General features: G+C 39.7%; 5 protein-coding genes across 11 annotated transcripts; 2 read left to right on the top strand and 3 right to left on the bottom strand.

The window, feature by feature from the left end:
* Positions 1 to 5,561: 5,561 nt before the first annotated feature.
* Positions 5,562 to 12,887, top strand: MANSC4 (MANSC domain containing 4). The gene is made up of 3 exons (XM_060024507.2): positions 5,562 to 5,793; positions 8,530 to 8,664; positions 11,088 to 12,887. The coding sequence occupies exons 1-3, from the start codon at positions 5,565 to 5,567 to the stop codon at positions 11,759 to 11,761; spliced, it is 1,038 nt and encodes a 345-aa protein (XP_059880490.1). The 5' UTR covers positions 5,562 to 5,564; the 3' UTR covers positions 11,762 to 12,887.
* Positions 12,888 to 14,428: 1,541 nt separating this feature from the next.
* Positions 14,429 to 57,165, bottom strand: MRPS35 (mitochondrial ribosomal protein S35). The gene is made up of 8 exons (XM_060024508.1): positions 56,860 to 57,165; positions 53,280 to 53,326; positions 51,985 to 52,152; positions 49,859 to 49,919; positions 41,609 to 41,748; positions 31,541 to 31,650; positions 29,839 to 29,908; positions 14,429 to 16,227 (listed from the first exon to the last, which is right to left on the bottom strand). The coding sequence occupies exons 1-8, from the start codon at positions 56,969 to 56,971 to the stop codon at positions 15,958 to 15,960; spliced, it is 978 nt and encodes a 325-aa protein (XP_059880491.1). The 5' UTR covers positions 56,972 to 57,165; the 3' UTR covers positions 14,429 to 15,957.
* A 5,568-nt stretch (positions 57,166 to 62,733) lies between these two features.
* On the bottom strand, positions 62,734 to 64,625 carry REP15 (RAB15 effector protein). The gene is made up of 2 exons (XM_060025946.1): positions 64,610 to 64,625; positions 62,734 to 63,461 (listed from the first exon to the last, which is right to left on the bottom strand). The coding sequence occupies exons 1-2, from the start codon at positions 64,623 to 64,625 to the stop codon at positions 62,734 to 62,736; spliced, it is 744 nt and encodes a 247-aa protein (XP_059881929.1).
* Positions 64,124 to 241,973, bottom strand: PPFIBP1 (PPFIA binding protein 1). Of its 7 annotated transcripts, XM_060024498.1 has the most exons (31): positions 241,843 to 241,964; positions 236,287 to 236,350; positions 186,468 to 186,562; positions 132,463 to 132,561; positions 127,416 to 127,621; positions 114,482 to 114,568; positions 113,273 to 113,386; positions 112,121 to 112,252; positions 107,709 to 107,801; positions 105,816 to 105,930; positions 104,028 to 104,060; positions 102,523 to 102,584; positions 99,331 to 99,415; positions 95,734 to 95,888; positions 85,686 to 85,801; positions 85,040 to 85,096; positions 83,696 to 83,756; positions 83,338 to 83,367; positions 80,426 to 80,597; positions 79,916 to 79,948; positions 77,622 to 77,772; positions 77,241 to 77,369; positions 75,236 to 75,386; positions 74,425 to 74,536; positions 73,506 to 73,594; positions 70,485 to 70,607; positions 69,813 to 69,938; positions 69,032 to 69,220; positions 67,128 to 67,307; positions 66,119 to 66,184; positions 64,124 to 65,977 (listed from the first exon to the last, which is right to left on the bottom strand). In XM_060024498.1, the coding sequence occupies exons 4-31, from the start codon at positions 132,524 to 132,526 to the stop codon at positions 65,891 to 65,893; spliced, it is 3,018 nt and encodes a 1,005-aa protein (XP_059880481.1). In that variant the 5' UTR covers positions 132,527 to 132,561; positions 186,468 to 186,562; positions 236,287 to 236,350; positions 241,843 to 241,964; the 3' UTR covers positions 64,124 to 65,890. The 7 variants fall into 7 exon arrangements, with proteins under 7 accessions (XP_059880481.1, XP_059880482.1, XP_069397292.1 ...); XM_060024499.1 differs by lacking the exon at positions 236,287 to 236,350 and having other exon boundaries at positions 241,843 to 241,973; XM_069541191.1 differs by lacking the exon at positions 236,287 to 236,350 and having other exon boundaries at positions 99,340 to 99,415; positions 241,843 to 241,973.
* On the top strand, positions 143,775 to 170,095 carry C11H12orf71 (chromosome 11 C12orf71 homolog). Its single transcript, XM_069541227.1, is given in 4 exon segments — positions 143,775 to 143,892; positions 165,395 to 165,547; positions 166,429 to 167,099; positions 167,456 to 170,095. Coding segments are annotated over 4 exon segments (1,248 nt in total). The 3' UTR covers positions 167,762 to 170,095.
* Positions 241,974 to 242,295: the final 322 nt, after the last annotated feature.

Raw genomic sequence — 242,295 nt, 5'->3', positions numbered from 1 at the left:
GATCCCAGCCCCCCAGCAGGCAGCCTCCTCCCACGCCTGGCTTCTCACTTCCGCCCGCAGGACCCCCGCCGCCCGGCTCCGGCTTTCGCGGAGGGTAGGAGGTGGCAGGCCTCGGCGGCGGGCCTCGGGAAGGCGCGTCCCCGCGGCCGCCCCCGCGCGCCGGGCGCCGAGACCCTGCCGCCCGCCGGATCTGCGGCTATGCTCCGGGCGCGCGGGAGGCGGGATGAAGCCGGTTGCCTTTTCTTCCAAGGCGCCTTACCAGCGGGAAGGGATAAGGAAAAGAAACGGGCGTGGGAGGAAAGGGATGAAATAAGTCGGGGTCCGGGAATCAAAAAGACATCACATCGGGGATCGCCAGTCCTGTCGAGTCCGGCATCGTGTCCCGGGGGGGCCGAGGCACACGGGCCGTCTCTGAGCGTGTAGGTGGCACCTCGAGCTGATTCTTCGGAATGGTCATCGCGTAGGAGCCATCTTGCAGGAAGAAGGGCCAGCCAGATGGTAGCAGGTTCTGCAGGTCTCGGCGCACGGGGTGCGCCCGATAGAAAGGGCTGGGAAGCAGAGGAGCTTGTATTTGCTGCTGGGGCCTGTTCTCTTTATGCTATTAAAAGAAAGAAGTACAACTCAACTAAATAAAGTTAGATCACGTGCCTTTTAAATATTTTCTAACAGCCATTGCATTCCCAATTTCAGTTTGGTTGGACTAGCCATCACGGAATGTTACCTCTGAGCAAAAGGTCTGGCCGCTTTTACGCATATTTGCCTTCAGAGGTGGCTCTTCTCGCCACCCTCTTACCCTTCCCTTACCCCTGCCCCTGCAGTCTGAGGACTTCATAAGGAAGGATACTTCTTCCCCATCTTCTTACACCGAACATTGCAAATAGAAACCTCACCCCAAATAATAAGGATCTTGTGCTGCTCATGAGCTATGAATTAATCCTCAAAAGGGGGAGTAGGCGGTAATTGTTAGGTTACCTTTGAGTAGAAGAAGGGATAGTATTGGGAGGGAGCAATGTGTGTGTGTGTGTGTGTGTGTGTTCACCCTTATCTTAACCAGAAACCGCTTGGAAACTTTCTCAGACCAGAGACTGAGAACCAAATAGTAGTCCTCTACTTGGGGAGAGAATATGTATTTGGACTTTTTTTTTTTTTTTTAACAAGTTTTAGCTTTCTTCATGAATGACAAGTTGTTAAATAGTAACTTCTTCGTAAGTACATTGCCGGGTATTTCAAACAAAAGATACCTCCTACAAAGCTAATTAACATTTTATGTTAGGAAGGGGAAGGGTTAAAAAACAGAGGAGAAAGTCATGTCGTAAAACATGAAATTCTTTCAACACATTGTTCGGTTACATTTGCACTTCTTTCTGTGTAACTAACAGCTTCACAGTGAGGTGTTGTCATCCCTTATTTTCTTTATAATACACCATGAACAAGAAACTAAAATTTTGAAGACAGAAAAAAATTCTAGTAGGTTCTGGCCTCCCTGGGAAAAGTGAAGGAAACAAAGATGGACCTATGACTTGCCTCTTTCAAGATATTTTCTTGGATCCTGGGAAAAACGTCTAGCTTTCACCTTGTTTCACCTGGCCTTTAAATCCTTACTGATACAATTCAGTTCTCACCTGGCCCTTTCACACTTCTTTTCTCAATGAGCATGTAGTGGAGACATCTAAGGTTCTTTGGGGGTAGGTGGTCATGAATTTAGCATCCTCTAATGTTCCACGTCCAGCATTAGGCATTTAGCTGGGGAAATTTTGCTGGAAGTTGCCCCGTGTGTCAGAGTCTTGGACCTGGGATTTATTTGTCCCTCCATCAGCGACAGTGCCAGATTCAGTGGGGCAGCGAAGAACAGGCTCTTAGTCTCTCCTTGGTCCCTTTAGAATCTTTCACCAGTGGATGCTTTTGTTTCCCAGCCATCATAGATATGCCTCAGACTGGTATTTTCTTGCTTTTTAAAAACAGACCAAAAAAAACCCATGTGCACTAGAAAGGCAATTCACGGACAGTAATATTATCGGAGCAGATCTTGGGCAGGTAATCTGGGGTGTCAGCTTGATAGTACTGGGCACTGATCCTGTAAGCTTTTTGGCCCCTGACATAAGTTCATTTAGAATTGAAAGCCTCTTAAAGATCAAGTTATTTTAATAACTCACAAAGTAAGTTTTCTGTTAAACTAGAAATGCAAAGTCAAAGCAAGATAAACTATTTTAAATAAAAAATTATTTTTAAGCTTCATGAAAATGTTGCTTGTCTATAGCTGGAGGTATACTTTTATAGTTATCCACTGATTAATGAATTATAAAGAGTGGTCTTTGTGGCACCATGATTCACTTCAAACACATGATGATCTGTTTAACAAAACCCTAAAGTAATGGTCAAACACAGAGTTAGGCTATTTCTTCAAGAATTTTTATGGAAGGTATATATACCTTTTGACCTAGAATGGAAAAAAATCAAAGTACAAGATGTTTGTCACAGTGTTGCTTTGAATAATAAAAAAATTGAAAAACAATGTATAATGTTAGGAGTAGCTAACATTTATTGAAAGTTTATTACATGTTGTAAATGCTCTCCGTAGATTATAATGTTTTAATACTCTTTTACAACTATGGCTCAGAGTAAATTTTGGTACATGGGTAGAACGAAATACCATAGAGCTATTACAATTTTAGATGTAGAGCTTTCTTGAGAGACACTGAACATGTAATTTTACACTGGATTTTTAAAAAACAGTTTCTGAAACAGTGTGAATCCATTTTTGTAAAACTGTATATAAGTATCTATTTTTTGAATGGAGATGTCTGGAAGGATGTTTACCAAAATGTTAACATTGTAAGATCTTGGATGGTTATTATTTCTTATTGTACTGTTCGGTATGGTTTGGGTTTTTTAAGTGAATGCATGTCAATTTAATAATTAATGATATATTCCAATTTCTCAGGCCCCATTTTACAAAATGATTTCCACCAATTTTATGAACTGATGAAATGAAAATGTTAAGTAAATACTACAATTAGCATCTTTAAAACAAGGATGACATATTGACTTTTTTTAATCTTTTGAATTTAGGAAACCTATGCTATTACTTCACTACCACTTAAAAATTGTTTATCTCTATTTTTTAGTACCTCCAATACTTCTAAATCAACTTTATTTCTTTTTTGTTTTTTTAATAAGCAAAACTGAAATATCTTGCTTTCATTAAAGCATAGGGGGCAATTTAAATGAGTTTAAAGTAGCACAGTTCTTAAAATGATTCTGTTTAATTCAGGCTGAGCATTTCATGTAGGCAAAACTTTCACTTATTTCAGTCACCTATTTCAGTGTTTTCCAAACATCTTAGGAAATCACCTGAGACACTTTTTATAAAAATAAGAATTCTGGTTCCCACACCAGAGCTACTGAATCAGGCTCATGCGGGGATGTTTCTGCTCCACATCTCAGTTGGTTGAAGTTTCCTCCCTCTGTCCCTGCTGTTCAGTTTTTAATCTCTCCTTCTCAAAATACCCAGCTCCAAGAAGTTACCTGTTTCCAGACTCAATGTTTATCAATCACCCCAAAATTTATTTTAAAAATTTTAGAGCCTGCTTTTACATTGGAACTTGTAGATTCTTTAAAATGCAACTTTGGTCTCCCCTTGAATATCCTCTGACAGCAAAAGGATTAAACAACTGTGGATTGTTCCACTATCCCTGCAGGGAACATGAGAACTTCAAGGAATTATATATCACAGGAAAGAAACCACATTTAATGCGACTGAAAGATGTGGAGGTTAGAAGGTTAGAAAGTTGACTTTCCGGTTTATGTCCCCAGGGCATGAACTAATCAAAATAGCTATGGAACCTCATGGTAAAACGGGGAGTACTCTTTTGTTCCTCATCTGTCTCCTGTTTTGCCTTTAGGAAACCTCTCTTCCCTCTTTCCTCCCAACAGATGAAACAGTCAGATTGCTTGCAGGTAAGCAACTGAAACTTGCTTTCTAAGAGAAGTTCATTAGAATAAAATATTTTTTATTTTTAGTGCATTTTATGTGGCTTATGGAAGGTTAGGTGTTAGTCCATGATATAATTTTTGCTCAGAAGAAAGTGAAATTTTTTTAAAGTTATTCTGTCTTTTGACTGTCATCCTCTTTATTATCAATCGTTAATACTATGCTTCTAAAAATCAAAAGACATGATTATTAAACTTATTAGTAGACAGGTGAAGAGATGAAAGTTCAAAGAATGTTAACATTTTTGTGTCAAGTGAGTGTGCAAAAAAGTATAAGAGAAACAGATCACAAGAGAGAAAAAGTTTCTTTTTTTTTCTTTTTTTAAAAGAGCAGTATGGTACTTTATGCCCCAAACTAATTACCACTAATGTTTTGTATAAAAATGGATACAAAAAAGCAACAGTTCCATGCTTTGAACTAATTTCATCTTGGAATGTATGGGATATGGAACACACAGTCTTCACAAAGGAAGCCATTTTCACTGTTTTTAATATTTTTTTCAAATGTTTTGGCATTGCAGTGGAAGTAACTTTATTAATATGTAGAAATTTAAAACTATTTCCCTAATGCACATTTCGTGTAACTACATCTGCTCAGAGATGCCTTTATGTGTGTGCTTCCCAAAGACTTCTTTGTAACTTGAAAACATAAATATCAGAAAACAGATTAGGCAACCCCCAGTTTGAACTTCATCACAATTTTCAATTATGCTTTTTAGTCTTGATTGAACAAAATACACTTTAATGGGTGTTGTGCTTCATCTATGTTATAAGGATATTCTTTTGGCTGGATCTTTAATCTTCTTTTTAAAAAGCTTGCAGCTAGCCTTTGCAAAAAAATGCCTGGCACTAAGAAGTGACCAGGATTCATATTCAGTGTTTTCAAAATCACTGCAAAATTTAAATTTTTTATTTCATTTTCAGTTTTCGTTTACTTTTGATTTTTTTTTTTTTTTTTTGGTGAAAACAAAGAATTTAAACCCATGCTCAAACTAGTTTTCTAGTGAACCTGAATTAGAACTTCCAATCAAAGAAAATAAGATAATTGAAAAAAAAAAAACCCTGCAGTCACAAGTTTCTTAAAAAACTTTATAGAAGTGTCCTGACAAAATGATGTCTTGTTCCTGGTGAAATGGATCCTTCCTTTATCTGACATCAAGTGACTAAACTATTGTTTTCCTCAGAAACACTCTTGGCTTTCAACTTGCCTTTATATTTACTTAGTAAAAGGTGTCTGTGACTTCACTTTCACAGAAAGAATAAAAGCAGAGGAAAGAATCTACGTCTTCCAAAGGCTAAAGGACAGAGTATTGAAATGGCCTGGAAAGTGTTCAGCATTAACAGCAGCAAGTCAAATGTTCACCTGGGGTGCAACTGGGAAGAAACAAAAGAAAAATCGACGTGCAGTCAAAGAGCCGCTTCATTTTTCTAGAAAGTGACCCTTCACAGAGTTCCAAGGGAGCCTTCTCCCTTAGCAACAGTCCTGAAGTTCCAGAAACCATTCTAAACCCTGATGGTCAGCTTCAGCGTCTGTCTGGTCATCAGACTTATTGCCGAGTCTTCATCCCAGGGAAATGCATGTGGTGGTCGTGGCAGCAGACGTGATTTTGCTCTTAAGCATGGGGTGGACCTCAGACTCTCTCTGCTCACCCACTGTGTTTTACAGAGACTGCTGGATCCGACGCTTCCCAGGTCTCCTAATTGACCTGGAGGAGTCTCAGAAGCTGGGGGCCCAGTTCTTGAAGTATTATTCCGAAAGCACTGGTCAGAAGTGCAGTCGGAGCTGCTGTCTTAGGAAGGATGGTAAGTGTCGATGATAGACCTGAGCAAAAATCAGGGGAAACTTGCAAAATGAGGACCTAAGAAAGGACCCTTAGGCAGAGGGTGCAGTGAACAGTTGATGGGGACTAAACAAGATGCCCTGGGATGAGGCAGTGGGCAGAGAGGGAGAGACACTGAGACTGATTTTGCAGCTGGGGCCAGTGCAGGCTCCATTTACAAATCTAGTAATGACCCGGGAGGCTATGAACCTACAGGTAACAGAGAACCTCTTCTCTTCACTAAAGTGCTAAATGAAAATATTGCCTTGAGGGCTGGCTAACAATATTTCTATAGCCCAGAATATAGCATATATGATTTCAAAAATATTTCCTTTTCAAGGTTCTTTTGGTGATATTGGTGTCGTATCACACTTTTGAAATGTGCTTGCTTGGGTTGACCAAGTGTGGGGATGTATTGAACAGGAATTTAGATTGTGATTCATGTTTTGAAAGAAATAGGGAAATATATGTCAACTAGAAAAAGAGGAAAGGAAAGGAAAGGAGGGAGAGAGAGAGAGAGTGTGTGAGAGAGAGAGAGAGAATGAGAGAGAGAGAAAGTTAGTTTTCAAAATATCCTAACAGAATTTTTTTTTTTGTCTGAAATCTGGATTCAGGGTTAAATATCATTCATATAATATAATCAAGGCCTATAACTAGGAAAACATTTCATTGTTGCAGAATTTCAAGTTACATTTGATTAAAGACTTCATTTATTTTTCATTTTTCCAAGATTTGAAAGCTACTTGGAAAGCAACAACAAAAGCAACACAGCACTTTAAAATAATTCTCTTGTTGTTCCACATTTTCTTCCCGTGATTTCTTACTGACTCTAATTGCCAATGCCTCCTATCCAATTATCCATGTAAGATTTCTGGGATGCAAATTGGAGCTCCTTGGAGAGTCTAAACCGACTGTCAAGAGACCACAGTGTGAGAAGTTGTCACAGGCTTAGCCCTCAAAAGTTAATCAGGCACAGAAGAGAGCAATTAATTTATAAAAGGGAAATTTTGGAAAAGGTAGCAAATCTAGATATTCTGCTTTCAGATGCTTATAACCCCAGAAGCCTTCACTGAGAAGAGATGAGGGAGGGGTGATACCTTTTCAGCATTTTCCCGTGGCATGAATTTACCTGACTCTCCACACCAGGGAAGCTGTGGCCTCTGGACTTTTGGGGATACTAAAAGCATCCAGTAGACTTCCAGGATTTTAGAGCCTCTGTGGCTTCCAAGTTGTGGCTTTCTTTCTCCAGAAGAAGAAAAGGCATGAACACACATCCCAGTTTTTACCTAGAAGCCAGAACTTTAAAATGCACAATCCTGCAATAGCTAACCTACTCAGAACTGGGACTCTGAAATATGCATGAAGAATGTAAAAGAGCTTGAAAAATTGCTCCCTATAGCATCCACTACTTTATCAGAAATTTAGATGTCTAAATTTGAATATTCTTTCTTCCTTTTCCTTAAACTTTACAGCACAGTCCTCAGGGAATGTATTTGTAATCTATAATGTATTAGCAATGTATTATTAATTGACTTTTGTCCTATTCTGTCTCCTTCTGGAAAAATAGAGTGTAGAAACACGGGGTGTCCCAGAAGTAATAGGGGAGACGTAACCCCCGCAGTTAACCTTACACAGAAGCAGAGCAGGTTCTGCCAGCAATTCCACAGCAGCTGTAAGCACACTCGGAGGTCTGGTAATCGTACACTCTCCCTCCGCAATCTCATTTTATTAAAGAAGCTGATACCTTTGGGCCAATGAATATTTCCCATCACATGGTTCCTACTACACTACAGCAGGAGGAAAATCTGTGCTGCACTTAAAGGAGGACAGACTGAAGATTTGCATTCAACAAATCTGACCTTCCAGAAATAACACGGTATCTTTTATGGAGCAAATCTACTTAGAAAAGGGGAGCCGGCAAGAGCAAGTGAGGAGCCCCTCCCCACTAGAATCCCAAATGCTAACCACCTTGTCTGTCTACTCCCTTCCTCTCTGAATGACACCGATCAGCTTTTCACTGGACGTGGCTTTGCAGCATGGGGCTAGCACACACCCGCAGTCGGGGTCGAGGTAATGTTCACCCAGCCTGCTGCCTTTATGCCACCTGGGCCTCTCCCAACAACACGGGTCATTACTGTTTTTGCCCTTCCTATCACTCCCCCTTCTGTTACAGGCTTTGTCTATTTTTTTCCCTCTTTCTTTCTCTGTTGAACTTCAGTGCCTTAGTATTCTGAGAGGGTATTGCATCTAGAAATCTGATCTATATAAATCCCCAGAGGTTTTTGTAGCCAATTGGATTTTCCTGAACATAAAATACTGGGACTGGGAAATGATTCCAGGTAATCTGTGTAGCATGGGGTGTGTGAAAGATTACTGAGAATATTGGTAGCTATTTTCTTTTTCTTTTTTTACATCTCTACTAGAGTATAATTGCTTTACAATGGTGTGTTAGTTTCTGCTTTATAACAAAGTGAATCAGTTATACATATACATATGTTCCCATATCTCTTCCCTCTTGCAGCTATTTTTTTGAAGAGGCATTTTCCCATATTCACAGAAGCATTTGCGATAGTTCATAATGTTCTGTAAGATGTCTGAACATAGCCCTGCCACGTACTGTTAATCTAGTGCTCTTGAAAGAAATGTAAGCTACTCAGAGCTCATCAAGCTGCAGAAATCAAGACCATCTGCAGATGTACTTTGCCTGCTTCCTTTTCAGTTTTCTGTAACTTGGCTGTCTTCTTCCATGACCCTATTCATGGCGATGTCAACTGCCTCCATATTCACTGCCCAACCCTGGAGAGCTGCATATTGGAGCCCGGAACCAGCGCCATTTTATACAACATAACAGACGGTAATGATTTATGTCCTTTGTATGTATTTTGAAGAATGTCAGTGATATTTTAGTAGAGGCATAAAACCTAGAAATTGGTGGGCAGTAGCCATGTATGAATCTAAATCATTATTTCCCAGTGAAGTCTGTCTGGAGAAGTTTGGGACTTCCAGGGCAGAAAACTAAAAGGAAATTCCCATTCATTTGGCATGTTCAGCAAGGATGAGTTCATCCCAGATACAAATCATATATGACTGAACAAGAGCATTGTATTTCATTTATTCCAAGAGCCTTCAGCAAGAACCAAAATAGGTATTTCTACTGTAGTGGTTAAGGATACCACTAGGAAATAAAGAAAATGCTAAATGTCAGTTTTGAGGTTCGCTGATGCTGTATACAAGGATTCTACAAAGATGGATGTCAGGGATGGGGAAATGCACTTACAGCCACACATTAGCATAGCATTGGTCCCAAGATAACGACTGCATTTTCCTTTAGAAAAATACATATTTAAGTGTCCTTTCCCATGTATATAATCTCAGGGTACAAATCAGTAAACATCAAAGAATAGATTTTTGCCAACACGATACAAAGGAGGTAAATTTTTTGATCAGTCTGTACTTATTGAACACATAATGCTCCATGCTGTGCTCCACACTGCAGGAGATTACAGCCATATCTCTGCCCTCGAGCTCCTTCTAATCTAGTTGATGCAACAAGTCTTACAATTAGTGTAAGATGTACAATTAAATACAAAAATGTGTGATACTGCCCCAAGTACAAAGGCTCACAAGAAGGGGAGACTAAAGAAAGCTCAATTATTCAGAGGAGGCTTCATGGAAGAGGCCAGGTAGAGGCAAGATAAGGAGCTCCGTATCACACCCCAGGAAAGCACAAACACTGGTGTGGCTCCAATAGGGGCACATTTGGGGCTGCAATGGAAATATGGGCAGGATAGGGTAGGCCAGGTAACAAAAGGACAGAGGAGAGTTTTGGTTTGACTTTGTCAGAAATATGGGACCAGCAAAGGTATTTCATGAGAAAGCACTATCATTAAAGTGATGTCTGGTTATCTTAGCCCAGGAAAATTATGTGTAGGATGCAGATTAGAAAATGCAGTCAGGGTAATGTTATATCTGGACAAGGTGACTGTAGTTGCAGCGAAGAGGAGGGATGGTTGCTAGCATATTGGGAAGGGCTTGGATAGCACTTAGATGCTTTTTGGATAAAGAAGAAGAGAACTGAGGATTCAAAAATCCCGTTGCAGTGCAGAGTCCAGCATGGGTGACAGAAGAATGATGATGCTGCTGAAAAAGACAAAGAGGTAGACCAGATGATGGTTTTGAGAATGCCAGCGGTGATGTGAGATGTTTAGGTGGGAACCTCCAGTAGAGCACAGGAGAACTGAGATCAGAGCTCAAGAAAGAGGAAAAAACTGGGGATGTGGATTTCAGGGCCATCAATGTAGTGGTGACAGTTGATGAGGATAATCTTTTGGTGACCAGGGGTGGGAGGGTGGTTGGTATGGGATGACGAGAAATACAGCAGAAAACCAAGGACTAAAGACTAAAGATTATCGGACAATCAGTGAGGACCAAGGAGAGAACCAGCACAAAGGAAGGGAAAAGCGAGAGGCAGGCAGTCTGAGATAAAGTGCCAAAGGAATTTGGGGTCCAGGGAGTCACGGGAGAAGAATGCAAGGAGAGGTGGCCATCAGTACCAAGAACAAGAGAGAAGCCAAAGCAATGAGATACAGTGATCAGGAAATAGGGAAAGTACTGATCACCCCAGAAGCAGAATTGGCAGAATAGTGAGGATGAAAACAAAATGACAGAAGGCACAAAACAAAGTCAGAAAGGAAAGGAACGGAGTAGGTGATGGTGTGTTGAGAGTGAGAGCACGCTCAAGAGAGACTGAAAGGGAAACAGTGTGACAACTGTAAAGCTGTTGAGAGTTTTTGAAGCCAGAGGGACAGGAGTTTTACAAGAAGAGAGAGAACCCTGAAGGCCCTCAGGCACTGGACCCTCAGGCACTGGGAAGGGATGAGATTTAGGGCTCTGCTAATAATTTTGAATAGTTACACTTCTCAGGCCCCATTTCGTTTGACTTTAATAGTCATACATATCAAATGGTTACTGTTTCTGCAGCTCTTGCCCAATACTGCTATTGTTGCGCAAAAGCCCTGGCAGTTTTCTCCACGATGTGATGTAGCCAAGTTCGTTTGCAACAGAAAATGTCTTAGAAAGTTAAGAAAAATTCAAACATGGCTAGTATGCTTCTAAGCCTTTCAGAAGTAGGCTGAAACTTGAAATTAGGTGGAACTTGAAATTAGCTTAGTTCAATAACTTATAGTGGCAAAATCCAAGACTTCTCCAAACTGTACTTTAAGGTCCTGTCTTCTAAATTAAAAATAAAATTTAAATGATGCCTTATTTATATTTCAGGTGTAGATCCAGATTTGCTGGTTTTTGAACAATCACTGCCCACATATCTAAACACCCGTTATTCATCTAACATACGGGAGAGACTAAGGATTCTAAAAGCTATGTATTTAGATAAACAACAAACGACCATGATAAACCAAATGCTACCATCAGTAGAGGCTCCATCTTCAACCACATATCAAGATTTGTTTGCAACCACAAATAATACTAGGTATTCCAAGGAATTAACCACAGACTCTTGGGCAAGATTCATTTCTCTGAATGACTCCATTACCACAAACGTAAATATGGTGTCAGCCAGTACCAAGTTCATCAGCAATCCAGATAACAAGACTATTTCTCCTTTCTTTGTGCCGACAGACACAAAACTTTCTCATGTGCCTTTTCCATCCCAACTCAACAGTAGCAAACAAGTACTGAACAAAACCAAAGGGTACAACAGCAGAAACCGTACATCTGAGAATGAAGACACAACACCTGATGGGGCACCTGTGACCTCCAAGACGTGGTTGGTTCCTGTGGTCCTCTGCACCTCTGTCACCTTCCTCTGCTGTTGTGTAGTCATCCTGGCATCTGGATGCTGTCGAAAGCACCAGGGCCAGTATAAACTAGGACAGAGAAAGTCAGGATCCAAGCAAATTAAAAAATGTACCATTCTGAAGGAGCGCTCTTAATGGTAAAAGATGTGAGCATTGTAAGCTTTTAGGAGTATCATTTGTAGTTTTCTGTAAGACGAGGGCAGTTTGGTTAAAAAAAACAAAAAGCACAGATACCCATTCTTACCAATCTCTAAAGAATGCCAATGTTTGATAAACATAATTGTCTTTTTGATTATTTCCATTTTTTGAATAGTGTACCTTTTGCTGAAGTTCGAAAATTCTAATCTCTGCAGTTATTCAGCACCATGTAAGAGATAGTTTTAAGTGCTGTACATGTATTAACTTGTTGATTCCTTGAACTCTGTGAGATAAGTATACTACTGTTAACTATTACACTGTTCTTATCACATTTTACAGATGAGGAAACTGAGGAAAGAGAGGCTAAGTATCTTGCCTGAAGTCACACAGCTAGTATGTAGCAAAGCCTGACTTAATAGGCAACATGGTTCAAAAGTCCATGCTCAAAATCACTGTTGGACTACAAGCCTCCATTTTCTCAATGAGTATGGAAAAAAGATACAGGGAGGAAAACACCATAACATCATATTTGGTTCCTGTCAAGGTCACATTATTGTCACATATTTTAATGAAATCTTTTAGTGGCTTGAGCAGAAAAGCACTATAAACGATTACAGTTACTAACCCATGAGCAAAAGTTTCCTGATTTTTATATAATTTTTTATGTTCAATTGATTAACCTTTCTCAATCTTAATCGATCAGCTTCTTTTTCAAAAACTGACATGCCTCTCAATAATTATGGCACTAAGATCTTTGAGTTTTCTGTTGACTTCTGTTGAATAAATCTTGGGAGTTTTTTAGTTTATGTCCCTCAGTTGTATAAGTTGTTTTCCCAGGTGCAAATATTAGCTCTAGGTATTTCAAGCTCTGTCCACTTACACCAGATTCACCCCTAAATCTTATACTCTGACTCTTAAGTGTAGAAAACTGTAATTCAAGTCTCTAATGATCTTAAACTTTAGGCCCTTAATCTCATCTCTGAAAATATTTTTTAATGTGAGGACATTGAAAGACAGCCATTCAAGCATAATGAATAAAGACGAAATCCTATTATAAGATTAATAAAATAGCACTCTTCCCTCAGAATATTAACCACAAATAAGTCTGAATTTTTAAAATATAATCGATTTACATTAATTTGCTATTCATATTACATATCATAAATGTTATCAATTTCTTTCTTAATACATTAGGGAAAAAAACTCAGGCAATTTGGGGGGGATATCAAGATTTAAATTACCTTAAAATATTTGAGTTATTCAGGAAGCTGTCTTTAAAAATTATTTGTATATACATTCTTTTAAAAGGTTATTTAATTTTCTTTCAAATATATACAAACTGAAGGTTTTCCAACTAGGGCTACCAAAAAAAGAAGTTTTTTCTTCCTTGAGATTTCTCAGAATTTTATTTGTTCCCTAAAATTGATAACTGTTTTATAGAAATGACCATAATTTGGGAAAAACATCTTTACATTTGTAAGAAAACAAACACACTCCTTCTCTTCTTCAGCCCTTACCTTTGACCATCAGATAAACTGAGTAAACTTAGACTGTAGAGGTGACCTGAACAGTCAGCCAAGACAAAAACGACTGGGCCTAGAAACCATGTCCTTATTGGAAGCCAAAGGGACCAAAGAGAACTTCTGAATAGAATTTAAAACATTAAGAAACAAAGATCACAGGGCCTAGTCAACAACTAAGGCTAAGGTTGTTACCACCATTTAGGAAATAACCATGATATCGAAATTTTTCCAGCACTGTAACAGCCAGACCTTTGGGGAAAAAAATCTGTAATAGTCCAGTATTATGACACATTTACCAATTTTGGAAAGAAAATATGCAAAGAAAAAAACTAAAGCTCCCTACAATTAAGAAAACAGGTTTGTTCTATTTCTTAGTTGCCTATGTGTTTAAGCACCTTCTGAGCTATGAAATTTAAGAGTTTGAAGTCAGAAGTGATCGCATATCATCAGTACAGCAAAAAGTGTCCCCTAGAATCCTCATTGTAAGGATGAATATGATGTTCATTGTATACATTAGATCAATTAGAGCTTAAGGACAAGAGTCTAAATAATGACAAAAAATGCTGTTTAATTATTGCTAACATTACAATGACAGCAACGGTTACCCTTTTGAGGCAGTTTTGTATTAATCTTACAGCTCTAAGATTTTGCCATTAGGTGTCAATGCCACAGCCTTAGAGTCTTCAAGTCTTTGCTCAGAGTTAGCCAAACTGCAAAGGTTAAAAGGGCACAGTCTTCTACAAGACCACCCTTACTTGTGACACCAACTATAAGTTCGGGGGATGGGGAGTCCCCAAACCACTCTCGGGTTCAATAATTCACTAGAGGAATTCACAGAACCCAATGAAAGCTATTATACTCACAGTTACGGTTTATTACAGGGAAAAGATATAGATTAAAATCAGCCAAGGGAAGAAGCACCAAGGATGAAGTTCAGGAGTGTTCCGAACTCACAGGTTTTGGTGTCCTCTCCCCGTGGAAGAAGGATGCATTACTCTCCCAGTACCAATGTGTGACAGTATGTCTAGAGTATCGCCAACCAGGGAAACCTACCGGAGCCTCAGTGTTCTAAATTTTTATTGAGGCTCCATTACATTGGTATGACTGATCAATTACCTGGGCAGTTGATCTCAGCTGCTGGGTGGACTTACCAAGAAACTCAAAGCTCCCCAACCCTAAACACATGGTTGGTTTTCCTGGCATGCCTAGGACTATCAGGTGTAGCGAGCCCCACCTAAAATCCATTGTGACTGACTCCTGCCCTAACCAAAGACACTTCTATGAGGTATGACAGATTACCTCCCAGAAGCTGACGGGAGAGGCCAGATTCTCTTTGAGCAAGGTCAAATTCTTTATTACATATCATTACTCCATCTGCTTCCATCTTCACTGTATTATTACTACAGGACTGAGGACCCTAATCTACCACCTCTTTACATGTTCCCAAATGACAACCTCTCCTCAGCTTCTACTGTTTTCAAATGTGTCCTTCTTCAATCCTGTTTCCACACCTGAGTTTTCCTCAACTCTGACTCTCTAAGAAATGTAACACTTCAATACACTTATGTATGCTTTAAACCTGATCTAGAAATTCAGTTGTATCTACTTTTTTATTCGCTATTTCCATCCAGTGGAATGGATGGAACTCAAGGCCCTATTGTTGTCCTTTATAACCTATGGACTCTTGGCCTTGCTAATACTAAATCATATCTTCAATTTATATAAATCTTTTGAGCAATTGTTCTGAAATTCATTTTGGCATTTTATGTTCTCAAATTCTGTCAAGCAAAATAAGTTTTAGGCAAGTAACAGCCTCCATAATTCCTTTATTTCAATTTTAAATTAATCACTTGTCGACAACTTTAAGTGGTAAGAAATGACTTACAGATATACTTAAAAGTACTGAATTGACAGCTAAATTGAATGAAATGTTTCTTAGGGCAGTTATTTTGTCATTTACTCCAATTAAATTCAAGATCTTTTTACCTCATCTCTTTCCTGAGCTGTGGAAGTTCTAGCTGGGGCATCCAGAGAGATGAATACCAGCTAATCTCCATTTCCACTTTTCTGCAAGCTTAGGCTTGGAGAAATGAGCCAAAGAAAATGGAAACCAGGATGCTAAACAGAATTGAATCAACATAAAGTGACCCCCAAATAGAGGAATGGAACAAACTTTTAGGTTAGAAAATACTGCTAAGGACCTGCTTCTAATCAGAATCAGCATGTGCAAAAACTCACTAGGCAGATAGCAGTTATGTAGACAAAACACTGAACTTCAGTCAGGGGACTGGGTTCTGGGCCTAGCTTCCCAAATAACCAAAATCATTATTCAAAAGCAACCAAAAAGTACTAATCTGTAGGGAAAGAAATGGAGCAGGTGACAAAACAACAACATTGTATATATATGAATACTAAAGTTGTTATGGTAGAAATAAAATCCAAACACTTTAGAACCAGAAGAAATCACAGAGATCGAATTAGTCTGATTGCCCCAGTGCATAAGTAAGAAAACTTCTGAATACTGCCTTTGCACATTAGGATGAAAGGAATAATTTTAACTCTGATGTAATAAAACAATGGTTTTTTAACATCTTCAACTGTATATCAAATTAGATAAGGATTACATATATATCATAAAATTAATAAATCAAGGCAATTTTTCTATATAATTCATGTCAAATTTAATAGTCTCTTCACTGATTCTTTGTACTGAGAAAGGGTATTTTCATTGTCCCCTTCATTCTTAAGACTAACAACAGACTTTCTGTACTCTTCAACTTCTTCAGTACCAAGGAGCTCTTCTTTACTTAATTCCAGATCTTTCTCAGCAGCTTTAATTTGGAGAAGGGTTTCCAGGATGTTTTTTTCTGAGGAGCTATCTTTCCATACATACTCTTCCATGTCTGCTTCAGTCTTCTTTTTCTCCCATTCTTCAGTTTTCTGAAAGGAAAAAACAAGTTCTGAGTTCTGAAAATTATGACTCGAAGTCTGGTCCACACTCTGTGTGTACACCTTGCCTGACCTCCCTTATCCAGCACTGCTGTCCACCTGCACCAGCAGCTTTGGGCTGCACACTCTTTCACATGAGCACCTCATTACCACTCACTAATTCTACCCACATAATTTACACTTTACCTGCCCTGCAAATTGCACTTACAAAGCAATACTGCTTCCCAAAAGATGTAGAAAACTCACTCCCTGCAACTTTCCAGTCCCTAAACTCTAACTCATCAAACATTTCAAATTTCTGAGGTTCCAAATATGAGAGTTGAAAGGAGACTGTATTTACCTCTGTAACATGCCTCTGGGATGACAGGGAAGACCAATTATTACAATAAATTTAAAATATAAAGTTTATGTGAGTTTTAGTCATAATGACTTGATAAATTCTGGAATTTTGTCTTATTATCTTTATTTTCTGTTCCTATAATGGAAACAATTTTCATTACTACTTACTTTTTCTTACAAAAATTATTACCATGTTATTTTAGGGAACACTGGTAGGTTTTAGATTAATATAATTCAGATTTATGATTTAAATGAAGATGTAACACTCTGAAAAAAATCAAGCAACACAGCTAATATGCAATATGCCCTGGTTCAGAGACATGCTGAATAGCAGCCACATTCTTTCCAAATTAACACATAACAATATTCTGAGCCACAGGCTATTATGGAATGATCCACTAGTCTTACAACTTTGGAAGGTGGTAAACCCTTCTAAATTATAAAGTTTTTAAAGTATTAAAAGTGAGGCAGATTTGTAAGGCTGTCAGAAATAATATTTTAACTCTGAAAACTCCTCTTGGAACAGACCACAGCTTGAGCAGACAGAGCTCCAAGGCTCCTCAGAGCCAAGTGAGCACCAAGAAGGCGGCAAACAGTCTCCAGCCATGCCACCCTCCCATCCCCACTCCCACTCCAAAAGCCCACGAAAATAGAAAAGCACTAGAAATTTGTCCCTCAAAGGATAAAGAGAATCCCCACCAAAGGCAAACAAGCCACTGCGGAGGCCACCGACTCAGCAAACCCCATTCGGATCACTGAAGCCCAGGAAAGGAGCTCCTCCACTACAGAGACCCACAAGAAGAAGAAACCCTCCTTTAATCCTTTAAACTGTGTACGCTTTCCTTTAAGAGAAACAAACTGATGTAGGGTGTTTCCTCAGATCCCAGATTCCTGAGCCAAAGTGGGGTCTCTGTACTCGCAGCTCCCCTACGTCTGCCCCACCTCCCTATACTGAATTTATGGCGGAGAACAATGTTCCAACTTACATTCTAGAAACATCGTATCTGGTTGAGAATCTGCTCTGCACCCTCTTTTTAGCCGGTAGGGAGGCTTTCGCTTGGCAGGGGGTCAGGGATAATATGAAATAACTTCCTGTTATGCCCCACCCCCAGAGACCTGTTGCAAATAACTCCTAACAGCCAAACTCTGAATTTGTACATTTAAAAAAAATAACTGACAAAATTACCCCACCATACCTAATTCTTACTGTAATATATGAGGAAGGAATAAATGTCAGCCCCTTAAAAAAAATGTCCGAAATTAAATATATCACCGGCCTATCTACTCCTGCCAATGCTTTAAATGTTCAAGACAATGTCATAGTTTCTTCATAATTCTAACTTACAAGTGAAATAAACTTAAGAGGTCAACACATTTTATAAAGCATTAAGTAAAACAGTCACTCCATCTCATTCTGAACTGTTAGAAGACAAGAATTAAGAGACCTAACTGTTTAAAAAATTATGTTTCACCTAGGTGTTTCTAGATTTTAACTGACTTGAAATAGACGCTTAATCAGAGGAGATAACCAAAGTAAATCCACTAACTATTTTCAACATTTTTTATCTTCCCCTTATATTTGACATATACAATTCTACATTGGTTTGCCAAGGTGTGTTCATAGGTATGCCATGATATTGATTCCCTGAGCACCCAGGTGCCACGTGAGCCTGGTGCAGCAGGGGCAGCCACAAGCATCCTCCCTCCTTTATTTATCTCAGCAGAGAATTTTTGTGTGTGCAGTGACATGAAAAAGGTTAGGAAATCCTAAACTATAGGATAATGCACATTTATACTTACTGCTGTTCTAAATAGTCTTTGGTAAGGGAAAGTCGCATATTCTGTGAAGGGCATGGCTTCCTACCAATCCTGTACAGATACAATGCAGTGCTGGGCTTCAGCAACAAGCCAAACAAAACTCTAGTCTTCTACATATTCTAGCTTTAGGATCCAAACTCTGCACAACTAAATATAAATTCCAAGATAATAATAGTAACAATCTCCCAAACTGAATACTTACTATATACCAGGTACTTTAATACTTACATGTATATATTAATTATTTAATATAATTCATATTAAGACATACTGGGTTAGATCTTGACGTCTCTACAGATAAGAAAACTAAGTATTACAGAAGTTAAATAAAGGGGCACAGTCACCTGGGAATGTTTCAGATTTCAGAATTTCTGTATTTTAACTTGTAAAGTTAATGCAGCACGCACACAGTAAATTTTGTAACATCTCCAGAGGAGGTCTACAGCAGCACCCCCTAATCAAATATATTACTACTTTTCTAGCAACATGTATGAATAGTCACACTAAATGGGATTAACAAAGGCTATAAATAGCTTCTCATCCATTCAGAGTTCATTTTGCCACCAAATAAGTTATGAAAAGACTAGCAATTTCCAAAGCTTTTTTCATTTCAGAATTACAGGTAGAGGGCTTTATATCTGTGATTCCCTCAAGGTCACACAGGGAGGGGTACGGCACAGTATTTACCATGGGCTTTGGGGTTTTACAGAACTGAGTTTAAATCCTACCTTCATCACTTACTACTGTGATAGGCTTGCATTTCTATAAGAACTGACTCCGCAGAACTGTTCTGAGGATTAAAAGAAGGAATAGCTACATACTTAAGAGTACCTGGCTCATAATAAACACTAAATAACCATCTACTACTAATATCACAACTTATTAAGAAGAAGAATAAATAAGAGTAGGATTCAAACCCTTGCTGGCACACCTCCAAAATCTATGTTCCCATGTCAAGGGCGCCACTACCACCATCAAGCAATAAAGCGAAACTTTAAAGGTAAATATAAACACAAGAAGTGTCCAAATGTTTTGCCATCATTATTCCCACTCACAAAATCATATGACTGATATTTATCAAATGTAGATTAAAAAAATACAGAAACAAAAGGTCTTTATTTATCACTGATAGGTAATATTTTTCATGCTTATTACTTCTTGATAAATGTTATTATCACTGATTAGATTTAATTTTCTCAGTTAATAGCGTGTTCTTAAAAAATAACTGAATTATCTCCAGTTTTCCAGCAGTCTCCTTTGGGTGAAGGCATTTTATGTCTAAGCAAATGTAGAAAACACAAAAACACACACACAGAGAATTTACCTCTTATAAAGACCTGTCTCAAGAAAAAGAAAGCTACTTTTTTGAAGTCCTATGTTACATGTATCAATAAAAAAGATCTTTAGAATTTCTGTTTTTCAAGCAGGAAAAATAAAGATTGTTAGCACTATATTTACCTTTTGAGGGAAATCTTTTATAGTCATTAATACATAAGTTTTCACAGACGGCTGCCATCCAAATGGGGCTTATCATTGAAGAAAGAACAGAGCTAAATGGAAGAGCTGTTGGTTTAAATGATATATTAAGATGCAATCCCAATGGACCTTTCATAGGGACCTCTTGAATTCTGGCTCCCGGTTCGGTATGGCTAATGGGAGGCACCAGCAAGACACCTAGAGAATGATGGAGAGTGAGGTCAGGGTTGTCCTTCCCAACTCTCTCCCTGATGGGGGGGATGCCCCACAGTTCTTGTCAGGTGGCCCATCCATACAGCTCTCTCTCCAGTTCTGCAGCTCCTCCCTCCCCTGCCCCTTCAGATATGCGGTGTGATGGCACCCCACTCTCACCACCCCTGAGAACTGCACCCTCACTTGTTTCTGTTACTGAAACTTTGTAAAATGTCTCCTTAATAAAATATCCTGAAAATGAAGAAAAACAAAAAAAGCAATTCCAAAATCATCTTCTAGTAATGATAAAAAGGTAATAACATTGTACATAATGCTTGTCACTTGAGAATATTTTTCATATAAGAGGTATAAATATAAAATCCTTGAGAGAAAAAAACTCCAAATTTCTTTCTTTTAATTTTACATTAAGATTTCCACTTTCAAATAGGATGTAACATGTCACAGGATGCCTCTGCTTTGGCTACAACTGGAAAAAAGCCAGGTAATCAATATACCAGAGAGTTTTATTTTTTTAATTTTTAAAAAATTTTATTTTATTTTATTTATTTATTTATTATTTATTTTTGGTTGTGTTGGGTCTTCGTTGCTGTGCGGGGGCTTTCTCTAGTTGTGGTGAGTAGGGGCAACTCTTCGTTGCAGTGCACAGGCTTCTCATTGTGGTGGCTTCTCTTGTTGTGGAGCATGGGCTCTAGGCACCCGGGTTTCAGTACTTGTGGCACGCAGGCTCAGTAGTTGTGACGCACGGGCTTAGCTGCTCCACGGCATGTGGGATCTTCCCGGACCAGGGCTCGAACCCGTGTCCCCTGCATTGGCAGGTGGATTCTTAACCACTGCACCACCAGGGAAGTCCCACCAGAGAGTTTTAGAATCAATTCGGACTAGATCAATGTGAATTCCAGGCTGCAAGCATATGGGGAGCATCCTTCCGAAAATCCCTAGCCATTTTCTTCCCTGAGTCCATTTTCCAATTCTGTATCAGACTGGCCCTTGGCCCACACAGAAGAACTCTACTCGGGAAAAGAGAAATGAGCAAGGTTTGAGCTGTTACCCAGGGCTTGTATGACAGATTGGAATTGAAGAGCCCCAAACATGACTGGTTTTAGCTCCAGGGCTACTTATGGGAAGCTGGGGAGGCTGAATCAAGCTTCTGAAGAGCAAATCTCCTATAATCTCATAGTGTTTAGGAGACAAGGTCCTACTAGAGGGAGGAAGTCCTGTTTCACACAACCAATCTCCCTCTCAAGACATCTTCCAGATTCTGCTGAAGGGCTAGAAGTTAACAAGTTAAGCTCAAAACTTCTGAAGAGCACAAGTGACTCTTAAGCAGACTTTGAGATGTGGAAGCGGACTCACCAAGTTCCCAATCAAAATGCCTGAGAAGAGACAAAGGTGAACTAAATCTTAAAAAACTGTAACCCAGCCCTGCTCCAGCTCAATTCTGATTGCATTAAAAAGATAAGCCCCTGACCCTCTCTGCCCAAGAGAAAAAAGAGGAAATTCTTTCTGATGGATGACATCAATTGGAGCTTCTATGGGTCTTTTACATACAATGTCTGGCATGCAATAAACAATTACCAGACACTTGAGACATTTGAAGAAAATAAAATTAATCAATAATTGTGATATTTGCTGCGTGTCCTTCTAAATTCATTTTTTTAAAAAGCACAGCTATGATTACATTTCATTTATAATTTCGTACCCTGACTTGTAATTCACTGCCAAATTTTTATAGCTTCTGAAATTACACCCAGGATTGAAGTGGGCAATTGTTTAAGAGTTTCTTTTTTTGTACTGTAGTTGACATGTATTAATTTTAAAGCATAAACAATAACATATTCAAATTACTGGGGGGGGGGCAATTAAAAATACCAATGTAAGCTCAAACTGATCACCATTCAGGCAGTTTGATTCGTTTGCAGACTTCAATTTTAATAACTTAACTATTAAACATTTACAATTTCACCGTTTAACTTATGTATGTACACAATAAATATACATATATACAGTCTCTTTTCTTCCCTGACTACCATGAGAGAACCTGCTCTGACTACAGCCCTAGAGGAAGGAGCCTTCCATTCCACATGATCCTGTTCTCTTTTCTCCGCAGCTGGCTCAATTATTTACTCACTCATTCGTTCACTCAGTACATATTTGTTACACAACTACTGTCCCAGGCACTGTCTTGCCCTAGAACTGCCAATCTAGTAGGAAACCTAGAGTTGAGGAGGAACCGGGCAGATGAAGACTGTGATCCCAGTAGAGGAAGAGCATCCATAAAGGCTGGAGGCAGGAACGAGCTTAGGACATTCAGGCCTGAATGAAGGCCAAGGTGAGGAAAGTGGCATGGGATGAGTAAGCACCTTACATATATTAATTCATTTAACTTTCATAACAACCCTATGAGGCAGTACTATTACTACCTGTTTTCAAATCAGGAAATCGAAGCCCAGAGCAATTAAATAATCTGCCCCAATCATACTGCTTCTTAGTGGTAGAATGTGTTCCAAGGAACACAGAAACACGGAAAAAAGAACAAAAGAATAACTTAATTTGACCCTATCATCTTTTTTCTCCTTGTAGGCATGAATTCAATACAAAGAAAAACACAATAGCTACTTCATGCAATGGTCAGTGAACTCCAATCTAATAGAAAGCAAAGAAGTATCTGTTCCACTAAATACACAAATGTGTCACCTTCTACCATCTTATTTATAACTCCCTTTGCCTAGAACATGAATCACAGTAATATTCCACTTCTCATGATTACAAGTAAGGCATTGTGCTAGATGAGGAAAAACAGTTTTACTAATTAAAAAAATTCAAGTTACTTGAAAATCATAAAAAATAGGAAAAAGTAAATATCCATAATGGATTAAAAAGCTACTGCCAATACTTTTAGTTATCAAAGCTAAATTTTTAACTGAGCATGTCAAGGAATTCAATTCAAATCAGATCAGTTTTTAAAAAATTTACTGAATGCTGATATGCCAGACATTGTACTAGATGCTGGGAATATAAAGATGAATGAAATACACAGTCCTGTCCTCAGTGACCTCACAGTCTAATGGAGCTGGGCAGACATGTATACAGGCAATTACCATAAAAGCTATAAAAGGAATGCTAACTGACAGAGGGAGAAGGGAAAAAGGATGGGAAGAAACATCGGAGACAGGTTACATCTGAGGTGTATTAAAGGATTCCTATGAATTTGCAAGTCTGATCAATTTGAAAAGGGATTATAAGCGAAGAAAACAGCATATGCAGAGTTATGAAAGAACACATTATGTTCATTATGGTACAGGATACATAACCTACAATTCCTGAGTAGCTGGTAATGAGGTGGTAAATTGCTGTGAATAGACATACTAAGTAGTTTAGATTTTATGCTAGGTAATGCGGAACCACTGAAGGATTTTATAAAGGGATATTTTATAAAGGGATATGATATCTTGCTAGGAGTAGCCAATATTATCCTACAGATTCCATTAACATATTAACATTGTCAAATATAAATTAGCATCATGAATTAAACTCATAGAAGCAAATGTTTGTAGAGAACTTCCAAAATAATATAGCATTAGAACACTTTTCCTTTAAATATTTGAAAAAACACATAATCAAATGAAAAACCTGACCTACATATAGCCCAAAATCATACATCCATGAAAATTAAGTATCTCAAACTGCTGCCAAGATATTTCTTAAAATCTGGGCATAATTATTGATTATTAATAATTTTATTAATAGATCATTAAAAAGCTATACCAGTAAGCTAATTATTGCTAACATCTAACAAGTATGCTACATTTTAAATTACTGAAAAGGGAGTTTCTTTGTTACTCTGTCACTTTACTTTTTAAGTTGAAAACCTACTTCAAAAGTCCATTTTTGGATCTCCAAAAGAATAGACAATGTTTCAATAGCTGTTATTAAACATTTAGTTTAATATTATTAAATGTTATTAAACATGTAGTTACCTAGCACTGACCCAGATATTCTGAAGAACAAAATACAGTAAGATCAGATGCATGTTAATGAGAGTCTTACAAGATTAGTTAAAAGGACAAAACATACAGGGAAAACAACCCATGGAACATGGACTAAGGCAACTTTTGTAGTCAAGAAAATAAGACAGTATAATTTGCCATCTATGCAAAGTAGGAGTCAAAGAATAAGAGGCTCAAATATATCTGATAAAGGATTAATATCCAAAATATATAAAGAACTCATACAACCCAATAGCAAAAAACAAAAAACAAAAAACAACCTGATTAAAAAATGGGCAGAGGATGTGAATAGACATTTTTCCAAGAAAGACATTCAGATGGCCAAAAGGCACCTGAAAAGGTGCTTAACATCACTAATCATCAGGCAAATGCAAATCAAAACCACAATGATACCGCCTCACACTCATTAGAATGGCTATTACCAAAAAGACAAGAAATAACAAGTGTTGATGAGGATGTGGAAAGAGAACCTTTGTGCACTGTTGGTGGGAATGTGAAGTGGTGCAGCCACTATGGAAAACAGTATGGAGGTTCCTCAAAAAACTAAAAATAGAGCTACCATATGATCTAGCAATTCCACTTCTGGGTATTTATCTGAAGGAAATGAAAACTCTAGCCCGAAAAGATATCTACACCCCCATGTTCACAGAAGCATTATTTATAATAGCCAAGACATGGAAACAACCTAAGTGTCCATGAATGGATGAATGGATAAAGAGTAAGTGGTGCATATATATGCAGTAGAATATCATCCAGCCATAAAAAAAGAAGGAAATTCTGCCATTTGTGACAACAGGGATGAACCCTGAGGGCATTATGCTAAGTTAAATAAGTCAGACAGAGAAAGATAAACAGTTATGGTCTCACTTATGTGTGGAATCTAAAAGAACAGAAAAGAAACAAAAAAACCCTGAACTCATAGAAGCAGAGAACAATTGGTGGTTGCCAGAGGCTGGGGGTGGGAGGTGGGTAAAATGGGTGAAGGTGATCAAAAGGTACAAACTTCCAGTTATAAAACAAGTCATGGGGATATAATGTACAGCCTGGTGACTACAGTCAAGAATGCTGTATTGTATACTTGAAAGTTGCTAAGAGAGTAAATCTTAAAAGTTGTCATCACAGGAAAAAATTTTTTTATTAACTTTGTGTGGTAATGGATGTTAAGCTGACATATTGTGGTGATCATTTTGTATTTTATATATATACACACACACACACACATACACACAAAATCATTATGCTGTATACCTGAAAATAAGATATTACATGTCAATAATATCTCAGTTAAAAAAAAGAGGTTCAAGTGGGTATCAAAGCCTTGAAGGATATACGAGAAATAAATCAGTAGAGAAAAATAAAAAATTAAATAGTCAATTATATAACCTTTATAACGTTTTTTATAATATTTATTACTAAACCAACTTGCTTCTACTAGTGTTCCTCAACAGAAGAGACAGTGTTTTCTCCTTAGGTATTAATCTTCATATCCAACAACACCAAACAAATAAGAGGCAACCAGTAAACATTTGCTCATCAATCAATAAACAGTTCATTTTAATGAAAGCACACTTAATATTTGCCATGAGGATGGTTTACTCTTTCATAAACACTAAAACACTGAAAGAGGTGCCTTTTCACACACCTAGTAAAATGCTGCTACATCAGTTCAATATGTTCACAGCCTGGCTCTGAATTATTTTTCAGTCTCATCTCCTACCTCTGCCCTGTTGGTCGTGTACCCTGGCCACACCAACTTCTGCCTGCTCTCTAAACCCACCAGGCCTAGAGTCCTTCACCTACTGCACACTCCTACTCATCTTCCAAAACCAGTCACCACTTCCATGATGCTTCAAGGGAGAATTAATCCTTGTATGCGCCTCTCACAGCACTATGTTCCAACCTCCCTTACCTAGTGAAACAGACTATATTATAACCACCAAATCCCTCTAGGAATAAAGGTACCTAAAACAGAGGCTCATTCATTTTGATAATCCGAACGATACCTATCACTGTACCTTGTAAACGAGAACAAAATCATTGATGAATGCTAAGAAGAGAAAACAATAAATGTCATTCAAGCATTCTCTGATAACCTGGAAATCTATGTGTATGTGAGCACACACAAAAGATCACTATGAACTCATAAACCACTGGACTAAATGGCAATTATGGCTCTGCAAAAGGATTCATCATTTTTATCAGAAATACTTGCAATAAGGTCCCCTGTAAAAATAAACTGAGTATAAAATTATCCATTTTGTTACATGACTTTTCAGAACCACTTTAATACAAACCTAGATATATTTCTGACTGGCAACAAGACTATCATGAAGTCCAAATTAGACAGCCAAAAATTCAAATTTTAAAAAGCAACCATTAGTAATTAAATATCACAATCACCCAAGAACCCTTTGAATCTGATTTCAGATCTCTACATTTTCTAAAGCAAGTGTTTATTTTCTTTCCTCCACCACTGTCTGTGTTTTAGTCTATCTTTTGTGCAAGTCACTTTGTAAAATGCTTCATTCAATCATCTCTTAACCAAATCACTTGTGGAAGGTTTAAAGAACAACATGCAACAAAGTTAACACTTATTATCAGTTGTGTCAGAATGTGAGTCAGATACATGTTGTAAAAATTCAAATACAACAGGGCACAGAGCTGACTTGATCTGCATAAAGTCTTTGTCAAGTTAACTGTGAGCTATACACAGAAATTGGAAATAAATGAATTTGAAATTCTAAGATAAATCTTTCTTCATTTTAGTAGTTAACAATGTTAATAGCCACCATTTAATGAGCACCCACTATTCACCAGACATTTCACATAAATTCTCCCTGATCTATCCAAAAGCCCTTAGAAGAAATCTGAGCCTGACGTTAAAAGGATGGCCAAGGTTACACAGGTAACAAGTAGTGGGATTCAAATCCAAATCTGAATGGTTCCAAAGATTAAAATCTAATTCACTTCTATGCCAACATTGTGTAATACTGAAATATTAAACCAAATTTCTACACGTCTTTTTGCTTCTTTGAACAGCTGAAGAATAAATGGTTTAATGTATATCTGTTTCTCAGTACCTTCTTAGCACTGCAATAATCATTCTGTGAAGCATTACTAAGACTCTATGCCTGAAGTCTATGCTTTGTGAAGTCTAAGCCTTTTGAATATGTAAATCAATAAAGAAAACCTCAGTTAAAGTTAGAGTTGGCAATGGCCTGTAGAGGGAGGTCTCATGCATTCTCACTCCATTATTTGCATGCACTGACCTTCACTTTCATGCCCCACTGGAAGAAGCACACCCTGCACTCTCAAACAGATAGTGCAACTACTCACAATCCCAAAGGAAGAATTTCTCCTTGCTCAGCAACAGCCCAGGCAATGAGAAACATCTCAGCTCCGCAAATGAAGACATCACCACCCTAAACTCCTACTTTCCTCCCTTGAACTTTCATTTAGAACAGCCCCTCCCAACTCCCTCCTTTTCCCTATAAAAACAAGCTCCCTTTTCTTTGTTCTCTGGACTTACCTACAGTTCACCATAAATTGCATGTCCCAAATAGCAATTCTTTGCTGTTCCCGAATAAACCCATTTTATTGTTTTAGAAGTCAACAACTTCTACTTTAATAATTCTATATAGTTAAACTGTTTTGAATAGCACACTACAGTAACTTTCTTATACTGGTCTAAATGCATACCTTTTCAGAGAAGTTTCAGCATTATGTTACATAAAACTTCCAACTACTTTCTCTCAATGCTACTTAGAGGTAACCTCCACAGAGCTTAGGTTTTAGGTATTAAATGCTCTGAAACTAGCCTTAAAAATAAAGGAATGAATTAAAAGGGGCTCTTTAAATATTTGATTAAATACCAGGTGGTAACATCAATTTCAAGTATGAATTCCATGCTGGTGAAGAAAAAAGAGTTTCAATTCAATAAAAATTCTGTTCCACCAGCTCTGCAAAATTTCATGGCTCATCTGCATTCTCTTAAAGCTTCTTCACTGATGGTACTTGTTTAGAAAGGATCAAGAGCCAAGTTTAATATAGGAATTATTTAATTATGTTTAAGACAGTTGTATGTGGCTACTTACTCTGGCATCTAAGTAATTAGCATTAAGATCAAAGGCTTCTTGCATGAATCCAGAATACAAACTTGTTTGGATTTTATGTCATGGAACCATAGAAAGAATCCAGTAGGTCAACTTCCACTGAATTTATTTATGCCTGTCATTTCCTTTGGGGCAAATTCATTTTACAGGCTGCTGACAAAATAAGAGACTCAAAACTGGTTGGCTTTTATTGTTTGGTATTAACTCTTTAAGCAGCAGCCATAGAGCTGAAGCTAATTCAGCCATGTTGCTGGTTCAAAAGGGAACTTAATGACCTCAAGCCAAAGGCATTTATAAAATCAGTTGACAGGAAAGAGATTAACTGCTATTATGATGTCACTCCTGAAGCTAGGAACTAGAAAACCGCGATGAATTATGATAATTAGAATACCTCAAAAGCAGAGAAGAGCTACCAGCTACTTTCTGTTCTTTACTACCTCGCAACAAAGTTTTATTTTTTTTTTAAAATTTTCCACTCATCCCCTTGTGCTACAACTGTTTTATTATTAACATCAATGAAATCTGTAAGAACAGCTGTACGTGTTCACAGAATTTCTTAGGGATGAAAGGAGATTCCAAAGATCATCTAATGCAACTAACATCCAAAGGTACGTTCCTTTTGTCATATCCCCACTAAGTAGCCAATGGATGGAACATCTTCTACCTATTAAAGCAGCCCACTCCATCTTTAGATGAATCTTGTAGAGAGATTTTATTCAGTAAATAAATCTGTCTCACTATTGCTTCTACTTTGTTGTACCCTTAAAAGTCATGAAAAACAAATCTAACTCTTCTTTCATATGAAGTCCTTGGAGCATCTAAACAGAGTGACTCTTTTCTCCAGCTACCCCCATTCCTTCAAATGTTCCCAACATGAAATGCTATTAAGTTCCATGTCTATGCTGGGCAAGCTTCAAAAATTTTAATATGTGTGCATATCTAAAATTATTTTAATTTTTTTAAATATTATATAGAACTGTGAGTTACCAAAACATATTAGTTATCAACTTTAAATGAGTTGATGCTCATTCACAGCAAAATCTTCCTCATAAATGTGTATATTTATACTAAAACTCAATAAATTTAGTCAGACACAAGACTGTTTTTATACTATTTAAATAATTAATTGCCCTTAATTGTCTCTAATGTATACCAGTGAAATGTTCACATGAAAGGCTATTTGATAACTAAGATTTTAATAAACATTTAAAGTAACTTTCTACAAAGTTTGGGAGCTTTGTTCTATAGTTTATTTGAATAACAGGATGAATTATATAGTTCAAGTAATATAGGTGATGATCTCCCTTCCATAACATTGACAACTTTCACCTAAAGTCATACAAACAAACAAACAAAAAGTAAAAAATTCTGAATTTTTTAGCCTAAGTCAGAAACTCTGAACTTTAAAGGCATTTTAGTCATCTGATTTCTGAAGGTCCTCAGATGGACTGAAATCTATTTCAAGATCCTCACTTTCAATGTCAGTAGGAGTTATCTATAACATTTCACATGTCCTTAGCTTAAATAGTGGTTCATTAAACACTCATCTGAGTGCTGGCTACACAGACTGTTTTGAAAGGTTAACATATCCAAATTACAATGACAAAGTTATTAAACATTCATACACAATCACTTACCCAAGACTCATGGTATAAAACTGTTAGTAGATACATTGCATAATCATAATTCTGTCTCTTTAAGGGGCACCTTTAAAAGACAGAGAGAGGGAGGAAGTCAAAATTCTAAAAATTCAGTACATGGAAAAATTTGCAAAGTATACAAATACAAAGGATAACTCATATTCAGGAATTCCCTATCTGACTTAGGAAAATTCCGTTATTGGAATAAAAACGATCTATGTAGTTTATGACTTGAGGATATTGAACACTGATGTTATTTTTACTTTTATTTAGAGGATATCTTTGCTTTCATCACTAACAAAGTTATTTATATCTGATAATAGCTTTACACTATTTTTAATATGAATGTGTCCAATCCAAGTGTCCTTCACGATCTCAGGGCTAAGTGTCTGCGATGGTGTAAACATACCTGCTGAGTTCATTTAAAGAATACAGAGAGACTGATGCTAATCTAAATGTTCACCCTGATTTCCCCAGAGCTGATTCTTTTAAAAATGAGCTACACTACACAATGCTGTAATTTTTTGCTATCATATTTAAAATGAAACTAATGACCTAATATTAAATAAAATTTCTACATAAATAAGAGCTGGCATTAACTTTTAGGCTAATAAAATAATATAGAAAAGGAAATAATTACTTCTAATTTCTTTAAATATAAAATTATCATATGAAAATTGACTTTAACTGGACTGTTTATTCTGTACTTAGGTTTAACAGTCCTCTATTCTATTAAGTTGTTACCATAAAACATACACACACACACACACACACACACACACTCTGACACTTATAAACTTAGCAAAAAAAAATTATCAGAAACTTACAGAATTTCTAACAATAACATTTTAAAAGTATTTTTAAAAATTGCACAAACTAAAAACACAGCATTATTTTACATTCTCTAAAGCTAAAGCTAGCAAAAAGATATTATTCATAAATTTCAAATTTATTTCTCCTATATGGTAATAATCTAAAATCACAGTTCCCAAGCTTTTCCCACCTCCACACTGTTGCCATCTCTGTATGTATGTCATGCTACTTCTTTATACCACTAAGAAGCAAAACATAAAACCTAATTGATATTGACACCTCCAAATGCTTTGACATTAAGATAAGGAGGGAGAGAGGGTATCTGCCCACTTATTTTTCTTTATGTTTTGACATAATTTTGAAACAACCAAAGAATAATTCTAGAAATAAAATAACCATTTAGCAAAAACATACCAATAGCCTTTCTTTACCTCAAATGACGTAATTTATAAATTCATATACAATAAATTTAATACTGCTTTTACAAACTTCTATGCTAGCACTGAAATTCTGCTTATTTACAAAAATGCCTTGATAAATTAATTTCCATATTTAATAATTTTGATTTTGAAATATAAGATTTCTATACTTTGACTTTGCAGAAACCTGTTTAAGTATTACTCACTGGCAAGTCATTCTTTCGTTTCCGTCTAACATCTTCCCTGAGTTTTACATACACAAATATATTAAAAATAACAATTTAACTCAGCTAGGCAAGCCTCTCCATGCACATAAAGATCACAGCAACAGGAGGCTAGTGTGAGGATATTAAAAATATGAATGAGACAACTTCTCTGACCTAACAGGTTAATACAAGGACTGCCAGGGGACTGGAGGACAATAAAGCAACACATGCGACAGATCTGCTGAACTTTTCTTCCTTTACCTATCTGTCTTGATGGTGAGCACATCTGTGCTCTTGCAGTATCGATCTCCTACAAGTTTAATAAGTTTCTTCTTTGCGTGATCGTCTAAATTCAAACTGGAAAGTTTAACCTTAAAAATACAAGGAAAAAAAATTTTTTTAATTACTTTATAAACTTTGTATAATGAGAAAACAGTGGGAAAATTACTTATACTAACATTAAAAAAGAAACCAAAAGAAACTTTATCAAACTCCTTCCTTTACAGAATTAGTAATTCACAAGTATCATGAAGCCTGATCTTACTCATGGAAAAAAAGAAGCGGGAGCAAAGTGTTTGGAGTTCTTTGAAAGTTCTGGGCATTAGTACCTTTCCTAAAAGAATCAATGACATGTCTCTTAAATAAATGAAATGACAGTGCTTATGAGTATTACCAACTAGTAGAATTCAACTCAATTAGTGTCAGTAAAGCTGTTTATAAAAATAAATGGATGGGGCTTCCCTGGTGGCACAGTGGTTGAGAGTCCGCCTGCTGATGCAGGGGACACAGGTTTGTGCCCTGGTCCAGGAAGATCCCACATGCCGCAGAGCGGCTGGGCCCGTGAGCCATGGCCGCTGAGCCTGCGCATCCGGAGCCTGTGCTCCGTAACGAGAGAGGCCACAACAGTGAGAGGCCCGCGTACTGCAAAAAAAATAAATTAAATAAATGGATGAAACATAGGGGCTTTAAGAATTTCTACCATGCAATTATGAGACCCATATCACTGCAACAGTTTAGGGGCTTTTATTTTATTTATTTATTCTTATTCTTGGCTGCACTGGGTCTTCGTTGCTGCGTGCGGGCTTTATCTAGTGGCAGCGAGCGGGAGCTACTCTTCGTTGCAGTGCGCAGGCTTCGCATTGTGGTGGCTTCTCTTGTTGTGGAGCACAGGCTCTCGGTGCGCGCGCTTCAGAAGTTGTGGCATGCGGGCTCAATAGTTGTGGCTCACGGGCTATAGAGCACAGGCTTAGTAGTTGTGGCGCATGGGCTTAGCTGCTCCGCGCATATGGGATCTTCCCTGTCCAGGGATCAAACCCATGTCCCCTGCATTGGCAGGCAGATTCTTAACCACTGTGCCACCAGGAAAGTCCCAGGGGCAATTATTTTAAAAGCTACAGATGTCTCGTGGAAGCTAGAATACAACATCCATGAAGGGTCAAAACATTTGAAATAATTCAGCTCAACATTTCTCAAAATGTTAATACTAGTCCCACAGGCTGCTAAAAAGAATGATTTCTTTAAAAAGGCTGTTTCTATTGAGTCCATTTAGGAAATGTTGAGTTAAACTGGGTTCTTCACAGCAGGATTTCTTAGAGGAGGCAACATGTTAAAGAGCATGCTGAATTTCAAGATGCAGCATTGTTATGTAATAATTCCAAAATTTATTTAACCTCAGATTCTACTTTTCAAGGAACAATTCATGAAATTAGTCTTCCTTAAAACATATTTTGGAAAATGCTGGAATAAATGAACATACTTTTTAATTTGCAGAGAATTATGGCTTGGGCTGAAAAGTATTATCTAGAGATGAATAGGACTGATCCAGGAAAACAGGTTAGAGACTACAATACAGGTAAATAAGGTAAACAACAGACTAGTTTTCCATGGAGAGCATTAAGAATAAGCAAAATCAGAACTGTATGAAAAGGTTAAATAAGATTTTGAAATCCCACCTATTTCTGCCCTCTAGCTTCAATAACTCTGCATTTCACTCAAGACAACCATAGCATAAGAGCTTATTTATTTTCCCACTAGACTGCAAACCCTTGAGAGTAAGAACAATAACTGTCTTGTTCCTGGCAATGACCTAGCACCTAAAAAGCATGCAACATATTGGCTGAATGAATACATAAATTTAAAAAAGGGAGGATATGTTGTTTCTTTTTTAAGCACAGTGAATTTTTTTATTTGGATAGAAAAAAATAGGAAATAAAAAAATAAATATAAATGCACTCAAAGAACATTAGTAAGAACACTGATATTAAATAGCAATCCCACAGGTAGGCATGTGAAATTACCACAGTTCCCTGAAAAGAATTTATGTCAACAACCAGGTTATTAGCTTGATGGATAAAATAAGCAGTTTTATGATGACTCTGATTGTTAGCAATATGGAGAATTACCTATAAGAAAATCATAAAACGTACCTACGTTATGATTATAATTATGAAAATGTATGTATATCTGCATGCATACAGATACAGTACAGAGAAAGAAATAGATTTTACATTCAGATACTGAACAGGTAGTGATTTTCCCTTTTAAAACTCTTTCAATAAAATCATGATGTTTAACAATACATTTAAAAATTTACCATTTAAAAAATTTGTGTTCTAGTTTTTTATGTAAGAAGCAGTCAAAAACATGTGGCAGCAATGCTGATCATTACTGTGGCAACTGTTTTAAAACTCATTGTTCACATTAATATTTTAATGGTCAAAAATTATATAGTTTTATGCCAGAAGCTCATAAATATTGCAGAAACAGCTGTGCAGTGCACTCACGCCACCTGCTAGCACTCGAAGGCACTGCAAAATTGTAGTCTTTAACCTGGACTAGTATTCTTACACTTAAGTTGAGTGACATTTATTTGTCATTCTTTTTCCAAAATTCAAAAGAATCCTTAGGGCTTCCCTGGTGGCGCAGTGGTTGAGAGTCTGCCTGCCGATGCAGGGGACACGGGTTTGTGCCCCAGGCCGGGAAGATCCCACATGCCGCGGAGCGGCTAAGCCCGTGAGCCATGGCCACTGAGCCTGCGCGTCCGGAGCCTGTGCTCCGCAACAGGAGAGGCCACAACAGTGAGAGGCCAGCGTACCACAAAAAAAAAAAAAAAAAAAAAAGAATCCTTAGACTTTACTTTTTTCAAGTTACTGTATTTTAAAGAGTCAACACTGTACTATTAACATTATCCCCAAAACAACGTTCACATTTCAAATCAGTTATAGGTGTATCTTCAAATGTCTCATTTAAAAGAACTACATAAATTGAAAAATGTCTAAATGTGTAAAATATTTTCTTCATTTACAAGAATATGCAGTTAATTAAAGAACTATGGTATTACACATAAGACAAGAATTGGGTTTGATGTCTAGGTTTGCTACCTATCAGATAAGTGACCTTAAACAAATCATGTGATCTTCCTGTCTGTTTCCTCATTTATAAAATAGAAAGGATTCACAGAATTTTGTCAGGAATAAATGAGATTACATAGAAGAAAGCACTTTTTCTTTTTGTATTTTCTCATCTTTTTTTTTATTTTATTTTATTTTTAACATCTTCATTGGAGTATAACTGCTTTACAATGGCGTGTTAGTTTCTGCTTTATAATGAAGTGAATCAGCTATATATATACATATATCCCCATATCCTCTCCCTCTTGCATCTCCCTCCCACGCTCCCTATTCCACCCCTCTTAAAATCCTATACAAATATGTTATTTTTAATTCTGAACTACTTTTATGACTATCAAAAAAATATGATACCAACTTTCCTTCTCTGAATTTAAAATTCTGAGCAGCTCTGAATATTATTTTATAATATTTGATTACCTTCACAGTACTGCACTAACTCATGCTGGACTACACATGGTTTAGTCTTACTGTTTTACCTACTTTTACCCTTGAACCACATGACACCAGTCTGGACACCACCCCTGAGCCTCAACCGTCAGCAGGTAGAGTGAAGAGTCCAGAAGGGCCGAAAAGAGTCAGGCAGAAGGGATACAAGGGGTCGAGGAAGGTATGGCATGGTGGCATGAGACAAAAGGAGACAAGCAGGGATGGCAGCATGATATAATAAGTGGTAACTGGTGGCATACTTTAAATAAAGTGTGAGATTATAGTACTGAAGACAAAGGCCCACAAAAATTAAGACCAGAAACATGAATTAGAATCTAGAATTCCTAGGAATTCCCTGGTGGTCCAGTGGTTAGGACTCGGCGCTTTCACTGCCTTGGGCCTGGGTTCAATCCCTGGTCAGGAACTAAGATCCCGCAAGCTGCGCAGCACAGTCAAAAAAAAAAAAAAAATCTAGGTTTTCTAACTCTGAGTTCAGAGATTTTTTTTTTGTCATAAAACAGAGCTCAACTGTTTGCTGTTGCTACCATTATTATTAAAAAGAGGTAACATTTATTAGGTTCTTAAAAATGTATCAGGTATTTTTATTTTATAATAGGGATACTCTATTAACCTGTGGAATGATATCAGAAAAGTAGAATTTTAAGTTCTTTTTCTGTTTTCCTTTTGTTGATCTATATTTTATGAAATGTATACAGTAAATCTGTATTATCTTTTGTGATTTTAAAATATTTTCAATGTCTCTAAATACATAAATATATTGCTATGATATTTAAACTGTCCTATGGAATTGAAAAAACACTGGAAAGCTTCATAAATTCATTTCATAAGGATGGTACAACCCTGATACCAAAACCCAAAGAAGGAAAATTACAAATCAATTATGGCTATATTACTGAAAATATTTCTAAAGCTTAAAGTCTGTCTATTTGTTAGCATATAATGCAAAGATGGTTGCAGAGATTTTCAACATATTTTTGCAGCACACTTGGAATGTTCCAATTTAAAATACAGATTACATGGAATGGAGTATGAAAATGAACTTTTTGTACTGGAAGGCCCCTCAGAAAGGTAGGCAGTCATCCTCCAGGATAGGTGAATCAGAAGTACATTAGTCAGGGCTCCCTGGAGAAATGGCTGATTCTGGGAATGGTACAAAGAATATATAAAATGAGCTAGGAGCATTCTGTGGTGCCAAAAAATAAGGAAGTGTTTAAAAAACAAATAATGGGGCATGACAAAGGAGCAGAGGGGCCAGCTGAAAGAGTGCCCAACTACCAAAGATGAAACAATCTGAGCAATAAAATAAAGTATTATTGGACCATAATCCAAAGGATAAAGTAAAAATCCATGAATCCACACTGATACAAGTGACTGAGTAAATAAATGAATGGAGGAGAATAGACAAATACTGCACATAAAAGAATTCCAAATAATCTATATTTCTCCCTCGAGGCGGTGGAGCATAACTTCCATAAGTGTGGGCTGTGTACAGTGACTTCCTTCTGAAGAGTACACTATGGAAAGGAAGAAAAAAGAGAGTAATTTTATAGTGGAGAAAACTGGCCAACACTATCTCAGATCTAAGCTGCATCATCAGTGTAAGTCATGTGAGGAGCCTATACCCTTGCTATGATGTGATGAGAACGGCACTTAACTTCTGAGGTTTTCCTCCCCAAAACACGTAACAATCTAACCATGAGAAAAACATCAAACAAATCGAAACTGAAGGACATTCCGCAAAATATGTAACTGGTACTTCTCAAAACTGTCAAAGTCATCGAAAACAAGGAAATTCTGAGAAACAATCACAGCCAAGAAGAGCCTAAAGAGACACGATGACTAAATGTAATGCGGTACCCTGAATGGGATTCTGAACAAAAAAAGGACATTAGGTAAAAACTAAGGAAATCTGAATAAGGTATGAACTTTAATTAATAATTTATCAATATTGATTCATTCATTAGTTATAACAAATGTACCACAGTACCATAAGATGTTAACAGGAGAAATTTGGTGTAAATATGGCAAACTCTGTACTATCCTTGAAGCTTCTCTGTAAATCTAAAACTATTTTAAAAGTAAAAGTTTAATTTAAAAAAAGGTTCATCGGGTAAAACTGCACGTAACTGCTGTGTGAAAAAAGACATGTGATGTGCATCACTACTCCGTTAACAAAGGTTTCCAATACTAACTTAGGAGTTAGTTACTAGGGCACATGTGTAATGGCATGTGGCATGTTCCTGGTAAGTGAGAGGAGGGATTTGATATTTCTCCAAAGCAACATGAGATTAGGACAAATAATCCTAAATAAAACATTATCACAGCAAATCAGTCAGTGGTAAAGTAAAAGAATAATGTACCATAAACTGATCAGGGCTAAGAAATGGTTCAGTAATTGAAAATTAATTAATATAATTCATTTCTTTAAAAATTCAAAGGAGATCATTTCAAAAATGCTAGTAAACTAGGAATAGTATACATCGTTAACACAGTAGGGATTATTATCTCTAAACTGGAATCCAATCTCAGAAGTTAAATACTAGAGGCATACCCATTAAAGTAGAGAACAGCACAAGGGACTACATAAACATTTTAGAAACTCTGTCTAAGGCAAAAGACAAAAGGAAAAAACAAGCTATATATATTTTAAAAGGAGAACTAAAACTACCATTAATTATCATTTATTTCTTGAGAAATCACCCAAAGAATCAACCAAAAAGTCCTAGCATCCCAATTTTGGTCTCCAAACATCAATGTTCACTAAAAGGTATCAGAGCTCCTGGAGAAATAGCTAATTCCAGGTCTGGGATAAGGAATATTCTATATCGTAAGCCTGGTCCACCTTGTGCCAGAAGGCAAGGAAATTTTCCAGTGCTAATGGGCTTGTAATAAAAGGACATAGGAATCAGTTTAGAAGAGATCCTACTGGCCAAAGTTAGGACACACTTTGAACATCAAAAAGAATATGACTTTACTTGATCAAAATTTGCTGAATATACCCATCTACACATTACCTGTTCAAGGGAAAAGCAAAAAATGACAACCTATAACCTCACAATGGAAAGATTGGGTTGTCAGCCTCTTAACCAAGTGATCAATCTCAGCATACTAAGAACGAGGCAACCAGACTTTACGTGCCCTCTCATGTAATGCAATATAAAATACATAGCAACATCTATCAAGTATTCTTGTCAAAATAGTTTACTGTAATCTAATCAGTCCCTTAAATCTAACTTCCACTTTATAGGAAACACAGGAGATAGAGACATAAGGTAAATGACACCAGGATGCATGGAGACAAATTCAGAAGGTAGGAAGCGCTGCAAGGATAAAATTTCTGTCTCTTTACCATGTCTGTGTCATGATGGGGGTTGCAGCTTGGGGGAGCAGGAAGAGGAGGGGTGAGGTAGTTTGCTGTTCTAGATTTTAAAAGATCTAAGTGACATTTTAAGCAAATGTAACAGTGCTTGACTGGATCCTGGTTTAAACAAAAAAGCTATTTAAACATTTTGGTGAGACAACTGGGGAAATCTGAGCGTGGAGTACACATTTTAGATGGTATTAAAAAATTACTGAAAATTTTATTAGCTGTATTAATTATACTGGAATTATATAGGAAATTTTCATTAATTTTTAGAGATAACACACTAACATTTTAGTATGAAAAGTCAGATATTAGTAATTTTAAAGTAAACACTTAAACCAAAAACACACAAATAAATACACAGGAGTGTGTATCTGTATAAGTGTATCAAGCACTCAATATTTTAAACTCATCAAAATATTAATTATTATTGATACAACCATGTGCCATGTGTATGGGTATTTATTATACTACTCTCTATATACATTTGGAATTTTTGATAAGAAAGGTTAAAAAACAGAATTTGGTAAAGTAGCCAAGTAAAAAATTAAAAAATAACTGTACCATTTTTGACAAGGGTGTCAAAACAATTCAATGGGGGAAAAATAGTCTTTTCAACAAGTAGTGCTGAGACAAATGAATATCCACATGCAAAATAAAGTTGGTTCCCTACCTTACACCATATATAAAAATTAACTGAAAATGAATCACAGACCTAAATGTAAGAGACAAAACTCTCAGAAGAAAACATAGGAATAAATCTTCATGACCTCGAATTAGACAATGTTTTCTTACATATGGCACCAAAAGCACAAGAAACAAAGAAAAAAAATGCATAAATCGGACTTCACCAAAATTAAAATTTTTGTGCTTAAAAGAACACCATCAAGAAAGTGAGATGACAATGCATGGAATGGGAGAAAATATTTGCAAGTCATATATCTGATAAGCAACTGGTATGAAGAATAAATAAAAAACACAACTGAAAAACAAAAAGTCAAATTACTCAAAAGATGGGCAAAGAACTTAAAGACATTTCCCCAAAGAAGATATACAAATGGTCAATAAGCACATGAAAAATTGCTCATCATTAGTCATCAGGGAAATGTAAACCAAAACCATAAAGAGATACTTCACACCCATTAGAATGGTGAAAACTATAAAGACCAACAACAATCATTAGGGAGGATGTGGAGAAATTGAAACCCTCAAACACTGCTTATGAAACAGTGCAGTCACTTTGTAAAACAGCTTGGTAGTTCCTCAAAATGTTGCACATGGAGTTACCATACGACCCAACAATTCTACTTCTAGGTATATAGCCAACAGAACTAAAAACCTATGTCCACACAAAAACCCGTACACAAAGGTTCACAGCAGCATTATTTCTAACAACCAAAAAGTGGAAACAACTCAGATGTCTACTGACAGATAAGTGGATAAATAAAACATGGTATATCCATAAAATCAAACATTATCTGGCAATAAAAGAAATAGAGAACTGATACATGCTATAACAGATGAAACTCTGAAAGCATTATACTAAGCCAAAGTATACATACTGTTTGATTCATTTATAGGAAATATCAATAGGCAAAGTAGATTAGCTGTTGACAGGAGCTTGGGGGTGGTGAAGAGCAGGGTTGAACGGGGATTGACTGATAATGGGTATGGGATCTCTTTTTATGGTGATGAAAATTTCTGGAGTCAGGCAGTGGTGATGGTTGCACAACTCTGATATACTAAAAACTACTGAGTTGTAAACTTTAAAAAGGATGAATTCTACAGTATGTGAATTATATCTCAATAAAGCTGTTATTAAAAAGGAAAAAGAAGTATATAAGAAATCAATATACCATCAAAATGGGCAAAGGAGAAAAAAAATAAGCACTTTACAAAGGAATACATTCTCACCTTCATTTGAATTCAAAGGCATACATATTTTAAACATAAGATATAGTTTACCTATCAAGCTGATAGGTAATAATAATATCTAGGCTGGTGAGAGTACAGGAAAACACGCTTTGTCACAATCTGCTGGTGTTGTATTTGTTACATTGCCTGCAGGAATTTTATAATATATAATCAAAAACCTTTCACAATATATATCAAAAATCTTCAAAAGATCTATATCCTTTGACCTAACTTCTCATTTTAGTAAGTTATCCTAGGAACATAATCAGGAATATATACAAATATTGATCTCAAGAATATTATATTTTTCTAATAAAGAAAACTGTTAGAAAGCCTAAATATCCCATGATATGGGTAATTTAAATAAATTATGGTAGATCTACGCTATAGAATTACTTGTCTCTCCCACTTCGGTCTCAGAAAAGGACTATGTCTGAATTGATCAGTGTTGCACCCCTAGCCTCAAACATTGTCCTGGCACATTAACAGACCCTCATTTACACACTATTCATTAAATAGTGTTTAATAACACTATTAACATTAAACAGTGTTTAATAACATTGAAAATTTTAAATTCACATTGTTAAACAAAATTTGAGCAACTAATCAAATATAGTATCATCCCATTAATATACACAAAGGCTGACTGTATATATACTAAAATGAGCTCCTGTAGTCAACAGTGGTTATTTGAGTGGTGGAATTACAGGCAATTTTATTTATTTATTTATTTATTTATTTATTTATTAGATGTTGGGGGTAGGAGTTTATTAATTAATTAATTTATTTTTGGCTGTGTTGGGTCTTCATTTCTGTGCGAGGGCTTTCTCTAATTGTGGCAAGCGGGGGCCACTCTTCATTGCGGTGCGCGGGCCTCTCACTATCACGGCCTCCCTTGTTGCGGAGCACAGGCTCCAGACGCGCAGGCTCAGTAGTTGTGGCTCACAGGCCTAGTTGCCCCGCGGCATGTGGGATCCTCCCAGACCAGGGCTCGAACCCGTGTCCCCAGAATTAGCAGGCAGATTCTCAATGACTGCGCCACCAGGTAAGCCCCAATTTTATTTTATACTTAAAAAAACTTTTATATTCTCCAAATTTCTATAAGTATGTGTCAGTTTTATAATCACGCATACAAAATACTATTATAAAATAGTATGTTCCAATAATTCTTATTTTTAAAAAATTAACTCTTACCCTTAATGTCACTACTCGTGCTTTGGGGTTTCGAATAGATGGTCCCGCTGATACATAACCAGCTGTGTCAATTTCAATTGGAAAATGCTTCCTGCATTTCTCATCACTGTCTAATGCAGCTGGCCACTCGGTGCAAAAATCTGAGAATTAAAAAAAATTATCTCATTTATAGTTTTGTAAGTAAATTCTCCTTATAATGTATGCTAACCGACAAAATCAAATTATTGAGGGAGATCACCTTTCAAGATACATGAAATGAAACATGAAATGAAACAACAGATTCTCTTCTGCACTTATATATACATCATCATCCTGCATGCATCCCTTTTCTTCCTAAGTGAATCCTATTTAGGGAATTAAGGGAATGATTTGGATAGTTCAGGTTTGGTGGGGAGCAGTTAAAAGGAGCTATAGACTTGATGGAAGTTTATTATAGCTTTGCACATATCTGTTATGAGACAGTTTATTTCCTCATCAACTAAAAGCAAGCAGTTCATAGTGCCCTGAGAATTACTGTTTTTGAAAAGGCAATAGATAATATTAGTTCACACCCAAATGAAGGTTACTAAAAATCAGCTGAAGGGAAGTGAAAGAACCTCTGAAAAAACTCTGAGAGGGAACTGCCTGGAGGTCCAGTGGTTAGGACTCGGCGTTTTCCCTGCTGTGGCCTGGGTTCAATCCCTGGTCAGAGAACTAAGATCCAGCAAGCCTTGCGGCACAGCCAAAAACAAAAAAAAGCTCTACTGAGATGTGGTCAACCTTCTTTCAGAAACTGAGTTCAATAGGGCCTCTAACTATAACAGGTACAAAAGCCTCGATCACCTTTAAATGATCCTTCCAGTAAATCATGTTTCTTCGATGTGACTTCTGAGCTACTGGGGCTCAGTGGAAAAAGGAACAGACTTGTCCTCACCTTCAGGTAAGACAGATAGCCTAGAGAGGAGTGGGTCTGGGTCTGAGACCTGGGCTACAACCGAAGTTCCAAGCACTGAGAACACTGCTCACAGCACAGAGGTGTAAACTCAGGCCTCAAATGAAAAAAAAAAAAATCTTTAAAGGAAAAGAGAGAACTCCCAGCCTCCCGCAGCTATCAGTACTACTAGTATTGAGGGACTTCATAGGTGGGCAGCTGATTTTATTTTGCCCTATTCCTATCAAGTTAGTGTGGTACAGGACTCTCAGCCTGGGATGAAAACTTCTGGCATTATCAGGTTCCCCTCAATAGAAACCTCATTTCCTAAATAGCCTCATTCTAAGAAAAAGTAATTGGTTTCTTAGGTCAAACACATTAGACCCCATGGATCCGTGCTTTCTCCAATAACATTTTCCCTCAGCTAACAACTTTCTTATAATAAGCACTATATTTAGCTCCCATTTAGGCTTTAATATCAGTCAGCAAAATGTCACTCTGGATTACAGAGACTTTCCAAGATCTGGGACTAAATATACGTTAGCAAATTAAGTATAGCTCACACTATTCCCTAAAAACTGTGTTTAAGAGATCAATACTCACACACTTTGAGGGGAAAGAAATATCTTTGCCATTAAGAACATTTTGACATTTAAATAAAATGAACAGAACAAAATTACTGGGGTTAAATTTCATTCCCATTATGAACGAATTCCAGTTTCCTGTACTATAAGATGCAACACTGTCAGGCACTTTATAAGACAGACTACTTTGGGGAATTTTATGAGTTACTGGATTTGTACCGACTTTTTTTTTTTTTTTAAACTTTAGGTAAGTCATTTCAATCACCAGATGATAATTACAGCTTTTAAATTAAATTACCTGATTATATGTTCAAGAAAACACAGCCAACTGAAAAGTACATAATAGACCTCTATTAGCCTTTTATTCATCTGATAAGTAGAGCAACAGACTAGACTTTAGAAGACCTTGGTTTTTACTTAACTTCTGCCACGATTATTAAAGTTTTGGTAAATTACCTAACTCTCCTGTGCTTCAAATTTTCCATTTGCAAGTTAGATACAAAATCTGAACTGACCTACTTGAAAGAAAACTCAGAAGAAATATTTGAAAAGCCTTTGAGTTATCTGGAAGATACAATCTAAATCTAGAAGCTGGCAAAAGTGTAAAGGCAAAATTAAGGAAAGATTAAAACATTCACTTAAATACTGTAAAATATAATGCTACTCTTCTAAATATGCTGTATGAAAGCCTTTCATTTGAAAATTATTAAGTATTTTAGAACTACCTCATTACAATGACCAGTTTCTAAATTATAAATGCACATTTAAAAATATTGTTTAAAAAGGAAAACTACTGAATTTATCACAGGGTAATGCATTTGTTAACTGGCTTTACAAAGGATCAAAAAATGATATATGATTTGTGTCATATGCGGCACAAATGTGCAACGGTGATCTGTGTCAGTCTAATATCAGGCTAATATCAACAAATATAGAAACATACAAAGGGACATAAATGCATCATAATGTCCCAAAACAAAAGACCACATAAATGAATGAAAATAGTAAGAGATTTTTCTTCATTTCAAGAGTAAGGTTATTATTTCAAGAGTAAGGTTATTATTTCATTTCAAGAGTAAGGTTATTATTCCTACTTTTTAGCCCTCTTTTTAAAACCTCTTTATTTTCTCTCCTTCCTTATAATTTTCAATGGAAGGCCCTCCCAGAAGCTCAAATTTCATCATAATCATGTTCACTAACTTATTTCTCCTTTTAGCATAATCAGGCTACCTGTGAAGTTTCTAGGTTTCATTTTCTTTCCTGAAAAGACTTAACAAGTATACTGAGCATGTATATACATCACCTTTAAATCAGCATAAATTTAAGACTTCAAAGGTACTAACTCTTGCATTAAACTACATGATCAATAAGTAATATCTACAAACCTAAAACAACTCAAGTTTGCTTACCTATATATAGTCCAATACAACTAGAACAGAAATTGAATTGGAATATTGTATATATTATGAACCATGAACAAAAAGTGCTCTTTGCCTTTACCTCCATTTATGTGGGAAGAAGAAAGATGGTAGTACAGGTGAGTAAAATCTCTATTTACAACTAGCAATCAACAGATATTGTTGAAATTTAACAAGTCTAGAAATGGAGGTATAATCGTATTCAGGTGATTAGTTCCATTTTATATATATCAAACTATACATATAATTTACATTTATATATACTATGTATAGAGTATATATAATATATTCTTTATGTGTTTAAAGAATATATAAAATTATACGCGCGCGCGCGCACACACACACACACACACATATAAATGATAAGACCTAAATAATGACTAAAAGAGAACACGTCTGGAATGAGGGGCCAGGGAGGGACAGAAGAAGCAAGAGACTATTACTTTTCATCATCAGCTCTTGTACTATTTAATTTCACCACAGGTATATATCACTTCTAATTCCTTTAAAATTTTGAACAATTTCTTCAAGATAACCCTTTTCTGCAAAGTATCCCATTACTGGCCCCACTGACTATTCAGCTACTCAGCATCCTTCTACACTATCTTCAGTTTGGACCACATTGATTTGCATCTGTTGTTAACACTCTACAATATTTTCTTCAGCCTTTTTATGTATATGCTTTCTATAATTCAACAATAAGTCCCTAACCTACCTGAGCAAGGATTATGGTTTCTGATCCCCAGAACTTATTCAGCAGATAACTGCAAGTTTGTACTCTTTGAAGAGCTCTCTTTTTCCTCCACTCCTCAGTCCCTGGTAACCACCACCCTACCCTGTTTCTATGATCTCAGATTTTTCAGATTTCAAATATGTGATAATTATATAGTATTTGTCATGCTGTCTGACATATTCCACTTAGCATAATGCCCTCAAGGTCCCTCCACATTGTCACAAATGGCAGGATGTCCTTCTTTCTCGTGACTGAATAATATTCCACTGTTCGTATGTGCATGTGTGTGTATACACCACATCTTCTTCATCCATCCATCCATCCACCGATGAACACTTAGGTTGTTTCCATATCTTACACAGGCCTCTCACTGTTGTGGCCTCTCCCGTTACGGAGCACAGGCTCCGGAAGTGCAGGCTCAGTGGCCATGGCTCACGGGCCCAGCTACTCCACAGCACGTGGGATCTTCCCGGACCGGGGCACGAACCCGTGTCCCCTGCATCGGCAGGCGGACTTTCAGCCACTGTGCCACCAGGGAAGCGCTGTTTCCATATCTTGACTGTTGTGAATAATGCTGCAGTGAACATGGGAGTTGAGATATCTCTTCAATATTGTCTTCATTTCCTTTGGATACATACCAAGAAGTGGGATTGTTGGATCATACAGCAGCTCTATTTTTAATTTTTTGAGGACCCTTCATACTGTTCTCCACAGCAGCTGCACCAATTTGCATTCCTACCAACAGTGCACAAGGGTTCCCTTTTCTCCACGTCCCCATCAACACTTGTTATCTCATCTTCCTGATGAGTCATTTTAACAGGTACTGTGGTTTTGATTTTTTTTTTTTTTGATTTTGATTTCCCTGATGATTAGTGAAGTTGAGAATCTTTTCATGTACTCACCGGCCATTTGTATGTCTTCTTTGGAAAAATGTCTATTTGATTCTTCTGCCCATTTTAAAATCAGATTTTTTTTTTACTATTGAGTTATATGAGTTCTTTATGTATTTTGGATATTAACCCTTATCAGATATATGATTTGCAAATATTTTCTGCCATTCCACAGATTGCCTTTTCATTTCACTGATGGTTTCCTTTGCTGTGCGGAAGGTTTTTAGTTTGAGGTAGTCCCACTTGCTACCTATTTTTGCTTTTGTTGCCTTTGCTTTAGGTGTCAAATTCCAAAAACTCATTGCCAAGACGAATGTCAAGGAGCTTACACCCAATGTTTTCCTCTAGGAGTTTTATAGTTTCAGGTCTTATGTTCAAGTTTTTAATTCATGTCAAGTTGATTTTTGTGTATAGTGTTAAAAATGTGGTCCAGTTTCATTCTTCTACATGTGTCTGTCCAGTTTTCCCAACATTTATTGAAGAAACTATCCTTTCCTGCTTAAATATTTTTGGCTCTTTTGTCATAAATTAATTAACCAAATATACATGAGTTTATTTTGGAGCTCTCTGTTCTGTTCCATTGATCTATGCCTCTGTTTTCATGACAATAACATACTGTTTTGATTACTACTATCGCTTTGTAATATAGTTTGAAATCAGGATGTGTGATTCCTCCAGCTTTGTTCTTCCTTCTCAATATTGTTTTGGCTATTTGAGGTCTTTTGTGGTTCTATACAAATTTAAGGAGTTTGTTCCATTTCTGTGAAAAACACCACTGGAATTTTGACAGGGATTACACTGAATCTGTAGATTGCTTTGGGTTTTATGGACATTTTAACAATATTAATTCTTCCAATCCATATCTTATACTTACTTGTGTCTTCTTCAATTCCTTTCATCAATATTTTACAGTTTTCAGTGTATAGATCTTTCACCCCTTGGTTAAAAGTATTCTCTTATTTTATTTTGCGTTCATGTATTTTGTTTTTCTTTTATTTCTTCCAGTTTTACTGAGATATAATCAGCATGCAGCACTGTGTAAGTTTAAGGTCTACAGCATAACGATCTGACTTGCATACATCATGAAATGATCATCACAAGAAAGTCAGTGAATATCCATCATCTCATTCAAATACAAAATTAAATAAATAGAAAAAAATTTTGTTTTCCTTGTTTTAAGTACTCTTAGTATTTATTCTCTTAACAACTTTCATACAGAACATATAGCAGTGTTAATTATATTTATTATGTTGTACCTTATATCCCTAGTATTTAGTTACCTTATAACTGGAAGTCTGTACCTTTTGACTGCCTTCATTCAATTCCCCCTCCCCTGACCCAGTATTTTATTCTTTTTTGATGCTATTGTAAATAAAAGTATTTTCTTAATTTCTCTTTTAAGAAAAAGAGAAATTTAATTTACAAATTTAAAAATTACATTAAAAGTTAAAATTAAATTACATTTAAATTTTAAAAATTAAATTTTAAATTAAATTAAATTACAAATTAAAAAAAATCTCTTTCTGAACTCCCATGTTCACCGCAGAAAATGCAACTGATTTTTGATACCGACTTTGTATCCTGCAACTTTACTGAATTCGTTTATTAATTTTAATAGTTTTTCTGGACGTTTCAGATTTTTTATGTATAAGATAATGTCCTCAGCAAGTAAAGACAATTTTACTTCTTCCTTTCCAACGTGAATGTCTTTTATTTCTTTTTCTTGCCTAACTGCTCTGGCTAGAACTTCCAGTACTATGCTGAATAAAAGTGGTGACAGTGGGCATCCCTGTCTTGTCCTGATCTTAGAGGAAAAGCCTTTAGCTTTTCATGGTTGTAATATGATACTAGTTGTGGACTTGTTATATGTGGCCTTTATTATGTTGAAGTTTGTTCCCTCTATATCCACTGTGTTGAGACTTTTCTCATGAAAGGATGCTAAATTCTATCAAATGCTTTTTCTGCATCTACTGAGATGATCATATGATTTTCATCCTTCATTTTGTTAATGTGATGTATCATGTTGATTTACTTGGAGGTGTAGAACTACCTTGCATCCCTGGAATAAATCCTTCTTGATCATGGTGTATGATCCTTTTAATGTACTATTGAATTTGGTTTGCTAGTATTTTGTTGAGGATTTTTGATCTATGCTCATCAGGGATATTGGCCTGTAATTTGTCCTTATCTGGCTTTGGTATCAGGGTAATGCTAGATTTATAAAATGAGTGTGGGTGTTCCCTCCTCTTCTACTGTTTAAAAGAGTTTGAGAACGACTGGTAATTCTTTATATGTTTAGTAGAATTCACCAGTGAATTAGGAGTTTGGGATTAATATATACGCACGAATATATATAAAATAGATAACCAATAAGGACCTACTGTATAGCACAGGGTCCTATACTCAATATTTTGTAATAACCTATAAGGGAAAAGAATCTGAAAAAGAATATGTATATATTCTTAATATACAATAAATGTATAACTGAATAACTTTGCTATATACCTGAAACTAACAAAGCACTATAAATCAACTATGATTCAATTAAAAAAAAAAAAAAAAGAATTCACCAGTGAAGCCATCTGGTCCTGGACTTTTCCTGGTGGGAGGTTTTTGACCAGTGATTCAATCTCCTTACTAGTAACTGGTCTGTTCAGATTTTCTATTTCTTCATGATTCAGTCTTGGTATATTATATGTTTCTAGGAATGTATCCATTTCTTCTAGGTTGCCCAATTTGTTGGCATAAAAATGTTCACAGTAGTCTCTTAGATCCTTTGTACCAATATTTCTGTGATACCAGTTGCAATGTCTCCTATTTCATTTATAATTTTGAGGCCTCTCTTTTTCTTGGTGAGTCTAGTTAAAGGTTTGTCTACGTTGTTTACCTTTTCAAAAAACAAGCTCTCAGTTTCACTGATCTTTTCTATTGTCCTTTTAGTCTCAATTTATTTCCACTCCAACCATTATTTCCTTCCTTCTACTAACTTTGGGCTAAGTTTGTTCTTCTTTTTCTAGTTCCTTGGGATCTAAAGTTAGGTGGTTTATTTAACATTTTTCTTTATTCTTAATGTAGGCATTTATTGCTATAAACTTCCCTCTTGGAACTGCTTTGGGGATATTCCATATCTCAAGATATTTTTTTGATTTCTCTTTGATTGCTCCTTTAAATCAATATGCGTTTAGGGGCATGCTATTTGATCTCCACGTATCTGTTAATCTTCTAGTTTTCTTCTTGTAATAGATTTCTAGTTTCATATCATTGTGGTTGGAAAAAATGCTTGATATGATTTCAATCTTCTTAAGTTTATTAAGACTTATTTTGTGGCCTAACATATAATCTATCCTGAAAAATGTTTCATGTGTACTTGAGAAGAATGTGTATACTACTGCTGTTGGATGGAATGTTCTGTAAATGTCTGTTAAATTCACTTGATCTAACATGTAAGTTTAAATCCAATGTTTCCTTACTGACTTTCTGTCTGGATGATCTACCCATTGTTGAAAGTGGAGTACTGAAGCTCCCTACTATTACTGTATTGCTCTCTATTTCTTCCTTCAATTCTGTAAATGTTTTCTGTATATTAAGTGCTCCTACTTTGGGCACACAAATATTCACAAATATTATATCCTCTTGATAAACTGACCCCTTTATCATTAGAAATGAGATTCCTATGAAACTAATATTAAGTTCATATTACAAAACAACCACATACCTTTAAGAGCTTCACAGTGCTTTTTAATTGCTACAGGAGTCAAATGCAGAAAATTGGGAATCTAAAATAGAGAATTTTAAAGGATAAATTAGCTAAGTTTCTTTGTGTGTGTGTGTGTGTGTGTGTTTGGGGGGCTATGCCACACGGCTTGCTTGCAGAATCTTAGTTCCCCAACCAGGGATTGAACCTGGGCTCCAGCAGTGAAAGTGCCGAGTCCTAACCACTGGACAGCCAGGGAATTCCTGCCTAAGTGTCTTAAAAACATGAAACAGACAATTTTCTCATAAAACTAAATCATAAGGCCCACAAACCTTGTAATAAATAAAATCTGGTTTTCTTTTAAACAATACTGATTCCATGTCACAGGTGTTGTAAATTCAAGAAATGAATTTCCTAAAATAAAGATTCAGTACCAAGTATCTTATGAGAATGATGGTGGAGAAGAAACATTATTTTTATAGTATTATTCTTGCCACAAATCTACAGGTGTATATACTTCCCTTATAAAACTGAAAGCACTTTAGGACACAGACCATTGTTTAATAATCCTAATTCCCCTGGAATACATATCACTGAGATACATTTTCTACTTTATACTTAATAGACATTTTATGAATTGAATGGATGAATAAATGAAGCGAACAGATCTTAAATGAACAGTTTAATGAAGTCGGGAATATCTTTATGATACACTAAGAGGTTCTCTAAACATTTATAGGGCCAATGGAAATTTAGGTAAGGTCAGAGATTTGATTCCTTCAAATAATTAACATTTCCTAGTATATTTCTTAAATAATGTTAAGCATCTAAAGAGAAAATTTAGTTTAAAGAAACTCACTTGGAAAGAAACTTTGAACAAACAGAAAGTTACTCTAAACATTATGTCTGGAATCTTAAGTGCTAATCAGAAAATGATTATTTTAATCAAGAGAAAACAGGCAACAAATATTGGGATTATGAGGTGGGTGACTTCATTTTCTATACTTTTATTTTACTTGTTTATTTATTCTATACTTTTATTTTTGAAACATGATTCAAAATCGTAAAAGGAAAATAATAATAGCTAATGCTTACACAGCATTTACACTGGCACTGTTCTATGAACACCGTACATGTTACCTCAGTTTACAAGCTTATTCAATGGCACTTACTAGGAACAGATCCTATCATCGGACTAAGCATTAAGGTGATTCTTAAAAGGGATGGCATGCATTAAATGTTTGGATTTTTATGTTTATTAAAATTCCATTCACAACCATCATTACAAATATATTGTTATTCTCTTTCACCAAGTGATATTTTCCACAGACCTTTTCTTTAAACTAAGTTCAATTCTTCTCTTCATTTGAAGAAAAGATTAGTTTTATAGGCGTTTGTTTTCTTGTCTCTCGAAATGTTCCCATTTCCAAATTTCATCTACCTATCTCCAGCAGCAAACAAACCCCTCTTCATATTACGATCTCATTTTTTACCAGCAACTTTTAGCAAATTTTTGTTTTTCACGAAGACTCTTATTTAGCAGAAAATACAATTCCTTGATGATAATTTCATTGTATGTAAAAGAAAACCATCTAAGATATGCATTCCCAGGCTACGCATATTTGTATTTTCTTTAAGAAGTCTGTTTTTCAGAAATCATTATAGATGCTATCAACTCATTACAGATGCTATCAACTGAAGCATTTAACATGACCTATTTTTCTTGAAGAAATAAAGAAGTTTAAGGACTATAACAATACTACTAAATAATTTTCTGTAGAAGTTTTACATCTCTTTTTCAAAAGTAAAAACTTCTCCCAGTTCTCAAACTCAAATTAGGTTATTTCACTTTTCTTAGCTCTGCTTAAAAGACACAATATAGAAAAGATACAATAGAAACGAAAAAGCCAAAAGGAAGCCATAGGACCAATCAATTACATTCTTAAATGCCTAGGGTTCTTTGAGGCTTCTTTGCCGAGGATAACCAAAACATAATATCCATTATTATCTGGAAAAAGATTGAATTAAAATACAGTAAGCTGCTATGCACTGAACCTTGAAGTATTGGGGGAGAGGGTAGGTGTCAGAGGGAGATCAGCATTTATTTAGATGTAAGTTTTAGTCAATGAACCAGAAACTTATCTTACCTTTAAAAGTTCCAGATTTCCCTCCTTAGCCATAGGCACCCCTCTTTTTACTGGATAACCCATTCGAACAGGAAGAGGTACTGCTGAGGGTTTAAATGGAGCTGCAACAGGGTAAACACTAGGCCAGTCCTGGTCAACAGCCATTTTCTCTGTCCTAGGAGGTAGTGCCTGAGGAATGTAAAATAGTTTAATATTTTAAATATAAACATATTCTTTAATTTTAAAGCAAAAAAGCTGCAATTAAGAGAAACATAAGAGGACTTACAACCTACATAAAATCTGACCTCCCACAGCTAATGTCGCTGAAATGAAAAAACACTAAACGTACCTAAATATCTCTGGCACAGTTTCCTTAAACCCAGTAGCAAGGATCCCCTTTAACAGCACATTGCCTTCGCAAAAGAATTTCTCTTATTTATTTACTTAGACTTTTAGCAAACTTTCTACATATTGTTTATGAAGGGGTAAGTAATGATATATTTTGAATAAGTTTTAAAACTTTGATGAAAGTCAGTACATGAGGTGACAGTGATACAAACTTGGAAATAAAGGAAATAAGAAAAAGGAACATAAAGAATAAGAATTCAGAAATAAATAAATTAGGATTAAACTAAATGAATAGATACATAATGAGAAATAATGTTTCCTAGGCCCAGAGAATAACTACATGATATTTTAGTCAATCACATTAACATATTTATTTTTTAAACTGTATTTGATAGACAGAGATGCCCAGCATTCCCTTTAAACCCAAAACGAAGGTTTGAAGAGGCAAAACTAGGCAACACCCATCTAAGTAATATACATGTAGTATATGTCCTGGAAGCAGTTAATATTCCTGTGAAAATGACTACTCTATACAATTATAATTGGTGCCATTTAACTTCCAACTAATGTGCCTTTGTTCTGACTCCATGCTTCCTAAGTGACCATATAATTTGGATTCCTCCATAGAGATACCTACAAGGTGAGACCAAACTGGTTAGATTAATGCATACATCCCAGGCTGCATGACTGTTCAAGGCATCATCAAAAATAATTCTTTATTCTGGTTTATATACCTATATCCTGGGAGTATGTGAGTGAGTCCACCTCTCAAAGATGATCCATTCTCAGGGAACTGACAAAAAGCAGTGGAAGACTAGAGCCAGGGCTGTGGCAGTCACCCAGTCAACAGCCCCTTGAGAAGAAGACTTCTCGTGCAGCGCCCTTCTACCTCATAATGAGTATCTGCCTCACTTCAGAATTTCAGAAACCAGTAAGACAGTCTATAACAGAGTACATTAGCTGCTTACCTTTCTTCTTAGTGGCCTTCCGTACCTGGATGTTCTTTCTGTTGTAGCTAAAAGACAACACAACAGTTACAGAGAATTTTATAACACCGAGCTGTTCAACATTGTTCATGATCCCACAATTCTCACATAATTTAAAGTATTCAGTAATATAAAAATGAAACAATAATCCATTTTCTGTAAGTTCAGGGACTAAATCATTTTAATGAAAATGAAAATTCAGAAGTAGGTAAGAAAATCCAAGAGTTACTTGAATATAAAATATATTGTGATTGACGATATGGTGAACTCATCAACTAGAGCAATATTTTCAGTAACTTTTAAGGTTCATCATCAAATAAGCTTACTTTCCCAGGATAAAATATCTAATTAGAAATAAGTATTTTACATCTTTAAAAGTAACTGGCTTGAAATATTCTAATATATACTTGCTCATATTTGGAATTATTCTGTTCTTTACACATACACAGACACAAAACAACCTTCAGTTTTCCTTCTCTACTGTTTATTAGCACTGCCAATGCTACAATAATGCCAATAATAACAAAACTCATAGTTATTCCTAATAAATCACATAACTGTACAAGAGGGTAAGTTACTTACATACAGTATCTACCTTTTAATATATTAATTTTTATTTATTTATTTATTTTTTCCCGGTATGCGGGCCTCTTACTGTTGTGGCCTCTCCCGTTGCGGAGCACAGGCTCCGGACGCGCAGGCTCAGTGGCCATGGCTCACGGGCCCAGCCGCTCCGCGGCATGTGGGATCCTCCCGGACCGGGGCACGAACCCGTGTCCCCTGCATCGGCAGGCGAACTCTCAACCACTGCGCCACCAGGGAAGCCCAGTATCTACCTTTTAAAATATTAACTTATGTCTCTCTAAATTAATGTTTTGCTCTACTAAAATAATATATAATAACTGTATTTATTCAGCACTTTCACATGTCCAGACACTGTGCTAAATACTTTTCATTATCTCATTTAATCTTATTCTTCACAATAACTGTAAGTACTGTTATTATCCTTATTTAGAGGTCTTTTAGCCAAGAAAACTAAAGACCAAGTAGTCAGGGTGATGACAGCATAGCACAAAAGACCTCACATTCTGAACCACTAACTCAAGCTTCACAAGCCCCATAACTACACCGAACTTCCAGCACCAGGTCCCTGAGTTTTTCTCTGAACTTTCTGTTCTGTCTGTCTACAATGTGCCTCCCTTTCATCTGCCTGCCTTCTATCCCCTACTCCCTCTCCACTTCATCTCTTCATCTGACAAATTCTTATTCATCCCTCAATAGTAATTCATTGATTTATTCAAAAACTGTTTGAGTGATATTGTGTACCAGCAACTCGGAAGGCAGCAATGAACAACAGAGACACAGTCCTTGCTCTCACTGAATGCAGAGTCTGTCAAATAAGATAACTATTTAGCAAGTAATTTCAATAAACAGTTATAAATATTAATGAAGCACACCGCAGGGGACCCAACCTAGTCAATTAGTTGGGGAAAATATCCCTGAAGAAGTGGACTTCAAGCGAAAACCTTAAACATGAACAGGAAGTAGCCATGGGAACAGGCAAGTAGAAAAAGTGTTCTAGAGTGAGAGAGAAGATGGAAAATCAAAGTAAACAAGTTCTATATGGCTGAAATTTAAGAGTAGGGCATAAGGAGCGCTAAGAAAAGTGATATTTAATAGGTCATACATATATATATATATATATATACATACATATTTTTTTTGGGGGGGGGTACGCGGGCCTCTCACTGTTGTGGCCTCTCCCACTGCGGAGCACAGGCTCCGGACGCGCAGGCCCAGTGGCCATGGCTCATGGGCCCAGCAGCTCTGTGGCATGTGGGATCTTCCCGGACCGGGGCACGAACCCGTGTCCCCTGCATCGGCAGGCGGACTCTCAACCACTGCGCCACCAGGGAAGCTCTAATAGGTCAGAGATATATTTAATAGGCATCTCAACTAAAACACATCATAGGCAGAGCTCTTGATTTCCTTCTTCCAGTCTTCCCAGTCCCTCTAAATGGTATCAACATTCATCCAAGTTCTCAGGATAAAAATCTAACATGCTTCCTTGAGACTTTTCCTCAAGCTCCATATCAAATCCGTCACTAAATCCTGTTAGCAGGACTTTCAGAATATATACCAAATCCAACCACACCAGCTCCACTATTGCTTCAATCCAAGCCACTATCATCTCATTTGGAGTACTATATCAGCTCCAAACTGGTCTCCTGGCTTCCACTCTTACCCCTGGCTCTCTACACAGCAGCCAGTGATCTTTTAAAAGTATACATCATATTATATCACTCCCTGTTCCAAACCTACCAATGTGATCCCAAACTTATAACAAAATCCAAGCCAAATGCCCATAAGTCTTTACCAGATGAGGTCATTATGTATTTTTCTGGTATCTTATACTTCCACTCTTCTCTTTACTCACTTAGCTCCAGCCACGCTGGCCTTTTTTCTGTTCCTTGGTCACACCCCTAAGCTTGTTCTCACTTTTGAGCTTTTGCACTTGCAATTCCCAATGCTCTTCCCGCAGATCTACTCAAATGTCACTCCCCCAGGAGTTCTTTCCTGACTACCCTATCTTATCTTGTCCTACAGCCACTATTCCCCCAATCCATCATTCTCAAGACCCTGCTTTATTTTTCTTCATAGCACCTAACATCGTACTGACACTGTTTCCCTGTTTATGATCTGATTTCCCCCCAAGAATGTAAGCTTCATGAGATGAAGGGCCCTGCTCTATCCCAGTATCTAGAACACCACCTAGCACACAGTAGAAGTTAAGTATTTGTAGAATGAATAGATGAATGAAAGATTAAAAAGAGTGTTCAGACTAGAAAGAGCTACTATGATGCATTAAGGAATTTGTCTCAAAGCAATGAAAAACCATTTGTAGATTTTGAACATGGGAGTGGCAAGTTAACATTTGCTTTTTGCACACCTCACTCTGGCTGTTGTGAGAATTCAAGGTAGGAGAACAAGAGCAGAAAGAGAGACCAGTGAAGAAACTATCGTAGAAGTGAGAGTTAGTGGCTTAAACTGGACAGTTAGTAGTATGAACATTAGACATATTACAGAAAATATCACCAGGATAGGACCTGGTGAATAACTGCACGCGACCACTAGCCCTGGAATTCAGAGTTGTAGTTTATTCTAGGACGCTTGTACGCTTCTCTTAAATTTCGGAAAAATCCATGGTTCAACACTGCTCAACAAACACTACGAGCACCAGCAACCAGAGAGAGAGACCTGTGCCGGTGGCCCCAGGAGGGAGCATCTGAAAGCGCAGGTCACGCAGAAGGGAGGGAGAAAGCTCGCGGCGCCCAAAGGACCTGCAAACAGAAATTGCCTGCCAAGAACCAGGCGACACTCCGCACAGAGGGCAGACCCACATCCGCGGCTTTCCTACTAGGCGGGCCAGCGACAGACCAGCAGAGGACGTACCGGCCTCGCTGAGGCGGCTCTGGCTCCGCCACCGCGGCGGCCATCATGGGCCTGTATTCCGCCCCCCTCACTTCCCCAAAAGCCCGGAAGCGAAGGGGCAGACACTCACACGGGCTTGGTCTCGGAGAGCGAGTGGCCGGAGACACAGAGGTGGAAAAGGCTCGAAGGCTTCTGACCCGCGGCTGCAGGACCAGGCACGCAGGGAACCGAGCGGCCGCCATAGCTGCGAAGACGGCAAGTGGGAGAGGACAAGCGCGCTACCGGGTCAAGGGGCGGGTCTGAGGCCCTATTGCGCAGGCTCGCCTCGTCTTGCCCCGCCCCTGGGAGGGAGAAACAGAAAACACTTGGGCCTGCGAATTCAGAGCCCGAGTGAAACGTGCAAGAAAATATCCCCCAGCATAGAGAAAGTAATGAAAAGAAAGTAAAAAGATTTAAAAAAAAAAATCGAAGCAGTCAGTCCAAAGACAATTGTAAATAAGGACCATAGGGATGGGGGAAATGTGGCTTACAGAGGGCAGGTGAGGGCAGAACCTCAGATGGCCCAAGAGTCAGGTAGTCTACCCTAAGCCCCTGCTTCTTCGCAATTGCTGCGTTTCTGCACTTTCTTGAAGTCTTCAGCTAGTGCAAGTGATATGCTTTGAGGAGAGAGGCAGGATCCAATAGTAATAAAAGGATGGCCTCTTGAACCAGACTAGTACTTGAGTTTAAAACTTGACTTCACCATCTTTAGGATGTGTGGTCCTAATCAATCAAACGTCTGGGTACAATACTAGCATACACTGAGCGCCCCGTGCGCACAGGCTGTAACTGCTATCAATGATTTGGTTAGCTTGTTTGTAGATCAGGTTAGAATTGCAAAACGGCAGAACGCATCAGGACCTAGAAAATAATGGTTATCCTTTAGTGAGCGCTCTTATTTTCTACCATAGAATGGATTAACATACAACTCTTAATAAAATTATCCTCTCTTCTTTTCAATCGGTATGTATAATACTCAAAGCACAGAAGTATGATAACAAGAACAACTGGGAACAAACACAACTGTCTCTTGGTAAGCATACCAAGTAGAGCAGAGCTGTGCAGGTGTCCCAGGGTATTCTACCTGTGAACAACAGGTGTGCCATGGGCATCAAGCAGTATGTGGCATGATAAGGACAAATACTTGTAATAATCACCATCCTCATCTTTTCTGACCTCTTATTATCCTATTATTGCTTCAAAGCAGAAGTATGGTGTATTAGGTGTGTATTTGTTTGCTAGGGCTGCTGTAACAAAGTACCAGAAACCGGGTAACTTAAAACAACAGAATTTTATTCTCTTACAGTTCTAGAAGCTAGAAGTCCAAAATCCAGGTGTTGGCAAGGGATGGTTCATTCCGGATGTTTTGAGGGAGCATCTGTTTATGCCTCTCTCCTGGTTTCTGATGGTTGCTGGCTGTTTTTGGCTTTCTTTGGCTTGTAGACACATCACTCCAATCTCTACCTCCATCTTCACATGGTATTATCCCCTGTCCTCCATTTTTAAGATTAAAAGCATGGCCTTTAAATCAGATGGGTGTGGGATTTGAATCCAGGCTCTGTTTCTTTGTGATCTTGGGCAAGTGCACCTAACCTCTCTGAACTTCAGTTTCAGAGAAAATGGGAACAATATTATCTTCTTGAGGACCACAGTGATTAGGTGAGTAATGTTTCAGAAGGCATAATATAAAGGTGGCCATTAGAATTAAGCTCAGGGTCAATGCAGCAGCCACTTTTTCTCTCAATTTTGTATATTTTAGTGGGATAAAGTACAAGGCCTATCCCGTAGAAATTTAAGGACAAATGAGTATGAATCCTTATAGAATTATTTCATATCCAGAGACTTCTCAATTTCTGAGCAAGATGTTAAGAGACTTAGTTCCTTGTTCAAACTGCTTATGCTTTCGTTTTACTCTCTCTCTAAGAGTAAAGTAGGTAGATATGACTGGAATTAGAAGAGCCAGAAAATACTTATTGTTTTCCCTGATATCAAGTACTATGAAGTTCGTTCTATATTGAAAGTTAAAAACTCACCTGTAATGCTATCAACGGGCAATAATGCTATGTGTTTCATGCAGTGTATAGAGTAAAGCATGTACTGTCATGTACATAGGAGTTAGTAAGAATAACATACTCTTTCAGTTAGAAAAGATCTTAGAGGTGCAATCACTCAATCATGATAGAAATCTTTTCATTAGCCTTAGTGACCAAATAACCCAGTATACTGTAGAAGCTAGGCTGGTTTCATGGGCTTGTGACACATACTTAGAGGAGCCCTGTGCTTGGCTTAATGCTCTGCTGTCCCTGTCTTGAAATTTTTAATAGTTTTTAAACAAAGAGCTCCATATTTTCAGTTTGCACTGGGCCCCACAAATTATGTAGTCAGTTCTGTGTAGATCAATTTTAAATATTAAGATTTTTAATAATTGGTATTTGAAAACTGCATTAATCCAATGACTTTGTCAGAGAGCTATTTTTAATCAAAACTAACTTTATAAAAAGTGAGTGAACCAAACTTCCGGTTATAAGATAAATAAGTACTTAGTGATGTGATGTACAGCATGATGACTGTAGTTAACACTGTTGGATGGTATATTTGGAAGTTGCTAAAAGATAGATCCTAAAGGTTCTCATCACATGGAACATTTTTTTTTTTTGCATCTATATGAAATGATGGATGTTAACTAAACTTATTGTGGTTTTCATTTCATAATATATGTAAGTCAAATCATTATGCTGTATAAACTAATACAGTGCTGCACGTCAGTTATATCTCAATAAAACTGGAGAACACTAACTCAAAAATAAATAAATATGCACTTACAGAAAAAAGTGAGTGAACAAAGTATGTCTATTCACAAGCATGGTAAATTGACAATATGCAAATATCCAGGTATGCAACTCAAATATCCATCAAAACAGTATAGATTAAATACATTATGGTGTATACATACAACATAGAATACTACTTAGACACATACATCTTAATCCCAGTTGAACATTAGAATTATCAATACTTTAGGAGGTTAAAAAAACCCGTCTAGGCCTCTCTCTGAGATGCTGTTCAATTGGTCTAGGTGTGTTTGCAAACTTGGTGGGGTTTTTTGCTTTTGTTTTAAGTTTCCCAAGTCAACCTAATATGCAGGCAGGACTGAGAACCACTGATGTCGGCCTTATAAAGGATGAAGTGGATATAAATGTATTAGCATGGAAATTTTCCCACAATATATAGTTTTTAAAATGCAGGTTACAAGACACTTATAGATATAATTCCATTTGTGTAAAATACTTTTCATATGCACTACACATTCTTGAAAGGTAAACAGTAAACTGGTATGGGGTGTTGGTGAGACTCCTGAAGACCTAACTTTCTATACTTCTGTACTTAAATTTTTACATCAAAATGCAGATTTAAAAAAATGAGAATACAGTATTTTTAAAATCAGCCAATGCTTCACATCTTTATTTTCATTTAAAAAAACATGGTGAGTCTGACATATCTTCCAGCTATTTATTTTTTTAAATTTATTTTAAAAAATGTATTTATTTTTGGCTGCGTTGGGTCTTCGTTGCTGCGCGCGGGCTTTCTCTAGTTGCGGCGAGCGGGGGCTACTCTTCGTTGCAGTGCGTGGGCTTCTCATTGCGGTGGCTTCTCCTGTTGTGAAGCACGGACTCTAGGCGCCTGGGCTTCAGTAGTTGCGGCACGTGGGCTCAGTAGTTGTGGCTCACAGGCTCTAGAGCACAGGCTCAGTAGTTGTGGCGCATGGGCTTAGTTGCTCCACAGCATGTGGGATCTTCCTGGACCAGGGCTCGAACCCGTGTCCCCTGCATTGGCAGGCGGATTCTTAACTACTGCACCACCAGGGAAGTCCCTCTTTCAGCTATTTATAACACGAATGTTTACAATTTGTATTAGACTTTTCAAACTTTTGGTAGACTTACACTTCAGTATAGAAAATGTTGTCACAGGCATTGTCTCCTTTGAATTAGTTGAAGTCATTCACATTTTACAGATAAGAGAACGAAGAGTTAAACCACTAGACTCTGCTCTTAAGAGAATTGGGACTCAAACCCACATCTGATTCCAGGTTGAAAACTCTTCTTACTCTGTTACACCACCTTCTGGATAGCTTACGCTACACAGCTTTGCTGCAGACAGGGGTCACTATACACATGGAAACGTAAGTTGACCGAGTATCATAACCTGCCAGGCGCATTCCAAGTAACAATAATTCTTGCTTGACAACTTGAAGAGATGTCTCTCGCACCTATTTTTCCCTGCTTATCGAAGACAGAGGGCTAAAATGGTTTCCTTGGACTTTTGGTTTCCTGGAATGAAGGAATGTCATATTTAAGAAGTTTGGAAATCAGCGTTCTAATTGTGATTATATTTCATCCAATCATCAGCCAATGACGTAAGCTTTACCGGCAACTCCTCCTAATCTGACCTCTTCACCCCTCCTCCTCTGCCACTTTGGTCCAGGCTACTCTTTTCTCTCCTCTAAATTATTATAACAGTTTCTTAGCTGCCCCCACCCCGGGAGCTGCCACTCTTTTCTCCCTGCAATCTAGTCTCCACCCAGCAATCCAGTGAGGTTTTTAGTGTGTAAGTCAGATCAAGGCATGTCTGTCCCCATATCACTCAGAGTAAAATCCAGAGTCCTTACAAATATGATCTGCTTCTCCTGTTTGCTGGCTCCTTCTCCGACCTCATCTCCTAACAATCTCCTTCCAGGTCACTTTGCTCCATCCACACATCCTCTGTTGCTATGCCTCAAACACATCAACTCCACTCCCGTGTCAGGCCCTTGGCACCGGCAGTTCCCTATGCCTAGAACACTCTTTCCCAGATACCTGCACTGATGCTCTCTCTCCATTCAGATCGCTGGTAAATTGCCCCCTTCTCTCTGAGGCTTCCCTTAACCACGTCATATAAAATAGCATCTCCTTCACGCTCTCTCCCCTTACCCATACTTAATTTTCCTTTATACCACCCCTGACATTTATTTAAATATGCATTTAAAATATATGTGCAAGTATTTGTTTATTGTCTATCTTCCACCATTAAGAGGAAAACTCCCTGAGAGTGGGGACTTTGTTCTTCTTAATGCTGGACTGGCAAGGCATGGAACAGGGCCTACCAAGTAACAGGTATTTAATAATCACGTGGAATGAACTGATCTTCCATGTACACTTTTAAGCATTTTTTGTTTTGTTTTTTTTGCTTCTGTCCTCTAGAAGCATAGAGGGAAAATTATGTTTCCTTCCCTACAGTGCTGTTATAATCCCACCCAGGCTTTTAAGTAAAGATGTTTTTTATACGTGAATACACTTTCCTTACTGCAAATGCTAAACAGATGTTAATCATTATTACGAGGGATAGTTAAATGGGTCACTGTGTTTAAATCATAGGTAAAGCTAACACTTGAGTCCTAGAGGGATCCCACCAAGGTCCTCTCTGTGCAGAGGAAGCAGCTTGGGATGAGGTGGGATCAGGGTAGAGAGGAAGAGAGCCAGGCTAGGTTTTGCTTAGGAGTCCTGAAACGAAACCGGTTTTGTCAATGTAATTAAACCTGTTCTACCCACTTCCCACGCACAGAAGTCAAAACACACTTTACACTTTCAAATGCTAGACTTACTCTGTCAACCACACAATTTGTTTTTCAAATCGAACTTTAAGGGTGACTTTATTATCCTCTCTTCCCACTTTAATTGTTGAATAATAAATAAAAGATTAAGCTAAATTGTTACATTTTCCCTGAAATACAGGCAGGATTTTTTCTGTCCATAATCATGATACTAAGATGTTTTGACCCAGGTGATGGTTTTCATTCAATGTGGGGTCGGGGAAGAGGAGAAAAAAGAAATCCCATGAGGGGATGATGCAAGAGGATGAACTTGCTTATTAAAATAAAATATTTTTTTCCTTTTTATCTTACAGGCCAGTCTCATCTCACATAGCCAGTTCAGAGGATGCTAATATAAACCTTGCCCACCTCTCTCAGCCTGTCTTTCTGACTCAGACAGTTTCCAAGCAGTTCCCTGATGGAGACACAATCTTCAGTTTCCAGGATGAATCGTGCCACGGCCGTCCCTCCCGGCAGATGGCCCCTCACTGTCTCACGTTTGATACTGTCCAGGACAACAGTATGTCTGAGGTCTTCAGGCTTTCCTGGCACACCAAAGATGATAAACAGGCCCAGACAATCCTCTCCTATCAAGTTACAGAATTCTTCCAGCTTATCAAACCTACTTCTATTGCTGAAAGACCCCTCTGCCCTGGGTTCTGGATTGGAGGGGTCACAAGGCTCCGATTCCACAGGAGGATGAGAAGACATCTGTAGAGTCTGTACTGCCAGCTGGAGCCTTATTTGCTTATCGGATGCCCAAAATGTCCAAATCCAGTCCGCCCCAAACAGTAAGGCTTGGTGTTTGGTCATCTTGGTGGTAGTAAGCCAGTTGTCAATGCCTTTTTCATGGCAGAAAGTGACGAAGTGGATTAAGAAGATCTCATTGAGAGTGTTTGGAGCTGGGCATAGATTAGTCAGCGTGTCTTCAAATCCAAGATACTCCTTCAGTTTCTGGGCTGCACGGACTATAGCTCCACTGACCACCTCACAGATGCCGAGAACCTCTTTGCCGTCCTTTAGAGCCAACTGCTGCGATGGTTTTTGCCCCGTTTTCCCTGCACCCACTCAGCACTACTGCCGCATATCAAACAGGCGAACTGTCCTTTCTCAGAGTAAGAGTTTTGCAGTGAAGTCACATCTGCTAACATGGTCCCAGTTTTCTAACTCTTCAGGGAAGCATATATACACAGCGCTAAACAAACATGTAGGTCTTCCTGTTGGGTGTGTTGTACTCATACAGATTCCTGCTGGTTTATTAAGTTAGAGATATTAACTTTCACAAAAAAACCATCTGTCTTTTACTTGTATGTACTCTACTTTTAATATTTGGTAACCTCTTCCAAGACACGTTTCCTTTTTCCAAATTTTAGTTTAATTAAAAATAGTACTTAGTTCTTTAAAGAACCATACATATAGAACTCACTTCTTTCTGCAACTAACTTCTCCAAACCTGTAGGCAAGTCATTTCCCTTTGCTTTTCTGATATCCCTCTGCCATGAGTCCTCATCCCCCAGCTCAGCTGCCTGTGTTTCCTTTCATACAGAAGTTTCTCAAGCAAAGGCCTCAAATTTCTATGTGTTGATACATGCTATAAATCCTACTCAAACAAATTTATGGGAGTTTGTGAACTATAAAGAGTTGGTGTTACTATTCTCTAGAGCAGAAATAAAGGCTACTGGTTATTCCAAGCAAAGGAAAAGAAAGTAACAGACGATAAAAATATGAGGCAATTATCAATTGACTTTATTTCTTTTCATATGGTAATACCAGCAGTGCATAATATTTTGTAAATAAAATATATATCATCAAAAAATTTTAACCATATCACATATCATCAGTGATGTTACATTGTCCTGAATAAAGAATACTTGGCATCTATAACTGTCTCCTGGTATTTTTCACCAGGTTTGAATAACAAATTGTTTTTCAAATGGTGACACATATTCACATTAAAATAAAACACAAATACGGTAAGAGTCCAATACGGTTACCAAATAATGAATGATAGGGGGCAAAAGATTATTATTAGCACTAAAGTATTTTAGTTATGAATAAATAGTAATTTAGTATCACAGGTTCCTTGATGAAAAGCTTGGTAACTTGTTAGCTTGAAAGATCATACCACTGACATTCAAATACAGTTTATTAAGCAAGTCCACTGACATATACTGAACTACCCACCCTATGCCAATTTGTGAAAACCTGTCTTTACCACCATTGGCTATCATGAGTAATGATGAAGTACTGAATAAAAAAGAGAATATTCTTTCTAATACCCCTAGAAAATAATAAACATAATAACAGTTTTTGTTGCAGCTTTCTTTATAAAGAATGTCTGGGACCTGTGCTACAGAAAAACATGAACTGCATTTTATCATCACAATATAGCCATTATGAAACTAATTGTGCAGGCTTTGAGTTACTGAACTCTGATTGAGACAAAATATTCAGACAAGTATTCAGCTTTTTAAAAAAAATCCCATTCACTAATAGCCTGAGAAATGTACAATTAATAACATTAGGAAGACTGTCAGTATTTTGATGTAATGATATATTTAGCAAAGAGGAAGATAAGAAGCTTAATACTGTATAGGGCTTTGTTTTGTTTTGTTTGTTTCTTCAGAAATTATCTCTACAAAATTTGGGGGAGTTTCTGAATGCATTCAAGTTAATAGTATTTAAATGTCCCTCAAATTCTCCCTTATGAGGTAAGAGGATCCAAGATTAAGGTTGAAATTCTTAAAAAGCTATTCAACAATTTTGTGATGTATCCTCAAAGAAGGGGTATGTCATATATGCTAATTTAGTCGGCATGATCAACATCATTAAATTCAGTTTTGGAGAAAGAAAGATCATTTATGACCTCTCCAAGAACCAGCTGGTATACGAAAATTTTGATCCCTGTATTTTTTTTAATGTGATCTTTTTACCATCTTCCTTATGTCACAAAATAAAAGTTCTATTTTCTATGTACTAAGTATATACATATATTTAGAAAAATATATAAAAATGGGACAATATGTGGAGGCACGTGGAGGTGTGGCTGGCATTTAGTGGGCGCACTGAACGCTTAAAGAAATTCCACATGTTGATTTTGAAAGCATATAACGTCCTGCTTCAAGGGCTGCAGTGCTGTCAAAAATCATTCCCTCACTGGTTACTGCTTCCCAAATCCTCCACGCTGTGAATGTAGATGGAAACACTATGGCAAAATACTCATATTAAATGCAACACTTTAAATATAATATATCACAGATTTTTTTTCTTTACATTAAATAGAGGAAAAACAATTATACTCTCATTCACCAGTGTCTTATCTGTCATGGCAACTTTAGAATCGGCACCTATTCCCTGCTTTCCATTTCCACTTCTAAACGAGAAGTGGGAATGATGAACAATATACAATCTGTTGCTTATTGTAGATACTGTGACTGTTTGAGAAATAAAGCGGAACAAAGATGAAGGGTTCCCCGTGCTCATCCAGGTGCTGCGGTCAGACATTTGAGTCTTCATCGGTGATGCTGGCGCTGGGGGAACGGGCAGCAAAATCTTTAAACATCTCGTCTTCCTTTAACATGTGCTGGAAGACAAGGAGGTGGGAGTCACACACACCGAGTGCCACGCACTCTGCACCACCCGCTCTCCACTACACATGCAGTCCTTTGTGGTCACTCTCAAACTTATTTTTAGAAGAACATTTGAAATTCGTTTTACAACTTACGGTTAGATTGTTGATGCCCTCGGAGAATGCGCCTATCTGTCTCACTGTCCCTTCTGAGTCTTCCATCTGCAATGAACATACCATGACATGACTACTCATTTGCAATAATTTCAAGGAAAGTACAGCAAAATGAACACAAATCTAAGAAGAAATAGTGCAAGTGGTACTGAACGGGATAGGAGCAACAGAACACTCCTGTTGCATCTCCTCCCACTAATGCAACTGGATGTTAAAGATGAGAAGAAACACTTTACTGGCACATGTAGCCTAATGCTCTGATGTTGATAATGGCACCAGCAGACTGTTACTTAGAAGGCAATATTCAGATGCATGCCCTCATACTGAAAAGGCTAAGGAGTATGAGCTGTCCGTTCCTCACTTGTTTTAATACATAAATTTCCTTAATACTGAGATGGTATAACATAGGTAAAAATAGCACAGGCTTTGAAACCAGCCGGGCAGGTTAGAATCCCAGTGATGCTACCAGCTCTTCTATCTTGTGTAAGTTACTTAACCATTCTGTGTCTCAGTTTCCTTATCTCTAAAATGAGGATAACAATACTCCCCACGTATTAGGATTACCCTGAACATTAACACGTTACATGCTTAGGGTAGTGCCTGGGATGTAGTAAGCAATCTGTTAAGTGCTCACTTTTATCATTATATTATTATCTTTATTTGTAGGCATTTAAGGAAAATGTCTTTGGTTAGTAGACACAGTGCACTAAGTTTTCATTTAGTGTTTCAGTACTGGAAGAACTTTTTTTTTTTTTGTGGTACACGGGCCTCTCACTGTTGTGGCCTCTCCCATTGCGGAGCACAGGCTCCGGACGCGCAGGCTCAGCAGCCATGGCTCACGGGCCCAGCCGCTCCGCGGCATGTGGGATCCTCCCGGACCGGGGCACGAACCCGTGTCCCCTGCATCGGCAGGCAGACTCTCAACCACTGCGCCACCAGGGAAGCCCAATACTGGAAGAACTTTAAAACAGGTATACAGGGTTACGTTTACCTGCTCTAACCGGTCCAAGTCGTCCTCATCATACAGGTGCATGTCCAAACCAGGCTTAAATCCTTTCTTAGATGTACCTCCTGAGGCCTGTCCCAATTCCATTGGACAAACATATTCCTCCCCATCTTCCTGTTTCTTCTTTCTCAGATTCCCAAAATTGCTGAAGGTAAGTTTCTTTGGCTTTAAAAGAAAAGCAAATAAAAACATCCAGGGACTTGATAAAATTCATATGAAAAGGACCAATAACACGTATAATTTAATTATTCACACTACAGAGAAAAGCAATTGGATGATTAAGTGGGTATAAGAGAAACAAAGGCATCCTAGGCATATGACTGACATCCAAATGTGATAAAGGATCCTTATTATGACTCTCAGAAGATTAAGCTTGTCCTCCTTATTCATACCAACTAGCTGGGTAGTCACTGTGAAAAGCAAAATATGCCAAGAGCCTTAGTTTTGATAGACAGACCTTAATGCAATGAGATTTCTCAGGGCTGAATTCAATTTTGCAAGGTTTTCTAATCTAAGATCAGCAAAAGAAAATGGCCATTACTGTATTTTCTTTTTGGGTGAGGCTATGATTATCCTGTATGCCTATTATGCTTCCATAACAGGACTGGTAACTGCTGAAAAGAAACCCGCTCTACTGGAGAGAGAATTTCCAGTGAGAGAAGAGAAACTCCATCTTTTCACTGGATAGTCCCTGAGACTATATGTTAAAAGGGGATGGTGATCAGGCCGACGCTGAGAATTTAAATAGAACAGAATCTCTCAGAGGTTTCAAATTTGGTACATCATCATTTTTTTTTTTTTTTTTTTTTTTTTTTTTTTTTGCGGTACGCGGGCCTCTCACTGCTGCGGCCTCTCCCGTTGCGGAGCACAGGCTCTGGACACGCAGGCTCAGCGGCCATGGTTCACGGGCCCAGCCGCTCTGCGGCACGTGGGATCCTCCCGGACCGGGGCACGAACCCGTGTCCCCTGCATCGGCAGGCGGACTCTCAACCACTGCGCCACCAGGGAAGCCCCTAAATCTGGTACATCTTTTAAGGGAGAAAGGGAGCTAAAGAGGAAGTGTCGGGTAGGTAAAAGTGGTTTAAAAAAAAAAAGTTTGTGGAGGAGCCACATCTGTGGAGGAATCAGTAAACCCTACCTCTACATTCCGTTAGTTGAGATAACGGACTCAGAAGAGCTCACGGAAGAGTGATTTAAAGAAGAAAAAGTGATCTGAATTTGGTATGATCCATGAATCCAGGTAAATCTGGAGATACCCATTCTCTGCTGGTCTACTGTGGATCATTTCTTTGTTTTTTTTTTGCGGTACGCGGGCCTCTCACTGTTGTGGCCCCTCCCGCTGCGGAACACAGGCTCCGGACGCGCAGGCTCAGCAGCCATGGCTCACGGGCCCAGCCGCTCCGCAGCATGTGGGATCCTCCTGGACTGGGGCACAAACCCGTGTCCCCTGCATCGGCAGGTGGACTCTCAACCACTGCGCCACCAGGGAAGCCCTGTGGATCATTTCTGAATTATCTTTTCCTAGCTTGCAAGGCTGGTTAATGATAAGTATGAGAAGAAATCCTCCTCTTATGCTTGATTTATCCATAGGATAACTGCAATCAATACTGGGCCCAAGTCATGGGCTTTCTGCATTGGCGAAACATCAATTATAGAAGCCAACATCAGGTTCCTTATATTGTTAACTCTAATAAAATAAATGATTTGAGCAAAGATTCCCCCCAGAAGGAAACCTTCAAAAATGCATTTTCCTAATTACTCTTAAAGATGCATTTACCTTCAACCCATCCACAAAACTTAGTAAACCTCAGAAAATGGGATAGCCAGGTAACAGTCAAAACTGAGCCTTTGCTAAAGGCAACTATTAAATGGTAGGAGCTTGAACCAACCTTCACTTTGGCAGTAGCTGTCAAAAGTACATAATCTGGTAACTCCATGGCATCCCGCTTCTGGTGTTGGGCCTCAGCACCGATCAGAAGGTTGAAATGAGTGGCCAAATGTCTTCGCAGCAGGGTCTTGCTTGGTGGGATGTTCAGTAACTGAGCCATTGTTTCCACATTAAAACGAGGTTCTAGAACCTACAGGAAAAAATAAGATTCTTTAAGACACCAGGTATCATACATGTCTGCACTGTGCTCTATAATCTGCAAAGCTCTTCCACTTAGTTATCTCCAATGGCCCTCTCAACAGCCCAGTGAGATAGACTATGGACTTTGATCTTCAATTTAAATATCTTTTCTTTGTTTTGCCTAAGCTAGTGAGAAGTAGAGCTGGTCCTGACATCCAGGCATTACAAAGCTGGGGCTTCTGCCTCTCTGAAGTGGTACCTTTGGGAGCCAACTCCTTATGCAACATCAACGTGCAGAAATATAGTCCGTATCTCTGCAGGGATTTTAAAACATGATCATATGAGAGCCAGTGGCCAGATGTTATCCAACATGAAAGAGGATAATAAAAGAGAAATGGGTTTAAATCCAATCTCGAGTTATATGATATAAGTAAAAACTATGGGACAGAATACTCTGAAAGTAAAGATTCACTAGAAATGTTGCAGGAGAGTTCAGTTAGATGACTTTAGGATCATGACCAGCCAACAGGTAAGAGCCTACTCATTAGACTGATGGAAACACAATGATAAGAAGTCGGTTTTAAATGAAAACAGAGTTTTACCATGAGCCCACCATGGACACCACTGCCTCTGAGATTGGGGGCATATTCCGCCAAGTCCACGGAGCGCAGCCACTCCATCACGCGATGATTGGTCCACTGCTGAACCTCTGATGGGGTGATGCTATTCTGTGGGAACAAACCACCACCCAGAGCTTCAGTCACTGACTATGGGGTTCCAAATATTAAACCTGCATGCTCGTTCTGAAGATCCTGCCTCATGCAGCGGAGTTGTTCTACATCCCACTAAATGTTGATAGAGAAAAAGGTAAAAAGGTGTTTGCTAGTTTGAATTCTCTTTTAAGGAACCTGTGTCCCAGAGTTTTAAGTTTCTTGCATTCTAATAAAGCAGGGCTTTAGGAAAGGTAGTCTTTACAGTGATTTAACTTTGGGGCTTAAGGAGGCAAGAAAATAAAATACACCCAAGAAAGGAGGAAGGAAAACTAGAACACAATCCTTGGCTTCAGTTATACAGGCAGAACCATCCCGGGGGGAAAGGAAGGAATATAGGAAGACAAAGCCTCAGAAGTAAATGAGGCTGGATTCGAGGCTCTGAGGGAACCAGATGCTTTCCTTCCCTGAAGGCTCCAAGAGGAAATGGGTCTTAGTGTCTCCACACGGGCAGTCACATGCACGGAATGTGTATGCTGTGTAAACCACAACCTCAGATGCTACCTCGTCAGAGGGTCGCCTCCGCAGACAGTTTGGTTCAAAGTTATTGATCCTTAGGACTTGGATGGCCCTCTTGATACTGAGATGATGGAGCACGCTCATGACCTTCAAAGACAGTAAGTCATCCTGCAAAACAAAACAAAAAGAGGCGCTCACTGAGCAGACCTAGAGCAGGAGAACCTTCTCAGGGAAACCTCAGAAAACTCAATTAAAAGTAGAAGTGCACCTCTAACAATAGGCCTCAAGGGCTTGTCAGGATTTTCAAAGCTTTTATGTAGTAACAGAACTCTTTTTCCTGTGCTGAACAAAATTTTCTCTAGGACCCCAGTATACAATAGAAGGGAACCAAAATTCATGTTGTCCCAACTGAAGCTGACTTCTACCTGTTCCTCTCTCTTCCACTGAGATAAGACTGTGGGACTGCACAGCTCTGAAAAACACAGTTTGAAAAGCACTCGCTAGGCCACGACAAAAGGTGACCAGCTATGATTTGATTTGATAAAACAGATGACTGAGAGCAAGCAATGTTCACCGATGACCAAGAGCTGGTTTTCTGAGCTAAGGCACATCACAGTTTGGGGGAAAACCAGAAGAGTGCTCCTATTACACTATCCCCCCAGCCTCGAGAAATCTCTGGTTCTAGAATATTGTGCTTTATCTAGCAGACGCTGTGAACAGTTTTGGAAAAATTATATGTTAATCGATGCAAAGCTTCTGGTGAGAAGCAAGAGAGAAGAGAAATGAAGAAGTTATATGTAGCAACCTATATCACCAAGTGATTCCTTTAAGGAATAACTTTCACCAGTCTGTGGCTACTGGGAACTTTTCAAACACACCAAAACAAATTATTTTAGAAGAAGGTGATTTGGGGGAGTGGGGGGCCCGTGTCAAGATAAGCACCAATCTACTTCCAAACACACCCAGAAAATAAACAAGGAAAACATCCACTTTAGGCACACCTTACCGAGAACACATTTCTTAATACAGGAAAAAAATTAACCTATTACAGAGATATTTTAAAAATAAAATTATAAAACAGTTTAAATCCTTAAGACTACTTACTGAGGAAAAATTATTTCCTGAATTTTTTCTAGATTAGTGTCTTAAAAACAGTGCCTGAGGATAGGTTAGAAAGGGCATTTAACGTATTTTAATCTAAGATTGAGACACCCATTCAAAACATTTCCACGTGGGTTATGCATAATGTTTACAATGTAAATAAAATGTTCATTATTTTAGTTAAGGGATTTTAAAAGTAGGGATTTCTTTTAAATCAAGACACGCTTTTTTGAGGGGGGGATTTAAAAAAATCTTTTAAGTAATTTTAGATTTACAGAGGAGTTGCCAAAGATAGTACAGAGTCCCACAGACCCTTCATCCAGCTTCTTCTAATGTTAACACCTTATATAACCACAATATTCAGCAAAACTAAAAACTTAACACAGACAATAATAAAATTCAATTAAACCCAGGTTTTATTCAGATTTCACCAGTGTTTCTACTAGGTCCTTTTTCTGACCCAGGATCCAATCCAGGATACCAATTTCGAAAAGACTTTTTGTGACTTAGGATTCTGGGGTCAAATTTTCTAAGGTAATTTATTCTTTTATAGCCGCAAAGGTTATACATTTGCCTTTTGTGATTTTCAGCCTCAATTTGCTCACATTCCCACAGGAACATACCCATACCTAGATAGGCAGGCAAACAGGCACAAATGCTCTGATTTCCTACTACTTTCTAACAGTGGAAACTTGGTTAAGTTACCCAATTTCTCAATTCTTTTGTTTTCTCATCTGAAAGCTGGGGATAACAGAGTGCTGAGAACTGAGTATTAATTATGAGCAAAGTGTCTGAAAGAGTGTCTGGCACACAGTACGCAACATGCCACACGCTCGTGTTATTTTACCTTCAGTTTACATGACGTGCCCACCACGGTTCAGACTTTGGTTCAGGGATGGAGGAGAAAATGAGCTGAACCCCAAATTTCTTTGATATTGAAAAATTCCTAAATAAGTTAAGTTAGCTGTTTGAAACTTTCAACTTATTTTAACAAGATACTTGTGGTAGTCGAATCCACAAAAGGCCATTTAAATAAAAGCATCTTAGGCAGAACACTCCTAGTACCATGGAGTCTAGAACAAGTTCTCCCGGAACCCATCTTTCCCCACTGCCATAAAGTAGGGAAAAGTCCTTCTACCCATTGGACAGAGGCTAAAAATATGAAACAGTAATGAAGGAATGAGAGTGAAGGCCTATCTCTGCTTTACTCCAGTAAATCCAGCAGAACTGGTTTGAAGTGAGACAGGCTGGGGGTTTCAGGAAACAGTGCTCAAAAGTGGAAGGGAGGGCTTCCCTGGTGATGCAGTGGTTGAGAGTCTGCCTGCCGATGCAGAGGACGCGGGTTCGTGCCCCGGTCCGGGAGGATCCCATATGCTGCGGGGTGGCTGGGCCTGTGCGCCATGGCCACTGAGCCTGCACATCTGGAGCCTGTGCTCCGCAGCAAGAGAGGCCACAACAGTGAGAGGCCCGCGTACCGCAAAAAAAAAAAAAAAAAAAAAGTGGAAGGGAAGGGAAAAGAAAGTCCCAGTGGATGACAAGTCCCAGCCTTTTGAGTGGTCACTGCTTATAGGAACATATCCCTTAGAAACTGCCAGGGCTGCAAAACTCTACATTCTCTCATTTTCAACATTTTGATGACATATAATTCACATAGCATAAACTTCACCCATTGAAAGTGTACACTTCAATGTCTATGTTATTGAATATATACAAAATCAACTGTTTGGATAACTTAGTTTCAGTTAGGTTTCACATAGCTTAAATCAGGATTTCAAAATTCCCAAGGCTATTGCAATCACAACTTCAACTTAGAAAAATATGCCTGCCCCTCTCCTCAAGTTAAAACAACCCCTTCAAACTCCAGTGGAATCACTGTGAAAACACTGTATTTTGCTTACCCTATTTCTGTGTTTTTCAGAGAAAAACAGTTTTATCCCCCCCAAACCCCAGGAGTGAGTTACTTACAACAGTCATGTAATGAAGCATTCGACCATCTACCCGTCCTTCATCAAACTGGGTCTTGTATTGGGGGAGACCAATATCATCCAACCATCCTAAGGATAGAAATGAGTGTCATTAATGACCCACAGAACACCCATTCTTGTGATGAAAAAGAGAAAACCATAATTCAAAAAGAGTCATGTACCACAATGTTCACTGCAGCACTATTTACAATAGCCAGGACATGGAACCAACCTGAATGTCCATCCACAGATGAATGGATAAAGAAGATGTGGCACATATATACAATGGAATATTACTCAGCCATAAAAGGAAACGAAATTGAGTTATTTGTAGTGAGGTGGATGGACCTAGAGTCTGTCATACAGAGTGAAGTAAGTCAGAAAGAGAAAAACAAATACCGTCTGCTAACGCATATATATGGAATCTAAAAAAAAAAAAAGAAATGGTACTGATGAACCTAGTTGCAGGGCAGGAATAAAGAGGTAGACATAGAGAGTGGACTTGAGGACATAGGGTGGGAGGGGGAAGCTGGGGCAAAGTGAGAGTAGCATTGACATACACACACTACCGAATGCAAAATAGTTGGCTGGTGGGAAGCAGCAGCATAGCACAGGGAGATCGGCTTGGTGTTTTGCGATGACCTAGAGGGGTGGGACGGGGAGGGCGGGAGGGAGGCTCAAGAGGGAGGGGATATGGGGACATGTGTATGCATATGGCTGATTCGCTTTGTTGTGCAACATAAACTAACACAGTATGTGAAGCAATTATACTCCAATAAAGATCTATTAAAAAAACCAAAAAACCAAAACAACAAAAAAGAAAAAGCAGCTGTGTGTGTGTGTGTGTGTGTGTGTGTGTGTGTGTGTGTGTGTGTATAAAATTCATTCATTCACTCATTCATGAATTTAAAACCTCTTACTAGTGACCCAGTTGAAATCCAGCTTTCCATGATTGGTTTCTTCTTCGGATCCCAGGGCTTGCAGTGCCAGCTGGAGTTTCTTTCGATGAAGTAAATGCTTGATTCCAAGTTCCTGAATTAATAAAAAGAAACACTGGCATTACAACTCTGTCAACATGGGCTGGATGCCACTGGCAAAGGATGCAAGTTCCTCGAAAATCAAGCCAGCATTGAAGACCCAATAATTACATTAAATCAGAATACTAACCCAGGCTGTAAAATGTTGCTGAACAAAAGGCCCCTAGAAAGACCACCGCAGTTGTTTTAGTGGTATGTTAGATATTCCCCACTAGGCTCCTTCCTTTGCAAGATAGGAACTGTAGCATGCATAACAGAAATTCTACCCCTATTTTGTACTAAATGTTTTGTACTAAATGGGAAGAAATGTTAAATAGCTGGACATTAAGTGTCGGGCTCTTTTTTTCCCTTTTGCAAAGTGAAATTGAATTGCATATATTACACTGAGAAGACGGACCAATGATAAAACCACAGAATGGTTTTGAGAAATATGAACTGAAACTTTATTATATGTCTATATAATTATTTTTTCATTAAAATGCCCAGTGGCTTAAGTGTTTCATAAGGAATCATTAAGACCAGGTCCTCCCTTTAAGTCCATGAGATAAAATAATCATGAAGCAGGAAACTCAGACTTTTTCTAGAATACTTACTGGCTCTACCCACTCCCCTTTCTGGAATATAAAACAAATCTACATTCATATTCCTCTCTCTCTCTCTCTCCATTGTGCAAACAAAATAGAGAAGCATTCACCTTCTCTAGATCTTGTTGAGAAGCCTGCAAAAGTGTTTGGCCAGATGCAATCCAGCGCTTGCCAGAGTTCAGGTAGGACCCCAAGCCCTGTTCCACAAGCCAATTGCAAACCTGTTCCTTGGTCCACTTGGCAAATGGCATATCCAAGTCACTACAGGAAAATGAACAATCGCATGAAAAACAATTAAAAGCCAATCCGCTAAGTTACCATCAGGGCTGAACAACTGCATATTCAATAGACATGGAGATTCCCTGGTGATACACATTTGACTATGGGAAGCCTAATTTTTAGTACATATTTGGTGGAGTAAGTGATACTGGAGATGAAAGCTCCCTTGTAAGACTACAGTCTTCATGTCAAACAAAACCACTAAAGATTCATCATGATTTAACATGTTTTATAGAAGAAGACTGAGTTAAACCAACAGCTCAAGTTATTATACTACTTTCAGCTAATGTTGTTTAGAGATTGAATTTACAATCAGAAAACACTAGGCCAGACTGAAAGAAACTCAAGTCTAACTTGAATTAACTTTAGTAGAATTACGGTTTCTCTCCAGATGGTATTCAATGAGAAGAGGGCAATATGCCATCACTGAGAATGAGAAAGTACAATCAAAGCAAATTTCTGCTTTCTTTTACTATTTTTTAATTAATTAATTTTTTTCTATCAAAGTATAGTTGACTTACAATGTTGTGTTAGTTTCTTTTACTGTTTTTACAAGTAGTGTTCCTGTTTGGAAAAAAAATGTGGCGATGAACAAATTTTTTTTTTTTTTAAACAGCACAAGCAAGTCCTCTACTGTGTACAAAGAGAACATATGGCAAATGAGACTGTTTGGTATTTGAAGAAGGCCAAAGAGAGTTTCCTCCTTGATGAAACTTGTGCCCAGCATTCTGCCTGGGTGGGAAGGACCATGTGTAAAAGGTTTCTAGCCCATTATCATCTTAAAAGATTTAGTATCAATGATTTGTGCTATATATTTGCCAACTCCATCCTCTTTTATGTTGAGCAAATCAACACAGCAGTTCCAAAACAGCCCTAAACTGTGATAAGGGTGTAGGAAAAGTTCTTAGAGTCTTAATAGATAAAAACATTACACAGTCCTGATAAATTAAAGAATTCGGATAGAATGTATGTCTTTTAAGTGTTTTCACAGACTGTATCAATTACTAATGTTTACTGAACAGTTATTATTTGCCAGATACTTAACACACGTTAACTCATTTAATCGTCACAATCATCTTTTGGGGTAAGTACTAATTCATACTATGGGAAACAGAGGCGCAGAGCATGGGAGTAATTGCTCAAGGCCACTCAGCTTGTAGGAAGCGGTGAAGCCAGAAATCAGGTCCAAGCAGTCTGTCTCTGGAACCTATTCTTTTTCTTTTTAAAGGAAAGTACAGCTGAGTCAGTGTTGTGTTAATTTCCAGTGTACAGCAAAGTAATTCAGGTATACACATATATCTATATATATATTACTTTTTCATATTCGTTTCCATTCTGCTTTATTACAGGCTGTTGAATATAGTTCCCTGTGCTACACAGTAGGACCTTGTTGTTTATCCATCCTACATATAATGGTTTGCATCTGCTAATCCCAAACTCCCAATCCATCCCTCCCCCGCCTCCCCTCCCCCTTGGCAACCACAAGTCTGTAGAACCTATTCTTAACCACTATGCTATCCCATCTTTCCAGAGCTATGCTTTAGAGTACTAATAACTGTTTTCTATGTAAAATTTAAGAGCCATTCTAGTACAGATGCTGCTGATACTTTAGCTCTGGGTCCTCACCTAGCTCACAGAGCCTTCATCTTCTGTACAGTTTTTCACCAACCACAGCCAAATTGCACTGCTCTAAAGATGATGGAGCCTTCCACAAGGCACAGCAGTAAGCAATAGATTTGACTGTCTAACCCAGGGTCAATACTAACACCACAGGTGCTCACGAGACCTTGATGCTTGGGTAGAGATGCAAAAGACCATTTGTTTGACTGTTCTTACCTGTTAGATTGTCCCAAATCTCGAGACCAACCCAATCGGGGTCCTGCAGTTGCCCTTGTCCCTCCTCTTTTGAATTCAGGCTCAGACATGTCATCTGGGTTAAATGTAGTTGATTGACTTCTCCTAAGTCTGAAAAGAAGACACAGCACATTAGACCTGAGGAAGCCTTCGACTTTAATCAGAACATTTTAAACTGACGCTTACGTATGGTTAGAATAGACATTTGGATTTAAACTTTAACTGAGATTCAATGAGTTAATGAATCCCAATTGCCATCCATAGAAGGATCACAAAAGCCTTACAATTTCGTAACTATTTTCAGCCGATTTTCCATTTACTCCTACATTTGAGCCACATATAAGACAAAGCTCTGTTACTTACTTTCCAAAGAGTCTCATGATACCCCTAGATTTCTTTTTGGAATCCGGCGATGGTGGTGATATCTGGAAGGGACTGCTCCCCTGTGGATCTTTTGGCTGAGACGACACACCAGCCAGATCTAAGTGCTCAGGTGTCTCCTTCTCTGTTTCAGCTGTTCCAAGAACAGGATACAAACTTGGTGAATTTTAAAATATGGAATGAACATGACTAGATGTTAACCTCCTTGGTTTAAGCAACTGTTAAGAATTCTTCTTCTGTTGGTCTATAAACCAGTGACTTACAAAGAACACCCTGCAAATATTAAAAATGGAACACAAATCTATGTTCTGCTCTACAGCCTACTCTACTGTGTACCAAGTTCATTAACTTACAAATTACAACTTCTTCGAGATTCAAAGGTGGGATAGGATTACCATATTCTTTCCTTGACTGATCTGAATTCGTAATGAGATTATACTCAATCTTGCTACAGCACTTGGTACTGTTGACTACCTCCTCCAAAACTGTCATCTCCTTTAGCTTCCTGACATGACATGCTTCTAGATCTGTCATCTGAAAGTTTCTTTGCTGTACCACTGTTTTCTCTTCTTCTTCCACTCCAAGATTCTGTCCTGGGCTCCCTCTGCAGGATCTTTTGACAAGCTCACGCACTCTATGCTCAGCACGAAATGATGGCTTTGCTCATTTATAAGCAGCTGGTATCAGAATCTCTGAGCCTAATAATCTCTCTCCCCAGCTTCAGTATCTGAATGTCTGTGGATATTCCCAATTTGATGTGCCAGGGATATCTTGGACTCAACAAATCCATCCAATTTTCCTGAGAGTCTTCTCTTACATTTTTGTATTTCATATTGCATTAATACTAGTTCATTTTCTCCCTGTTATTCCAGTCCAAACTCTTTGTCATTTTCTTTTCATTCCCTCCTTTCCTTTGGCATTTACATCAAATTGTTTACCAAGTCCTGGCAATTTTTCATATAAGAAATGTATTCCTATTTATAATGTAATGTTTCAGACACTGAGAGAAGAATGAACTGGGTCTTCATAAATTTTTCATTTGACATAAATCAATGCCAGTTGATTCTGCCATAAAACAATAACATCCAAGTCTGCTACTCTCAGACCTCCTTGCATCAACTATCCTAGTTCTTTTAGCTGTCTTTTAACAGACGATCCCACACTAGCAAACACAAGGAATGCTGTTTCCTCAATGTGAGAATGTGCACTTTTATATAGCAAAGTAAAAGTTGTACAAAAACCACAGGGACAGTGTTTCAGCAAGATCTAAAAGTTGCAGAGGCTGACTTTTCTATGAAGCAGAGCTGTGATTACAGGTTATGGTAAGCAGCATTTGCCTCTTAGCGTTGACAATGTGTTTCTTCTAAGAAAGATGCAAAAACATTTGAAAATAGTTGTCTGAAGAGATCATTTTTGTTCACCTTGTGTTCGTTCTGGACATTTAAGGGTACAGAGAGAGAGAGAAGTCACCTTTGCTGATCTACATGAATACCTCTGTGGATATCTATACAAGGTAATAGGACCTATTGGGAAAACCCAAAAGAACATTTCCATTCAAACCCTACAGCCACGACGGTTACAGGTGTCCCTGAAAATGCTGCCCAGCCCAGCTTTATTTTAAAAGCATCCTGTTTTTATTTTTATTTTGAGGATTTTTTCCCCTACTGTATTCTGCCCTTTAAAGAGGAAAACTGAGCTTCCCCTCTCCTAAAATCGCTTTGGGGGTGACTCCTCAGATATCACATCAAGTTACCTCTGCTGTCACTAAATGTCACCCGCATCTTCAAAGCAATAATGCGTCAGAAGAATGTTCCCCTAAGAGAAGTCAGTCTAAAATGAACGTCTTCAATGTCTTCCACAGACCTGTTTGGCTAAAAACATTTCTTTCTGGAGGCTGGGGAAACGTTACCATGGAGAAGGAGTCGCAAGGCCCTGCGAGTTAGTGTGATGTGATATGTGCTTTGGGGTGAAGGAGCTGGATTTATGACACCAGGGCACTCCTGCCCTGCACTCGGATGGCCGCTGGGCACATCTAGGTCCTCGCAGAGCTGCTCGCAAGGTGCCATTAGCATGGGTTACAGCAGCGCTTAGGCTCGGAAGCAAAGGCTCTATAGAGAGTCCTTTTCAGCGGAAGGTGGAAGGAACACTCTGGAGTAGAGGACTCCGTTTTCTGATGCTGCCAGCTCACATTCTAGAGATGACAGACGCCCAAGAGCAGGGGTTAGCGCGGTGGGGAGCGAGGCGCCGGCGAAGGAGGCATGCGGGGTGTACGGTACCTAAGGTGGGCGCACTGGCGCTTCGCTTACGGTCTTCAGAAATCCCAACAACGCACACAATCACACGCAGCCCAATGGAGAGAACACAGGGGAGTGACAAAATGAGACACAGATCAAACTCCTACTCATAAAATACACACACTGGGAGGGAGGGTGGGCACCGCACTGTGCTTCCGACGCTATACACAGACTCCATTAGCAGTGTCAATATGGGGTTAATTTTATCCTCTTTCGGAATAGATGGGAAACTGCTTGTAATGACGTCAGAGAGAATCACGGTTTTTGGTCTTTCCTCTAAGTTTACACCCAGAACAGAGAGCAGGGTGAGAAAGTCCACACTATCTTTACCTCTGAATTAAGCCCATGGAAGCATTTTTTGCTAACTTTTCCCCCAAGTCATTCACCGTCATTTCTGAGAAAGAGAAATGTACAAATAGATGAATAAGGGAAAAGACAGATCTTTTCCTCATTCTGGAAGAATTAAGGCAAAGGCATTTTGGCCACACATACCCAAGTTTGGCGCACTTGCTGTCCTCTTGTTACTTTTGATTTTAAAAAAGCCGCGACCAAAGGAAGATCTGGTTTTTCGAGTGCCAAAGGGATTGTCATCCACAGAGGCATCATGTCCCGGAGCTTTGTGAGGGAGGCTCCCAAATGGGCTACTTTCTACCAGAGCTTTAGCCTGAAAGAAAAGTGATAATAAATGTGACACAGCACGAATGTGCATCATTATTAGGACATGCCCGGCACAGTACTAAATATGTTACAAACATGATTTTATTAAAAGAATAACTGAACTAACAAATTGATTACGAATGTCACATGCCTTGTTAGAAGTTAAAAAAGGTCAGTTCTGAAAGCTACTTAAGGAACAACAACAAAGACATGTTCATCGCTGATCTTAATCTATGTATTTAGGGCTTTAAATATTTAGGACAGATTTAGACATTCTCAAATTTTATTTTCATTTTATTTGCCTCATAGACATGGAGATAAAATATTATGTAACTAGCAGTAGATTTCCTACTTTTCTATCATTTATGACAAAGATTTGGCTATGATATAGTTCTCAGTCTTTATAACTACATCGGTAGAAGCCCAATATAATGTAATTATTCTATAAAGTAGGCATTAGTCCCAAGCTTCTATACAAGCAGTATAAAGAGTTTCTACTCCAGTTATTTTAAATATTCCTCTCAAAGAATTAATAATAAAATGAAAGCAAAATCAGCAACTGTTTAAAATATGTATTTTTTGAAACAGGATTCTGGGTTATATTCACATCTTGCCTGTGAGTTACCAAACATGGATCACCAGTTTCAAAGACTGCGATACGTTCAGATACGCTTAACTAAACCCACTAAAATGAAATTTTTCTTGATGGATTCAGAAGCCACTTCAGATCTTTGCAATATCTCAGGATCGTTTTCAAGAACTTCAATTGTGATTTTTAAATACAGGCATACCTCATTTTATTGCATCTCGCTTTATTGTGCCTCGTAGATACTGTGTTTTTACAAACTGAAAGTTTGTGGCAACCCTGCATTGGTGCCATTTTTCCAAGAGCTTTTGCTCATTTTGTGTCCCTATGTCACATTTTGGTAATTCTCACAATATTTCAAACTTTTTCATTATTATTATATGGAGACCTGTGACATGACTTTTGATGTTACTATTGCAAAAAGATTACAACTTGCTGAAGGCTCAGATGAGAGTTAGCATTTTTCAGCAATAAAGCACTTTTTAATGAAGGTATGTACATTGCCTTTTTTTACACATACTGCGACCGCAGATGTCACAGACTACAGTATAGTGTAAACATAAATTTTATATGCATTGGGAAACCAAAAACTTTGTGTGACTCACTTTATTGCAACATTTATTTTATTGCAATATTTGCATTATTATGGTGGCCTGGACCTGCACCTGCAATATCTCCGAGGTATGCCTGTAGCTTATTTTTGAGATTTTGGTTATTTGAATTGGCAGTTATAGTAACATGGTCTCTTATATTGTTTTAGTACTATCCAAGGATTCTTTTGTTTGCATGTTCTCATTTCTTGAACATCTCTTGTCCTCTCTTTCTTTTTTGCAGAAGTGGAGAGAAGGGTGAGGGGATACGGGCTTTTAAGGTGGTTATTTTCCTCTATATATCTACCATTCATAGTAACTAAAAATGTACAAATGCCACAATGCAGTGGTACTGTTATCTATGTCTTAATGCTGATGCCAAAATCATTTCACACCACTTACTGAATTAGCAAGACAAAAAGAACAACGGCTTGAATTACAGCTGTGTCCACTGTCTGTGTTTCGTCAGTTATATCTATATCGCGACTCAAGGCACTAAGAGCCAACAGTCAAGGGACTGCATCTGGGGATAGTATGTCTACCGGACTGTGACCTGGGCAAGGTTAATGGCCGAAAATCAGACGAAAGAAGAACCAGAGCCCATGCCGATGATGCGTTTAAAAATACCAGAATGTTAGCTGTAGATGGACAGTGGCTATATAAAATAAACAGCTGGTGATCTTTCTAAGAAGGGCTTTCTGTGAAGTCTAAGGAAGGCCGGGTATGGTCATTATGATCATCAAATAGCGTGAATGAAAAGTTTGGGGCTTTGTTTTTTTCAATAACTTACTGAGGTGAAAGTCATATAACATAAAAGTAACTATTTTAATATTCTTTTTCCCTTTTTTTTTTTAAACCCCACATTTGTTTATTTATTTATTTTTGGCTGTGTTGGGTCTTCGTTTCTGTGCGAGGGCTTTCTCTAGTTGTGGCAAGCGGGGGCCACTCTTCATCACAGTGGGCGGGCCTCTCACTATCGCGGCCTCTCTTATTGCGGAGCACAGGCTCCAGACGTGCAGGCTCAGTAGTTGTGGCTCACAGGCCTAGTTGCTCCACAGCATGTGGGATCTTCCCAGACCAAGGCTCGAACCAGCGTCCCCCGCATTAGCAGGCAGTTTCTCAACCACTGCGCCACCAGGGAAGCCCCAAAAGTAACTATTTTAAAGTGAGTAATTCTGTGGCATTTATCACATTCACAGTGTTGTGTAACCAACACCTCTATCTAGTTCCAAAACATTTCCATCATTCTAAAGTAAAACTTACTCACTAAGTAGTTTCTCCCCACTCCTCTCTTGCCAACCTCTGGCAACCATCAGTCTGTGTTCTATCTCTACGGATTTACTTATTCTAGTATTTCACATAGATGGATTCATGTCATATGTGATCTTTTGTGTTGGGCTTCATTCATTTGGCATGTTTTGCAGATTCTGAGAGTTTTGGTTTATTGGAGACATTTAAGCAGTCTTATGTATCACGTATTAAGCAGTCTTATGTATTATGTATTAAGAAGTCTACTATGTATATTAGAACTCCCAAATATTTTTACATTGTAATCTGGACATAAAAATTACCTCTGAAGGCTTCAGAATAGACTCCTTTTCCTGTTCAAAACAAGAACAGTATTTAAGATTGTTATAGGAATCCTTTATCTAGTCAGAATTTCTCACATATATATAATTCAACAAATTAAAATCAATTTACATCTATTCCTAAGGTACAAAATCTCACCTTCATTTATTTCCTACAATGTTTTATTAAAGTCTCCACTTTGGGCTTTACTTTCAATCTTTTATACTCATATTTCTTAATATTTATCATTAACTATGGTATCTAATAATTTTCCATTATTGAAACCACAAACAGGAAAAGATGAAGATTCCTAAATGTTTTCTTCTCAGGGTAACAGACAGAAAAAAACACAGGACCAACCCCGTCTGATGACTCTTTCTTCAGATTGCCCAGGCTGCTAGACTTTTGCAGACTTGAAGTTCTAAAAATAACAATAATAACAATTATCATTAATAATAAGTGGCTCTGGTGTCCCTGTTTCTAAGTAGAATGCCTGGGAAAGAAACTAAGATTGTATGTGAGTGGAAACCTGGAAATAAAAGAAAATCTGGATTTAGGCAGTCACTTATGTGCTTAACTAAATTATAATGTTCAGTTCTTTTAAAAGCAGGGGTGGTTAACGGCCCTGCCAATAACTCTAAATGTTCCGCACATGTCAGAATAGCTGGAAAAACACTTAGGACTATCCTGTGATGTAAATATTTGAAAATAAACCAGTGTTTTCCATGGACTAGTGGCGTATCCATTGCAAATACACATTCACACCAAGTCTTTTAAAATATTCGTGTACTTTTTATATATAATCCTCCTAATGAAAATACAGGACAGACGTTTTACTTTCCAATTTACAAAGGAATCAATTTTCTGCGTCCGGCAAAGCACTTCATTTTACAGTTCTAATCAAGCATCATAGAGGAACCCCTATTGTTGCCTATAATAACTCACTTACAATCCTAGTAAAGGCCAAGTGACAGTGTGAACATCTGGACAGCCTTTCTCTTTCACATAAGTAGCATTCAATTATACGGAGCTGGTGTTACTCAAAAACTGAAGGCAGGAGTACGTGACCAGTTTAAAAACAGAGGGAAAAAAGTAACATCTTTGCTCTAAGACACAGAATAATATACTACACCAACAAAACCTTTACAAGGCATTTCTCATGTATTTATGTGTAAATAAGTTGCTAGAAATGTCGACTACCAAATACAGTAAAAGATAATGGAGAGCAAAGAAAAGATCTCAATTTGGAGTACTGCTCTGAAAACAGATTTTCCTAATGTAATACAGACATTAACTTGGATAAACTTAGCTATTAGGTCAGCTTATTAAGTTGAAAGTGCGAAAAACCATGGCAGCCTTGCCAGCCATCGCATCATTCTCTGCGATGCTTTTCTGATACACTTATATCCAGAATATAAGTCAGTACAAAAATGAAATTAAAAGCACTGAACTTCAAATGAAAACTGATGAAGAAAGGCTATGATGGCAGAAACCTGGCACGAGATAATGGTAAAAGAGCCAGTGTTGATGTGTTACTTTCCAAACCCCACTCCACGCCCCCCGACCCGATCATTACGGCTGCATTAGTTCATTCATGCCTCAGAGTCATTTGCTTTTAATACTAGTCATTGTTAGTGTAACAGAAGCTTCCTCTTTCCCAAGCATCAATCATATTTTTTTTACATTTGATAAAACAGAACTTACGAAAGACTATCGCATAGTTGAGTTTCAACAGCAGAACCAAGGATTAGTTTTCCATCACTAAAATATTAAAGAAAAAAGGTATTTATGAGCTTCATGAAAAAAAAAAAAGACCATACATATTCCAACTGAACAGAACTGTCAAAAACAAAAAACTATGCAAGGACAGTTACTTCTCTATTTTTTGATATTCTATTTAATTTTACTTGATCTAATTGTAAGATTAGGCAATTAATTTGGGAAGATGGTCCCCCCAATTCTATTTGCCTACAGAGAAACTACTGTATCCCTCTCCTGTCTCCTACACAGCGTCTTCCAAACAGCCTCAGGCACATACATGACTGCCTCTATTCTGCTTGCAATCCTTTGATGGCCACCTATGACCTAGGATATAAAATCCAAGTTCCCTAAAATCCCTCTCTAACCTAATCAGCATACCTCCCCAGCCTCATCTCCAGTTACTTCCTACTTCACACCTTCTATTTTAATAATACAGAACTGCACGGGGTTCCCTGGTACAAGTCTTGCTGTTTCTTGCTTCTCTGGGTAAAAGATTATGTCTGAAAATAAATGCAGTGCAGCCCTGCTTTTGGTGGATCTACTTTTCTGGGTATTTATATCGTAGTGTTAGATCATAAACGACATATACTTCTCCTCAAATGAAGTCTCTGGCTTAGGAGGTAATTTCGCTTTTTCAGAAGTTTCCAAGCCTTTAGATGCTGGCAATAATGAAGGGATTGAAACTTGCAAGATGCTGGTGTGGAACTGTAATATAATAAAAGGCCAAAAATCAATCCAACAAACAAACAAAACACAAGCCACAGAGTAACAAAAAATAAATAAGACAATTAAGTGGTCTATTTGTGGCTAAAATTGCATACACCTGTGTTTAGAACTCTATTCTTATATTTATAAAATGGTTTCAGGATGTAAACATCTGTAAATGTTAATCAGAGAAAACATTCTGGAAGAAAGTAATTTTTGAACTTGCTTCTGAAGAAGACACCGAATATTGAGAATAAGACATAATAAATACCATTAAGTAAGTTAATAGTAAAATCTAACAACTTTAAGCCCCAGTTGAAATCTTGGCCTTGACACACTTGCCTAAGTGACCTTGACCTTAGGCAATCACTTAACTGCCTTAAACTTAGGCAAGTCAGTTTTCTCCTCTGTAAAATGACAATGACAATGCCTACCTTACAGGGTTGCAATGATTTTAGATGAGATTTGGTTAAAGAGCTTCGTAAACAGAGCACTGTTTCCATTTTAATTTCTACTATTAGTCTAATATAGAACATTGGTCAAGCCAGTTAATTATTATTCTATATGTGAACAAGCTGACTAACTTTGATGAACAGAATTGACAAAAGGTGTAATTAAAACAAATGATAGTAGACTTTGTGGCTACACTACTTAAACCACGTTGATTAATAGTAACAATATTATAGCAAAAACAACAAAAAAAACATAATACATTTCCCCCCAGAAATGCTTTGTATATCCTAAGGATGGATTTGGTCAAAGGATGTCTAAACACTGGTTTTCAGTCATTTCTGACAACCACTCCACGAAGCAATAAATGAAACACTTCAAAAAATATTCCAGTAAAAAAATGAGTGAACGCACTTCTGCAAGTCAACCAATCTGAGATAGCTCTTGGCTTCTGCGAGTCAGCTAGTCAGGTAGGGACTCACACCAGGAACACACTTCTGAGTGCCAACCAGTCAACAACAGTCTCGCCTTCACAACCACACACAGCTGCCGTCAACTCACTCCTGCCTCTGAAAGCCCAACCCCTGAGCTCCCAGCATCCTAAAAACCCTCCATATGATCCACTCAAAGAGAATGTCCTTGACCAGCAAAGCTCACTTACTTAAATAAGCAATAAATTCAGCTTTGTGATTTCTGTTTCAGTTACTGAGTGGTATTCTCACCCTGTGATACTATAAAAGGTTATAAAATGTGCAGCCTGTTAAAGTAACCAGACTGGGCACAAGATGGAGTCACTCATGCTAAGCCCCATGTTAGCACGCCTGAAAATAACTAAATTTTCTCTGCTTGGCTCTCCCAGAAAAGGAAGGCCTAGGTCAACCAGTCAGCACTTCCTGCTCAGCACAAGTTACCTGGCTGGGCCCCAACACCTCTCTTTGCTCCATGTAAGGAAATGACCCTGCTTTAACCGATCAGCAAATGCCAAGTAAGACTTCGCTGTTCCTGCTCCCTTCCACCTACAAAAGTCAAGGGGATGCTGCTAGATTCATGAATCGCTGAGTAAAGCCAACAAGATCTTTAAAATTTACTCAGTTGAATTTTGTTCCTTAACAAGTTGTATTATTATAAAATAGATTACTTCACTATCAATTTTTTCAGTTTGAATCTTTACGATTCATCCTGGGCAATTTATTTAGGCACCATCCCCGTTTCCTGAAGTGCATGTACTTCCTTGGGTTCCTAATCACAGGGAAAAATAGCTACACTAGCAGACTGACCCATGCTCTTCATTTCCTTTCAAACTTTAGGGCTTTCACTCCATGCTCAAATCACCCTCCTGGCTTTTCTTTTAAAATGTGGCTGAACACCCTCAGTCCTCCTCAAATCATTCTTATTCCAAACTAAAAATCTGTGATTAAACTACAATTCACATAGCAGACTTCTTTTGGTAAGGATATGAGATTATCTAGGTGTCTCCTATGTAAAAGCAGCCTCTTTCTATAAATGTAGCACATGCCTTGGCTACCATACATTATTTTTTTCTTTCAGTATAAATATTTACCAATGAGGGGATTTCTGATGGTGAGCCACAGCCACCCCCTGCCTCTGCAGGAGACCCTCCAACGCTAGCAGATAAAGAAACAGAAGCCAAAGACCTGGTTAGCAGGAAAGTCAGCACTGGAACTGAGGACTTTTGACTGCAGGTACCACCCACACACTTCCAAGTCTTCTGTCTCTCTCAAGGTCCAGCCCTGTCTTCTGAAGAGAGACCGTGTGGCTGACAGGGTCTTGGTGCTCTGGCCGGGTGTCAGGCCTGAGCCTCTGAGATGGGAGAGCTGAGTTCAGGACACTGATCCACCAGAGACCTCCCGGCCCCATGGAATACCAAGCAGCAAAAGCTCTCCCAGAGATCTCCATCTCAACACGAAGACCCAGCTCCACTCAACAGCCAGCAAGCAACAGTGCTGGACACCCCATGCCAAACAACTAGCAAGACAGGAACACAACCCCACCCATTAGCAGAGAGGCTGCCTAAAATCATAATAAGTTCACAGTCACCCCAAAACACACCATCAGACGTGGGCCTGCCCACCAGAAAGAAAAGATCCAGCCTCATCCACCAGAACACAGGCACCAGTCCCCTCCACCAGGAAGCCTACACAACCCACTGAATCAACCTTACCCACTGGGAGCAGACATCAAAAACAATGGGAACTACGAACATGCAGCCTGTGAAACGGAGACCCCAAACACAGTAAGTTAAGCAAAATGAGAAGACAGAGAAATACACAGCAGATGAAGGAGCAAGGTAAAAACTCACCAGACCAAACAAATGAAGAGGAAATAGGCAGTCTACCTGAAAAAGAATTCAGAATAATGATAGTAAAGATGATCCAAAATCTTGGAAATAGAATGGAGAAAATACAAGAAACGTTTAACAAGGGCCTAGAAGATAAAGAGCAAAGAAAGTTAATAGTAAGAACTAGAAGTAACTAAAGAGCAAAGAAACAATGATGAACAACACAATAAATGAAATTAAAAATTCTTTAAAAGGAATCAATAGCAGAATAACTGAGGCAGAAGAATGGATAAGTGACCTGGAAGATAAAATAGTGGAAATAACTACCACAGAGCAGAATAAAGAAAAAAGAAAGAAAAGAATTGAGGACAATCTCAGAGACCTCTGGGATAACATTAAATGCACCAACATTTGAAATATAGGGGTCCCAGAAGAAGAAGAGAAAAAAAAGGGACTGAGAAAATATCTGAAGAGATTATAGTTGAAAACGTCCCTAATATGAGTAAAGAAATAGTCAATCAAGTACAGAAAGCGCAGAGTACCATACAGGATAAATCCAAGGAGAAAAACGCCAAGACACATATTAATCAAACTATCAAAAATTAAATATAAAGAAAAAATACTAAAAGCAGCAAGGGAAAAGCAACAATTAACACACAAGGGAATCCCCATAAGGTTAACAGCTGACCTTTCAGCAGAAACTCTGCAAGCCAGAAGGGAGTGGCAGGACATATTTAAAGTGATGAAAGGGAAAAACCTACAACTAAGATTACTGTACCCAGCAAGGACCTCATTCAGATTCGACGGAGAAATCAAAACCTTTACAGATAAGCAAAAGCTAACATGATTCAGCACCACCAAACCAGCTCTACAACAAATGCTAAAGGAACTTCTCTAGGCAGGACACACAAGAGAAGGAAAAGCCTTACAATAACAAACCCAAAACAATTAAGGAAATGCTAATAGGAACATATATATCGATAACTACCTTAAATGTAAATGGATTAAATGCTCCAACCAAAAGACATAAACTGGCTGAATGGATACAAAAACAAGACCTGTACATATGCTATCTACAAGAGACCCACTTCAGACCTAGGGACACATACAGACTGAAAGTGAGGGGATGGAAAACAGATATGCCATGCAAATGGAAATCAAAAGAAAGCTGGAGTACCAATTCTCATATCAGACAAAATAGACATTAAAATAAAGACTATTACAAGAGACAAAGAAGGACACTACATAATGATCAAGGGATCAATCCAAGAAGAAGAGATAACAATTGTAAATATTTATGCACCCAACATAGGAAGCACCTCAATACATAAGGCAAATGCTAACAGCCATAAAAGGGGAAATCGACAGTAACACATTCATAGTAGGGGACTTTAACACCCCACTTTCACCAATGGACAGATCATCCAGACAGAAAATAAATAAGGAAATACAAGCTTTAACTGATACATTAAACAAGATGGATTTAATTGATATTTATACGATAATCCATCCAAAACCAGCAGATTACACTTTCTTCTCAAGTGCTCATGGAACATTCTCAAGGCTAGATCATATCTTGGATCACAAATCAAGGCTTGGTAAATTTAAGAAAATTGAAATCATATCAAGTATCTTTTCCAACCACAATGCTATGAGACTAGATATCAATTACAGGAAAGAATCTGTAAAAAATACAAATACATGGAGGCTAAACAATACACTACTAAATAATCACTGAAAAAATCAAAGAGGAAATCAAAAAATATCTAGAAACAAATGACAATAAAAACATGACAACCCAAAACCTGTGGGATGCAGCAAAAGCAGTTCTAAGAGGGAAGTTTATAGCAAAACAATCCTATCTCAAGAAACAAGAAACAACTCAAATAAAACACCTAACCTTACACTTAAAGCAATTAGAGAAAGAACCAAAAAAATCCCAAAGTTAGCAGAAGGAAAGAAATCATAAAGATCAGATCAGAAATAAATGAAAAGAAACGAAGGAAATGATAGCAAAGATCAATAAAACTAAAAGCTGGTTCTTTGAGAAGATAAACAAAATTGATAAACCATTAGCCAGACTCATCAAGAAAAAAAGGGAGAAGACTCAAATCAATAGAATTCAGAACGAAAAAGGAGAAGTAACAACTGATATTGCAGAAATACAAAGGATCATGAGAGATTACTACAAGCAACTATATGCCAATAAAATGGATGGCCTGGAAGAAATGGACAAATTCTTAGAAAAGCACAACTTTCTGAGACTGAACCAGGAAGAAATAGAAAATTTAAACAGACCAATCACAAGCACTGAAATTGAAACTGTGATTAAAAATCTTCCAACAAACAAAACCCCAGCACCAGATGGTTTCACAGGCAAATTCTATCAAACATTTAGAGAAGAGCTAACAGCTATCCTTCTCAAACTCTTCCAAAATATAGCAGAGGGAGGAACACTCCCAAACTCATTCCACGAGGCCACCATCACCCTGATACCAAAACCAGACAAAGATGCCACAAAAAAAGAAAACTCCAGGCCAATATCACTGATGAACACAGATGCCAAAATCCTCAACAAAATACTAGCAAACAGAATCCAACAGCACATTAAAAGGATCATATACCATGATCAAGTGGGGTTTACCCCAGAATGCAAGGATTCTTCAATATATGCAAATCAATCAATATGATAAACCATATTAACACACTGAAGGAAAAAACCATATGATCATCTCAATAGATGCAGAAAAAGCTTTCGACAAAATTCAACACATACTCTTGATAAAAACCCTCCAGAAAGTAGGCATAGAGGGAACTTACCTCAACATAATAAAGGCCATATATGACAAACCCACGGCTAACATCATACTCAATGGTGAAAAACTGAAACCATTTCTATAAAGATCAGGAACAAGACAAGGTTGTCCACTCTCACCAATATTATTCAACATAGCTTTGGAAGTTTTAGTCACAGCAATCAGGGAAGAAAAAGAAACAAAAGGAATCCAAACTGGAAAAGGAGAAGTAAAACTGTCACTGTTTGCAAATGACACGATACTATACATAGAGAATCCTAAAGATACCGCCAGAAAACTACTAGAGCTAATCAATGAATTTGGTAAAGTAGCAGCATACAAAATTAATGCACAGAAATCTCTTGCATTCCTATACACTAATGATGCAAAATCTGAAACAAAAGTTAAGGAAACACTCCCATTTACCACTGCAACAAAAAGAATAAAATACCTAGGAATAAACCTACCAAAGGAGACAAAAGACCTGTATGCAGAAAACCATAAGACACTGATGAAAGAAATTAAAGATGATACAAACAGATGGAGAGATATATCATGTTCTTGGATTGGAAGAATCAATGCTGTGAAAATGACTATACTACCCAAAGCAATCTACAGATTCAATGCATTCCCTATCAAATTACCAATGGCATTTTTTACGGAACTAGAACAAATCATCTTATAATTTGTATGGAGACAGTAAAGACCCTGAATAGCCAAAGCAGTCTTGAGGGAAAAAAACGGAGCTGGAGGAATCAGGCTCCATGACTTCAGACTATACTACAACGCCACAGTAATCAAGACAGTATGGTACTGGCACAAAAACAGAAATATAGATCAATGCAACAGGATAGAAAGCCCAGTGATAAACCCATGCACATATGGTCACCTTATTTTTGATAAATGGGGCAAGAATATACAATGGAGAAAAGACAGCCTCTTCAATAAGTGGTGCTGGGAAAACTGGGCAGCTATATGTAAAAGAATGAAATTAGAACACTCCCTAACACCATACACAAAAATTAACTCAAAATGGATTAAAGACCTAAGTGTAAGGCCAGACACTATAGAACTCTTAGAGGAAAACATAGGCAGAACACTCTATGACACAAATCACAGCAAGATCCTTTCTGACCCACCTCCTAAAAAAATGGAAATAAAAACAAAAATAAACAAATGGGACCTAATGAAGCTTAAAAGCTTTTGCACCGCAAAAGAAACCATAAACAAGACAAAAAGGCAACCCTCAGAATGGGAGAAAATAGTTGCAAATGAAGCAACTGACAAAGGATTAATCTCCAAAATATATAAGCAGCTCATGCAGCTCAATATCAAAAAACAAACAACCCAATCCAAAAATGGGCAGAAGACCTAAAGAGACATTTCTCCAAAGAAGATATACAGACTGCCAACAAACACATGAAATGATGCTCAACATCACTAATCATTAGAGAAATGCAAATCAGAAGTACGATGAGGTATCACCTCACACCGGTCAGAATGGCTATCATCAAAAAATCTACAAACAATAAATGCTGGAGAGGGTGTGGAGAAAAGGGAACCCTCTTGCACTGTTGGTGGGAATGTAAATTGATACAGCCACTATGGAGAGCAGTATAGAGGTTCCTCAAAAAACTAAAAATAGAACTACCATATGACCCAGCAATCCCACTACTGGGCATATACCCTGAGAAAATCACAATTCAAAAAGAGTCATGTACCACAATGTTCACTAGCCCTATTTACAATAGCCAGCACATGGAAGCAACCTAAGCGTCCATCGACAGATGAATGGATAAAGAAGATGTGTCACATATATGCAGTGGAATATTACTCAGCCATAAAAAGAAATGAAATTGAGTTATTTGTAGTGAGGTGGATGGACCTAGAGTCTGTCATACAGAGTGAAGTAAGTCAGAGAAAAACAAATACCGTCTGCTAACACATATATATGGAACCTTAAAAAAAAAAGTTTCTGAAAAACTTAGCTGCAGGACAGGAATAAAGACACAGACGTAGAGAATGGACTTGAGGACACAGGGCGTGAAAAGGGTAAGCTGGGACAAAGTGAGAGAGTGGCATGGACATATATACACTACCAAATGTAAAACAGATAGCTAGTGGGAAGCAGCCGCATAGCACAGGGAGATCAGCTCGGTGCTTTGTGTCCACCTATAGGAGTGGGATAGGCAGGGTGGGAGGGAGAGGCAAGAGGGAGGAGATATGGGGATATATGTATGTGTATGGCTGATTCACTTTGTTATACAGCGGAAACTAACACACCATTGTAAAGCAATTATACTCCAATAAAGATGTTAAAAAAAAAATTAGGGGATTTTTCCCTCTAAAATAGCTCTTATTCCTTAACTGATTCCTTGGGTTTTTTTCCTTTCCATTTCTTTGAGATATAATTGACATATAGCCACTGTACAAGTTTTAGGTGTACAGGATAATGACTTGACATACCTACACTGTGATATGATTATCACAGTTGAGTTTAGTTAAACTAACATCTATCACCTCCTATAGATACCAGAAAAAAAAACATTTTTCCTTTTGATGAGAACTTTTAGGATCTACTCTCTTAGCAGCAGCTTTCAAATATACAATATAGCAATGTTAACTGTAGTCACCATGCTGTACTTTACATCCTCAGTACTTAGTTATAGCCAGAAGTTCATACTTTTTGACTATCTTCATCCAATTCCTCTTCCCACCAACTCCTTGTAACGGCATATTTTAGCTCTCTCTTACATTTAAAAAAGAAATGCTCTTTTCTCCTTGAATTCACTTTCATTCAATTCAAATTTCATATTCTCATTACGTAATTATGAGCAACAGATATAAAAAGTAAAGATGCCATTTGATTTCTTCTCGCTACTTACAATAAAATGTTAGAAGAGAGGTGACCAAAGAAGCAACTGTTAAATATAAAGGAGCCAAGACTATTTACTTGAAAAATTAAACTGTTTCTCATTCCTAGTCTCCCTAGATGGAACATTACATATTAAAATTAAGAAATGGTTTGAGGGCAAAGATGAAGCACAGGTGCTGTCAGGAAAACAGTCTTAAGATGAAACCACAGGTGTAGCTTTGTGAAGACAGGAAAATTCAAGGTGGTGCTGTCTCATTGAACCTTTCAAAAAGATCAAAAACTCTAAAAACAAAGGGATATCTTATAGTGGCCTTACAGGGAACCTAAGGCAGTAAAGGGCTTTTTGTGAAGATATTTGCAGATATGCTTTTATCTAATAGAGTGATTAGGCTCAGTAGTTGTGGCACACGGGCTTAGTTGCTCCGCAGCATGTGGGATCTTCCCGGACCAGGGCTCGAACCCAAAATTTTCTTCCATGATCTTTTTTAAAAAAAACTGAAAGCTGTCACTTTTTATTAACTGACCAGATTACAAAAATAATCATGGTAGACATCTTAGTTCATCCTTCTAATAGACGTGTTGATCTGGTCTACCCTATTGCCAACATCTCTACCTTCTAAAAAGTGGGTGGTCTTTTTCTTCACTCCACCTCACGAAGATAATTTGAAGGGCCATAGGAAGGCGTTTGCTTCTTTGAAGCATTTTTCAACACTACAGATCCCGTAAATCAGATCCTCCATGCAGATGACACCTTATTTACCAAGAAATCAATTAATCAATGTGTTATCTGTCAGGGCAATTTGCTTCTTTTTTTTTTTTTTCTGTACATGGGCCGCTCACTGTTGTGGCCTCTCCCGTTGCGGAGCACAGGCTCCAGACATGCAGGCTCAGCGGCCATGGCTCACAGGCCCAGCCGCTCTGCCGCATGTGGGATCTTCCCAGAGCGGGGCACGAACCCGTGTCCCCTGCATCGGCAGGCGGACTCTCAACCACTGTGCCACCAGGGAAGCCCGGCAATTTGCTTCTTATTGTTTTGCCATAACTACGCTTGTAGATCAGTTCACCTGCTGACCTCAGGTTTGGGTACCCCCATGCAATACATGGCTCCACAATCCCCAGCATGTTAACTGAAGTCCATCATCTTTCACAGTTACTGTCACACGTGACTAAAATAAATTTACATAATCTCACTTTACCCTCACTTTACTTATTCCCTACTTATTCTTTAGGAAGTAGATTATAACCTAGTACTGAAGATGACATCCATCTCCAAGGGATTCATATGTCTTTCCTGAATTACATAAGTGGTTTTGACATTGCCCAAGTGTTTACTTATTAATAAAGAGAGGGAAAAAACACACATTTCAAATAAAGAGCCGGAGGTCACAATAATTGCGGGGATAAAGCAAGTCAGTAATCCACCTGAGAAAAGAACCATGTCTTTGATGTTATCAATGGCACTTTCAATGACAGAGTCTCTTTAACATGAAGAAACTATTGAGTCTATAAATACCTCTTCTGGAGCACTTGTGTTAAATGGGTCGTGACTGGGAGATCCCATTACTGGCGTAGATGACAGGTTTTTCTCCAGATCGCTAAAGCCCTGTGCGTCCAGCAAAGTGGAGAAGGAACTGGACGGGAGCAGGTCTTCAAAGTCACCATCTTGGCCTAAGCAACGACAAAGCGGAAAGTGGACACCAGCAGCTTTTCATGTTTTACTTTTGGAGGAAGATAAGAATCCCAATTATCTTGAATATAAAAATTTTTCTGATCCCTAAAAATCAAAGAGTCAACTCCTGGCATCGCTTGAAGAACAACAACGTGGGACCTAGGAAACGGCATCTTAAACTGTGAGCACCTAAGGCCCAGGGACTCTTGGGCCACATGAGTATCCAGTAGTGGTATTAGTAGAGGTATTAATTACTAGTGGTTTAATAGATACAATCATAGACTCACAGCATTGATGTTAAAAGTTAACTTAGTCCAACAACCTTACTGTAATTCTGTGTCAACATTTGGGGCTTTATAAATTTCAGTTCAGAAATAACCCAGCTGAGGAATACCAGTGGTACAACAAAACTGATTCTGAACAGCAACGAAGTCACCATTTAGACAACTCCATTTTCATCGCTACTGTGGTCTTGAAAAAACATAGAAAGGAAAAAAGGAAAAGAAGAGAAAATAGATGACCCTTTGACTCTTAAGAGGATCCTTTTTTGCCATTCATTTCATTTTAAAGTAGAAAGAATGGCCTAATGGAGAGAAGGAACCACATAACCAGCAAACCAGCAACTTTGAGAATTTTTTTACATCTCTAGAAATGAAAAGGATTAAGTGCTGAACAACAGTGCCAGATATTCTTTCTTTACAAACAGAATGGTCCTTCCAACTATTCTCTGAATAATACAAAATGGCAAATCATATACTTGTTTAAAGATACTAACTAGACATAGCTTCTTAATTTAGGTTTTTATTAGATTTTTACTCTAATTTTATTAGAATTCAGGTATTCTTAAAATTCCCTGAGGATTGTCTAAATAAATATAAATCCTAGTGAGAAATCACTGTTTACATAACTCTTCAATAGAACAGGACATAATTTTCAATGGTTTATAAACATCTATCCTGCTGTACACGGTTAAAAACTATCTTTTTTAATTATATGCTTATATGCATAGAAAAAAAAGGCCAGAAAGAATTACGTGAAAATGCCAGCAATGATCATGCCAGTGCAATTTTGAGTGACTTTTTACCCTTTTTATCTGTTTTCCAAGTGTCTTACAATGTAGTCTAATTACAGAAATCAATCTGCTCTTCCTTGATTTTTAAATATTAGAATTATAGTGTTGAGATTCTATAAAATCAAACAATGTTTTAAATGCTATGACTATGTAAAAATTAATTACTTGAGAATTTGCAATATTCTTTAGAAGAGAGACTCCTGTGAAGGTTTAGAAAATGGTGAGTGGTAAGAATTGTCATAAGTCTACACTGATAATTAGAGGTTCATTTGCTCATTCAGATATTTATAAAGTCTTAATAATAGGCCTTCTGGACAAAAAGATGAAGATCCATTTTTTTCAAAGATCCTGGTCTAGGGCTTCCCTGGTGGTGCAGTGGTTAAGAGTCCGCCTGCCGATGCAGGGGACACGGGTTCGTGCCCCGGTCCGGGAAGATCCCACATGCCGCGGAGCGGCTGGGCCTGTGAGCCATGGCCGCTGGACCTGTGCGTCCGGAGCCTGTGCTCTGCAACGGGAGAGGCCACAACAGTGAGAGGCCCGCGTACCGCAAAAAAAAAAAAAAAAAAAAAAGATCCTGGTCTAAAGCAGCATTTTCTTTCTTTGTGAACCCATCAAGATTAAAATTTCAAAATCCGAGTGTCCCATGAGTACCTACCAAAAGACTTATTTCCAGCACTTACTTTTTTTTTTTAATAGCTACTGATATGTGTAATTCTAGGTAATTTCTTTTTTTTTAAACATCTTTATTGGAGTATAATTGCTTTACAATGGTGTGTTAGTTTCTGCTTTATAACAAAGTGAATCAGTTATACATATACATATATCCCCATATCTCTTCCCTCTAGGGGACTCTTCAATAGAACAGGACATAATTTTCAATGGTTTATAAACATCTATCCTGCTGTCACGGTTAAAAACTATCTTTTTTAATTATATACTTATATGCATAGAAAAAAAAGGCCAGAAAGAATTACGTGAAAATGCCAGCAATGATCATGCCAGTGCAATTTTGACTGACTTTTTACCTCCCTCCCTCCCACCCTCCCTATCCCACTCCTCTAGGTGGTCACAAAGCACCAAGCTGATCTCCCTGTGCTATGCAGCTGCTTCCCACTAGCTATCCATTTTACATTTGGTAGCCAGCACTTACTTTCAAAGCAAATAACCCCAACTAGGCAGTGCTAATGAACAAGAGAACTTTCAAAGTTCTTCACATTTTTGTGTGTTTTGAATGACCCCCAAATCTTTGCCACATTTGTGGATAGCCAACTGGCCCATCAGCAGATAAAATAATAATAAATACAACAAAATGCATACTATCTTTACCTAGATGTTTTACTTTTTTTTTTTTTTTTTTTTTTTTTTGCAGTACGCGGGCCTCTCACTGTTGCGGCCTCTACCGTTGTGGAGCACAGGCTCTGGACGCGCAGGCTCAGCGGCCATGGCTCACGGGCCCAGCCGCTCCGCGGCATGTGGGATCTTCCCAGACCGGGGCACGAACCCGTGTCCCCTGCATCGGCAGGCGGACGCTCAACACTGCGCCACCAGGGAAGCCCCAGATTTTTTAAAAACACATTCAAAGCTGAACACAATCCTCCTCAACCACTTCCATGTTCCTTCTCTAGGCTTCCCCCTCTTGGTAAATGGAACCATCATCTGCTAGTTGCTTTAGTCATAAATGTTGATCTTTCCTGATGCCTTCTTCTTCTTCACTCTCCTCATCTAATTCATCACACTACTGAGTTGATTCTAACACCAAAATACGTTTCCAATCAGCACCATCAGATCTTCCCACTGCAATACTGCAAGGGCCTCTTGATTGGCTTCCCTTCCTTCCAACACTGCTGGAATAGTCCCAGTGGTCCACAGTCCACGATGGTCCATTTGTCACAAAGATCATGCGGTTGACTTGTTCAGACCATTCAGTGGATCCCTCTGGGCTCGAATAAGAGCTGAACTCCTCACTTTGCATGACCCGGCCGTGCTCACCTCTATTATCTCATCTTGTCTCACTCTCCCCCCTGCTCACTACCTTCTAGGTACACTGGTCTCCTTTTGTTTCTTAATAAACACACCAAGGTCTTCTTTCCCCGAGGCTCTTGCAGGTACCGTCCTTCTTTCTCTCTGCAACGTTACCTAGTCAACTCCGTGGAGAGGCTCTCTCTGGGCAACCAATCAACAGTGTACTCATCAGCTGACACACTTTCTGGCAGAGAACAGATGCCTAATAACATCACTGAATGAATGAAAGGAGCAACCTAACTTGAAATAATGGATATACTTCATGAAAGAAATTGAGGCCAAATGTAAAAAAGTTCACAGCCACTTAAAAATCAAGTAAAGCAGAGAAGTCTTTAGAGCTACACTACCTTTTTTACCTTGGGCCAGTACCACTGTATCTTGCATTTTCTTATACCTGTTCAGGCACTGTCGAAGATCTTCTATTTTCCGATCCTATTAGTAAAATAAATTATCATCTTTAATATTATGATTTTAAAACAACAAAAGTAATTGTGACACAAAGAATAAGTAGACATGAATTATTTACATTATTCAAAGAATGCTTCTAAACTTTAGTAAAACTGGTAATGTTCAGAATATTTTGCCTACATACGTCAGAGACATAGAAAAAGTACCTCTAAAGTTAGAGATCCTATCCTTCAGCTGCCATCTTTAAAAAACAAAAACAAAACAAGGTAATAAGACACAAAACAAAACAAAAAAAAAAAACAAGAAAAAAATCAACTTCCTTTACTCTCCTAAGGCAGAGCTTGAAAGAAAGATCTACACCTGCTACCTTTACCAGCTGCCATTAATCACCATCTGGCTTTTCCCTTCTCCAAACACTCCACCAAAGCTGCTTCAATTACTGATCAGTGACCTTCTCTTTACTAAAAACAATGGACACTTTTCATCCTTTTTCTAATTTGACTTCTAGATGGCACCTGATTGACCCCCACTCTTTCCTTCTTTCACTTTTCTCTCCACTCTTTCTTTTCTTCTGTTTTGATTTGTTAATTCCTTGACCAGATAAACATTCTACTTCCATAACCCCCACTATCTTCCCAACCCAGAATATAAAATGTTAGAGCTTCAACGTGTTGTCCTTTACCCTCTTCTCTCTTCCCAGACCCTCAGTGTGGTAAATTATAAAAATGGGCTCCCTAGCTTCCCCGACATGGATTTGGGGCATGGCCATGTGACTTGCTTTAGCCAATGATATATAACAAATGTGGTTCAGAGCAAAGGCTTGAAAAGTATTTGCACATTGGGGCTTGCCCTCTCTTGCTGCCCTAGGGAACCCTGAGGCCACTACATGAAGAAGCATAGGCTAGTCTACTGGAGGATGAGAGACCATTTGGAGAAGAGACAACCCAGCTGGGGTCAACCTAGACCAGTCAATCACCAGACATGTGAGTTACACCATCTTAAACCACCCATCCCCATTCTAGCCACCAGCTAATGGTAGAGATCAGCAAAGCCAGCCCAGACTAGAAGAGCAATCTAGCCCACCTACAATAGTATGAGAAATAATAAATGTGATTTATCATGGAGCAAAAGCAAACTGACACATGAACTATAGTTTTGTCCCCACCAATCTATATATTTCAACTCTACATTTCTCCTAAAATTGATGGGGTTCACTCCCCACCAATCTATAATCCTACATTAATCCTAAAATTTAGGTTGATTTTCCAATTTTCTATGAGATACCTCCTTGTAATGTCCCATGAACACATCAAATTGAGTACATCTAAAATGAAGCTCATTATTTGCCTCCAGTATCTCGGTCTCTGCTTGGATTCCCTTAACTCTTTTATGGGCACCATCATTCACCCCACTGCTCAAACCAGAAACTTACTCCCAAATCCAAAGATTTAAAAATCTTGTCGACCTGTGAATTTCTCTAAAATCCCTTCCTTCCTTACCACTTCACTGCCATTGCCTTATTTCAGCCCGTCTTCATTTCTCACCTATTCTAACAGCCTCTTAATTCTTCTGTCTTCATTCTCCCTCCCTTATTCTTGCTTCCATTCTGCCACTGGAGTTAGCTTTCTAACATGGCAATTTAATTATCTCACTGTCCAAGGTCTAAAGCTGAGAACCCAAATCATTACATCATTAGCCTTGCCACAGCACTCTCTCATATACCCAACTCCTCGACCTGTATCTCCTGCTCCAGAACTTTCCCAGCACGCACTGGCTGTTGTTTCAAGCCTTGGTTTTGAGCCATGTTTTCACTCATGGATCCTTTGCCCAGAATCCTTCATTTTCCTGATGAATGACTCTTTGCTCTCCCTCAGAATTTGCCCAAATATGTCCTCTTTGAAGACTTCTTGGAACCACCAAGAAGTTATGTCACTCTCGCTGCTCCTAGAGAAGTTTGAGCATCTAGTAAGCCCTCATTCAACATTGGGAGTTTCATTTGTTATTGTTGCTTTTTGAGGGAGAGAAATTAAAACCAAATGAATTTTAGTGATTTTTTTTCAAATTAAATCTATGTGGGCAGCTTGCTAATGACTTTTCTTTTTATTTGATGTGGGGAAGACTAGCAAAAAGAAACCTATATATGGGTAGGTGGGTAGGAGAAAGAGTTTATTTCCATTGAACAAAGAACAAAAAGAATGAAAGGCAATAAATAAATATACAAACAGAGTAGGCAAGAAAGAATTAGAGAAAGAAGTTTATGATGAGAGAAAAAGATCAAGATAAAGTTCTTTGGCATTTGCTTGGTTTTTATTTCCTTGAAATTACTCTTTTCATGGGAAAATGTCTCCTTGTTCTATTCATTAAAGGACACGAGGGGAGAGCAGTTCTGATGACAGGAGCTGAACCTGCCTGCTGGGTATATGGCTGGTCAGGGAAGCCAAGAAGAAGCGTGTTTCCTTAGTAGGGTCCCTGCATCCCTGCTCTTAGCAGGATGAAGTAAGGAGAAGCAACAGCTGGAGGAAAGGCCCTCTTGGAGACCTTGGCATTAGGTGAGCATAGCTAAAACAAAGCCGAGTGCCATCCTTGATTACATGGTGCCTGTGCTTGTTTCCTGGTATCTCACCATCAGGAGAGCAGAGATAATCCCAGATGTGAAAGAGGCCAGGAGTGTGAAGGAAATAACATGTTCCTAGAGAAGAAAATCAACAGGATCATGAAGCTAAAGTTGCCATGGCTACCTCCTTCAGAGTTCATAGGGCAGTCCAGAATTTCCAGGGACCACAGAAAGGATGTACTATGGCCTGTATCCTTTGTCTCATTTGTCACCTGAATATAAAGAGCTGATCTGATAACCTGAACATTTTCTAAATTCAGGGCGGTGGTTGGGAGGGGTAGATTCTCAGTGGAGCCAGTGCTGCTGGTCTCCATTCCTGTCTGTGCAGCACAAGTACGTCTATGACCCGCCCCCCGAGAGCAGGCCCACTTGGGCAGGAAGGGAGAATGCTTGCCTCTTAACGTCAGCTGTGTTTAGGCGATGTTCTTTCAAACTGGGATATCTGATGAGAATGCATGGAATGATCAAAATGATGTTATTACACGTCCAAATAAACACTTAAATTTCATCTAGTTACCTTTTCTTCATTTGCTGCCATCAAAGACTCCACAGCCTTTTTCATTTTTTGTACTTCAATATCTGAAATATCACAACAGCAAATCAGAAGTCTGTTTAGTTAACTTGTGTGACAATAACAAGAAGCTACTGACTCTTCAGATCGAAATGTTGCAAGGTAAAGATGTTAATGATTTGTTCCACTTTCTTTTTTTTTTTTAAAAGGCACATTTACCATTCATATTCTCTTTTAGGGAAAACCTGAAAAATGAACACTTTCTAACTCACCTTAATAGTCATCATTCCAGAAAGAAAACAACTACCCTCTCTCAAAGGAAGAACAAAATCCTCATAAGAACACTGAAGATGAAATTTCAGTGCTATAACAATAAAAATACAGGGCTTTCAAAGAAGAAACTTATAAAGCAGGTGAAAGCAATGAATGGTGTATATATGACAAGAGCAGAGAAAATGATGTTCGGTTATAACCAAGATGGAGACACAAATGGTAAGAGCCTGAAGGAACGTGATATTTACATGAGTATCATGCTAAGCAGCTGGCTGTAGGTTCCATACAGAAGGATAACAAGTACTTTGCTTCATCTATAAACTTCATTTCCAGTACTATTTTAAAACGTTTTTAAACAATACTATTTTAAAAGGCCAAAGTAAGTGATTCTCCTTAAAATGTGACATTCAAATACAAAAGCATGTTACTTTAGTAATAAAAAAACAAACATTTTAAAAATGGAAAGTCAACCCAAACTGCAATCACAAATTAAAAAAATTGAAACAGAGGAAAATGTTCAGCTAAGGTTGTCTGCTTTTGAGGACAAAAAAATACTACTGAAGGTAAATTTTAAAACAGTGGAGCCTCATTCAGCTCTGATACAATACTTTCAATTAAGGTATACTGTTTAGGAACTGCTTTTCTTCTTTTTTTTTTAATGGCAAATTCCCTTAAGAACTTAATGTCTGGAGGAAAGTCCACTAAGGCTTTATCGATTACACTGCATTAACTCTAGTCTCTGTTAGTCAGCCTGGGTACAATTTCTTTTGTAACACAAGAGGATATGTTTATAGAAGCCCTTAATATAGATCTCAGTGAAAAAGTGGGCTCCAAAACATTGGAAAACAAAAGCAAAGTTCAAAATAATCTTCACCTGTGGTAAACCGTAAAAACAGTAGGTTTTCATAGGAGCATAAACATTATTTTCTCCTCTGACCCTGTATCTCCTGGGCCACGGAGAAAATGTTTCCTCACCTCCACCATTCTGGGTGCTCTGCTATACCCTGCAGAGCAAAAGGGCTGAACCAGGAGCAATAAGCAAAACGGTCTTTTACTCCTTGTTTTATTGTTTGTTTATTTGCCCTCTATTTTGTATACTCTGAAGAAATGGGGAGCTTATTGATGAAGCAATTTTACATCTTTGGGGAGAGAAATGTTTTAAAAACACATGCAAAGAACAGTCCAAGTAGTACTTTTGGTGAATGTAAAGGCTGATGGAAATACACCAAAAACCTTACTTTTGTCTTTGAGCTTCTTTTTAAAATTTTCATCTGTGCAGGAAAACCCATTGAATTGGAAGTTAGCATACATTACAACAATAAGTAATATTTTAAAAGCACTATTACTTGGTCTCCTTTTACCTAAAATAAAGAGACTCTAACCTCATAAAGACTGAATATTAAGCATTATTTTATGACTTTAGGACTGATACTACAATATAACATGCCCTCTGTGAGGTTAGAAAGAGAATCTAATGTAGTTAATCAGAAGATGTAAATCTGAGTTACTACCTCTGTTACTTCACCTTTCTGAACCTTGATTTTCTTGTATTAAAATTGGGCCTTCAGAGTACAAGTGCTTCTTACACTAACTGTGATGAAAAACCAGCTAATGTTGCATTGGTTGTTTTTTACATTTCCATTACAGTCTGATATGTGACCCTCCTGAATGTGATTAGGACATTGCTTATGTCATATTCATCTCACTGCTCAAGTTCAGCAGCACTGAAGTGGTCCATCGCCTCCTGTTCACCAAGATGAGTCCACTGATCACGCAGGTAGATGTTATGGCAACATCAGATTCCACGAAGTTTCTAAGCACTTGCTCTTAGTGCCTGGCTGTGTACTGCTGACAAGTGGTTCACAGACCACTGCTACTGCTAGTCCTCAGATCCGACTTTGGGTAGCATTACTCTAGCATAGCCAACATAGCCTCTAGCCCACATAGCCTCTATGATTCCATTTTTTTCCTTAGAATCTTGAAAGCATGACCTGTCTGTGAGTGTCCTTGAAGAACATACATTCTACACATGCCAAAATAGAGGGGAAAAATCCATTTCCCTCAATGTTGGATGAATTGAGTTTTCTGATGGAGAGGGGATTGTGATACCTACAGGTAAATAAAGCCAGGGTATTCTAGAGCCAAGAAGACTTTGGAGGTAATCTAATTCAAGCCCCTCATTGTACAGACAATAATAGATAAAATAGACAAAACAGATAAAGCAATAGATAAAAATGTACCAAATCTACACTAACTGGAATTTGTTCTGTTTTGAATGAGTCAGAACTTGCTTTTGCCATACCATTTGTTATAACAAAGAAAGGTTAAATTTGACCGAGTGTTGTCAGATGTTACAGGCATATACACTTCCAAATATAATTTTTTAAAAACCCACATTTCATTCAAGTTATTTTCTAGCGGGTATAACCTACATTATGAAAAATTACAGTCCATATGATGTCCAGGACAAACCTCCTCAATTTATGAAAACAATTTTTTGGATAAATTCATACAGTTTTCCCAAAACGGAATTAACCTATTTTGCTTTCTAGAAGGTTGAGGGCTCAATGCATGGTAAGAAATGTTCATTAACTTTCCAAAGATACACAGCCTTCCCTCTCTCCTCTCAAAAAGGCAGGCAAGGTTCCTAAATGCCTTACTTTATGTTGTCTCAAGTTCAGTTCAGAGGGGAATAATCTTGGGACATAGTTTTGGTTCCTTTTAATTCTTTTTGACACTTCCTTGTATTGCAATTTGGACATGATGGGAATTTACCGTGTAATCTAAAATAAAGTCCCACTAAAGAAAAGAGGTGCCCTTCTCCAGCTGCTCAAGAGGAAGTTAATAGATGCCCAAGCACAGTAAAGAGGCTTGGAGGAGTCCCTGCAGTCCTGGGCCCAGATGGCCTCTGCTACTCCTCTCTCTCTTAGATGCTAATGGTACACATCATCTAACATCAGTTTCTTTTATAGATCTTGGACGACTTTAACAAAACAAGAGAACAAATGTTAAATACATATTCTTACCTCGATCAAGAATTTCAATCCCTTCTCCTTTCATCTTGCAAACCAATTTTTCTTGTAGTCTTTTTACTTCAGATTCCTTCTCTTCCAGCTGTTCTTTTAGAGATGCCAGTTCCTCCTACAAATGATGAATTCATTTAAAAAGAGTAGATTATGACTAAAAGGGAATATTCAGAGAGTCTGTTAACTCTTAAGTCAATAATTAGTTTTTGTGAATGAAACAAAAAACTACAAGAATTTAGACGCAAACTTCAGAAATCAGACAGTGGCAATGATAAGCAGGAAGCAAGACAATTAATAAAAGTACAACTTATAATAATTATGGTATAATTATTTCAAGTTTCCTTGTGACCAAATTAAAAATAAATCTTTTAAAGTGTGATTAGGACTAGGGCAGCCCTAAGGTTTAAATCTTATGTTAGGTAAAAAATCTGACCAAGTTAATCCAGGAAGATAATCATTAGATGCTTAGTGTCATACAAGCAAAACAAAATGCAAATTGGAAAGTAATATACTAGACTTGCTTGACATTTATTCAGCATTTCAAGATGGCACTCATGTTCCCTGGACAAGACAGAGCTTAATTAGTGGGTAAGGTAGCACGCGATGAACAACTTTAGCCAAATCACGGGACTAAATAATTCATCCTCATCACTAAGGTAAAAGAATAGAATCTCCTACAACAATGGAAAAAAAGAGATTTAGAAAACAGATTTTAAGTCTTTTTTTTTTTTAAACTACACAACTATTTAAGACCCCAAATCCAATGTGCTATTTACTAATGTTTGTTTCTGTTTCATTTTGGTAAGGAATTAGCTTTGACAAATTTAAGTTTTGCTGGCTGTATTTAACCCAGGAAATAAAGCCATGCAATGCTAATAAGTACACCTTTATTTTTCTTAATATAGTTTCAGTCTCTAAAGATACGTACTATGTTTGGTATTATGAGAAGATGTAGCTCTCCAATGGAGCTAAGAAGTTGGCCCTATAGTTTTTGTTTATGGTAGGAATGGACACCAAATACAAGGAATTTTCAGTAGCACTGGCAAGAAGTGCTGCCTGTTCTCACTGTGCTTCTAAGCAGTAACTTCTACTCACTGCCATGACAGAGTTAACCGATGCACACATTTATCGCCAAGAAGGAAGAAAACAGTGTCTACTATTGATACCAGAATTCTTTCACAGCTGAATTGCTGCAATTATTTTACTATGCTTGAATCTCAGAGAGTCCAAGACAGTGAGATTTAATTTATAAACGAATACTTTTATTTTACCTGCTTATTGTTTTTCACTATTTCATATGTTTCTGAAAACAATATTAGGGATTGTATTGTCCCTCTCATCAGCTTTAAACATATTTTTAAAGAACAGGTGACACACACACAAAATGAATGCACACACCACTAAAAACACCATCACAGCAAAACAACACAAGCCAGAAAGCAACAGGCCATGGACCCCATTACCCAAGGTCTACTACACCTTCAGGGACTCCCACTTTTGCTCCATCCGCTGCTTTTCATACTGCATCTGACCCACCTTGATTTTCATGCTAGAAAGTTTGGCCATTAAAGACTGGTAGAGAGACAGGAGGGAAAGAAAACTACAGATAGAAAAAGACAAGCTAAGTAACCAAGAAAACAGTATCAGTTTATAAAGGAGGTTAGATAATTAAGAGAAATGACAGGTTACGTTCTATCAGATTAGTTAAACCCTGATTCTTATTCAGAACAGTAGTGTTTAAATTCAAGATGGTCTCCAGCTTGGAGAAAAAGTTCATTCCCTTGTAAAATGCCTTCTCTATCATATACTAAGTAGAAAATGTATTTTATTTATATTATTGATTGTAGATAGTGAGCCATTTATATAAAAATTTTTGCCATTGTGAGAACTTACTTTGGTAGATTTCAGCTTTTTTTCATTCTGAAGTCTTTCATTGTCCATTTCAGTGACTCTTAACCTCAAATCATTGATCTCCTGCATTAGCCCCTGTCCAAAAAGCGACAAGGAAATACATTAGGAAACCAGTAACACACTTATCTACCAAAAGAGCAGCTTAGAAATCTTCAGTCAATAGCTCCTGAGTTAAAGCTGGATGAATGAGATCAGACAACTGAAAATGAATGTGTCTCCTTGAGAATTAAAGCATCTTTCCACTGAAAACATTGCCTCTGCCCTAAAATGATGCGATTGATTATGAAAATGAAAGGTGACTAAAATTTTAAGAAATGTAGCTGATCGCTTACTATCATTGTGCAAATATTTCTAGACTAAAAATCACTATATGAACTCTTATCTTTTAAAATAAACCAGAGAAATTTTCTTTAGTAAAGTCACTTACTTTTAGAGACTTTTCAGTGATATATGGATATTTACAAAAATACTTTAATAATTTCTTAATTTTTCTACAAAAATACACATTGTTCATCAGCCCAATCTTGGAGAATCAAATGAAATTTAAACACTTTAGACCAAGGATTCACAACTTGAGGGTAGATGAGGGCCTTATCATTTACAAATATATTCAGTATCATAATAATTTTATATTTGGAAAATGAAAAAGAACGCAATCCTAATGTTTTCATAATACAAATACAATCATACAACTTTTCTACTTTTATTTAAAAAAAACTAATTTGTGGGTTTCCCTGGTGGCGCAGTGGTTGAGAGTCCGCCTGCCGATGCAGGGGACACGGGTTCGTGCCCCGGTCCGGGAAGATCCCACATGCCGCGGAGCGGCTGGGCCCGTGAGCCATGGCCGCTGAGCCTGCGCGTCTGGAGCCTGTGCTCCGCAACGGGAGAGGCCACAACAGTGAGAGGCCCGTGTACCACAAAAAAAAAACCAAACAAAACTAATTTGCTAATAAAATTTGTCTAAATATTCTGAGCAATAGTGACATATCTTTGTCCAGAGCCCAGAGAATAGGAAAAGGAAATTAAAATGTGAAACAATACCAACTCATCCAAAAGAAGGGCTCAAATACTCTGTGAAGACTTTTTTTTTTTAACCACAAGGCATGAAAACCCCACCAATGGTTAACGTGTTTTTGTTCCTTTCTTTTCAAGACATTTATTCCTGAGCCACAGATTCACAGACAGAAAAGAATTACACAAGAATGCTGTAAAAAACAAACAGAACAATGCAATAAGAAATAAAAGTTTTTTATTGAGGGATTATTCTAAACTTCTAAGTGTAAGAATTCAATCTCACAGGGGCTAGAAAAAAGGATGCTGTTGTGAAATACACTTCTCAGAAAACCTACAAGCTTTTAAATTGTAGTTTCTTGTAAAAGGGGGAAAAGTACTACCTAGTATTATATAATTACTTATTAATATTAATTATAATTACTATTAATACAATGTTTCAATAAGAGGATATCTATTTTCTCCTTTTATGAATGAGGTAAATAACTGACATCATTTAATAACATTTTAGTTGTGAGTCCTTATGTACAAGTTCAGAATTCAAGTTCAAGGAAAAGGTCAGTTTCTCCCATTTATTTACCTCCCATTTATTAACCATCTTTGCATAATACGAATTCTTAGTAGCCTTCCTTAATCAATCTGGTCTTTCTTACATATATTTTCCCACTTTCTTATTGGTAAAAAAACAGCTTTGAATTCTATTGGATTGTTGTATTTTACCACTTCCTTTAGAAACAGTGGCAATTTGTAAAGAAGAAACAAATGAATAAAATAGAATTATAAATTGAGGTCATTTTTCTACTAAAAAAAACCTACCCAATCATGCTTTGTAGCAACACCATAAATATGAACATAAATTTCTAATCTGAAAGAAGCCCTACCTTCCCATGAAAAGTCAAGCTGGAAAATCTGGAAGTAGCTCCTTAACATGAAACTTTGAAAAATGTAATACAAATTATTTCCAATTAACTTCTTATCAGAAGTTCAGTACTGTTTTGAAAAGAAAATCCCTGTTATCTTTTCCTTTTCAGAAAACTCTTCAGGGCTCCACAGAAACTCATTTCTGATATCTGTATTCTTACCACAAGGGGGCACCATTGAACGATGCCAAACATCTATCAGCAGTTCCTGGGACAGGCAAGCCCTCAATCTTCCAAAGTTTCAAGACTCTTACCCCCAGTCTTTTGGAAGTATCTATACTTCTTCCCCCACTCCAATGTTTTCTTAGAAATTCATCTCCAAATAATCTAAAATTCTAAGACAATGAGCATTCTATGCTCATTCTAAGAAAATGAGCATATTCAATTTTAATTTTTTAGTTTTAATTTTGAACACTATTTTCATGTTTAACAAAGTTTATCATATATCCCATAATCTCTGAGTATGTGCATGCTACATTTTAACAATAGTGTTGAATGTTTATTAGAAAATTATCAGGGATTACTACAAGTTTGATAACAAGATCACCTTCCATATGATTGAGACAATGCACGAGCAAAGCAACTAAACCCCAAAAAAGGATTTATAAAAAATGCAGACAAACTCAAGAGATGTAGATATTGCTCTGGGGTCTTACAAAAAAAAAAATCCTAAAACAGCTACTTCAATTTAGTCCCAATATTTGGTTAACATCTCATATCCAAATTAACCACACCTGTGCCGGTTAAGACTTTCCCTAAACTTTGTGTGTATAATAAGGCCACCTCTTAATGCCCCAAAACGATAAACTTCTTTCCTGACACCAGAGTTAGCTCCACTGCCATGTTATCCATCTGTTGACTGAATTCTACCAATGTGTTCTGTAGCAGCTGTGGAGTCAGGGAAAGACAGAAGGGAAAAGAGGAAATATCCAAACAGATTTTTCAAGAAAGCACAAAAGCGAGAATTTTAATGAAAGTAGGTAACTTCCTAAGTTTTGTTTTAAAAGCCCCAGTCTCAATTAAATGAAAAACATACTTATATAGGTGACTGACAAAGAGCTTTAAGATTAAAACATGAGCTAAGCTGGGGATTTCCTTTTGTTACTGAGCAAGTAATACATATACCAAGACTTTCCATAATAGTTACATCTTCGACAGAAAATTTAATTTTAAAAATAACAATGGAGTAAACCTTATTGCATTCAGCTCAAGGAAGGACTTTCACACAGTGGATAACATATGTGGATAATATATATCATATCGTGATGGCATGGAGTGAGCATAAAACAAATATTTGAAATGAAGATAGAGGGGGAAAGTAAGTAAATGATTTCTCCTCTCTCCTTCTTGGTAGCCAATTTTCTAATTCAGTATGACACCTCTCCATACCCCAACTGAGGAAACAAAATAAAGAGAAAGGAAGAGATGGCCCTAGGAGAGAAAAAATTTCTACAGTGCTTTATACTTAGTTTCAAATGAATAGATTTCATTTGGATATGCTCTGAACTCCGCCTTGACAAAAAAGCAATTAACAAATTAGAAAACCTGGATTAACAATAAACTAGGTCAAACAAACAAGAAAGCATGTTTAGCCAGGAAAATGGGTATTTCATGTTGTAGAATCTACCCTGAATTTCACAAAAGTATACTGAGCTGTATTTATGTGGAATGATTTACATGTGGATTAGACCAAAAGTAGAAGGCCAAATTAAATGACCTCTAAAAATCTGCGATTTTTATGATTACATAATGAAAGCATGTTTGCCATACACATTTAAAAATCTACTTACCATAGAGTAAGTAATCAGTGTGCTTAAATAAGAACTACTAGTAAAATCATGCACTTGAACCCATTATTTCCACAATGAAGAGAATCAGTATGGATGAACAGATGGACAGATGGATGCATGGATGGCTAGAATAGATAGACAGAAGCTCCAAATGTCCGAAAGTCAAAAGCATTTCTAAAGGCAAGTGAAAGGATTAATATTTCATATCAAAAGTCTCAAACTAGGGCTTCCCTGCTGGCGCAGTGGTTGAGAGTCCGCCTGCCGATGCAGGGGATGTGTGTTCGTGCCCCGGTCCGGGAAGATCCCACATGCGGCAGAGCGGCTGGGCCTGTGAGCCATGGCCACTAAGCCTGCGTGTCCGGAGCCTGTGCTCCGCAACGGGAGAGGCTACGGCAGTGAGAGGCCCGCGTACCGCAAAAAAAAAAAAAAAAAAAAAAAAAAAGCCTCAAAATACAAATTACCACTATCATTTAGTGATAAAAAGTCAGTGTAAGTTTATTCTTAAAAAGAAGCATGGATAATGAGGGAACATAGTAATTAACTGCCTCTCCTTCACAACTCCAAGGAATTTCAACTTGTTCTAGGAATACGTGTGTGCGAGATATATAAGTATGCATATATATGTGCATAGATACGTATATGTATATAAAGAGAGAGGAAAGGTATCACTTACTTCTGTGTCTCTGAATCTATCTTCGTAATCCAATCTGTCCTTCTCTACAGCTGTCAGTTTTAACTTCAAGTTAGATATTTCAGCCATCAGGTCCAACTTCTGAGTTTCTAAGGATGTCCTGCTCAGAAGCTCCTATTAGAATTTAAGAGAGACATCCAAAAGTTGTTTTATTGTGAACAGCCACATATGGATGTGTCTCGCTTATGACTGCGAAGCAGTAACTCTTAAGTAGAGGATGTGAAGATTAATCAATAATAGATACATTTGGAAAAAATTATTTGCTTTAGTTACCCTTCAAAGAGCCGAACTAATGCTCAATAAGCATTATATTGATACACACATATATAAACGTATACATTCTTAAGCCTGAAGATAACACTGAAGATGCTATTATGTTTGCTATGTGCCAGGCACTGTTCTTACAGGTATTCAGTGGTTCAGTCCTCCAAACAACCTTATGAGATAGAAACTCATAGGATAATTCATGAATTATTCTTATTCAACAGATGAGGAAGCTAAGGAACAGAGAGGTTAAGAACTTGCAGAAGGTCATTCAGCAAGGAAATGGCAAAGCAGAGACTCAACCTTAACAGTCTCGCTCCAGTGTGTATTCTACCTGCTGTGTTATAGGCCCTCTCATAGACGAGCATATGTGTGTGCACCCACATACATTACAAAATTTTTCCAATAAGTCATATAAGGTACTTATCTTTTTTCTTAATCATAAAATATACATTCATGGTTGGAAATTAGGAAACCATATGAAAGCATAAAGGAGACATTTAAAATTATCTACAATCCTATTAATATTTTATTCCAGACTCTAATTGCAGTGAACACTTTCTACTGTGTGTATGTGTTTAGAGACCTTCTACTCTAGGTTTTTTGCTTAAAATAAGCCAGGGGACTTTGCTGGTGGTCCAGTGGTTAAGACTCCACGCTTCCACTGTAGGGAGCGTGGGTTTGATCCCTGGTCAGGGAACTAAGATCCCACATGCCGAGCGGCGCAGCCAAAAAGAAAAAAAGTAAAATAAACCAGGCTACGTGAATCACGAAATTCACCACTGCATCAGAGCAAACGCAACATATAAATGTAGCATCTCAAATAGGCCAGCAGAAAAACCCCACCTCGGTACTCGCTTCTGAACATACCTGTTGCAGCATTTCTTCTGTGGCATTCAACTTCTCTCTGTGCTCTTCAAGGCAAAACTCCAAATCGCGAATCTTTTCTCCCTGAGCCTCTACCTGGTCTGTTAACACACTTACCTGTATTTAGAGCAAAATGTTGTAATGGATTAGGAAGACTTTGGGTCCCACTGCCAACTTTATTTCTCTACATAGAACAAAAACTGGGATGATGTTAACACTCATTTGGCTGTAAAACAAGAAATCTGAGAATTAATAAGAAACCAGACCTTCACACTCTTATTTATGTGATGCTTATTGGTCTGAGGACTCCTATTCAATTTTCAAGGAAGTTAGGGCTGATTGGGGATGTGCGACACTTTATAGAGAAAGAGCATATACAGAAACTATCTTTTTTGAGGGATGGTGGGGGTAGGAGGTGGTATTAGAGATTAAGAGAGGAAATGAAGTTAATGTTTGAAAGAGAAGTTATCGAGGACTATTTAAATCTGACGCTTGACAAACCAAGAGTCCAGGGAATCCAACCTCCATGAGATGTTTCATGATCACACCGTCCACGAATGTGTTCGAAAGCCAGGGTGTAGCTCAGAGGTGCAAGAGGAGCCACTGGCTTAGTCCTTCATCCTCAGTGCTTATTGCAAACCTGAGTTTGCCTCCCAACGATCACCAGCCTCGTAAATATGCTTCAGCTCTTTTGGCTCAACTACCAAAGTAAAACTACGTGCCAAGGATTTAAAGGATTATGAAGGAGAGGGAAACTCTGATTTAGCCTCCAAACAGGACTCCACTACCCACTTGGTGTTTGGTTTGGTCCATGAAATCATTTTTAAAATTGAAAAATTAAATATATATTCAGATTCAGAAATACTTATTCATATTTATGGAACAGATGTATGAATATATAGACACACATATATAGTATAAAAATCAGAATTTCTGCTATATATTAAAAAAGAAACAGATCACATCAGAAAATCAGATGACACTGTGCCTGTCATCAGACTGGCCCTTGAAGAGCAGAGGCTGAGAAGTGTTGTTCACATGTATGCTTGTTCTGCCACAGTCCTCACCGCTCCTGAACGTGTACAGATGGCCTACTGCGCTTACTTCTATAGGCAGTCTGGCTCCTGCGAGCATCTGAACTTGCCATCCCAATTTAAAATGGTCTTTGTAAGTTAAGTCATGAGGGAAAAACAGCATTTAAAAATCACTTGCCTGAAGAACGAGAGATTCTTTATCATTTTCTAAACGTGCCAGCCTTTCTTGATACACATCTCCATTCCCAGGGAGGTGTCCATTTGTCTGAAAAAGGAAGTGATACGGGTAAGCCTGACCCTCTTTAAAACTGAACTACTGTGAGGGACTTCCCTGGTGGCGCAGTGGTTGAGACTCATGCTCCCAATGCCAGGGGCCCGGCTTCAATCCCTGACCAGGGAACTAGATCCCACATGCATGCTGCAACTAAGAGTTCACATGCCACAACTAAGGAGCCAGCTAGCCGCAACTAAGGAGCCTGCCTGCCTCAACTAAAGACCTGGCGCTACCAAAAAAAAAAGAAGAGTAAAAACTGAACTACTGTGGGTAAATAAAAATTGCATATGTTTTTAATCCAAGGAACCTGAATTGAATTCAGCACAGCTGTTACTGCCCTTAATAGAAAATATGAGAAGGAAACATGGTTTACATACAAAGCAACAACAAGAACAAAAAACAACTCATGAAGAAGAAAATAATGACCCAAAAGGAACAGTGGCTACTGATAGTCACTGACAGTGGATGCCCACCTGGGCACGCAAAGCTTTGTGAGCATGCGGTCGGGCACAAAATCGCTCTTTCCCCCTGAATGCCTCTATCAGCGGGAATGACCTGGGAGGCCCTTCCATTCCTGCCTTCTCCTCCCGAAGTCCCAAATCCAGGACTACAAATGCCGGCCTTTACACGGGAAACAACAGGGGCAACTTACACCACCGGCCTCTTCCTGCTACTCAAGTCTTCAAATCACAGGACAAATCTTCCTTTCCCCTTTTTTTTTTTTTTTTTTGCGGTACGCAGGCCTCTCACTGTTGTGGCCTCTCCCGTTGCGGAGCACAGGCTCCGGACGCGCAGGCTCAGCGGCCATGGCGCACGGGCCTAGCCGCTCCGCGGCATGTGGGATCCTCCCGGACCGAGCCACGAACCCGTGTCCCCTGCATCGGCAGGCGGACTCTCAACCACTGCGCCACCAGGGAAGCCCTTCCCTTCCCCCTTTGAAGCCTTTCTCTTTTCCCCCAAGAGCTTAAGCACTGAGTCCACAATGACCTCCCCTTGCAGCACGGACTAGTCATGCTCATCGGTGATTTACCACATTCCGTTCTGAATTCATTAACTTCTCGTGGGTTTGCTTGTTCACCTACTGTTACTCTAAGCTTCCAGGCAGAGCCTGCAAACTGGTATCATCTTGTAACCTCCACAGCATCCAGCCCAGTACTCTACTTAGACTAGTGCTTACTCTTTTTTCTCCTCCCTTCTGCCCCCTTTTATCAGATTTGGGCATATATATGGATGGCACAAATGCCAAAGGAAGTACAGATTGGGAAAGGAAGTGTAGATTGTTTTCCTCGGCCGTCTTGTATTGCAATATATACAAGTGATTAAGGAGACAGATTGAAAAGGCTCACAGAGTGCAGACAACATAAAAATGTCGTTTTGAAATAGAGTAGTATATGTGCTGTGTCTCTTGGTATCTCATTTAAATAGTTCCTAATCACATAATGTGTAATCCCAATAGAAGTTCCTGATTCCTCATTCAAATACAACAGACATAAAAGCCAGTGGAGTCCAAAATGGTTAGATGGGGCCGCCCAGAGGTCAATTGAAAAAGCAAATAAACAACCTCAGACTTCAAGAAAATACACACTGTACATGCTTACTGCCCAGAACACGACTGATGTGACAGCAATTATGTTTCCAGAATTAAGTGCTTTTATCACTCTGCCTTTCCAATTAATGCATTTTTAAGTATAAATTCTGAGAATAACAAAAGTTATGTGTTGGGAAGGAAACAAAAACAAACAAAAATGGAGCTTCAACAAAAAAGAAAATTGCAGGATGTTTTTTCTCAAAACATCGGTGCACTGGATGTATTTCCCATGAGGCCACAAGAGAATCTGAAACTAATTTAGTTAAGCATGCACTGTGTGGATAAAATTTTTAACATCACCTGCTTGACCACACATACCTGCACAATTATCACAGCATAATTCTATTTATGTTGTAAACTGAAGTGCCCAGAATTAAATTACAAGTATTAGGAGGAGTCTGACGGAGTGGCCAGGATGACTTCCATCCCTGGGGACTACCAGGAAAATGAAATTTATGTTAACTTCTTGAGGACAGTTTTTTGGAAAAGAGCCAGGATGTGTAACGCATGTTCTCGATCTTAGAAAGTGCTGAGACCGGCCCTGCACAGCTTTAAATTCCTCATGTTGATTATGAACATTAGCGGGCATCTGCTTTTAAAACTACATAAACAATGTTTTATAAACATCCATTTCATTGGGTAGAAAAAAAAAGCTTTCTGCTCAGTGAAGACATAAAACAAAAATCCTCCTCTTCCTGACTAAAGGAAATTAGAGCAAAGTTAGAAGTGTTTCTAGGGCAGGTTCTAGAAGGGTTTCACGAAAGCACTGCCTATGATATGGAAATAAGTTGTTTCAAAACCAGTTCTACAAAATTATCCATTTAAAAATACTAAAAACTGACCACAATGAGCATACTCACGTTTCTTAACACTGTACTGATATTTACAAGCACTCATAACCCTCAAGAGTAGTTTATTTTTAAACACTAAAATCACTATAGGTACATAAAGCAAGAGCCACTACTGGAATGGTTACATGCTTTCAAAGCACTGTGCTGACTTACTCAAGCAGGTAAAGGTCTATTCTATTCACGTTTATTTCTGTTTCTGCTAATTTTGTTACCTTTGCCTAAAAAATGTTAGCAAGAGATAAATTCCATTAGGCAAATACCTTACCGCCCCTATTCTTCCTCCGTCTCCTGTGCTCCACCCCCCAGACCACCCCAAGCCTCCCCAAACCCGGCATGCTCTCTCACACACCAATTCTATTCCCTCTGCATGGACTGTATTTCCTACCCTTTCCTCCTTGTTCCTCATTCCTTAAGGTCCACCTCAAATGGGGCTTGGTCTGGAAAGTCTTCCTTGAATTGCCTGTTCACTTACATGCCAGTTACAGCATCCAGATGACCCTTCACTACAGCAGGCATCACACTGAAAGGACTAGGCTAGACTTGGCTACCTATGCGTCTCTCTCTTCCAACAGACGCTGCATTCTTTGTCGGTTCCTCTTTCCATCTGACGTGCAGTGAAGGACTGCAGCTAACTGACTGCTGAATGAAGGAACAATGATAGGTGTTCAATAAACATCAGACGAATAAAAGATGAATGAATGGTTCTATCCTGGCCTTCTTTCTTCTCAGTAAGACTTTTTTTTTTTTTTTTTTTTTTTTTTTTGCAGTACGTGGGCCTCTCACTGTTGCAGCCTCTCCCGTTGCGGAGCACAGGCTCCGGAGGCGCAGGCTCAGCAGCCATGGCTCACTGGCCCAGCCGCTCCGCGGCATGTAGGATCTTCCCGGACCGGGGCACGAACCCGTGTCCCCTGTATCGGCAGGCAGACTCTCAACCACTGCGCCACCAGGGAAGCCCTCAGTAAGACTTTTATTCACATTTCCTCTACCACCTGGTACACACACCCCTTTCCCCTCAAGCCTGTACCGCCCTCTTCCTACCACATTTAAGAGGTGACCTCAGAGCCTTTTTAATGCACAGTAATTGAGGTCCTCTTGCATGAACTCCCTCATATACTTCCTTCTTCAACGCACAACATTACGTACTGCCTCCTACGTCTTCCCTGTCTTCCTTCCTGCCAGTCTCAGGGGAACTGAGCCTTAGCTCCTTCCTAAAAGCTTACCATTCCTCTACTTTGGAACCTTGATTTCCTGTTTTCCTGAGAACTGACCTACAATTATTGCCTTTTTCCTCCTCACCATCAATTTCTTCCTCTCAATGAACTTTCGTCCATTCTCCTTTCCAACATCTACTCCAGGGCTCTGTGCCCACCCCTGTACGCCCTCCCACTCCTCTCTGCCTGTATCCTTCACAGAAATCCATCTTTCTTAGCCAGTTCCCACCTCCTCCTTATACTGTGCCATTCTCTTCTCCTCTACTGATTCCTCTTCTGTGTCTTGTCTTGAACTTCACAATTAACTATTCATCATATTCCACCAGGGAGGGCTTGCTAGTGATTTTACGTGAGTTGGTCACTTATTCTTCCCAACAGTACCTCAGTACGAAACTCTTACATTTCTTTTGATTCTCCCACGATGCTTACCAAACCCTAAGCTCATAATTAAAAACATATTTGGTATAAACTCTTGTTGAGTCGATTTAACATCCAAAACACTGAACACCAGCCCAAATTACTTTACTCAAAATCCCAGAGATGCCTTCAGAATAACTCTTTCTAGTTCAACTCATGACGCAACCCTACATTGACCACGTTCAGTCCAGCTGAAAGTTTAAGTCAAAATTGGAATCAACTGGAGGATTTCAACAACGTAATCGTCAACTAACGGTGTGTGGAAGGGCGGGAGTGTAGCACACCAGGGAGGGCAGGGCAGGAGATGCAGCTGGGCTGTAACAGTGATACTTTAATTTAATTAAGGAACCCATGGTGTTTGCCAGATCTTCCTGGCATAATGGAGGAAAAATGTCTACAAAGCTTGATTCCTCATAGAATTATAGAATCCTAGGGCCAGAAACCACACCCGAGAACGTGAACTGCCTGAACTCACGTGGCAGGTGCTACACGTAATATCAAGCACCATCTACTTTGGCCTTTGCCATCTAAGTAGGAGCTCTTCTTTTCATATTAACTTCCCCTTAATCATCAAATATAAATACACAATCAAGTAAAAAGATGTAATAAATGTTAACATCTTGCCTTATGTGGGTCTCTTTTTTAAAATGTTTTTTTACAGAAAATTTCAAATATATATAAAAGTAAAGATATAATGGTGAAACCCTTTGTACTCATCACCCAGTTTCAATAGTTATTAATTCACGGCAGGTGGGAGTCTTCTGTCTGTTATTTTTGCTGAAAGTATCATGCTGTGTTTTCCTCTGATTCTCTTAGTTCTGTTGGTTTGCATTAGCCTACACTTGGCCCTCTTTTGTCCCCAACCTTCATTTTTGGTGTGTTGTTCTTTCCTGAGTTCTGTTGTCCTGTTAAAATCCAAGATCAACATACAAACAGTGATTTGCCACAATTAAACTTATTTATAACATAGAACTCATTTTGAATATAACATTCCCAAATCAGAATGGTGAGTAACTAAATTAAAATAGGGAAAAGAAAATCAGTCCAATTTTATAAGGACAACAAATGTTAAGAAATAGTTGGACTAGTACTATCACACACACACACACACACACACACACACACACACACACACCCTCCTCATTCTCTCTCTCTCTCTCTCTCTCTCTCTCTCTCTCTCCACCCAGTAAATATATATAGTTTTAAAAACCCCCATGCTGGGCTTCCCTGGTGGCGCAGTGGATGAGGGTCTGCCTGCCGATGCAGGGGACGCGGGTTCGTGCCCCCGTCCGGGAAGATCCCACATGCCGCGGAGCGGCTGGGCCCGTGAGCCATGGCCGCTGAGCCTGCGCGTCTGGAGCCTGTGCTCCGCAACGGGAGAGGCCACAGCAGTAAGAGGCCCGCGCACTGTAAAAAAAAAAAAAAAAAAAAAAAAAAAAACACAAAACTGCCATGTCTTTTTGATTTCATGATTCTGTTTCTTAAAATTCAGTATCAACAAAGGAAAGCGGGGGGTGGGGGGGAGTTCCCTGGTGGCCTAGTGGTTAGGATTCCGGGCTTTCACCGCCATGGCCCGGGTTCAATACCTGGTTGAAGAACTGAGAATCCCGCAAGCCGCTGCTTGGTGCAGCCAAAAAAAGAGAAAGAAAGAAAGAAAGAAAAGGGAACGTGCAGTTCACTCAAGCTCCTTCAATTAAATGCTATCTTTAGCTACCAAAAGACATATCTAATACAGGGTCTTTCATGTCCTAATCACAGTATTATATCTGTACCACCGCATGCAAACATTTATTGCCTGCTCTCCTAGGAGAGACTGGGGAAGAGGAGAGAGTGAGATAAGACTTGAATCTGTCAGCCACAAATATCACAGTCATATTTCATTTCGGCCCAACACCGCAATAAGGCATCTCGTACTCTTTTGTCCTAAGAGTCAAAGAACACTACACCAGTAACGTTGGAAATCAAGCCACCAGGCAGAGGCGGTGCTCTGCTGCCCTGTCCTCGCACTTGATGTCGTGTAATTAGGGTGGGGAGGCCTACCTTTGTGCTGTAAACAATCATATCAGGGCAACACCGCTACCATTTGGGGCCAGTGGAGCATCCCCTCCAACCGGCCAGTGCCCCTGTGTACTACAGTACCTCTGACTCTGGGTCAGTCTTGCAAACAGCCCACTTATTTTTCCTTCCTAAATTTCTACTGCAGTTCAGAAGAACAACGTCTTCAGGAAGCCCTCTGTTTATTCCAAAATCTCAGCATCTCTGCTCAGAAAGAAAACCAAAAGGGGACGTAAACCTCACACACATTTCATCCCATCCCAAAAGCCCAATCATGACCCTCTCCTAGAAAGACATCAGTTTATTCAATGCTGTCAGAAAATACATCAAAGACTGAAACTCAGAATGAGCCTGAATATATTCTGTACTTTCCAAGTCAAGATTACAGACGTGGTCAAAATTAGACTATGGCTTTGAGGGTTTGTTTTTCTGGGTTTTAATTTTCACGGTGCTTGTTTCCCAGAGACAGAAAGTATCTTCTTAACTAAACAGTGCTCTGGAGCGAGAGAAACCACAGCAGTAGGCCAGCCTCTGAGGTGCATTACTCCAAAAATGTCACTACATCTGCAAGGCTGGGGAGAGCAGCAGACGCCAAGTGCTTTCATCTGCCAGTCTTGTTAGAAGTACAGTGAGAGAGCTTCCCTTGGAGTATTTGTGCCACATTAAAATATTAATTGCCGAGATACAATGGCTATCCTGTTACACAGCTAGGGCACGCCAGCACCTCCCTCCTTCGCGCATCCACAGCCAATACAGGGTGAGGTTAGGCTGCTTTAGTGTCTCCTAAAGAGTTCTTTTAGACACGTTTCTTGAGGAGAGAAGATGGGCTGTACCCCTTCCTCGCCTTATTTTCACGCACATCACCATGCTGCTGAGGCTTCTGTAGCAGGGAGGGGGTACACGATGAGGCTGCAACATTATCCCGGTCACAGGGATACTCCAAAGTCCCCTGAGTCCCAGAAGGACGGAGAACAGAAGGTCCCGTAGAAACTAAGGCCCAGCTCCTATTCTAGAAGTGCACCATATTCATTCATTCACCCGTTACTCATTCCTTTATTCATATTGATTAAAATCTAGCTATGTGACGGGATGCAGAGCTAGCGAAAGAACCTCTTCTACTTTGGGAAGGGGAACGTGAGATCAAGAAAAAATGCTGTCGCTATTTTTCTTGCCACTTATTCTTAACTCACTTTCATAAAAGAATAGAGGAATCTTTTTATTCAATCCCAACAACTACTGGTAGCCTGGGATTCCACTGAGAGCGCCTCTCTCGCTGTGCACACAGCCCTGGCCTCTCCTGATGGAGAATTCTGCTGACTTGGTCCATGTGCTTTCCTGTTTCTGTGGACCCTTTCCATGTGAGTTTTCCAGAAGCCTAAGCGAAAAACAGGTTTAACTTCAACCAGGATGTCTCAGTGAGACGTGGCGTAACTCAGATAATTGTGACCACATATGGGATACAATCTTAGGATGCACCTTGTTTGCCAAGGCTTGAAAAAACATTCCCTGGAGGCACACAGGAAAAGAGAAGCTGGCCAGAGAGCAGCAGGGATCAGGGGATGGTGGGATGGGGACGGATTCTGTGGCTGAGGGTCAGGGACTCGGGAAGAACAGCCAGCAGCCCTGGAGAGAACATACCCCGTGTCTGAACTCTTTAAATAAATTCTGAGTATTGTTGTTTTTACAGAAACATTTAAACAAGGTACATTTAGGATTAATATTATCTTTCTTTTTAACATAGAGAAAAGGTAGAAATGCATTAGAATGAGTTAACAGGTCAGGAGCCAGTCACGAACACTTCATTTCCCTCATTTTATATGCTACTTATCTCATGGCTTATGGTGCCTGACTTGCAGTTTTTACCATCAGTATTTTCATTCACTTTGTTGAAAACTGTCTTTTTGTAATTTCTGGTGATTTTGAGACTGCTTCATAATTAAAAATGCCAAATGATCAGACACTTTGGGATTTCAGGATCTGGTGAAGGTCATGAACCTCAGCTCCATCTACTGGAAAAAGCATTGTAAGAATGTTCTAGGGCAATTCATCAGGTTAGCTCGAAAGTAAACAAAAACTACTTGTTTGGCTCAAACAATTAGACATATTTTTCTATTTGCTCTCTTAAACTCTGAGCTGGATGAAGCACATAGTTCTCCATTATTAATATTTGTGTTAACACACAACATTTCACAATCAAAACAGAGAATTATACCTCAGTTATTGAACACATATGTTGTATTCAATTGATTTTTTTTTTAACCACAGGAGACAAACTTCCAAGTCCTAAAAGAAACTTATTCATTCCTAGAAGGCTATAGGTATAGCTACCTGATTAAAACAAATTCATTCTTGTAGATTTAATACCCTTCACTCTAACAGGCTACTAGTGCTACTATTTTCTTTTTTCTTATCCAGCTTCTGATCACATGAAACAATTGAACAGGCAGCAGAAATCAGCAGTGAAGAATAACCTGCACCCTACAGGAAACCAGGGGATCTTCCTGGCTTGGGTAAAATAAGGGTTAGAAATTCAAATGCCCAGTTGCACTAATGAGTAGCTTAGCATCAGTCAGTCAAGTACATGGACTCCCACGTTGGCCATCATTAAACATGAATGAAATCTTAATTGCGTAACTAGTATCATTAATAAGTTTTTCTAAAATGTTGTGGAAGCTTCCCCATTGTCTGGGAAATATCTGTACTCTTTTATCAAAGAAGTAAACTGTAGAAATAATTTGTAACCTAACCTCCCTTGTAACTGGACTCAACCCTTTCTTTCCCTCATTGCAGAGGGTCCTGTTAAACGTCTCCCTTGCTCTCTACAATCCACTCTTCAGTATTACCTTTTTGACTAACCCTCCACCAGGCTCACCGACAAACACTCAACATACATTAGCTTGTGGGATCCTCATAACCCTGTGTGGCAGAAACTATCACTCCCATTTTACAGATGAGGAAACTGAGACAAACAGCTTAAGAAAATTTCCCCAAATCCTACAAGCTTCTAAGAGTCAGAGCCAACATTTAAAGTTCAAGTCTGCTGTCTCCGGAGCCAGCGTTTGTAACTGCCAATTTACAGCCCTGCCTTCTTTATCATTCACGGCTTTTTTACGACAGGATCTCCTTTATTCGTTATTTTGATGATTATCCCATGTACAATACAATTCGTAGGATTCTGTGTTCCTCCAATTCTAAGATGCCATTAAATTTTATCAAATTATTAATTTTAAAATTTTTGGTTAGAGTAAAGCACACATAAAACTTTACAATTTTGGGGCTTCCCTGGTGGCGCAGTGGTTGAGAGTCCACCTGCCGATGCAGGGGACGCAGGTTCGTGTCCCGGCCCGGGAGGATCCCACATGCCACGAAGCGGCTGGGCCTGCGCGTCTGGAGCCCTGTGCTCCGCAACGGGAGGGGCCACGACAGTGAGAGGCCCGCGTACCGCAAAAAAAAAAAAAAAAAAAAAAAATTTACAATTTTAACCATGTTTACGTATAACAGTTCAGTGGCCTTAAGTGCATTCACACTGTTGTGCAATCATCATCACCATCCATCTACAGAACTCTTTTCATCTTGCAAAACCGAAGCTGTGTACCCATCAAATATTAACTTCTCACTCCTCCCTACCCCAGCCCATGGCAACCACTATTCTATTTTCTGTCTCCATGAATTTATCTGACTACTCTAGGAACCTTATTATTTAAAGAAAGAAACAATCCCAGCTAAAACGTGTATAATAGATACCTCTTTTAAGATCGTAAGACACATCACAACTTCTGACATATTAAAATGGGAGAAAGCTATACTATCAGCAAATCATTAAATTGCAAGCCTTAAGACCCTCTACCTGTTGGATCTAAAATTAAAGTCTGCTACAGGGTAAGCTCTGACTATTCATGTCACACCTATGCCTTCATTATTCCAAACACTCATTCCCATTCTCCCCTTCTTGCTTTGGGCTTTGCCCTTTGCCATCTTTCTTCTTTTATTTTTTCATTTTCTACGTGCTTGAGAAAATACATGTAATTTGGAAGGATTGGGGTCCACGTGAGGGGACAGATATAAATCAGTTGGACAAATATAAATAAGTTTAACCCTCCAAAAACTTACCTCCCTGGACTCACATCTAGTTTTTTATTGTCATTTTTTGGATGAAAACTGAATCTTTGTAAGGTATGTAAAATATTTGTCATTTTGTGGCTACTTAACTTTAAAATGTCAAATATTAAGATAGAGAGCAACCCAAAACACAAATTAACAAGCCATTATGCACCCAAAGAATAAATTTAACACAATAAATAACCTCAGTTCATCCAAATGTATACGCCATTTTATCATTCGTGGAGCATCATTCAACACACATATAATTACTGACCACCTGCTAAGTGCCAAGCATTGTTCTAGGCCACATCGATACACTTTTGGTTTGTTTTAAACATAGGCAAAAATCTTTGATTCATGATGCTTCCATTCCAGTTGGAGAGACAGAAAATACACATAAATATGGCAAATACATATTGCGTAAGAAAGTGGTGAGTTTTAGAAAAAAATAAAGCAGGGAGATGTACTACGAAGAATAAATATGTGAAATTTTAGATAGGGTGGCCAGGAAAGGCCTCACTGAGAGCACAACTTTTAAAGGAGAATGCAAGAAAGCTAGCCATACAGATATCCGAGGAAAGCACTTTCCAGGCAGAGTGAACAGCCAGTGCAAAGGCCCTGAGGCCAGTCTCCCCAGCATGTTGTAGAATCAGTGAGGAATCCCATGTGCCTGAAGTGGAGTGAAAGAGGGGAAGTGCAATGAGACACTAGGTCAGAAAGCAGTGAGTAGTAAGTCCTAAAGGCCTTGCAATCAAGCAAGTACTTTGGCTTCTCTCAGTGAGCTGTGACTATCACTGGAAGTTTCTGAAAAAGGTATGAATGACATGATTTAGGTTCAGATACCATCATCACCACTTTCAATCTTTTCCAGAAATACTGTAACAGAACAGACTGAGCACATATTAATGGCAAAGTTTTGGACACAAGGGAAAATTCAACCACAGTACTCTCAAGCTATGGCTGCCACTGGCTGCCTCTGGAGGCTGGCTGGGAATGGGCTCCTCTACCAGCATAAGTTCCTTTCCTATTACGTGCTGAATGGTCAGGAGAACATGGAGTAAAGAAGGGGTGAGAGAGGAAGTAGAAATAGCCTAAGGAATATGCTAGGAAATGTCTGGTTTCAGAGCATGAAGCAATTCTCCAAAGAAATCAGCAAACCTGGATACTTAAGTCTCTAGAGGAGAAACTTGCAGAGCAATTATAAAGTACAACAATGAGGCACTGTGTATTATAAAAAGTAAAATATCTCTAACTATCAAGGTTGCATAGCTGCACCACCACTAAAAGATGGATCGTACTGTTTGTGCTTGAAATGGGAAGGTACAATATATTGGCCGGAAAGGTAAGAAGGTCCAGCATGGGACTGGGTGGGAACACCGGTATTTGTGTCACATCACATGAAAATGCTTTAGTCGTAGGATGTACTTATTAAGGTTCCCAAAGCGAACACCTTACATTTCCACCACAGACCAAAAACAGATCTTGATTCTTTCATACAATTTTCATTAGCTTTTATATAAATATTGATACAATTAACTTCTAGGCTTATTCATGCATCTTCCTAAAAATTGAATATCCTTTAAATACTTACAAAATAAACACCTTTTCTACTTTCTCTTCTGAATATTTTTGTGATATTCTCTAGATTTTACGTGTTTAACACATACTAAGACCACGGTATTTACCACTATGTCCCGGGAAAGGGCAGATCTGCCGGATGCCTAGAAAGAGGCTCATTGTTCAGTGAATAAGAACACCATTTAAAGCCCAATCCACAGCTTAACTCATGCACTGGAACTGAAATGACTGCCACAACCACTAGATGGCACTTGACATCAACTACTGCTACCAACCTCCCTTGTTATTAGAAGTATCTATTCACTGCACTCCCTATTTTGAATTGCTACTGGGTCCTTTTACAGTAAACTTCCCAGTACTACCAGGAAAGCATCTATTAAGTGCAACTGTTCTTCCCCTCACAGGACTATTTGGTTTTAAGCCACAGCAGGTCATTCAAGCACAATTGAAAAGCTAGTCCACTTTTATGGGTAAAATCAGGTGACCAGCTGGCATTCATGAAATGTATACTAACAGCACTTTAAAAAAAACTATTCTGGGACTTCCCTGGTGGCACAGTGGTTAAGAATCCACCTACCAATGCAGGTGACAGGGGTTTGAGCCCTAGTCCAGGAAGATCCCACATGCCGCAGAGCAACTGAGCCTGTGCGCCACAACTACTGAGCCTGCGCTCTAGAGCCCGCGAGCCACAGCTACTGAGCCTGCGCGCCTAGAGCCCATGCTCCGCAACAAGAGAAGCCACCGCAAGTAGAAGCCCGCGCACCGCAACAAAGAGTAGACCCCGCTCGCCGCAGCTAGAGAAAGCCCGCACACAGTAACGAAGGCCCAACGCAGCCAAGAATAAATTATATATATATAAAAAAAAAAACTATCCTTAGGGTCAAAAGGGAATCAGAATCTCTTAAGGGATAAAATCAGGGCAAACCTATTGCCCTACGACTGTTTTTTCCTGTTCTGATCAGCTATTCTACGTTCTAAATTTTGGAATAAGCAACAGAAGGTTCACCGTGAGGGACCTGTAACAAGCAGACATCTACCATTTGACTCTGCAGCCACTCGACGAGCGTTTCCGCCGTGGAGTCTGGGATCTGGCACCTCAAGCCTTCCTTCTCATCCGCTTCCATCATCTCTAACAACCCGCGCAGGTCTTCCACAAGGTGCAGAGCTCGCAAGCTTCCCATGAACGGGGAGGTGGGAGACTGGCAATCAAAAATCCCATTGGAATATTCCAGGGCCTTAGAACCTAGGTTTAAAAAAAAAAAAAAATCATGGAGAGAGCAATTTATGTTGGATAATATACCAAAGCTGAAGGTGGCAAGCAAGTCTAGTCACAGTGAGGAATGACCAAACAAGGAACAGGGAAAAGAGAATTCAATCATGTAAACCTCTCCGAGGCATAGTCATTTGGTGAAATGATAAAAAACCATGCAATTGATGATAAATACCAATGATCAAATATCTAACGGGGGGCAGCTGTGTGGAGTAGTAAGAGCATGGTAGGCTTTGGGGTAAGATGTGCTGACCTCAAGGAAACAAGGGCTAAGATAAGGTAGCAGATCAGTTTGGGTGGAGCCATGTATTCCCCAAAATACAAATTTTAGAAACCATAAACTCTAAATGCCCGTAAATAAGTTACACATTGAGGCGGAAATTGCATAGCATAATTTCAAAGGTAAGAGGGCCAGCTCCCAGTTAACTGACCAGAATTTAATCTCTGAAGAACTTCAATAACTTACATGTGTACATTTGTATATGCATGTGCACGTGTGTATAAACATTCCCCCCCCCACGATTTTGTTTGCAGCCTACTATCAAATGCTCTTGATCACATCAGCTTGAAAACATAGTTTTACAGCCCTTTTTGTTTTCTATTACTTATTAGAGAAAACATTCTACTCCTTAAATCCATACAACTGACTCACAGCCCATTCTGAAAGCACCCATATACACCTCTTCATCTCTTTGATTTTTATTTTCTGGTCTATCAGATATACATACCATCAAATATACATACTAACTTTCTACTCAAATTTCAACAGTTCTGATATTCAGGCCATCACCTCACAAATTTGAAGGTCTTACGAATGATGAAACTTGTGAGCCAACGTGTAAGTTCTCTCTCCAGTTGGCCAGTTCTCACAATGGGGAAAGGAATTCTCTTTCAGCTGGTTCATTCCATCGATATTCCTAATACTGGACCACAAGATTTGAACCAAACATCTACCAAATTGTGTTGATGGTGACCACTGATATGCACAGTGGTAAACGCTAATGGAACCACATAACTGTCTCAATCAACCCCCTCAGGAAACCCTGTAAAGTTGAGATAAGAACTCAGAAAAAATAGAGGAGAGTATGTCAAGAGGAAGGAAGAACAGAAAAGCATCAAAACCCAGACAGACTATAATGTCCTATTCCAGGAGTTTTAAGTATTAAGATCATCTGATGATATCATTAAAAAACACATGAGCCCATGGTAACCCTCTATTCTGTTCAGTCTCCATCACAAAACAAGGTGGGGAGAGGGGAGAGATATGTATTCAGAAAAATTCCCCAAATGTTTGTAGTCAGTTCTCTTCCTCTCCCTCTTACCTCAGCTGGAGAAATACTGATGGTAATTTCAAAATATAAATCCAGGTACTACCCACAAAGCTTTGGCTGACTCAGTTTGAGGTGGGAGCTGGGGAATCTGGATTTTCTTAATAACTCTAATGTTGGTCCTGAAGCCCTGCCAGCGCTGAGGAACAAATACACCAATCTAGTGGAATATGTAAAATGTAATCCCTCAACTACTGTTCCAGAAATACCACTCTCCTTGACTAGAGGTTCACTAAAAGTGTAAGGTTACACGTAACCTCTGGTAAGAGCCTATAATCGGTTCTAGTTGTTATATTTTCTGAAACTGTGACAGAGTAAATGGCTGAATAGTCCTTCAACTATTTAAAAGCATATATCATATAAAACAGATAAACAACAAGGACCTACTGTATAGCACGGGGAACCATATTCAATATCCTGTAATAATTGTAATGAAAATGAATCCGAAAAAAGAATATATATATGTATAACTGAATCACTTTGCTGTACACCTGAAACTAACACTGCAAATCAACTGTACTTCAATTTTTAAAAGGAAGTTAAAACATAAAACAAAATTTTAAATTAAAAAAATAAAAGCATATATTTGGTTGGCCAAAAAGTTCGTTCGGGTTTTCTGTACGATGGCTCTAATACCGCTTAGTTGTCTTTAACTTCGGAACCATTTTGTTAGATTGCATGTGACAGCTGTCATATCAGTGTGCATTGAAGAAAAACATCAAAATTAGTGAACTTTTGTGTAGCCATTGAAGATGGAAGGAAAAAAGTAACATTTTCGGCATGTTATGCTTTATTATTTCAAGAAAGGTAAAAACACAACTGAAACGCAAAAAAAAAGATTTGTGCAGTGTATGGAGAAGGGGCCGTGACTATTAGAAGGTGTCAAAAGTGGTTTCCGAAGTTTCGTGCTGGAGATTTCTTGCTGGACGATGCTCCACGGTCGTGCAGACCAGTTGAAGTTGACAGTGATCAAATCGAGACATTAATTGAGAACAACCAACGTTATACCACATGGGAGATAGCCGACATACTCAGAATATCCAAACCAAGCATTGAAAATCATTTGCACCAGTTTGGTTATGTGAACCGCTTTGATGTTTGGGTTCCACATAAGTTAAGCAAAAAAACCCTTCTTGACCATATTTCCACATGCGATTCTCTACTTAAACATAATGGAAACGTTCCATTTTTGAAACATATTGTGACGGGCGATGAAAAGTGGATACTGTACAATAATGTGGAACAGAAGAGATCGTGGGGCAAGCGAAATGAACCACCACCAACCAACACCAAAGGCCGGTCTTCATCCAAAGAAGGTGATATTGTGTATACGGTGGGATTGGAAGGGAGTCCTCTATCATGAGCTCCCTCCGGAAAACCAAACAATTAATTCCAACAAGTACTGCTCCAATTAGACCAACTGAAAGCAGCACTCGATGAAAAGCATCCGGAATTAGTCAACAGAAAACGCATAATCTTCCATCAGGATAACACAAGACTGCATGTTTCTTTGACGACCAGGCAAAAACTGTTACAGCTTGGCTGGGAAGTTCTGAGTCATCTGCCGTATTCACCAGACATTGCACCTTCGGATTTCCATTTATTTTGATCTTTACAAAATTCTCTTAATGGAAAAAATTTCAATTCCCTGGCAGACTGTAAAAGGCACCTGGAACAGTTCTTTGCTCAAAAAGATTAAAAGTTTTGTGAAGACGGAATTATGGAGTTGCCTGAAAAATGGCAGAAGGTAGTGGAACAGAAGGGTGAATATGCTGTTCAATAAAGGTCTTGGTGAAAATGAAAAACGTGTCTTTTATTTTTACTTAAAAACTGAAGGAACATTTTGGCCAACCCAATATTATGCCCTGAGAAGAATACACTTTTCTAGGTTAAACATAACCAGTTCCTTAGTTTGTTAAACTCTTCACCTTCACGCTTACCTTCTCTAGGTAAGTTTTCGTTTGCCAATGACACTTTGAAAATAATATTCTAAGAATCGAATACAGTACTCAAGGTGTGGTCTAATCTACAAAAGAGGTCCAATTGAAGTTGGGTCTCCAGGACATAGAAGTATAACAAAGGAGGTCAAACCCCACATGACACTCCCCTGAAGGGAAGAACCTTCTGAAGAGGAAAATACCTTTGATTTCTTCAAACCACCAAAGCAGAGTAGAGTCCAATTTGTGACCAGAAAAGTGAAGGAGCTGGGGCCAGGACAACTATATCCTGACCCTGGTAGCTGGCAGAGACCAACTGTACCCTGACCCTGACCGCCAGGTGTGTGCATGACAAGCCCATCCGAAGCCCATTCAGACATCTCCTCATTGTAATTGGTTCCTAAATATATGAAAGTCCTCCTCTTGAGACAAAACACAAAATATGACATGAGACCTTAGGTAGCCACCACTCCTGGGGGACTGCGAGGGAGTGAAAAGGGCTCATCCACTAGTCAGTCCCCTCAGTTATGATGAGAAAACAAGGAGATGATAGTCGACTGCTTTTGCTCAGCTTCTATAATAGAGAATTGCTGAAGATTTTTTAAAAAGAAGATGATCAGATTGGCATTTTGGAAAAAAGATTCTGGTGGTCTGGAAAAGGATGGACTAGAGCAGGAAAGCAAGAGTGTCAGGGACATCAAGTGAGAGGGTTATTTAGATAAAGCAAGACAATGGTAGCACAGATAAGACAGATTTTAGAGAGGAGGGAATGGGAGAATTTGGTAGGAGGTAGAATTGATAGAATTTGATTAACTAAGTGGAGGAACATGTGGGAAGTGCCTAGCATGACTTAAACTTCTGCTTTAGGAAACTGTACGGATGGAGGACTATGAAATTAGCCAAGACAAAGACAACTAGAGGGGCTTCTGAGGAAAGATAATGAGCTCAATGGGTTTTTTTGTTGTTGTTTGTTTTAATTTTTTATTGGAGTATAGTTGATTTACAATGTTGGGTTAGTTTCAGGTGTACGGCAAAGCGAATCAGTTATACATATACACATAATGAGCTTGATGTTTTAAATGATGACACTAATGTGTCTACAAGACATTTCAGGGGAGTACCTGGTTGGCTGGTAGACATAGGGACCTGAAGAATAGCAAAGAATTGGAAAAATAAGCAGATGTGAGAGTCATTGGTGGAAAAGTGAATGTGGAATTCAAGGGAAAAGATCAAAACACTCCTGAATACTGGGTAGAGCAGTATCCCTCCAAGTGCAGTCCACAGACTATCTGGACGAGAATCACCTTTATCCTGGATTAGAAGCCCAGGATGGTACTAGAATTTCTGACATTTTAAAATAAAATTTAAGAATAATTCTGGCAAAAATTGGAGAAGAGGGACAAAGATGAAACCATGGGGAACCTAAAGGCATTGGAGAGAGACAATAAATGAAAATATGGAAGTGGAGAGGTAATAAAAGAGTTGTAATAAAAAAGTCAAGAGAGCAAAGTAAATGTCATGATTGCGTCTTTTAGAGGATGCAGATTACCTGCTATAATACCGTCCATCTGCTCCAACGCTGCAGCCAACATGTCACTTGCATCACTCATCATTTTGCTATTTGTCAAGGGCAAATTCCAACCTAGATCTGAAAAAATAATGATGTTATCATTACATCCTTAAATGACACATGCTTCCTGGCAGGTTTGATAATTCAACATCAAATTATAACTCCACCTAGCAGTCAAATACAGAGAATTTGTGAAGTATTAGAGCTGAATTAAATGAATCATTTAACAAACTATGACCATTCATCTGCCTACTGTACTGCAGGACCACATGCTATAACTGATCAGTTAATAAAATAAGGACAATACATTTCTTGCACCCACGGTGTTTAAACTCCAGTAGGATGGTTTCCGCGCTGTACTCTGTAGAGCTCTGGGTCTCTGTGAGGTCATCAGAGGTGGCTGTGGAACTTTGCTCAGGGCCATGAGGGATGCTGCATAGATAAGACTTGTTCTTTCTGCACCAGCCCCACCTAATCTCTGCTCTCTCAATTTTGCCTTTAATTTTTTTTTTTTTCGCAATAGGGAATTACCATAAGATCTGTCTAAGAAAATGGTTCAGGAACATATATAATAAGCACATACACGTCTACTGGTATTTTGCAACATAACAATAGCTATCATGTACTGAGTGCCTACAGTGGTTCCGACACATTAATATAAATTATCCACAATTCTTTATCATGAGAGGAACCCTATAAAATGCATAAATTCCTCTTCATTTTATAAATTAGATCAAAGATGTTTGTTGATCTTCGCCTGTAAAGACAGCAAGTAAGTATAACAAAAACCAGTTTTTAAACTAGGTCTGTCTGATTTCCACTATAATATTAAATTTTTGTTTCTCTGATCCTATCTCACAGATAGGTTTAGGCTGAAATTGTGTCACAATCTACTCACTCTTTTACCAGTTAAAAAATAAACTGAAATTATCCTTGCAAAAAATTTGGTCATTAACAGGAAGAAGGTAAATTATGTGATTTTCAATATTAATTAATACATTTCAGGTACCAGCTAAGCACCCACATAAATTCTCCCAACAGGCCTAAGTAAGGCTCTTGCTACTTTGCAGATACTGTGGTGTAGCAAACGCCTGGGAAATAAAGGCTGTGTTGCTTAAAAGAAACCTTTGCCCTCTGTTGCCAAGTAACCAGGTCTTACCACTTTATTTTTGCAAACATATTTACAGTTCTGATAAACAGCTGCTTAGATCAGTTCTCTACTGTGCATTCACTCTAATAAAATGCCATTTAATCATTGTGAAATCTTACTTTGATTTTACAGTATTCATAGATTTCATCTAAGGATTTCCCAGAACTTTACTCCCTTCAGAAGGTATAAAATATCACTACCATTTTATGTATAAATACTACAGCATAAAAATACCCAAGGCACGCATTTACAGTCACCCAGAAATCAGGGGGTTAATAAGCTAGGTTATGAACCTAGGAGTTCTCAAAAATCTACTTGCACATTTAGCTAGTGCACAGTCCAGAGAGGTGGGGCGCAAATTTAATGATCACGCTGCAGGGTGGAAACCTCAAAACATGAAAATTGAGAACACAAAGGATTAAGCCAAAGAGTGTATGGTCCTTGAATTTTATATCATTAAGTGGCTTACATTCCCTTTCATTTTAAAAGCTGAACTTCAAAGAGCTCTAGATAGTATCTCGATAGATACTATACATATATATATATATATATAAAAGCGAGACAGACAGACACATGCCAGGCTCAGCTATAAACATGGGGAATGCTGATAAAATAAAATAATGCTCACTTTAGAAAAGCTCTCATCATCACACTAACTTAGAAAAACAAATATTCGTCTTTGTTGGCAACTATAATTTGTGTAGAGCAGGAACACTTTTCCAAGAAAGACAGGTAATTATCTATTTCTTCTCTATTCTGTTAAATGTATCTTTCAAATTCTATGACGTGGAGGTATGAGAACTTAGGCCATGCTTTTCAAAATGGTGGTGAAGAATCAATTTTTTTAAAAATTTCCAGTTTGTTAGAGACCAAGTCTTTGTTTAATATAATAAAATACGACAACAACATTAAAGTGTTATAAAAATTTATAAATGCTTACTCTCAATCTCTATGCTTATCACATAGCATCCTACATGTAACAGTAAGGACAAGACAGACAGTAAACACAATTAATAAATATGTATGTAATATGGCAAAGGTGGTAGGTGCTAAAGGAGAAAAATCAAGCAGTTATCCTCAGGAGATCAGAGGGTCAGGAATTTGGAGAGGTTTGCAAATTAAACAGGGTGGTCAGGAAGAATGACAGATTCAAAGACTTCTTTAATAAATTAAAATTAGTTAAATATAGGTGGTAGTTCAGTGGTATTCCAAGTGTAGAATTCTTACAAATTGATTAAAAAAATGGGAGAGGTGAAGTCACGAACAGACATATAACAGAAGAGGAAACACTTTCAGCCAATAAAAATATGAAGAGATGCTTAATGTTATTAATAGTCAAGAAATTTAAGATAACTATGTGATACCATTTTATACCCAGTCAGCTGGCAAAAAAATTGGAGAGTACCAAGTACTGTAAAAGGAGGTGAATGCACAGAATCTCTTACAGAATGGTAATGGGAATGTAAAATGGGCTAAAATTAAACAGTTACATTAATCTAGCAATTAGCATTAATCTAGAATTAATTTCAATCTAGCAATATTTACCCCAAGGTAATATTTACCCCAAGGTATATAACCATGAGCAATACACAAATGTTCACAGTAGGACTTGTCACAAGGACAAAAACGTGAAAACAACCCAAACGTCCATCAATGTGAGAGGAGATGAGTAAACTGGTATATTTACACAATGTAATTGCATACAGTTTTCAAAATAAACTAAAACAATGCACATGTAGTTTGGACAAATCTATGCAATATAAAGGCAAATAAAAAAGTAAGTCTCTGGTTCATTCAGCAAGACTTTTTATAAAGTTAAAAACAATTAAATACAAATATATAAATACACACACATATATTAGAAATACATATAGATTCAATATAACTATACAAAAAGAAAAGAAGGAACGATAATACACAATTCAGGATGATGGCTGCCTTAAGCCAGGGACGTAGAGGGACAGAATGGGAAAAAGGGTTGCAAAGTTAAATGAAGGTTACTGTCAAGTTTCTGAATTAGGGATGGACTCAAAAGTTATTATTACACTATTAAAAATGACTAAATGGGAATTCCAGTTCTGATAATAGTGGAATAGATTGTATTGGACTTACTGTCCCACAAATAGCAATACAAAACACTGGATGACATATAAAACAATTTTAAAGAAATTGGAGAGTGACCAAAAGCAGGTAGAAACTATGAGGAATTCAGCTCTTGAGTAAACGGAACCATAATGAGTGATATTCACATTTATACATCTTTTCACTTGTGGGCACTCCCCCGTCCACATGATGCAGAGTGGTTAGGGCTTATGAAAAAAATCACAGTCTTAATGGCTCGGTGGATAAAAGGGGGTAAAGTTCTTACCTTATTCACAAAGGTGTTTAATACTAATTCATAGCAGGCTGTAATAATAATATATAATATAATCCATTAAAACTATAAAATAAAAAGACAAAGTAAAAAGCCAATTGAGTTGATGAAATAGACTACTAATAAAATCCTCATTTAATCCAAAAGAAGGCAGTAAAGGTGGAACAATGAAGAGACGGGAGAAAAAGAAATCAAATGGCAAATGGTAGATAAACTCAATCATATAATTTATCATTATATTAAATATAAATGGAATAAACATTAATAAAAGCCAGAGATTGTCAGACTGGTTAAATCCAAAGACACAGTAAGCCTGGGAAAGGAGGAGTGGCTATATTAATATAAGAAAAATGACTTCCAATCAACAAGTGTTACTAGAAAGAAAGAGGGGTATTTTATAATGATAAGAGTCAATTCATCAGGAAGTCCTAACAATCACAAAAGTTTTTGCAACTAATAACAGAGCTTCAAATGACATGAGGCAAAATCTGACACAATTAAGGGAGAATTACACAAATTCTGTCCATTTATACTTAACGTAATTGTTGATATGGTTGGATTTAAGTCTACTGCCCTGCCATTGTTTTCCTGTTTGTCCCATCTTTCATTTGTTCCTCCTTTTCAACCTTCTTTTAGAATGACAGACAAGGCAGGAAAAAATTCAGGTAATAATATAGATGTTAGCAACACTATCAACCGTCTTGACCTAATTGAATTTATAGAACAAAACATCCAAATGCAGGGTCTTCCCCAGTGGTCCAGTGGTTAAGAATCCGCCTTCCAATGCAGGGGACGCGGGTTCGATCCCCGGCTGGGGAACTAAGATCCGACATGCCGCAGGGCAACTAAGCCTGCGCTCTAGAGCCTGCAAGCCACAACTAGAGAGAAGCCCGCGCGCTGCAACTAAGACCTAACACAGCTAAATAAATAAACAAATATTTAAAAAAAAATCCAAATGCAGAACACACATTCTTTTCAATCCACTTGTTATATTCACCAGGACAGGCCATGCAGGTATGCAAGGCCACAAAATAAGTCTCAATAAACTCGAAATGGGCATTAAAGGACTATATAGAAGAGTAAGAACAGCAACCTGAAGTGGTAAAGCACTAATGCTAAGAATAGAGCTTCCATATTTATCAAAAGTCTGACTTGCCCATGGCTTAAGCTACTGTAGAGGCAGCCTCACTTCGTGAGCATCTGTGTTAATAAGGCAATGTCAATTTTCACGCCTGGGTCGAAGTATTTTTAAAGGCTAAATAAAAGGGTTCAGAAAATCCCATGCTCTATATTTTCCTATATCCTCAGAAACATTTCTGAGAGGAAGATTCCCCTGGGCATTCTCACATACTTAATATTGATACAATGGAATATTACTCTAATACAATGGAAGAGTACTCCACAATGAAAAAGACTGATACATATAACATTATGCTGAGCCAAAGAAGTCAGGCATAAATGACTACGTACTATGTGATTCCTTTCATGTGAAATCCAAAAATAGGTAAACTATGGTGACAGAAAGTAGGAATTACTTGCAGGAAGTGGTGAATGATTGAAGGAGATACTGGGGACTTTCTGTTCAATATCCTGATGGAAGTGTTGGTTATACAAGTTTATACATTTATCAAAACTCATCAAATACATTTAAGATGTGTTCATTTCACTGTATGTTTCACCTCAAATTTTAAAAATTAGGATTGAAAATGGTTGTTAGAGATAAAACAATATTTTTAAAGGAACCAAATAAAAAAGTGGATGAATATAAGTAGGCTATGCATGGCCTTATAATGATAATATATCATGAATAAAGGATAATGAATAATCCAATTATATTCACCTAAGACCCAAAATAAAACTCAGAATAACCAGTTTCTTTTGTTCTAATTCTTTGCTTACCCAGAAAGCTACTGATTACAATTTCATCTTTTAGGTGGTCAAAACCATTTAGAAGGTAAAAACTTTATCATCCGAGAATTCTCACACGATACCAGATTTATTTCTGGATTGTAAATAGCTACAATGGCTTGCTGAAGGGAAAGGCACCAGAAAATACAACTACCAACAACAACAACAAAGGAATGGGGTTTGCAAGGTTGTAGTTCAAACTGGAGAAACCCCTGATTTGTTTCAGAGATCAGCTCTGCTTGCAAGAGTCCTCAGTTTAGTGGTTTCCTATTCGGATGGTTTAAGAAAAAGAAGTTAAGAAAAGCCTTGGAAAAGCAGTCTCCTGGAGGAGACTTCATATTTTATAGTATGGGTTTTAAAAAAAAATGTAAAAGCATATTTTGAATATATTTCAAGCTTGGCCAGGATCCATTTAGAGCAGATTTGAATAAGGTAAAATACCAGGGAATGTTTCAGCAATGGGTGTGGTGGCTGAAGCATTGGCAGAAAACCATACTTTTTACAGGGTTGCTGACTAACTGATGTTTCAGGTCAGGCCTGCTGCCCAGTCTCTCTGGAAGGAAGGGAAGGAAAGGAGGGAAAGAAGGAAGGAAGGGAGGGACGGAGGGAGGAAGGAAGGAAGGAAGGTTGTAAGAAAATTAGAAAGTCTGTTTCTAAACTTTGGTGAGAATGACATTTGTCCTAACTTTCTCAGCTTTCCTTAGGTAAAATGTTTTAAGTTTGAAAGAGAACTTCGAATTCCATGCTTAGAGATGGATACTAAGACGCTTAAAAGGAGAAATCCCTTCAGTGAAAGAATGTTTACACATGTTCAGCTAGGCTGGTGGAGCATCAAGTTATTACTTGGTCATTATGAAAACAAAACAGTTTCATATAAATTACCCACAGATCTCTCACCAATTTTTTCCCCCAAGATGCTCACTAGGGATGTCAATCATTACGAGATGATTTCCCATGTAAGCAGCGATACAATCTTAGCAAAGCAATGCCTTGAAAACTGGAGTAGGAAGGACTGTGGAGTGGTGCTCAAGGTGTGGGGCCTGATCTGCCGCAGCCTCAGCATCCCCTGTGAGCTGGCTCAGATGTAAATCCTTGGGCCAAGATCTACTGAGTCAGAAAGTCTAGAGGCAGGGTTCGTACGAGCTGCCACGGGATTCTGACACGCACTCGGTCACTGTGCTAGAGCACAAGAGGCCCTCTTTCCTCTCCGGACAGCGAGCCCCACCCAGAGGAGTTGCAAACTGCCTACCAAGGGAAACAAGGGCACAGCTCCTCTCCCCAGCTCCTGCTTCTACTTTTGATCTAAAATAACAGCTCTGAAGAAGCAATTCAGGTTTTAACCTGAAAAAAAATCTCTCCCTTTAAACTTCAACTACTCAGTCATTATGTCTGGAACTTTTTAATATTCTTATGCAATCCTCCTCGCTTTCTGGTTCTCTGCTATGTATCTGTCATCACGTATTTCCTCCTCCACACTGTATTAGTCCAAATCCTTTCACCTGCAGTCTTCTCTAACATCCCTAGAAAATTAATTCAGAATCACCTTGAAAAGGGCAACATGGGGGTCGAGGGGGCAGGGGAAGTGTTGAAAAGAGTGGGGATGTTGGCAGCAGGGGTGACATCTAATGTCATAACACACATGTAAAAAGTTTGTCAAGCTGTAAAAATAAGTATAATATTGATGCTATAACTGGAAATTTGAACACCATGTATTTGACAATATTAAGGAATTATTTTAATGTTTATGTAATAATAGAGAGGAGCAAAATATTAATGGATGAAACGGTATGACACCTGGAATTTGCTTTAAAATAATAATAAAGGAGAAGGGAATAAGAGTAAAGATATAGATGAAACAAGATTAGCCATGATTTGATAACTGTTGAGATGAGTGATAAGTACATAGGGTAACACTATACTATTCTGTCTACATTTTTATATATTTGAGATTTCCCATAATAAAATATTTAAACTTTTTCATCCATATCTTCAGACAATAGGATTTGCAAACACCCTTGACCCTGATATAATTGGCTTAAATATTTTATTTTTCTATCATAACCTCAAGCATACCAAGGGCTCACAAATATTTACAAACCAAATAAGAAAGTACTTGTTATTTTAACCACCTGCATAAACACAAACATATGCTCAGAAAATGGAAGAGCCTCTCACAGAGGGATGTAAGGCAGAGCATAAAAGAGGGCATGTTAATGACTGTGTATTAGAAAGAGTTACTTCTGCTCACAAAAATGAAGAGCCACAAAAGATGGTTAAGTATTCAAATAAATGAAGCAGCAAGGAAAATAGGCTAAAATAAAAGGAAACGAACCTTTTGGCTCTAGCTATTGTTATGTAGGAATGATAACAAGAAGGGAGTTGATTTTTTTTTAACATCTTTATTGGAGTATAATTGCTTTACAATGGTGTGTTAGTTTCTGCTTTACAACAAAATGAATCAGTTATACATATACATATGTTCCCATATCTCTTCCCTCTTGTGTCTCCCTCCCTCCCACTCTCCCTCTCCCACCCGTCTAGGTGGTCACAAAGCACCGAGCTGATCTCCCTGTGCTATGCGGCTGCTTCCCACTAGCTATCTACCTTACGTCTGGTAGTGTATATATGTCCATGCCTCTCTCTCGCTTTGTCACAGCTGTGACAAAGGGAGTTGATTTTTAAAGTTCATCACAATAAGCCAAGATCTTTTACTTCTTGAATAAAAGGATGTTGCTGCTATTTGAAAAACTGATGTGTATTAAATGTCAGTAAATCTGAAGATCTAGCGATAAATGGAAAGGATGGCCCATTTCCCTCTACCTACTATTATTAGCTATTATGATGACTGCACGAAATTATGGATTTGCCCAAGGTCACTCAAGAAGTAAGATTTCAGTCCAAAACCCAAGTATGCCTCTCACTCAATTCAACAGGTATTTATCAAACAGCTATTATGCCCTGACCAGGACCACCAACTTTGACCAGGACCACCTATCTCATATGCTTCTAGTCCCAATTATACACCACCCCCAGCACACCCACCCCTGCCTGCCTCTCACACTGCACAGCATACCCTTCTCTGAACACGCCCTGCTCTCTTACCTCTGTGTTGTCACTTCTCTCCTTGCACCACCCCTTCTAAGCCCGGGGACACATACTTTCAAGACAGCTCAGGCATCCTTTCCATCCATCCACACACTTTCAAGACAGCTCAGGTATCCTTGGGCCCTCCCGGAGCATCCTGAGTATGACTTCACGAGACCCCTAATTTTACAGTATCTGTCTCCTTGACTGCACTGTGAGCTCCTTGATAATAGAGACTGTATTTCTGATCTCTGCATCCCCAGTGTCTCATGTGGTGGACATCAAATGCTTGCAGCACAAATGCATATGCCCCGGGAGCTCCTCAAACATGCACACTGTCATGTCATAACTATTCTTGCTCCTATACTCCCTGTTTTGGCAAATAGTGTGAGCGTCCTCTTAGCTGCACAGGCCAGAAACCTATCTTCTCACCTTAACTTTTAAGATAAATTTGATCACTGCTATCACCCTTGCTAGCTACAATCTCATAAAATGAATTTTCATGCTCTTCAAGAGGTTGGTGAACCAAATTCATTGTGCTACTCCGGAATGATGTTATTACTCCTATGAGTTTGCAAACTTAGTTCCCGATATGATGCAGAAGCATCAGGGGGCCTGAGCAGGTTTCAACTTCTAATTTTTCTAACCTACTCTAACCTCTTCTTTTTAGGTCTTATAACCTGAGGACTCATCTCTCTCCTATTTTCCCACCCAGGGCTACCAACCTAGTCTTCGTTGGCTAAGAGATAAGCAGTTCTGGGATATGTGAGACCCAGAACTGCACCCCTAAGGAGGGCAGGGCTGGGTAACAGCTCCTCTAAGCTCTGAAAGGGAGGGAATGGGCAAGGTGCCTATATATAAGCACTCTCTAAAGGAGTATGTTATAAACCCCTAAGATTAAAAGGTAGTGAAAAAGTTTAGTAGACTATAATCAACATTTATTTTAATAAAATAGAAGACATCAGAACATCTCACAAGAAATAAAAGTATTATTTGTGAAACTTTTGATTTGGTTTTATGTATATACCTGCCTGCAACAAATACTGACTGAAGGCCTACCATGTGCCAGGTCCTGGAGGCAGAACAGTGGAAAAGACAAGCAAAAAAGGCAAATCACTCTGCCTTTAGGGAGCTGACATTCCAGTTGTTTCAGCACCCAAATGCGCACTCGTGCATGCACGCACGCGTGTATGTGTGTGTGTGTGTGCGTCTGTAAGGACATGCATGCATATGGACTGCATCATGATGTAAGAAAGTGTATCTTACACTGGGTCAAAAACATCTGAAAATTACTTCTTTCTCTAAAGTGGTGCTATTTAAAACATGGTCTATGGGGCTTCCCTGGTGGCGCAGTGGTTGAGAGTCCGCCTGCCGATGCAGGGGACACGGGTTCATGCCCCGGTCCGGGAAGATCCCACATGCCGCGGAGCGGCTGGGCCCATGAGCCATGGCCGCTGAGTCTGCGCATCCAGAGCCTGTGCTCCACAACGGGAGAGGCCACAACAGTGAGAGGCCCGCGTACCGCAAAAAAAAAAAGAAAAAAACAAACAAACATGGCCTATGAACTGCTGCTAGTTCACCAACTGTTATTGGTCTACTATGAGATAAGTACAGAAATTGAGAATAAGCATTCAGAAAATTTTATAGCAACTTGACCTTGCTGTGATATCCAATTACATGATAATTTTGCTGCCAAACCCAATTATTTTAAAATTGAATTTTACAGAAAAGAATCCATGATGGATTGGAATAAGAAAAAAAAAACAAAAAAAACAAAAAACCTAGTCCTTCGCCAGAGATGGTTGGAGAAGCACTGCTCTGGAGGACACACTGGGTGGGGTTCTGGGGAACAGGTGTGTACATGGTACTTTAATTGGGAACTGCAGCCACGGAGCACAGACAGAAGGGGTGACACATGCGCAAGAGAACCCCAACAAGTGGGGAGTACAGTTCAGGTTTATTCTTTTTCCATACATGTCAAATGATGACAATAATTAAATGGAAAGTAGAAAAGTGTTAGCACTGACGATGATATATGGCTAAGTTCAGAAGAAGTGAAACAAAAAACATTTGTATTAAATTAACATCAATGGCAGTCACACATAGGCATACCTCGTTTTAATTCGCTTCACTTTATTGTGCTTCGCAGATAGCAGTAGCTTTGTATTTTTTTTATGAATTGAAGGCTTGTGGCACCCCAGTGTCGAGCAAGTCTATCAGCGCCATTTTTCCAACGGCATTTGCTCACTTCATGTTTCTGTGTAACATTTTGGTAATTCTAGCAATATTTCAAACCTTTTCTAATTACTGTTATATTTGTTATGATGATCTGTGATCAGTGACCTCTGATGTTACTACTGCAATTGCTGTGGGGCACCATGAACAGCATCCGTATAAGATGGAGAACTTAACAGATAAATGTTGTGCGTGTTCTGATTGCTCCACTGACTGGCCTTTCCCCCGTCTCTCTCTTCTCGTTGGGCCTCCCTATTTCCTGAGACACAACAATATTGGAATCAGGCCAGTTAATAACCCTACAGTGACCTCTAAGTGTGCATGAAAAGAAGAGTTGCACATCTCTCCCTTTAAATCAAAAGCTAGAAATGAGCTCAGTGAGGAAGGCATGTTGAAAGCGGAGGTAGGCTGAAAGCTAGGCCTCTTGTGCCAAACAGTTAGCCAAGTTGCGAATGCAAAGGAAAACTTCCTAAAGGAAATTAAAAGTGCTACTCCAGTGAACACATGATGATAAGAAAGTGAAACAGCCTTATTGCTGATATGGAGAAAGTGGCAGTGGTCTGGATAGAAGATCAAGCCAGCCACAACATTCCCTTAAGCCAAAGCCTCATCCGGAGCATGACCCTAACTCTCTTCAGTTCTGTGAAGGCTGAGAAAGGTGAGGAAGCTGCAGAATTTCAGTCTGAAGTTAGCGGAGGTTGAAGGAAAGAAGCCCTCTCTATAACATAACAGCGCAAGGAGAAGCAGCAAGTGCTGACGTAGAAGCTGCAGCAAGTTATCCAGAAGATCTAGCTCAGATAATTCACGAAGGTGGCTACACTAAACAACAGATTGTCAGTGTAGATGAAAGAGCTTTCTATTAGAAAAAGATGCCATATACAACTTTCATAGCTAGAGAGAAGAAGTCAATGTCTGGCTTCAAAGCTTCAAATAACAGACTGACTCTTTTTTTAGGTGCTAAAGCAGTTGGTGACTTTAAGTGGAAGCTAATGTCCATCTACCATTCTGAAAATCCTAGGGTCTGTCAGAATTATGCTAATATCAACTCTGCCTGGGCTCTATCAATGAAACAACAAAGTCTGTGACAGCACATCTACACATGGCATAAGTTTACTGAATATTCTAAGCTCACTCTTGAGAGCTACTGCTCAGAAAAAAAGATTCCTTCCGAAATATTACTGTTCACTGACAGTGCACCTGGTCACCCAAGAACTCCGATGGAGATGTACAATGATGTACAACATTAATGAGATTAATGTTGTTTTCATGTCTGCTAACACAGCACCATTCTGCAGCCCATGGATCAAGGAGTCATTTTGACTTTCAAGTCTTATTATTTAAGAAATACATTTCATAAGGTTATAGCTGCCATAGATAGCGATTCCTCTGGTGGATCTGAGCAAATTAAATTGAAAACCTTCTGGAAAATATTCACCATTCAAGATGCCATTAAGAACATTTGTGATTCATGGAAAGAGATCAAAATATCAACATTCAGAGGAGTTTGGAAGAATTTGATTTCAACCCTCCTGGATGACTTTGAGGGATTCAAGACTTCAGTGGAGGATGTAATTGCAGATGTGGTGGAAACAGCAAGAGAACCAGAGTTAGGAGTGGAGCCTGAAGATGTGACCGAATTGCTGCAATCTCATGAGAAAACTTGAAGGGATGAGGTGTTGTTTCTTTTGGTTTAGCAAATAAGTGGCTTCTTGAGATGGAATCTGCTCCTGGGGAAGATGTTGTGAAGATTGTTGAAATGACAACAAAGAATTCAGAATATTACATAAACTGAGTTGACAAAGCGGTGGCAGCGTCTGGGAGAATTGACTCCAGTTTCAAAAAAAAGTTCTACTGTGGGGCTTCCCTGGTGGTGCAGTGGTTGAGAGTCCGCCTGCCGATGCAGGGGACACGGGTTCGTGCCCCGGTCCGGGAAGATCCCACATGCCGCGGAGCGGCTGGGCCCGTGAGCCATGGCCGCTGAGCCTGCGCGTCCGGAGCCTGTGCTCCGCAACGGGAGAGGCCACAACAGTGACAGGCCCGTGTACCGCAAAAACAAAAACAAACAAAAAAGTTCTACTGTGGGTAGGATGCTATCAAACAGCATTGCATGCTACAGAGAAATCACTTATGAAAGGAAGAGACAATTGATGTGGCAAACTTCATTGTTGTCTTATTTTCAGAAACTGCCACGGCCTCCCAGCCTTCACCACCCACCACCCTGATCAGTCAGCAGCCACCAGCAACTCACTGAGGCAAGAGCCTCCACCAGTACAAACATTACGACTCCCTGAAGGCTCAGATGACAGCATTTTTTAGCAATAAAGTGTTTTTTAATGAAGGTATGTACATTTTTTTTTAGACATAATACTATTGCACACTTGACAGACTATTGTCTACTACACTATACCATAGTGTAAACATAACTCTTACATGCACCGGGAAACCAAAACATTCCTGTGACTCACCTTTTTTTCAATATCTGCTTTAATGCAGTGGTCTGGAACCGAACTCGCAATACCTCAAATGTATACCTGTAAGGAACTACTTACATGTCTAACTACAATGCATCGCAGCAGCAAAACACATATAATTTCTGATCTTCTCTGTTTTAATACAGCAATAAAAGCTATTATATTTTGCACTAAAATTTCATAGTTTGTCATTCACACACCATGGCCCAAAGCACACTGTATTTTAAAATGGAAGAATATTACCAGCATACCACGCTGACTGGGAAGAGTGGTAAAAATTGTGGGCTAGGGAAGAGTTTTCTACAGAAATAAGACTAGAATAACTTCAAAGACTAAACTGTTTGTCTAGTAGGTAATTTCTATTGGTTTCTATTTCAACTGAGTGTCAGTTACACTCTTGGCTGTACAGTAAGTGGAATGTCAACATTTTATAGCATACATGCCTCTGGCCATAATCAGCAGTACAGATATGTCTTCAGCTGTTGCAGAAAAAAAAGAATGAAAACCAGACCCCTGAAATTACACAGTTGAAAGTACAAAATATATCCTTAACATTGTTATTCACTCTTAAGATATTAAAAGACATATGGAAACTTTGTACAATTAATGAGGACTGAGCCAAGTAATAATAGGTAATATACTGCTTTTCAAGTTATTACTATTTCAGGTCTGTGTGAGTAGCATTAATTGCTGCCGTGGGAGATTGCTCAAGGGAAGGATAATGAGAATCAGGAAAGCAAGGCCAAAATTTATTTCCCAACCCAAAGGGTTGGCAAACTACAGCCCATAAGCCAAATCTGGCCCGCTGCCTGTTTTTGTAAATAAAGTTTCACTGGAACACAGTCACGCTCATTTGTTCATGTAATCATCTAGGCAGCTTTCATGCTACAGCAGCAGATTTGAACAGTTATAACCACAAAGCCTCAAGTATTTACTATCTGGCCCTTTGGAGGAAAAGTTTGCCAACCTCTGCCCCAAACCCTTTCCTGTTTGCTCATTTTCCCATTGATTGAACAATATTTACTGAGAACCTATAACATATCGGGCACTATTCTAAGTGATAAGGGTATAGCAGTAAAGGAAAAGAAAGAAAATGGAAAAGGAGTAAAAGTAAATAAAAAGTTGTTGCTCTGATGAAGCATACATTCTAATGGCAAGAAGCCATAAACAAATAAATATTTTAAATATATAGTAAATCAGACGGTGAGAACTAATTTAGGAAAAACAAAGCAGGGCAAGGGGATAAAGATAACATTAGCTTACTATATACCAGGTACTGTTTTAAGTGCTTTTCGTGTATTAATTCATTAAATCTTCACAATAACCCGACTGACATGATACTAGGTGATAAAACTGAGGCACAGAAAGGGCACCCGAGTCATACAGCTCTAGAAAATGGATTTGAAACCAGAGCCCATGATCTTAATTGTACATTCTGCTGGCTCTTTGTGCAAAAAGGGAATGGCAGGGAGTTACCGTTTTAATATGATAATCAGCGAAGGCCCCACTGATAAAATGACATTGAACAAAGCCCTGAAAAAAGGTGAGAGAGAAAATCACGTGACTATACAGGAAGAACTTCCAGGTAGCAACAATAGCCAGTGCAAAGGCCCTGAGGAAGGAGAGTTTCGTGTATTTGGTATTTGAGGCCCAGGTGGGGAAAGGGAGGCTGAGAAGGGGAATTTACATAGAGTGAAATGCACAGGGCTTAACTATATGGTTTGATGAGTTCTGTCGAATGCACATACCTATGTAACACACCCCCTAACAAGATATCAACATTCCTATCACCTTGTCTACATCTTGATGGAAAAGCTAACAGAATTCGATACGGTGTTTAGGAAAAAGGACTCAAGCCCGTGGCCTAATCAATAGAAAGATGGAGTGGCCATTTACTGAGGCGACTAACCGTCCACTCCCAACCCAAGCATGACAAACACTCCTTCCATCCACCAAAGGAAGGAAGCAAGAAGAACTATAAAATTATCATCCACTGAGAGTCATCCCCACCATCCTTTACACTAAAGCCTAATGAAGTACCTGTGTCTTCTACATGAAAGCTGTATGTCACGGCAGACTACCCATGGAAAATCCACAACCACAGCATCAAGTACTCCCATAGCACTTTTTTTTTTAACCTCTGTTGCCAGGTACCATATGGAACCATTGGTTATCTCTTCTAGACGCTATATTTAGCTAAAGAAAAGGGATGTCTCTGGCAGGTAGGCTCACTTGACTAGGTCCATGGAATGTTGTCTCTACCAGGCTAAGCTTTTTAAGAATTAAGATCCCGCTCTTAATGATTTCTTACCAAGCTTAGCTCAGGACATATACTCAATACAGGTTTGATGAACAGATGAATAACCAATTGCTTGTACCCATCAACACAAAATTATTCATTAATCACCACCAAATGTGCTATAGAGTATTGCATATTAAAGGACAGTACACTAATGGACTTGTTTGGCTCCTTTATGTCTTAGATCATCAACCTAGATGTTTGTTTTCATTTTAATAAAAGTTCTGGCAACCCACAGCTTTCAGGAGAAAAGGAATGGGGGAGACAGAGAAGAAAAGTGAAGTAAAATATGTTCAATTGTCTTAACAGGAATTTGAAAGCTCGCTTTCACCATAGCTATATGTTGAATGCCTAGTGTTGGGCTACCAATAACTCATTTAATCAGGATTTTCCATACTTTATCTGGTAGGACTAGTGCTTCAAAATGACATGGCTAATCCATACATTCACTCGTACACACATATACATGTTTATTCAAAGGACATTTATCATTCACCCACCACGTGCCAGTAAATATTCTAGGCACCGAGGAACTTTCATTCAAGGGACCATCCCCAATTTCTACCTTTGCTTTCCAATAAAGTCCACCTCATGGACCTGGTTAGGTGAGCCTATGTGCCAGAGACATGCCTTTTCCCTAGCCAACTTCAGCATCAGTCTGATTTTCAAGGGGCAACCCCAAGCTTGGATATTCTAAGTGATTGAGGTTCACATTCTACTTAACGTAGTGTTTGCTTGAGCTTGAAAACAAGGCAAAGGAATAATATACTTGTATATACATAAAAAATATACATTTTTACTATGTACTCATCAAAATATACTATTTTTACATAATATATTGATAAAAATACATATAGCATTTGTATATTTGTACAAGTATGAAACTATACTTTTTTACTATGTAAAAGTGTACTTTTTACGTTTTTGCTGTTTATACCATGTGTATTGAATGTCTTGGAATTATCTTAATCTCAGGATGCCTTCAAGTCCTGCCTTCTGTCAAATAGTAATACAGCATGAAAAATGTATTTCTCCTTATGAAACTCCTTGCTGTGTCTCGATTTCGTTGCACCAAGCACTGCTAGAGGAAGCTGGGTTGGCTCCACTTCAAATGCCTGCTATCTAATCTCGAATGGGCGCTTAACGTTACTCAACAATCCTTTTATTCATCATTATTTCCCTCCTTATCACATTCCTCATAATGGCTGTCTCTAAAAATTCCTACTAAACTCTCCCCTAGTCTATTCCTATTCCTGCCCACCCTTCATCTCAGTAGATTACTTCATACCCTACCTTACTGAGAATCCCAGGGAACTCTCCTCTATCTAAAATTTCTGTATATACTTACTTGCCTGTTCCCGGCTCTTAACCTTCTGTCATGGGAAAACTCTCCACCGTGTTCTTGATACCATCCCAACCTTTTCCATATTCACCCCCTCAGTCTCTCACACCTTCAATCTTTTCTATTCATCTGTTTCCTTCCACTCCACCAACAAACATGTTAAAAACCTTCTAGACCTAAAAATCCCACCCAAAAAACAAACGAACAACTCTCAGATTCTTTCCGTCACCCTTCATAAGTTACAGATCTACCTCTCACTCTTCACAATTGTCCCAGGCCTTCCTCTGCTTAGAGACAGTCAACAGCTCAAGTTTCTGTAAATAAAAAGAAACCAGCCAGAGACAGAACTTCTGGGGTAGATATCTATGGTTTAAAGGAAAGCTGAGATGGTTGATAGCCTTACTGATATATTTATTTCTTATTTAGTAGAAATTTTATAATATTCCACTTCATCTTAACAGTCAAGATGACTAGGCCCATTCACACACAGTCAGAAAGGGCCTTTGACCTTGGTCTCCTTCCACATTGCTACAGGCTCATAGACATAAAGATGATGATGATGCCATGCAGTGTCTAAACAGCCCTAAATTCTGCTTCTTGCAGGGATGGGTAGTTTTATTAGCAGATTGCTGATATTATAGAATATGCCTAAGAAGAGACAAAGCCTGACTCATTTAGTAGAGAGAGGAGAAAAGCTCCCATTCGTCCTGGTCTCCGAGGCTAGGAGAAATGAAAAATAGGTTGTGTCTCAATGCCCAGAAGCCTAAGAAGGTACATACCAGTGACATTAACATATAACATGCTTGGGAACGGGGGGAGGAGCAAGTTTAAACATACAGATAGGGGCATACAAGTGTGACAGGAGCCAGCGGTCTACAGAGGGAGAGGCTTGGCAGATACCTCCATCTTCCAGAAACTGGGAAACGCCCTGAGGAGAAAAGGAGGACATCCTTCAGCTCAAGAACCTACACAGCCAAAGGAATCACTAGACAGTGTCAGAATGACCTGCCAGAAAATTCAGCTGTAAACTCCTGGAATAAACACTCAGCCCAAAGCACTGGAGAGCTGTGAGTGTCAAAACCACTCAGCTAAACAAGGCTTATGTGGCAAATAAAGGCTATGCATGAGTGGTGTAACCAAAACAAGTGTCAAGTAAAAACACACTACAGATCAACATGTTACAGGATGTTAAATCCTCCGAACGTGGAATGGGTTAGATGTTTTACAGGTCATGGACTTGGGTGGAAAGGGCGTGGCCGAAGCCCCCTTATTAAAGGTGCTGCTCTCATATCTATTTTCATTTATCTAACACTTTCTGGCCTAATGACTCATGGAATATGAATGAGAGAGTGCAGTGTTAACTGCAGAAGCAACACTGCCGACACTAAGGTGCTCTGTTGGGTACCGAAAAAGGGTGAAAATTCAGCTAATTTACAGATCTTCTTTGGTGATTTAAGGAAGATTCCAAAATAAGTATAGCTAGATTTCTGAGGTTCATTTGTATCAAAGCTCAACTACAAGTGCAGTTCCTCAGAACGTGACCTCATTCGGAGAGGGGGTCTTTACAGACATAACGAAGTTAAAATGGGATCATTCAGGTGGGCCCTATTCCATTCTGACCAGCATCCTCATAAAAAGGGGAAATTTGGACAGACAGATGTGCACAGATGGAAGATGATGTGAAAACACAAGGAGAAGACGGTCATCTACAAGCCAAGGAGAGAAGCCTCGAACAGATCCTGTCCTCAGAAGCCTCCAACCCTGCCAAACTCTGATTTTGGACTTGCAGCCTGCAGAACTGTGAGAATAAATTTCTGTTGTTTAAGTCATCCAGGTTGGGGTACTCTGTCATGGCAGCCCTAGCGAACTATCGGCCTAGCATGAGGTGCTGGGCTGTGGCAGCAGCAGATTGACCATCCGCCAGGGATAAGGGGACCCATGATTACAAAGGTACAGGGCACCCTAGGAGGCAGAGTTTAGAGCTCAGCTGGCCTGAAAGGCCCAGCTACAGCTCTGTATAGAAGATTGAGTTTCCTAAGGCCGTGATGTGCTGGCCATGTTATGCTCTTTTCAGTAACAACATTCAACAACTGCCCTTATGATCCAGTAATGAATATGATACACTAACTCAATTAGATACAGCATATTCAGCAATTGCAATGTCATAACAAACACTTACAAAATGACTGCTTGCTCCCAGATTCAAATTCTTTTCCTACTGAGAGACCCAGCAATGACCTGCAGGGAGCGTCCATTAGTCGTTTGAAATTACAACGGTATCAAGTATGCATGGTTGTTTTTCATACTTTCTTATACTCCCCCCCCCCAAATAAGATTTAGGCACTCCCATACATCTGAAAAAAGACAAGCACCCCCTGAATATTCAACACTGACTTTAAAAACAAGAAACAAAACTGCCCCCAAATCAAAAGCAAAATTATCATAATACGTAACATGTCTTCAGTGTTTGATCAGGGAGAGGTCTATGCTAGGATCCTGGCAGAGGACACGTGGATATATAACATGTACCTCAAAGCAGCCTAGGATTGAGGAATAGTTCTGTACCAACAATGAAACTGCTTAATAAAACATTCAATTTAGATTTGTATTAAGATGACTCATGCCCAGCAAGAATTAGGTCTCCTCCCATCTCTTCTGCTGCCAGCTCTCAAATACTTCAAGTCATTTTCACAAGAGCAAACACATCGTATGAAAGAATGCCACGCCCCTCTGATGAATTGGAGGCCCTCCTCCACACAGGAAAACCACAGTAGTCTTGGGGCTTTACGTGTTCAGTTTCAAACTTAGACGCAAGCTGATAGCGACATTCTAGATTGTAAATCACTCCTGATCTTCAACTATGAGATGAGGCTTCTGATCAGGCAGCACAGATGTAACCATGCTGGCTTAGAAAGACATGTCCATGTTATCCTGGTCACGCAAAGAATAATTTCTATAGCTCCGCGGTAAAATCCTTTTCATATTTACAATTCTTATTAAGTCACTGGGCTATCAGGAATTTCCAGAAGTTGTCCAATATTCTGCTTCTAAATACGACAAGCAGACCTATTTTAATTTGGAGGTGAACCAACTGACATCTTCAAGTCAGGGTCATCATTCTGGCTGTGCAGGTTGTGTCCTGTACAGGATGCCCTGCCCTGGTGAGTGGAGGCTGAAATCCAGCCTGTTTCAGCCCAGGTGCTGCATCTCCCTTGAGGGCCACCATTTTCTAATTGCACAAAAGCTCTCTAAGGACCAGTGCCACATTCACCTTCTCTGTGGATACCCTTGGGATACAGGTCTATAATCACCTCAGCAAAGAGCAGTGGTTTTATGTTTAGTTCAGGAAGTAACACAGTCAGTGGGACTGGAGTTTAAAGAATAAAGGGGAGTGGCTCAAAACGAGGAGACGTTGGCTGGGGCCGTGTCATGCAGAGTGATGACATTGAAAGGTCTTAAGCACAGCGATGACCTGATACAATTTGTGTTTCTAAAAAAAAGTCTCTCTGGCTTCTGTGTAGATAATGAATCAGAGGGAGCCAGAGAAGGTGTGGGAAGGTCCGCGTGAGAACTGGTGATGATGATCACCTGACTGATCATCATTGGTGATCACGTGACGACAGTGAAGTGGACAAGCTATACTGGGAGACGGAATTGATGGGACTTTGTGAATGATTAGATGCAGGCTTAAGTGTGAGACGGAAGGAATGATGTCCCAGATCATGTCCAGCCTATGACACAAAAAACTGGGCAGAGGATGACGCCATTTATAAAGACCACTGCAGGGGGAGCAAGTTTGAGGGGTTAAGGTCATGAGTTCAGCTTTAGAGTTGAGATTTCTATAAAGCAGTGGGTGAATAGTCTAGTAACTGCTGGTCCTCAAATATGATACAATTTCAATCAGGGTTTTGGAAGTACTCTGGGCATATGATGAATATACGTTTATAGTTCTCAAATTATTCTCTATGACCACATTCCTGACCCCGCCCCCAGGGTATTTTTGGTTTGATCAGTTGCTCTGAGTGTAAAGAAATCTCAGAAGAAAAAGGGGAAAAGACAGCCCAAGTGGTAGGCATTCTAGGCCACATAACATGTTGATGGCCATCTCCTCATCCATCTTGCCCCCGGGATTTCTTCCAGTCTTCATCCGTGGATTCTTGATAAAGCAAGGCACCAAATTCATTAACAGCAGTGCGCCTCGGGGCGTGGTTCCCAGCCCAGGCAGCATCAGCAGAAGTTGGGAACTTAAATGAAAATTCTCAGGCCCCAGCCCAGACCCACGAAATCAGAAACCCTGAGGGTGGGCCTCGGCAACCTATACTTTAACAAATCCTCCAGGTGATTCTAATGCACATTCAAGTTTAAGGACCACTGACAAGAATCAATCAGGTTTCTTTCACGTGTTGCTTCCTTATTTTCATCATTCTTTTTTCCTGTTAAAATTTCCTTGGCACTCCAAAATCATAGTCAACATCTAAGTAAGGCTCCTTCCCCAGGTGATGCCATCTCCCTTTTGGGTTGCACACTATCTCCCTCAAGGTGCCTGGACACACAGTTTTGTCTCCACTAACCTGAATCCTACGCATATCCTTGAGTCAACTGTGGGTGGCACTGCCCTCCGGCTCTGAGCTCCCTCACTTCATTCCAGCTGGACCACTTGGAATGTGGCCTTGTGTTATAAGCTATGTTAGCACCTTCCCAACGGGATCCTACCTTTTATGTGAGTTCACCATAGTGTGTCTAATATAGAGAGAAAATCCAATCAAATCTAAACGGCTGTTCTGGATCAGTGTTTCTCAAGGTGGAGTCTACTGGCAAGTGTATGTTGAGAGGACAGATTCTAAGCCCCAACTCTAGTCTATTAAACTAGAAACTTCCGAGGACAGGAATCTGCATCTTCAATGCACATTGAAATTCCATCACCCCTGCTGTGGACGAGATTCATCTTGTTAACTACAAACTTAGATGAATTGCTCCTTGAACACAAAACACTTAACTAAGACCTGAACTAAAATAAAACAAAATGACAAGAGCTTATCTTGTTCCTAACCTGTGGTCTACATCTTAAATGTATCCTGCAGACTGTAAAGTTTTAAAACAATGGTATCACACTTTGCCCTCTACAAATACTGTGGGATAATTTCTTATCAGGTGTCTTCCCCAGCCTACACTTACGGAATTGACTTTTCAGCCCCAATGAATTTTATCTTTTTATTGTCAGTCCAGATACCCGGGCCATTTAGAAGATATCCTTTTCATCTATTTCTCTTAGAAGTGGTTATTTGGAAATTGTTAATGTTTACCTTAGCTTCAACAGAATGTAAACATAGAATTTTAGGTGTAAAAAGAAAATACCAAAATGCTGCCAAAAGGCAAAAGACATTCTTTATAATTAGTGACACATCTTTCCACAGCCAAAAATATTTCCCAGCTTTAGTTATGAAAGTTAAACTTACTCTCCCACAACCAGCTGCCCCACCAACCTCCTCCCATCAAGTGGGTACATGAGCTCCATCCTTGTCCCCCACAACACACCCCCAAAATGCCTGCAGACAGACAGATCCACTGTCAAAATAGTTACTACAAAGCAGGTTACATAACAGAAGCAGAAGAAAGAGAGGAGTGATTTTTAATACCATTGCAAGAGAAGTAGCCATGAAACAGAAGAGAAAATGACAAGCTCTTTCCTAGAATTAGCACTGGGCCTTTCTCAAAACAATTTGTCTTCATCTTTATTTTGTCAAAGACATCTAAATCCTTTTTTTAAAATTGCACTAATTCAATTTTCACCAGCCCTTTCTAAACTGAGCTGTGTCATGGAAAAACAGACAGACACCCCCCCACACATACATATACATCTGAAGTCTACAAAAATTACTAGCCTTGGGTGGTTCTAATGTATGCTTTTATAACTTCCATTTTCAAAAAATTGCCAAATTCCATTTCTGAGATGCATTTTAAGAGGATAAGTTTAATAGATGTTCGTGGCTCATTCTGGCTAGCAGGAAAATGGTTTTTTAAATTGATATATAATTTAAATAAAGCAAAAGTCATCCTTTTTAGGTATACAATTCAATGAGTTTTTTTAAAAATTACATAATCATTAACTTTTTAAATTTTTATTTTTTATTGAAGTATAGTTGCTTTACAATGTTTCATGTGTACAGCAAACTAATTCAGATACATATATATATATGTGTGTGTATTAGTTTTCAGATTCTTTTCCATTATTAAAAAATATTGAATATAGTTCCCTGTGCTATACAGTAGGACCCTGTTGTTTTTCTATTTTATATATATATTAGTGTGTATCTATTAATCCCAAACTCCTAATTTATCCCTCCTTCACCCCCTTTCCCCTTTAGTAACCATAGGTTTGTTTTCTGTGTCTGTGAGTCTATTTGTTTTGTAAATAAGTTCCTTTGTATCATTTTTTTAGATTCAACATATAAGTGATATCATAGGATATTTGTCTTTGTCTGTCTTACTTCACTTTAGTATGATAATCTCTAGGTCCACCCATGTTGCTACAAATGGCATTATTTCATTGTTTTTAATGGTTGAATAATAGTCCGTTGTATATATATACCACATCTTCTTTACCCATTCATCTGTCGATGGACATTTAGGTTGCTTCCATGTCTTGGCTATTGTAAACAGTGCTGCTATGAACATCGGGGTGCGTGTATTTTTTTCGCAATTCAATGAGTTTTGATAAATGTACACGATCGTGTAATTACCACCAAAACAATGTTGAGCTGTGCTGCCTAGTAGAGTTGCCACATGTGGCTACCGAGCCCTTGAAATGTGCCTGGTCCAAGATCAGATGTTCCGAGGTGTAAAATACACACCAGACTTCAAAGACTTGGTTTAAAAAAATGCAAAAGATCTAGGGACTTCCCTAGCGGTCCAGTGGTTAAGACTTTGCCTTCCAGTGCAGGAGATGTGGGTTAAGTCACTGGTCAGGGAGCTAAATCCCACATGCCTTGCAGCTAAAACACCAAAACATAAAACAGAAGCAATACTGTAACAAATTCAATAAAGACTTTAAAAGTTCCACATCAAAAAAAAATCTTTAAAAAAAATGTAAAAATCTTACTAATATATGGTACAATTATAATATTTTCCATATATTGGGTTAAATATAATACAGATTAAATAATTCTAGCTGTTTCTTTTTCCTTTTTTAATGTACCTATTAGAAAATTAAAAGTTAAAAGTTACTGGCTTGCATTTCTGGCTCAAATTACATTTTTGTTGGACAATGCTGATATAGATTATTTCTATCCCCCAAAGAGCACCCTCTGGTCCCCTTACAACAGATATCATTTCCCTGCTCCCAGCTTCTGGCAACCACTGCTCTGATTTCCATCCCTAAAGTTTTGCTTTTAAAGGATTTCCTCTCTTTGTCTTGTATCTTCTAATTTTCCATAATCATCTTGTACTGTTTTTATAGCTCTCTTAAAAAGCTATTTTTAACATTAAAAGATTTGAAGAAGTCTTGCCTGAGCATTTCCTACAATTTTCATTAACCAATGTCATTTTCATTAACCAATGTCATTTTCATTAACCAGTTCCAAAGCTGGTAGGCCACCACAAGTGCATTCTGGGTAACAAACTGCCTTCCAGAAGGAGATGTGCACAAGTGGTTCATAACTAAATGGAGACCACTGTGCAGACATACAACAGTATCCGTTCACAGATGCTGCCGGAGATCTGAGCCAGAGGTGGGGAACCTCCCCCATAGCTTAACTGTATTCAGCCTCAGGGGAATGGAAAGAAGCTTTATCTGTGCTAAGAAAAGGTTGGACAGAAATATAAGGCACTGAATCGGTAAACCCTTTAAAGGTGGGAGGGAGAGCTGGACAGGAGGCTTTGGCCGCAGGCAGTATCTACTGGTGGGAACTCTGTGGTGGCTGATGAAAATGGCCAGAGAGATGCAGACAGACATCCAGTCCACATCCCACCCCACCCCAGGCTCACTTGTTCCCATTCTGCTTTTCTTCTGATCCCCTTCTAATTAAACTGAAGTTAACTATTATAATTGGCATTCACATTTCCTGCTCCTATTCACGTTCAGGCTTCATTCACTCTTCAGACACTTTCCACCATCTTTCTGATTTTCCAGAATATAAGAACAACACTGGAGGTCAGCTCCTATCTGCCTCTGAACTCTTCTCCAGTCCTTCTAGATAATCAACCTTGAACTCATCTCCTCAGATTTCCAATCCCTGGCTCCCACCTTCACCCCTTTCCTTTGCTATCCCCTAGAGAATGTGAACAAAGGTCTTTGCATTTTGAGCATTTTACTGCTAGTCCTTCAAGGAAAGGTAGTAAAATGCTAACGAGGTAACTAAAAGCACCTGTGGAGTCTACATCCTCCCCATCCTTTCCCAAAAATTTCTTGCGGAAAATTTCTTCCACCAAGGAAACCGTCTACCCAATTTAGAATGGTATCAAAGGGAGAACAACAGTTGGCCTCAACGATTTGCATCTATGTCATCTGAACATCCAGATGGGATGACAGCCATTTCACCAATGCTTAGCCCCAAAAAGATCCCTTCTGGGTATTTCCACCCCAACTGGAAAATACACTAGAAGTGGAAAAGTTTCCAGTGTGGCTCCCTTGTAAGTTACACACTGGGAAAGGATGGCTCCCTATGACCACCAGAATCCCAGACAGCTTAGCAGATCTGGCACCCTGCTGGAGGATGCAGACACTACCTAGAATGACAGGGACCAGCCTTGCCCTTCTGGAGGCTCCAACCAGTGAGGGGAGACATTCAGATAACCATAACGCAAGTATAGTTATTAAACGCACACATGATTTTAATACACGATCAGAGTTGGCAACGGGTCTATTTTTAAAATTTTAAAATAAAATAAAAACATTTTTCCCAGAGGGGCAATGCCAGTAAAAGAGGAGGATGTTGCAGATTCTTCAGTGATGCAATGAAAATAAACCAACTGCCATGCATCCCACATATGTAATCTCTAATCATTACAAAAGCTCTGCAAAGAAGACATTATTATCGCTATTTTATGGATTAAGCAAATTCAGGTTGAAAATGACTTTGCTGCTGCTAGAAGTGGCCTGGAACTTGATAGAGCACTCAAATGGAAAGCATGCAGTTGTTTATTTTAAAAAAACTGAAAAATACAGGACATATTTTAACAGAGAGATAGGAAAGGATTATAGGTTCTCTGTATTTGGTGTTGCACGAGGCACTATCAGTCTTGGCCTGAAGTAGGTATGAGCCTTGACATTAAGAAATAAAACAAGAAAAGTTATATGCTTGTTTGGCAATTGTACAAATGATTTGCACTGAGTTCTCAACTCAATGAAAAAAGAAACTGATTCCATCGTGTAAATAGCCTGGCCACAGGACCTTAGGGAATTCAATCAAGCCCCGAATGAGGTTAATACCTGCAATGCCTACTGCAAAGGGATGTTGTAAAGACTAAATGAGACCATCTATACACAGGCTATTATACTGTCTGCGATTTTTCAAATTACTTCAACATGAACAAGTTAGCAAAGGTGATAAATATTATTATTATTATTTTTTTTTTCCAGCACTAGGGCCTCTCACTGCTGTGGCCTCTCCCGTCGCGGAGCACAGGCTCCGGACGCGCAGGCTCACGGGCCCAGCCGCTCTGCGGCATGTGGGATCTTCCCGGACCGGAGCACAAACCCGTGTCCCCTGCTTCGGCAGGCAGACTCTCAACCACTGCGCCACCAGGGAAGCCCGGTGATAATTATTTTTAACCTGTACTCCGGGGCAGTCAGCATTTGAATGACTAATCAAAAGCTCATATAAACAGAAAATCTAGTCAACTATGTTTCTCACAGCATAATGGCTGCCGCACATGATTTTTCATTGATCAAATGATGTTCACAATGGGCTCTAAGTATTGTACAAATATTCCCTCTCTTGCATAAACTGAATATAAGACTCTATCCAACCCAGTTGTCTAAACCTTTCAAAATGGTACCCTCAGCTAAAGATTCCCACTAGTCCTATTTCTAGACACTTTGGAGGAAATTTTGTCACCTGATCCTGACATGAAAGTTAGCTAAATCCTGATAGATTAGCTAGAGGATTGTTCCATCTGCCTCTAACAAAACTTTTCTTTCACAGTGCTATCCAAATGCACAAGAGGACAGACCACGGGACCTTCCAGAGCAGCTGCGTCCAACAGAACTTTTACAGTGATGGAAATGTTTTGTCTGCCCTGTGCAATAAGGTAGCCACTAGTTACAGGTAGTCACTTAGCACTTGAAATGTGGTTAGAATGACTGAAGAACCATTTTTTTAAATTTAATTTTAATTGTTGCATGTGGCTAGCGGCTATACTGCTGGGCAGCACAATTCTGGAGCTTACAAAACAACACTATAATGTTTTCATGCTTGTTTGCCATTATATGCTGTATGTGTGGCAGAATTCAACCTGTGAGTTTCTTTCATACTGGGTGATGAAGTTGGGGGAAAGGAAACCTATAGTTCTCATCTACTGTTCCTTGTTGACTAACCATATTCACCAGTGATGTAGAAACAAATCAGCTGAGGCTGGTTCCCAGCAGCAGCAACCTAGCTCCAGAGGGCCTCTGGACTCTGGAGGCAGATCTGGGTAATATGAACTGCATAAGTTAAGACTGGGGTGAAAACACACAACTCAGAGGACTGTCATGAAAATTAAATGACTGAACATGTGAAAGCACCATTTAACTTTGCTCACACCAAAACACTATTTTCACCACCATCCTCCTTTAATTAAGTACATGAGCTTTGATAAGGCTTTGTCTGTTTGGGAATGAACATATAGAGCATAGGAAATTATACCTGTCCTCTCCCTAATCCCCAAGATAAACACTGCAAATATTTCAGCTAAGAAATTGGTTTGGAAAAAGGATGTCTTTGTCACAATAATTGTTGCAAAGCAAAATAAACCATGGGGACTTCCTCTTTTCCAAAGAGCATCACCTATAGTCCATTTACCATGTTTTTTTCCCCTAAATTTCTTTCACTTTGGCAAAATTCACATAACACAAAATTTACCATCTTAACAATTTTTAAGTGTGCAGTTCAGTGGTATTAAGTAAGTTTATATTTATATTGGTTTTTGTCTCCAAAGGTAAAACAATATATTAATATGTAAAATCATATTATAGCAGCACAAGATAAATAAACATCAAATTCAGGATCGTAATCGTGGGAGAAGCGGGGAAAAAAGGGGATCAGGGAAGGGATATAAAGGGACTTAAGTTTTATCTAAAATGTTTTATTTCTTTTCAAAAAAATAATGGATCAAATATGGCAAAATTTAAGACTTGACCAAACTGAGTTATAAGTATATAGGTGTGTGTTACATCATTTACTATACTTTTATGTATTCTTTTTAAATTTTTTTATTTTGACCTAATTTTAGACTTACAGAGAAGTCACACATTATCCATATATTTTCACCCCACTCCCCCTAATGTTAATACCTTATGCAACCATACTACAATAATCAGACCAGAAAATTAACTTTGTACAATACCATTAACTAAAATAAAGAACATAGTGAAGTCTCCCTAGGTTTTCCACTAATGTCCTTTTCCTATTCTTATAATCCTATCTAGAATCCCACCGTGCATTTAGTTGTTATTTCTCTTTAGTCTTCTTCAGTTTGTGACAGTTATTGTCTCATTATTAGGCTGTGATTATACATTTTGGGCAAGACCACCATAAAAATGACATTGTGTCCTCAGTGTATCATATGACAGGGTTCATGACATCTTTTTATATTGTTAAAATATTTCGTAATTTCAAAAAAATGAAAAACAAGTAGCTATATTAGTCTGGGTTTGCCAGAGAAACAGAACCAAGAGTACACATATGAATGTGTGTATATACATACACACATACACACACACACACACACACACACACACACACACACATATACAAAAATGAATGAGAAAAGAGGTTTATTGTAAGGAATTGGCTCATGCAATTACAGAGGCTGAAAAGTCCCAAGATCTGCCCTCTGCAAGCTGGCGACCCAGGAGAGCCAATAGTGTAGCTCCTGTCCAAGTCCAATGGCCTGAGAACCTGAGAACTGATGATGTAAATTCCAGTCTGAGTCCAAAGGCAGGAGAAAACCAACGTCCCAGCTCAAAGACAGGGAAGATAGAGCAAATTCTCCCTTACTCAGCTTTTTGTTCTATTCAGGTTTCAGAGGATTGGAGGAGGTCCTCCCACACCAGGGAGGGCAATCTGCCTTAGTCAGTCCACCAATTCAAATGTTAATTTCATCTAGAAGCATCCTCACAGACACCAGAATAATGTTGAACCAAATATCTGGGTACCCTGTGGCCTAGTCAAGTTAACACGCAAAATTAACCATAACAGTAGCTTAATTTCTAAGTTAGAAACTTCCCACTCTATTTATTTAGGCTCCAAATCCCATCAAGTCAAATGGATTTGAGGAAGTGTTCCAATTTTCAAAACTTCCATTACTACTGGCTTCAGTTCTAAAACGTTGTAAATTCACAACATACTATCATTTTTGAAAACTCAAGAGCTTTATTATAGATGATTTTGCTTCAAGAGAAGAGGTAATGATGAGCCAGCTATACTATTTAGATAATATACCTGTGATCCAAGAAAAGCTAGCCCACCAAGTCAAAATAAGGCCCTAGGAAAGAAATTAACACAAGGGGTATTGTTAACGAGGACCTCAAATCCCCTCATCTGTTATTAGATGTAAAAGCTAAGTTATCTTTTAGAATTGAATGCGCTCCTCAGCATGGGATCCTAAAGATGGCGTGTGTCGTTGCTATTTCAATGTTGCTTTAGGAAAAAAATATCTGAACAAATTATGTAATATATATCAAACAATTAACAGTGATTATCCCTTTTCTGGGGCAGGAGAAAAGGTGAGTTTCAGGGACTTTCACTACTTGAGTTGTATTTAAAATGAAATATATATGTATACATATGTACATACACACATAAACACACACACACACACACACACACACAGAGCAAATATACAGAGAAACGGCAGTATGGTACAAATAAGTAAAATTTGAAGTTTTCTCTGAGGCTTCCCCTGGGTGAAGCTCTTTTACCTTCAGGATCACTCTAAACTTTAGAAGTTTAGGCTGAGAAATAGTTCCTTCCTACTTAAATGTTTATGTTTAGTCCCATTTCCATGGGTAACGGTATGGCATACAGCTTCCCTCTGACCTTCACTACAGCTGCCTGGGAAGAAAGCTACTCATGAATCGTGTTCTAGGCTCCCACTGCTCTGTGAGGAGGTCACAGAGTTTTCATGAAAAGCCAGAGCACAGGGATCCAGATCTCCTTATGCCAAAGAGGAAGCTGAATATTTACTTTAAATCTCATTTTAGCCTGCCCCAGATGTGGACGCCATTGTTTTGGGCCGGTTCTACCGACCACTTACTTAGAACACACTGTTCCACTCAAAGGAGTTTCTTTAGAGGAGCCAGAATACAAGTTTGATTTGGGCCTAAGTCAACTCTCCCAAGAATCTTTCAGGGAGGAGGTGGGCGGGGAATATAACGGCTCATGCCTTGGTTCCTTTGTCTGTAAAACAGAGCAACTAACGATACGTAACAGATTGGGATGCTGTGAAGATTAAACAATAAGCACATATAAAGTGCTTAAAATAGGACCTGGCATGTAGTAAGTGGCCAATAAATACTAGGGAGCATAGCATGTTGCTCCTGACCTACACCCGCTGGGGTTAATCTAGAACCCCAATCACTCGCGGGATCTGCGGCAGTCTGTGGCCACTTGCCAGGTGGCCTCTGTTGGGTACAGATGGTGTCTCCCCAACTCCAACTCTGCCTATTTCTTATATCAGGACATCATAACTCCTGAAACAGACTCACCTAAAACAATCTTATTTAACAGAACCTAGAAATTTAACTGGTACAACAGCAAAAAACCTGAGAGTCGTAGAAAACTTTAAATGTAATCTTGTTAAATGGAAACAAAGACAGAAAAATATTTGAAAAAGATCTTTACGCAACTGACAGATTCCAATGAGTTGAGGTTCTTTTAAGTTGCACCAGTGTTTCTTGGCTTTTTCCTTTTTTGGATGTGCGTGTTTGTGTGTGTGTTGAAATCCATGCTTCTTTTTGGATAAATATAAAAACCGTATGGTTTCTTTTAATACTGTTTGAAACTTGAAATTTTAAAAAAAGTGACCAAAAGCATATCTAAGCAATGTTAATTTAAGAACATGCTTTTCCAACATTGCAAATCAACTACACTCCAATGAAAAAAATTTTTTTTAAAAAAAGAACATGCTTTTTCCAAGTACACACACACTTCATTCCTTGGAAACTCGAGTGGAAGCCCTACTCCCTTCCTGAGAATCACTGAATTGACGGAAAAACAGTACCCCATAGCCCCACAGTTTAGACCAGGCTGGCAGTTGCTGTAACTACATTTGCCAAGATGATTTTGCTCTTAGGAAAGGTTATTTTTTGTTTAGTCTCTGCAACTGACAGCCTTCAATCCTACACGACCCACATTTGTCCTCAGAATTTGCACATTTGGAAACAGACAATGAACGATTTACTTCCCCACCTACAAAGTACCCACTGAGACCTGACCGATCCCACATAATTCCACGATGCCATTGGGAAGGGAAGGGTAGACTGGGAGGTGGGAGGACTTGGTGAGCAGCAGAGGCGCCTAGAGGAAGATGGCAAGGAAAAGCAAAGCTCTAATTGTAGAAGAACCAAGGCAGCTCATGTTACTGAAGAGGCCATCAAAGGAGATAACATTGGGAACAAGGAAACAAGGACAACGAGGACAGAGATCCAGGTAACAGGTTTAAAACCGTGCAGACAATATCAGGAATAAGGCAGAAGCCTAGCTGGGACACTCAAAGTAGAAAACAGAGGTCCTCAATGATGCATTCCTCCAAACTTGTCCACAACCGTCTTCACTTTTTTCCTTCTAATACCAGGAAATAACACACTCCCTTTATTACTACCGAGCCCCCTGTCCATGCCACGGATCCCACCCTTACTCTCTCCAAAAGCAGCAGCCAACCGTTTAGGTTTTGAAACTCTCCCCCTGTACTGACTATGCACTGCTTTTGTATTTGGGGGGTGGGTGCGGAAACTAACCTTGCCTCTGCCTCCCCCTCTCACTTTGTCATCCAGACACTGATGAAGCATGGTCTAGGTTCACTGTTGCCACCTCGTCTCCTCCCATCCATTCCTCAACCCAGTGCAAACCTACTGACTCCGTTCTCGTGAAAGCCAACTGATAACATTCACGCTGCCAAGTGCACTGGAAGTTCTGTTTGGTTTGCTTGTTTTAATCATGTCGAGTATCCAATATACTTTGAATTACCTGGAAGAATGCCTAACAAATGAAACTTCCATCCAAGTACAGGCTTGCAGGATAAAAACCAAGTTCCCTAACAGGGGTGGAAGACCTTCCACCATCTCACTGACCCCGTTTACCTCCTCATGTTTGATCTCCCCACACTCCTGGTTGTTTCTCACCTGGGGGATCCTTGCTCACGTGTCCCCTCTGCCTGAAAGGTCCTCTCCCCCAACCCCTCCCCACCCTCCACCTCACTAACTTCCACACCCCCCTAAATACTGAGATCAGAGGGAATCCTCTCTTGGAGACTTTTCAGACCCCCCCTCCCCCATCTCTGCCCGGCTGCACAAGGCGCCTTCTTCCATTCTCCCATGACATTATTTTTAAGTTCTGTTGCTGCACTTACCATTCAGTCCTATAAGAGGCTGTTTATGTCCGTTTCCCCAAATAGGCTCTAAATTCCCTCTAGACCAGAACTATCCTGGACACCCACATGACAAGAGGGAAGTAACCGCCACAGCATTTGTCCTTCTGCCCTCGAGAGGGATCCTCACCAGCAGGGATGATACGGATACTGGATATTTTGGGAGCAAGGCACTGGCTACTGCAGCTTTCTATCCCTTTTTTCTCTCTTCCCACATTTTTGACTATAACTTGGGTCCTTGTGTTGCCATGGTAACCAACAGCCCCAGAACACAGACTTCCGGCAGTTGGACTTTTAGCCACTGAGACTCAGGATCTGAAGGATTTTTCACCTCCCCGGTTTATGGCTCAGGAGTTGGCAGCACCTCTTTCACGAGGGCAGCCACCAGAGCAGAGCATTACAGAGACTACAACATGTGCGTGCATGCGTGTGAGTATTCTTACCCTCTGCCCCAGTTACTCACCGGGGCATCATAGAAAAAGCTGCACTAAAAAGTGCCATCAGATGGTGGGAGGATGGGCATCTAAATGGCTATAATCTTTCTGGGAAGCAACTTGGTAACAACTATTAAGGACCCTTTAATACATTAGTGATCTTTGATCCATTAAACCCACATTTAAGAATATAAAGAGAGACAAAGATTGACAAGGGAGTTTACTGAAGATGTATCCATTAAGAACAATAACTACTAATGGTCATTAATAAGAAAGTGGTAAAATGACAGAATAGCCATATATATGTTTATTGTAGGTTGTGCCATAAAATATAATAATCTCAGTTTCAACCAATGTGACTTTCATATCTACATATATATGTGATGTGACTGCACACACACACACACACACACACACACACACACACACATACGTATAAGTACATATAAAGAAAAAGAAGAGATTATAAGGGAGTCCACCAAAATGTTTTCATGATGATTATCATTATCTCTGGACAGGAGGAATCACAGGCATATTGATTTTGATCCTCATACTTTTTTATATTTTTCAAATTTTATACCATGATGCTCTTTTTCTTTTACGATACAAGTTCTTTCAGCTGTAGTAACAGATGATGTGAGGCATCCGGTGAAGATGCTTAGTACAGAGGGTCGTATAGAAGAGGTTTTGAAAGGGAGAGGGCTGCCTCTTTCATTCTTCACTGCAGATTGCGAAACAGGACGAACTTCTATCAGAATGCGATAGCTCCAAATAGAAAAAGGAATGCATAACGTTATTGCGTAAGTACCGTTATTACCTTCTTCTTTTCCCCAATCCCACTTATTTTTTCTTTCTTTTGAAGATCCCTGGGATGAGGGAGACCTGAGATTTGCGCCTTTGAACTCCACGGCGCACTCATTCTCCAGCAGCTCCGAATCAAACCTGAGTCTCTCTGTGGGCTATTTCCCCTGTGAGGACAACTTTTCCTATGAGAACATCGTCTCCTGTGAAGACACACCTTCTGAAGGTCCTTCAATCCACTTTGTCCCTCCTATCCAAGGGACATGGCGGACTGAAAACATAGGGAGACTCCTGGGGAGATGAGACCAAATACAGGACGACCCAGAGCAGTTTTGCAAACTAAGAATCACCCTGGCCTGGGATGTTGACATGGCCTCTAAGAATTCAGACTCGATGGCTAATTGGGACCTAAGTGGAGACAACCAGTGGATAGACAAGTATCCCAAAGAGAAGACACAACTGACTCTCAGCAAACTGGACGGTCTTGTGCAAAAGCTTGAGAAATTTCTTGAGAACCAGTAAGATGACGAAGATGAGGACTGTGTGTTCCATGAATCTGTTCAGCAGGAAGATTCTCAGCTGTCTAGCAGCTCCCCTCCAGGTATGGCTCAGGTTAGTCATCAAGAACATGAGAGCTGTCAACACTTGGCCAAGTTCAACCCATCAGAAAATGAAGATGTCATCCAGTTTCCACAGATTCCTCCAAGGCTTCAGAAACAGGAGCTTGCTGAAGTGAGCACAGAGGTGCCTCACAGGCAAGCAGGGGCCAGGCCTGGCGGAGGGGCCAGGTGGGAATGCACAGAGAATTACTACCTGCTGTAAAAGGGTCAGAGTGGAGCTGAAGGGAAAAAACTGAGGAGCACCAAGGCAGAGAAGAGGGTAGGAAAGTAAAGAAAAAGCCAAGAATTATGACCAAAATAGGTGTGCATGTGTGTGTGCGTGGGTGTGTGTAAGTATTAATGAGCACTGAAACTGTGCATGTACAGTTGGGTCACTTTTGGTTAAAGGATTTGAGCTCCATAAATGGATAAATATTGACCCCACTGTTGTCTAGGTTACACAATATCTAAAACTCATTTTCTTGGCAGATAATAAGCGAGGTGACTGGCAGCCAAAGGACAAGTATTGCAGAGACCTCCTCAATCTCATCAGGTCCGCAAGAGAAGGAGGACACTCACTCCAGCACACAAGCCCTCTCCTGTCTGAACTTCGGGTGGATCTTCCGCTGGCTAAGGCACCAAGTCCTCCCTTCATTCTGGGGGAGAGAGCACCCCGAGAAGGCCACTGAGAGCCCCCATCAGCTAGCGCAAAAGAAACGACTCTCTCACGGAAGCAAGAGAATCCAACCTCAAGAATCCCTCGAATTGGGCCACCCCATATCGCCAGATTTTTAAACTTTTTGATAGCCCCTATTCTACAATCCCCATGAGCTATTTTTCCCCCAATAAACAAAATACATATTCTTGTTATCCATGTCTTCCGCTCCCAGCTCAAGATGCTGGCTCAGGCTGAACGTTTATATGTTGGCCCGAAGACGGAAATATATTCTCTGGGAAGTTTCAGTATTATCATCCTTCCTAACTTGAAGGCATTCTTTTTCCCTCCTCTCTCCACTTCTTTCTGTATTTCACCCTATTTCACTTTATATATTTTAACCTATTTTCTCATTCATCCAAATCCCCACTTTCTGAAGGCAGCAGTACAGCCCATCGAATTCCCAGCATGGCAGGATGGCTTTGGTTGAACCTGCAGGACTCAAGCAAGTGGCAGAGGATACCAAGTCCCTCAGGAAGCTAAGTTCAGTTGGCAGTGTCAGGCGTTCAAGGCGGCGGATCTGATGTTCCCAGAAGACCTGACTGGTTCTAGTGCACCTTGCCTTGGCTAGAATAAGTAGCCCACTTAGGAGGAATGCGAGGATGGGGAATGCCTAACTCTCCTTATTCATAAGATGGGGAAGGTAATAATACAGACTTCATAAGGTTGTTGTGAGAATTAATGAGATAATGCAAGCACTTGAATAATATCATTACTAACGTTATTGCTATGATTCATTCTCCTGAGGATATCCCCAGAAGCCCTGATCCAAGGAACATCCAAGAGTGGGAGGTTAAGAGTCAGTTCTCATTGAAATATTTCCCACACAGAAGCAATATTTACAAAAAGTTATGGGTTTCAGCAGATCTTGACTCAACCAAGTTCCCTCCCAGTCCATTCCCCACTGTGCCCTCTCAAATTCCTTTACAATGGTCACTAAACTTTCCAATAAACGTCAACTTCTTTGAGGAAGGCTGTAATCACACTTTTAGCCCCTATTATTGTTATCACCTCACCTCCCGGGTACCACCACCATCCTCCTTATTCACCCTCAGGTTTACTCAAGAGCCCTCCTTCAGCTTTTGCTACCACCCTATAGGACCTTCAGAGTTCATATGATTCTTTGGTTTCAAATTCCTTCCTTTCCACAATGTTAATTTCTTTATCTCTTCCTTCCTCCCACAAAATTTAGCACATAGGAGCACAAGATAATTTTCTAGCTTACAAAAAACAAAGCAAAAACAAATTCAATCTTTGAGCTCCAGCTGGCTTATTATTTAAGAGATAAAGCCATGTAAACATATGACTATAAAGGGTTATGGCTGGTAATACAGTAGTTTGTACACGGTCCATACTGACTACTAAACAATAATCAATTCAACATGGGGAGGTTGATTCATATATGAGGTTGCTTGAGTCAGAAATGTGGTTAGTTTAAGGTGGAGGACTTTAGAAACTGGCATGGAGTTAAGGTGTACGATCCTGGCTGGTTATACATGAGAGACACTGGGGAGGATATTGTCCCCGGAAAGACAGCACCATGGGAAGGAAGGAATCAAAGAGCAGGGCCTTCTTAGCAGTATATGCTCATGGTCACACCCTGAATCTCTGCACAGCCAGACTCCTCACTTTATCCACCTCTCTGAGAATATTTTCCGTTCAACTAGCTCACGTGTATGCCCTCCGCCACCTTCAGCTACTCTTTGACTTCACCAAGACTTTGAGTCCCATTACCCTACCCGTTCCATGACTTTCATTCACCTCCTTCCAGATGCAACCTTTGCCCCTCCTTCCCAAGCCATGGCATATCCACCACATCTACTAGCATTCACAGTGCCTGCCCTTTTCTTCTCCCAGCTCTTCTTTTAATCTATACTCTCCAAATTCCCCAACAGAACAACTGTCTTGCTTCTCATAAGAGCCGATACACAAATATAGGAATTACCTTCTCCATTCCCTGGAGAATTCCCCCAATGCCTTCTCAAGTCCACATTGCCTGGGGCACTCATCCTTAAAGACCCTGCTCTAGGGCTGCTATGAGGCCAAGACTGATTCTTCCAGTTGACATGGTCAACTTTACTTAAGCTGTCCCCCAGGCCCTACCCTCACACCATGACTTGTACTTTTCGGCTCTCTTGATATGACTATTTTACCTACAGACTCCGACCTCTTGAGGGCAAGCACCAGGTCTCGGTTCCTTTTCACTGCAAGATCTTAACACAGTGTCTGGTACAGAGTGATCTCTCTGTCTCTATATAATCTGTTTAATGATTTGAATATGTCCTATTTCTCTTTTTTCCTACACAGTTTTCTTTGAAAATGAAAAACAACAGCTTAGAGTTGCTATTCCTTAAGTCAAAAGTCACTGGCCAGCAGGGTTAAGAGCAGGAAAGGAGAGTTAAGGGGGAGACAGGAAGAAGAGAAAATGGCAATCTGTGAAAAGTCAAGTGAGGTGGCTTGACCTTGATTGAGAAACCTAAGACCAGAGGAATTTAGCAACTAATTTGAAAATTTAATTCAACAAATATACGTGGAGCCTTACTGTTGCTTTAACCAGACACCATGATACGCCTAAAAGAAAGATGACATCTCCTACCGTCATGGCGCTGGTAACCAGTCTTGTTGCTTTGCTCAATTCTTTCTCTAGTAATTAAGCCAACCTCTAAGAAAAATTCACCCAAAAACTCCCTTTAAGATCGCCCACACTGAATAAGAAGCCCTCTTCATTTGTAAGATTTCTGACATATTTGTGTTTATTTTTCAGTGTTGTATAAACCTGCTTGACAAGTATGAACCCACCTCTACGGTTCAAGCAATGCACTTTACAAGCCTTTGTAATAAATAAATAAATAAATATATATATATATATATATATATATATATTTTTTTTTTTTTTTTTTTTTTTTTTTTTGCGGTCCGCGGGCCTCTCACTGTTGTGGCCTCTCCCGTTGCGGAACACAGGCTCCGGACGCGCAGGCTCAGCGGCCATGGCTCATGGGCCCAGCTGCTCCACGGCATGTGGGACCCTCCCGGACCAGGGCACGAACCCGCGTCCCCTACATCGGCAGGTGGACTCTCAGCCACCGCGCCACCAGGGAAGCCCCTGTAATAAATATTTTTTATAAAGAATTGGAATGCTAAATATTCCTTGGGGTTGTGCTACATCTTAGAAAGTGAGTCAAAGTGTTTAAAAATAGGAACTATTTCAGTACCTCCTCATTTATTACAGCGTCAAATATGCTATGAAGCTCTTAGCTACATGCCAACCTAGGACCAGGTTCTCTGCTCTGTGTCGTGTCCAAAGAGCTGGTGGAGGCCACTACACACCAAGTGGACTGACAGCAAACTGGGCGTGGCCATGGAGAGACTCTAGCTCTGCAGAAACCTCAAGATTCTAGGAGAATGACTGTGCTTGCCGGGCACATGCCAGTCTAATTCCTTCAAGTGAATTGCTCAACCTTGAGACCCATAAAGTTCAGATGCTTGAATTAGCGAGGTTTTGCCTTAAATATTCATATTCTGGAATCTATAACATCATCATAATATAAGCCAGCATGCAGGGTAAGAAATTATCAAACAAATGCAAGGAGTATTCAGCTGTCCCCAAACACAGAATTGGGATATAGGTTAATGTAAATTTTATAGGCCATCTCATGCCACACCAATTTTTCACTCAGCAAGATCTCAATGAGAGAAAAAAGTGTGTGATCCTACTATACCAGCAAAATACGGGCAAGTCATTTTTCCAGACTTAAAGAACATAATGTGAAAATTCATGGCTCAAAAGGATGCAGGAGTCCAAGGTCTACCTGGTCACAAAAATAGTGTCCAAGATCCTCTTACAAAACAATGAAAAGAAAAATAAAGCAAATTATAAATGAATTCATAGAGAGTGCTGATAATTACCCCTATATTTAAGAATAGTTTTGTTTAGGCAGGAGGGATAGTTACATGCTTCAAAAATAGGTCTTTTCATTATGAACTGCTCGCAGGAGAACTGATATTGCACGCAGGGTACTCTCTAATCTCAAGATGGATGGGGGGGGTTTCAATTGCACCGCCCAGAGTCAATCTTTTCCTGCTAGCCCTTACTACCGCAACAAAGAGAACAACACTCTGCTTTCAAAAGTGAAATAAGATCCTCATCAGATAACACTGAGTCACTGAGTGAGTCAGTCATGAGCAAAGCAGGTATAAAAGCCTTAGGATAAATCTTAAAGGAATTATAAGCCTAGATCAAGAAACCCCCCCTACGAAACAATTTGTTTACTATCCCACCTTTCATAGGAATTTCATGGTTTTGATGCTCATTTGATTTCAATCTAACATGCTTTGTAAAGAACCATTGAGTGTTTTCAAATGGGAGGGCAAACAATATCTTCAGATTGTGGTTGGGTTGAATGAAAATTCGTCTCATTATTATTGAATTCTCTCAGCCTACAAGGAAATCAGAATGGCACTTTACTTCGTTTTTCCTCATCTGCATCATAAATCCTTAATAAATCTTAAGGATTTATTATTTTAAGGGCAAATCCCCGAAACTAAAAGACACTCTCTCTCTCTCTCCTAGAACTTTACTATACACCCACTCACAAAGAAAACACTTCAGACATTTAAAATATTAATATATTTTTGGATAGTTGCTTACAAGTTTCCCTTTCGTCAACTCCTCTGCCATCTGTCTTTGGGGCCTAGATTTTTCCCAAAGAGGGATGGGAATGAGAAGGAGAATTTTTCTCCAGTGAAGTGACTTTCGAAAGTTCAGTTAGTACCATATTGCAACCACCAACACAGTAACTGATTCACATAAGGATCAAAGATGAATGCGAAAAACACTGGCTGAATAACTGACTGTTGGGGAACAAGATATGCACATGGTCCCCAAGAATTACCCCACAGACGACTTATTAGTGATTAAGGGGATTGGGTACCTTTACAATGGAGAGGTCCAGCGAACACCAGCTTAATCCAATGATTAAATTTAGCCTAACCACCATCCTGTACCTTCTAAAGAGAAGCAGTGTATTTTTGCTAGCAATGTTTAATCTAAATCTAATCACTAGGAAACCAATGGATGAACCCAGATTGAAAGACATACTTCTAGACAACTATCTCAGACTTTCCAAACATGTTAATGTCATGAAATGAAAAATAAGAGAAAACGAAAAAAGCAGGGAGAGAAGATAGTTCAAAAAAGAGACTAGGGCTTCCCTGGTGGCGCAGTGGTTGAGAGTCAGCCTGCCGATGCAGGGGACGCGGGTTCGTGCCCCGGTCTGGCGAGATCCCACATGCCGCGGAGCAGCTGGGCCCGTGAGCCATGGCCGCTGAGCCTGCGCGTCTGGAGCCTGTGCTCCGCAACGGGAGAGGCCACAACAGTGAGAGGCCCGCGTACCACAAAAAAAAAAAAAGAAACTAAAGAGACATGACAACCAATTGCTATTTACCATCCTTATTGAATCCTTCAAATCTACAAAACTACCATAAAAGATATTTTTTAACAGTTGGACAAGTCTGAATGGGGACTGTATATTAAGCCCTTCGAAACAGTTCAAGAAAAAAACACAAAATAGAGAGAAAATGAGAAAACAGAGACGGGAAAAATATTAAGAAAAACTCCAGTAAGTAGGGAATCCAGATCTCTGCTACTAAAATATTGTATTTGCTGTTCTTGTGTGATAGTAACGTCTTAAAGATGTACATATTTAAAGCATTAAAATTTTTACTCTAAACAAAACTTAGGTATTAATCTGATTTCTCAAGTGGTATAAACTGGGCAGTTCTTTAATCTGGATTCATTCATCCTGGCATCTGCCTTTGGATTTACCACCTTTGGATTTAAGGAATTTTCAGTCTCATGGGTTAATAAATATTCATCCCCTAAGTCCCTCTAACTGTAAAAAGACAAATTAGTGCAGTTGAAAGAAGATTAGCATCTAGGCACTTTTAAAAAACATTTCAAATTTCAGGAGTTTATTTAGCTTTTGTAAGAGTAATTTTGCCCAATGCGGAACCAGGGTCTCTGCCCTCAAACTATCCACAGTTTTCAAGGCCTGGATAGCTCATGTTTACTTTCAAAAGAACTTCTTGGGCATTTTCTATGTTTCTCACAAATCAAGAACAGTTTGCCACTTACAATACTAACAATTCCTACAAATTGTTTTGACATTTCCTTTTATTTTGAGTGGTGCTAGATTGTTCTGCTTCTTCCAACCTAAGAAGTAGCATAAGCCTAAAGTCACCATATAATGCACTGAACATCCTGAGGGACTTTTGAGAGATGAGGGTGCTACCAGAGTCCTTATTAACCTTTTATGGAGCATGTCTTTTATATGATTAAAGCTATAGATTTTCTCTTAAACAAATGCACGCATTCATATATACTAAACACTTTGCAAACAATTCAGGAAGTTCAGAGATTCTCTGAATCCTACGCTTTAACTCCAGGTTCAAAACCCAAGTTCTTAAATAAAACTTCCTGGCTTCAAATCCCAGGTCCACTGCTTATTTGCAGTGGATCCTGGGGAAGTTGCTTAAGCTCTCTGGGCTTTCCATTTGATCTTTAAAATGTGATGCTATTCGGTTGGCCAAAAAGTGCCTTCGGTTTTTAAGTAAAAATAAAAGACACATTTTTCATTTTCACCAAGAACTTTATTTATTTTTTGTAGAATAGAGGGTTTTTAAAATTTTTTTTTTAATTTTATTTAGTTAGTTAGTTTTGGTTGCATTGGGTCTTTGTTGGACACTAGGGCTTTCTCTAGCTGCGGTGAGCAGGGGCTACTCTTCGTTGCAGTGCGCAGGCTTCTCACTGCGGTGGCTTCTCTTGTTGCAGAGCACGGGCTCTAGGCACGCGGACTCAGTAGTTGTGGCTCACGGGCTCTAGAGAGCAGGCTCGGTAGTTGTGGCTCACAGGCTTAGTTGCTCCGCAGCATGTGGGATCTTCCCAGACCAGGGATTGAACCCGTGTCCCCTGCATTGGCAGGCGGATTCTTAACCACTGTGCCACCAGGGAAGTCCCACCAAGAACTTTAGTGAATAACGTATTCACTCTTTTGTTCCACTACCTTCTGCCATTTTTCAGGTAACTCTATAATTCCATCTTCCCAAAACTTTTTATCTTTTTGAGCAAAGAATTGTTCCAGGTGCCTTTTACAGTCTGCCAGGGAATTGAAATTTTTTCCATTAAGAGAATTTTGTAAAGATCAAAATAAATGGAAATCCGAAGGTGCAATGTCTGGTGAATATGGCAGATGAATCAGAACTTCCCAGCCAAGCTGTAACAGTTTTTGCCTGGTCATCAAAGAAACATGCAGTCTTGCGTTAACCTGATGGAAGATTATGCGTTTTCTGTTGACTAATTCCAGATGCTTTTCATTAAGTGCTGCTTGCAGTTGGTCTAATTGGGAGCGGTACTTGTTGGAATTAATCGTTTGGTTTTCCGGAAGGAGCTCATAATAGAGGATTCCCTTCCAATCCCAGCATATACACAATATCATCTTCTTTGGATGAAGACCAGACATTGGTGTTGGTTGGTTGGTGGTGGTTCACTTCGCTTGCCCCATGATCTCTTCCATTACACATTATTGTACAGTATCCACTTTTCATCACCCGTCACAATTTCTTTTAAAAATGGAGGGACTTCCCTGGTGGTCCAGTGGTAAAGAACCAACTTTCCAATGTAGGGGATGCGGGTTCAATCCCTGGTTGGGGAACTAAGATCCTACATGCCGCAGAGCAACTAGGCCCATGCGCCACAACTACTGAGCCTGGGCACTTCAACTAGAGAGCCTGTGTGCCAAAACCTACAAGCCCATGCACACTGGAGCCCGCATGCCACAACCAGAGAGAAAAACCCGCATGCCACAACTAGAGAAAAGCCCGCACACCACAACTAAAGAGAAGCCCACCCGCCACAACGAAAGATCCCCCATGCCACAACTAAGACCTGATGCAGCCAAATATAAAAAATAAATAAATAAAAGTAAAATGAAATAAAAATAAAAATGGAACATTTCTGTTACGTTTAGAGAATCGCATGCGGAAATATGGTCAAGAAGGTTTTTTTCACTTAACTTATGTGGAACCCACACGTCTAAGTGACGAACATAACCAAGCTGGTGCAAATGATTTTCACTGCTTGATTTGGATATTTTCAGTATGTCAGCTATCTCCCACGTGGTGCAACACTGATTGTTCTCAATTAACGTCTCCATTTGATCGCTATCAACTTCAACTGGTCTACCCAACCATGGAGCATTGTCCAGCGAGAAATGTCCAGCACAAGACTTCACAAACCACTTTTGACCCGTTCGATCAGTCACAGAACCTTCACACACTGCACAAATCTTATGTTTTGCGTTTCAGTTGCGTTTTTACCTTTCTTGAAATAATAAAGCATAATAGGCCAAAAATGTTGCTGTTTTCCTTCCATCTTCCACATTAAAATGGCTACACAAAAATTCACCAATTTTGATGTCTTTTTTTAAATGCACACTGATATGACAGCTGTCACATACAATCTAACAAAATTGTTTCTAATGAAGTTAAAGACAACTAAATGCTACTAGAGCCATCTTACGGAAAAAGACGGATGAACCTTTTGGCCAACCCAATAATAGTACTAACCTCAAACTGCTATGGTGAGGATTTAGTAACAGTGTCTGACACCTAGTAAAAGCTTGTAATTTCTAGCCACTGCCCTTCCTGTCTTATACCTCCTCTGTTTTGAAAATTTGCATGGCTCCTAATGACCACAGAATTAATTCCAAGCAAACTGCCATTACATTTCCCTCCATCAGATTATGATGTGCCTTCCCAGTTTTATTTAACAATGCTCCACCCTCGCCCCCATGCTCCCTGCAGTACTTGCCCCCTGCTGCTGCTCCCTGTACTTTCCTGCCTCAGTGCCTTTGCTTACACCGTTCCCTCCCCTTGGAACTGCCCTAACCATGCTACTACTCCTTCCATCTGCCTTGCCACCTAGCTACTCCCAACTGCACCCTTCAAGGCTCAGGTTAGATCCAAGCTCTTCTATGGAACTGAGCAGGTTGGAAATAAGTTTCTCCTTCCTTTGTGTTAACCATGGCTCTACCTGCAGTAAGTGTACATTTTATCCTGTTTTACAGAAATGCGCTTCCACAACTTTCTCCCCCACTAGACAAAAGCCCCTGTGTTCTGCTTATCTTTTCACGCTCCAAAGCCCCTGGCCCAGTTTCTTGTACATAGTAGCTCCACGATAAATGCTTGGTGAAATGAATCGTTAATCTGCAGGAAATAATTGAAACAGATAATATCTGAAATTGAATGTCATTTCCTCTCACATAAAATTTCACTAGCTTCTACTTTAATTAAGTCTAGTCCCTGGATGTTTATATTGGGGGCCAGGGAGTGTGGCACAGGGTAGGTGTTTCCTGAGTGGAAAAGCTCAGTTTTGTACAACAGACAAAGCTACTTAACAAAAGGGCAGCCACAGCTTTCTACTTGCCTTAATAGAAAGTGATAGTCTATCCTCTCTTTTTTGTTTAAAAAGACGTTTTAAGCCTTCTTATTTCCTCTAGATAATGTTTAGATGCATTCACTCATTCAAATACATTTACTGAACATTAACATGCTAGAGGCTGTGCACAAAGGTGAGTATCACAGACACTTCCTCTGCAGAGCTCACACTTGGGGAGAGACAGGCATCTTGCCAGACATAGCACAGGGGCTGTAATTTGAGCTAGAGCTGAAAGGAAGAGCTGGGCGAAGGAGCAGACAACACTGGCAGAGGGGACAGTCTATGCAATGGCCACAAGTCCTAAAAGGCATGCTTGGGATCCAGTGATGAGTCCAGTTTAGCTTGAGCACAGGGTGTACTTCAGTGCGATGGTTAAGAGATTGAAGTCTGAGGTGCAGGGATGGAGCCAGGTCACTACGGAGCTTTGAATTGTTTCTTATGGGGAGAATGGAGTTTTTGAAGCAAGAGGTTGAGATGAACAAATCTATGTTCTAGAGAGAAGTTTCTAATAACGGCAGCGTGGGAGTGGGGCTGAAGTGGAGAGAAGTTGGTATCAAGAATGTTAGAGAAAAAAATCCTGCCAGCCAGGCTCCACGGTGAGATGGAAGAAAGAGTCCAGTGCAGTTCCAGCCCTTAAGTAGTTTTCTCAAAACGTTTGGTGGTCCTCCTGTTCCATCCTCCGGTCCAGCTGCAATACCCTCCACGCTACATCAGCTCTGACATTACTCTCTCTGACAGTTAGTAAGCATTTACCTGAGTTAATTTAATGAACACGGTGGACATGATCTAAGTTGAAAAGATACATCAGATTCATATTGTGCCCTCAAGTGCCCAGGCACCATGGAGCAGGTTTCTCCTGGCTCATTCTGTCATTCATTTATTTATTATTCATTCACTTGCGGAGGTCCCACTATGTGTTGGCCATTATTACCCTTCATACCAAGGACATGGGGATACACAAGATGTTGTTCCTATTCTACAGGTGTTCAAAGCGAGGGCAGAAGTGTTAACTGTCATTTACTCAACAAAAGGAATCACTAATTGGTCTTCATCTTATATGAAGCTGTCTAAAAACGTGTTCTGGATATTGGTCACAATAGTAACTTGTAACTCATTTTTACCTTAAATGATTGGCTTTCTACGTGAACTGTAGAGCTGGGCTGAGGAGGGTTCCTGCTACAATGTCTGGGGTTACTTTGCTTATATTATACAGTAGATGTCTGTGAATCTGCCCACTCACTAAAATTTATTTGTAACCCCAAAATCAGTATCAGTGGCACTTTTGCAGTTGTTCATGGCCATGTACAGAGTGGCAAAAAATTTGAGTGCCCGTGTGCATGGTCCCAGCTGAGGTCAAACAAGGCAATGCTCTGCCTTCTCATTTCAGCTTAGCTCTCCTACTATAAATAAGTGTCCTTTACATGGTCTATCCTGTGCCATGTTTTTCATATTTCTGTGCTTCCGGTTGGTGATTTCAGTGTTTAAAATGGTCCCCAGGCATGAGGCTGAAGTGCTGTTTAGTGGTTCTAAATGCAAGAAGGCTGTGAGGTGCCTGGTGGAGAAAATGCATGTGTTCAGTAAGCTTAGTTCAAGCACGAGTTACAGTGCTGTTCATCGGGAATTCAATGTTAATGTATCAGCACCATTAAATAAGGTCCCTTTAAATGGAAGCAAGGGTATGTATTGGTCAGTTGTGAAGACGCTGTGACAGAAGCTCACAGGAACCTAAGCCCGTGAATCCCCTAGAAGCAACGGTTCAGTAGGCACTAATTCAGCATTTTGGTGACTTTGCAGAATGTCACTACTGCAACAAACAAGAATCAGCTGCATTCTGTCAGGTCAGGAGTACAGAGAACACACTGATTTTTTCTCAGCTCTACCTCCTGAGGATTCAGGAATGCCACAGAGGGAGGAAACAGAAATCACTTTCTGCTAAGTGAAATAAGTCAGGCAGAGAAAGACAAATACCACATAATCTCACTTATATGTCCAACCTAAAAAACAAAAACAAAATAAAATGAAAACAGACTCACAGATACAGAGAACAAATAGGTGGTTGCCAAAAGGGAGGGTGATGTGGAGGTGGGTGAAATAGGTGAAGGGGATTAAGAGGTCCAAACCCCCAGTTATATAACAAACAAGTCATGGGGAATATGGTCAATATTATACAGCAATAATATATGCAGCATAAGGAATATGGTCAATATTATTATAATAACTTTGTACAGGGATCGATGGTTATTAGGCTTATGATGGTGATCATTTCATAACATATGCAAATGTCAAACCACTTTGTAATATACCTGAAACTAACATAATATTGTATGTCAAATGTATTTCAATTTTTTTTAAAAAAGACAAAAAAATAAAAAAAACGAATTACTTTCTGGGTCCTGTAACACTTCAGTAGAATTAGTTGGTATTTCCTGTGCCTGTAAAGTCACTTAGACACAGTCTCACAAAGAAGGTCAACATAAATGGGTGTTCTGGTATCACCGTTTTCTCTTGGGTGAAAACTTTATGCTTAAAGTCGGATACTCCTTGAAGACCACCTATTCCCTGCTTGATACTTAGTTTTTTGACAACTCCAACAATCTGGGTAAAAGGCCTCTGAAAGGGGTGTTCTGGGCCAGACCTCAGACAAGATCAATTTAGACCCTGAAGAACCAAAAAGCCCACTTTTCTAACCAAATAATCCATTCTTTAATTTCTAAAAATTTATAAACAATAAGACTATTTAAGTCTCACCAAATTATCCAAAACTTCTGAGAATGCCCCGGAATCCCATGTTTCCCCTCAAGCAGGAAGCAACTCCCAGACATCAGTGTACTAAGAAGCCAGCTTCCCTACTCCAAGAATTCCATGCCTTTAAACCAGAAGCATTAACGGAGAATTCCATCCTGTCTTCTTGACTCTTTCCCAAGGTTGAGCTAGTGTTTATTTGTTAAAGAAAACAGTCATCCAAACACAGATCTGTTGAAATGCTTCCAAGCAAGATGAGAGGCCAAGGCAAGGAGGAGGAACAGCTAATCAGAAACCCAGGGCAAGAAAAGCTGGGTCCAAAATAAATATAGTACAAAATGCCCAGAATAGCCCAGAAAGACAGCTGATGACCTTTTCTTCTAAAATCTCTTAATATCACAGAATCAAATGGACCAAATATTTAAAGCCAAGCATATAACTACTACCATGAAGGTAAAGGAATAAAGTAAAAACAAACATACAAACAAGAAAAGATGACGGTACAACAACAACTTGTGTTTTGAAATACAAACAAAAACACAGATGGCAAATACAATTTACTGTACCTCATTTAGGAGTTGGTCGTCGGCCCGGGATTACGCCTCAGTTCAAGGTAATGGTCACAGGAAGCTGTCAAGGCTATTTCAAACTTTGAAAGCAACCATAATGTTTCTAAGGAGATAGCATATATTATTTTTTGCCTGAAGCTTAAATGAATCTTGCGACGATGCCTGTGAATTGCCACACCCCTAATTTAAGTCTCCTCTTGGCTGGAGCATCTCTGGGCCATGATCTGACAAAGAGAGGCTAGCATTATGGACGCAAGGAACACTGACCACACCTTTGGAATCCAGCCTCATTTCTGTGATTATAACGCACAAAGCCTTGAGCTACTGCTAAACAATGGATTGAAGAATGACTGAAAACCCTTCTCCCACTTCTTTACTCTCAAAGCGATGGAGACCCTGGCTAACTGAAATTCGGGTGCCAGAACCCAGATTTCCCCAGAATACCACAATATTAAACCACAGATCCACTAAGCGGGAGTCAGAATTCCCGCAACCCTCTTCCTCCTTAAAACACTGCTGAGACTACATACGTAAGTGCCATTAGAGATGCTAAGCCCTCCTCGTTAACCGCGGAAATGCATGGCGACTTGAGAGGAACACACACCACCTGTGCAGCTACACAGCCAGCGTGTATGTACGCCCACACACACATGCTCCCTACATATTTTGATTATTTAGACGTGTAAACATTTCCTGCTCTCTGTCAACAGTTACACTCTTGCATATCTGTATTAAGGAGAAAAAAAGTCAAAGGCACTGACCAGTTTCCCAAGAGGTGAGGAGAAAAGAAAACAACCGAGAATAAAAAGATGGCTATGGGCTTCCCTGGTGGCGCAGTGGTTGGGAGTCCGCCTGCCGATGCAGGGGACACGGGTGCGTGCCCCGGTCCGGGAAGATCCCACATGCCGCGGAGCGGCTGGGCCCGTGAGTCATGGCTGCTGAGCCTGCGCGTCCGGAGCCTGTGCTCCGCAACGGGAGAGGCCATAACAGTGAGAGGCCCGCATACAGCAAAAAAAAAAAAAAAAAGATGGCTATGACTTTGGCAAGTTAAGCAAAGAGCTTCAAGCAGCCCTCCAACTCCATCCACATGCTCACACACATGGAAGCGTCTGCTTAAAGGAAGGGTTCTAACAGCCCAACTAAATCTCCATTTGATTGTAAAGGTGATCTTAGACATTTGGTGAGAGAGAGAGATAACTAAAGGGAAGAAAAATAAAAAGGAAAAGCTTTTGTGAATTTCATGAAGAAAAGAAATTCATTTATGTATTATCTCAGGTTATGATGAACCAACGAAGCACAAGACAAAACCACATATGTGACACACGATTCCAAACAAGATAGCCATCCCCAAGCAGTATTTTCAGAATGTTTAGTTCAAATTGCCTAGAATAAAGAATGTTTGGTCCAAGACACATAGTCAGGAGATAGAAAAAGTCAAACCCCATGTAGTAATTAAAGTGATAGAGATTGCAAGAAGGGTATGGACAAAGGGCACACAGGGACCGAGCTGGGGTGGATGCTGTTCTTTGGGGATGATGCTATCTCAGTGGCTACAAATCGCCTGCTTAGAAACCACTACACGACCGGGTGGAGTGATCCTGTGGGCAGGCCCGCGTAACGGCCTGCACATCCCCATGGCCTTCCTCGGCCTAATGAAGAGGAGGCCGTGCTGAGGTCCCACTTCATTCCTGTGCCTGGGTCCATTCCACCTCAAGGTGGTATAACCAGACAGCTTTCACCACCGTCACCCATGATCTCAAGAACCACTACCACATGGGAGAGACCAGGGTGTTGCCTGCACTCTAGGCAAATGATATTTCTTCTACTTGTCAGTCGCCAGAGCATCTAAATGTCTTAAAGTACAAACATTCCAAAGTTCTCAGTTTACTTTAAATCTTTCCTACATGTTCTCCTCCACCAGCTTCATGCAGATACCCCTGGGTGTAAGAGGATAGAGGTAAGAACTTAAAAGTAATTATTAAGTGATAACACTATTTAGCAGTTAATCTTATTTTATTAATTCAGTTGAATCTATTAAATCATTTCAATGCTAGATTTTGTTGTTGTTGTTTTTTGTGGTACGGAGGCCTCTCACTGTTGTGGCCTCTCCCGCTGCGGAGCACAGGCTCTGGACACGCAGGCTCAGCGGCCATGGCTCATGGGCCCAGCCGCTCTGCGGCATGTGGGATCTTCCCGGACCGGGGCACGAACCCGTGTCCCCTGCATTGGCAGGCGGACTCTCAACCACTGCGCCACCATGGAAGCCCTCAATGTTAGTTTTTAGATATCATTTTTAATAAATAATTTCTTCAACATCTGGAACCGCAAAACGTATCCAAATTTTGTGATACTCCCAACTGTGGGGCTGTAACATGAGAACTGAGAATTTAAGCAGAGACATGAGATAAGGCCAAAGGCAGCTTTCATAATCCAGCTATGTCATATATTTAAATTCAATGTCTTGAATATTTATTTATGTAGTTTAACATAAATATAAACATCCTTTGATGAACAAAGCAAGTGTATGGGAGCTGGTTAAAGTAAATGTCAGTGTGAAAATGAATTTATATATACTCATATGGCCTGCACAACAGTCTGGTCATTTGTTTTTTACTTGCTGTGACGTTCACTATGTTGTGAACTTAGGTCATATCTTAAAACTACTCCTTCCCCTACTATCATAAGAACCAAAACCTGCTGTCACAGAACTTCTGACCTGGGGCAAACCCATGAAAGAATACAGCATTCAGAAAAATACAGCTACACCCCAAACTTGATATTATTACATTTACAAAACTCACAGAATCTTCCTCTGCCTCAAAGTCTCAGTCTAACTTTCTCATTTTACAGATGAGAAAACTGAGACCCAGGATTAATAATACACCTGAAGTCCCACAGCTAATTTGTAGGGAGGTCAGAACTAGAATTTCAGAGTCTTGGGTCAAATGTTGTCTTTGACTCAACTCACTCTAAAAGCTTCCTTTTTAGAACACTAGATTATTCATTTGTTAGATCATAATCACACTGAGGGCAAAATCAAGCTTCATCTACACCATTTGCCCCAATATCTAGTCCAGAATTCATCAACAAGTGGAAAGGTGTCCCCAGCCACAGCCAGTTGGAATGGACACACTATACCAGCTGTGGTCTGTAGTGAATCACCCACAGAGCCCCTCACCGAAGCTCCTCGGTACATAAGGACACTTGTTTGCAAAATGCCTCTCAAGAATTGACAGTGTAATATATAAAATGATGAATTTCCTTTGTGCAAAATAACCCAGCTTTCCTGTGAATCTCAGCTCCCCTGGTCTCTTCCTGAACTAACGGAGTAAAACAGTTCCAACGACCAAGAGGGTCTTCACTGACACACCCTGGAGAGGGACCTGCCAAGGACACAGACAAATGTTTCTCTTCATCTTTCCTCTGAATTTCAGTTTAAGGCGGCACAAGTAGGAAAATATTTGTGTTAGTGTTCACCATACTTAAAAAAAAAAACACTAAGTTAATCTCATATTTTAAAAAAATAATCTGGAAACTTCTACAAAGTATCAGATACAGAGTCAAATGGGTGATATCAGTAATAATAACAATCAGAAAAATAATAAGAATATTGGTTATTATTTTTAGTGCCAGTGCAATGCACCCAGCAGCACACTCCTGACACTATCGAAGTAAATTGTCACAGAAAACCTATAAGGTAGGTGTGTCCATATCCCCATTTTACAGATAAGGAAGCTGGCACAGAGACATCACGGGGAAAGAAAGGAGAGCTGCGATCTGAACACAGAACAGTCTCCCGGCAAAGCCCACATGCTCACATCCTGTATTTGTTTGAAAAATACATTTATTCTTAGTTTGGTAACTTTACTAAGTTCATTCTTGACTCAAGATTCATACTTTAGGGACTGGTTCTTCAAAGCTTCCTTAAAACAAAAGTTAGACTTAATAAAGTTGTTCAAAAAATGCTTTGAGAGCTCCAGCCTGCCTGCCCAGATCAACTTTTATTTCTCTGTTCATCTCCTAGACTCTTCAGGTCTCCGAAGCTGATTCCTCCTCTGGGTTGTCACTTGTCCAGGCTCTTGATCTGCCTGGTGAAATACCCTAACCGTTTCTAGGGGAGCCCAGACACATCTGTCTTCCGGATCTATTTTCTCTTCTTGTCTGTAATTCCTTCCTGAACCCAACCGAAGCCCTCTTCAGTCAGGGGGGCAAAACCTTACCACATCACACACATATGAGAGGGTGCTTCCAGCCAGCCACACCCCCAAGAGTAATCTATGTTCCTAACCAGCATGCTTAGAACATCACACTGAAGCAGACACATCACCTGTCTACCTAAAATCAACTTGTCTGCTTGTAAAGATGTTCACTTCAACATTATTTCACAGGGCTGCTGAATCCAAATTACTGAGTTGTCCCTGACCAAAATACAATCATCAGCAAAAGATATGCACAAAAATACTCATTGGAGCACTATTTATAATACACCCAAACTGGAAACTACCAAAATAGCCAGTAACTACAAAGTAAACATACAACTGAATACCATGATAGTAAGGAAAATGAAAAAAATAAACTATACACAGTATCCTAGAGGCATTTCACAAACATAATAAGCAAATAAGCCAGACACAAAAGAATATAAACTATATGATTCTATTTATATAAACTTTAAAAATAGGCAAAATTATATCAATGGCATTAGAAATCAGGAAATTGGTTACTCTAGGGATAGAGGGAGGAGAGGTCTGGGGTGCTGGTAATTTTCTGCTATCTTGTGATGGTTACACAGATGTGTCCACTTTGTGACAATCATTCCATCAAGCCATCCACTTACGATTTGTGCACTTTGCTCTGTGTATAAGATACTTCAATAAAAAGCTGACTGAAGGACGCCCTGGAGGACATCTGGTCTGCTCTCCTTAGGTGGCGTAAGAGTAACTGTTTCCCGTAGATGTTAAATACCTCAAAGGCACACAGGAAATCCGCGGAAAGGCTGGTCTAGACATTAGATCTCTTAACTCACTCTCCAGGTACCAAAGCTACCTCTCAAATTTGGGAGGATGTTTCTCTAACTTCCTTCCTTGTTGTGACTACAGCAAAGGTTCAGAAGGGTTAGGATCACATTCCTGTTAAGAACACAACCCAGAAGGTTCCGGGCTCCAGCAACAACTGTGCCAAGGATGAGCGTTTAAACACTATTTAGAATATGGCAAATCAGCAAAGTCAGACAGCACGGTGTTCACACCCTATGTTCTTCCCCTCTTCCAAGCTGTGTGATCGTCTGCACGCTCTTACCTCGCTCTGAACCTCAGTATCCTCATCTGGATCACCATCACTGAAATATCAACTCCTACTTTACAAGGTTGCCAGGAGGATAACACAAGGTAGTAGTGTCAGAGCAGTGCCTAGCACGTGGCAAGCACTCAGAAAAGGCATTCGTTGAATGAGGATTGATTGAATTGGTCAAGTGCTTGTCACTTAATAGAAGTTCAATAAATAGTTAAGTATCATTATGATTACTGAGCAAAAGAAACAGGGAGGAAAGGAGTAAATGAGCTTATATGGAAACACCTCACTTCTCTAAGCCTGTGGGGTCATTAATGGGTCGACCAACAATTCTCACTGACTTATATGGGGCACTAAAACGACCTGTGGGATAAAGAGCAATAAAGGATTTGAGAAAAGGGCAGGGCTTTTTATGTGTTAACCAGGTCTGTGTTTTCCTTTCTCCACGCAAATAAAGATTTGCTCACTGACTGTCACAACATGTCAAAGTTCTACAACCACCTATGTTAGTCATATTGCTTTTAGAATTTAAAAAATTTTAAAGGGGGTGGTGGGTCATAAATTCTCACAGACTTAACAAGGAGACTACATAGTCAAGTAACTTTACTCCTGGGAAAAAATTTACACACTGAGTGTACTGAAAGGTCTTAAAGATGTCACCAATGAACAATGATGAGGAGGGAGTTTACTTACATTTACAAAAACAAGTTTAATATTGGTTTTTTTTCTTCAGCTCTTCAAATCTTCCATGTACTGATTAGCAATCTGATCCATGAAGTTCTCTTATACTGAAAAGAAACAAATATAAAGAAGATAAATTAAAACTCACTGCAAACTATAACACACCATAATAATTTACCATATAATTTACCTAAATTATTATATAAGCAAAGAACATCAAACTAGATAACACGTGTGCAATTAAAAACAATACAATGTGTTAAGGACCAACAGATTTAACTGACTTCCTTCCACCTGTCTTTCTGCTGTTCCTTCTCTCCCTTCCTTTCTCTTCCTTCCTCCCTTCCGGCGTTCTTTTTTCCTTACTTCCTCAGTTACTGGACAACCTCAAATATTCCTTGAAGCCTGACCTTCAGCAGAAACCCACCATCATTAATTTTTGTAGCACAAAGTACCTGGCACATGGTAGGTACTTTATAAATGTTTGCTGAGTAAATGAATGAACCATAGTTTACCAATACTCAGTTGTTAAGGCTTTAAAAAAATGAGGAAATTTACTATTTTCTTGTCCAACAAGAATACATAAACAATATATAGAAACATATACACTGTTCTTTAGACTTGTCTGATTCCTGTATCTTTTCTTTTTTTTTTTTTTTTTGGCTGCAATGGGTCTTCATTGCTGCATGCAGGCTTTCTCTAGTTGTGGTGAGTGTGGTCTACTCTTCGTTGTGGTGTGCAGGCTTCTCATTACAGTGGCTTCTCTGGTTGCAGAGAACGGGCTTCAGTAGTTGTGGCACGTGGGCTCAGTAGTCGTGGCTCGCAGGCTCTAGAGCACAGGCTCAGTAGTTGTGGCGCACGGGCTTAGCTGCTCCGCGGCATGTGGGATCTTCCCAGACCAGGGATTGAACCTGTGTCCCCTGCGTTGGCAGGTGGATTCCTAACCACTGCACCACCACGTAAGTCCCCCTCATATCTCTTTTATTTTATTTTATTTTTTGTTGTTTTTTTAAAATAAATTTATTTGTTTTTATTTTTGGCTGTGTTGGGTCTTCCTTGCTGCGCACAGGCTTTCTCTAGTTGTGGCTAGCAGGGGCTACTCTTGATTATGGTGCATGGGCTTCTCATTGTCGTGGCTTCTCTTGTTGCAGAGCACGGGCTCTAGGCGCGTGGGATTCAGTAGTTGTGGCATGCGGGCTCAGTAGTTGTGGCTCACGGGCTCTAGAGCACAGGCTCAGTAGTTGTGGCGCACGGGCTTAGTTGCTCCACGGCATGTGGGATCTTCCTGGGCCAGGGATCAAACCCATGTCCCCTGCATTGGCAGGTGGATTCTTAACCACTGTGCCATCAGGGAAGCCCCTGTATCTCTTTCAAATAACGTATACTTAGAAAAAATTCCCAGTAGTCTATATGTGGGCATGAATATCCTCACCATTACAGTACTACCATATATTTTGGTCGTGAAGGAATGCTTAGGAATAGTAAAAGTTCCAATACCTCATAACTACCTCCACCCAAATGAGAAAGCTGAGTGTCTCCAAGTTAAATACTAGAGACGTTACCTCACATGTGCTTTTCAAATGTATATATGATCAGGGCCAGTTCTAGACAAAATTATGAAGTAGGAGTGTAGCTGTTTCCTTCTCTCTGCCCTTTTGAGGAGCCAGTGATCTCACATGTTTGATTAATCAGGGAAGCGATAGGATCAGCTCCAAAATTCCAACAACTTAATGCATATGGTTCTTGAGAACATTTTCATTTAAAAAAAAAAAAAAAAGAGCTTCAGAAGAGGCAGGTGCTTAACACTGAAATAAAATGTGTTACTAAAATGGAATTTGGGCATGAATGGGGGATAGAGGTTGTCTTGAAGGAATTTCTCAGCTCAAGTAAGATTCTGTCCATTCAGCCTCCCCTAAAGCTGACTTCATATATGACCCTATATACACACCAATCCAGGTAAATTTTAAGCAATTAACCATGCATACATAAGCAAGCCTGATTTTAAGACCAGTGTGTGCTCCAACAGTAAACAGGTATATTAATCAGCAGTTTTCAAAGTGAGTGTCTAGGAACCCTGCCCCCCAGGTGCTTCTGAGAACAGAGGCGGGGCTGAGTGGATGTGTGGTAGCAGGCAGAGCAATTTCACCTTTATCTGTTTTATACTTTGATCCAAGATTTAGTTGGAGAATTGGTTCCTTGAGCTGCTTATAAAAGGGTGCAAACTGTTAACAGTGATTACATTAAAAAAGCTAGGGCAGAAATCCCAATGAGCTTATAACGTAGCTGATCGAGAAACATAATCACACCAAAATCCAACCACCATCTCTAACAGGGCCTTTATGGGAAAATGTGAGTTCCAGCCTGGGTCCCGGAGCACAGGTCAGTCTGAGTCTGAGCAGGCATGAGCCAGGCCTTCTCTTCCTTGCCACCCAGTGCCCCGGAACAAAGGGCAGAAGGAGGGCCCCTACACTGCGACAAGCACTGAGCCCACAGTGAGGGCATGAGACTAGGGTGGGGAGGGTCTGTGAATATCGCAGAGGTGGGGAGACAGGGGGCTCCAGCAGGGAGCCAGACGCAGAGACTTCTGTGAGTCAGTCACTTCTCCAGGCCCTGCCTCATCCCCATCAGCGTCCTTGCTAGAAATTACATGTGCAAAGTTTAGGTGTTTTACATATGCCAGGGCCTTGAACAGGAATGAGGAAGGAGAAACGTCAGTGGAACAGTTTAAGGAGAAGAAAAAAATATACCTATGTTCTATAAGGCCCACTTCAAAGCAACATGTAAAATTAGAAAACAATTTTTTTTAAGCGTATTATAAGAAAGTATTGCCTGAACTTGCTCCAGAGGAATTCAGGTTAACTAAGAGGCAATGGGTATATTCAATCCCTCCCTCAGCACAGAACTCTGATTATTTGGCCTAACCAGGACTGAATACATAAAAACATTTATAAACATGAACCACTAGATTTTTTGAGTTTCCATTGTGAGCCTTGTTTAAATAAGTCAAAGATATCCTTTGTGATACAGTTTTGATCAAATTCAAGAGACTTTAGTCATTTCCTTAGAAACAGATGTAAGCTATAAATATGAACTAACCAACAGTCAGCCACTCACAAAAAGGCTCACTGACAAGTTTAATTTAAAAACAAGAACACATTATTAAACTCAAAAGTAAGCCATAAAAAAATCTGAACCCATGCAAACAACATTTCTAGCAGAAAAACCCTTACTGTAATGACAAGGATAATTACAAACAACTTTTTATATGACTCACAAACCTTTCCTACACAGAGGTTACAAAAAACAAAACCCAGCCTGTATTTGCATCCATTTAATAAAACAAACCCTTAACATCCTTCCCAAATCTCAGATTTCAAATACCAAGAAAATTCTCCAAACCACTAAATAAGTGACTTCTGTATATCCCTTTGAGATGGAAAACACATGTATTACTACTGCTTATTTTTTAAATCCCTCTGATCTTGTAAAGCATTACCATCATAACTGAGAGCAACATGTTAGACTAATAATCGTTAGGAAGCAAAGTTGCTGTTTACTATAATAATGCCACATTTCGTATTTTAAAACTAAATGGAATCCAAAGTTTCTATTCATGTTAGACTTAAGTGTCTAAAGCAGGAGTCTGTATGCAGGGCAAATACGGTCTGCCACCTGTTTTTATAAAGTTTTATTGGAACACATCCATGCCCATTTGTTTACATGTCATCTACGGCTGCTTTTGCAAGACACAGGGACAGAGTTGAGTAGTTGCAACAGAGACGGTAAGGTCTGCAGAATATAAAATATTTGTTATCTGACCTGGCCCTTTAAGAAAAAGTTTGCTGACCTCTGGTCTAGGAAACAGCTATTTCAGTGGACTAAATCCTGAAATGAGAAACACTAATCCTGGTGTAGTCATCTCGCTGGGTAACTACCTAAGTCACTTCACCATTGACGCTTTTTCTCATTTACAACACAACAAGTCATATGTATTGGGAACTTGTGTATCCGACACTATTCTAACGGCTTTACTTTTAGTAAATGAACAACAAATTCATTCATTTAATTCTGGCAAAAACAGAGGGAAGTGAATGATTATCCCCATGAAACAGATGAGGAAACTGAGGGAGAGGGGTTAAATTAACCTGCCCAAGGTCACATTTCTGTTACATGGAAAAACTGGGAACAGAACTCAGGCAACCTGGGTCCCGTGCTGGTATTATTACTCTCTGTGCTGTACTGATATTAATTTTAATTTCATAAAAGTCACAGATAATAAAAGGAAATCTCAAAAGGTTAGTTAGAAATGTTAGGTAAGTACAGTAAAGTACACCTCTGCATGGTTTAGGATAAGATACCTAAAATAACAATAATATAACTGGACTTCCACAGACTCTTAAGACCCTTCTGATTCTAAGATTAGAGCTAATCTTAGGGTATTGGGAATATAAAAGCCTACAGTACTCTCTTTTTTACCAGGAGAAATCAAAGACTCAAACAAACTGACCAATGTCTATCTTTCCCTTGATAAACAAGGCCCCTCCAGAAAGGACAGTTCAGGCCCTTCAGAAAGCCTTCAGGATAAAGACGTAACCAGCGGGACCCTAATCTTCCAAATTTGTTCCCATTGCTTCTTATCCTCCACCATTTTTTAAAAAATAAATTTATTTGTTTATTTTTTGCTGCGTTTGGTCTTCGTTGCTGCGTGCGGGCTTTCTCTAGTTGTGGCGAGCGGGGGCTACTCTTTGTTGCGGTGCGCAGGCTTCTCATTGCAGTGGCTTTTCTTGGTGGGGAGCACAGGCTCTAGGCACGCGCGCTTCAGTAGTTGTGGCATACGGCATACAGGCTCAGTAGTTGTGGCTCGCGGGCTCTAGAGCGCAGGCTCAGTAGTTGTGGCACGTGGCCTTAGTTGCTCCGTGGCATGTGGGATCCTCCCAGACTAGGGCTCGAACCCATGTCCCCTGCATTGGCAGGTGGATTCTTAACCACTGTGCCACCAGGGAAGTCCCGCCACCATTTTTCCATTTGGGAAAAGGCTGAGGGAGCATCAACAGAAATTATGGAATGACTACTCTGCATATCTGCAGCAAGAGAGTGCTAGCCAGATTATCAACCACTACATGGTTCAGGAAGACATCCCCTTGCTGAGTCATCCCCACCACATCCAGAAATTCTCCAGGATGTCTGGGGGAAATGTGTCACCTAAATGTGACCCAGTGCTCTTTTGTACTGAAAGATAGGTTTGTATGATCCAAACATACCGCTAAATTACTCATCACCAACTTCACACTTAGAGATGATCATAGCCATCTTCTTAGGCTAGTTTTTGATTGGTTCCCATATCTGCAAAGTCCAAATCCTTGAGTTTGACATTTAAGACCCTCCTCATTTTATCCCTTACTTACTTTTCCAATCTTATTCCTGTTTTTGGTCTTTCATGTAAACTGGATGGCCTGCTCTTTCTCCAGCAAATCATGTCGACTCATGCTTCATCCCTCTACTCTTGCTTCTGAGGCCATACTCAATCCAGACTCCCCTTTTTTCACTTCTACTGCCAACATCGCATCCAGTGTACAAGCCAAATCTCTGTGCTAAATATTGTGGAATATAATTTTTATTTCCTATGAGGGTTGGATCTTCACAATCCAGGAGGGGAAACAAGTACATAAAGGACTAAACTAAAGATGTATATTAAAGGTTCAAAGTGCTACAGGACCCAGACCAGGGGATCTAAAAAGATGTTAGAGAGAGGCCATCACTGAGTCGGATCTTGAAGGAAGGGGGGAACCTTATAGAGTGGTTGAGTTCATAAAGTCGTAGGGGTAACTATACAGGATAAAGGTTTACATCATAGACTTCAAAGCCAGATAGTCCTGGGTCCAAAATCCTGGCTCCCTTTGACCGGAAATAGGGTGTGTAGGAGTTACAATCAAATAAATCAGGTTGATGCCTAACTATGCCCCAAACCATATTTGTAGCCAGTCCTCACGTCTTGTTCAAATAATAAAGCCTTTCATATTATGCCCCCATGTAGTCTTCCCATCTCTCACTGCCAACAGCGTTTCATGTTTCAACCCATTCATTCATTTGGGCATCTAATCACACATTGATTTCCACTGTTTAAATATTCCCAGAGTATGTTTTGCCTCCTGAATGAGATTTTGTTATCAAAGAATAGACTGTTTCAAATAGACCCTTGGCATTTTCAAATTGTAGGTTCAAGGTTCCTGACAAGTAAGGCTAGTTTAGCTGAGAAGTAAATTTAAATTAAAAACTTGGGCTGTTTGGCTAGTGACATGGGGCCCAGCCAACCATGAACATCTGTATTCCAACACAGCTTTGTTTTCTGCCTCCAGTAACTCATATGAACAGACTGAAAACTTATTTCTATGTGGGATGGTTAGACAAAAAGCTAACGGCTAGGACTAGGGATAGAAGTAAAGATCAAGTGAAGCAGTACAAGAAAGTGATGACTCTTAGCGAAAAAAAAAAAAAACCAAAAAAACAGAGGTTAAAGAGTTGAAGAAATTATACATCATGTATATTTGAAAATCTGAGGCTGGACAAAGGGCTTCAGACTAATCCCTTCAGTGTTAAAAAGGTTAAGTGTCCAGTTTTGTGTGTGTTCTCACAGTACTAAGCACCATGCTGTAAACACCAGCTGAAAGAACAACCTGATAATCTCCGAGGTCCCAGAGTCCTCGGTGATCCCACTTTCCATGTCAAAATCAAATTCAATAGTCAAATTTCCCTCGAGGTTGCAAAATTTTAGTATTCACAATGTCTACTGACATATTACATCAAATAAGGGCCACGTTTTTATTTATTTTTAACATCTTTATTGGAGTGTAATTGCTTTACAATGGTGTGTTAATTTCTGCTTTATAACAAAGTGAATCAGTTGTACATATACATATGTCCCCATATCTCTTCCCTCTTTCATCTCCCTCCCTCCCACCCTCCCTATCCCACCCCTCTAGGTGGTCACAAAGCACCGAGCTGATCTCCCTGTGCTATGCGGCTGCTTCCCACTAGCTATCTATTTCACATTTGGTAGTGTATATATGTCTATGCCACTCTCTCAGTTCATCCCAGCTTACCCTTCCCCCTCCCCGTGTCCTCAAGTCCATTCTCTGTGTCTGCGTCTTTATTCCTGTCCTGCCCCTAGGTTCTTCGGAACCATTTTTTCTTTTAGATTCCATATATGTGTTAGCATACGGTATTCATTTTTCTCTTTCTGACTTACTTCACTCTGTATGACAGACTCTACGTCCATCCACCTCACTACAAATAATTCAATTTCATTTCTTTTTATGGCTGAGTAATATTCCATTGTATATATGTGCCACATCTTCTTTATCCATTCATCTGTCTAAGGGCACATGTTTTTAAATTAACATGTTTCACAATCATATTTGTGTTGTTTAGTAACAGCTTGCCTTTTTTTAATCTTTTATTTTTTTCAGTACGCAGGTCTTTCACTGTTGTGGCCTCTCCCGTTGAGGAGCACAGGCTCCGGACGCGCAGGCTCAGCGGCCATGGCTCACGGGCCCAGGTGCTCTGCGGCATGTGGGATCTTCCCGGATCGGGGCACGAACCCGTGTCCCCTGCATTGGCAGGCAGACTCTCAGCCACTACAAAACCAGGGAAGCCCAGCTTGCCTTTTTTTAAATTCTAAAGTTTTATGCCCAGCTTTGCCAATATTGGCAAATTATTTTTTATTTCCTAAAAAGATTCTAATTCAAAGATTCTAAGAAATTTTGGAATTCAAAAGTTGTTATTCTTTGCACTTTTTACTGAATTGATTGAAGTGATTAAAGTCTGCCATAAAGTTTTATGTAAAAATAAATATATGCACGACTGCACGTGTTATGGGGCAGTACGCTGGGAGTGGAGGTGAGAGAATGAACACAGCTCAGCTTCCGGGCACACCGATTTTCCTTTGTGACAAATACTTTAAACTTCATTTTTTTATGACAAATATCATGGACCACAGTGAAAATCTTACATAACAACATATTAAAACTTCATATGAAAAATATTACGAACCATAATGTAAAATTTACCTGTTATATTTAAACAGTGGATTTCAATTCATCTGGGGGCAAGAATTTTAGAGTAGATGTTCCCATTATTTGCACACTTCTTGAAGCATAGGGGTAGTTTGGTAGAAATCAGAGATTGCTGACTGCAGTCAGTCATGTCCTCAGAGGGAAAAATATTCTATAAATGTTCTGTCCCTTATGAAAATATAGGAAAAACAACTGCATTACCCCTAAGACTCTGGTCTCCATACCCAAGAAATCCTATAGATTCAAGTCCTTCCTCCTCTATCATTAATTAATGTGTTACTGCAAATATCACTCAAAAAATATGAGATCAAACCACTTGGATCCCACAGCATTCCGAAAGAGCATTCTGAACTAGTGTTAAATTTGTATAGTGATTGTTTGAATTAAAACAATGACTTCAGCTCACTGGTATATAACACTTTATCATGCCAGTAGAACTCTGTGAACCAACATACCCCGGTGAGGTCATCATAGCTCTGGAAAATGGGCTGACCCATTATGAACTCCATCACTGCTGACTCAGCAGTAAGGACTCTTCCCGTTAAACTGCCCCACATGGGATAGGTGTGTTTTCTTTGTCAGACTAGACTCATGATCTCTGCATCATGTGTGTTTAGAAAGAAATGGATTGGTGGGTTCACTGACTTATTTCCTAAGAATTACGCTCCTGAAATATAAGGAATTGAATATATATATATAGGCTTACATATATACATTCAAAATACAAGACCACCTTATAATAAAGAAGTGTCCAAGTATATCCAAAGCTGAGAGTTTCCTGCCTAAGAGAGGTCCAACTCAGCTACCTCCTGTTAAAAATCCTGTCAACCACCATAAGACCTGGGGCTTTATGGACTTATTTAAACTAGAATAAGATGTATTCGTTTAGAAAAACACCAGTTAAAATACCTATTTGATTTTCAGCTTCCATATTCAGAAAGATACAATGACCTATAAATTTTCTAAATCTCAAAAGAGAATCCATAGCAATTATAAAAAAGGATACAGGATGAAACATTTAATGTTCCACTCCTCATGTACCCCTAACCTTCAATAAGAAAAAAATACAAGGGACAAAATGAAGCTCACCTCTATCATGAAAGGTTCTACCCCACAAAAAGGCAACCCCACTTCTTTCAAATCATACCGTCCAAGGCTGACGCCCTAGCTTTTCTTATCCTCTTCATGCTATCAAGAGATTGTTTGCTCTCTTTCTTTTCCTCCCCTTTCCTCTTTCTCATTTTAATGGGGGCCAAATTGGTAGATGGCTTTTTCAAGGGTATACTGGCAACTGGCAGTGGTTATCGTAAGCCCTAAAAATTTGGTAGCCTTTGACCCAGCACTCCACATTAACTAAGCTAAACTAAATGCTTGGAGAAGTGGGCAAGGATTTTTGTACCTAATTTTCACAACGTTATTTATAAGAAAAAACAGAAACAATCTAATTGTGTCTAGCAATAGCTACACTGAAGTACACCCATTAGATAGAATATTAAGCAGGCCAAGGTTTAGAAGGGTGTGGTTACCAATGGTTAATGACACAGAAGGATGTTCATGATATATTGATTTTTGTAAATATACATGTACATAAGGTAAAAAATCAGGAAGGATAACCATCTATGGTTTTCAATACTTCCTTCTTCCCCTTCATCACTGACCCTGCAGAAGTCTACTACCAGTCACATATCTTTCAATAGAGAGAAATGGGCGGGGGGCGGGGGGCGCAGGTGAAGTGGCAAATGAATGGACAAGTGTACCCATGTTTTTTCAAAACCTCTCCTACTCCCAGGGTCTGTCTGTGAGTCTTCTTTCCTCCTCTGAGATATGCTATCATAGACCAGCATGCTGACAGTGGTAGAATTTCAGATGAATGTGATTTTATTTTCCTTTTTGCTTATCTGTATTTTATAATTTTACATTAAAGATCATGTATTATTTCTGTCCAAGAGAGCAGAGCATGATGACTGAAAGTGTAGAATTTGGAATAGATCAGCCTGGGTTTTAATATTCCAGGTCCATAGCTTTTCACGTATATGATTTTGGTCAAGTTACTTCACCTAAGCCTCAAGTTTCCTCATCCAACAAATGGGCAGAATAATATTACAGGTATCCTTTTATTACAGATGCTAATAGAAATGCCATACTGGATAAAGGAAATGATTACTATAGAGTATATAAAATACAACTTTATTTAAGTGTTTATACTTTTAAGGAAAATATCTAAGCCCCAATCTCCTAGGAGAAAAATATTATATAAATTAAAACATGGGGAAATTTTCATTCAAAATGCTAACCAAAAATGTATATTAAGCAGCCCTGAGTTACCATTTTACATATACCAAAACAAAAAATCCTAACATTCATAGTTTCAAGGTTGTAGTGAAATTGCTGGTCATTCACAGTTAGTGGCAGTGGATTTAGTTCTTTCGTACTTAAGGAAAGCATTAATGCTCTATTGCAGTAAGACTTAGTAATTCCACTCCAATGCACTGATCTTAGGAAATAATTTGCCCAAAACAAAATTTAATATACACAAAGGTGTTCAATACAGAATTCTAAATAACAATAAGTAACTGGAAATACCTGAATATCTATTTTTAGAGGGATAGTAAATGGCTTAATTAATATTGGCATGTAAAAATAAAAAAATTAAGAAACCACTCAGGTTGTCATAATGAAGACCATGAAGAAACAAAACAGTTTTGATATACTTTTAACTGAAGACAACAGGATCCAAGATATCTACCCTCTGTCGCTATATAAAATGTATATAATACACTGGAATAACTGAAGTGAGGCAGAGCCTGGGGAGAGCAGTGAGGACAAAAGCAGAGGCGTGGACCACCCTCAACAGTTGGCCCAGAAGACATGGTCGGCCACGGCAACTATTTCTGTTGCGAGGGAGACCAAATTTTACTTACATTTCATGAATGGATTGCTATTGGCACTCTATCTCAGTACAGACAGATGCCAGCTGGTCACCCAGGACGCAAGAGGTCTCTGAAGAAAGACCGGGAGTTCCACAGCCATGAGGAGTCCTCATTCCTTGGGTCCTTCTGAGGACGGCAAGGTATTACAGTCTGCATGCACCCAGGTAAGCGTACGGATGGATGGATGATGTTATCGTTATAATTTAACCACAAATGGACAAATGGCTTAAAGTAACCATGGGTGGATAATAACACCAATAACACAAGCACAAGTGACACAAGAAATTGGCAAATTGGACACAACTTGTTCAAATCACACAACCCATAAGGGGTCCCTAGTCCCTCTAAAGTAAAGATGACATTCTCACAGTAAGAAAAGTTTCTGAAAGGAACATGTATTTTGAAAATAGAAGTTTGAAAATATTTCCATTATGTTTTCTTTTTGCCCAAATAATGTCACATCCATACAACCTGTCCTATCTGTACTCTCTAAAAATGTGAACACAGAATTTTCTAATCGGCCTTAAAATGTACAAAATTAAGAGTCTTAATTTTTAAAGCCCTATTAAAAATAGGAAACTGTGGTATGTTCCCATTATTTTTTCAAAAGAATTCATTAACATTAAAGAAGAAAATAACAGCTACCATTTATCGAGGGCTTACTGTTTATGGCTCAGGCCCTGTTCTCAGGGCTTGATGTGTGTTCATCATTCAATCTTCAACACTACCCCTACCTCATTTCACAGATATAAAAACTGAGACACAGACTAGCAAAGTATCTAATCTAGTAAATAGTCAAGACAGGATTCTAACCTAGGCTTCAACCCTAGAAGGTCTGTTCTTAACCCCTCAGAATACTACACTAGATTGCAACTGACTGGCTGATTTCAACCAAACTTTTCTGCAGCTGGAGGATTAAAAATGAACAAGTAGTAAGCACTGCATGTCTCCCATTTGGATCTATATGTACCTTATAAATTAACGTTTGTAATAATGACAAAAAGCCAAACATTTTTAAAACTGAGAGCATTTATTATTTTTCTTGTACCATTAATAAATATAAAATTATTTTAAAAACATTTATTATATCCTGTTAATTCCTACTTTTGTGTGTTTACCATTAAAATATTCATGCAATAATGTATATATTATTTTATAATAAATATTCATAGACTGAAGGAGATGCTCACGAATGTAGCGACGGCAGTACCCTAACAGAAAGTTTTAGAGACAATTGCAGGAGGTTTAAAACAGGAGAAAAACAATCAAATTTCACTTTTTTTTTTTAAGGTTCTTTTTTGATGCGGACTTAAGTCTTTACTGAATTTGTTACAATATTGCTTCTGTATTATGTTTTGGTTTTCTGGCCGGGAGGCATGTGGGATCTTAGCTCCCCGACCAGGGATTGAACCTGCACCCCCTGCACTGGAAGGTGAAGTCTTAACCACTGGACCACCAGGGAAGTCCCAAAATTTCACTTTTAAAAGATCCCTCTGGAGATAATATCAAATTTGGAAGCAAGGGATGCAATTATGGTTTCTAAAAGCATGAACTAGCAGAGAGAACGGAGGGGAGAGGGAGGCTGAGAAAAGCTTTAGGTTTATCAAGGCACAAAGGAGCGGAAGCCAGTGATGGCTCTATGGTTTCTGACTTGCGGTGACAGAATTCAGGAGAGAATATAAAACAAAGTGTACGCGTGTATATGTGTGTGCGTTTATGCGTATGTGTGAGATGGGGGGTGAAAATTAAATTCTGATCGCACTGAGATTGCAATGCCCATGGAACCACGGGCTGAATACATACAATGTAGTTGGGAAAACAGGTCTGGCGAGTTCAGGAGAGAGCCCTGGGCTCACCTGTGGTGGACCTTCATCAGTTTGTGAGTGGCCACTGACAAGATGGGTTTTCATAAGTGCCAGGGGAGAAGAGCTAAAGACAAAGGGGTGCCAGCATTGAAAGAACCAGCCGTGATAACAAAGCCACTGAAGAACTTTAGGAAGGAAGGAAGGAAGGAAGGAAGGGCCTGGGAGACGGGAGGGGTCCTGGAGAGGGAGGAATGAGAATGACAGGCTAGGAACCACGCGCGGGACACTGAAGGCTGGCTCGGGGAGGCTGCGTGACCCACCATACCCAAAACCCTTCTATGACCCAGAAAACATGAAAAAATAACTTCTGATCCTACTCTTGCTACATCTGCTCAGCTGCCTGACCAGCCATAACTGATTCCTCTTTCCCATCAGACCCTAATGCCCCTCTTTCATGATGCGAGGATGGGCCTTGGCTTTCTGAAGCAACTACAGATCCGTTCAGCGTCCTCTCTTAAGAATAAATAGAGGTTACATTAAAGGCAAATTTTACTATTTTTCCAACGCCCTTAAATTTTTTTTAAATCTGGAATTTCTCCATAATGATAAAGAGACATCTTTATCTTGGGTTTGAATCAGTGCCTGATTCTACTTGGTCTGAGTCAGGATAAAACCTCATGAAGGCTAAACAACGCTCTTAGACTTAGAAATAGTACCATAAGTTGAATTTACCAGCTCACTTTCCCCTCAAGTCTTCATTACAGAAAATTTCAAAGATATACAACCATTAAGTAGATTAATACGAGTGCCATGCACCCATCACCAGCTTCAACAATCACAACCCATGGCCAGTCCTATTCCATCTACACTCCTCCCACCCATACTCCCATATTACCTTGAAGCAAGTCCCAGAAATGCTAACATTTCTTCCATGAATATTATAGTATATCTCCCTAAAAGATACTATAACTATAAAACTATTATCACCACCCCCAAAATTAGCAATAATTCTTATTGTTAGGAAGAGGAATTTCTATTTCAAGCCCACCACATTTCCAGTCAATCACATTTCCAATTGTCTCATAAAAGTCATATTTTAAAAAAAAGGTTTTTCTTTGTTTGCATTAGGATCGCCTCAGGGTCCACCATGGAGGTTGGTTGATAGGTTTGTTAAGAATTTTTTTTTTTGGCTCATTTTTTTAAAGACTATATTTTAAGAGCCATTTGAGGTTTATAACAAAACTGAGAGAAGGTACAGAGATTTCCTATGAAATTTTCCTAAGAATTTTTAATCTACAGTTTCCCCCCTTCATCTCTGTTCTTTCTCCTTGCAAGCTATTTATTGAAGAAACTGGGTTGTTTGTCCTGTAGGGTATCCCACGGTCTGACTGCATTCCCAGGTGCAACTTAACATGTTCCAGCTCACTTCTAAAATTCAGGTTGGTTAATTTTTTTCCTGTCCCTTGTTGACAGATAGAGGGGGAAACAGAGATATCACGTGGTATACTGAACAAAACCAGAGTACTTGTCCATTCTGGTGACATTCGGTAATATGGAAAATAAACTGAGGGCCAATTTTTAACGATGCTCTAACATTATCTTTGGAGCAGGAACAGAAGTTGAGCCCTGGGCTTATAAAAGTAATATTTAGATCACAAGGATAGGAAACAAATGTTCCAGACTGAGGTTTTCCTTCTCTCCCCAACTCCCTCTGCTAGTATGACAGAGGTTGGGGGGAGGGGGCTCTAGAGCAAGCAGCTGAGCTGAATCCCAGCTGTGTGCCTTTAACCAGCTTACTTAACTTCTCTGGGCTTCAGGGCCCTTATCTGTAAAATGGAGACAATACTTCACACCTACTGCGGGAGAATTCGTTGAGATCATTCAGAAAAAGAGCTTGGCACACAGTAAGCTCTCAAAAAAAAAAGTTATTATCTTTTAAAAGTCATGATTATCCCTAATTAAAAGTGAAGGGCTTCCCTGGTGGCGCAGGGGTTGGGAGTCCGCCTGCCGATGTCGGGGGCGCAGGTTCGTGCCCCGGTCCGGGGGGATCCCGCGTGCCGCGGGGTGGCTGGGCCCGTGGGCCGTGGCCGCTGGGCCTGCGCGTCCAGAGCCTGTGCTCCACAACGGGGGAGGCCGCAGCGGTGAGAGGCCCGCGTACAACAACAAAAAAAAAAAAAAAAAGTGAAAGTCTCTTCAAAACTAAAGCTCAACCTTGAAGTGCCCCCATTTTTCTTCCCCAACTAAGTGACTAAATTGTTGAGTTCTTGCCAATTTCTGTCTATAGCGGTGCGTCTGAACAAAAACCACCCCTGCCGTGTGATAATGTATCTTCCATATTTTGCAAACAGCAGGCAGAATCAGCTGTCCTTGAACAGCCACAGAACTAATCTTCTTGCCTGTTTAGGAAGCATTCAAGTGAGGGACAGCAATTTTTGTTTCCTTTGACTAAGGGGCTGCCATGTGCCAAGCCTGATGTTTAGCATAGACACTTCACGAATTCTTATCTGCTGGCTTTCGGGGGGAGGAAATCCAATGGCCTGTGTTTTAATTATTAATAACCCCAAAGTTCTCATTTAAAATATGTATTCCGTACCCACCACTGGGCTACGTGCTGCAGGGAGTGAAAATTTAACAATAAGGCACAGTCTGTAAAAAAGAAGTTTATAGTCCATTAGGAGGAAAGCGAGGTACGCTAATGATCTGGAACGTAATGGAACATAATATAACATGAGGGGGGAAATGAGATGGTAGGAAAAAAAACCAGGTGGGAAAAATAAAGTTAAGGGTCGTTGTGGGGGTGCTATTTTAAAAAGAGATGATGTGTAAGATGAAAGTTTAACCAATGTAAGTTCAATAGACCACAGGAAGGGTTGGAACAAACAAGGAGAAAGAGAGTTTCAGACAGAGGAAACGGGAGCATGGGGGCTGAAGTGTGGAGAGTGTTCAGAGAATGGCAGTAGTTTTGGTTGGATGGAGTGCAGGACGTGTGAAGGGAAAGAGAGAGAGGCGGCTAGATCCTAAATGCCTTTGATGAGTGGTGGTCAGGAGACTGGACTAGGTTGGGTAAGTAACTGAGAGGTGTTGAGGTTTTCTGAGCCACTGAGTGGCACGGTCAGAGCTGTGTTTCATATAATTCATATGGACACAGGAGGTGGAAGGAGACCACCTGTACCCAAATTCAGAGTCAAGTCAAAGAAAGGAAGGCACAGACACCAGCTATATTTTGTATGGAGAAAATATATTGTAATATAATATGAGAGAAGAGCTGAAGGAGAACTCAAAGACAGCTCCCAAGTTTTGAACCTAAATGCCTGGGAAGAATAGCAGTGCCGTTAACGCTGATATAAGTCAGTTCAAAGAGCTGGGAGTGGGAGAAAGGTGATGTCATAAATCCCACTGGAACGTGCTGAATTTGATGGACTGGGAGATCACACACAGTGGGCCACCAGGACCAAGGGGAAAAGTGTAGAGAGAGGGCCAGGGAGAAAACCTCAGAGAAATAATATGTTTAGGATGTAGCAAGGTGGGCTAATGAAAACAGATGGAGAAGTCGTGTTCAGAGAAGAATATTCAGGTTAGTACAAATCGCAGGATCCAAGGAATGAAAGAGCTTCGGAGGAGTCGTGAAGACAAAGGACAGATGGGAAAAGTTCAAGGAGTGAGTGAGAAAGTAAAGGCAATGAACGTAGTCCCCTTGTTCAACAAACTCAATATAAAAGAATAAAAAAAGGATGGGATAGAGGCAAGAGCACTGAAGAATTATTTGTTCTTCAGGAAAGGGGACCTTCTGAAGGTCTTTATGCAGATCAAAGGTGATGGGGAGGAAACGCCTGAACACCCAAGACAGGAAAGAAAACGAGTGACCCTGGAGACAAAGAAAAGGAGGTAAATGAAAAGACAGAAATATGTTGAGGTGAAAAAAGAAAACAACGCTTAAAAGTCAAGATGACCAGCTGTCAGATCTGCTTTGCCGGCCTCTGTAGAGTTTCAAAAAAATAATACAAACTTGTAGAGATTTCACCTAGAAAACCAGACATTTGATTCTTCTAGAGAAAAGAGAAGATGGGCAACACTGGGCCAGGCTTCCACAGGACAACTGCTGCCGTCCCCTCCTGCGACACGGCTGTCACCTGCGCATCTCCTCTTTCATTTCAGTAATTTCGATGGCCCCTGTGGGCAGTTTAGTTTGTGACCCCTGACCTAGATCTTTTCAATTAAAAAAGGAGATGATGTCATCCTTAGAGACTGAGTGAGGACTCTAGACTGAGACTTGAAAACTGTGAAAAACCATTGTAATAGTCATCGAAGGAAATGGGTTAGGAAGTCAAACAGGATATGAATAATCAAAGGGCTGTTGTCTATCTGTCCGCTGAAGAGAGCAGGGATTCATCATTTTGCCTGCCAGTGCCCTACAGCCTGAAAGCGGAGGTCACAGGACAGTTGTGGCATAAGACAGGAAGACAAAGGGTTTTAGGGTGATAGGGGGACCTCAGTGAGAAGACCCACCCTTGATGGGCGGTCCGAAGGGACTGGTGTCCTGGGAGAATGAAGAAGAGACATCGTGGGAACAAAGAGCAGATCAGGAGGAAGGAGGGAGGTGAGAGAGACCTGCAAGGCAAGATAAAAAGAGTTTTCCTGAAATTTTTCTGGCAGGAACTTGAAAGTATCATCTATACAAAAATATTAGATGACAGACACACATCAAAGGCTAAGTGGAAGAATTGGGAGACTTTGGGAGGAAAGCAAAAACAAGTATGATTAGTACAAAAGGGAAAAGTTAGTCCTGCAAAAATTTACCTTTAGTGTATCTTCATCTCCCTGCTATTCAACTCCTAGAAATCAACTAGAAAAAGTGAAAATATAACCAGGCTTGGTAAATCATGATAAATTAAGTTCAGATAATTATATTTTTGTGAAATGAGCCATGTGAATGTTAAAGATTTTTCAACTACACACTTGACTTCCTTTCAAATATCCTTAAATATGATTTTGGAGGTAAAAGTATATTCATTCTTTGTTCTTATATGCAGAGGACTGTATATATTATCTCAAGTTTCGAAGAAGAAAGGAAATCAAAAGTTCGAAGTTCAGTAACTTCTCAATGTCCCACACAGCACACACACGTACAAAGGGAAGGGACCCAGCGTTCACACCCGCTGGTCCAGTGCCTAAACCTTTGGGGGCTACATATTCCGTAAGTACCTTTATGTTTAAAAGAAACCAGCACAAAAAACAAAATGACATATTAAATGCAGAGAGTAATTCTACAAGGTTACACTCCAACTGGCAGCCTGGCAGCTCTGGGGAGAACAGCAAGGGTGGCAGCACCACAAAGGAGCATGGATGGGGGAGATTACGGCTTTATCTTCAATGTTTGAGTTATTTGTTTTTAGGGTGACAAAATATTCATAATTTAAAATAAAAATTTTTAATTAAAATTCAATAAAATGAAGCTAAAGCATCCTTTCTAATTATCAAAGAAATATACATTAAAAAAGACCCTTTATTTTAAATAGTACTAAAAAGACTGGTGAGGCACAACACCTGTAAGGTGTGGGACAAGAGGAAATCCAATAATGTGGTCGCTGTTGTTTTTCTCTGAATAGATGATGCATGCCCACAGCACAAAATTTTAAAGGTACAAAAGGACCTGTTCTAAAAATTAAGTCTCCATCCCTCTCTCCTATGCCCCGGATACCAGTTCCTCTCCTTAGAATCCACAACTATCAAGTTTCTTGGGTGTCCTGTAAAGAGTCTATCAAATCATGGGTGGGAGTATAAATCAATACACTTCATTAAAGAAGGCTTAGCAGCATCTATCAACACTTTAAATATACATACCAGTCATTAGAGAGATGTAAATCAAAACTACCATGAGGTATCACCTCACACCAGTCAGAATGGCCATCATCAAAAAATCTACAAACAGGGCTTCCCTGGTGGCGCAGTGGTTGGGAGTCCGCCTGCCGATGCAGGGGACGCAGGTTCGTGCCCCGGTCCGGGAGGATCCCACATGCCGTGGAGCGGCTGGGCCCGTGAGCCATGGCCGCTGAGCCTGCGCGTCCGGAGCCTGTGCTCCGCAGCGGAAGAGGCCATAGCAGTGAGAGGCCCACGTACCGCAAAAAAAAAAAAAAAAAATCTACAAACAATAAATGCTGGAGAGGGTGTGGAGAAAAGGGAACCCTCTTACACTGTTGGTGGGAATGTAAATTGATACAGCCACTATGGAGAGAAGTATGGAGGTTCCTCAGAAAACTAAAAATAGAACTACCATTCCACCCAGCAATCCCACTACTGGGCATATACCCTGAGAAAACCATAATTCAAAAAGTCATGTACCACAATGTTCACTGCAGCTCTATTTACAATAGCCAGGACAAAGAAGCAACTTAAGTGTCCATCGACAGATGAATGGATAAAGAAGATATGACACATATATATATGCAATGGAATATTACTCAGTCATAAAAAGAAACGAAATTAAGTTATTTGTAGTGAGGTGGATGGGCCTAGAGGCTGTCATACAGAGTGAAGTAAGTCAGAAAAAGAAAAACAAATACCATATGCTAACACATATATATGGAATCTAAAAAAAAAAAAGGTTCTGAAGAACCTAGGGGCAGGACAGGAATAAAGATGCAGATGTAGAGAATGGACTTCAGGACCTGGGGAGGGGGAAGGGGAAGCTGGGACGAACTGAGAGAGTGGCATAGACATATATACACTACCAAATGTAAAATAGATAGCTAGTGGGAAGCAGCTGCATAGCACAGGGAGATCAGCCCGGTGCTTTGTGACCACCTAGAGGGGTGGGATAGGGAGGGTGGGAGGGAGACGCAAGAGGGAGGAGATATGGGGATGTATGTATACATATAGCTGCTTCACTTTGTTATACAGCAGAAACTAACACAACATTGTAAAGCAATTATACTCCAATGAAAATGTTAAATAAATAAACAAACATACGTTGTTACCTCACAACACATAAGACTCTATAAAAAATGATCTATGTACCTAGATGCGCATTGCAACATTTCAGAGATAATGAATTGGAAACCGTGTAAATATTAAAACTATAGCATATCTGTCCAACAGAACACTGCACAGTCATTATTAAAACGTGAGAGAGCTACATACAGTTGACCCTTGAGCAACACGGGCGTAGGGGAGGTTAGGGGTACTAATCCTTGGCACCCTTAAAAATCTGCATATAACTTGCATTCAGCCCTCAGTATCTGCAGTTCCGCATCCGAGGATTCAGCCAATGGTGCACTGTATAATAGTGTAGTATTTAGTGAAAAAAATTCACATGTAAGTGGACCTGTGCAGTTCAAACCCATGTTGTTCAAGGGTCAACTGTATACAGATACGGAAAGATGTTTCATGACACACTGGACAAAGAAAAAGGAAGCTGCTAAGCAAAACGACAGTATGATAGCGTTTTTGTAAGACAATAAAACATTCCGGATATGCATACCTATGTGTATGAACGTTGTATATGTCTGGGAGGATATTCAAACAATTTTTAATTGTGTTAGTTAGAGAAGATTAGGAATGCAAAAGCAGTGGAGAGAAGAACAGGGGAAGGTTTCCATTTTTTAATACTATATTATTTGCATGTTACAATGAGCACATGTTGCTTTTGTACTGTAACTTAAGAGTTTCAAAAATTAAGGTAAAAAAATAAAGCTGACAGAAATCAGTAATACATGGATGAAAATAACCATCTGTAAAAATATTTTGCATGCATGTTATTAAAAAGACTAAGATATGACAGATGCGGATTTAACATCCAAGAGCTGCCCCAGAGGCTCAGGCATGAACTAACGCACGATTATATTGAAGGATGAATAAGAATCATGCATTCTGAGGGCTGCTAGACACAGAGTCCCTAAGCTAGGGGGGGAAGCCAGAAGGGCCCAGCCATCCACAAAAATGCAAGTTCTTTCTCTTCTTGAAGACCCAAACTCAGTAACTTTCAAAAAGTGATTGAAAATCCTGGGGGTGGACAAAGAAAGGTAATGGACATGGAAAGAAGGAGTGCTAAGAAAATAAAGGTATTACAAAATCTGGAAATGCCAGAAGATCTCCAGGAATAGTCCTAAGGTCCACTTTCTAAATTACAGCCAGAAGCCAAAACTTCCTTTCTGAAAAGACGGGCATCAGCTGAATTTAAACTTTTATCCAAGAACATAGAGTACCTTTGTCATGAGGAAGTACTGTGACGAAAAAGTTGAGGAAAAAGGACAGTCAGACTATTAGAATGCATGAGTATCCCTCTATCTCCAGTACTGATTTGAGGGAAAGGATGCACTCACTGAGTCCATGGAAGTTTCTCAATCTTTCCAGCAGATAAACCTCTGGAAAGGAGAAAACTCTGTGAGGCAATGTTCATTCAGAAACGCTACAGCTAAAGATTACAGCAGCTATGTCCAAACATCCTTCCAATACTGGTCTTATTTCTCAAACTCACAGTATGAAGTTTTCTATTGCTGCCACAACAAATGACTACAAATTTAGCAGCCCGAAACAATACCTATTTTTTATCTCACAGTTTCTGTGGATCAGAAGTCTGGGCACAGCATGGCTCAACTGGGTGTCTGCTCCAGGTTTCACGGGCAGAAGTCACTGTAGTGACAGGGCTGTGTTCCTTTGTGGAATCTCTGTGGATGAGCTCATTCTGATTGTGGGCAGAATTCATTCTGTGTGGCTGTAGGACTGAGGTCCCCATTTCCTTCCTGGCTGTCAGCCAGGGATTGTTCTCAACTTCTAGAGACCACTTGGCTGGTAGCCTCCTTCAAAGTCAGCAGCGGCGGGTCAAGTTCCTCTCAGCTGTCCTCCTGCCTCCCTCTTCTGCCCCATCTCTCTGACTGAGTCTTCGGTTTTTAAAGGCTTATGTAATTACTTAAAGTTTGCCCCCCTGGAATATAAATTAGTGCAGCCACTATGGAGAACAGTATGGAGGTTCCTTAAAAAACTAAAAATAGGGCTTCCCTGGTGGCGCAGTGGTTGAGAGTCCGCCTGCTGCTGCAGGGGGCGCGGGTTCATGCCCCGGTCCGGGAGGATCCCACATGCCGCGGAGTGGCTGGGCCCGTGAGCCATGGCCACTGGGCCTGCGTGTCCGGAGCCTGTGCTCTGCAACGGGAGAGGGTGCGGCAGTGAGAGGCCTGCGTACCGCAAAAAAAAAAAAAAAAAAAAAAAAAAACTAAAAATAGAGTTACCATATGATCCAGCAATCCCACTACTGGGCATATATTCAGAAAAGACAAAAACTCTAATTCAAAAAGGTACATACACCTCAATGTTCATAACAGCATTAGTTACAACAGCCGAGACATGGAAGCAACCTAATGTCCATAGACAGACGAATGGATAAAGATGTGGTATATATACACAATGGAATACTACTCAGACATAAAAATGAATGAAATAATGCCATTTGCAGCAACATGGATGGACCTAGAGATTATCATACTAAGTGAATTAAGCTAGACAGAGAAAGACAAATATCATATGGTACCACTTCTATGTGGAATCTAAAAAAATGAAACAAAGGAACTTACTTACAAAACAGAAATAGACTCACAGAATAGAAAACAAACTTATGGTTACCAAAAGGGAAACGGGGGGAGAAGGATAAATTAGGGATTTGGGATCAACAGATCCACATTACTACATATAAAATAGATAAACAGTAAGGACCTGCTGTATAGCACAGGGAACTACATTCAATATCTTGTAATAACCTATAATGGAAAAGAATCTGAAAAAGAATATATATATGTACATATATGTATAACTGAGTCACTTTGCTGTACACCTGAAACTAACACAATATTGTAAACCAACTATACTTCAATTTAAAAAAACGAATTTGCCCACCTGGACAATCAAGGCTACTCTCTCTATCTTAAAGTCCACTGATTACTAACCGTAATCTGATCAGCAGAGTTCCTTCACAGCAGTACCTGGGTTACTGTTTGACTGAACAACCAGATGACAGGCATCCTGGGAGGACATCTTATAATTACGTCTACCACATTCATTTATATTCTGAGGTTAAAAAAAAAAAAAAAGATGACACAAGTGTTCCAGTCTACCTGGATTTTTCAGCATATAATAATGAACTGGCACTGCTCTTACATGAGTGACTTCAATTAAACCTGCAAATAACTCTGCTAAATAAATATTATCATAACCATCTTTATAATCAACAAAACTATGGCTCAGAAGTTAACCTGCCTGAGGACACAGGAACTGGAAGTGAGAAAAATAAGAAACCTGATGTTAGCAGTCTAAAAAGCCCATTTCCTCTAAGATTTCTCAAAATATGGCACAATTATGACTTTAAAAAAAATGGCTTCATTAATAGTAATGGGAATTAGGAATAGTGATGTTTAAAGTGGAGGGGGAGGAAACCCAACAGGAGTTAGCAACTAATTAGTTCTGTAAATTAAAGGTAAGGAAAAAATAAAATCAAAGCCAACTACCATTTGAAGGACAAACTGAGGTTAACAAACCATGTAGGTCCAAAGAAACCTGAGTAATTTCTACCCAGAGGATGCGGAAGACAATTTACATTATCAAAAGTCCTAATGATTTTGAAAATTACAAACCAGCCATATAATGGAATACTAGTCCTAATACTAAGCAGGCTACAAAATACCATGAATAAGATTGTCCATGGGGACATATTCACACACTTTCACTTATTTTATTTAACAAATATTTATGGAGCGTCTCTTGTGTGCCAGACACTTATCTAGGGGCTGGGGATATAGCAATAAACAAAACGAAGTCCCTGCCTAGAAACAGCAAATAAATAAACAAGTGAAAACATAAGAGATGGTGATAACACCATGGAGAGAATAAAGAAGAGCAAGGAAACAGGGAGGAGGGTTGTTATGTTATATGAGATGGTCAGGGGAGGTGACCCTGATAGGATGACATCAGAACGCAGCACTGAAGGAAATGAGTGAGCCGTGCAGTTCTCTGGGGGGCAGCTTGCAATAAGCAGCGGGAAGAGCAAGTGCAAGTGCCCTGGGGTAGGAGTGCACTTGGAGAACTAGAGGAACGGAGAGGAGGGAGTTGTGGCTGCACCAAAGTAAACGAGGTAGGAAGAAGCAGGGGGAAAGGTCAGAGGAGTTAGAGAAGTTGGGGGCGGGAGATGACAAAGGACTTTTGTGCCATTTTAAAGACTTTGGAAATGAGAAGCCATCAGAGGGTTCTGTATACAAGAAAAATCATCTATAGTTTATCCATAAATAAAGGACTGAAGTTCAAAACACCAAATCTAGCAATAATTACCTCTTCGTGATGAGATGATTACTCATGAACTTTTGCTTTCCAGTATTACTTATTATTTAAAATAAAAGTTTCGGTGCATAGAATGTCAAGTTAGTCTTCAAGTGCACAGAAGTGAACTACCAGTGGTGCTCGGGGGACAGTGGATAGGCTCCCGGTCTCCGGATCAGGATGGCTGGATTTGGTTTGCTCACTTTGTGTCCATTCAATTTGCCCAACCTCAGTCCACTGAGCTTAAAATGAAGGTAATAATACCCATCTCTCCTGGCTGCTCTGAAGGAGGAAAGCACTCGCATAGTACTGAGCTCATAGTATGAGTCCCCAGAGCTGTATATGTTAGTATCACCTCCAAGGACAGATTCAGCCAGGCCTGCTTTAGGGAACAGCTAAAGTGTGCCGGTCATCTGCAGCGTGCGTGGGACGCAGATCATGTGTTAACCTAACCTGGGCTTCCTCCCTGCGTCTCCCTCTGAATACCAGTCCAATCTAAAAGATAGCACCATTCCAATTTAAATTAATTTCCAAAACCCAAACGGAGAGAATCCATGAGGTTCTGTAGCAAAGGATGCCAAATCTAAACCACGGAAACAAATGAACTTATTTTGCATTTAATTCATTCCTGAGGTTTTGTGAACTCACCTCTCAGGCAAATCTGTAATCCTTTATTTCTTTATTCTTTATTTTTCAGTCAAGACCTAAGCCAGCCAATAATTTATATTTAAAATTTATATTTAGAATGCAGGATTACTGACTGCTGCTTGAGAATAAAAGAAAAACTTGGGTTTTCAAAGATTAAAAAAGCAATAATATATATTACACAAAGACAAATTTCTGGGTGCAAAGTTTGAAAACATTCAAATGTGTAAATTTTTCCATGTGTAATTTTTACCTGTCAACACAAATTCTCTTCACAGATGAAAAGCTCTTACAAAGACTTCGTTTTATCATTAAGAAAAGCCTCAGACACTTGCATTCAACTTTCTAGTTTAAATGACAATTACAGTGTTTTTGCCTTCTGACGGGGAGGAATAAACAACTTTACCATCTCCTAGTCTGTGTGTCTTCTCTAGAATGTCAGCTTGGCCCAATTACATTTATTTTTCATGTAGGGAAAATAGCAGGGTTTGTTCCACATGGGTGCTGGGTATGTGCATAGAAATTTCACCATTTAATTTTTGTGTCTGGAAGGAAAGGAGATTATAATTATGCCATTATGCCTAACTATAATTAGGTTTTCAAATATCATAGGTATCCCTATGAGCCAATTGTAAAATAACAGAGAGTTCTGGTACTGTGTTACTGGGTTAGCTTTTTTTACCCCTCGAACCGTCACATTCCTCTAACCTCAGGAAGAATGAGAAAATCTTACAGTTAAAAAGGATTTTTTCTTTAAAGATAAAGAAACTAAGCTAATACAAACTGTTGCTAGTATTTAGCACTGATGAGACCTTCATATATACTTGTTGGTGCTTAAAAAATCATTCCAGTGGCTATGAGTTATATCCAGCAAAATAGGTTAATGGCAAGTTTAGGTAAGTACATTTAACCTTGTTACCTCTGGTGATGCTAATAAGACTTTGCAATAACGTAACTTCCTAACTGAGGTCGTACAGTACACTTTACACATGATCCTTTATGATTATTTTACAGAAGATAAAACACATGTACAATTTACAGGTATTACACAAGTCTAAGCAGCATGTCTGTGTGTGTGATTTTTGTGTGTGGGGGTGGGAGGCAACGGGAGTATATACTGAATCGATTTTCCCCAGTTGTCCCCCCAAATGAGTAAGATATTTCTTGACCCATATAGAATAGTGTGCATGATATATAACATATAATATCCTGTATAATTACGCATATTCCCACTTTTTTGTACTGCTTCCATTCTGGGAAAGAAAAAGACAAAATGAAAATAAGCATCTTCAATTCTTGGTTGTATGATCTAATTACTGAAAGTAGCCCTGTTTGTTTAAAAATCACAGTTACGGGCTCTAAACACCAAATAATCTTGGAAAGACCACAGAAGTCTTCAGGGAAAAGGCAAAGGTATAGGACACAGAGTATGTGAACATCTAATAAAGCATCTGTAACATATCAAATGCCTAATAATTGTACTGCAAAATATTTCAAGAGCCAACTTCCACTCAAACGTACCCACTCATTACTAAAATCCTGTGAGTGTATAAAGTGTACACAAATACCCAAAGTAAAATGGAGCATCGTGGGGCTATGTTGAAGCAATGAGCAGACTCCAGGAAATAAAGAAATAGAGCTTCAAACACAATGAGATCCTTTAAACAACTGAGTGATTCTCAGCATCCAGAATTATCAGAAAACAAACAAAATTAGAGAATCTACTTAGAAATCTATAGGGAAGGGAGAACTTTCCCGAATACTTGGAAATATAAGAAAGCAGTTCACATTCTAGTAGTTCCAGGTTCGTCCCCAATGAATCTGCATCACTCATTTCTCATATAAAACCTATTATGGGGAGGGGGGATTTAGCACTTAGACAAAATATAACATGCCTACAGCGTTGGAGACTTTTTATGAACTGACCTGGTGGTAAAAACATGAGTATAGGAGCTGACAGAGTTCTTGTCGGTAGCAAATGTAGCCATGTAAACATTTATACGGATTATCATTCTACAGACTTTTAGGTACTTGATAAACATCTTCACATTTTTATTTTTTCAGAGTATTCCCTTTCCTTGTGGAAAAGTAAGTATTGTTACCATGATGTTACTCCTAAGAACTTTAGTTTGATTCAAAAAAGCTCAGCATGAGGAGAAACATTTTTCCTTCATTAATTTAAAAATAACTCAAGCTCTACGAGATTTCTAAAGCAGACTCCCTCTTCTTTTTCCCAAAATACATATGAAGCCAGTAGCAGAGAATTATCAAAGAGGACTCAATGAAATTTCAGATTTTGAAATTAAACAAAATCCAAGCCACCTGGACAAGTCAGTAAGCCCTGTCTCAAAATGGGTTTTTGCGGGGGGTGGGGGAGGGCGTGTAGAAGGGGGGGGTCCTTTGACATTTTAAGACCCTTAATCCCCCTCTCTCCCCCTTCCTCCAAGTATATATGCCTGAGCAAATGTAAAACAATCAATCTTCTTAGAACTGCAGGCCTATGTAGATTAAATTATTAGCCTCCAACAATCCAACAATTCCAAGAAGTAAGAGGTTAAATGATGTATTAGCAATTCTGCCATTAGCAGAATTAGCAATTTAGCCATTCTTCCAACGTGCCTTCTCCTGGTCAGTGCTGGATGTCAGGGCTGTGTTTGCCTAAAAGTAGCCTGCAAGAAGAAAACTCTTCTAAACCGAGACAAATCCAGACTGCCAACAGCAAAGCACAACAGATGCTTCCTGTTCCTTCAGTAAATGACAACAATCCTAATGTGGATGACATTCCTGATTCTTCGGAGAAAGAAACAATGAACATGAGACTCCATGTTGAATTCCTAACTCCTGTAAACCTAACCTCCTATCAAATCTTTCACAAAATCTGTAAAACTAGTAATGAAAGCTAAGCCCTCAACAGCTAGCCTTTTATCAGTTGGGGGGTAATACCATGATAGCTTCTGTTTAATGATACCCCAAAACCGGTTTTTCACTCGGTGATAATGTTAATCACTGGCAAAGAATGGAAACCTTGATAAAGACGCAAGTCTCATGCAATATTTCTTTCTTTCAGTATTTATGTGTTTCATTAAAATACAGAAATGAATGTTAATGGCCATGGGAATGGCCATATTAGCCATCTGTATGTCAGAAACCTTACAGTCAGGCATACAGAAAATCAAAAACCTACATCGAAACTTTGATTTCTCCAGCAGATCTTGGAACTAGCGTATCGACCACAACAAGATGACTCAAAACCAGCATGTTATTATGCCAAAGAATGTTTTCCTCCAAAAGCAACAGATGTATTCAGGAAGTAGTTTTATTCTGTGGGCTAACTGCTAATTTCAAAATATTCTGTATTCATTACTCATAACTTAAGTTTCACAATTTAAGTTTTAAACACTGAATGAAAGATTAAGATGGACAAATAAATAATTGGGGTTTCTTTCCAATGCACAGCCTCTTTCAACCGTAAGACTATGATTTAAGCTATTCATAATTTTATGTAAAATGGTGCCCAGCATGCTTATAAGAATAAACACATTTGATAAGAGGATCAGGACCATTAACATAAAACAGAGGTTTTTTTCCCCCAAAATAATATTTCTTAAAAGGATTTGAGCCAATGGAAATACAAGCTTGCTAATAGTAAAAGGCTTTAATGCTTTAATTCTGTTTTGCAGTGCTGTTTCATAGCCAAGTTACCGTCACTCCCTCCAGAAAGGGGGAAAGTTGGGTTAAAATATTTTTTGCCTTCAATCCTGATTTATGATTTCCTCTAACGAAAAGCACAATTTCTGCCAAGAAGAGGAAAGCAAGGCTTAGCTTTCACATCAGGAAGGAAAAAAACCAAACAAACTGGTAGCAACCTTTTTTGCATATAATAATCACTATTATTTAGCCCACTCAAGTGAAACACAAAACCAAAGAAAGGAATAAGGAATCTCGAGTCCTAACAGGATCTGCAGAAAATAAGCAACGAGAAAAGCCACGTTTCGAGAAATTTCCAGAGCTTTTTCGGCTCTCATCAGATACAAGCAGTTATTGTACTTTCCATGACCTGTGCCGCAGGAAAGAGATGCCTTTCTTCCACCATGCTAGCTCTCCGAATAAAATAGTTTTTGAGAAGACCAGGAGGAGCTGGCTATTTCACAAAATCACAGAACCTTACTGTTGAAGGGGACCTGAGCCAACATCTACATTCAAGCGCCCACTCAAAGCCTGAATGTTTTCTGAAGCGTCTGGATGAATCCTGCCACCTCCTCTAAATGGCTAGACTCACTTGGTTACCGGAAGGGCCTGCCTTCCCTGAGTCAGACTGCCCACCCTACCCCAGCCAGTTCAGGGCTATCCTCAGGGGTCAAACAACACAAGTCTATTCCCTCTTCTGCTTGACAAGCAGACAAGTTTTATAAGAGCGGCCCTGTCTCCCTTAACTTCCTAGGACATCAAGCCCCAGTTCTCCAAACCACTCTCAACAGGACACGATTTCCAGACCCTGCTCACACTGTCTCTACACCCCACCACTGGAAACCTTCCGACTGAGCAACATTCCTCTTAAAATGGAATGTATGGAGCCCAGCACTAGAATCTCTGACCTGGAGCACAAAAGGACCATTATCTCCAAGAAGCTGGTCACTAACTTGCCTTAAATCTGCTAAATGTAGTTAGCTTACCTTTCCTTAACTTTCTATTAGCAGAGCATCACAATGTACGCACTTGAAAAAACCCCTGGCCAGCTTTTGTCAAACCAAGTTACGGCCACTTTTAATTTTTTACGATGTAAACTCACATGACATATAACCCTGTTAATTAAAACACTACCAGCTTCACTTTACCATGTCACGTACAGATTATTTTCTGGATTTTGACTGTCATCAGTTGTCTCTCCCAGCTATGTTTCAACCACAAGTCCCAGTCACTGATGAAAATGCTGAATAAGAAACCTGTGGTAAGCCAAACTCCAAATCATTTCCTCCTAACACACATTTTTTTTTTAAAACCAGAGAAAATACAAATTTTCATAAAGCAGTCGTTTTAAATAGAATAATCAGCTTCACCAGGCTGAGAGACCTGCTGAATGGCAACATGTAAGGAATAACTGATTAAAAACACTTTTGTTGGCCCGACTGTGGTAGCTAGCTACACCAGCACCGGCACTGTCTTGATTACTCGTGGCTATGCACTATCTCCAGAACTTAGGAGTCTGGACAGGACTGCCGGCTAATGTCTACAAGTTGCCGGTTTTAAGGCATTTACCATAATACACATTAGTGTTAACCAGACGGGTATTGTTAAGTAGCCGTGGTATCAAATTAAATTTTGTTGAAACACTGGCATTCCCCAAAGTCGCCTTTTTGTGCCCTGCTCAATTTGTGAGACAGCAGGGTTATCCAACGCACTTAGCAAGGCACCTATAAACTGCCTCTATAGTTATTTAAACAGTGCACATAATTCAGAAAGCATCCTAGTTATTCAGTCTGGGAGACCTGGAAAAGGAAAAAATAGTAGGAGCCCTTTAATCATTGGCCACAGACAGCTCCATCTCCCTGTTCTAACAGAGGACACTCTGTTGGTCTCTACGGTACAGAGAGGGCTTCCCTGGTGGCGCAGTGGTTGAGAGTCCGCCTGCCGATCGATGCAGGGGACACGGGTTCGTGCCCCGGTCCGGGAAGATCCCACATGCCACAGAGCGGCTGGGCCCGTGAGCCATGGCCGCTGAGCCTGCGCGTCCGGAGCCTGTGCTCCGCAATGGGAGAGGCCACAGCAGTGAGAGGCCCGCGTACCGCAAAAAAAAAAAAAAAAAAAAAAAAGGTACAGAGAATTACTAAGGGAATCAGATGAGGGGTAGGGATAAAAATGATGTGAATGGCACCCCCGGTGCATGCTGGGTCCCTGAGCTAAGGCCCAAAGTGATCAAGGAGCGTTCTTAGGGACCTTTTCCTATCATCTCATTGCAGATAAACTCTGTAGACCAGAACTGTTTTCTATTCAATTCATAGGCAATCAGTGACCCCTAGAGAGTTAGCCACATAACTGAAAGGCTGCTGACTGAGAACTTATCCAGCACGGGGACTTTTCCATCACACGTCACGCAGAATAGCAGCCCCATGATATGCCGGGTGCTTTGGCTTCTGCAGGGCAATTTACAAAGTCAGTTCATACATGGTAGACGGGTTGGTTATCCAGCAGGGCAACCAAAGGCTTCCAGCCTCCAGACAGTTAAGAGGGCAGTAAGCCAGCAAGGGCTTCAGGAAAACCCAACACAGCAGGGCACGAAACAGCATTGACCCAGTGCCCTGGTGAGCACAGTCCCCAGCCCAGCTGGACTGAGCCACGATAGCGATAGCGGCAGCATTGTTGAGGGCCCGCAGGAGAGACCAGACTTGTCAGTCACCAACTTGAAGAAGTTTCGCCTGAGTTATCTTTGTTTTCAATCGTCCCCTGCCCCCCACCCAGGGCAGCGACCAGGGTCATGCCAAAGTGTATTAAGTTCAGTGTCACCAGACAGCCTTGAACCAGAGAAGGGGAGAAGGACCTTTCCCCCGTGAGACATGGACTTGGAATCACACGCTGGTGCAGTGGGCTGAATATGGATGCATTTTCCTCCCCCATCCTCTGCCCCATTTGTCCCTTCATCCCGACCTCCAGGTTCCATTACCCAGCTGGGCCTCTCTCAGAGCTACCCGAACGGTTGTTCTCTGCTCCCACCATCCCTCCTTTAAGCCTACCCACCGAGTCAGCGTTCCTGACCACAGTTTAGGGCAGCTCAGCGAGACACTGGCTCTGGGGTTGACTGTCAGGGATTATTGCAGCAAAAGGGCATCTTGACGCCCAAACCTATCGCAGCTCAATTCTCTTCATTAACAATGAGTCTCTCTATTCAGAAGATGTGGAAGGAAAATGTCCACAATACTTTCCCTTTGAAATGCAGTCTGCAGGTGATCGGAATTTAAAACATAGCATCCATTCAATTCACTGACTATACAACTCAGAGACGAACTCCAGTTGTCAGAACAAAAGCCGTGTTAGAATTGATTAGAAATGTTTGAATCAAAAGATCTTAGAGCCTGAGAAGTCTGGGAATACCTAACGCACCCCCCTTGTTTTAAAGATAAGGAAACCGGGGGTCAGGGGTTCCTGAGGGACAAAAATAAACCTGGAATGCAGTTTGCGAATCAGAAATCAGGACTCCATGTTCTGCAGGCTCTTTCAATATCTTTAAATATCTCCGTCTACTTATGGACCAGAGTCTGTCAAAGTTTATTTTTAAATGACAGAAAATCTGTCCAATTAAATATATTCTGCTTTATTTCTAGATGGCAGCTTGACGCACAATCTTCACACCCTTTAACAACACATCAACTTGAGATAAAGATCATTCATTCCATAAAAGGAATAGGAGAAAAATGAAAAGCTAAGTACCAGCTGAGTTGCCACAGAGACTTTGGTCAGTCAGCGCCGTGAGCACAGGGGGTTCTCCAGGGGCCTGAGAAGGCAGGACATAACATAAAAGCTGTCAAAAGATGACTTGGCCAGTCATCTGCAGGTAACTTAAATTACACAATGTCCTCAAGTGTTTTGGTTTTATTTTCCTATTTTGGTGATTTCCAAGACCTTCCACGCAGTCATCCTTCTAGTTCTCAAACAACTTCCTAATTTACAATGTTCCTTTTAAACTATGTCACTTGATCTTTGGACATGGAAAGGATATAAATTATAAATAAAGTCAGTTCCTTCTAGTTAATGCCAGGTTTGGAAAGATGGGACTAGCAGAGGTCTGTAACCTAGGGTAACTGCGATTATTTTTAGCATCATAGGGGCAAGGGATGGAGAGATGGACATTCCCATCTTAGTTGAGATGCCACATCCTTGGGAATTCTTCCTGACCCGGGCCTGGGTTAGGTGCACCCACAGGACAATGAGGACCCCTCTATCACATCACAGTCTTCTGGAACCTTAACCAGATCTGTCATGGTTATAAATGAACTTGAACTCTTAAGTACCATGTCACAGAATTTTAGTACGAGCTATGTGACCACAGGAAGTTTTCCGTGTCAGTGTTCTCACCTGAAAATGGGAATAAGAGTACCTATCTCGGTCTCCTTATTCGTAAAAAAAAGAATATAACAGCGTCCACCTCAGAGTGATTGTAAAGATTAAAATGCTCTTATGAATTATAGCACAGAAAAGCATTGCAACATCATAAGTAGTCAACAAGCAGCAACTATTATCATACTGCTGCCCTTACAAGTCCTAACTAATACATTAGTTGTCCTCTTCTCTGTGCTTCTTTTAATCTTCACCAGCTAGATAGATAAGCCCTTGCGTGTGATGGGGGAAAAAAACCCCGCAAGATCTGAAATCAGACAGGCATGGGGTAGTATCCAGACTCCGCACTTTTTCACATTTTAGCATCACAGAAACTGAAATGTGTCTTACGTTCAGGGAAAGTGGGCATTATCTCCGATCTTGAGCAATTTATTTAATCTCTGTAAAACCAGTGATATTGCCTTCCTCTCCTAGGGTTGCAGGAAGGCACAAATAACATAATCATGCAACCCTCTAACATACAACAGGCAGCCCCGATTTGCACCTTTATGGGTCCAGTGTCTTGTATATAAAAGACGTTTAGGAGGTGAATTAATATGTACGTATATTGAATGGAGCATCCCATTATCCCTGGAAATTCTTAAAAAATAGGACCCCGACCCATTCCAGGCTAATGTGTGTGCATGTCCCTGCCCGAGCGGCCTACAGAAAAGGTCAGGGCCTCTCAGAACAGGAACTCTGAGGAGAGGCCGTGGATGGACACCCAGAGCCCCGTGCAAGGACCTGCGGCTGCTTCCCACAACCCACCCCGAGCCTCGGATTACCGTCCAGGCCCTACACGGGGCCACTGACGGTGTCCAAATCCCTGCCGAGACCCAGGTCGGGTTCAAAGTTCCTACGGGGAGGCCAGCAAGTACAGGAAGGTGCTTTCTCCAAATCCAGTTATAATTCCTGACACATAACAACAGTCACCTAGTGTGGAGCACTTACTTCATTAAGCCCCACTTCACTCTTCACAATGACCCTGCGAAACATAACCAACTGCACCAGCATTCCTGTTATGTGAGGCCCAGTGTTTAAGGCACAGCTCTTATTAAGGGGTAGAAATCCACCTGGTTCCCAAGCCTGTGTCCTTCACCACTGCGTCTTCTCTCTGGGAGGTGAGGAACATCAGCTGGAGAAGGAGGCGAGGTTCTCCCAACCTTCGAGGTCTCGCTTTCAAAACAGCCCGACAGGGCTTCCCTGGTGGCGCAGTGGTTGAGAGTCCGCCTGCCGATGCAGGGGACACGGGTTCGTGCCCTGGTCCAGGAAGATCCCACGTGCCGCGGAGCGGCTGGGCCCGTGAGCCATGGCCGCTGAGCCTGCGCGTCCGGAGCCTGTGCTCCGCAACGGGAGAGGCCACAGCAGTGAGAGGCCCGCGTACTGCCAAAAAAAAAAAAAAAAAAACAGCCCAACAGCATCCTTCCCACGAGGGTGTCAGGCCCTACTGCTCCAGGTGGATAGAGGCAGATGGGGTAGATGGGTGGGGCAGTTCTGGGTGGAGTGAGTTTCAGGGGATTTCTAAGCCCAGTTGATGCTGCCTCTGTCCTGGGCCCTGGCCAGCCCTAACAGGTGGTGTTTTTCATTTGACCTTTTCCCGTGTCACTCGTTCATCATTTATTTCCCACAGCTCCAAGCAGCACCCTGCAGCTCACCTCTGGCCCTTCCTTTCCTGGATAGGCTTCCTCCATCTTTTTCTTTTCCATTTTTTAAAACTTCTGGTTCTTTGAAAGTTTCTCTCCTAATGACAGTTATTTCTCTCTACACAGGGCTGCATTTCCTGGCCAAGAAACTTTTCTCTATTCGTCCTTTGCAGATGTGTCACAATGAAAAGTCATAGTTGGAGATTCCTCATCTGAACTTTCCAGAACGCCAATGATAAATGCACATGTGCAGGCACGTTTAGAAAGATGGAGAAGCCAGAGGAAGACATGCACAATGTGACAACTTTCCTTGCCCCCAATTAGGATGTCTGCTCCTTGCACTACCAGATCTCCTGAGACCCCAGGGATCACACGGAGAAAGGTCATCCAAGTGGAGGGTTCGAGAAGATACACTGCGCGCGTTTGACAGTCTCCCCTTCAGCCCTTCCTCTACGGCAATCACTATGCTGCATTAATCTCCCTCTCGGCTGAGGAAACCTGGAGAGCTTTTTATTTCGTGCCATCTCCCACTTCTAGGCAATACACTAAAGCAGCTGGTAAATCATGCAATTACCAAATCATCACATCCCTCCAAGAGGTTCAGAGATGTGTGTTTTTAATACAGAAGCTAAGGCCAAGAACAGCTGCATAAGAAACAGTGACCTATTTATCTCTCCACTCCACCCACGGTGGAAACAGGTTGGGAATATCTCCCATGACTTGGCGTTACAGAGTTCCTGCGTGATAACGCAGATTGAGGCAAAGAATACAAGGGCTACTTCACTGCTGAGGGGGACTCACTGGAAGTGAGGTCCATAGGTCAGGACACACAAACTCTATCACCTTTGCTGGTGCCAGGCCCGAATCATCCACAACACAGCCAAACTATGAAGATGATGGGTCGGCAGAACCCACCACCTCCTTCGCTTCCTAAAAGATAGAAAATGCTGGGGAACAGTGCTCATTTTTGCAATATGGCTTGATCTGCAGTTGGAAAGATATTACGTACAACTTTGGCCTTGTTTACTCATCTCACTCACCCACAAACCATGCCAGACAGTTTCAGACGCTTGCTGAGCACAACTGGCTTTTGGAAATGCCAGAAAACTGATTCGTTTTTTCAAAGTACATTAACTTAACCTTTGAAAATGTGACTCCTAAACCATTATCCTCAACCATGTCTAAAATACTGCATCAGGTAACTTCGACAGAACCTATACTCCCCCATGTTTGCCCTTCATCCGTAGGGTCCCCTGGAATGTTCTGAGTTTCATGGTCTGTGAGCCTTACCTGCCTTTTGTGGTGGTGACCCACCAATCCTATAAATTCAACATGAATTAAATACCCCAGAAACAACTGCCTTCATGTACACATATGATGAATATGCCAAACGTGCAGTAATTCACGCTTGGGAAAAAGGATTCAATTATGTGTCAGCTGTTTCACAAATATAGAAGCGGGCCCCTGCTATACCATAACCGGGTGTAAATATTATCCAAGTGTCTCAAACTTCGGAGAGGCTAGAGATCTGTTTGATTTATCATTAACGAAGGGGTAGGACCTCTTCCTTCAGTTTTGCTAAGGGATGCAAACTTTCTAACTTTGCAGATAAAGCGACTTGCCATACTGCTGGGATTCTGGTGCTACATATTTTGTCTGTTTCTCTCTTAAGGGATTAGATTCTTTGGGACAGGGTAGTGGTCACTACTGTGCTCCAACCGGACCCCGTTTTTAGGGCCAGGGCACCCATCCCCAGCTGCTGCGGGCTCACAGGGAAGGTCCTCAGCCAGTGGCAGGACACAGCTTCACCCAAAGTAACGCCCCCAGAAGGGGTGGCCAGGTGCCAGCCACTGGCTGATTCAGGGATACATAGGTCCAGCTCTTTGCCTCAGAGACAACTGGGCAGGGCCACCCCAGCTCCAGAGCTCACCGTAAGGGCAGCCGGGGCCTCAGTTATACCCACACTGCCAGTCAGCTTGTCCTCTGCCCAGCCCTGCTGCCTTCTTTTCCTCACCCCTAAACTCCTTCAGCATCCAACTCCTGGTGCGCTTCCAGCCAATCCAAAAACAAGCTGTCTTCTAAGTGTAGAACGTTATTTTTTAAATCGTACTGAGGAAGTTACAGGCCCTAGAGGGACATGTTCTATCAAAGGTGAAGGCTGAAGACAGTCTTTGAAAAATACTTGTGATTCCGTTTAAAAGTTACACATTTTGATAATCAACTCAGACCACTTTCTGAACACCAACCCAATGCAGTCACCAGGGACAGGAGTTTAAATAATGCCCAGGAGTATCACAGTTTCACAAGGGAGGTGAGACATCGCCAGGCGAGTGATCTGTGCATCACAACATCACATCACGTGGTACTGGAAACTGACACCAGACCACAGGGTGCTGAGCTACGGTTTTTACCCTTGCCCATTAGAGTATACCCCCTCCCCACGTAAGACACACGTGCTTTATAAGCTACATCAAAGGAAATCTTTACTCTAAAGCCACTTGAAGAGAACAGTGCTACATAGATGTATGACAATGAGTCCTGAACACTTTATTCCCAACATTCCAAACTTTTAATAACAGGGAACAATTCCTAGAGCTGATCGATTATTGATGACTTTGTACTCTTTACTGTATCCCCGAGAAAGCAGATGGCAGACAGGCCTGCGCAGGAATCAAGAGCTACTGCTACCACGTTGCCCAGGAGGCAGCACACCATCTCCCAGATAAACCTCAAGGAATACCTAGTCATCATCCAGGCTCTAGTCCAGGTTAGGGTCCAGGGATGGAGTTAGGGATGTCACAGGAGTAGAAATCAGAGGAAAAGCAGGTGCTTGCATCTTATTACCAGAAGTTTGGATTCAGAATGTTAAAAATGTAGATAATGTATTCTCTATAAAAAAATTCAACTTAAAATCATACTACTGCTTAATGTTTTATAGCTTTTCACACACTGTCTCATCTGACATTCACAGCTCTCCCTGCAAGGGCTGGGCTGGTATTTTTATCTCAACTTTATGCCTGGTTAAGTGACTTGCCCAGGATGACACAGCTGATCAATGTTGGGATCAGACTGCAGATTCTTGGTTCCAAGGTCCTTTCATATAAAATTCTGCCAATTTGCAATTTGTCTACATATTTCTCCAGGCTTGTGTACAAAGCCCCAAAACCTTGTCTCCCTCCTTCTGCCTTTACGGCTCCCACCTTCATACTACAGACCTATACTTCATGGGAACAAGGACTACCGATGGCATGGGGTCCTGAACAGGGTCACAAATCACCACCAAAGGTCTCTCTGTCTCTCAGTGACTCCAAACACTCCAGACTCTTTGTTGATACAGACCACAGCTTCTGGAATATGGCTGACAAGAGACTAGGGGATCCAGTTATACGACTACCAGTGTTCAGTGTCTGCTGAACACTGAACCTGAACCTGCTTCACGTCAGTCTCATACACAAGAGGGGAGAAAAGAAGAAAATGCTTTAAACAGTTCACCAATTTCCTAGACACAATCATTGTTCTTAGGAAAGCCTTCCTACCCTCGTCAATAGGTTTTGCTACTGTTATCCGAGGCACTTGGTGGATTTTACTCTTGCCCAGTTGGCATTCTGTTTCTGCAATACAAAAATGCTGGGACTAAAGAGATCAGGTGAGGATGTTATGGTTTCAGGACCAGAAGCAAGCAGGTGGATGCATTACAGCTTGTGGACATGCTAATGAGAGCTAATTACTCTACCGACTCCACAAAAGCCAACCAGTAGCAACAAGAAATGCCTGGTAAAACTTGCTGGGTTCTCAGGCTTTGTTCAAAGAGCTGGTGCCAAAATGATCTGGCTGAAGTGATGGGCACAGGGCTGAACTGGATTGTTATCTCAGGATCACAAAGCCTAGTCTTTAGTCCTTTGTATCCTGTAAATCAGTAGTCAGGTCAGCACCGATTTTATTCTTCCAGATTCAACCTACTCTCTTAACCCTTAGCACCGCTACCCACTCTGCCCCCAAATGTCCACTTTGGCTGCAAATTAAGAAATCAAACGATGGGCCTGGACTTTTAGGAAAACAATTGCCTACTGACCATTAAAATTGGGTGTGGCATTTTATAATGCACTGCACTCCGTTTGCAACATTCGCAAGATTTGGCCAACAGTTCACTCACTTTAATCCTCGGACTCAAGGCATAAAAGGGAACTGAGAAATCATGTAAATTTCACTTAATCACTGATACGTAACTATATCCATGTTTCTCGGAAAGCATATACACACGGTATGAACTATATAAAAGCACAACTCTAATTCATGAATTTATATAAATTACATTTTTAAAAGGCTTTCCCATCCTTGTCTCTCTCCTGCTACTAAAGAGAGGGCAGGGAATGGAAAACCACAAAGCTACAGATCTAAATTTCTCAGAATAGGAATGAGAGCATTAGTTATTAACCCAATAAAGCCCCATCCTCATTAACTTTTCCCCATTCCAATACTAGGTTGATGTATTGTTGAAAATGCAATCATGGCTTCAGGGACAGAAAAACAAGACGGTCCAGGGCATATTTTAAAGAAGACTCCCAAAAGGTGTTATCTTTAACTCCACAGAAACAAGACTGCACTGGATTATAATTCTACAATAACAACATTTATAATTACTTGGCTCAATTTATTAAAATGGACAAGTCTGAATAAACATACAGTAGAAGTTAAAAGGCAAGACAACCCTCCTGTTGAGATTCTTTAGTCAGAAATAGCAATAATATTAGCAAAGTTTTTTTTTAAGTGGTTAACAAGGTCTAGCGTAAGGACCAGTCAGATCTAACCCAACTTTTATATGGTATGAAAAAATGATTTATTTAACAACTCTTCTCCTAAGTTATTTAACAACTTTGTATTTTCTTGTGATTTTCTATAACTTTAATGCTGCTCTGTTACCTGAATGTTTATGATACACAAACAAATAACAGCTCCATGAATAATGTCAAAATTCTCAACTATGTGTAAAGGAATGCCTGAGTTATTGCCCTTCTAGAGAACTGTCTGTGCTTTGTACATAAACACATAGACAAAGCATGTTTTATTTTGGCTGTGAGTACAGTCCTAAACTGGGGGTTCATCAGGAAATTCCCCAAGCAGAAGGATTTCAGAGAAGTACGCGACTTAGCTACACCAGAAAAGAAAATCTACTGAACAGGAAAATAAGTAGGGCAGATAAAGAAATGCTTCTTGCACTTAAATATAAATAACATTTTCTAAAATTTCACAAGTCTGAGCAGGTTTACCAGCTATTCTGAAACTTTTAAACAAAAAAGAACAAAGGCATTTTCAGCATTGAGACTAGGAAACAATCGTTACTGAGCTTCCACAATGAATGGGCCAGGTACTGTGCTGGGCATCTTGCATGTACTATCTCAATTTCATGCTCCTACAAGGTAGACACTGTTGTTCCCATTTTAGAGACGCAAAAACCAATTCAATACGCTAAGACATGACTATCTTAGGATTCCAACCAAGATATATCTGACTCAAAAACCTAAAACAGTTGCTGCTACCCTCTGCCCAACAGCATCACCAAGAAATTACACCAAGAAATTACAGTGATGGAATTGTTTCATAAGCTCCAGATTTTAATTATGCTTTTATTGAGTCGTGGTTTCCTCCAAATTAACGGAGATGAAAATAGTGTTTAACCTCATAAAGTTGAGGTGAGAAGCATATTAAAAAGCCCGAGTGAAACGAGTGTGCAGAACAGGTGAGCACTGGTTGTTACTGCTACCTCCCTCTTCGGGCTTCGGCTAATGCAGCTGGTGACCTGCAAGTGAGCAGGGCTGTGGGCTCCCGCGAGCCCACTGCAGGGCAGGGAGCCACTTCCAGAGGCTGAGCAGCACACAACCTGAAGCCTGAGAGAATGGACCTTGACAGCGAGGAGTAGACAGGCCCCGTCTCGGGCTCAGTCTACCTTCTCCTGCACTAAACAAACAAATCGTTGTGGGTCAACTCTGTGCCAGGCACAGCCACAGGTGGCCCAGCCAGCTGCTGGTCCCAGGCGCTCAGCCGCTTGGGAATCTCTGGAAGGCCCCCTGCCTGCTGAAGCTCACTCCCACCCTGAGAGAAAGGAAATTTAAAACAAAACCGAATGGGTGGGGTCCCAACGAGAGCCTCATCCTTTCTAATCAACTTTCCCTATTCTTTCTCTCTCTCTCTCTCTCTCTCTCTGTCTCACTCACCCACTCACACACACACACACACACACACACACACACACACACACACACACACAGATATACACACTCACGCTCATGTTAAGGGTTTCCATGGTACACAGTGGGTGCCCATATTAGACCAAGCACTTTTATCCTCATTAGGAAACTCGACAGCAGTCTACTTTGGGACAGAATTTTAAACACTGATGACTCAGTATGGTGACTTCCAGAGCAGAAAGGGTTCATCTGAATATAGATGAAGGAAGGTCGAAGATCCCCAGTGGAAAAGAAAATCAACAGATTTGACTACATAAAATTTTTAAAATTCTGTATCACTAAAAACAAAAATTTTTTAATCAGAAAAATTAGGAAAAAAAACTAGGTGAAAATATTTGCAGTAACTATGAGAAAGGGTTAATAAGGGTAAATAAATGAAATACATAAACTAGAGTTTATGACAAATGAGAATAACACTTAATTCCTAATTGATAATATGGGGAAAGTATACAAACAGGAATTACGGCCAACAGTCATATACATGTTTGACCTCATAAACAGCAAATAAATAAAAAAGAAAAATGAAATACCTTTTCTACTAGAAAGTTATCAAATGTTATTAAAATGAGAATATCACTGCTAATGGCAGCAAAACTTAGTAGAAACTTTCTGGCAACTGACATCTACATGGATCAAGATATCCAGGCACTGTGACCCACAGCCTTTGGTTCTGCTTTTGGTCATCTCTTGTAAAGATGGGAATGAGCTGAAATACAGAAGGATACTCAGCAAACACTGAAAACAGGCTGTATGTGCTGGATGGGATTAAATAAATCATGAAACACCCATAGATGGAACATCTCACAGTCCTTAGAAATAATCTTTAGAGATATTATAGTAGTGTGAGGACATGCAAATAAAACAATGTTAAAGGGAATTCCCCGGCAGTCCAGTGGTTAGGACTCCATGCTTTCACTGCCGTAGGCCTGGGTTCAATCCCTGGTCAGAGAACTAAGATCCCGTAAGCCCCACGGTGCGGCCAAATAAATAAATAAAAATTAATTGGGGTTTCCCTGGTGGTGCAGTGGTGGAGAGTCCGCCTGCCGATGCAGGGGACACAGGTTCGTGCCCTGGTCCGGGAAGATCCCACATGCCGCGGAGCGGCTGGGCCCGTGAGCCATGGCCGCTGAGCCTGCGCGTCCAGAGCCTGTGCTCCGCAACGGGAGAGGCCACAACAGTGAGAGGCCCGCGTACCGAAGAAAAAAAAAAAATTAATTAAGTAAAAATAAAGTGGGAAACAAAATTACACACTCAGAATATTTCAAATATGGAAAAAAATACATCAATGAAAAAAATGGAAGGAAACACACCAAAGGTAGTTGTACTTTTGTGTGGCAGGAATACTGAGGACTATCTTTTTTAAATTGCGTCTTCTTTATTTTCTATACTAACCAAATCTTCTAGAAGGCTCATATATTACTTTTATAACTACAAAAAATTTAAATAACAGCCTCAACTTCAAATCCACAAAAAAAAAAAAAAAAAAAGATGTAAATCCAAAAGCTCTCCAAGCCTATACACACCAAAACACTGTGCAGTAGACGGGTAAGGCAGTAAGCAGGGGGAAAGGGGCTTTGCTTTAAACTTATAAACAATAAGCTTCTTGATGTGGAAACAAAAACTTTTCATGTCCTACTTATCAAAACACATTTTGGAAATTCACTAACCAAAACATTCTCCATCAGAGGATTTAAACCCACACGCCAAAATTATCTCCACAGAACAAACCAGTTAAGCAAGCAGGAAGTTTATCAGGAACACCCTAAAAATTAATAATTGTTTTTACAGCTTTGATAAATCCACGCCAGCTCATGTTAGTACACAGTGTAACACACACAGTCTCCAGTGAGTCTGTCACTTCTAAACAGGACAGCATGAAATCCTTAGCATAAGGCTTTTCCTCAGCAAGAATCACAGATATTCTGAAATTAAGCTTTTTGGGGTTCGCCCTCCCAAAAGCTGATTTTGCAGTCTTTGGGATTGTTTTCTTAGAGTAACAGTTAACTATGTCGAGCTCTTTGTATTCGTTATCTTGTTTCATCTTCAGGGGCCTACAAGGCAGGGTTTCTCAGCCTCGGCACTACTGACATTCGGGGCTATTCCTTTGTTGTGGGAAGGCGCCTGTCCTGTGCATTGTACGATGTTTAGCAGCATCCCTGGACATGATTTACTGAATGTCAGTCTTCCCTCCACCCCTAGTTGTGACACAAGGCATATTTCCTGACATTGCCAAATGATTACTACAGGGCACAATCACCCCAGTTTAAAACCACTGCTACAAATTAGGTACTATTGTTGCCCCCATTTTACAAGTGAAGAAACAGACACAGCTATAGGTTCATCTAAACCCACAGCCCAAGATCAAAAACTATCCTGTCTTTGTGCACAGGGAGCAGGTCTATCTTACAATATAACTGATACGACTTGAGTCTCCTTTGCATCCCCATGGAGCCTCGTCTAGGCCCCAATGCATAGTGGCCAAATGAACCATTACTTTCATCACTAAAACATTCATTGAATCCCTACTGGGTAGCAGGGCCTGGCAACAAAGGCACAGTCATGGCCTTCAACAAGTATATAATCTATTTGAAGAATTAAGATATAACCAGAGATAAGCCATTTGGAGCATCCGTTTTGGGAAAAGCTTTCGGTTTCCTCATCTGTAGGATGGAGATAATGCTAATGTCGCCCTCATATTTAAGTGAAATGGAGCAAGCAAAGTTCCTAGCACAAAGAATAACTTCAAAAAAAACAACTACATACCAAGTGCATGGTAATCCACAGGCATTGGCAGAATCATGGCATCTCAGAATCACTGGGCTGGAAGGAACCTTCACAAACAACCTGAACTCATCACCCACTTGGTACTTTAGCATTTAGAACTCTAAAAATTTAATTACCTGCTTCCAGCAGAGTTTGCAGGCTGAGCTCAGACTGAGGCTCTCAGCAAGGATCTCCCAGTGAACTACTTTAAGGGGGCCTAGAGGAAAGAGGAGGGTTTAAGCAAAGAGAAAGACAACAGGAAATGTAGAAGGTTGAGTGGACTTAAAGCGCTCCAGGGGTGCAGAGCCTGGGTCTGAGCACAGCCAGCACGAAGACAAGCTTGGAGAAACAGGCCAAGATCAGATGAGATCACAAGTGACACAGTGGTGACACTGACCAGGTGAGACCTAGTAACTTTTTCTCCTAAAAAAGCAACGAAGGGCTAAAAAACAAAAAAATACCATTAAAAAAACCCAAGGGCTGCTACAAAGCATACACCCAACTTACATTATGAAGTTGGAGAACTTAATTTCTCAAATTAAAAGGTCAGCGTTCCAATTGCTTCACAGCATTCCCCGAGAACAACAGGCAAATACGTGCTCTAGATCTATGCAAGTGAAGGTTTTGCCAGAACAAGGAGTCAATTTTCCTCCCCGTGTCCACAGGTCCTCCTGTTCTCTAGGGCACCAGCATAGCCCAAGGAAACAAGAGCCCAGAGAAGCCAGATCTTCTCTTTGTTAAATCTGAATTTTCAATAAGTGAAATCTCCAACACATTTAAGTACTGGCACAAATTTCTTAAATTACTGCGTAGGTCAAACCAAACCTGTCTGCAGGCAGTCTTCATCCCGGGCCCACCAGTGTGAGAACTCTGCTGCAAGCCAGAGCCCGCAGGAGATCAAAGCAAGGACCAGGCAGGGCAGGGTGGCCTTGTACCAAAGGTTTATTTGGAAGATGTGTCTGGCGATGAGGTGCAGAATACAGGGAAGAGACTAACTGCAGGGTCTATGTCAGAGTTGATGGGGATGTAAACCAAGGCATTGGCGGAAGGAATGGAGAGTGATTCAGAAAACACTTGAAAGGCAAATGTGACAGCGCTGATGGCCAGGAGGGGGGTCTCTAGGATACCACACGCAAACCTGACCCACTGTAAACTTTGATAATGAAGCTGAGACTTTTAAGAGCAGAAGGTAGCTCAGGCTTAAAATTGAGCTCTTTGACTTCCAAGAACCCGGGCAATCTTCACGGACTTGTAACCTGTAGTCACACACAGAACCCCAGGCTCAGAAACGCCCCACACCTGGTTTAATGCTCTGCTGTCATCATCAAGATTCCTAATGATGTAAACTTTGAACTTGTGTTCTGTAAATGAGGTCTGATGGCACAGTGGACCATGCATGTGAACAGAGGAGATCTGTTTAATACGTGTGGCCACAATTCCCTGCTGCCCTATTCATAATAGTGTTTGCAGGGCCCCACAAGCACAGAATTTCAGTGGACCCACGATGCATGGACTTCAATAAGACTCAAAGCGAGTTCAAGGTAAATGTGTCACAAATGCAACTGAGTAAGCAGGTGGGTGGGTGCTGACAGCAACAAGAGGCCATGCTTTCCATTCGATCCAGAACTTGCTGTACGTGTAGAAACAAGGCAGTGTCTTTCTAAGAAACACTAACAACCAAATCCTTTCATATCCTCTTTTACTCCTGTTACTCCCCTGTATTAACCAACCACTGACACTGAAGATGACGGCACAGAAGGAAAGACAGAGCAACCCATGGTTCTTTTTCCTTTCAGTCCTTCCTTGTATAAGCCGAAGATTGATAGACTGTGCAAATGGAGACGTGAAGTAAGGGTAGTCAGTTTTGTGCAGTGTTTCTTCTGTTCTGGTAGGAAGAATATACAAATGCATTTACAAACTACAAAATATTATGAAGTGTGTGACTTCAATAATTCTGCATACGTGTTAAACACTCTTATATTTGCATTTAATACTGGCATTGCATAAAATAAAGATGAACAATGGAATTCATGTTGATAGTTTTTATTTTTAACTTTCCTTCACTTAGAATGACATTAAATAGCAAATAAACACCATGATGAGTAAAGAGAGAGACTATGGGAGAAAAGGAAAAGCTTTTATGTTAGTACCTTTAACAGCACTTTTTCCTGCTTTTTGAACCAGGGGCCACACATTTTCATCTTATACTGGGCTCCACTAATTATGTAGCTGGTCCCACTGAGAACCACTGAACTCAAGAATATTATGCCCATCTAAATACGCTGCCCGCGCTTGGATACATTTTTACTGACATCATTCAAAGCAACCCCCAAAGGACCCACCTATGGATTGATGGCAGTGGTGCTGATTTTTAGTACCACACTCTTAATTATTAGATTGCTTCAGTCCTTTTCTCATCCCACTCACGTCACTGCAACAACAAATCTGCTGAAACACCGCAACCCAATGTCTTTCGGCCAAAGATCTTTCTAGAAATAATCAGTTAAACTGCAGATTAAAGACCTTACCAGGAGCAGCATGGAATGCAGAGGTCTCTCTGCTGGACAACTCCCCCTTATAAAGTATTCCCTGGTGCTCTGGTGGTTCAGTGTTAACCAAACCCAGGCTGCTTCCCATCACTCAGGATGCTCAGGTTTCCCCTGACAAGTTGTCCTGTGAACTATTCAGTGTGGTGTCTAAAAATTCCTCCTTCAAATACAGTCAAGTTTTCCTTTGTCTCATTTCATTCTCCTCTTCTTTTCTGTGCCACTACTTTCCACTTCAATAAATTAATCTCTTGCCTGCAGACACATCCTGGCAAATGTGTCAGTTTGCATTGTTTAGATGAGAGACTTCTGTCATTCTTTCAAATGTTTCCTCTGTCCCAATAATCCTGGAGAGCCAGGCTCTCAGGAGGCTGAGTTACTTGTCTATGAATTTCCTCCCACCGTCTCCTATTAGACTGAAGAAAAAAAAAAAAAAATGCAGACTCCCTGGGGTGAACTCACTCAGCTCTTATCTCTTCCAATCACATTTTTTCCCCAATTTCCCCATCCTTTCTTCCATTCCATCTGAAGGAGCACTCTAACAGATTTCAAAGCTAACCCGCACTCTCCACCTAATTTCAATCTATCCATTTCCTTTTCACCTATTGTTTGCTGCTTTCATATCACCCTCTCTGCCTGGACCTTCCTCAAACCCACGCTGTCAGCGCACATTACCTCCTTGCTCAACTCCTTGAAAGGCTAGGCTAACGGGACAGCCTGAGGTTCATCACCTCCCATGTACTTCTCAATCTTCTGCATTCTGGATTCCACGTCTACTGTGCTGAAACTGCTCTCCCAGCTCACGAATGGCCAGACGGCTGGACCAGGGGCCGTTTCTCAGACCCGTCCTTGTAATGGGTCTGCGGCACTGGATGGCGTGGACGGTCCACTTGTGTGGGTGTGCTTCGTTCCCTTGCCACCATCAACCTCCACCTCTCTGGGCATTCCTGCTCTGTCACCTTTAATAACTTTTCTTTGGCCTGACCATGTCCAAACGTCAAGAGTTCCCTGAAGGTTGTGTCCTTGTTTCTTTTTTTATTCTGCATCCTCTTCTTCGGCGAGTTCACCTACTCTTGCTCTTTAGGTAGCAGCCCTATGGAGATGGTCCATCACTCGAGGGACTAAACTCCAAACCTGAATTTCTAAATTCTTGCTTAACATCCTCATGTGAATAAAATCAACTAACAATTCTTAATAGCTTTTCACATGCCATGTACAGGTGGTTGAGGATACTGACCCGGGAGACTGTACCCATCTGCATTTAAATCCTGAGTCCTGTGACTTCCCTGGTGGCGCAGTGGTTAAGAATCTGCCTGTCAATGCAGGGGATGTGGCCTGTGAAGATCCCACGTGCCGCAGAGCAACTAAGCCCGTGAGCCACAACTACTGAGCCCACACGCCACAACTACTGAAGCCCGCGTGCCTAGAGCCCATGCTCCACAACAAGAGAAGCCAACACAATGAGAAGCCCGTGCACCGCAGCGAAGAGTAGCCTCCGCTCGACACATCTAGAGAAATCCTGCACGCAACAATGAAGACCCAACACAGCCAAAAATATATAAATTTATAAAATAAATAAATAGATAAATAAGTAAATCCTCAGTCCAACACACACAATTGTGTGGCCTTGGGAAATTCACTCAGCCTCTCTGTGTCTCAGATTTCTCATCTTGAATAAGAACAGGGCTGATGTAGGGATTAAATCTAAGTTAAAATATGTATGACACTTAGAACAGTGCTTGGTACATACCAAGTGCTATGTAAGCATTAGCTATTATTATTGTTGTGGTGGTTATTCTCCTAAAAACCCAGTGAGACAGGTTCTATGATTTTACGAGTTTACACAATGAGAAAATGAAGGTAGGTTATTGTGGGTCATGATGGAATCTCAAACTCCAGAAGATCAAATCTTAATTCACCATATTTCCCATTAAAATTTAACTTTGGCTGTGTGCCTTTCTTCAGGTTGTTCTATCCCTCCCCCCTCCCCTTGCCCCTCCTAATACCCCTCCTAACATTTAACATACTATTCCAAGAGTCATTTTTATAAAGTAATAGTTCTCAGATCCCTCCCCAACTCACACACTAAAAAAATCTCATTTTAAAGCATTATGTCACTCTTTTTAAACCCTCTGAGATCTGGCTATCGTATATCTTACCTCTCTTAACAATAGTGATCTTTCCATCTTATCTTTCTCTGACACTAATCTAATTATATTCTACACTTTGCTCCAAATCCAAGCATGCTCATTCCCCCCACTGCCTCCTCAAAAAGTCCTACTCATCCTTCAAGGCCCATTCAAATCCTACCGCCTCTAGTGGGATCCCACTAGACCCAATCCTTTGCTCAAGTTCATAGCTCAATGTGCTCTCTCACAGCACAATCTTCCACCACCTACCTTCAAGAGGCCCAACAAATTGATTTTTTAAACTTTAATACTTTTTATATTTCAAGAGTAATGCATGAGTGTTGTAAAATAAACATTAATATGCTATAAAAAAAATTAAAGGTCCCTCAACTTCCCTGCCGTCATCATCCCATCCTCCACAAACCACCCCATTTAGCAATTTTTCTCCTGCATTGACAAATATAACTTATACATGTATGCTTGGTGGCTTTTTTTCTTAAAATACATATCACAGACATCTGTTTAAGTCAGTATATTTTTCCCCAATTTTTTAACAGCTAAATAGTTTTCCAAATCTGTTTTTTACTATTGTTATGTGTAAGGAGGGTCACCCCATTTCTGCCCCCATCTCCTGTATATGCATATTCTTAAGGATAAAGACCGTGTTTTATTCGTCCTTATATCTCCAAGAGGACCTTGTACCAAGGCCAAGAATTGCTTAACAAATGTTCAATGAAATAGTCAATATATCCGTCATCGATCCAGTGTTCACTGTGCGCCAGGACAACAGCTGCTGATGCTTCACGTATATTGCAGGTAATCCTCATTACCCACCCAATTATTCCCATTTCACAGAAGACAAAATCACACAGCTCATAAGGACAGGAGAGTCTAATCTGTAATACATTTGTCTGACTCGGGAGCCCACCCCCTTCATCTCTACGCTTACAGGTACTAAAACTGTCATAAGAATACCCTTTGCTTTTTCAACCAAAGTTGGAGAACAGAAAAGCTCCAAGTATTCTGGTGTAGGCAGGTGGGACTGAGGATAAGAGACGGGTGTTGTTTCGGAATGAATGTTAAGTACATGGAGGCAAGTGGTTGCAGCCATAAAGCTAATCTACCATTCAGCCATTCAATCTATGTTTACTGAGAACCTACTAGAAGTTGAATGACTTGCCTCCCCTTCTTAAGGCTCCTCACATTCTCCTTTAGTAATAGCTGCCACCATTTGTTGAAAATCTATGTACCAAATTTGTCATTATTATTTCTATTAATAATTTCTAATACTGACAAAACTTCTACGAGACAAACATCAGTACCACATCTTACAGAGAGGAAAACTGAGACCCGAAGAAGTTAAATTTCTTGCTAAGATTAGACTGTAATGAAGAGCCAAGCCAAGATTCAACTTGAGGGTCTGCAGGGCTCCAAAGTCCGAACCCTTGTTCTGTCATCCAGGATTGCTGCCTTTGAATTCTGAGAGAAAAGATGAACTATGACGTCTTTAAAATTTAAACTGTCAGGATCACATTTGGCTTCAAGTAACAGACCCAACTTCTGTGGCTGAACCAAATGGAGATTTAGTTTTCTCAAAATAAATCAAGAGGTGGGCAGACCAGGTCTGGTACAGCCATTCCAGAAGGCCATCAGATTCCCAACCTGCTTACCCCTCAAGCTTCTCGTCTTTGGTCACAAGATGGCTTCTCCGCTTAGAAAACAGCATCCCTGCTCCTGGGAGAAAGAAGTACAAAGAAAAACAGCCTCACCGGCGAGCTCACAGAGGCCGTTCCCTTATAAGAGTGTGTGGGAGAGCCCCTCCCAGTTACTTGCATCTCACTGGCCAGGACTATGTCGCCTAGATACCACCGAGCTGCAAGGGATTCTGGGAAATCAACCTTTTTTTTTTTTTTTTTTAAACTATCATGGTGAAAGGGTAAGCTGGGACAAAGTGAGACAGTGGCATGGACATATACACACTACCAAACGTAAAATAGCTAGCTAGTGGGAAGCAGCCACATAGCACAGGGAGATCAGCTCGGTGCTTTGTGACCACCTAGAGGGGTGGGAAGGAGGGAGACGCAAGAGGGAAGAGATATGGGGACACATGTATATGTATAACTGACTCACCTTGTTATAAAGCAGAAACTAACACACCATTGTAAAGCAATTATACTCCAATAAAGATGTTAAAAAAAATTAAAAAATAAAAATAATAAAATAAAATGGTTCAGCTGTAGAGAAAGAGTGGGCAGGATGGTTATGACTGGGCATCTATCTGTGTCTGCTCCACAGGGTAATGTAGAATGTAAGTCACCCTAGAGAATCAAGGTACCCTGAGAAGAAAGCAATAGAAGAACCTTAAATCTGTGTTTAAAAGCCCCCTTGGCTGTGCAAAGTCACCCACTGATGGGGGTGGAGGCTGGAATAATGTGAAAATTTTACAGAAGCATCCAAACAGCTGATCCAGAGGAAAAACACCAAGACCCAGGTGACTTCACACAAACCGTCCTGGCAGACTCACAGGTTCAATCAGTGTTTCCCCTGAGTCGTCACTGTTTCCCTTCCTCCAACTCACTCACTTGCCAGAGTTACGTTAGATGAGAAGCTACAGGCTCATTTGACTCTTCCATCGTTCATAAGAAAAAGTAGAGCGAGTTCAAATTCCAATTCAAGCAAAATAAAATCCTCGACCATGTGTTGTTATGAGAAGCATTATCTTTAGAAAGAGATAATGGTTGCAGGGATATTATTTATGCAACTGCAGCCACACTACCAAGTGAAGGAGACCATAGAGTTTTAGCCTGTTTGCATTTTCTTTCAAATACAGTAAGTTCAATAAACGTTCCTCATAAAAACCTCATACAGTTCTGTGATGGCGAGATGATATTTGTGAAAAGTACTATATATGGAGAGAAGGGTGAAAGAAAGCCAGCAAAAGGACTTCTGTGAGCTATATCCTAGGCTCACAGGAAATACAAGATGACACAGCCATATGCAATGGTATGGTTCATAGTTACATTCATAGCATGGAAGAGGTAAAACCGTTTCCGATGGGCCCACCTACTTCTTCCCAAGAACTACCTTGCTTGCCTAAAGAATTTGGCCACTTACTTATGAATGGACTTGCCACTGAAAACAGCATCTTTAGTCTCTCTCTCACCAGGTAAAATTAAGTTTTCCTTTGTTAACCAACACGCAACACGAGGAATCAGCATACCTGCTCCCTTGAACTTGCATCTGCTTTTTTTGGACAAATGCTTAATTTCTCTAAGTTAAAGGAGAGGTGAAAATACCTAGCCTTACTCTGGAGTTCAAAGGGTGTCCATAAAATCTGTGGCCAGCCCCCAAAGTTATGGTACTTGGTCTTCTTCCTCCACGGTCCACATTTGAGGCATGAGCCTCTACCGGAATGACTGACAGTCAATGCAATCTGAGTTTGTACAATTCCTTCAGTCATGGGCATTTTTAGGTGCACCTCTATACAGAAACCACTCCACGATCTTTCTATTCTGAACTCATTACATTTGCCAACAAAAACAAGGATGTGAATGTGGGCCAGTCAAAATGTGAGTCACACCAAGTTCTAGGGAGACACGCAACCAAAGTGCAGTAACAAACTGAGACAACACACCCACCTGGATCACTCAGAGTCCAAACCCACATTTCAGAAATAGAAGCTCTTCAAGGGGCACAGGCTGGTAGAGGTTTCACTCAAACCCTCCTCTCCTTCAAAAACCGCCTAACAAGTGTGCAAACTTAAAACTCCTGGCAGGGCCCACTTTTCCATCTAAAATCCAGTTGTTTGGTGTTTTAGATCCTTAAAAGTGGGAAAAAGTACTGAAGGGAAAGAAACCCTCACCACTTGGCTTTTTGAAACATTATCAACCAATGCCAAACTGGCATCAATAATTACTATATTTAAAATAAAGAGTGTAAAAGAAATAGAAGAGTCTTTGTATTTTCTAGGGTGGGTTAGTTCAGTTTCGGTTTTTTAATCCATTAGCTCCATTTAATAAAGCATCGGTCTTTATGGTGGTGATATATGTGACAAAAGCTGTAGGCTTTTGGCTAGGAAAATGGTTCTGACGTGCACTGCCATGAATTTGAGAAACAAAGGACATAACACACTACAGATGCAAAGAACTGCACAAGCCCAGAGTGGTTTTTGGATAGTGTCGATTTGGGGTCAGTTTGATGACTGATTTAATTGTGAAATTATCAACCTTTAGGTGAAGGGAAATGCTGGCCAGAGGACACTTTGTTCCCTTTGTCCCCAAACAACACCCAGTGTCACTAACCTTAACAGCTTTGACTCTCATACTTAAACCCATCTGTTCCACCATGGTTAGAAAACAATAATAAAATCATGGCTCCCTGAAAGATTTCACAGTTGGCTGCTCAACTGGGATTTTTTTAATTTGAAAACTAATATGACTTTCTAGGGAAATCTCTGGGAATAAAGAAGTCATTATTGTGCACTGTCTCTTGCCTATGTTTTCGCCTTGAAGGAATGTTTCTTTAATAAAGAATCAAGACACAGACCCAAATGTGAATAGATATTCATACATTTCATTCACTCATTCATTCATTGTTTTGAACAGGTAATTCAAATCAGGTCAGAAACATGTAATAAAAGACAGAATGATGAATGAAGTCTTCTTTAACAGTTGGAAAAATGTGCTATTTGGGATATACATATTTTTAAAAATGGGTGCTGAAAACCTCAAAAAGTTAATTTAACAAATTACCAACATAATCTAAATTAACTATAAAAATACAAATATTTCATGAATATGAACAACAGGTTTTAAAAAGAAGTCAGCTAGTCAGTAACTAAGGGGAAAATAATGACCTTGTTCTGATTTATCTCATGCTGGCACAGTGAGTGACAAAAAGACTACATAAACAGTTAATGAACTCTCTCTCACTGAACTTGTTTCCAAAAAATGTCCACAATGCCCTTGACATTAGGCACTATTGATCTGCAACAACAGTGTGCCCTGAATTTCAAGTCAACATCTGCCCACAAAGGCCAGATTATCATTTTTTTTTTAAAGTAGCTATCAAAACTATGATAGTTGCTGGTCAAATAATTTAACCAAAACCTGATCCTACCTTTCTCAATAACTCAAACGTCTTTCAAGTTTTGTCCTTTAAAAGCACCATGTTTTACGATACCACATCTGCCTCCTACACACAGATGGAGAAAGAGAAATACTGGTTAAAACTAAGTATGTAAAATGACTGTTACTCCACAAACTGTGAATGCAGTTCAAAGCTTTGATATATTCAAGTCCCTAAGCCAGGACTCGCTTCTTGGAAAGAAGTATAAATCAGAATTTGGCACGTCAGGATAACATCCTAAAGATACCACTTGACTGATTTTTGCAGCTCTGTCTTTCGGTATCACCAACAGCAGCCTTAACACTCCATCAGCCGAGGCTCCAGTGAGCTCACACCAGCCCACAGGAGTTCTACCTCACCTCCTGCTCTTTCCTGCTGAAAAAGTACATTGGAAAATATCGTATGTTCTATGTACTTCCTACAGAACATAAACAGAAAAGACTTGGTCACCATTATTTCAGTGACATTAGGCAACTTCTGTTTCTTAGTCCAAAACACAAACCAAAATTAAAATGTTCTGGCCTTTCCGGTGAGGCATGCCTTGCCTTTGCAAAGAGCCTACTCTTAATCCACACTGTGCTAATTAAATTTTTCAAGAGCAATACAGATCCAGGTGTTTTATAAACAACAGCAAACAAAACACTTCTTTTTTTGCCCTGACACCTAAATGTCATCAGGCTAGAAAGAGGGAGAACCCCATCGACGAAGTCCTTTATCGCCACACTTCCCGACTTGGGTTTATTAGATGCAGTGATGTGGCTTCTTTCTTTCCTCCTCTCCCGGAAATGCCCTTACATACAGGCACCTGGGATGCAGCTTTTGACTCACAAAGAAGTCCACGCCCGTTTCCTCCCGACCTGGCAAGAGAAGGATCCTCACTGCTGAAGCACTCTGGTGAAAGAAAAGGGAAACTTGACTCAGAAGTCTCAGCCCCAACACTTTCCTTCTCCAAAAGAAAGAGCCTTCAGCACTGAGAAGGGAGGGTTCTGAGTAAGCTTATGACTCCATAATTTTTTCCCCAGAAAGTTAATCCTACCCAGTTAGTGACCCAGGCACACAAAATCTCTAAACAAGAAACAGAAAGGATTTGAAACAGGAAATAAACACAAAATCAGAATTCTATACGTCCACTTATCAAAATACCATTTTGCTCCTGACTTGCAATTGCTTCCCCTAAATACCAAACTGGGGCACTAAATCAAGTTCTTCTTCTATTGCTCTCTGCACTTCTTATTGAAAGGAAGGATTTGTTTTGGTCCCACATGTTGAAAAATTCATGTTCCTCTAATTAAGAGTTTGTATGCCGCGCCTTCTGCCACATTTCCCTGTTAAAACTCGCTCCTCTAAAAAAGATCCATGAAAACAACTACCAGCCCTCATCCTTCTCTCAAACAGCCAAAGAAAACAGATCTGAAGATTCTCAGCAGCCTTCCTAAACCCTCCAGAACACAAAGTTGGCAACCAAAGGAATTCTCCGTTAAAATATGAGTGAAAGAGAGCTGGCGTTGAAATGTGCCCCAAGACACCGGTTTTCCCACAAGCTCATAATTAATACACCCCATGTGAATTTCTCACATCCTGACTGGACTGTATAAAAGGATTTTTTATGTTCCTATATAAGAATATATAAGAATAACGATGACAGACTTTCATTTAAATCAACATGGCCACAGGCGAGCTAAAAAAAATACAAAACTTTTGTTCTCTCTCCAAGAGCATAATTTTTGAGTCGATATTCCATAAACTTTTTGTGACATTTTAAAATAACACCCCCCCTACACACACACACACACACACACACACACACACACACACCACGTCTCTGATTGGGGGTCTCAAGTATTGCTAGGAGACTGGGGTGTGGAGGGTTTAAGTACCCAGACAAGATCTTACAGGTCCTATCCTGGAGGTATTCTTCACACATAAGCTAGTTGGGAGCCCCAGGAGTTAAGCCCTTACCCCACCCCCAAAAAAGTGCCCGTTCCCAACGGGAAACAGGAGGGAGCTGGAAAAGGAAATCGAGCGGCGAGTAGGGGCAGCTGCAACCACACAACGGTGCCACTGCCCTCCGGTCCCAGAAAGGAGCCGAACTCCCTTACCTGCCTGAGCGAAGAGAGCCGCCGGCACGACTTGCAAAAGTTCTGGTTCACCTTCGCCCGGAGTTCAAAGCGCCGGCACTCTGGCCCCGCCACAGGCTGGCTACCCCGAGTCCTCTCCCGCCCCGCTCCCGCCTTCCCCACCCTCTCGGCCCTACACCATGTCAGGAATCCGGGCAGGCACCGAGCTGGGAGCTGACATCACTCCCAGTCCCAGGTACCTCCCCTCCCTCGCGCCCTCTCCCCTCCCCGCCGCAGGAATGAGCCAAAGAGAGTGCGCGGAGGGAGCGACGGCGCGCCCCGCCTCGCGCTGAGTGGGCCCGCGGACTGTCACTCAGAGGAGCCCACTAATTTTACACATTCCTCGCAGAGCCCGGCGAGGGCTGGAAGTGGGTGTTGATGGAAAAAAAATGCTGCCTTTCCTGCTCTCTCTAAGGGAAGGAGAATAATGGTACG

This window comes from Delphinus delphis, chromosome 11 (genome assembly GCF_949987515.2).
Source record: "Delphinus delphis chromosome 11, mDelDel1.2, whole genome shotgun sequence".
Lineage (NCBI taxonomy): Eukaryota > Metazoa > Chordata > Mammalia > Artiodactyla > Delphinidae > Delphinus > Delphinus delphis.
The sequence above is the reverse complement of the archived record's forward strand: the minus strand, read 5'-3'. Positions and strand labels throughout refer to the sequence as shown.

Bases quoted from the DNA above. Each gene is read 5' to 3' on its own strand.
- MANSC4 (XM_060024507.2), top strand. From the start codon at position 5,565: ATGCATGTGGTGGTCGTGGCAGCAGACGTGATTTTGCTCTTAAGCATG. The intron at 5,794-8,529 runs GTAAGTGTCGAT...CTTCCTTTTCAG, and splicing joins CTGCTGTCTTAGGAAGGATG to TTTTCTGTAACTTGGCTGTC. The intron at 8,665-11,087 runs GTAATGATTTAT...TTTATATTTCAG, and splicing joins TTTATACAACATAACAGACG to GTGTAGATCCAGATTTGCTG.
- MRPS35 (XM_060024508.1), bottom strand. From the start codon at position 56,971: ATGGCGGCCGCTCGGTTCCCTGCGTGCCTGGTCCTGCAGCCGCGGGTC. The intron at 52,153-53,279 runs GTAAGCAGCTAA...TACATTCCTCAG, and splicing joins GAAGGCCACTAAGAAGAAAG to GCACTACCTCCTAGGACAGA. The intron at 41,749-49,858 runs GTATGTGGTTGT...TTTAATTCTCAG, and splicing joins GCACTGTGAAGCTCTTAAAG to ATTTTTGCACCGAGTGGCCA.
- PPFIBP1 (XM_060024499.1), bottom strand. From the start codon at position 132,526: ATGATGAGTGATGCAAGTGACATGTTGGCTGCAGCGTTGGAGCAGATG. The intron at 107,802-112,120 runs GTAAGTGATACC...CTTTTTGGACAG, and splicing joins ATAGATTCAGAGACACAGAA to GGGCTAATGCAGGAGATCAA. The intron at 66,185-67,127 runs GTAAACGTAACC...TGTTCATTGCAG, and splicing joins ACTTGGACCGGTTAGAGCAG to ATGGAAGACTCAGAAGGGAC.